This window comes from Amphiprion ocellaris, chromosome 4, assembly GCF_022539595.1.
Source record: "Amphiprion ocellaris isolate individual 3 ecotype Okinawa chromosome 4, ASM2253959v1, whole genome shotgun sequence".
Lineage (NCBI taxonomy): Eukaryota > Metazoa > Chordata > Actinopteri > Pomacentridae > Amphiprion > Amphiprion ocellaris.
This window is the reverse complement of record NC_072769.1, coordinates 19,263,031-19,551,388: the sequence shown is the minus strand read 5'-3', so window position 1 is coordinate 19,551,388 and position 288,358 is coordinate 19,263,031. Positions and strand designations below refer to the sequence as shown.

At 39.5% G+C, this 288,358-nt stretch overlaps 7 protein-coding genes, 3 long non-coding RNA genes and 1 pseudogene across 16 annotated transcripts in view; 5 read left to right on the top strand and 6 right to left on the bottom strand.

The window, feature by feature from the left end:
* Positions 1–29,539, top strand: part of cxxc4 (CXXC finger 4) — a 76,959-nt gene extending 47,420 nt beyond the window's left edge. For both annotated transcript variants that reach the window (XM_055010328.1, XM_023268076.3), the window contains exon 3: positions 28,325–29,539. In XM_055010328.1, coding sequence (XP_054866303.1) covers positions 28,325–28,369 — 45 coding nt within the window. In that variant the 3' untranslated portion in view covers positions 28,370–29,539. The remainder of the gene's footprint in view (positions 1–28,324) is intronic.
* Positions 29,540–50,541: 21,002 nt separating this feature from the next.
* On the bottom strand, positions 50,542–168,230 carry LOC118471743 (uncharacterized). 6 transcript variants are annotated; one of them, XR_008601453.1, is made up of 8 exons: positions 168,098–168,230; positions 128,375–128,443; positions 114,627–114,740; positions 56,310–56,410; positions 55,457–55,598; positions 52,650–54,480; positions 52,432–52,586; positions 50,542–52,330 (listed from the first exon to the last, which is right to left on the bottom strand). It is a non-coding gene; the product is annotated as an uncharacterized LOC118471743 (long non-coding RNA). The 6 variants fall into 6 exon arrangements; XR_008601451.1 differs by having other exon boundaries at positions 50,542–52,586; XR_008601454.1 differs by having other exon boundaries at positions 50,542–52,545.
* Positions 57,782–58,723, top strand: LOC129348765 (uncharacterized). Its single transcript, XR_008601457.1, has 2 exons — positions 57,782–57,969; positions 58,136–58,723. It is a non-coding gene; the product is annotated as an uncharacterized LOC129348765 (long non-coding RNA).
* A 147-nt stretch (positions 168,231–168,377) lies between the features above and the next one.
* cdkn2a/b (cyclin-dependent kinase inhibitor 2A/B (p15, inhibits CDK4)) lies at positions 168,378–170,463 on the top strand. The gene is made up of 2 exons (XM_023291763.3): positions 168,378–168,754; positions 169,699–170,463. Exons 1-2 carry the CDS (start codon positions 168,632–168,634, stop codon positions 169,948–169,950), a joined length of 375 nt encoding a protein of 124 aa, XP_023147531.1. The 5' UTR covers positions 168,378–168,631; the 3' UTR covers positions 169,951–170,463.
* Positions 170,464–172,405: 1,942 nt separating this feature from the next.
* On the bottom strand, positions 172,406–197,024 carry mtap (methylthioadenosine phosphorylase). The gene is made up of 8 exons (XM_023291762.3): positions 196,865–197,024; positions 193,513–193,599; positions 193,340–193,398; positions 193,050–193,217; positions 183,645–183,747; positions 182,309–182,548; positions 176,476–176,598; positions 172,406–173,738 (listed from the first exon to the last, which is right to left on the bottom strand). The coding sequence occupies exons 1-8, from the start codon at positions 196,967–196,969 to the stop codon at positions 173,700–173,702; spliced, it is 924 nt and encodes a 307-aa protein (XP_023147530.1). The 5' UTR covers positions 196,970–197,024; the 3' UTR covers positions 172,406–173,699.
* On the top strand, positions 185,899–186,819 carry LOC118471744 (mitotic checkpoint protein BUB3-like; annotated as a pseudogene).
* Positions 197,025–203,203: 6,179 nt separating the features above from the next.
* On the bottom strand, positions 203,204–209,356 carry LOC129348719 (uncharacterized). Its single transcript, XR_008601375.1, has 4 exons — positions 209,003–209,356; positions 206,994–207,109; positions 204,568–204,693; positions 203,204–203,468 (listed from the first exon to the last, which is right to left on the bottom strand). It is a non-coding gene; the product is annotated as an uncharacterized LOC129348719 (long non-coding RNA).
* Positions 209,357–210,827: 1,471 nt separating this feature from the next.
* Positions 210,828–216,612, bottom strand: toporsa (topoisomerase I binding, arginine/serine-rich a). Its single transcript, XM_023292313.3, has 2 exons — positions 216,439–216,612; positions 210,828–213,798 (listed from the first exon to the last, which is right to left on the bottom strand). Exon 2 carries the CDS (start codon positions 213,793–213,795, stop codon positions 211,381–211,383), a length of 2,415 nt encoding a protein of 804 aa, XP_023148081.1. The 5' UTR covers positions 213,796–213,798; positions 216,439–216,612; the 3' UTR covers positions 210,828–211,380.
* A 1,420-nt stretch (positions 216,613–218,032) lies between these two features.
* On the bottom strand, positions 218,033–220,757 carry ndufb6 (NADH:ubiquinone oxidoreductase subunit B). The gene is made up of 4 exons (XM_055010322.1): positions 220,501–220,757; positions 218,530–218,622; positions 218,378–218,422; positions 218,033–218,167 (listed from the first exon to the last, which is right to left on the bottom strand). Exons 1-4 carry the CDS (start codon positions 220,678–220,680, stop codon positions 218,102–218,104), a joined length of 384 nt encoding a protein of 127 aa, XP_054866297.1. The 5' UTR covers positions 220,681–220,757; the 3' UTR covers positions 218,033–218,101.
* A 1,687-nt stretch (positions 220,758–222,444) lies between these two features.
* LOC111575456 (PRELI domain-containing protein 1, mitochondrial-like) lies at positions 222,445–240,463 on the top strand. Its single transcript, XM_055010254.1, has 6 exons — positions 222,445–222,599; positions 223,809–224,015; positions 225,425–225,650; positions 228,152–228,265; positions 229,463–229,541; positions 239,185–240,463. Exons 2-6 carry the CDS (start codon positions 223,924–223,926, stop codon positions 239,304–239,306), a joined length of 633 nt encoding a protein of 210 aa, XP_054866229.1. The 5' UTR covers positions 222,445–222,599; positions 223,809–223,923; the 3' UTR covers positions 239,307–240,463.
* Positions 240,464–243,869: 3,406 nt separating this feature from the next.
* mxd4 (MAX dimerization protein 4) lies at positions 243,870–276,031 on the bottom strand. Its single transcript, XM_023280595.3, has 6 exons — positions 275,823–276,031; positions 275,147–275,246; positions 271,864–271,893; positions 253,524–253,638; positions 251,493–251,655; positions 243,870–249,054 (listed from the first exon to the last, which is right to left on the bottom strand). Exons 1-6 carry the CDS (start codon positions 275,884–275,886, stop codon positions 248,894–248,896), a joined length of 633 nt encoding a protein of 210 aa, XP_023136363.1. The 5' UTR covers positions 275,887–276,031; the 3' UTR covers positions 243,870–248,893.
* Positions 276,032–288,358: the final 12,327 nt, after the last annotated feature.

The window sequence follows — 288,358 nt, the reverse complement described above, 5'->3', positions numbered from 1 at the left end:
ATTTGCATCCACCTTAATTTTTGTGTTCATTTCTACAGATGAAAGCTCAGTAAGGTGTTCATTTCTTATGTTCTATGATGTAATGTTGCCTTTTCCTAAATATTTAGTGTTTGAGAAGGTTTCGTGACATAACATGTAATGTTGTCATTTCATTCTTACATTTTTTGTCCCTTCTGCTCGACAATCTAATGATACATGGAGGTTTTCTACTAAATCAGTCCTGGGCTTTCATACCTTATATCCCTGATTTAACTTTTCATGATTTAGTCAGGAACACCGAAAGCTTTGCCACAGATTGTTTTTGCTCAGTTTAGCTCCTGAAACCGAGCGGTTGGTCAGCCATTACAGAAAAAAGGAAGTATTATTTAATTACTAAGATAGATGCCCATTTAAAAATGGATAAAATTGTTAGAATGAATTGTTTATATGGGGTTGGCAGTTCCATCCCTGCCCCCTCCTCACGTGAAAGTTTTCTTGGGCAAGACACTGAACCCCAGCTTGCTTCTTTTGGCATGTAGGCACCTTGCATGGCAGCTGTCAGCCTTGCTGTGTGAATGTGTGAATGGGAAACATTGTAAAGTGCTTTGAGTACCTAAGGTAGAAAGGTGCTGTTTAAGTGCAGACCATTTATGTATACCGTGAAAATGTCTACAGATTTGACTTTTTGTCCATAATTGAGTCTAAAATGTCTACCTGTCTCAAAGGAAACAGACAAATCCTTCGACACGAAGAAATAATTAGGAGCAGTTTGGAGTAGACGTCCACTTTAAAAAAAAAAAGATTTTCACAACATGTCCTTGAAAATTCTGAATGTATGAACCAAGATTTGCTGTCCAAATGAGTTGAAATCTTCACAAAAGCTCATTTGTCTTATAACAAAATTATGCTATGAACTGAAATTTCAAACAGCCTAATAGGCATGAGGCTTGAAATATATTAATTTGTAATGTTTTTAAATATTTAGAAACAAAATGTCATGACAGTCAGCTGTAGCTTACACTGAGTGTTGCACCAGGCTGGGACTGTGTGTTTGAAATGTGGAAAAACTCTGAGGTTAAGGGTTTAGGAGTTTAATTAAATGAATCACTGAGTGGGGTTATTACCGTGCCAAGGAACTGCGGAGTTATGTGACAATTGGCGTATGTTTGTCTGTCTGTTTGCCTTTCTGTTGGCAACGTTACTCAAAAGTGGGCTAGCAGATTTTGATGAAATTGTCAGGAATGGTCAGAGAAATGACACAAAGACCAGCCGATTAGATTTTGGCAACGTTGTGCCTTATAGTCTGGATCCACGGATTTGTTAAAGATTTCTGTAACATTGTGAGATAGCGGCACGGCGTCACTGTAACTATGACAACAAGTGAACACTACATCAGCTGCCTGCTGATGATCACATGACTGTGACCCTACTACAAATCCACCATTGCAGACTTATCAGGACTTATCCGTCCGAAATGATACAAGGAACAATTCATTACATTGTGGGAGTGTTTCTGAGTCCCATCAATTTCCTGCCGCCCGCTACATATTTAGGTCACATGATTCAGTATCCGTACATAACGTACACATGCATAACACACGCCTGTACTCAGCGCAAACTCCTTTTGTTTGTGGGTACATCTATATTAAATGGCCACATTCAGTAACTAATAAATAAACAAATGCTGCATTCCTAAAATAAAAACAATGCTGCATTTCTGACAATGGCATATGTGGGAATGAACTGCGAAGTACTGCGCTCTCTGGGTGCTTTTCCAGTTGGTTATGGATTGGATGTAGTTGCAGCAAAGGTGTCAGTCGGAAGCTAATTTAATGTTGACTCACTATTACATGCACTAACAGGTGTCTCAAACAGGTGTCCTGCAGGAAGCTGGACTCACATTGGTAATCTGTGGGTAGACTCATTTTTGGAAAACATCCATTTGCAAAGAAGGTTAGAATTACCAAGGGTGTGAAGCCCCCCAAACAAATCCACACTCGCTTGTAAAAGCTCCTTCACTGACTTCTGTAATTCATAGTGTGGACTTTTCCAGCAGTAATTGTTATTTTTGACTCCGCATCCGTAATTACAGGTGCACCTTCTGCTGCGGAAATGGGTTTGAGTTTAGAGGCATCTTAGAGGTGAGAAGTTGTGCGCCGGCTTTGAGAAGTTTTTATGTGAGAAAAGTTCTCTTTACAGCTCACTGAACGGTCGCTCAAAGTTCATCAGATCAGATCGAGAAGCGTGAGGAATGGGTTGCTGCTGTATATTTAGAAAGAGAATTTACGGCATCCGTGCAAATTCACACGTAACACGTATGCTCACTGTGTCTCTCACCTGTTCTCACACAAACACACAGTGTCACTACATAGTCACAAACAAACGCACACGCCAAACACGAGCCAAGTCTACCTTTTGCCTTGGAAGAGATGATAAGCCACTGGCAGCCAGTTAGATTTGGCTGTCAGTGTTTTCCACATGGGAATCACCCTGAACTAATTATATCTTAAGCAGCGGTGGAAAATGCAAATCAGAATTTTACTCACACCCCTGAAATCGGAGAGCCAATTTAATCTAATACCCCCTTTAATTTAGCGCGCTAATGCAAGGCCCTAGAGAATTGCCCTGTGTCACTGCTGTGCTGTTCTGCAGCAGATTTTTCTCTCTCTCTCTCTCTCTGCTCTGTCTCTGTGCTGCTCTCAGGCTCCAGGATGGATTAGTCTGGCAGAGGAATCTCATCTAACCTAACATTTCCTGAGCAGTTACCTTTGCATAGCTTGAGCTCAGATGGCTCAAAGGTCCTTCATTAACTTTCAAATGCAATACTGCATGTATGTGGGCAAGCTGTGGCTTCTCCTCCGTTTACCTCACCTGTTTACCTCACATTAACTCTTATTCCTGCAAAGACGCTCATGCAGAGGGCTTTAGCTTTGTTTTAGATACAAGACGCTCAGCTCCCCGTGTGGCTCTACAGATAAAAAAACACAAATAAATACTATGAGGGTATTCATATCACATGTATAGTATTTACTGACCCAATTATCATGGATTTTGGACTTGCTGTGAACGTGATTTCCCCAAACTTCCTTCTCAGAGTAGTAAAAAATGCTAACAAAATGAAGATTATCTTAGTGTAAAAGAAATACTATGGATTTTTTTTGTTTTGTTTCCATGTTGTTGTCTCTTCTGGGTTATCTTAGAATCCAAAGGGGCGGTTGACCCTCTGCTTGGTGAGTGTACAAAATCCAACAAGTGACTAATCAGTAGTATATTATTCTAATTTATGCAGATATTATTTCATTTGTGCTATTTGTGTTTAATGCAAATGTAGATGTGTGAACTGTGTACATCTCTGAACTGGCAATGCTTCCCACTTTCTAGATTGTTATTGAAGTGATCACTAGGGCTCAAATATATTTTTGGAGGAGACAAGGAAATCTTAAAAGGGAGTATTATTGTAAACACTTAATGTACTTCAGCTTACAAATAACCAATCATGTAGGGAGATACTATGCAACGGAACAACATTTTACATGCTATGTTACCCTGGGTGTTTCCTGATGTACTCTACCATTTAAAAGTTGGGGTCACTTAGAAATGTCCTTATTTTTGAAAGAAAAACATTTTCTTTTCAATGAAGATAACATAAAAAGAGTCAGAATTGCAGTCTATACATTGTTAATGTGGTAAATGACTATTCTAGCTGGAAACGGCTGATTTTTAATGGAATATCTCCATAGAGGTACAGAGGAACATTTCCAGCAACCATCACTCCTGTGTTGTAATGCTACATTGTGTTAGCTAATGGTGTTGAAAGGCTAAATGATGATTAGAAAACCCTTGTGCAACTATGTTAGCACATGAATAAAAGTGTGAGTTTTCATGGAAAACATGAAATTGTCTGGGTGACCCCCATTTTTTGAACAGTAGTGTAAATACGGCTTGTTAAAGACTGAAGCCATTGTCAGGTACTGCACGTGATAGTTACCAAAACAAAGACATCCCGATGTAATTTTTCTTGCTCTCATATTCAGAATTGGACTGGGGCTCCAACATTTATGTAAAGACTTGAAAAGCTGCCATTTCCAATGTAGATGCTCACAAACAGAGGCTTCCACAAATGCAGCCAATCAGGAGACAGTGGGCTTTTAGGGAGGGCAGCAATAAAGAGCCTCTAACTAATATTGCCTTTTTTCAAGCAGATGCTAAACAGAGGGGCTGCATAACTGGCCGTTTCCAGCAGATAAGACTGATAAATTGGGATTTTACCGCTGGCAAATTTAATTTAATTTAATTTAATTTTCAGTGCTATTTGTTTGTTTGTTTGGCTGTCTGTCTGTCAGCAAGATTATGCATAAAACTGCCTGGCAGAATTTCATGAAACTTTGTAGAAAGGTGGAGCAGGGGAAAAGGAAGAACCCATTAAATTCTGGTATGGATCTGGATCACTTTCTTTAAAACTGTGAGCGAGGGCATTGGCCTTGATGGAGGTCTTGGCTGTGAATCAAGGATAGGTATTTTAGCTGAGTCCCAGAATAAAAAATAGAAGACTGGAATTGAGCATAGTGTTGCCACAGTGAGTAGGATTTCAAAACATGACCAAGACCGAAACAAGTAAAACCGCATTACTTAAAATATTAGAAATACCTAATCAGCTAATAGTATGAATATAGTAAGATTTTTCAGTCAAGTATTTGATGAAAATATAAGTTAGTGTCTTGTTTTCACTGTCCTGTGCTGTCAAGACATTTCATTTAATTCATACAAGAAAAATTTTGAATTCTCTAAGAGAAGCGCTGACCAGTCTGAATGGTTCCTTCAAGACATTCTGGCTAAGCTACATATTCCATTTTTAAATTTTGCATAATTGGTTGAACTGCGCATGTATTATTTATGGTTTTTTTTCAAGGTTTTGCTTGTGAATGACTCAATACTAAAGACACTGAATTAGCAATCTAAAGCCTAGAGACAGACGACATCTGTAATTATACTATTTGACAGAAACATAGCATCCTCATGTATTCAAGTGTTCATTTATTGAGTGTATTGACAAGGACAGTTTTACTTAAACAACACTTCTGACATCCTACGACACTGCAAAGACAAAGCAAAATACTTGAAATACAAAACAATACTGAGAGGCTCCTTTTTGAATAGCAGCTTAGTAACACTGCATATGAAAGCAGGAAAAAGAACAAAACAAAATCCGGTTGAAAAGGTTCCTCTTTCAGTTAACAAATGTCCAAGACCAGCATCAAGTCTTGTGCAGGAAAACAGCTTCCTGATGCTGGAAGATGTTCTCTCTCTCCCTCTTTCTCTCTCTCTCTGTTCTTTGTGCAGTGTTGATATGACTACATGAAATGGGTTAGATGAAAAGGTGGCATGGCTGCCTAGAAACCTTTGCTATTGTGATAAAAGACAAGGCCCAAAATGGTAGGAAGCAGGACCTTGAGGAAAATAGCTCGGATTCAACCCCTTAATGAGAGTGCGGGAGCCAAATAAGCAACGGCAGCCAGGTCTAATTTGTTTTAGGTGTGCTCAGAATAGATAAGGACAAATCTGTGGCCTTCACCCCCTCCCCCCAACCTTTGCCTCCCTGGAGATAACACTGAGTGCTCCCAGTCAATCTCCATGGGCATAGCAGAGGGGGTGAAGCCAAAAAAAAAAAAAAAAAAAAGCCGAGAAGAAAAAGCCTGAGGGACGTACGGCCTTTAGATCTGCAGATCTCTAACTTACCGGATTTATTCAAGCTTTAAAACTGCAGATTAATTTGGTCGCATAGGTTTGAGGGAGTGTGAAAAAAAAAGAGGAAGAAAGAAAAATGAGGCCGCACGCTGCTGCGCATCTCAACCTAAAGGGCAACAGTAAGCTCCTGTCAAGACAATGGGATTTTGCCATCTGAACCACAATGCAGACCGCTTAATTATACACATCTTCCCTGCGAGCTACCCTCGGCTACTTAAGAGCACGGGCCCCCTTAGTCATTGTCATGCCCTTTTTCCCCTAGATTGGTTGTGCCATGTGGATTTTCTGTCAGCTTCCATTTGCACTGAGTAGCCGTCCTCCTTGGGCTTTTGCTGTCGTCGCGACGGCACGACTGCTCGGCGCTGTTAAAGAATTCATCGTTTTTTTTTGCCACCGCCACCAATTAAGGCCAAAGCTTAATTGGAGGCGTCCGGACGATGCCCTTACATTACGTGGTCTGTCGCCTCCTCTGCCCCTGTTTGATTTAACATCCCTGGTTCAGTGGTAAGAGAGAACTCATTGTCATTGTCTTTATTACAGTGTGAGGAGAGAGAGAGAGGGAGGGAGGAAGGGGAGGGATGGGGGTAGAAAGCAGCCTGGTGGAGGGTGGACAGCGTGAAAGAGCAGGTGCGGGAGGACGTTAATGTGTGGCACTTTAAATTTTAAACAGATGAGAATAAATTATTGATGCTGACTCTGGCTGAGAAGTTAAAAGGTATCTCGTCATTACTGGGAGCTTGTATGAAAAAGTGTGAGAGAAAAGTCTCCAGTAATTGCATCAGGGGATCGCATCGAGCGCAGAGTATCGTACAAGGTGTTACTGCGATGCTGGGTTCTTGACTTATTTTGGTTTTTTGGCTGTAATATAAGACTTACATGCTGCTAGCACTATTTACAGACACTCTACATTAAAGAATTATTACTCTAATGTTAAGCACAAATAAGTGAAGTAAGATGAACAAAGCTGTTCTTGAGAAAGTTGGTTCTAGAAATTTGAAAACGAGTTTTTATCAAATGCTTCCAACAAGCATATTGCTACTTTTGTATGGTTTATTATTATTAAATTGTCTGGGAAAATGTAGTGAACTACACAGGGAAAATATTATTTCTGGATGGTAATGAGAAAGCTCATTGGCTACTTGCTACTACAATAAAAATACTTCACAAATTAAACACCAACTGAAATAATATAGCTAGTGTTACACTAATTTAATACACTTGTGTAACAGTTTTTACTGCTATTTTTATTTTAATTTTTTTATAGAATTCTTGCAAAAGATTATGGAAGTTTCCTAACACCAGGCATTAAAACGATGGAAGCAAGTGCTCTCAGTTCAACAGTATTAAGACTTTTAGAGCTTGTAAAAACAAAAAGCGCATCACATTTGAGCCATAAACAAAGACTTTCAATATCAAAAAACTGTGTACTTGCACAATCTGAAGGATTGTGTAGGTACAATAGTTTTGGTAAAGCCATGTCTGCATAGAAAGCACAGTTTGCGCATCATGTTAGCGGAGCAACAGCTCTAATGTTCTGTCTGCATCTACACAGGATGCATTCAGGTGCATTACTGAGCTGTAGGTCACCTGCAGTTTGGAATAACACGTCATCGTAGTTATCCGCAGTGTGTGGATCACACTAGGGTTTTTTCACCTTTTTTCACATTTATGAAGCTCATGATTTACCTTTCACATACTTTGTTGCAATAAATAAAATTCTATTAACAAGCACAAGACAACAGATGAAACAGCAGAGAGTTGGATTGGTTCTAACTCTCTCTTCTGTTTGTTTAATGCAGTTGTCATCATATTTCAGTTAAAGACAGTAAAATTTATATAACCTTTATTAAAGTGAATTGTAGCCGAGCATGAATACCAGATCTGGAACAGCCTAAATTTACACAATGATCCACCATGATGAAGATAGAACAATAGAAATGCTTGGCAAAAGCAGCATGGTCAATATTTTAGAAACACCTCCCAAAATTTCACAATTCATGTTTTTGTTTTTTTTTTGTTTTTTTTAAGAAAGTTATTGTATTATTAAGAGGTGCCAAGAGCCCCTTGGCGAGCCTGTTGTTCGCATGCTGGTTATACATACACTACCAGTCAAAAGTTTGCGGTCACCCAGACAATTTCATGTTTTCCATGAAAAGTCACACTTTTATTCATGTGCTAACATAACTGCACAAGGTTTTCTAATCATCAATTAGCCTTTCAACACCATTAGCTAACACAATGTAGCATTAGAACACAGGAGTGATGGTTGCTGGAAATGTTCCTCTGTACCCCTATGTTGATATTCCATTAAAAATTTCCAGCTAGAATAGTCATTTACCACATTAACAATGTCTAGACTGTATTTCTGATTAAATTAATGTTATCTTCATTGAAAAAATGCTTTTCTTTCAAAAATAAGGACATTTCTAAGTGACCCCAAACTTTTAAATGTTTGTGTAGCATCATCTCACATCAGCCAGACCTTTCTACAGAGCACTGACGCAGTACTATATAGAATGGTCTGACTACACTTCATCGTGTTGGGTGGGGCTAAGAACAAAATGCAGCAACAATATTAACTCAAAATAGTGGAATCATTCAATGGGAACAGCCGTGGGCTGATTTATTGTACAATCCAAATCTTCAGCAAAACTTGAAAATTATCAGTGTGATAGGTCACTAGCCCAGAGGTGGTTGTTGTGTAAAAACATGCTCAAGATTGTGTTTACGCCTTACAGCATAGCCTGTTATTGGGCTAAATGGAATTAAATTGGACAATACTGGTCTAGTAAGACATGTACGAGATGGACAATTGGAAAATGCAGCTGAAATACTTTCTGTGTAGAAGTTTAAAGTCTTTAGTATGAGAGGCGGTGGGCTTTGAGACAGGCAGGCTAAAGTAAATGTGTAGTTGTCACAACAGCACAATGCTGAAGTAAACAAGCAGGATTGAAGAATTTGGTGTGGGAACAGCGTTCAGTTTTCATAATGCTCCAACTTCATTCATAGCATAAATAGCCTCGATGAAAGTTTCCAGTCGCACAAGACTTTAGAGGGTTTAGAACTCTACCTTGAATGCATCCATGTATCTGGTTTCTGTCGCCAGCCACATACAGATCAGAAACAGTAAATCTACAAGTAGCACTTTTATATATCACATCTCTTGCCAACAAAACCATGATAATGAATGTTACTGTAGAGCATGATCATCTGTTTTGAACTAAAAACCTAGCAAAAAAAAGACAATGGTGCCTTTATTGAAACTTTCCATTAGACAAAGGAAAGGGGCAAAGTGACAGCTGCAAAATGTAGCAACTCTCAGAGCCCTAGGGACATTTCTTGTGGTGTGTTTAGTTCATTTGAGCATCATGTTGTCATACTGAAAGGCCAGGTTTTCTTCCATCCATCCATCCATCCATTCATTATCTATACACCGCTTAATCCTCATTAGGGTTGCGTGGGGAGCTGGAGTTTATCTCAGCTGACTTACGGTGAAGGCAGGGACACCCTGGACAGGTCACCAGTCTATCACAGGGCTACATATAGAGACAAACCATTCACACCTATGGACAGTTTAGAGAATTAACCTGTTTTTGGACTGTGGGAGGAAGCCGGAGTACCCGGAGAAAACCCATTCATGCACAGGGAGAACATGCAAACTCCATGCAGAAAGATCCCAAGAAGGCGGGGACACAAACTGGGGATCTTCTAGCTTCAAGGTGACAGTGCTGACCACTGATCCACTGTGCAGCCCCCATGTTTTCTTACAGTTACTAAAGCACTTCCCACATTTTTTTCATTTCTAACTAAGACAATGTTATCATAATTGACGACTACTTTAATTTATTATTAATGATATTGACAATAATTCATTAATTTATGGCGTCATCTTGAAGATCCTAGTTTCATACACCGTGATAGTGAATCAGCTGTTCCATTACACTGGGACTTTCTGCCAACATTTCATTTGGTTCTGTCCAATCACTAATTCATTGAGTTATCTCATCGTGTGCTACACTGTAATCCTGAACAAACTGTAAAGTGATATCTTACATATGCGATGGCAGAAAATTCTACTTTTCAGAAATAATTTGCAGTTATCCAGCCGTTCCTTCTTCTGATGATAATCCAGTGAACAATTTAAATACAAAACTAGATTCAGTTATTTGCTATTTTGCCCCCAATTAGGTACAAAACAGGAAAAAAAAAACAAGAAGACTGTCCAACAGTCAGACCCATTCAAAAGAACCTGTCACATTTAAATTAGTGAATGGCTTTTCCCCTTTTTATCCTTTGACATGGTTAAAGCATGCAGTCTCACCGCTTCCCTCGGATCATCTCAAACCTCTGAAATGGTTCTGATGTCAAAACCAAAAGACTCAGAGATGCAGCCTTTGTTAATTGCTGTTGTGACTGTGGTTGACTTAATGTGTGTTGTTGCCTAAAATGAAGACGTTGCCATCGCTCTGGCATCAAGCGTTTGTTGACTGTAGATCAGTGAATTTAGGATTGCAAGACAGATCTTGCAAGAACTTATAAGCGGACTATAGAGTTGTTTTTGTGTAAACTGCCAGACACTTGGCACAATAAAAAAATGGCTTTACTCACATTGACATGAATAAAATATCAGTAATCCAACTGCAAGCGTAAGGTATAGATATACGATACATATGTGTATATATATATATATATATATATATATATATATACACACACCCACACTACCGTTCAGAAGTTTGGGGTCACTTTGAAATGTCCGTATTTCTGAAAGAAAAGTTAGCAGTAAATTAATCAGAAATACAGTCTAGACATTGTTAATGTGGTAAATGATTATTCTAGCTGGAAATGGCTGATTTTTAATGGAATATCTACATAGAGGTACAGAGGAACATTTCCAGCAACCATCACTCCTGTGTTCTAATGCTACATTGTGTTAGCTAATGGTGTTGAAAGGCTAATTTATGATTAGAAAACTCTTGTGTAATTATGTTAGCACATGAATAAAAGTCTGAGTTTTCATGGAAACATGAAATTGTCTGAGTGAACCCACACTTTTGAATGGTAATGTATGTGCTTTTCTTTTTTTTAAGATTCGACAAAATCTTTTTTTGTTGTCTGTCTCATCTGGCCTTGGTGTGAAGTTCTCTACTTCCAGACATGGAAGTGCTAAAAGTGTTGTCCATTTTCGTTTTTTTTCTTCCTCTTTAAAGTCCATTTTTTAAAATTTGCGGATGTTTTCTATAGCTAACCATACTTCTCTAAAGTCTGTCCAGTGTCATTTTTACCCTCGAAGAAGCTGTTTTTCCATTTTTGTCACTGTCATATCAAAACAAACCTAGATCTGGAAATAAATAAGCAATCACAATATGACTTTTGGACTGCTTGAGTTAAACATTATGAAATGCATGATAATAATAAAGAATTCCTTGTTGGGTTAAGTCCTCATAGAGCTTGGACAACAAGAATCCATTTACATTTTCAAGCAATGTTGTCAGTGAATCCTGCAAGAAAACAAACCAAGTAAATGCCAAAAAGGTAAATTCGAGTCTCATTAATAGCCACAATTGAAATATTTTATATTTTTTTTGTATTTTAAAATGGTTTCTCTTGGGTAGCAAACTCATTTCTAAGGATGTCCGGAATGGATAAAAAGCTTTTACATAGGTAATGATGTAAAGCACAGAAAACATCAGAAAGGTGCTTTATCTATTCAGTATGTAAAAGTAAACAGTACATAAGAAAAATCTGTTTAACCAAATTCTTTTTACCTCATTGCTTTTGGGAAAATTGCAGTCAGACAGATACACTAAGGGCGTTTATATCTCTAAGTTAAAAGACAGCAAATGACAGATGGCTTTGTGCCATTCATCCCAAAAAAAAAACTGACGAGAAAGTGAATTTGTGAGTGACGACTTGTGATGGGAGAAATCGGTCAGCGTGGTTTAAGCATCTCGGCTTCTGCAAGTCAAATCCTCGCATGCTGCCACCTCCTCTATTGTGGCTCTGCTCTCAGATTATGAATATTTCATGGCGAGCATCTGACACCATGCCCAGAAAGATATTTCAAGTTTTTATTTTTTTCTGTCTCTGTCAGAAACCCTGGGGTTAGAGAGTGTCACAGAGGTGTGAAGTCAGTCTGTGGTCCCCAGGCGAAGGATGGGATTTATGATGCACCGGTTGATGACATCAGGTGGATATTTTCATTCCTGAGCTGAGGGATCCTTTGTCCTCCACCGCTGATAAACCATTGACTCGTTCACAGTTTGTTGTTGTTCCTTGACAGAACAGTGACGTTCTGTTGAGTCGAGAAATGATTTCAATCTGCTCAGAGTGCAAGCTGTATTTAGAGAAACTGTGACCAGTTTCCCCGTCTGATCAGTGTGGAGCCGGAATGACTAAGCAGGGGGGAGTCTGCTTGGATTAGTCCTGTTTTAAATGCTGCTTTTAGCACATTACATTGCCTACTAATGCTATCTCCCTTGTTTTTGTCTTTGTCAAGTTCCAGTTTAACTAAAGCCTACTTATGTAATTCCTCGTTTTAGGTTTCTTCAGGTGGAATATTAGTCTTATGACTCTTCATGAGATGACTTTAATCCTTGTTTCTTTTTTCTTTTTTATTCTTTGGGAGGTTTTCTCCACCAGCCTAGAGACCTGACCTCACACTGTTATTTTCCGTGTCTCAGCAAAATTAAATAAAATCATATTAGGACTTCATACACATGCAGCCTTGGATATTCTGACAGCGTATACTGTGTAAATGCATTAGTACAATGGTTTCCAATCTTTTTTGGCTTGTGACTCCTTAAGCTGGAATTATGCGAGCCTACGCGGAGAAGGGTGGGATGGAGATGGCTCAACTCCCAAATCTCAACACGCTTTATGCAGATGTGCACATCAAACGAGTTGATTGGTTGATTCAACTGCAGTGAGGAGGGAGGTTTGAAATGCAGAGGAAAACAGATGTAAATGGCCTATATACAATAATAATATGAAGAAACAGCCACGGGACTGTATCTCATTGTCCTGTACGTACATGTTTGGATAGTTGGACAAATTCAGTTCAATCAAAAAGACCTTTATTTGGATAAACACTAAAATTTTGATCTTGCAACCTTCAGATTTACCTTCTTATTCATAGGACTGCAAAGTTGATGGAGGCATTGGTTCCACAAGTATTTTTCATCACTCAGTCTGGTTTCTGGAGCACACTCCCAATTCATAATATAACCCTGCATTGTCAGGACCCCTTGGTATCACATTTGAGACTTCTGTAGACATATAAATGTATGTGAATGTCAGAAATAGGCACTGCAAATGTTCTCTGCTGAGGTTGTCAGTGTCATTCCTTTTCATACAACAAAAAGTTTGAATTGTTACTTATAGTTACTGTTATGAAACGGTGTATTTTAACCCAAACCATAATATTTGTTGAAACTTAACCAAGAAGTTTTGGATCCCTAAATTCAATTAAGTGAAAAATAAAACCATGAAAAATCACAAAATTAAACTAATAATAATGGTTCTTCAGCCTCACCGCCCTACAACTTCACAAAAAAGGTTTTTTTAAACTGGGAAAACTCCTATACTTCTATCGGCATGGAATATTGACTTGGGTTAAACAAATGACACCTTGTGCGTAATTCTGACACACCAATGGCTGTGACAAAAAGACATTATTTGACGCCTAAAAACCAGTTTTAATATGATTTCCGCAGTTTGTTTTTTGTCAGTGTGGCATCAAAAGGCATGAATCAAACCAGTAAGTTATTCAAAAAGCTTTGTTGTCACAGTTGCTTAAATCATTAGCAGATGCTAGCAGTGCCTGTCACAGAACTTTAAGCCTTTTGATATTTTTTTCTTATTTTTCTTACAAATTGGTAGTCATAGTTTCTTTGTCTTATATTTTTGTGTTCACAGACACGTATTCATAATTAATTTTATAATCAAAGAATCAGATGCTTCTGGCACAGTCATTCATGTCAATCCAGTAAATGGAAGCGCTCCAACTGTGAGTCACCTGAACTTGGGTTTTTGCTTTCAGAATGAGAATTGAATTAGTATCAAATTCTTAAACCTTTAATCACTTCTTGTTGTTGAAGGACACAATCCAAAATAACTTATTTCATGTTGTATAACCACTAATTGGTGAAAACCAGCATATTTTGCTCCTAGATTGTGTATCTGAAAAGCATAAAGGTCTAAGCTGCACAATCTAGAGTGAAAGCACCACATTGTACAGATGATAATTGGTTTGTACATATCCAAAATCTCATTTACCGAAATGAAATTTTTGTTACTCACTGAATTTGATGAACAGATTGGTTTGACTCTCGTTTACCTGAGTGAAATTAAAGATTCAGCTTCATCTGTGTGTATTTTCTAATCCTAACCTAAATATTATGTTGATTTACAGTAAATATGCAGAGCTTTGCGTATGGACCTTCTAAGTTTAAGGGCTCCCACACAGATGCTGAGAAATCTGCTGAAAACAAGAAGGCCTGCTCCTACTTTGCATTTCAATTTAACATTTCAGAGAACTGGCAGCATGTTGTCTCGCTTAGCCCTCGCTTCGTTACACCCACATGGCTTCTCGTCGTGCTAGCTGACGTCTTTCGCTGTTCAAAGGGCTGCAACTTGGCTGAGAAATCGGGGATTTCCATACCAGATCCCTCAGGTATCTACACACTCAAACGCGTGTCCTGTTCATCTTCCCCCTCCTCCCCCGCTGCCATCCCACAACTCCTGCTCTTCTCCCCAAATCACACACACACTGCCCTGATTTCCTGTCGTGGAGCTCAATTGACCTCGTCGCTGCATCCCTTTGCTTTGTTTTTCTGAAATCTCAGCAGCACCTGAAAGCTTCTCCGCTGTCTTCCATATAGGGTTTGCTCCCAGAGGAGCGTTAGCTTTTCAGCAGCCTTGTGTAAAATCGCTTTACTTGGACAGGGGTACTTAGGGGGAAGCTAATTGAAATGGAGGCCGGCATTGTTGTACTTAGTGGCAGGTAGGTGATCCCGGCTACCGATGGCAGCCTCTGACCCGAGGGTGCTGCCTCGGTTTCTTCCTATGAGGGTCGGCTCAGCCTCCGTCTGTGTGGGCAGGGATTTTCATGCATGATAAATGGAAGAGGCATGGCGTCTGCCTCAGCAGCATAAAGTTGCACCGTTTTTAACCTAGATATCTCTCACGCTGCATGGGTGCATTGTGTGAGATTCTAATCTGCTCTGTATGGTGGCAGGGTTCTACCTAAGGAATGGGATTTTTAGTATTTTAGCATACTGGGTGAAGTGACAACACCAAAACTACTATTTTAGGTGTGTTTTGCTATTGCTCCTTATTTGGATGCTGGTGAATCACTAAACAAAATCAATTTTTTTTTTAGCAAAGATGATTGCACATATGTTCAGAACATATGTTCATGTACAGCAAATTTTGATTGAAACATAATTGCAGCCCTGATTATGTTTAATTACCAGTTTATTTTATCCAATCTGGGAAGTTTGACATCCGTTTCCTGTGCAGAAATCATGAGCAGGGGGTCAGAATCTGTGATTGAAATCGCGTTTTCGACACTGGAAATTGGAGTTTGCATGCTGCTTCTCATATGTCTTTAGATTTACACTGTGTCTGCACAGAAGGCGTAGCATGAGAAGCACGTTAGCAGAGCAGCAGAAGCGCTTCCAGCTACTTTGTTCAGGCTAGAGAAAGATTGAGGTTTTGGTTAAATATTGAAAGTCAACACATCCCATCTGTTGTTTTGCCACTGATTGACAGGAGCAGATATGAAAGAGAAAACAACTAGAAGATGTTAAAAGTGAACATTTTTCATGTTTTGTATTGACTTTTGTGCATTGGTACTGAAAGGTTAGCATATACATTTAATTTAATCATTTCACTGCTGTGCTGATTTACAAAAACCCAGCAGTACTGTGTAATCTACAGCACCCTTTCTAATGCAAATTAGTTGCATATCAATGCGATTTTTCAGAGGCAGGGTTAAAATAATAAAAATGTCCTTATTGTTGCATAGCAGTTTGTGACAATGTGTTATAAACTGTTTATTGAATTAAAATCTGGACATTTATGTTACCTGTCTATACTAATGAATTAAATGCATGCCTTCATAATCAGACATCTGATGACATTAACATCAGTGCTGAACACCTGCACAACTCACTTAAAGGAAAACTTAAAGTTGCATATTTAACAAGAAAAGCACTCAGAGAGCGCAGTACTCCGCCAAGGCTGCTCAGTCATTGTATCATTTCCGACAGCTGAAATCTTGAAAAAATTTGTGGCAGAAATCACGGCAACATAGATTGTGTCCATTTAATATAGATGTACCCACAAACAAAATGACCTTGCGCTGACCACAAGCTTGTGCTATGCATGTGTACGTTATATACAGATACCAAACTGCGTGACCTAAATATGTAGCATGCTGCGGGAATTGATGGGACTCAGAAACACCCCTACAATTTAATCAATTGTTCCTTGTATCATTTCCAGAAAATTTAACAATCAAGCCCGCATGCACACAGTTCACACTATACCCTAAGCTATTTAACACTTTTACAGCACTAACTGACAGAATAGCTTGATTGACAAGGACTCCAAAAATGGCAAATGTCTACAAATAAAGAGCAACAAACCTCCAAATAATCGGTCTGTATTTGGAGGTGGTGGGCGTTCTGGTAGCATAAGTCAATCACAAGACTTTCACCCACAGGAGAGTGGTTTCTATCCAATGTGAGACCATTATTTTTAGATGTAGTTGAGGTATAAGCCTGCCAGTGGCTGATCATTTCAGTCAGTATTCTTTCCCCCACTTCCGCTATCAGGACAACAGCCGCCTCCAAGCAGCATCCTACCACACTGACAATGTCAGGTTTTGCAGAGGATGTGGATCATACAGTAAGGCAGCCTTGCTAAATTTTCTTGTTTTGGTGAATTTTTCATTTTAATCAAAGTTTTGCAAATGCTCCACCATGATTCCACATTTCAGCTGCGTCCTTCGCTTAGCTCTACCCATGACGTCTGTGATTGGTTTTACAAACAGACCACATGTAGTAGGATGATACTGTGGTGCAGCTGGACCAATATGTTCAACAGAATCGGCTTGCAAAGCAAAACCACTGTTTGGTTAAGTTTAGACCGTTTATCTACTAGATTAGCTTTTGTAAAAGATTGTTCTTAAAATAGACAATTGCAACAACCTCCTCCTCCTCCATTTCCTTGTTCACCAGGTTGATGAGTTTCGCCCCATCTATTGTAAAACAAGCGACAGCACCGACAACACCAGAATAACTCATACCTGCACTCATTCACATCGATGCAAGCAGTCACCTATATAAACATCAGCGGTTTTAAACCTCTTAAACCAGGGGTGTTAAACTCATTTTAGTTCAGGGGCCACATTCAGCCCAATTTCATCTTAAGTGGGCCGGTCAGGAAAATCAGAGCATAATAACCTATAAATAATGACAACTCCAATTTCTTCCTTTGTTTTAGTGCAAAAAAGTACATTCTGAAAATGTTCACATTTAAGGAATTATCTTTTTACAAAACATCATGAACAACCTGAAATTTCTTTTTTTTAAAAAAAAGAAGAAATCCAATTTCAACAATATTATGCCTCAGTTTATCATTTACACATTAAAACTGACAGATCACAGAGTGTCTGCAAAGGCACAAAACATTTAATCACAGGTATCTGGAACTGAATGATATAGTATTTTACTTTAAAAAAAGACCAAAGTGAGAAGCAAAATGACAAATTAGATAAACAACATGAAACAACAGAAAAGAGACAAAAAAATTGACTAAAAAGTTACATAGTGGCAAAAAAGTGGACAAACGACACAAACGAGACAAAAAATGACAAAAGCGTGAAACAAAACGACAAAAATGATACACAAAACAATGAATAAAGCGAAACACAAAATGACAAAAATGAGACAAAAACACAAGTGAGACAAAAAGGAAACACAAAACGAGAAAAACTGCAAACAAAACGAGCAAAACGTGGGACAAACGACAAGTCAGACATAAAAAAAGACAAAAAGCAACAAAAGACAAAATATTACAAAAATGAGACACAAAATCACAAAAGAACAATGACCAATATCGTATTTTACTTTATGATCAAAACAACTTATCAAGGTCTAGAAATTATTTTTAATTTATAGTTTTACAAATTTTAAAAAAAGTTATTGTCTTCTCTGTAATTTTTACACTTTGCAAAGTCGTCCTGCGGGCCGGATCGGACCTTCTGGCGGGCCGGTTTTGGCCCCTGGGCCGCATGTTTGACACCCCTGTCCTAAACCTTCAGCCAGTATTGTTGTTTTTCTGAAGAACTCAGGCTGCCTGTTAATTACGCTTCTCATTCTGCTCTGTCTTCACTCATAACTGGCTGCCGTACCAAGATTTAAAAGGCAAGTCCACATTATACGATATAAAGCAGCGACCCAGAGCTGCACAACCGTCTCTGGTCTGCACCTTTCAAGCCTCCTGCACCTCCAGTCTCACCCCGATCGGTGACGTCACCGACTCAGCAGGTGTTTTGCTCTTGGCAGCCGATGGAAAACATCTGCTGTGACCTCGCTGACTGAGGAGCGTTCAGAGGAGAGCAGCAGACTGGAATGCAGCAGGTTTCCTCCGTAAATGGAAAGTGGATTTACAAGTGTGTGACTACGGACGGTTTCCATTTCCATCAACATATACAGACTTACTCGAACGTACTGCTGTCCCACCTCAGGAGTTCTGACCCCTTCTATTTCACTGTCCACTCAATGGCTCCCTGATTGTATGGTAAAAAAGTGTTTTTATTTTCTGATGCCAGAGAGGCTTGTCCCGTCTCACTGCAAATCCACTCCTATGGAGGGCGAGTAAAATATACGTCCTACAGGAATACTGCACTGTAATTACATTCCCCCATTAGCATACGGAGGCTTGGAGTCGCACCGCACTCAGCCTCCAGTAGCACTTTGCCATATGGTCCGTCTGTGCTTCTCAGGCGATATTTGGCAAGACTCTCGCAGAAGGTCAAATATCAAGTCAGAGGACTGTGCCAGAATTGCATCTATGCTAATTGCTCTCTCTCTCTCTCTCTCTCTCTCTCTCTCTCTCTCTCTCTCTCTCTCTCTCTCTCTCTCTCTCTCTCTCACACTTCCTCTCCTTCCTCATCCATCTCATGCTCCTCTGCCTCCCTCTCTCCCCCCCTCCCTCTCTTCCTCTCCCACTGAAGTGAGTAATCTGCTTTAGGATGTTTCTGAGATGGAGATGGATTTGGTTTTCCTTCGCTGCCCCTCAGCCTAATCTCCCCCCTGTGACCACCCCGCCTCTCCCAGGCACAGCTCTTAAGTACACCATCATACATTCCCCCCACCCCCACCCCCCCCAGCCCATACGTGCCTAGTCAGCGAAAAACTCCCAAATTCCTCATTACTCACAAACATCCGCAATACACTTAGCTTGATTTGCTCGAATGGATGCCTAGCGCAAGGCTGGACCTTGAATTAAAAGATTGTAGCTGTGTTTCAGTATTGGAATGCTATCACACTCTGATGTACTTGGGCTCTTTGTCTGTGTGCATTCGCGCCGTGAGCATATTCAAGTGGCGTGGTTATTTGAATACACGTCACATTTAGAAGAAAAATAGGTAGAAAGAAATATCTTATGGTATTCCACTTAATTTGTTTATATCTCTGGCTTAGAGTCCTCCACTGATAATCAAATAAACAGGTGGTCTGTATTGGAAATAACTTGAATAACCGTTACAAAGTAAATGTCTGCAAGCATACCAGAAAATACAGTGGTAACCTTGTCTATTGATGGGCAAAATGCCACCAATATGTCACAGTTGGCACGAGAGATCATCTGAAGCTGTATAGTCCCAACAACTGAAACAAAAATGAAAATTGTGATGGCAGCTTAACAAACAATATAGTCAGAAAATCTAATGCACTAAGTATACGTGAAAATGCCAGCTCAGTGATGAGCACATATCTGTATAGATGTTAACCATATTTTATGTCTGATTTTAAAAAGCAGTGCCTGTTTTCCAACTTACTGAATGGGTCATTCCAGAATTGGAGGACATCTTACGTCCCATCCATCAAATTTCAAATAATCCATGAACAAAATACTAAAACATGCAGTTGTTGTGTAAATTTACTTGTCCTGAGACCAAATCTTTAAAAAAAAAAAAAAAAAAAAACTAGGAGAAAAGAATGGAAATATTTTTTAAAATACCAAATAAGTCTGGAGTTCCCCCTAAAATGCCATTTTTCTTTTGTCCCACCCAATTGATGACCAAATTGAATCTAAAATAAAACCGTTACAATAAACTGAAACCTCCTTTTTTGGTATTTTTTTTTTCATTGATGCCTCTTGTAATTGTGGGAACGTGTTTTTAATCAACATAATATTTTAAATACTTTTTTTTTTTTTTGCATGGAATGTGTGTTCCACATCCCAGTTAGCATAACCTTCATAGCTGGTAGAAGAAGAAGAAAACAGTGAATCACATGAAACGCTGGAATTAACATCATCAGACAATTTTCCAAAAGAATTGGTAGAGCAAAGCTATGTCCTCTCTTCTATTTTTCAGATTTTCATAACATTGTCAGTCTTGATTGAATGTCTCACTCTATTTCATGCAACCCTGTTGTGCATATTATCAGGATCAGACTAATTATTTTTACTTTTTTCTTGACTGTTTTCCATCAGTCAGTTTGTTCTCTTGGTCAGCAGTAACCGCTAAATATCTAGCTTCTACTGCTGAGAAAAAGCTAACATTAGCATGGATTAGCAACCCTGTTACTGTGATTAGAGTAGGGTTAGCAAACAACAAATAAAACATGGAATAAAAATGGTACCATTGATGTGTAAGCTGAGCCAATCAAGCCTTTGATAGTTTATTACCTATTATTGATGAATATTTAGCAGGAAATTGTAAAAGAGAAGGTTTATTTTTCAAAAATGTTGAAACCCAAATGTCCTCCAATTCTGGAATGACCCATATGTTGTATTCTGTGGTTTTCCTGCTCTCACTGAAAAGTCAGGTACTTCCTTTTTTGCTGTATCTGAATTGGACAGTGCCCCATAATATAGCCTTGATTTAGTTTCTACAGTGTATTAATGCAGAATTTGCAGCTTTACTTTGTAATGCTACTGCAGTGTACATTTAAAAATGTGACATTACCTCAGCAACTTGCACATATATGATTTTGTCATAGCAAAATGCTTATTTTATTAGTAATTTCTTCATTACCGCCAATATTTGAGGTAGCATGGAGGTTCAAGCTTCTGCTGGAACAGAGTGTGTTTGCATTACGGTGTTGGGATGCAGCGCCGGGGGCAGTGGTGTGTGGATGCCTAGATGAGTGGTCTGTCCGTGATAGCGGCCTTGGAGAGGTACCTTTTATAAACGGCACTGGGTGGCTAGAATATTGGCTACAAGCTTCAAGATGAGATTTCAGCCCCCACCCACCAACACCGGTAACGGTGCAGGTGATGGATTGCTATACCTTCCAGGTTTGAGCTTGGCGACGCCCCAATATTTCTGCAGAATAAAGTGACAGGCAATATATAACACATCAGTTAAGGCTGACTGCACCCCTGAAACCCCACCACCAGCTCCACCGCCGCCGCCCGGCCTGGAGATCGGCCCTGAATGTTTGGCTGGCTCTCAAAGTCCTCCTTCCTTGACTCTGATGAAACGAGCTCTTTTCTCACTCTTCTTTCCTCTCTCTTCCTAGTTCTGCCTGCCTCGCCACCGGATTGAACATAATCAAAGCATTTTATATTAACATGATCACAGACATAACTTTTCTGACCATAGTTCAGAGGTGTTGGGTTCGTTTGGGGTTTTCAAGGTGCAAGGTATTTGTGGCAAATTAATTATCGGTAATTACACTATTTGTAGTCATATATTTAAAGAAAAAAGTGAATGTGCAGACAACTAAAGCAGCTTCAACTGGAGGCTTTGTGTGTATGTATGTGTCAGTGGTAATTATTTATTTTGTCTGCAGCTTGTCAGAGCTGCATCCAAAGGATTGTGGCTATAAAAAGTGTAATATATAATGGCTATTGTCAGAGTAATGTATGGGCCATGTGCTATAAAGAGCATTTGGAAACACATCAGCACACTCCCACAGGCCACTATTCAACCTGCCCAGTGCTGCCGTCTCGCCCTGAAATTCCCTCCCTTCCTCTCCCACATATCCGACTCTCTGCTGCTTCTACCCATCCCATCTCTTCTCTGATTCTTCTGCCTCGACACATTTTTTCCTCGATCATCTCTCATCCCTTACATTTTTTTTTTTGTTTCAGAGTACGAGCTGATTCTTAAGAATTCCTAGACAGAAAAAAACAAATGGGAGAAGTTTGTAGCTGGCTGAAAAAATAAAAAAATTCTGCCCATAATTATGGTGAATTAAAAGTTTTATGATGTAGTGAATGCCTGTGTGTGAGCTTCGAGTGTGAGCTGGTGGGAGGGAAGGGAGGGAGAAGGTTTCGGAGGGGGGAGGCCTCTGTGACAAGGCTGGCTGGGAGCACAGAGCTGAGGGTTAGTGCCAGACATGTCTCAAGAGAAACCGGGGCACATTTGCAATCACCCCGAGTTCAAAAGGGTAATTTATTCACAGTCTGTGGTTAAAGTAGGGCTGCTCAGAATGCCAGTGGGATTGTGCTGGGAAGCAGAGCAGTAGAGACACATTATTTTCATTTTTTTTTCTTCTTTTTTTTCTTCCTCTCCCTCCCTCTCTCGCCTTTTTCCCTCATCGTCCTCTTCATCTCCTGTTGTTGTTTCTGCGAGCCCTGTGTGGCGTCTTTTAACACACGCCGGCGAGCATATTTCACTTTTACACTCATCCGCATTGACGTCCGGGCGCTGATTGAATTTTGAGGCGCTGCGGCGTCTGCCATTATCATCCTCATCGTCTTGAGTGGTTTATCTCTGGCCCCGGCTCAGTGTGACGCCAAGGCTGCAGGGGAGAGGAGGGGCAGGGCAGCGGTGGGCTCAGGGTTGAGGACTGTTCATGCCTTTTTCTTATTTGTGGGGAGAAAAAAGGTGGAGAGGCTCGGCCTTAACCTGTTCTTTAAGATTGAAGGTTTGTGCCGCGTGCTCGTGGTCCTGCAGAGGTTAGAGCAGCCTTTAGCGAGCCTGCTTTATGCAGTCGCTTTGATTATGATTCACCGCCCCGTTTGGAGCCGCCGCTGTCTTTCTAGCACCTCGTCTCAGTCAGCTGATGACGTGGCTTCAGCATTAACTGCACCTGCCAGGTTTTGTTAGGATCACAGGGTGTCATGGCTGCCCAGAGACCTCACACCGCCTCACCAGAATCAGCAGAGAATTATTCCACCACATGTCAGTTTTACTGTGTTGTTTTCACCAAAAGCCACCAGCAGACACTCAGAATACCCGGCCGACCGTGGTGGTGTGGTGAGGTTAATTTGAGGTCTGGAGAAATCTCTTCCTCCTTCTTCAGTCGGTTCAATACTCTGTTGTGTGCATTCATTGCCGGAGCGGGAAATTGTCTCCCCTCGGTGTGTCGTTGTAGCCGGGTTGTTATGTATGCTCTGCTGCAGAGGCAGCGGTGTTGACGTGAGGCTGAGCTGCTGCCACAGCATCTTGATTTGAGGTGAAACTTTGGCATTGCTCCCTTGTCCCCGGTGTAACACTATCAGCCCTCACGTCCTCCCCATCCTGTCCGTATCTCCCCTTTTCTCCCCTCTCGCTTCTGTCTTCTCGTGTCTTTTACTCCCTCACATTTCCTGCCAGTTGATGGAGTGATTTCGAAGGCGCATGCAGGTGGGGGAGCAGACAACGCAGAGCTGCGCTAATTGAGCCTTCTTTGTGCCTGGTCACTGCAGTGTGCCGAGGCAAGGAGGCCTGGGAGTGAATCCAAGCAGCACTCAAGAGCCCCACTGGATCGATAACATGGGAACTTAACAAAACAGAGACATGCCGAGTGCCCAGATCTGGGTCATTATTGTCTCTGGTGAGCCGCACTTCCACCAGGGACTGATCAATGTGAGAATATGGATCAAGATAAACATTCTCACCTCCCCTTTCTCTCCTCTTTGCTTCAGCTCCCAGAGCATCACAGTGTAGACAGAAAGAGCAGAGCTGAAACCTGGAGGTACTTCTGTGGATGTAAACGGTGCAGAAATGCTGATGACGTCCGCAACATTAGACACATACACACTTGTTGTGCTATTTTTACTGCACCTCAGTAGGAAACATTATTGTAGTTTTCAAACAGACACGCTCATGTTTCCTGTAGGTTAATGAACATCAGCGTTCAGTTTTTTAGGGGAGGGTCATTCCAGAATTGGAGGACATTTGGGCCTCACATTTTCTGAAAAATAGACCTACTCTTTTACAATTTTCTGCTCCATATTCATCAATAATAGGTAATAAACTATCAAAGGCTTGATTGACTCATCAATGGTAGCATTTTTATTCCATGTTTTATTTGTTGTTTGCTGACTCTACTCTAATCACAGTAACAGGGTTGCTAATCCATGCTAATGTTAGCTTTTTCTCAGCAGTAGAAGCTAGATATTTAGCTGTTAGTGCTGACCAAGAGGACAAACTTACTGATGGCAAAAAGTCAAGAAAAAAGTAAAAAGAATTTGTCTTATCCTGATAATATGCACAACATGTTAATTCCAGCATTTCATGTGATTCACTGTTTTCTTCTCCTTCTACCAGATAAAAAGGTTATACTAACAGGGTTGTTGTGGGACACACTTTTCATGGACAATAATTATTTAAAATATTGTGTTGATTTAAAAAAAATGTTCCCATAATTACCAGAGACGTCAATGAAAAAAATAGCACCAAAAAATTAGGTTTAGGTTTCATTTTAACAGTGTCATTATTATTATATATTTTTAAGTGAAACTAATACATATACTTAAAGGTGTTGTAATACTTTGTCTGAAAATATTGTGTGGTGGCTGCTGGTTAATATTGTTTCCAATATTTTAGATTTCAGGTGGATGGAAACAGCACACAGGGGTGTTATGTGTCTCTGGCATGAAGTTAAAAAATCACTAGACAGCTAGTAAATATTACTGTAATACTACTTCTGTTAATAATATGCTGGGATAGGATAAGTTTTTTTTTACTTAGTGGCCAGAGAATCCTTAGAAAATCCTCTTTTCTTTTCCCAACGTTTTTTTTCCAACAACTCCAAGTTACTGGTGCTGAAAATGTGAATAATTACTGTTTCGCACATTAAATCACAGTCCAATTGTTTGCTTTTATATGACATAATTTGTCAAATAAAAGGAGGCATTTATGTATGAAAAGGTAATGAATGGTTGATTTGAGCTGAAACATTTAAAGTCCTGAGCACTTAAAGCTTTCAGCACTGAATCATCTACACAAGAAAGCTATTATGAACTGCAAATCTGTCAGTTTGCATGTTTATGTAGTTTTTATTCAGGGGACTTGGAAGGAAATCAGCGGTTAGAAGAAATAATCGCTTATATTCCTAAACCTATGGTAACATGGGAACTACGAAGACACCAGATTTTATCAATGAAACTGATTTACCTTGATGTTCACTCTCAATTTGGACAACTTGTTCTCTGCCGTCAAATAACCGATTGAATACAGCAAAAATGACATAAAAATACATTAACAAAGGCCTTCCAAATGGTTTTTAAAAAAAGATCACACACTGTTAATGGAGCTACAGTGACATAACAATCAGTTTATTCCGGAAAAAACATCAGATGTGTGGGAGCATCCCGACCCTTCATGGTTTTAAATTGGTGATGATGGTATCCTGCTGCTCTGAATCCCTCCATTACTCACTTGGAAGGATGATAATAATTGCTTAATGTGGTGTGAAAAAATGGTAAATGGCTGCTACAGACATAGGAAGTAATGTATGCGTCCAAAATAGGTGTAATGAAGCCAGGAAATGTGTATGTAAAGCTGAATGCTAAAATGCTAAAATCTCCATTCAGCAAAATGGGACTATCCAAAATTTCATAAAGGCCACAGCCATTGCATTATACCTAATGAGCATTTGTGGTTCTTAACCTTTCAAGTGGTGTGACTGGAGGCCTAGTGATGATTTGTTGTGCTTTGTCGGAGGTAAGCAGTTTAACAAACGCAGGGGGCTGATAGCCTTATCAGATGAGGTGTTTGCGGACTCCTCATCCACTCATTTCATGCTTCTTCTATTTAATTGTTATTAGGGTTGTTTGTTTGGTCATCAGAGCTAAAGGGCTGCAGAAAGTCTATTTCACTTGTCTTCAAAAAGCAAAGTCTGTAGCGTCAGGCAGCCAACTACCAGACAAGTAATGTGCTCGTGAGGCCTTTATGGGTGCCGGCCAGTGGCCATTTTTAGAACACAATATTCACCACAAGCTTTCATACATATTTCCCAATTTTAAGATATGATGATTTAGGAAATTTATGTGCTGCTAGTGAGTCGGATCTGTAATGGTATAACGCTCTATCGAAAATCAAGTGTTTTACCTTGTTAACATATCAATATGGTGTTTTTTTTTAATACATGGGCCATTCCAGAATTGAAGGACATTTTACATCCCACCTATCGAATTTCAAATAATCCATGTGCAAAATACTAAAACATGCAGCTGTTGTGTAAATGTACTTGTCCTGAGACCAAATCTATAAAAAAACTAGGAGAAAAGAATGTTTCAAAATATTTTTAAAATACCAAATAAGTCTGGAGTTCTCCCTAAAATGAAAATGTTCTCGTCCCACCCCCCTGATGACCTAATTGAATCGCAAAAACAACAGTTAAAATGAAATTTAAATCTCCTTTTTTCATTGTTGTCTCTTGTAATTGTGGGGAAAATTTTTTTTTAGCAACATAATGTTTTAAATAATAATTATTATTCATGTGTCCCACAACAACCCTGTTAGCATAACCTTTTTAGCTGGCAGAAGAAGAAGGAAACAGTGAATCACATGAAACACTGGAATTAACATCATCAGTTTTCCTAAAGAATGAGTAGAGCAAAGCTATGTCCTCTCTTCTATTTTTCGTAACATTGTCAGTCTTGATTGAATGACTCACTCTACCTCATGCAACCCTGTTATGCATATTATCAGGATAAGACAAATTCTTTTGACCTTTTTTCCAGACTTTTTTCCATCAGTCAGTTTGTCCTCTTGGTCAGCAGTAACAGCTAAATATCTAGCTTCTACTGCTGAGAAAAAGCTAACATTAGCATGGATTATCAACCCTGTTACTGTGATGAGAGAATCAGTTTCCAGTTCAGGTATATATGGATATATGGCAAAGTTACTACAGTATTACAACTTACCATTGCGTAGAGTAGTTTTACAGTGTTTGAGTGAAGTTTTGGATGAGCTGGTGTGCTCCTACTGCAGCGAGTGGTGTTGGGGTGAGTGGAGAGAGAGGCAGGGACTTTATAGATCTGTATTATCTAAAGAAAGCAACAGTGTAGACTTACATCTGTGCCATTTATTATGAGGAAGGGATTATTTTCATGTAAAATCAATGACCAAAGAGGGACTGTAGCAAAAAATTCTAATTAAAATGTAAAGAAAATCTGTCACAGTTACCGTTCTCACTGGACAAACACATACTAAGGTTGAATGACATTTCATTTTCTTTAACAATCATTTAAACTGATCAGAATTGCTGCAGATGAGATTTACTAATTGTGTCAGCTTCCTATACGTTACACTGGATAACTCTCCACACATTTGACTAACACCGTTTGTTTATTTTACAATTACAAATGCTTGGGAAGTGCCTTTAAAATAATATTGTATTATCGTCCAGCTCTACTGTACACTGTACATAGTGTTTAGATGTGGTCAGTAATCTGTATAAGCTTGAAAATAGGAGCCCGTCTGGTGCTAAAGCGCTCATTAGCATGCCTTTAAGGAGCCACCAATGACACTTGGTATTAAAATGTCAAATTGGCCTCCAGTCAGACTAAAGTGATTTCAGTTGTGATTACCCACCATTTCCCCCTGTCAACAGCAAAAAAAAAAAGGCCCAAAAAAAATCTAAAAATGTGCTAATTGGTCATGGGGATTGGTTGGAGACTTCAGTATTTTATGTCTCTGACTTCCAAATGAGTTTCGTAAAGGAGAGGCTGTCACTCTGGCATGGAGGTTTTGGGGAGGAGGAGGAGGGGCGGCTGCTGGCGCAGGCTCAAATTGAAATGATGCACTGTTCCCCCTCACTGCGGCTAGAGCTCACAGTAATTAAATGCCTCATTGTTGCTTCTTGGGAATTTGTATTGAATATTTCATCCGGCGTAATGATTATTTGGGTGTGGGTGGGACGTGGATGTAATCACCTTGGCTAGCTCTTTGATGAAATACTTGGTTTGGTGGTTGTGCTTTATAGCCTTTTTAAGTGCCCTTCTGGGTTTTTACTTTACTTAATGTCCCTGCTATTTCTAACTGCTGTTATCCACCACTCCCTACATTGTTGATCATTGGCGTCTAAATATGTCTGTAATTTCTGAATATGTATGGGTTTTTTTGGAATTGTGATATGACAATGACACGACCTCAAAATCTGCAAATTAAAATGTGTCCTTCACATCTTGTCTCCCGCAGAGGACGCCGGTGAACAACGGCGAAGCTTTCCGGTGGTTCTTTTAGAAAGGCGAGCCGTGGCCGCCCCGTCCAGCAGAAGGACAGGTGGGACTCTTGACTCTCTGCCAGGAGCACTTCATGGGTTCCCAGGACCCGACACACCCAACACATTCGAAGAGGACGAGAGAAGAAAAAGTGGACAGACAAAAAGATAAAACATAATGGTGTTGTTTTAACTCTGTAATTTCCTTTTCTGTGTAATTATTGTACCTTTTGACAGTATCATAATGTATATTTTTGGTGTCTATGAATGTGTTTTCAGTGTTGTGGCTGTAGGTTTTACAGCCAATCCTATGTAAAGGACTCAAACAGACAATCGTACAATCACACTGAATCCGTCAAACAGAAGAGGCCACAAGTATTGATGATATAACGAGCAAAACACACTTCACTCTGGAGCAATAATCTATTCTGTTGAGTATTCTCAACCTCTCTTTTTCTGTTGACTTCAATTATTTTCAGTGGAACTGGTTCATAATCTGGGTTTGTCTTTAATTCCATCTGAAAACCACGTGCTAGCGTTGAGGCTGGATGCGTCTCACCGAGGGGGACGATGCGACGGATGGCAGCGGTGCTTCTGTGACGGGCTTGTTGATGTGTTTCCTTAATTTGAGTGGACTCGCTGCAGAACAGGGCACATTGTCTTGTGTGGTGAGCTTCACTTCTTCAAACTCTAATTGGGCGTCATTTGATTGTGACAGCGCCAGGTGTTTATGGGCGAAGCTGCTGTCTGGAGGTCATTTCTCAAAGATGATCCAAGTACATGTTTTTAACCAAACTACATAGGTCATCATACCTTTTTTTGGTTTTTTCTTTGGATCACTAAAGGTTGTACCTGTCTAAAAGGTAAGGAGCAATGGCAGTAAGAAATCGTAGGTTATGTTGAAAGCATTCAAATTTAGAATTAAACACAGAACACTACACATATTTGACATATCAGATGTTGTTCTGGCGCTAAAGGATAGTCTGGACTTTTCCTCTGCAGTCCTTTTTCTCCTGCAAAGTAACGTTAATACATTCCAAAAACAAAATTATTCAATAAGTTACTCATTGTCTTAAACCCTGTTGTTGCATGTGTAAATGTGTTTTGGTTTTAAAGATTACTAAGAATTTGTATATTGTTGTTGTGATGCTTTTATGTGTTAAAATAAAAAAAAATGGCTTCAGTAAAATGTATCTTGACGGAAAATGTTTGATGTGAAAAAACCAAAGACGGTGTGAGAATTAAACCCACCGATATAAAGAAAAGAAGAAGGAAAAAAAATCAGTGATCGGTTATGATCAGCTGATAACTTTCTGTTTTTCTTCCTGCTGCTGCAAAAAGCATCAACAGAAATAACAACCAGGAGGAGACGGGGAGGAATATAACAGCATTGGTTGCCTCCCCAGTCACGTATTCCCTGGAATACTAAAATGTTGCATGAAGAAGAGCGGTTCCCAGAGGCAGCAGACTTTAAAGGACTAGCGAAATCCCATGTGGTTTGTCATGCTGGAATGCACTTGGGTGGGTGGGAGAGAGAGAGCACAGGGGGGGTGGAGGGATGTGGGGAAGAAAAAATAAAGAGGGGAGGATGGCGGGTGAGGTGTGGTGGTGGTGGGTGAGTGGGGGGGGGGTCGGTTGAAGCGAGACAGGCTCCTGAGATAAGTTGAGCAACTGAGTGATTGCCGGGTCTCTGAGTTTCAGCGGTAAAAGCGGGAGAGGCGATGCTGAGGAGGGGTGGGGGAGGCAAGTAGGAGGGAAAAGGGAGGACAGAGGCACATTTGGACGATAGCTGAAGGTGGGGAGGGGAGGCGAGGGGAGGAGGGGAGGGGAGGGGGTGTCAATGCTGAGGAGAACGAGCAGAGAAGGAGGAAATCATCCGGGACTGACTTCTCCCCTGACTGAGCACGCTTTGCCATCACCCAAATTGAGCTGCTGACTGGTTCGGGGGCTGCAAGTGTTGCTGCAGCAGGTGGAGTTGGAGGCAATGTGGCATCTAAAGGCGCCCAATTCTCCCCCCCCCTCCTCATTGGTCATCACAGGTTGATAATGTGCATCAGGGGTGCGCTGGCTCGCTCATTCCCTGGCCGGTGAGATTAAATAACATCAGAGACAGCTCTCTCTAATCCTTCCCCCCCTCTCCCTCCAACCTCCCACTCTGTGCTCTGGAACCGGGATTTAAAGTCCTCAGGCCTCAGCGGTAATGTTCAGTTTCCTGCTTTGACAGAGCGAGAGGCAGAGACAGAGGCTGAGAAGGTGGCGGGAGCGTGTTAGCAAGTTAGCAGGGTATTAGGAATATGTGAAAGTCCTCAGTCCACAGAATTCGCCCACAAATTTATGTCTCAGACTGCAAGACGTCGTGGAGCGTTTTCTGGCGACGACATTCGCTGAATTATTCTAAAGTATTCACTTGAGAAGAAGGAAATAAGCAGAGTCAGTGAATATTTGTCCATTTGTAGGTTTATTATACCCTCCGAAGAGAATACTAGATCTGGTTTCGAGAAAAGAACATTAACTTAAACAAGAAAAGCACTCAGAGAGCGCAGTACTCCGCCAAGGCTGCTCAGTCGTATGATTTCCGACAGATGAAATCTTAAAAAAAAATTGTGGTCTGCAGCGATTGATGTGTTGTCGGATTGCAATCATGTGACTGTCAGCAGGCAGCTGACGTGGTGTTCACTTGTTGTCATAGTTACAGTGATGCCGTGCTGCTATCTCACAATGATACAGAAATCTTTAATAAATCCATGGATCCAGACTATAAGCTGCATCACTGCCAAAATCTAATCAGTTGGTCCTTGTGTCATTTGTGACATTCCCTGAAAATTTCATCCTGATCAGTTTGTCCGTTTTTGAGTAATGTTGCGGACAGACAGACAAACAGGCGGCGATCATCACATAACTCCGCCGTTCCTTAGCGGAGAAATTATTCTAACGCACTTGAGAGGGAGGAAATAAGCAGAGCCAGTGAATATTTGTCCATTTGTAGGTTTATTATACATTTCACAGAGAATGCTAGAGCTGGTGTTGAGAGAAAAACATTTACTTGAGTAAAATTCTTCACTCTGCCCGACATCGGCTCACCAGTGTACAATAATAACCTGATTTTCCCCTCATGTCAGGAATTGCAGGCTGTGTTTAGATCCAAACCCCTCATAATCTCTCTTCAGTCAGTCTTGGAATCTGGACATTGTGGCCTCACACAATGTCTTTTGAGCAGACGAAGTGACACCTGTGGTGCTTACAAAACAATCTAATTAACCCTTTAGAACCCAGCGTAGAGCCGGCGCTACGTTTTGCATATTGATTTGTGATTGGCTGTAGATTTTAAACCAGATAAGATAGATCGATAATTCTTTTTGCATATAAAATCTGGGGAGTTACAGTAACATTTCACACATTCACCAGGTCTCAGGGTGCTTTTTCGTTGCAGTGATGGGTTTGTAAAAATACACAATAAAGCGCACACAACAAAACTCTTTATAAACCAGACCACCGGTATTTGGAGGACTTCTTACGTTGAAATAAGCTTGATCACGTTGTGGCCATGACCTGTCACGTGATTCTTATGTGTCCATACCCGAGAGGCTCCCGTCCCCATCAACAGGAAGTGACGTTGTTGCCGGGAGTTGTAGTTTTTCAGCCGACAACTACAACTGTAGTTTTCGGCTGTAGCCTGCACAGATAGGAGCTCTCACTCGTTTCAGTCTCTTTTTTTTTTTTTTTTTTTTTTTTTTTTTTTTTTTTTTTACAAAAACATTCAGACACACAGCCCACACACACACCAGACATCCACCACGGTCCGTGTACAGATCTGGTAATTGGATTTTCCGTTCTGAAACGGGTATTGAAAAACAAAAAATGAGTGGTTATTTGATGTTCGTTTTAAAATACAAAAATTAAAATTGAAATACAAGACGTTTTTCCTTTTCATGATCAAAAAGGGATATACGATTTTTTTTAAAAAATGCTTTGATTTTCCTTTTATATTTAGAATAACAAGAAAGTAAAATCAGTAAGAGACAGAAACGAAAAAAGGTCCGTTTTTTCATTTTCTCAGACCGGAAATGGTCATCAGGAAGTGTGGAGCCAAACAGAGTACGGTGCATAGACTGTATATACATTTTTTTTCGTGAGTTTTCATGGTCAAAATGAGAGATCAGGTGGCCGATCTTAAAATAAATCAATATTGATTTTTTTTATAGAGAGTTAAAGTTTTGCGAAGCCAGGAGGCGGGACTACTTGATTGACAGGCTGGTCTGGAATGATTGACAGGTCCTATGGAGGCGGCAGCAGAGACTCTGTTCTCCTCGTTTGGATTAATTCTGATATAATAACTGTTGGTTTATTTATCGGTGGAGCTGCAGAACATTTTCCACAGACAGTTTTCCTGCCCGTTGGCTTGTTTTAACCAGTTTTCTACCTTCAGCTGATTCTACCAGCAGACACTGAAAGGACTCTGATAGTTCGGTAAGTAAATGTTTATTTTCATATGGTGCCGCTTTTAATGCACTTTATATGCAGCTTTAGTGTCAGATGTAATGTGTGCCATGCACTCCAGATGTTGGTGGAGTTTGTTTCAGTGTGTGTTGACCAGAGAAGAAAGTTAGCATAGTAAATATTAGCTTTAATGTTAGCGATGCTAACCGAGCTAGCTGCTTAGTTGTAGCCTGATTAAAGCTAACGTAGCATCAAGCTAATGTGTTGAGTTTCATGTAAACAGCTGAAGTGTGTTGTGTTCCTGTAATGTGGTTCATTAAGTTCATAAAACTGTGGCTGGTTGACATTAATGTAATGTTCAGGAAACTTAAATGTGATTAAAACAGTAACGTTAATGTTCTAGTTGTCAGTAATCAGCTTTAATTTGGCACTAAAACAGACTGATAGTTTTAAATGACATCAGTTTCATTAATTTGTTGAAAATTGTCTCATTTGTTGTGATGTTGCTGCTGATTCATTAAAAGCAGATGATCCATGTTGAAGATACGTTTAGTTCTAGCATCAGAAGTACAAGAAGAAAAATGGAAGTTTAGTTCTGCTACATCAAAGATTTCAGGATTAAAATAACTAAATAAGTCTTTATGCCTCAAACTTTATTTTTACAATAAAGAAATAATGAAATAATCACAGATAATAAAAATATAAATAGCAGAGAAAACCTGAGAGATTAATTTCCTTAAAAGTCTGTGAAGGAAAAGCAGCTTTTTTATCCTGAAAGATCAGAATCAGCTCCAACATCTGCATCTGACAGCATCAAGTCAACCAGAAAGAAAAGAAAAAAGAAAATGACTTCTTTCTGATCACATCTGTTCCGCTGCTCACAGTGTGCTGCTGCTCACATTCTTCACATTTATAGTCCACTTTCAAAAGTTCAGCAGACAGGTGCTCTGCTTTGGAGTGTGACGATGTCGTCCGTGATGTGGAGAGTGAAGTTTCCGTTTCACCCACAGTGTGCTTTAGGGCAGCCGGGTCGGACTTGATGTTTGAAATACTGACCGACAGCTCAGATTTAACTGTCTGTAGTTCCGTTTTGATGGGTGTTAAACTTTCACTCAAAGCCGCCAGGAGCTGGGTCTTTAAAATAACCGCCGTCTCGTTACAGAGTGAAAGTAGCAGTTCCTCCTTGAGGTCAGAGATTCCAGCATCTGAGGGCCTCTTCAAAAGAAGATGTAGTTGATGAAGGCGTTCTGGGGCAGGACCAGGAAGACCACGACCAAGCAGCCTTGAGATCTTAGGCAGCGTTTCCCTCAGGTGGGTGTCAACGGTGTTCACGGTCAGGTCTGTGGTAATAAAAAAAGGTCATAGTATAGCATGTTGCTTTAAAAACGTCATAGATGGCATGTCGCTCAAAAAATGTCATAGTATGGCTTTTGGTCCAACAAATGTCATAGTTTAGCATGTCGTTCAAGAAAATATCATAGTATAGCATGTCAGTCTAAAAACGTCGTAGTATAGCCTTTGGTCTAAAAATGTCATAGTATAGCATGTCGCTCAAAAAACGTCATTGTATAGCATGTCGCTCAAAAAATGTCATTGTATAGCCTTTGGTCCAAAAAACGTCAGAGTATAGCCTTTGGTTTAGAAACGTCATAGTGTAGCATGTCGCGCTAAAAATGTCATAGTATAGCATGTCGCTCTAAAAACGTCATAGTATAACATGTCGCTCAAAAAATGTCATAGTATAGCATGTTGCTCTAGAAACGTCACAGTATAGCATGTTGCTCTAAAAATGTCATAGTATAGAATGTTGCTCTAAAAACTTCATACTATAGCATGTTGCTCTAAAAGCGTCATATTATAGCATGTCCCTCTAAAAATGTCAGAGTATAGCATGTCGCTCTAAAAACTTCATAGTTTAGCATGTTGCTCTAAAAACTTCAGAGTATAGCATGTCGCCCAAAAAATGTCATAGTATAGCATGTCGTCCAAAAAACGTCATCGTATAGCATGTCACTCTAAAAACGTCCTAGCATGGCATGTCGCTCTAAAAACGTCATACTATAGCATGTCGCTCTTAAAAACGTCATAGTATAGCCTTTGGTCCAAAAAAATGTCATAGTATAGCATGTCGTCCAAAGAACATCATAGCATAGCATGTCGCTCTTAAAACGTCACAGTATAGCATGTCGCTCTAAAAATGTCATAGTATAGCATGTCACTCTAAAAACGTCATAGTATAGCCTTTGGTCCAAAAAAATGTCATAGCATAGCATGTCGCTCTAAAAACATCATAGTATAGCATGTCACTCTAAAAACATCATAGTATAGCCTTTGGTCCAAAAAACGTCATAGTATAGCATGTCGCTCTAAAAACGTCATAGTATTGCCTTTGGTCCACTAAACGTTGTTTTGTCCCGGCTGTCTGAAGTAGGTGAGGAGCAACACCAAAACAGTCCAAACGCTGGTTTCCAGAGGGTTAGACGAGTATTTATTTGAAAGAGTAAGTTTACAACAACACAACATGTGAGGGGGTTAAAAGCAAATGGGTGTCAGTAAAATAAAAATAAATAAACAGAACTAAAAGTGAACTTCATGTTGACATTGATGGGCATTCCAACCAGGAACAAAGTAAAAGATAATCAATACAAAAAAAACTTCTTCCTGTTCACCTCTTCAAGCCCAAAAACACACCGCAGTAGCACCCTAAACTAAAACTAAAACTTCCCTGTTTTCCTTTCTGAACAATTCAAAGGTCCCTCTCTATCTCCCCACACATCCACCAACCACTGGAACACATCTCCAAAGTTCTGTCGGGCCAGCTCAGCTTCCCCTCAGAAGAAGTTCCACCAGATGAAGGAGCCTTTTGAGAGGCAGCTGGCATCGTGATTGGACTGTACTTTGGTCTGTTCCAATCCAGCTTCAGCTCCAGAGACGGCAGGCGGGACGAGTCAACGGAGGCCGGGTGGACGAAGGCATGCAGCTGAGTACAATCCAGAAAACAACAGAGGAGGAGTGCAGTGGCCCAGAGCCAGAACAAACAGAGTAGCATCGTATGTCTCTTAGAAAACATCATAGTAGAGCCTTTGGTATGAAAAAACGCCATCATATACATCGTATATTGTACAAATAACAAGTCAAAGGAAAGAGACATACATTGTAGAATTGTAGTAATTGTGGGCTGACTGATTTACTGATTATCAGTATTTTATTTTTTACTGATTTACGGTAATAAATACATTTAAAAATGGCGCTACTTTGGCTCTGAACCTTTATCTACCTGTGGTCGCTCTGTCTTCTGGAGTGATTTGATTGGTTATACGTCACGAATAAAACTCCTTTAACTTAACATCTGTAAACAAAACAAAAACGTATCAACAAAGTTTTCTGTTAGAGTTTGTGTTCTTCTAAGTTTAACTCCAAGATTTTAAATACTTTCATTTACTGCAAATGAATATCTACTCCAAATGTCTCACTAATAATCATTATCAGCCTTAAAAACCCACAAAACACCCCTCTATACTCGACCACACTTAGTACAGTCCGGTTCCCCCTTCTATAAATCTGCTTGGAATCTTCCACTTCCTGTTTGTCAAAGTGGCCTTCTACCTGGACAGGTTTTGTTGGAGCTCATGCAACAAACATTTTGGGTAACTGCACTTTAATATGGATGGATGACACTGAATTAGAGTCTGTTTTCATGAGACTGAGTTAAGATGTGTAGCTCTGTCATTAAATAGGAAATTATTTCTCAGAATTCACAGAGAAAAGTCTGAAATGTTTGCTAGGTTAGCGTCCCACATGTTCTTTGGCTCAGCTAAAGCTAACTCTCTCCAACTTCTGGATCTCTTGAGTTGCTTGTTGTTAAAATATCTTGCTGTAGGTGCTGAAGCTCAGAAAGTCTGAGATGTTTGTTCAAAATAAGCTCATTCTCAAGTCTTATCTGAACTGTCCTCTTTTGTTTGAACTTTCCCTAAACTTAGGAGTTAATGACAGAGCAGCACATCCAGACTCAGTCTCATTTATGTAGAGATTAAACTTCAGTGTCATTCATTGATGTTAAAGTGCAGTTTTTCAAATGTTTGTTGCACATGCTCCCGACCAAACCAGTCCAGGTGGAAGACGATGTGAAGAGAAAGCTCCAGAGGATGAATATCACACATTTACGTTGGAAATAAATGTCCTTTAATTTGACATTGTCATGCAAATGATGTTCAAATCTTTGTTGAGTGTTTTGTTGATGTTGGTTTCTAAATGTTTTTTGACACTCGGCCCCAAAGATTAAAACCTTCTACGGCTCACAAGCTGCAACAATTCACACATTATCAACTATCTTTCTGACTAAACTAAGATAAAAAGTGAAAAACTGCCTGATTCCTGCATCATGAATGTAAATCTTTTTGGTTTTTATGACAGTAAACTGAATATATTTGGGTTTGACATTTTATAAACCAAAACAAGAAATGAATTACTGGAGAAAACAATCAACAGATTAATGGACAAAGAAAATGTGTTTTCCAACATATATGGCTGAATTACTCCAACATTACAAGATACATACAATTTTAATTCAATTTTATTTATATAACGCCAATTACAGGTCAAATTGTCTCAAGACACTTTATTTTTATATTTTTTGTCATATTTAAAATATGACAAAGTAAGAAATTTAAACCTCTTGACTAATCCAATTTATTATTTGGTTTTTAAGAGACTAATCGACAACTAAAATAACTTTCTCCACTAAAACTAATAAACATGAGGTCAAATAGAAGGAACAGTTTTAAATACTGCAGTCCCACGATGACAAGAATAAAGTTTGTCAACAAAAACTAAATCTGCTGGTGGATTCCATTAAAGTCCTAATAAATGATAATAAAGTGTGATACTAAAGGTTTGTGGTGCTAAAAATGTCAAAGTAAAGATATCAAGTTGAACATCTGGATGGAGGTTGATAAAAGTTGACCTCCCTTCATTTCTCTGGAGCGACTCCATGGATTTTATGGATGGTGGTTAAAGACCTGCTCTTCTAGTCGTCTTCCTTCTAGTCGCTGTAAAAAGTCAGTCCATCCTGGCCGACTTCAACACCTCTTCATGACAACTTGTTCTGCCTCCGACCTGGTGGAAACTCCAGAAACTCGGGAAAACCTGTCGAGACTCGAAGAACTCGTGGAGACTCGAAGAACTCGTCGGGCGGGGGAAGGTGTGGTGGGCAGTGGGGGGAGGTGGGGGAGTAGAGGGGGGGAGGCCGCCACCCACCTCCCCGCCTACTCTCCGCCCCGACTCCACCCAGACTCCGCCTTGGCTCCACCCATGTGGTCACTTCAGGAACTACGATGCCAAAGGGACGACGAAATTATTTCTTTTCATCTGATCTGTAGCTCAGTGAGTTAAGGATTTGCCTATGGAGCTGCAGGTCGCTGGTTCAAGACCAGACACTTCTTAAATTTTATCAAAATCCTGACAAAGACAAACAAAGAAAACTGCCAGTGGCAGGTCTTGAACCTGCGACCCTCCGCTTGGGAGTCTCTCTTCTTATCCCCCTGAGCTATCCGCTCAGATACTAATTCTTCTTTTTTTTGCGCATTTATCATCTATTTTTTGTCGTTTTCGAGTTTTTTTTTAACTCGAGTCTCGACTCGACCGTTTTTCTCAGGAGGTTGGACTTCAGCCTTTGAGCGGGAGGGTGGAACCCTCAGTTCCAAGACTTTCCAAAGACTCGAGACCTCCCGAGTCCTCAGGACCTGAGCTTTCACACAGTCTGAGGGCTGAAATTTTCTAAGTCCCACAGTAGTTCTCTGTTAGATTGAACTTTCAGACAGTCCAAGGACTGATATCTTCTAAGTTCCTGAGTAGTTCTCTGTTAGTTTGAACCTTCAGACAGTCTGAGGGCTGAAATTTTCTAAGTCCCACAGTAGATCTCTGTTAGATTTAACTTTCAGACAGTCCAAGGACTGATATCTTCTAAGTTCCTGAGTAGTTCTCTGTTAGTTTGAACCTTCAGACACTCTGAGGACTGAAATTTTAAAAGTTTCTCAGTACTTCTCTGTTAGTTTGAACTTTCTGGTTAACAGAAGCCTTAAAACTTGTGACCATGAGTCTTGATTTCACATTTAGACCATCCATCTGAGTTCTTCTCAGACCTTCACCTGTGGGTTTTTTAGAAACCCTCAAAAAACTTTGATTCTCTTCACTGAACAGTAAATTTTGTGGAGATCAGAAGGTAACATTAGTTTGATCCATGCCTTCAACTACTAGTAGACTTTATCTGGAAAGCAGTTTTCTGAAATGACCACTTAGTAAATCTATCCACAATCAAACCAAAAACATAGAAAGAGGAAATGTTTGAAGAAACAACTCGATGTTTTCATTTCAGACTAGAAAACGCTTTAAAACTTTTATCTGTTTTTGCTCTTTTTGATCATTTTATTGTCTCTTCTGTTTAATTTGATCTTCTAAAGTCTAACTGGTGTCTTTTCAAATGTTTTGTCTTTAGTTTGATTCTTCTTAAACGTTTAGTTTTGCTTTTTTCTCACCTTTTGTTCTTTTCTAATGTCTGATTTGATTTCGAAATGTTTTGTCTTTTTAATGTTTAATTGTTGTTTTTTCACGTTTTATCGGCTTGTTTGAAAAATTTCCTTTTCTTTATAATATATAATTTTTCAATTAAATCTTTAAGGTTTTTATTTTTAAATGTTTTACCACCTTTTAATGTTTAATTTTCTTTTTAAATGCTTCATTGTATTTTCAGTTTAATTCCTATATAAAGTTTTATTTCCTTTAAGATTTAATTTTCTAATTAAACATTGAATTTTTTAATTAAATGTTTTGTCTTTTTAAAGGTTTAATAATCTAATTAAATGTTTTGAATTTATTTTAAATGTTTAATATTCTTCTTGTTTAATTGTATTTTTCAAATGTTTGATTATCTAAAATATTTCATCTTTAATGTTTAATATTTTTCTTTAAGAATTTTATTTAATGTCAGAATTACATGTTTTGTATCTTCTCTTTAATGATCTAATTAAATATTTTCTGTTTAATATAATTTAATTGTATTTAATGTTTAATTTTCTTTTCAAAAGTTTTATTGTATTAAATGCTTTTTTCCTTTGATTTAATTGCTTTTTTTATGTAGTTTATTTCTTTAATCTTTTTTTCTGTCAAGATTTTAACCCTGACCTTAAAAATGAAATAAACCCTTAAATCACAATGAAAATACTTCTGTTGTCACAATCATGAGTTAGTCAATTATTCAGTTTATCAATTCAACTTTATTTGTTCAGCACCTTTCACACAGATGACAAAACTAAACAAGCAAAGAGAAAAAACTATGCTAAAACCATGATTAAAACTCAAAAACATTAAAAAATAAATAAATAAATAAAGATTTAACATGGTAATAAAATGTGTTGTGTCCAGGGGATGGAGGGAGTTTGTTGAAGTTTATTGTGGGCTCACATGGGAAATCATTTACAATATAAACTTGATATTCAGTCTAAGGAAACTGGAAACTGCAGAATGACAGAAGAACCAACAATATCTCCTGTTTTCTCCTTTAATCAGTCGACTCTTCTTGTGCTTTCAGACCAAACAACTACAGACTCTTCACAACCTGCTCAAACTCTTGGTACAGGACCTCACCACACGGGTCAAGAAGGTTTCCATCTCATTTCTACTCTGAAGCTCACGTTCTCCTGCTCAAACTGCTGACAAATGTTTCTGCTGCTCTAAAGTCTGGTCTCCAGAACTTCCTAAAAACTCTCAGTCTCTTCTGCTGCAGGTTGCTTTGTAGAACTGTTCCAGAAAACCTCACTAAACCACATGGAAGGGCCTCAAGATAGTCGTCCAAATGAAACCATACAAAAACCAAACTAGTACAACCCAAACGCTAAAGTCTCCTGCAGCCTACCAGAGAACCTCTGAGAACAGAGAATCAGGACAGGAACTCTTACCTTCTGGACAACCAACGTTGGTTCTCAAACAAGAATACAGAATGTCTGACCAAAAACCTCTGAAGACTCACTACAGCCCAAGATAAAGACACAACTCAGCTGCACCAAATCCACTAATCATTGCAAACATTAGCACCATGTGCTAACTGTGGCTACAGAACCACATTTACCAAGACAACTATCCAGTACAAAGCCCTGAAACACGCCAAGAAACACATTAAAGACGATTTTACTGCTAGAAGCTGCAAGCCAACGCCTAAAGAAGAAACTAAAGCAATGGAGCCAAACCCGGTTCAGTGGTGAAGAGAAACAGAGGAAATGTTTGTCTGCAGCTAAATAAAGCAGGAAGACACTGTGCTGCTCAGGTGTTCCTGATAACACCAAGCAGCCACCTGGACAGCCAATAGGAACACAGCTTACTGGAAGTCCAGAGGGCTGGGTTAGTGAAGGAAATTTAATTTAAAGTTGAAGCAGAAAGTTAACAAAGAAAGTTGAAAACCACCTTCTGATACCTGAAATCTCTGAGTTTTCACACAAAGAACACCTGAACATGTCATGTTATTTTAGAAAACAAACCAACTTAGAGGCATTTGTTCACACATGTGGCTGAATAGGAGGCTGTCCAATCAGATTTGAGGTCTTCACTCTGTAGGTTGTTTGGTGAGACTCTTGGACCTGGATGTTTGATGGTCTTCTTCTCTAGTGCCAGATGATTCATCCATGAATTCAGCAGCTACAGACTGAAATGAAGCTCATGCTGCTGTTATTCAATTCCTGTTCCAGATCATATGTTCAGAGCTCACCTTGAATGCATGACGTCTGCTGTCTGATAGTTTTTCTCATTGTAGTCTTCAGTAAAGTCTTTTTCCTCATGTCAGGATGTGGTGAGACTCTTTCTCAGTCTCTGCAGACGTCCCTCATTGTGCATCTCCAGAGAAGAAACAGAAAAACTGGTCACTGCTTCAGCATCACAAACACTCTCCAGCATTGAGAGTGTTTTAGGAATTCATTCATTGTGTTGTGAATTTTGAAGGAGCAGAAACTTTACAGCTGCCAAAGATATGAGCTCCAATTCTGGATGTTTTAGGAAATGAAGTTCATCAAATGAACACTTGATTTTTGCTCATAACTCTCATTAAATTACTGAAGAAATGTAACATAAAAACCTGTAAACTCTCAGGCAGCTTTTGTTAAAGTTTGTCTATAATTCTATCATCATGTTCTGGAACCAGGACTCTGCAGAAGTTCCTTCAAACAGATACTTGTGTGTTTCTCTATTTCCTCAGGTTTGAACGTATAGCAGAGGATTAGAAACGAGTGATTTGAATATTTAAATCAGTCCAGTAAATGTTTGGAGTAAAAATGGTTAAATTTTTGATTTAGACAGATTTGTGTCAAATAATAATGTCGAGTCTCACTTAAATGTCAGCTAAGGTAAAACTATCCTTTTAATGTACGCTTTCAAAGGATTAAATGCACGAACCAAAAGGAAATACATATGACAATGCATTGTATTTCATTTTCTTGCTTTAATTTGTTTTTATCTAGGCGTTTCAAATCCTCTACAGTTGGGCCAGTTTTGGTTTGCTTCTCAAAAGCATGTTAAGCCTCAGGTGACACGTCTTTGTCCCACTGCAGGTCGCTGGTCGAAGCAGTTCGTAGAGTCGGGATGCTTGGAGGAAAATGAGGTTTGCTGGCTTTCACATGGAGATACTGCTGTAGATGCTGTTGTAGAGCTGATCGATCTTCGCCTTGAAGAATTCCTGTTTTTGTGCCAAAATTCATGATAATTTTTTTTTTTTAAAGAAAACCTTTCCGGAATGTTTTTCACAGCCTGCTTTACATTATTTCATCATATGGCACGTTTTTACAACATGTTGAAAAATCGCATTTATTTTTCGACATAGTATAGTAAGGCGTTTTTTTGGGCCAAAGTTCATGATTTTTTTTCTCACAGAAAACCTTTCTGGAGTGTTTTTCACGGCCTCCTTTACATTATTTCATCATATGGCACGTTTTTACAACATGTTGAAAAATCACATTTTTTTCCAACATAGTATACTATGGCGTGTTTTTGGGCCAAAGTTCATGATGATTTTTTTTTTCAAAGAAAACCTTTCTGGAGTGTTTTTCATGGCCTCCTTTACATTATTTCATCATATGGCACGTTTTTACAACATGTTGAAAAATCGCATTTTTTTTTCGACATAGTATACTATGGCGTTTTTTTGCGCCAAAATTCATGATGATTTTTTTTTCAAAGAAAACCTTTCTGGAGTGTTTTTCATGTCCTACTTTACATTATTTCATCATATGGCACGTTTTTACAACATGTTGAAAAATCGCATTTTTTTTTCGACATAGTATACTATGGCGTTTTTTTGCGCCAAAATTCATGATGATTTTTTTTTCAAAGAAAACCTTTCTGGAGTGTTTTTCACGGCCTACTTTACATTATTTCATCATATGGCACGTTTTTACAACATGTTGAAAAATCGCATTTTTTTTTCGACATAGTATAGTAAGGCGTTTTTTTGGGCCAAAATTCATGATGATTTTTTTTTCAAAGAAAACCTTTCTGGAGTGTTTTTCACGGCCTCCTTTACATTATTTCATCATATGGCACGTTTTTACAACATGTTGAAAAATCGCATTTTTTTTCGACATAGTATACTATGGCGTTTTTTTGCGCCAAAATTCATGATGATTTTTTTTTTCAAAGAAAACCTTTCTGGAGTGTTTTTCACGGCCTCCTTTACATTATTTCATCATATGGCACGTTTTTACAACATGTTGAAAAATCGCATTTTTTTTTCGACATAGTATACTATGGCGTTTTTTTGCGCCAAAATTCATGATGATTTTTTTTTCAAAGAAAACCTTTCTGGAGTGTTTTTCACGTCCTACTTTACATTATTTCATCATATGGCACGTTTTTACAACATGTTGAAAAATCGCATTTTTTTTTCGACATAGTATACTATGGCGTTTTTTTTGCGCCAAAATTCATGATGATTTTTTTTTCAAAGAAAACCTTTCTGGAGTGTTTTTCATGGCCTCCTTTACATTATTTCATCATATGGCACGTTTTTACAACATGTTGAAAAATCGCATTTTTTTTCGACATAGTATACTATGGCGTTTTTTTTGCGCCAAAATTCATGATGATTTTTTTTTCAAAGAAAACCTTTCTGGAGTGTTTTTCACGGCCTACTTTACATTATTTCATCATATGGCACGTTTTTACAACATGTTGAAAAATCGCATTTTTTTTCCGACATAGTATACTATGGCGTTTTTTTGGGCCAAAATTCATGATGATTTTTTTTTCAAAGAAAACCTTTCTGGAGTGTTTTTCACGGCCTACTTTACATTATTTCATCATATGGCACGTTTTTACAACATGTTGAAAAATCGCATTTATTTTTCGACATAGTATAGTAAGGCGTTTTTTTGGGCCAAAGTTCATGATTTTTTTTCTCACAGAAAACCTTTCTGGAGTGTTTTTCACGGCCTACTTTACATTATTTCATCATATGGCACGTTTTTACAACATGTTGAAAAATCACATTTTTTTTTCGACATAGTATAGTAAGGCGTTTTTTTGGGCCAAAGTTCATGATGATTTTTTTTTTTCAAAGAAAACCTTTCTGGAGTGTTTTTCACGGCCTACTTTACATTATTTCATCATATGGCATGTTTTTACAACATGTTTGAAAAATCTCATTTTTTTTCGACATAGTATAGTAAGGCGTTTTTTTTGCGCCAAAATTCATGATGATTTTTTTTTCAAAGAAAACCTTTCTGGAGTGTTTTTCACATCCTACTTTACATTATTTCATCATATGGCATGTTTTTACAACATGTTTGAAAAATCTCATTTTTTTTCGACATAGTATAGTAAGGCGTTTTTTTTGCGCCAAAATTCATGATGATTTTTTTTTCAAAGAAAACCTTTCTGGAGTGTTTTTCACGGCCTACTTTACATTATTTCATCATATGGCACGTTTTTACAACATGTTGAAAAATCGCATTTTTTTTTCTTTTCTTTTTTTTTTTTTTTCCGACATAGTATACTATGGCGTTTTTTTGCGCCAACATTCATGATTTTTTTTTTCAAAGAAAACCTTTCTGGAGTGTTATTCATGGCCTCCGTTACACTATTTCATCATATGGCACGTTTTTACATGTTGAAAAATGGTGGTTTTGTGATCGTGTGTATGTTAGTGGTGCTGTTGTGCTTTTTAATGATGTCCTTGATGTAATTGTGTACCATCTCTGTGGTCGTTTTGTGTTTATTTTGTGTTTTCATGGTCTTTTTATGTTGTATTATGTCGTTTTGTGGTTGTTTTCTGTCATTTGTGGTCATTGTGTATCTGTGATTTTTATACATGATTAAGTTAATGTAGTTAATGTGGTTATAAATAGCTGCTACATCTGGATTCGTGCATCTTTAATGACTCTTCATGAATATAATCGTCGTCTCCTCTGTCTCTGCTCCTCTACACACTCCTGATTTCTCCTCTTTGTCTTTCCATCGTTGTTACTTCATCTTCTGTTTCATTCTTCAAGTCTTTTCTTCTCCACTGAATGTTGGATTCGGTTCTTTCTGTCTGAAAAATGTGATTTTTCAACATGTTGTAAAAACTTGCCATATGATGAAATAATGTAAAGGAGGCCATGAAAAACACTATGGTAAGGTTTTCTTTAACATCTGTAAACAAAACAAAAATGTATCAACAAAGTTTTCTGTTAGTTTGTGTTCTTCTAAGTTTAACTCCAAGATTTTAAATACTTTCATTTACTGCAAATGAATATCTACTCCAAATGTCTCACTAATAATCATTATCAGCCTTTAAAACCCACAAAACACCCCTCTATACTGGACCACACTTAGTACAGTCCGGTTCCCCCTTCTATAAATTTGCTTGGAATCGTCCACTTCCTGTTTGTCAAAGTGGCCTTCTACCCGGACAGGTTTTGTTGGAGCTCATGCAGCAAACATTTTGGGTAACTGCACTTTAATATGGATGGATGACACTGAATTAGAGTCTGTTTTAATGAGACTGAGTTAAGATGTGTAGCTGTCATTAAATAGGAAATTATTTCTCAGAATTCACAGAGAAAAGTCTGAAATGTTTGCTAGGTTAGCGTCCCACATATTCTTTGGCTCAGCTAAAGCTAACTCTCTCCAACTTCTGGATCTCTTGAGTTGCTTGTTGTTAAAATATCTTGCTAGAGGTGCTGAAGCTCAGAAAGTCTGAGATGTTTGTTCAAAATAAGCTCATTCTCAAGTCTTATCTGAACTGTCCTATTTTGTTTGAACTTTCCCTAAACTTAGGAGTTAATGAAAGAGCAGCACATCCAGACTCAGTCTCATTTATGTAGAGATTAAACTTCAGTATCATTCATTGATGTTAAAGTGCAGTTTTTCAAATGTTTGTTGCACATGCTCCCGACCAAAGCAGTCCAGGTGGAAGACGATGTGAAGAGAAAGCTCCAGAGGATGAATATCACACATTTACGTTGGAAATAAATGTCCTTTAATTAGACATTGTCATGCAAAAGTTGGATTTCCCTTTAATGATGTTTAAATGTTTGCTGAGTGTTTTGTTGATGTTGGTTTCTAAATGTTTTTTGACACTCGGCCCCTAAGATTAAAACCTTTTATGGCTCACAAGCTGCAACAATTCACACATTATCAACTATCTTTCTGACTAAACTAAGATTAAAAAGTGAAAAACTGCCTGATTCCTGCATCATGAATCTTTTTGTTTTTCATGACAGTAAACTGAATATATTTGGGTATACATTTTATAAACCAAAACAAGAAATGAATTACTGGAGAAAACAATCAACAGATTAATGGACAAAGAAAATGTGTTTTCCAACATATATGGCTGAATTATTCCAACATTACAAGATACATAGAATTTTAATTCAATTTTATTCATATAATGCCAATTACAGGTCAAATTGTCTCAAGATGCTTTATTTTTACATTTTTTTTGGTCATATTTAAAATATGACAAAGTAAGAAATTTAAAGCTCTTGACTAATCCAATTTATTATTTGGTTTTTAAGAGACTAATCTTGCTTCCAGTCACTGTAAAAAGTCAGTCCATCCTGGCCGACTTCAACACCTCTTCATGACAGCTTGTTCTGCCTCCGACCTGGTGGAAACTCCAGAATCTCGGGAAAACCTGTCGAGACTCGAAGAACTCGTGGCGACTCGAAGAACTCGTCGGGCGGGGGAAGGTGTGGTGGGTGGTGGGGGGAGGTGGGGGAGTAGAGGGGGGAGGCCGCCACCCACCTCCCCGCCTACTCTCCGCCCTGACTCCACCCAGACTCCGCCTTGGCTCCACCCATGTGGTCACTTCAGGAACTACGATGCCAAAGGGACGACGAAATTATTTCTTTTCATCTGATCTGTAGCTCAGTGAGTTAAGGATTTGCCTATGGAGCTGCAGGTCGCTGGTTCAAGACCAGACACTTCTTAAGTTTTATCAAAATCCTGACAAAGACGAACAAAGAAAACTGCCAGTGGCAGGTCTTGAACCTGCGACCCTCCGCTTGGGAGTCTCTCTTCTTATCCCCCTGAGCTATCCGCTCAGATACTAATTCTTCTTTTTTTTGCGCATTTATCATCTATTTTTTGTCGTTTTCGAGTTTTTTTTTAACTCGAGTCTCGACTCGACCGTTTTTCTCAGGAGGTTGGACTTCAGCCTTTGAGCGGGAGGGTGGAACCCTCAGTTCCAAGACTTTCCAAAGACTCGAGACCTCCCGAGTCCTCAGGACCTGAGCTTTCACACAGTCTGAGGGCTGAAATTTTCTAAGTCCCACAGTAGTTCTCTGTTAGATTGAACTTTCAGACAGTCCAAGGACTGATATCTTCTAAGTTCCTGAGTAGTTCTCTGTTAGTTTGAACCTTCAGACAGTCTGAGGGCTGAAATTTTCTAAGTCCCACAGTAGATCTCTGTTAGTTTTGAAACCTTTCCAGCAGTCTGAAGGACTGAAATCTTGAAAGTTCTTGAGTAGTTCTCTGTTAGTTTGAACCTTCAGACAGTCTCAGGGCTGAAGTTTTAAAAGTTTCTCAGTACTTCTCTGTTAGTTTGAACTTTCTGGTTAACAGAAGCCTTAAAACTTGTGACCATGAGTCTTGATTTCACATTTAGACCATCCATCTGAGTTCTTCTCAGACCTTCACCTGTGGGTTTTTTAGAAATCCTGAACAAACTTTGATTCTCTTCACTGAACAGTAAAGTTTGTGGAGATCAGAAGGTAACATTAGTTTGATCGATGCCTTCAACTACTATTAGACTTTATCTGGAAATCAGTTTTCTGAAATGAGTTCTTAGTAAATCTGTCCACAATCAAACCAAGAACATAGAAAGAGGAAATGTTTGAAGAAACAACTTGATGTTTTCATTTCAGACTAGAAAACACTTTAAAGCCTTTATCTGTTTTTGCTCTTTTGATCATTTTATTGTTTCTTCTGTTCTAAAGTTTAACTGGTGCCCTTTCAAATGTTTTGTCTTTAGTTTGATTCTTCTTAAATGTTTAGTTTTGCTCTTTTCTCACCTTTTATTCTGTTCTAATGTCTGATCTGATTTTGAAATGTTTTGTCTTTTTAATGTTTGTTGTTTTTTCAAATGTTTTATCGGCTTGTTTGAAAAATTTCCTTTTCTTTCCCAATGTTTAATTTTTCGATAAAATATTTAAGGTTTTTCTTTTTAAATGTTTTACCACCTTTTAATGTTTAATTTTTTTTAATCCTTCATTGTATTTTCTGTTTAATTCCTATTTAAAGTTTTATTGTCTTTAAGATTTAATTTTCTAATTAAACATTTAATTTTTTAATTAAATGTTTTGACTTTTAAAGGTTTAATAATCTAATTAAATGTTTAGTATTTTTCTAAATGTGTAATATTCTTGTTTAATTGCATTTTTTAAATGTTTAATTATCTAAAATATTTCATCTGTAATTTTTGAATATTTGTATTTTTAAAATTTTGTTTAATTTCATAATGACAATGTATCTTCTGTTTAATTATCTATTTCAATATTTTGTCTGTTTAATATAGATAATACATTAAATGCAAATTAAATTATATTAAACAGACAAAATATTGAATGAGAAAATTAAACAAGATACATGTCATTATGAAAATTAAACAAAATTTTTAAAATACAAATATTCAAAAATTACAGATAAAATATTGTCCATAATTAAACATTTAAAAATATTTAATAATAAAAACTTTTTAAAAGTTTTATTGTATTTTTTTTTCCTTTGATTTAAATTGCTTTTTGTTCTGTAGTTTATTTCTTTAATCTTTTTCTGTCAAGATTTTAATCTCAACCTTAAAAATGAAAATAAACCCTTAAATCACAATGAAAATACTTCTGTTGTCACAATCATGAGTTAATCAATTATTCAGTCTATCAATTCAACTTTATTTGTTTAGCACCTTTTACACAGATGACAAACTTAAACAAGCAAAGAGAAAAAAAACTATGCTAAAACTATGATTAAAACTCAAAAACATTACAAAAAAAAAAAAAGATTTAACAGTGGTAATAAAATATGTTGTGTCCAGGGGATGGAGGGAGTTTATTGAAGTCTTCTTGGGCTCACATGGGCAAATCATTTAAAATATAAACTTGATATTCAGTCTAAGGAAACTGCAGAGCGACAGAAGAACCAACAATATCTCCTGTTTTCTGCTTTAATGAGTCGACCTCTGCTTGTGCTTTCAGACCAAAGAACTACAGACTCTTCACAACCTGCTCAAACTCTTGGTACAGGACCTCACCTACATGGGTCAAGAAGGTTTCCTTCTCATTTCTACTCTGAAGCTCACCTTCTCCTGCTCAAACTGCTGACAAATGTTTCTGCTGCTCTAAAGTCTGGCTCTCCAGAACTTCCTAAAAACTCTCAAAGTCTCTTCTGCTGCAGGTTGCTTTGTAGAACTGTTCCAGAAAACCTCACTAAACCACATGGAGGGGCCTCAAGATAGTCGTCCAAATGAAACTGTACAAAAACCAAACTAGCACAACCCAAACGCTAAAGTCTCCTGCAGCCTACCAGAGAACCTCTGAGAACAGAGAATCAGGACAGGAACTCTTACCTTCTGGACAACCAACGTTGGTTCACAAACAAGAATACAGAATGTGTCTGACCAAAAACCTCTGAAGACTCACTACAGCCAAGATAAAGACACAACTCAGCTGCAGCAAATCCACTAATCACTGCACACATTAGCACCATGTGCTAACTGTGGCTAAAGAACCACATTTACCAAGACAACTATCCAGTACAAAGCCCTAAAACACACCAAGAAACACATTAAAGTCTATTTTACTGCTGGAAGCTGCAAGCCAACGCCTAAAGAACAAACTAAAGCAATGGAAACAAACCCAGTTCAGTGGTGAAAGAAGCAGAGGAAATGTTTGGCTGCAGCCACATAAAGCAGGAAGACACTGAGCTGCTCAGGTGTTCCTGATAACACCAAGCAGCCACCTGGACAGCCAATAGGAACACAGCTTACTGGAAGTCCAGAGGGCTGGGTTAGTGAAGGAAATTTAAAGTTGAGGCAGAAAGTTAACAAAGAAAGTTGAAAACCACCTTCTGATACCTGAAATCTCTGAGTTTTCACACAAAGAATGCCTGAACATGTCAAACTGGTTCCATAGTAGAACCATCATTGTAAAAACGTCATAGTATGGTGTGTTGCTCAAAAAACATTACGACCCTGCTGTCTAGGGTCGCCGAGGAGCAACACAAAAAAATGGACAAACACTGGTTTCCAGGGGGTTAGGAGGATATTTATTTGAAAGAGCAAGTTTACAACAACAAAACAAGTGAGCAGAAAAATCACAAAGCCTGTCTTTAGTTCAGCTGAAAATATTAGTTTTTGTCTTTTTTATTGACCAAACTTTTCAGGAAGTAGATGAAGAATAATTAAAGCTCTCATGTAGAAGTCCAACTTATTTTGGATCCTTGTGGAGAGTTTAATCTTAGAGTTTGTACAGCTGTTGAGTTTTTAGAGTCACATGGATTGTTTTGACATTTAATAACCGAGTCCTGAAATAAAATTACAGTTGTGGATTTCTGTCATTTAGTCTGGACTAAACAAATAACAGCAGCATAAATCTCAAACGTCATTATGAGGAGTCTGGATTGAGATTTCTCACTTGATAATGATCAAAACATGAAATTTAGGTTAGTTTAAAGGAATATTCCACCTTAAATCTTTGAATGTTGACCTAAAAGGTTGGTTTCAGGAAGTATTCCACCTCCAAGGTCCTCAAACATCCACCTTAAAGGAGCAATCCACCAAAAATCCTTGGACATGCACCTAAAATGTTGGTTTAACCGAGTATTCCATCCAAAATCCTCAAAGAGACCTGAGGGGCTGGTTAAAAGGAATATTCCACCTAAAACCTCAAATATAGACCTGAAAGGGTGGTTTAGAAAAAATCCTTCAATGTAGACCAAAAAAGTTAGTATGGAGGAATATTCCACCTGAAATGTAGACCTGAGAAGTTGGTTCGGAAGAATATACCATCCTAAACATCCTTAAATGTAGACTAAAAGACGGTTTGGAAGAAAATTCCACCTAAAATCCTCCAATGTAGACCTAAAAGGTGAGTTTAATGGTATATTCCACCTAAAATTCACTACTGTAGACATTGGAAGTTGGTCTGATGGTATATTCCACCCAACATCCTTTAACATAAACTTAAGAAGTTCGTTCAAAGGAATATTCCACCTAAAATCCTTCAATGTAGACCAAAAAATCTTGGTGTAAAGGAGTATTCCACCTTAAATGTAGACCTAAAGGATGGTTTGGAGTAATATTCTACTCTAAAATCTTCCAGTGTAGACCTAAAAGGTTGATCTGATGGTATATTCTACCCAACATCCTGGAACATTTACCTAAAAGGTTGGTTTAATGGTATATTCCCAGAAGAACCCTTGAACATTAGGCTTAATGGTATATTCCACCCAAAATACTTGTACATATACCAAGAAGTCAGTGTAAAGGAAATGTAGACCTAAAAGGATTGTTTAAAGGAATATTTAAACTGATTATTTTCATTATTTAATAATCTGTTATCAGTCAGAACCCTGGCAAACTTATTTTCATCAGTTTTTTTAGTGGAAGTCACAAATAAAGGAGCTCTTGGTTTTTCCCAGCGTTACTGAGTCCAAAGCTGCTGTTTCAACACAGAACGTTCACATGCATCCACAAACCTCTCAGCACTCAAACACCCACAGACAGGCGGCCGGCTGGGCCGAGGCTCGGCGGCGTCCTCAGACCCACGAGTCGGGGAGTCGGTGAACTTGTTGGTCCGGTTTGAAGGCCTCCGTGTGGTCCAGTAGAAGTCCACGTAGTCGGTGTTGGCTTTGAACCGCAGCGACTGGCCGCCATCAGGTGGACCGGCTCGTCCTCGTAGGACTCCTCCTGTAGCCTTGAGGGGACCACAGGAACATTCAGTAGCTGTTGGAGTTCTTCCTGTCAGGCTCGTGGTAGAACGGCTCTGAAGAATCTTGTACTTGTCTTATCTGGAACAATCTAACAGCCTAAACTGTTAACAGCAGTGTAAAGAAGCAAACACACAGGCATAGATTAGGACTCAAACTAGATTTATTTTAGAAAACAAATCAGCTTAGAGGCATTTGTTCACACATGTGGCTGAATAGGAGGCCGTCCAATCAGATTTGAGGTCTTCACTCTGTAGGTTATTTGTTTGTTGACACTCTTGGACCTCCATCAGCTGACGTGGATGTTTGATGGTCTTCTCTAGTGCCAGATGATTCATCCATGAATTCAGCAGCTACAGACTGAAATGAAGCTCATACTGCCATTATTGAATTCCTGTTCCAGATCAAATGTTCAGAGCTCACCTTGAATGCAGCCGTCTGCTGTCTGATAGTTTTTCTCATTGTAGTCTTCAATGAAGTCTTTTTCCTCATGTCAGGATGTGGTGAGACTCTTTCTCAGTCTCTGCAGACGTCCCTCATTGTGCATCTCCAGAGAAGAAACAGAAAAACTGATCACTGCTTCAGCATCACAAACGCTCTCCAGCATTGAGAGTGTTTTAGGAATTCATTCATTGTGTTGTGAACTTTGAAGGAGCAGAAACTTTACAGCTGCCAAAGATATGAGCTCCAATTCTGTATGTTTTAGGAAATCAAGTTCATCAAATGAACACTTGATTTTTGCTGATAACTCTCATTAAATTACTGAAGAAATCCAACATAAAAACCTGTAAACTCTCAGGCAGCTTTTGTTAAAGTTTGTCTATAATTCTATCATCATGTTCTGGAACCAGGACTCTGCAGAAGTTCCTTCAATCAGATACTTGTGTTTCTATTTAAGGCCTCAGGTTTGAACGTACAGCAGAGGATTAGAAAGGAGTGATTTTAATATTTAAATCAGTCCAGTAAATGTTTGGCGTGAAAATTATTAAAATTTTGATTTAGATAGATTTGTGTCAAATAATATTGTAGAGTCTCACTTAAATATATCCAAATGAGTTCAGTGTATTTACATTTTATAGAATATTTGATTTCTTAATCTCAATACTGTAGGGTCTGACCCTAAATATTATAATAATGATGTCAATTTAAATAATATTTCAGTGCAGAGTCATAAACTTTAATCAGCTAAACTTACATAATAAATATCACTGTACAATCTTAACCTGAACATTCATATTATTGAGGTAAATTTACATAAATCATGACATTCTAGAGTCTTAACTGGAATATTTCTAACACTAATCTTTTTGTATTGTGCTGATAAACAACAATAACCCGACTTTCAGATAATATTTGTTGTCTGTGACTGTGAGACTAAATTCCTACACATTCTGGAACTGGACTGAATTTCCCAAAATGGAAACATGGACAGAATTTAACACTCATGTATCCATGGCAACGCTAACGTTTCTGCTTCTTACCAAAGTTCACAACACAAGTAAAGATTTTAATGTAAAACTTCAGGGATGACTGCTGACCATAAGTATTCTGATCAATACTTCATGATCAATATCAGGACAGATGTTACAACTCCAGCTGTTGCATTAGACTGCAGTTATTCACAGAGAAATTAAAACATCACATTCCTCATAAAAACTAGATGGGACTTTTATTAAATAAAGTGTTGGTGAATAAACAGTGTAAAAAGTGCAAAGCAGCTCCATTAAATCAGGAGATGTGAGACTTCCACAGCATGGATCACCATCTGCTGTGTTGATTCATAGCTGAATGTCAGAATGAACTGAGATAGAAAAGCTGCTTTGAGCTGCAACATTACGGTCTGACAATCCAACACCATCACAGTTTTCATCTGGTTGTGTTGCTCCAACATGCTGTGAAGTTCAGTTTTTACCTGAATCAATACAGAGATTCTATTTCCAACCAAGACTGGAAGAAAAATTAGAATGTTATGAGGTTATTAATGCAACTAAATCCTTTCAGATGGAAGGATTTACTTCTAAGTTCTAATTCAAGTTTGAGTTGGAGCACATTGCATTCACAAAGAAAAACAGTGAAACCTTCATAGCAACATTTAATAAACCTAAAGCTTCCCTGTTGGCTCATTGGTGGAGTTTGTTACTGAGCATCTGAACCTTAAATCCAGTGAGACGACCATCTTCAGTCGAGGCCAGTCAGAGAACTTCAAGACCTTCCATCAGCTGGACCAGATGTGGCATCATCTCCCTCTGAACATCTGGATGACAGGAGAAAAGACAGAAATCAAACACAGATCACAGAAATACAATTTATTCACTTTCATCATTATATAAATGTAGCATGAACTTTATTAAAACTTGACAATATCAGTAATGGAAGTAAATGTTTTTATCTCATGTTGAAGCTAAATTTAAAGTCAATTTTAATGACAGTATATCCTGAGAGGAGTGAGAATGGAGCTTTTCTTTCCTTTTTAGAATATTCCCTCAAATATTCTGTTTATTATTGGCTTTAGAAGCATTTTTCTTTATTTATTTTTAGATACCTCAGACTGATGCACTTTGCTGGTTTGCAGATAATTTCATGTACAATGACAATAAAGATCTTCTATTATAACATAATTTGCTAAAACAAGAACTGCAAACCTTCTCAACCATCTCTCAGGCTGCAAAATTCCAACTGCGACCAAGAATTATCTGATGTAGTTATTATTATAATCTTTACTGAACCAGCCCTGGAATTAATAAAAATCTGTATATGGATATGATTTTCTCTGATGAGACCACTATGGAAGCTGTAGTAATTATTAACTATCCTTTGAAGGGAAAGGTTAGGTCTTCATTCAGTTGGGTAAAAAAATGCTCTCCCTTAAAAAAAAAAAAAAAACTGCATACAATAAAGTAAATCTCTTCTGCGCTGCACACATACTACACTTTTGTATGACTCTGGATGTCAGAGTAAAGGCAGACAGATCCACCAATCAGCCACAACATTCTGACCGCTGACAGCTGAAGAGAACAACATCCATCATCTTGTTCTAATGCAACGTTCTGCTGGGAAACCTTGACGTTCATGTGGATGTTTGACATGTACCACCACCTAAACACTGCAGGACAAACAACCCCCTAGTCTCCATGGCAACAGCACTCCTTGATGCCAGCTGCCACCCTCAGCAGGACAAACTAAACTGCTCAGGAGTGGTCCGAGGAACACGACAGATCTAAGCTGTTCACCTGGGTTCCACACTCCCCACATCCAGATCTGATGGAGCATCTGTGGGATGGTCCAGGATCAGCCTGGTCTAGGTAGGATCCACCCTGCAACCCACAGGATCCACAGAATCCACAGGACATCCCCAGAGGTTCTGATGAACCACTGGGTCAGAGGAGTTTTAGCAGCATAAAGGGACCAACACAGTATTAGTCAGGTGGTCAGAATGTTATACTGTTATATTGTCATGCTGATTATATGATCAGTAAATGTCACCATCAATTATAACATCCACATTGATCAAGAAAAAAAAACAACTATCAGTTCATTCAGAAACTGTGGGGTTAAACCTAAAAACACAGACCTCAACAGCAGTTTGTTTCAAAGCAGAACACCAGCTGCTTTTCACTAAAGAAGCTTTCAAAGCAACAATTAAACGACAGTTTTGTTCTCATTAAGTTCAGAGTCAGCCAAAATAATGTACACACATCAGGAAAAGAAAAACTTGCATAAGTACTTCTATACATATAGATACCTCTTTCGAAGTTTGATCAAATCACGATAACTCTGTGTCCTGTTGTACGATGTTTTCCCAACAGATGGCGCTACCCTCATGAATGGAGCATCAACAAGTGACGTCTACAACACAACAGAAATGTCTGGAAGCCAGTGGCCACCACTTTGAGCACCTCTTGTAATTGTAGAGGCCAAAGATAACTTTTATTAATCTCGTGATGTCTGAATAAATTTGGTATTGAAATATTTATGCAAGTTTTTCTTTTCCTGATGTGTGTAAACATTATTTTGGCTGACTCTGTATAATGGGTTTCTGACAGGTCACCAGGCAACATCTTTTTATAATAATGACAAACATACCTGCATTCTACAGGAGTGATTTTCCTCATGTGCAGGTAAAGATGTGTGAGGAGCTTAGAGATGACAGGAGCAGGAGTCATCCTCACTAATTCAGCTTCCACCTAGAAACAGAAAGACCACAAACAAACACACTGATATACTCTCAAACGTTCAACCTCACAGCCTCAAAATATCTGTTTAGGAAGTGTTGTGTTTCTAAATTCTGCTGAAAGCATTGACAGACATTCTCTTACAAGGTTGTGTAAAAAGCAGCCTGTCCTCTGAGCTACTGAGAAATTTTCCTGAACAAAGTTTCTACGTGTAAATCAGCTCAACAAAAACTAAAGCCTCAGTCAGAGATAACAGGTATCGCAAATTATAAAGAACTTTCTTTGTTAACTCAGACTTTCTGCTTCAACCTCACATAAAAAGGGGAGTTTAACTCATCAGGTGACTGAAAATGAACGGCTTGTGCAGTTCTAGATCCAAAAGTAGGATGTTTCAACTCATGTTTTACTACAAATACATGCAGTAATAAATAAATACAATGGCTGGTTGTTAGTTTATTCACTATTAATGTCATTTTATATACTGGATTGAACTTGAGCAGTGGAAGAGAGAAGGAATTTAATGAAATTATGGAGATTCAGAGAGGTAATGTTGCGCAATGTTAAGTTAAGCGCGGTTTAATTCAAACCAGCTGAATGTTAAACTTCAGTGCAGCTCAACGGGTTTCAGTTAACCTTAAAGTAAAATAACTTTTTTAAAAGCTAAAATACACAGCAGAGAAATACAGGTTGAGAAGGTCATTCTAATAATGAGGACAGCTGCGGCAGCAACTAACACAGGTGTTCAGTGGTAAGTTAGCCACCTGTGTTAATTAGCCCGCTAGCTAACTTAGCCGCTTAGCTAGCTAACGCGTCCGGACCAACTGCTCAAACACGACAAAACACAACTCTTCACAAGTCGCTGACTTAACGTACAACAAAACAACGCTACTGGTTAGAAGTATTTATCTTCTTACCGTGTTTTACTCCAAAAACAAGATCAACAGCAGCCAGAGATGCAACCAGACGTGCCGACCATAGATATACATGGACTAGATACGCTAGCGTGCTGGCTTCTATATTGTCTATGGTCTGACCAATCACTGCTCTCTGGCTCCGCCCTCTGAGAATCTTGTTGTCGTTTGGCTCCACACTTCCTGATGACCACTTCCGGTCTCAGAAAATGAAAAAACGGACATTTTTTCGTTTCTGTCTCTTACTGATTTTACTTTCTTGTTATTCTAAATATAAAACGAAAATCAAAGCATTTTTAAAAAATCGTATATCCCTTTTTGATCATGAATAGTAAAAACGCCTTTTATTTCAATTTTAATTTTTGTATTTTAAAACGAAAATCAAATAACCACTCGTTTTTTGTTTTTCAATACCCGTTTCAGAACGGAAAATCCAATTACCAGATCCGTACACGGACCCACCACACACACCTTTGACAAACTTCCACACATTAGTTGAGGAGCCGCGAAAACCTGGTCGCCCCAAACTATTTTACATCTGGCGAAGCTCTCCAGCAAACTACAGTCGGATGAAGAGTCCAGCCACTCGTCTGGCCCGGATTCTGCCACCAGCGCGGATGAAGCCGATCTTATCGAAGGAATTGATCATTCCAGTGACATGTAAGTCTGTATTCATGAGAAGTTGTTTGTTTTGAGTTGGAGAAAAGTAAAGAAAGTATAATATACATGTAACGCCGCCGAAAGCATTCCGCGCAAAATACGCATCATTTTTACAAGTCATGTGCTGCGCACAGCTAACGTACCACGTAACTTTTTCTGTGTGCAGCATTTACAATGTTGGGAAGGAGGAGGAGGAGGAAGAGGAGAGAATGGAGGTCTCCTGCTGTCCTGGTACCCAGCGAGAGGTAGAGGGACAGACCGTCCTCCAGCCAGGAGACGCTGCAGCAGCCGCTCCACCAGCGAGCGCTCCGGGCCAGAGGCGCTCCCTACAGCTGGCTGGAAAACTGAGAAGGAACCTGACAGCTTACCTTCTCTGCCACATTTCCTGCCGAAAAGGAGGCCAGGTGTCCAGCCACCTCTGTCAGAATATGTGGACAGCCCTTCTCCATCAGACCTGTCCAAGTACTTGGACCAGGAGACCATCAAAATACTGTTTCTGATTCAACTCAGTAAAAACGATTTTCTTTTATTTTCAAATGCACTTTTTATGGTCTGACCATGGTTTTGTACATAAAATATATGTGTGAAATTTGATTGCACTATTGTAAATAATTTGTTTTGATGTTGATGTTGTCTCTGCAAATTTTGCAGTTTTGTTTATTTTGTTTTTTTTTCCCCCCAGAGGTTACAAAATTGACCATATCTCAAAAAGAAAATTATGTCAGACTCTAAATAAATTTCCTGTGGTTCCAAAGGATATTGTGCAACTTTTTTACATTTACAAATTTGAGGGATACAGCTATGCAATTTCTGTATTTTGAAATATATGTGAAAAAAACAAAAGCGATTTTCATTTTTTTTAAGGTTTATTGCACTTTTAAGCAATTTTTTGTAGTAGTTAAGACATAAGTCAATACATATTATTACAATTTGGGATATCAGGGTTATTTTGATGTAAAGCAAATAAAAATACTCAAAAAAATGGCACTACAGCATGTAAAAATGTAAAAATATGTCCTGGCGGACTTGCACAATGGTGGGTCTTAAAGGGTTAAACTGTTTTGTTTTGTTTGACAGCTGAGACACACAGACTGTCCTCATATGTTCTGATTGTCAACCTTCTGATTATTCACCATCATTACACTCAGCTTATGAGATAAAACATATGTGACCACATGGTTCGAATGGCCTAAATGTTTATATACTTGATATATTCCAATTTTTAACCATGCCACTATTCTTAAAGTAAAATTTAGACATTATTTTATGAACTTAAGAGAAATAGTTCAACTTTTTGGTTAGCAAACTAGCTTAGCTTCCTGGTTCATTTACAAAGTTAAAAGGGGAAATACATGCTTTCTGCCTCCATGTGCACAGACCAGTGCAAACTCTGAAAGTGCACGTGGTTCCATTCATACCATAAAAGGTCCACATGAGAAAGTAAAATTGTCTCTAATACTGAAATCAAAAAAACAAGATATATCAGCAATGTACAGACTGGGCTGTAGAACAGTGTCAGTGTGATGATTCCTGTTGTGCACTGAGCACAGCTAGAAGACAAAGCACAGGATATCTGGAGAATTTAGATCTTTCCACTGTTGTTTGTTCTCCATCAGTGGAAAGCATGTACAAATGACAGCTACGCCTATGTCTGGCAGTGACATCAATTATAAGGGTCATTATAGAATTGGAGGACATTTTACATCCCACCCATCAAATATCAAATCTATTTACAAAATGATAAAACATGCAGTTGTTGTGTAAATTAAAATGTCCTGAGACAAAATCTCAAAACAGTTAAAATGAAATTTAGGGCTCCTTTTTTTTTTGGATGTCTCACTATACCTCATGTAACCCTGTTATGCATATTATCAGGATAAGACCAATTCTTTTGGCTCTTTTCCTGACTGTTTTCCGTCAGTAAATTTGTCCTCTTTATCAGCATTAACAGCTAAATATCTAGCTTCTACTCCTGAGAAAAAGCTAACATTAGCATGGATTAGCAACCCTGTTACTGTGATTAGAGTAGGGTTAGCAAACAACAAATAAAACATGGAATAAAAATGGTACCACTGATGTTGAAGCCAAAATGTCCTCCAAGTCTGGAATGACCCGTAACTCTTTAAATGATTAATTATAAACTTGTAGGTAACTAAGAATCCCCTTGTCCAGTGTCTTCTCTATAAAAGCATTTAGTTTTCCTGCACATGTGCAGTTGGCATGCATGCAGTTGTGGACGAAACATGACCTGGCCTTAAGTGTACCAACCGTTCTATGGGTGATAAAGTAGTTCTTTATTTAACCTCTTTAAAAAGACTAAATTTGGGTTTGTCAGGCAATCCCATGACTCCATCACTGCACCTGGTCATGAAAAAATAAGTCCTTTTAAAGTTAAGCTTGCATTTTTACAGTACTGTTTGGATAAGACCAGGAACAAGATGTTAGCATGCTTTAAAGTTGTCTGTGCTACAGTAACAGTAGTTAATGCACTGATGTGACAGCTCTATCAGTCTTTAACTTGTGGAAAGACTGGAAAATGTCCTATATAAGGAGACCATTGGATCACTTGTGAAAGGTGTATTTTTTGGTCTTGAATCATAGAGTGACACATCATTTTCCACTTTCTGTGAAAAGGAGTTTTAACTGTCATATTGTCTGAAAATTACTGATTTTGAGATTCAGCAGATCTCTGCTGAATCTCTCTCTTGTGAGTTTGAGTTCATTGTCTGCATCAAGATGGTATCTGCTGTTTTTAGGAGACTACGACTCAGACCTTGCAGCATCATATGAAACTGCTGAAGGTATCACTTCTGTCTCAACAGAAAACCCTCAGTCTGTCACTCCTGAAAAGCATTTCAAGGTACGTAAGTTCTACAAGTCTCGGCATTGTGAGAAGGACCATGTCTCAAGGGAAAAGAAGCCCAAAAATGTTAGGTTTACAATAGCTGAAAGGATCGTTCTGATTTATTACCTCTTGGACGTCATTGTTGCAGCTCTGGCTGTCATTTCTAAGAGTAAAGCTTTATTTATTCAAGAATTCTCATTGAGATCAAAATCTCTTTCGGTAGACAGACCTGAGAACAAAGTAGAAACACACAAGACCACAACAATGAAAACCATTCACTCCAAACAACAATCACACAGTTACATTAATTAAAACATTCACAAACTCTCCCAGAGGAAGGAGTGTTTCTCGCTACACCACCATTTGATGTGGCAAGAAACACCAACAGCCCCACAATCAAGTGGTGAAAGGCTAATATTTTAGTCAGACTAACACTTTAATTAGATGTAAAATCAAAATGTGAGACAGAATCTCTCATCTTAGAGTAAAATGGCCACACGGTCACCCATCGCAAATACAGATGGTCAGTTTTAAAGCAGAATTTTGATTGCAAACTTGAACTATTTTACATACTAGATAATGGTTAACTTGAGTAAAACTAATAAGATTTAGGCTGAGCACAAAAATGGTCAACCAAAGGAAAACAGGGCTGGTGGATGTTGCTAACTCAAAGAACCAAATAAAACCAAACAAAGCCTAGCAGAGTTCTTAAACTCGCTAAACATGAACAAAACAGCTGAACTCCGTAGCCAAACCTGAACACAGTAGTAACACCCACTGCAAACAACAGAAACTAATACAAATGGGTGCATAATTAACTAAATAAAACTGGTGCCTCAAAACACACATTTTTGAACAAGACACAACATACGAAGACACAAGTCACAAGTCGCTTCTCACCAAATTAGCAGGCTTCTAATAGAAACTATAGCCTTCACCAAGACTGGTAACTCCTCACCAAATTAGCAGCTGCTAACAGAAGCTTGACTTCCAAGTAACAACCCCTCAGTGGCTACGGAATCTACAGACCACACAGAACGCACACGAAACACAAAGAGACACCAGGGCAAACTGTTCACACTAAATCTCAGGGGTCCCAGCTGAGAATTTGATTGTAGGATTTATGCTCTCCAGGTGTGGTGATGGCTGCGACCGGTTAGCTGAAGGTGGAGGGAACTGGGTGGTGGCCCAATCGGACAGGTCGGGAGGCAGGGAGACCAAAGGCTGGAGACGCATTAGCTGAGATGACTGGCAGCTGGGGTTCTGGAGAGGCTACGACCTACACATGACATCTCCCCATACAAAGACCCAAAATAAAATCCACCCCAGAAACAAAACGGCACACAATCACCTGTGGCCTAATACTATCTAAAGTCAACATTTGTTTTGTAATCATTCATCTGATCTGGATCTCGATCATCCTATTTAATATGTATTTCTGGTCATGTGAAAAATGTAGAGAAATCTTCATTCTTCTTTTACCTCAGGTTTGATTTCCACCAGCTCCTATTTTTAAAAAAAATGAAGCTAGTGTTAGCTGCTTGTTTCTAATCTAGTAACTGCTTACTGTATTGTCTTTCTGCAACGGCAAGCTAAAAACCTGTATTCTGCTTTTTTCCTATCTTACTTACTTATTAATTATTGTTTTCTTATGCCATTGAACATGTGAGTGTTTGCCTCTGGGACATTGTCAATGATTTCATTTTCCCCCCAATACTGTAAATACTAAGAAACCTCTAAATAACCCCCAATAGTGAAAGCTGGTATAAGACGGAAGTATCATTTTACAAAATAAATTTGTGCTAGTTTTTCACTTACGCTGAAGTAAGAATATTTAGCTGTGAACTCAGTTTGAACCCAGTTGTACACAAATGCACAAACAGTGCGCACACACACACAAAATTAGACTAAACCAGTGTGGCGAGCCAAACAGTGCGGCATCTCTGAAAGATGAAGTCATTTGATCGACCGGATGCAGCTGCTGCGACTTTTTCCGGCAAACTAATCATTAATTAGTATGTGATCAGGGCGTCAACACTTGCAGGACTGCAGTGAATCCTCACATGTTCTGCTGACAGGATGGGAATGTAAAATATTCTCACAAGACGGTTTGTAGGCTGCGAAAGTAAAAAAAAAAGATCTTCCTTTCGAGCTTCATAATGGCTCTTTGAAGATCCAGCCTACAAAACAGAGCAAATATCAGCTGCCATTCAAATAAATACCAGGATGAATTCAGGTTTTTGCGATGCCTGTGTTGCCACTGGGTGCCTGGGGTTAGTGGGCCAATCAGATGTACTTACCCTCTATGTCCTCCACAGAAATGCAGAGTCTGTGTGATAATCCCTTTAGGGATTTTGACTGAAAATGCTCCCTCACTGCACGACTGGCATACTTCTTGGCTCTAAGCAGAGGAAAGATCAACACACCTTGGTGCTAAGAAAGGACAAATCGGACGGGGAAATTACGGCAACACGGAGGGAAGCTGGAGAAACAAAATGTCCTTAAATGAAGCTTTTACTTTAATTAAAACAAAAGGAAATAGATTTTATTTCAAGGTTAATACCATCTCGAAAACCTGTAAGTGGAAATCATTTTTGTGTAATAAATCCCAATTTTTCATTCACATCTCCAAGAAACTGTACAGATTCCCTACTTAGATGCCTTTACAATGCACACTTTTCCCACACTAGCAAACACAGAGGACAGAGAAAGAGACCGAGAGGGAGAACGCCACACAGAGCCGCCACCGCCACCCCTCCTCCCTCCCTACCTTGTCTTTCATTATTTATTTACTGTCTGCAGTTTTTCCATCGCACGCATATTGATGCAGAGAAAGCAGGGTGTGAGTGCGTGTCAGAATCATTTCCTGACGAGGGAGACAAGGTGGAAGTAATCAGCAGAGCGCTGATGCAATATGACAGCCCCTAGAACCGCTGGTACACAGTTAAGAGCAGGAGGGAGGAGAGAGGAGAGAAAAAAATCTCCCCACTGAAGGAAGCGGCAAGATTTGCACAAGCAACATTCGGGTGGAAAGTAGATTTGCAAAGTTCTAAAAGTTTGAGAGAAGAAAATCGGATTCTAGGGCTGTTTTGTCGGAGCTCATCTCTGTAAATTTCTCCTTGCGGTGAAGGGAAAAAAAAAAGAAGTAGTGCAAAAACAGTGCATTGTATTGTTTTAGGATCGCTTAACAATCTAGATAAGCTTCTTTTTTTTTTTTAAGATGTTTCCACGTCACTTCTTTCGCTGCACCCTCGAGGAATTTAAGTAATTTGGAAAATATGTTCGTGCTGCGTTCTACAATCGTGACTAATGTCCAGATTTTTTGAGATGGGAAAGCTCCCCAAGGGGTTGCTATGATAAAGGCTGACTTTTATTTCCTTTTTTTTTTTTTTTTTTTTAAAGAAATTCAATCAAACAAGGTCCAATTTATTCATGCATAATCACGAGGAAATTCAGCCAGTTTATTTCAGCTAGTGCAATATGGAAAGGAGGACGCAGTCTAGCAGGGTCTGCAGGGAAGCCAGCAGCACGTCTGGCTGACATGATCTCTCTCCTCTAATCTTGTCTGACTGTTCCGCTCTCTCTCTCTCTCTCTCTCTCTCTCTCTCTCTCTCTCTTTCCGAGGCAGGTATAGATTGATTAGTTATCCTGCAGCCATCACCAAGCGCAGAGAAATGGCCGGGCTCTTCTCTCAGTGTAACACACCTGTACATATCTCCCTTGCACATCTGTACATCTCTATCTCGTTCACTTCTATCTCTGTCTCTGTCATCACCTTTGTCTGCTTCCATTCAAACACCTTCAACCTGTCTTTTTCCACACATTCACATATATAGTACACACACACACACACACACACACACACACACACACACACACACACACACACACACACACACACACACACCATCTGCTCCCCCTGACAGACACAACCTTCCTGGGTGTAGTAATTGATGAATGTGGCAAACGATGCTTTTAGGGTCTCCCTGTGTCTCCTCTGTACGCGCCGACCTCGGAGAGCGAATGGGTGAATCCCCTGCTCAAACACACACACACACACACACACACACACACACACACACACACACACACACACACACACACACACACACACACATTCAAGCGCCCACAAAAGTGGTGCGAGAATGCTGATTGATTGATTGGGGCGGTCGGTTTCATGACGGCTAGCGACATTTATCCACATCATGTCAACGCCTCTGCTGGCAGCCGGAGTCTCGGAGTAATCTCGAAGGAATTAGGTAATCAAAGTCAGGAGGGCTGGAAACCGGGGCGGTGTCCACGCAAAAGTCTGAACACATTTAAAAGAGCAGAAAATGCTCAGCTTAGCAGCCGAGTAGATAAATGAGATCAGGACTAGCATCGCTTGATTTGAATATGACGCTCATATCAGTTATTTTGTCCAAAAATGGAGAACTCAGCGTAGCAACGTTAATGTTCAACCTGTTTTAATAACTAAAACCTACACTGAAATGCAGAATTGGTGGACCAAGCTAAATAAATTGCAGCAATTGGTAGCACATAATTAAACAAGAAAAGCACTCAAAGAACACAGTACTTTGCGCTGAGCACAAGCATGTGTCATGCATGTGTACGTTATGTACGGATACTGAATCGCGTGACCTAAATATGTAGCAGGCGGCAGGAATTGATGGGACTCAGAAACACTCCCACAGTTTAATCAATTGTTCCTTGTATCATTTCCCACGGATATATTCTGATAAGTCCACAATGGTCGATTTGTAGTAGGATCGTAATCATGTGATCGTCAGCAGGCAGCTGACGTGGTGTTCATTTGTTGTCATGGTTACAGTGACACCATGCCACTATCTTGCAGTGATACAGAAATCTTTAACAAATCCGTGACTATAAGCCGCATCACTGCCAGAATCTAATCAGTTGGTCCTTGTGTCATTTCTGACCTTCCCTGAAAATTTCATCCTAATCATTTTTGAGTAATGTTGCGAACAGACAGACAGAAAGACAGACAGACAGACAAACGTACAGCGATCGTTCCTTGGCGGAGTAACTAAGTTTATCCAAATTAAGTTAACAAGTCATATTAATGTCACTTGTTCATGTTCGATTCCTCTCAAATGAGCGTTTTAAGGAAAGCCAACTTCGAGTTTCCAGTTATTCCAATTTAAGTATTTGCCACACTCAAATTTTAAATGTAAAACATGATTTTGTGACGGGCTGCACAGTGGCGTAGTGGTTAGCACTTTCGCCTTGCAGCAAGAAGGTCCCTGGTTCGCGTCCCGGCTTTCCCGGGATCTTTCTGCATGGAGTTTGCATGTTCTCCCTGTGCATGCGTGGGTTCTCTCCGGGTACTCCGGCTTCCTCCCACAGTCCAAAAATATGCTGAGGTTAATTGATTACTCTAAATTGCCCGTAGGTGTGAATGTGAGAGTGCTTGTTTGTCTGTATATGTAGCCCTGCGACAGAATGGTGACCTGTCCAGGGTGTCCCCTGCCTTCACCTGAGTCAGCTGGGATAGGCTCCAGCCCCCCCATGACCCTAGTGAGGATTAAGCGGTGTATAGATAATGGATGGATGGATGGTCTCAACAGAAAACCCTCAGTCTGTCACTCCTGAAAAGCATTTCAAGGTACGTAAGTTCTACAAGTCTCGGCATTGTGAGAAGGACCATGTCTCAAGGGAAAAGAAGCCCAAAAATGTTAGGTTTACAATAGCTGAAAGGATCGTTCTGATTTATTACCTCTTGGACGTCATTGTTGCAGCTCTGGCTGTCATTTCTAAGAGTAAAGCTTTATTTATTCAAGAATTCTCATTGAGATCAAAATCTCTTTCGGTAGACAGACCTGAGAACAAAGTAGAAACACACAAGACCACAACAATGAAAACCATTCACTCCAAACAACAATCACACAGTTACATTAATTAAAACATTCACAAACTCTCCCAGAGGAAGGAGTGTTTCTCGCTACACCACCATTTGATGTGGCAAGAAACACCAACAGCCCCACAATCAAGTGGTGAAAGGCTAATATTTTAGTCAGACTAACACTTTAATTAGATGTAAAATCAAAATGTGAGACAGAATCTCTCATCTTAGAGTAAAATGGCCACACGGTCACCCATCGCAAATACAGATGGTCAGTTTTAAAGCAGAATTTTGATTGCAAACTTGAACTATTTTACATACTAGATAATGGTTAACTTGAGTAAAACTAATAAGATTTAGGCTGAGCACAAAAATGGTCAACCAAAGGAAAACAGGGCTGGTGGATGTTGCTAACTCAAAGAACCAAATAAAACCAAACAAAGCCTAGCAGAGTTCTTAAACTCGCTAAACATGAACAAAACAGCTGAACTCCGTAGCCAAACCTGAACACAGTAGTAACACCCACTGCAAACAACAGAAACTAATACAAATGGGTGCATAATTAACTAAATAAAACTGGTGCCTCAAAACACACATTTTTGAACAAGACACAACATACGAAGACACAAGTCACAAGTCGCTTCTCACCAAATTAGCAGGCTTCTAATAGAAACTATAGCCTTCACCAAGACTGGTAACTCCTCACCAAATTAGCAGCTGCTAACAGAAGCTTGACTTCCAAGTAACAACCCCTCAGTGGCTACGGAATCTACAGACCACACAGAACGCACACGAAACACAAAGAGACACCAGGGCAAACTGTTCACACTAAATCTCAGGGGTCCCAGCTGAGAATTTGATTGTAGGATTTATGCTCTCCAGGTGTGGTGATGGCTGCGACCGGTTAGCTGAAGGTGGAGGGAACTGGGTGGTGGCCCAATCGGACAGGTCGGGAGGCAGGGAGACCAAAGGCTGGAGACGCATTAGCTGAGATGACTGGCAGCTGGGGTTCTGGAGAGGCTACGACCTACACATGACATCTCCCCATACAAAGACCCAAAATAAAATCCACCCCAGAAACAAAACGGCACACAATCACCTGTGGCCTAATACTATCTAAAGTCAACATTTGTTTTGTAATCATTCATCTGATCTGGATCTCGATCATCCTATTTAATATGTATTTCTGGTCATGTGAAAAATGTAGAGAAATCTTCATTCTTCTTTTACCTCAGGTTTGATTTCCACCAGCTCCTATTTTTAAAAAAAATGAAGCTAGTGTTAGCTGCTTGTTTCTAATCTAGTAACTGCTTACTGTATTGTCTTTCTGCAACGGCAAGCTAAAAACCTGTATTCTGCTTTTTTCCTATCTTACTTACTTATTAATTATTGTTTTCTTATGCCATTGAACATGTGAGTGTTTGCCTCTGGGACATTGTCAATGATTTCATTTTCCCCCCAATACTGTAAATACTAAGAAACCTCTAAATAACCCCCAATAGTGAAAGCTGGTATAAGACGGAAGTATCATTTTACAAAATAAATTTGTGCTAGTTTTTCACTTACGCTGAAGTAAGAATATTTAGCTGTGAACTCAGTTTGAACCCAGTTGTACACAAATGCACAAACAGTGCGCACACACACACACAAAATTAGACTAAACCAGTGTGGCGAGCCAAACAGTGCGGCATCTCTGAAAGATGAAGTCATTTGATCGACCGGATGCAGCTGCTGCGACTTTTTCCGGCAAACTAATCATTAATTAGTATGTGATCAGGGCGTCAACACTTGCAGGACTGCAGTGAATCCTCACATGTTCTGCTGACAGGATGGGAATGTAAAATATTCTCACAAGACGGTTTGTAGGCTGCGAAAGTAAAAAAAAAAGATCTTCCTTTCGAGCTTCATAATGGCTCTTTGAAGATCCAGCCTACAAAACAGAGCAAATATCAGCTGCCATTCAAATAAATACCAGGATGAATTCAGGTTTTTGCGATGCCTGTGTTGCCACTGGGTGCCTGGGGTTAGTGGGCCAATCAGATGTACTTACCCTCTATGTCCTCCACAGAAATGCAGAGTCTGTGTGATAATCCCTTTAGGGATTTTGACTGAAAATGCTCCCTCACTGCACGACTGGCATACTTCTTGGCTCTAAGCAGAGGAAAGATCAACACACCTTGGTGCTAAGAAAGGACAAATCGGACGGGGAAATTACGGCAACACGGAGGGAAGCTGGAGAAACAAAATGTCCTTAAATGAAGCTTTTACTTTAATTAAAACAAAAGGAAATAGATTTTATTTCAAGGTTAATACCATCTCGAAAACCTGTAAGTGGAAATCATTTTTGTGTAATAAATCCCAATTTTTCATTCACATCTCCAAGAAACTGTACAGATTCCCTACTTAGATGCCTTTACAATGCACACTTTTCCCACACTAGCAAACACAGAGGACAGAGAAAGAGACCGAGAGGGAGAACGCCACACAGAGCCGCCACCGCCACCCCTCCTCCCTCCCTACCTTGTCTTTCATTATTTATTTACTGTCTGCAGTTTTTCCATCGCACGCATATTGATGCAGAGAAAGCAGGGTGTGAGTGCGTGTCAGAATCATTTCCTGACGAGGGAGACAAGGTGGAAGTAATCAGCAGAGCGCTGATGCAATATGACAGCCCCTAGAACCGCTGGTACACAGTTAAGAGCAGGAGGGAGGAGAGAGGAGAGAAAAAAATCTCCCCACTGAAGGAAGCGGCAAGATTTGCACAAGCAACATTCGGGTGGAAAGTAGATTTGCAAAGTTCTAAAAGTTTGAGAGAAGAAAATCGGATTCTAGGGCTGTTTTGTCGGAGCTCATCTCTGTAAATTTCTCCTTGCGGTGAAGGGGGAAAAAAAAGAAGTAGTGCAAAAACAGTGCATTGTATTGTTTTAGGATCGCTTAACAATCTAGATAAGCTTCTTTTTTTTTTAAAGATGTTTCCACGTCACTTCTTTCGCTGCACCCTCGAGGAATTTAAGTAATTTGGAAAATATGTTCGTGCTGCGTTCTACAATCGTGACTAATGTCCAGATTTTTTGAGATGGGAAAGCTCCCCAAGGGGTTGCTATGATAAAGGCTGACTTTTATTTCCTTTTTTTTTTTTTTTTTTTTTTTAAAAGAAATTCAATCAAACAAGGTCCAATTTATTCATGCATAATCACGAGGAAATTCAGCCAGTTTATTTCAGCTAGTGCAATATGGAAAGGAGGACGCAGTCTAGCAGGGTCTGCAGGGAAGCCAGCAGCACGTCTGGCTGACATGATCTCTCTCCACTAATCTTGTCTGACTGTTCCGCTCTCTCTCTCTCTCTCTCTCTCTCTCTTTCCGAGGCAGGTATAGATTGATTAGTTATCCTGCAGCCATCACCAAGCACAGAGAAATGGCTGGGCTCTTCTCTCAGTGTAACACACCTGTACATATCTCCCTTGCACATCTGTACATCTCTATCTCGTTCACTTCTATCTCTGTCTCTGTCATCACCTTTGTCTGCTTCCATTCAAACACCTTCAACCTGTCTTTTTCCACACATTCACATATATAGTACACACACACACACACACACCATCTGCTCCCCCTGACAGACACAACCTTCCTGGGTGCAGTAATTGATGAATGTGGCAAACGATGCTTTTAGGGTCTCCCTGTGTCTCCTCTGTACGCGCCGACCTCAGAGAGCGAATGGGTGAATCCCCTGCTCAAACACACACACACACACACACACACATTCAAGCGCCCACAAAAGAGGTGCGAGAATGCTGATTGATTGATTGGGGCGGTCGGTTTCATGACGGCTAGCGACATTTATCCACATCATGTCAACGCCTCTGCTGGCAGCCGGAGTCTCGGAGTAATCTCGAAGGAATTAGGTAATCAAAGTCAGGAGGGCTGGAAACCGGGGCGGTGTCCATGCAAAAGTCTGAACACATTTAAAAGAGCAGAAAATGCTCAGCTTAGCAGCCGAGTAGATAAATGAGATCAGGACTAGCATCGCTTGATTTGAATATGACGCTCATATCAGTTATTTTGTCCAAAAATGGAGAACTCAGCGTAGCAACGTTAATGTTCAACCTGTTTTAATAACTAAAACCTACACTGAAATGCAGATTTGGTGGACCAAGCTAAATAAATTGCAGCAATTGGTAGCACATAATTAAACAAGAAAAGCACTCAAAGAACACAGTACTTTGCGCTGAGCACAAGCATGTGTCATGCATGTGTACGTTATGTACGGATACTGAATCGCATGAACTAAATATGTAGCAGGCGGCAGGAATTGATGGGACTCAGAAACACCCCCACAGTTTAATCAATTGTTCCTTGTATCATTTCCCACGGATATATTCTGATAAGTCCACAATGGTCAATTTGTAGTAGGATCGTAATCATGTGATCGTCAGCAGGCAGCTGATGTGGTGTTCATTTGTTGTCATGGTTACAGTGACACCATGCCACTATCTTGCAGTGATACAGAAATCTTTAACAAATCCGTGACTATCAGCTGCATCACTGCCAGAATCTAATCAGTTGGTCCTTGTGTCAATTCTGACCTTCCCTGAAAATTTCATCCTAATCATTTTTGAGTAATGTTGCGAACAGACAGACAGAAAGACAGGCAGACAGACAAACAGACAAACGTACGGCAATTGTTCCTTGGTGGAGTAATTAAGTTTATCCAGATTAAGTTAACAAGTCATATTAATGTCACTTGTTCATGTTCGATTCCTCTCAAATGAACGTTTTAAGGAAAGCCAACTTCAAGTTTCCAGTTATTCCAATTTAAGTATTTGCCACACAAATTTTAAATGGAAAACATGATTTTGTGATGTGGTCTTTACTCTGTAATCCTACTTGTTGAGTTGCAGCAGAAAATTCTGAAGAAATGTTGACGTTAGATGCAGCAGAACGCCTCTGAAATTCAAATACCAGTTTAAAGGAACAACATGTAATTTCAAGTTAACAGAATTGGATAGATATACACTACCGTTCAAAAGTTTGGAGTCACTTTGAAATGTTCTTATTTTTGAAAGAAACACATTTTTTTTCAATGAAGATAACATTAAATGAATCAGAAATACAGTCCAGATATTGTTAATGTGGTAAATGACTATTCTAGCTGGAAACGGCTGATTTTTAATGGAATATTTACATAGGGGTACAGAGGAACATTTCCAGCAACCATCACTCCTGTGTTCTAATGCTACATTGTGTTAGTTAATGGTGTTGAAAGGCTAATTGATGATTAGAAAACCCTTGTGCAATTATGTTAGCACATGAATAAAAATGTGAGTTTTCATGGCAAACATGAAATTGTCTGAGTGACCCCAAAATTTTGAACAGTAATGTACCTTTTTCTTTACTTTTTTCCATCAGTCAGTTTGGCCTCTTGGTCAGCAGTAACAGCTAAATATCTAGCTTCTACTCCTGAGAAAAAGCTAACATTAGCATGGATTAGCAACCCTGTTACTGTGATTAGAGTAGGGTTAGCAAACAACAAATAAAACATGGAATAAAAATGGTACCACTGATGTGTAAGCTGAGCCAATCAAGCCTTTGATAGTTTATTACCTATTATTGATGAATATGTAGCAGAAAATTGTAAAAGAGAAGGTTTATTTTTCAAAAATGTTGAATCCCAAATGTCCTCGAATTCTGGAATGACCCTAGTACTTTAATTCAGCTGCAGTTCAAATGTACTTTTTACAGTGTAGCAGCAAGAAGAAATCAGGATACAAACCTCGTCTCAGCCAGGCGTCCAACCTCAACTCCTGTGCAGTATAATGATGTTGTACCTTGAACTGTAAAAAGCACCAATAACTAATGAAATCCACACAGCAATTATATATCTTCGAGACGTAATTGGCAAAGCAAATGAATGGAATATAAACAGAATTTGTAGAGAACATGTGTGACTTCTTACATTCATTTCAGTTCCACTGTAGACAAATGAAAAACACAGAACTTCATAGCTTTAACTCACTCGTCCAAACAATCATCCAGAGCGCTATAGCATTAGATAGCATTTTATTTTACTCTACACCAGTTCTCTCTTCTGAGCTCTGACACTGTTTTGCAAAGAAAAAGATTCAACAAAGTCTTGTAGCTGACAGTTAATGGAGAAACTGGCAGTGTGACAAAACGTCACATCAACATTAATCAGACGTCAAAATATGGATCATAATGTACGATTTGCAGCAACCTCCCACAATATCGCAAGATTTGATTTTTTTCTGCCTGTGTTTCAGAATGTAAGAGGAAAACTCAAGGTTTGACGTTTATTTTTCTTCTTAAGATTCTTGTTATTGAGTCGAGAAGATCGAATAGAGTAGCCTAAAAGAGCAATTTTTCCAATTTCTATGCATCATCCCCTACTCGTCTGATCTTCACCCCGACCCTGACAGTATAAATTAGTGAAATAAATATTCTAGTCATCATTTTAATTGACTGTCAGATTCAGTGGTGTTGCACGTAGGACGATGTATAAAAGGTGATAGAAACCAATGAGGAAGCGTGTCATCAGGATAAAAGGAAATCACTAACGTACTTTATCTCTAAAGAGGCTTTCATTCACTTATCTCTCATGTATTACTCATCTTTCAATCTATCCACCTAGCCTTTCATCCATTCATCGACCCTTCTATTCATCATCCATCCATCCAATCGTCCATCTATCAGCCACGGCACCTTTCCTCCCCTAAATCTACCCGTCAAGTCTAACCAAGTGGTCCCATGTAAGCAAATAAAAACAGCTTCTTGGTCAAAAACTCCTCACGGGCCGCGAGCACGTCGGCAAAACGCAGTGGATGCCGGGAAGAAGAGGTGGAGGAGTGAGGAGAGAGGACAGGGAGGGTCCAAATGTCAGGTCCCATTGGGGTCACGGGATGGCGGCTACATTTACCAAAGCAAACAGCCCAGAGGAGCAGAGTACTTCACCTGTCGCTGTGGATTACTCCATTATCACATCCACCGGTCTCGCGGTGTCCCATTCTAACCGCTCACGATTCAAAATTCATACAACATGCAGAATGGTGGGCGCCATAAAATCTTAAATTGCAGGACGGTTCGAGTTCTCCAAAAGGAGTTGATGTGTTGTTGAGAAGCGTTAACTGTACTGTTGAGTTGTAGACTTTTTGATCATCAGAAACAATGAAAGCGTTCACACTTTATGGGCCATTCCAGAATTGGAGGACATTTTACGTCCCACCCATCAAACTTCAACAACATCAAATTTCAAATAATCCGTGTACAAAATACTAAATCATGCAATTGTTCTGTAAATATACTTGTCCTGAGATCAAATCTAAAAAAAAAAACACTAAGAGATAAGAATTTTTGCAAATATTTTTATTTTATTTTTATTTTTTGGAGTTCCCCCTAAAATGCCATTTTTCTCTTGTCCCACCCCCCTGATGACCAAATTGAATCTAAAATAAAACTGTTAAAATGAAATTTAAACCTCCTTATTTTTGGTATTATTGTTTCACTGATGTCTCTTGTAATTGTGGGAACATTTTTTTTTAATCAACATAATATTTTAAATAATAATTATCATGCATGAAACATGTGTCCCACAACAACCCTGTTAGCATAACCTTTATAGCTGGTAGAAGAAGAAGAAAACAGTGAATAACATGAAACACTGGAATTAACATCATCAGTTTTCCTAAAGAATGAGTAGAGCAAAGCTATGTTCTCTCTTCTATTTTTCATATTTTCATAATATTGTCAGTCTTGATTGAATGTCTCACTCTACCTCATGCAACCCTGTTATGCATATTATCAGGATAAGACCAAATCTTGACTTTTTTCTTCACTATTTTCCATCAGTCAGTTTGTCCTCTTGGTCAGCAGTAACAGCTAAATATCTAGCTTCTACTCCTGAGAAAAAGCTAATATTAGCATGGATTAGCAACCCTGTTACTGTGATTAGAGTAGGTTTAGCGAACAACAAATAAAACATTTAGTAAAAATGGTACCATTGATGTGTAAACTGAGCTGAGCCTTTGATAGTTTATTACCTATTATTGATGAATACGTATCAGAAAACTGTAAAAGAGAAGGTTTATTTTTCAAAAATTTTGAAGCCCAAATGTCCAATTCTGGAATGACCCACATATTAGTGCAACTTTCCACATCCCACATCAGATTGACAATAATTAATAAATATATATTACCATTCATATCTTTCTTTAAATTGACCCCAAATAGATAGAGTTGCTTTATTACAAAATATGCTCCTATGCTGGTGGGACGATGGCATATAAAACATCAAGATGAAAACTAAACGAACCAAAACTTACATAAAACCTTCACAGGAAAATACTGCTCTGTTTCTGCAGTTAAAACATATAAATATGAGGATAAAATTAGCATGGGAGTTAATTAAGCGTAGAAGTTCTTTTTGGTGAGTTCATGTGCAATTTGCGGCCAGATAAAGGTGTTTCTTGAGTAATTTCTCTTTCTTTTAACAGAAAATAAAAAGGTCCAGAGGGTTCAAATCCTGCTTTGTTCAGACCCGCAGGCTGGTGGATACAATGTGATGTGATACAGCTCCTAAACAAACCAGCTAAGTTCAAAGCACTAAACACATTTTTGTCATTTTCCAAAGTAGAAGAAGATATTGTGGCTCAGTTGTACAAAATCAGAAGAATTTATTATTGATAGGAAACCTCTAATAATGTAAACTGCACACATGTCAGTGCATTAGGTAGGCAGGTAGGTAGGTATTTTATTGATCCCGAGGGAAATTCAAGAAACCAGCAGAATATTAAACATACAGAATATAAATACGATATGAGCTTAGCACACAGGGAATATTGAGATATAAAAAATATAAAGGCATTATTATGTACAGCGTTTTGCACATTACTAATAATTGGCGAAAATCCGCGAAGTAGTGACCTTGTATTTATTTTATTATTTATACATATTTTAAGGCTTTGTAAACCCTCCCCACACTCGTATAAACTTTTCCCACACTCTTGTAAACACTTTCTACACTCTTGAACCTACGTAATTTTCTCATTTTCACGATGGTAAGCATCTTCCTCTGGCGCTAGGGCTCGGTGCCAGAAGCCTTAGAAGGCGCAGAAAGTTTGATCGACATCGTCGGGCTTTAAATAACATTTTTAACGAAAATTTCACAAAAATACAACACTGCAGAGCAACACTATGCACAGCGATCAGACGCTGATGTGAAATGGACAAGGCCAGATGCTAACACTGCTACACACGGGAGACGAAGGAGACTGATGCTACAGTCGCTGAGCCAATCAGCGCTCAGTGCTGCATGCTATGCATTTTACTTTGATTTAATAATCTTTTAATATGTTTTAATCATTATTTCTTATATTTTTATATCGATTTTAATTTTTTAAGCTAGAAAATGCTTGTTTTACCATAAAAATAATTAACAGAATAAATACATAAAAATATGTATGCCCTGCAAAATTCTGCAATAAAGCAAAAATGCTGCGATACAGTGAGACCACGAAAAATGAACTGTCATATGGGGAAGGATGACTGTAATCCTCAACAGGGTCGTGGGGGGCTGGAGTCTATCCCAGCTGACTTAGGGTGAAGGCAGGGGACACCTGGACAGGTAACAGTGTATCATAGGGATACATATGCAGACAAATAATCACACACATTCACGCCTACGTACAATTTAGAATCACCTATTAACCTCAGCATGTTTTTGGACTGTGGGAGGAAGCTGGTGAACCTGGAAAAAACCCACACATGCACAAACTCCACGCAGAAAAATCCCAGGCCGGGACACTAACCAGGGATCTTCTAGCTGCAAGGCAACAGTGCTAACCACTGAGTCACTGTGCAGCCCTCCAATAATCCATTCAATAACTTAATGTATTCAACTTAGACTGGCATCAAAACAGAAAACCAGAAAATCTTTTCATTTGAGAAGCATGAACCAGTGAAAGTTTGGTATCTGTCCGTGTCAGATGATTTAAAGTATTCAAACTGCTGCTATATTCTGTCAGCTGCAGAATCTATCACTCGACAAATCACCTTGGTATGTAAGACATTGCATAAATATGAAGTATAGTATTTAATATGAAATTACAGGAGCGACCCACTGGTTAAAATTTCACTTTTCTACGATTCAGAGGGAATTCTGGACTGTAGCCCTGGAGCTAGTGGCTGGAGGTGGACTTAGCTGGAATGTACTTTTACCCTGCAGCAATACAGAAGGCCAAGGCACTCATAATACTGCTGTGGTTTAGCTAGGCGGCAAATAGAACACGGGAAATGGCACAAAAGACATATCCAGGGTAAAGAGCCATCCCTGGAGAGGAGAGTGACACCAAGGAGTCCCTCTTCTCCTTCTCAGCAGCGTGATTAATAACCTCTGTGCCCCATAATCTCTCCATCATCTATCTATGTAAATGCCCCTGGACCTGCAGCGCCAACACGCTTTGACTGATGGCTGTTCCACGGCATTGGGCTCAGTGTGTGTGTGTGTGTGTGTGTGTGTGTGTGTGTGTGTGTGTGTGTGTGTGTGTGTGTGTGTGTGTGTGTGTTTTCACATATTCAGGCAGGCATGTGACTGTATGCGTGAGGGGATGTGAGGGCTTTTTGAGAGAGGAACGGCAGAAATGAGAAAAGTCACACAGCATAGGCTCACAAACTGTTATCTGTTACAAACACGCATTAGGAAAGAAAGGCATAGTACTCAAGAACAAGGCGCAGGGGAGGTTATAATTTACTCACACAAATAACGAATAAGAGACTAAATTAGATTTGGCCAAATAGTTTAATAAATTCTCATTTTATCCCCTTAGCTCCTTCTTTTTCCGCAGCGATGGCAGCTTCCATAAATGGGGTGAATTGGATTAATTAGGGATCTCAAAGCACACCATTTCAAATATTACGTAAATTATTAATGCTTGTATATTTATTATTAAATTACACCGTCTCTTGTTCGTGCTGTGGAGGGTTTTCATGGCTGTGGCTTGTAGTGTGCAACTGGGAAGTTGTTGAGCACAAACCTGAAGAAACAAGACATTTCTTCAGTTGGTGAATTAATTCTGAATACTGGTGAGCAGCAGATTTATTTGTGAATTTGAGCGTAATCCTTTTTGGAGATTTCTGACGAAGCAACGCTGACTACCCTTTTAACCCCTAGTTTTTGGTGGGGTTTTTTATATTTAAAAAAATATGTTTCATGGAGCTTTCATAGGACACATGCAACCATTGGCTGCAGTGGTGCTTAGTTATTTAGCTAATTAAGAGGAGCAGAGTAAACTCTAAACTACACGTCCAAGTCACTTTGAGGAATCATTGACACATAAAATAGTCATAATTCACAAGTTTCAGATGTTATGTGACTTACAGGCAAGAGAAAGTATTTATGTTTGATATGCCTGGTTATTCTTGTGTCAAATAAAGAGAACATTGTGTCAGAGTTAACTATAGAAAATACTATAGTACTAGTATAGAAAATACTCAAAAATGGACTAAAAGATTTGGATGAAATTTTCAGGGAAGGTCAGAAATGACACAAGGACCAACTGATTAGATTTAGTCAGTGATATGGCTTATAGTCTGGATCCATGGATTTATTAAAGATTTCTTGATCAGTGCGAGATAGCAGCATGCCGTCACTGTGAACACTACGTCATCATGACTGCGATCCTACTACAAATCAACCGTTGCGGACTTATTGGGACTTATCTGTCGGAAATGATACAAGGAACAGTTGATTAAATTGTGGGGGTGTTTCCAAGTCCCATCAATTCCTGTCGCCTGCTACATATTTAGTTCACGCGGTTCACTATCCATACATAACGTACACATGCATGACACGCCTATGCTCACCACAAGGTCATTTTGTTTCTGGGTACATCTATATTAAATTCCCACATACTATGCTGCTGTGATTTCTGCTACAAATTTTTTCAAGATTTTAGCAGTCAGAAATGATACAACGCCTGAGCAGCCTTGGCGGAGTACTGTGCTCTCTAAGTGCTCTTCTTGTTTAACCCTTTGACACTGATTGTCACAAATTCACATCATACTGCTTTCATTCAGACTGCAGCCGACATAGCGTATGCATTCCCCCAATGCCGGTTTGTGCATATTCAATACATAACTAGGAACCTTTTGCAGGCATTGTTTTCTTGTAGGCCCATTCCGAGTGGGACCTAAATTATTATATATCTGTTATGACATTACATATGTTCTAAGTGTAACAGACAAATTTACAATCTCTACTTAATTTAGCATCAGCTGGAAAGCAATAACACGAGTAATTTTTTTTGTTGATATATAATTTTAAATAAATTCAGGCATCAAGGGGTTAATACGCAACAATGTAGTGGTAGGTATTTGCATGACTGTATTTAATGTTTGCACACAACGTTTCACACTGTTTTACACCTTTTCGCCCACATTTGTAGCATGTGTAGCACACAGAAAACACCAAGTGCAAATGTTTTGTTATGCTGTCATAATGGACTTAGTGATGCTTCCCAGCATGCTGTAAAACCATTTAAATGTTGATTACCTCACTTGAGCCAAGTCACTAGCAGCAAGCTAAGTCTACAGATGAGGCGTCCTTGGAGCTAAGTGGTGTCACAATGTTGAAAACGTAGTAAGCTGTTCTATTTCTGTTGTTTCAGTTTCAGCACAAAATATGTTGACATATGATATGTTTAAAAGTGTCCTTCCATTGTGACAACACTGTTATACCAAATGAATCATTAGCATTCTGAAATGTTAAAATCCTTACAATACAATACAATTATGAAATACAGCACCTATTTTTTCCTTATATGTTTTATAGTGGGGCTCACTTGGTGGTTAGCACTGTTGCCTTGCAGCTAGAAAATCCTCAGTTTGCATCCCGGCTTTCCCGGGATCTTTCTGCATGGAGTTTGCATGGACTCGGTCTTAGCGGAATACTGCGCTCTCCGAGTGCTTTTCTTGTTTTGTAAATGTTTTTAGAATGATTCCTAATGATCAAAGTTTTAAAGTCCTTAAAACAATAGTTATCTAAGCCATTTCTTTAACCATTTGATTTCATAACATTTAATAATTTTGGTTAATAATTACTCTTTAAATGTAATCCAACTGAAAGGTAAAAATAAAATAAAATAATCATCCTTAAAGTGATTTGCAGCTTCTACTTTGTGAGCTGAATTGAGAAACGGTAAAGCGGCTGATTCTCACTGTCAAATTTGAACTAAGTGGTTGCTTAGAAGGTAATAAACCAATAAATCAATCAACTTAAACGTGCTGAACCACTAGCACGGCCCTCTAACGAGAAATCAGGCCGAAGTCCATGTAACGCTGAATGAAAGACAGCCTTGATGATTTTGCCTCCAGAATGTTTGGGTCTGCCTTTCCTAAATGGTTGTCCCAAGTGTGGGGGAGGATGAATGCTGATGCAGACAAGCAGGATGCCTTGTGGTTTTTAACCATGACGTCCCTCAGGCAGTTTTGGGCACAAAGACGTATAACAACAGAGCTATGAAAAGGTCAAGGAGCAACATTGTCTTAATGTGCAACTGAGTCTGTCTGAAGGCAAGGAGAGAAAAATCAGAAGGAAAATCTGTCTGGGATGCAGTGGATGCAGCTTTCATGCATTTGTGATGGTTTTGTGTTCATATTTTAATGGATTTATCAGTAGACCAGTCAAATGCAGTTTATACAACACAGTATTTAGTTTCTTTATTAATGAAATATATGCAGCAGTGAATATAAGGCTTACGGTCGTGTTTTGTGTCCGTCAATGAAAAGGTACAATATGATAGACTGACATCATTGCTTTCTCATTACATATTATTTATTAGAAAGCAGGTCCTTTGGGTGATTCAAGCATAATGTTTTTGGGACTGTTGTTACAGCAGAAAAAACCCTAACAAATCTTGACCTAATTCTGGTTTTAATGCTGGGGGTAAACCTGATCTGATTCACTAATTCTAAAGCCATCTCAGTCTTGTAATTGATAATTACAGTTGACTGATTGTTGGATAATTACAATGCAGCTGAAATGAAAACAGACACCTATTGATTAAATGCTTTCTAGACACTGTCTGGAGATTCAGTAGAGTTTTCATGATGCTCTGATGTGCACAGTTTGCAAAATCTAAGGTTTCAATTTCAAATTTATCTTGAGGTGTAACATATGTTTGTGCTATTCAAACATATTTTCTTGTTGTAATGTAGAAACTAAACTAACAATAACAATCTCGCTGATGTTTCTTTCATTAATTTTACACAGCAAGTCTTGATGTGTGGTTAGAGATTTAGTTTTTGTTTGGTTCGTGGATAAAACTACAGCAATTAAGTCATTCAGTTTAATCTATCTTTTAAAAATACACAATTTTTACAGTGCAGATGAGAATCTAACTTCTAGAGGGACCTTGAAAGCTTCACTTTGATTTTTTTGTTTTACTTTGCTCAAAACAGCATCAAAATATAATTCATTGTGGTTGGAGGCAGAATCCATGGTTGACAGTTAGAGTTACACGTTTGTTTTGGCCTTAATTAAAGAGATGAGATTAATCCCTACTGACAGCAGCAATTAAATTATTTATGCAACATTTACAATTTATCAGATTGCATATAGTTCACTGCTGAATATCCAGGGTACCTTCAGCAAATCAGGACTTCCTGTCACTTATGAATCCAAGGACTGTCAATGCAGTCCTTCTGATGGCTTCCTACATGAAGAAAAATCATGGATGCACACCCTCAGAAGTGGTCGTTTTCAAATCTTTCATGGGCACAGACAGACTTGATGATGATTGCCTTGATTTAAATGTGAGGGAAACTGAGTCACTCTAGTTTTGCTTATGTGTTTACAAGTGAGCTTCAATTACAGAGTCTCACATGAGAGGAAAGGGGAGGATAAGTATCTACAAGTTTCCCCAAAAAAACCTCAGCTGAATATCTTGGTATCCAGAGGGTAGTCGGCATCCAGTCCACACTCCAAAGCACCTTTTTCAGTGAGCCGCCCTCACACAGCTCTTCAGAGGGGAGACATGTTGTTAATAATTAAGGCTGTGGCTGGAGGCACAGGGAGGCTAAACTTCCTCTAACAAGTGGCTCTCTGACAGCGCAGACATATGGCTCTCGCTTCCCCATATTCTCCTCAGCCCTCCAGACTTGTGAATTTCACACACGTCCAAGGCGGGGGTGAGAAACCTCCATCCTGGCTGCCAAAGAACAATAAATCAAATTTCTAATGGTCGGCAACAATCAGATAATTATGAGTGTGGCCGCGTGGCATGAAAGGGAATTTTCTCCTTCAAATCCAGTTAAGTATTTTGCTTGATTTCCTGCCAGTGCTCACAGCGTTCTGTACAATAGGTCGTGCTGCTTTGTTTTTTGGGGTTTTTTTTTTGGAATTGAGACCTCCCGCGAAAGCAGAAATTTGAACATGATTAGTCGAATTCTCGGAGTAATCACTCAATCTGCATGCAGATAAATGAAGCAAACAAAAAATAATTCAGAGTCAAGTAATTGTTAGTGTTGGCCTGATTGTTAATTGTTAGCCTGATACAACTTGTTTGTCTGTGCCTCAGATCCACTGTTGTACAAAAACTATTGTGAGCCGCAGTGTCGCGGTGACTTACGTTCACTATATACACTGTAGTTTATTACGAGTCATTTACACAAATATAATCTTGCTTCTAACACACTGCCAGGTTGGAATTCATGGGATATATTGACAATAACAAACCTATAGAATAACAGCTGTCTATTATGTTATTTTTATCTTTGTTTATAGTACTGCAATATGCACATTATTGCCACTTTCATCACTATGAAAGATGACTTCATTGCTTATTTTATTACCCCTGCCTAAATTAATAAACAGGAAAAGCACTCAGAGAGCGCAGTACTCTGCCAAGGCTGCTCAGTCGTATTTGCAGTTGGATCGCAATCGTGTGATCGTCAGCAGGCAACCGACGTAGTGTTCACGTGTTGTCATAGTTACAGTGATGCCATGCCGCTATCTCGTAATGACACAGAAATCTTTAAAAAATCCATGGATCCAGACTATAAGCCGCATCACTGCCAAAATCTATTCAGATGGTCCGTGTGTCATTTCTGACCTACCCTGAAAATTTCATCCAAATCTGTTAGTCCATTTTTGAGTGATGTTACACACAGACAGATTAACAGACGGAAGGACAAATGTATGTCGATCATCATATAACTCTGCCACGTTCCTTGGTGGAGTAACTAAGAACGTTGATGACAAAACAGGGGAACAAAGGCACAGAAAGATGATAATTTTACAGGTGTTGTTGCATTACCTCTGGACTTGCATTCAAGGTCCGATCGAGGAATCACAGCATCAAAAGATAAATATATCGAGGTTAGGACACAAACAGACAAGCAGCTTCATCACAAATACACAATTTGTCATATAAAGAACACAAGACTCTAATCAGACAAAAACACTATCAAACGAAGGCTGTCTGTGAGTCTCAGAGGACAAGCAGCGATCTCTAAACTGCTTCTTAGGAAGGGAAACGAGCTTGATGTTTGGAGTTGGCGAAGGGAAACCAGCATTTTGCAGTGAAAGATGGAGGAAAAAAGCCTATTTACTGATGAATCCAAGTTAGAGTTTTGTAGAAGGCATGTAAGGAGAGAGAATGATACTGCAGTTTATCACACCAGCAGAGAAATATGGTGATGAAAATACTCAATCTGCGTTGTGTTTTGCAACTTTGAAGTACAGGAAGGTGACTCCAAGTCGTGCTCCATTGTTCAAAGATATGTAACGACCTCTGGTTTGCATCTTGGTGGTGAAGAATTCACACTGCAGCAGGATAATGAGACCGAACACCATGAAGATTTGCAAGAACAACCTGAAAATCAAAGAACAGCAAGAGGTGATGGCTGTCATGGACTTTTTTCCAGAGTCACCTGACCTCAAACCCGTTTCATTTATGGGGACACTTGAAGTCCGTGGAAACCAAACATCCTGACAAGAACAAGAAGCTTTTTTAGGACGTCCAATCAGGCTGGGGTATCAGGTTTGATAAAACTTTTGGAGTCCAAGCAGCTCAGGTGCTGCTTTTATTGAAGCAAAAAGGATATCCTGAAATTTGGTGGTTATCATTTTTGCCTTGCAGCTAGAAGATCCCTGGTTCATGTCCCCGCCTTCCTGGGCTCTTTCTACATGGAGTTTGCATGTTCTCCCTGTGCATGCATGGTTTTTCTCCAGGTACTCCAGCTTTCTACCACAATCCAAAAACATGCAGAGGTTAATTGGTGATTCTAATTTGTCCATCGGTGTCAAAGCGAGTGTGATTGTTTGTCTGTATATGTAGCCCTGTGATAGACTGGTGACCTGTCCAGGGTGTCCCCTGCCTTCACCCTAAGTCAGCTGGGATAGACTCCAGTCCCCGCACGACCCTCATGAGGATTAAGCGGTGTATAGATAATGGATGGACAGAATTATGGGTTGCACAGTGGATGGTGGTTAGCATTTCTGCCTTGCAGCTAGAAGATTCCGGGTTTGAATCCCGGCCTCCCCGGGATCGTTCTGTGTGGAGTTTGTATGTTCTCCCTGTGTCCAGCTTCCTCCCACAGTCCAAAAACATGCTGAGGTTAATTGGTGTTTCTAAATTGTCTGTTGGTGTGAATACAAGTGTGATTGTCTGTATATGTCTGTGATAGACTGGTGACCTGTCCAGGTGTCCCCTGCCTTCACCCTAAGTCAGCTGGGATAGACTCCAGCCCCCCCACGAATGGATGAAAAATTATGCCTAAAATTCAAATGCAAAATAGAAAAATCTTCATTAGTGATTTCAAACTTCCGGTCCAACTGAATGACGAACAAGCTGAGGATCCAGAACAGTTCAGGTGTCGGTTCATTGTTGGGTGAATATTGATGTTGTTTAATAAAATGTAGACTTGCATCCTGCTATACTGAAGCCAAATGGAGCAGAAATAACAGAGATTTTTCACAGCAGACACTCGTTGTGCCACTTTTTGGGACAAACTAAGCACTTGGCCGGGGAGAAGAATTGTCATTTTAAGCAACCATTCCCTCTCCTGCTTCCTCCTCCTCCTTCTGCTCGGTGGGGGAAGGAGTTGGGGGGGGACAAATCTTGTTTTGATACTCGTGCTGTCAGGGGGCTAGCCAGAGAGGATAGTAAACACTGCCTTTGCAGAACATTTAAAATCAATCCTTCAGCCACAGGCCTCAAAACTCCCCTCGCTTCCTGCTCGCTCCCTCTCTCTCTCTCTCTTTCCCCGAGCCTTTCTTCCTCTTCTTCTCTCTGCGCTCTCTGTAATGTGTCTGCTGCTCACTGAGAATAGAGGCTGCACTTAAAAGCAGGGCGTTGGGGCTCAGTTTTGTGACAACAGCTCTGGCTTTTATTATCATGCTGAGATGTGACCAGCACCACCCACCACCAGCACCACCGCCACCACCACCGCCACCGCTAACAGTACAGGCTTAAACACATATACTTCCTGACATGTTCGCAGGCTCACTCTCGCATCACCCTGATGAGCAAATAATCATGTCATTAGGCCACGCGCTTTCAAGGCAGTGGCTCATTTGCCAGCATCCAAGCCGTTAACTTTGCTCATGATTGGGCACAGGATGAGTTGAAAATCAGTTTTGTTTCCAGTGTTATTGCTTGATTAAGTCACCATTTGTCAACCAACAGGGACAGTCAACAGATACTTCTACCAAATGACCACTGAAGGTGGAACGGAATACTAATGAATTTATGGCTACTTAGCGACACAGTAACTTGCATTTGTTTTCCATATGTTTAATCAAGTACAGTGAAATTCAACCGTTCATAACACTTGGTGCTGCTAGAATGTTTCTACATTCCATGATATTATCACACATTGAATATTGTATAACATGTTGGTCGCTGACAAGTGTAAAAACATGCAACATCATAGAGTCACTCTATGAACAAGAAAAGCACTCAGAGAGCACAGTACTCCACCAAGGCTGCTCAGTCGTATGATTATGGATGGCTGAAATCTTAAAAAAATTTGTTGCAGAAATCACGGCACCACAGAATGTGGCCATTTAATATAGATGTACCCGCAAACAAAATGAGCACAGACGCGTGTTATGCACGTGTACGTTATGTATGGACACTGAATTGCGTGACCTAAATATGTAGCGGGCGGCGGGAATTGATGGCGGAGTAAAAATCATTAAAGGTCTTCAATAGAAAACCAATGTCAAAACATGTTTGTAATATCTTGGATAAGTGCAGCTTACTGAGCTTTGAGAATTTAAAATTTTTTTTTTAATTTAAATTTGTTTGATCTACAAGGTGTTACATGGACTCGCTCCACGCCCCATGTCTGACTTTCTTAAAAGCAGGGCTCACAGTGGTCTCAGGACCAGGGCCTCCTTTAGAGGAGACTGTGAGGTCCCACACAGAAAAACAGCATTTGGACAAAATGCTCCTTCTGTGAAGGCCAGTAAGATCTGGAACAGTGTTCCACTCTCCATTAAGGAGTGTCCCACGTTACCAACCCTCAAAACTCACCTTAAACAGTAGCTGAAAGTGAACCAGTCTTGTGACCAGTGACCTTTCACTTCCTTGTGTACTTTCTGTAATGTGCTTTTATTGTGACCTATTGTCCTGTGTTTCACTGTTATTACTCCGCCAAGGAACGGCAGAGTTATGTGATGATCAGCGTACATTTGTCTGTCTGGCTGGTCACAACATTACTCAAAAACAGACCACTGGATTTGGATTAAATTTTCAGGGAAGGTCAAGAATGACACAAGGACCACCTGATTAGATTTTGGCAGTGATGCGGCTTATAGTCTGGATCCACGGATTTGTTAAATATTGCTATCTCACAATGATATAGAAATCTCACTGTCACTGTAACCATGACAACAAGTGAACACTATGTCAGCTGCCTGCTGACGATCACATGATTGTGATCCTACTACAAATCCACCACTGCGGACTTATCGAGACTTATCCAATGGAAAGGATGCAAGGAACAGTTGATTAAATTGTGGGGGTGTTTCCGAGTCCCATCATTCCTGCCGCCCACAACATATTTATGTCACGTGATTTGGTATCTGTACATAACGTACACATGCATAACACAAGCCTGTGCTAAGTGTAAGGTCATTTTGTTTGTGGGTACATCTATATTAAAAGGACACATTGTAAGGTGCCTTGATTTCTGCCAAAAAATTTTCAAGATTTCAGCCATCAGAAATGATACGACTGAGCAGATTTGGCGGAGTACTGCGCTCTCTGAGTGCTTTTCTTGTGTTTCCTTTGTGTACTTTTTGCAATGTGCTTTTTTTTTGTGACCTATTGTCCTGTGTTTCACTGTTTTTTGTTATTTTTTTTATCTGCCTAGGGGCTGTGGATGTAAATTAGCATTGTTGCTGCAATACGGCATATTTATGTCTATTGCTGTCTACATTGACGTTCATTAATGTGCACTGTCCTTATCAAATAAATACATAAATAGATGAAATAATCCTGCAATGCCAGCAAACCATAAATTCATACATCAGGCTTTTCCGTCGGCCTGTGAACTGTGGCTTTATCTCAGCGTGCGCCATTAGGTGGCCGAGCGGCCCCTTAGTGTCGAGCAGCTGCTGAAGAGCACGTGAAATGTGACCCCAGAGAGGGTAACGTGAAGCCTGATCCACACAGACAGCACTCTCACACCGAGGATTGTGTGCGTCACCCACCACCTCCTCTGTGCAGCGTTTCATTCAATTTCTGTCAGAAGGTTAGGTGACAGGAAGTGTAGTGCTTTATTTCACTGCGCCATCGCCCATACAGACTGCCTCGTTTGTCTTTAGTTTCCTGTCTGCATTGCTCTGCTTACTGTTTGTCTTACTGATGAAAATAAGAAAGAAATTAATTGAGAAGTGTCATATATCAGTGTATTCAAAGCGGTGGCCGTTTCTGAGCAACATAACAACAGTTAAGTGATTATCCTTCAGTGGTCTTCAATGTGGATCAGCGCCTATAAACAGGATTTACCTCCTTTTAAAGTTTTCCTTTTTGCTGCTTTTCAACATTGTCAATTTAATTTGGCTTTTTGACAAAAAATTACAAAATTAAGACTCTTTCCTGTCAAAAGAGATTTCTACAAAGTAATGTCAGTTAATTAAAAATGTGAAATAAGTGACTGCATAAATGTTCACCCCTTTAAAGTAACTCATTTAATTCAACCAAAATGCAACCACAAATGGTGGTAGAAGTCACACAGTTACCGAAACATGCATCACCTGAGTGCAGTGAATGTGTCTCAGGTGACTACAGTAAAAAGTCAACTGTAAAAATCTTGTAAAATTAAAAAAAAAAGTGAAATTATATTGGGCGTAATTCAATGTTAAAAAGTAATAAATGGGGAAAATTTTCAAGGTGGATAAATACATTTTAAAGGCACTGTATGTTCATTTATGACATGTAATTGTAAATGCATTCTGTAGACAAATCACATGTATAGTATCGTCTCTTTAAGTCAAATTAAAGGCGACACTTAGGTGATAATCATATGGTAATTACATGTGTTAGAAGAATAGTGTCATGAAAGGACTAAAGAATAACGAGAAGACTGATCTTCTTGATTTCATTTAGGTGGACTAGTATGAGATACATAAGTTCTATACATAAATTGGGAACACAAACAAGTGTTATGTTCAGCAAAATTAAAATAATCAAAGCTTAGGTAGCAAAGAGAGCTTGTATACAGCTGCATCTCAAATTATTAGAATTATTTCATATATTCATCACATGTAACAAATATTTCAAGCCTGCTTTTGTTTTATTTTTGATGATTATGGCCTATAGCCTGTGATAATCAGAAATCTGGTAACTCCAATTATTAGAATATGCCACACCTCAGCAATACCACAGGCTGATCACCTCTGCCCTGCTGTATTGATGCAGTAATTCTTGTTCAAGGAGCCCCAATCACATATTTTGTTGGCCATTTCTGGATTGTAAATCCCTTTAATTGGTTGATCAAAAAAGAAAAGTAATAATTTAGGATACTGGATTTCTGACTTTAATGAGGTAATAAATATAGACTATATGAACGTTTCCTTTATTGAAATAAATTATGAAAAAAAAAGCTTTTCCATGATATTCTAATTATTTGAGACACACCTGCATGCCGTAAACACCCTTATCCTCTTCATCCCTGGAAAATCATATTGGTCTTTTCGCTATTGACTGACTGAGCGGTGAGATCTCTAAGCTGCTGTACTTTAGTTCAGATAGGGGCTGCTGGTGGTGGTGGGGGGAGGCAGGGAGAGATTTCTGGTACAAACAGCCATCAAAGGTGGGAGTGTTTCATGGGAGCAAAAGAAGCTGCGGCAAGGGCCAGCTTTCATAGTTCACCAGAAAAGGTTTACATTGCAAGGCCCCCAAGGAGTGGCACAGAAAAAAAAGGACACGTTTTACCCTCCAGACTGCAGACAGAAACAGCTAAATCATACAGTCATGAGCACTGATAGACCAGGGCATATGTGCTAGTCCGCTGTAATGCTGTGAAAATTAAATGTTGAGAAATGTTGGAAAACACACGTTTAACAAATCTGCACATTTTTATAGATTTTTATAGAGTTCAACCACATGGCTTTGTTTTGAAATCAATGGTTGTAATTCTGTGCATAAAATGTTCTGTATGTGGATAGCATGACCTGATCCCAAAAGAGCATTCTGCTCATCAAACATCCCAAAAAATAAAAAAAATGTACTCATGACTGTCACTTCTCCCTGTGACAATTTAAGTGCCAATTATTTTGAAGTAGAAATGAAACACCTTCATAGTACAAAATGACACAATGAGTCTTCACAAGTAGAACAGAAGTAGTAGATATCAAAAGCCTTTTGGTAAGGGGTTCGATATACATACATATATATATATATACACTACCAGTCAAAAATTTGGACACACCTTCTCATTTAATGTTTTTTTTTAAATTTTATTTTCAGAGCTCAGATAAAAGCCACACAGAGTTCTAGTAGCAGACACATCTCTACATCAACTGTTCAGAGGAGACTGAACCAATCAGGCCTTTATGGTCAAACAGCTGCTAAGAAACCACTACTAAGGAAAAGCAACAAGCAGAAGAGATTTGTCTGGAACAAGAAACACAAGGAATAGACATTAGACCAGTGGAAATCTGTGCTTTGGTCTGAGGAGTGCAAATTTCAGATCTTTGGTTCCACCCACCGTGTCCTTGTGAGACCAGAAAAGGTGAATGGATGGTCTCTACATGCATGGTTCCCACTATGAAGCATGGAGGAGGAGGTATGATGGTGTGGGGGTGCTTTGCTGGTGACACTGTTGGGGATTTATTTAAAACTGAAGGAACACTGAACCAGCATGGCTACCACAGCATCCTGCAGCTACATGCCATCCCACCCAGTTTGTGTTTAGTTGGACCATCATTTATTTTTCAACAGGACAATGACCCCAAACACACCTCCAGGCTGTGGAAGGACTATCTGACCAAGAAGGAGAGTGATGGAGTGCTGCGTCAGATGATCTGGCCTCTACAGTCACCTGACCTAAACCCAATCCAGATGGTTTGGGATGAGATGGACCACAGAGAGAAGGCAAAAGGTCCAACAAGTGCTCAGCATCTCTGGGAACTCCTTCAAGACTGTTGGAAAACCATTTCAGGTGACTACCTCATGAAGCTCATGGAGAGAATGCCAAAAATGGATAAGAGCAGTAATCAACGCAAAAGTTGTTTTGAAGAATCTAAAATATAAAACATGTTTTGACTTATTTCACACTTTTTTGTCTACTACATAATTCCACGTGTTCATTCATAGTTTTGATGCCTTCAGTGAGAACCTACAATGTAAATAGTCATGAAAATAAAGAAAAACCATTAAATGAGAAGGTGTGTCCAAACTTGTCACTGGTAGTGTATAAATTGCAGTAAGGCAGGTGATAACTTGTGGTGAGAGACTTGCCTTGACTAGGGTAACCAGATGTCCTGTTTAATGCAGGGCTGCACAGCATTTCCATCCCTTCCCACACATTGAGACCATGTCCTGCATTTTGATAGGTTCTAGTTTTTAAAAGTCAGCACTGCAGGACAGGCACTTTTCTAAAATCTGGCTTTCACCCAGCGGCTCTGAAGAAAGCAGAGAGGGCTGTCATCATGGTGCTGTGTTGGATGTCAGTCAACCAGCGCACACGTGGGTCAAGTGCAGGTTAACCTGTCACCATCTCTGCTGCCCACGCCACAACCAACAGGGAAAATTGCTCGTCACCACAAAGTCACATGCTATGCAGATTTCAGCAAAGTATGATGGAACTACCACAAAGAAAAGGAAAAACAGGTGCAACAAAGACTAAGACTAACTGGGTGAAGCTCATATCAAGCCCATATGTGTTGTTAGAGAAAATATAGGCAAAGTCACATATAGGATGAGAGCAGGAAAACCACTGAGTGGAGGTCAGCTGAAGTTAAGGATAAATACAGGCTTCATGAAAACGTGTAATGCATAGGAAAACTGATCTAAATGCACTGCTTTTCTATTATGGATATGCTATCTTGGACTTTAACAGTCATCAATGGAAAAAAGGAATAACACATAATCACCATAAAAACTATGTAACTTTAGTTTTTTTTATCGTTTCTGAAAGTTGCATTCAAATAAGACGTTGTGTCTACATTTTCTGAACCCAGCAGTGCTGTGACATTTTTTTTTGTTTGTTTGTGCAGTATGGGTAAGTTAATATCCACAGACTACAGTAGAGTTCTTAAGAGATAAATTTACTAAGAAGCCATCAGGGGTCCTGGCAAATACATGGCGACATGGTGATCAAGCCCTGTTTGATCCTAAAAGCCATTTCTTGTATGCCAGTAGTTTAATAAAATACAAAAATAGATATTTTATGACCCATTTCTGCGTAAAATAAAGAAATGTGGCCAAAAGTTTGCATTAATAAATTGTTCTGTTAAATGTTAAATTTTTACATTTGTAATATGAATCTATTGCACATACACTACCATTCCAAAGATTGGGGTCACACAGACAATTTCATGTTTTCCATGAAAACTCACACTTTTATTCATGTGCTAATATAGTTGCACAAGGGTTTTCTAGTCATCAGTTAGCCTTTCAACACCATTAACTAACACAATGTAGCATTAGAACACAGGAGTGATGGTTGCTGGAAATGTTCCTCTGTACCTCTATGTAGATATTCCATTAAAAATCAGCCGTTTCCAGCTAGAATAGTCATTTACCACATTAACAATGTTCAGACTGGATTTCTGATTAATTTAATGCTATCTTGATTGAAAAAAAAAACTGTTTTTCTTTCAAAAATAAGGACCAAGTGACCCTAAATTTTTGAATGGTAGTGTTTACACCAGTTGTGTGCTCCTCTCATGCCTGGTGTCGCCAGCTTCAGTTAAAGTGTTAGTGTTACAGCAGCCGCTCTGAGAATGGTCTGCACATGCTTAGTGAACCCACAGAGTCAGACTCTCATTGTCTCATTATTTGTGTAAAAATGAAACTATTAAGAATGTGTTAATTAGTGATGTTTACTGGTGTTAATTGGCATATTTTTGAAGTTTGGACATATAATGGCTTCTGTTTAACTAAAATCAACTTAACAGCTCTACCTCCATGTGCAGACAAATGCTTTTGATCTTCCATCTCACTGTCAGTTAGAAAGCTCATAAGCACATTTACAAAAATGTTGAAATACACTTAGAAGAGTCACTTAGAAATGTCCTTATTTTTTTAAAAAAAGCATTTTTTCAATGAGGATAACACAATTATTCTGAAATACAGTTTAGACATAGTTCATGTGGTAAATGACTATTCTAGATGGAAACGGATGATTTTTAATGGAATATCTCCATAGGGGTACAGAGGAACATTTCCAGCAACCATCACTCCTGTGTTCTAATGCTACATTGTGTTAGCTAATGGTGTTGAAAGACTAATTGATGATTAGAAAAACCTTGTGCAATTATGTTAGCACATGAATAAAAGTATGAGTTTTCATGGAAAACATGAAATTGTCTGGGTGACCCCAAACTTTTGAATGGGAGTGCATATGTTCGCAGAAGGGCTGCATAGTGGTTAGGTGGTTAGCATCGTCGCCTTGCAGCTAGAAGGTTTTGCGTCCCGGGATTCCTGAGACCTTTCTGCATGGAGTTTGCATGCTCTCCTTGTGCATGTGTTGTTTTCTCCAGATACTCTGGCTTCCTCCCACAGTCCAAAAACATGCTTAAGTCAAATGATAATTCTGAATTGTCCGTAGGTGTGAATATGAGTGTGATTGTTTGTCTCTATATGTAGTCCTGTGATAGACTGGTGACCTGTCCAGGGTGTCCCCTGCCTTCACCCTAAGTCAGCTGGGATAGACTCCAGCCCCCCACGAGCCTAATGAGGATTAAGTGGTGTCTAGATAATGGATGAATTGATGTTCATAGAAAATCTTTGTGTAACCCAAAATTTACCCTCAAACTGAGCAGCAGTCGTCAGTTTTAAATGAAGAATATTGGTCAGGAGAGAAATATTAAATGTTTACTTCTATAGGACAACAACTTGCTGCTGAACTTTCAACTCTCCATGGGTTTTTAGTTCACAGCAGCAACTAAACCCCAAAACAAAAGGTGTTTCCTTTTTCTTTTCCTCCTGTGGCATCAACATCCCTGGCAACAGATGAAAATCTTGGAAAAGGTTGAATTCACAAAGAGCAGTACATTTGCACCGTAAGTTTGGTAGCCCTTTAAGACCTACCATTGTGCAAGTCCGCCAGAACATATTCTTACATTTTAAGATACTGTAGTGCAAGTTTTTTGGAGTTTTTTTTTTTTTTGCTTTACATCAATATAACCTTTATATTCCAAGTTTTCATAATATGTATTGACTTATGTCTTAACTACTACAATAAATTGCTTAAAAGTGCAATAAACCTAAAAAATTTAAATAGTTTATTTTTACATATATTTCAAAATACAGAAATTGCATAGCTGTATCCCTCAAATTTGCAAATTTTGCAAAGTTGGACAATATCCCGTGGTCTCATTTCTATTGCTATGTGTACTTTGTTGTGTATTTTTACAAACCCATCACTGCAATGAAAAAGCGCTCTGAGACATGGTGAATGTGTGAAATGTTAGTGTAACTCCCCAGATTTTACATGCAAAAAGAATGATCTGGTTTCAAATCTACCACCAATCAAAAATGAATATGCAATTGTTGCACCCGCACTACACTGGGCTCTATAGGGTTAAAATCTGCTGTAAAGCCACGCTGGCATGGGGCCTCGTGTAACTGTGTTTTCTGCTCCATATATGCATGGAATAAGCAAATTCTGTGTTTTGCGGAAGTTTATTGACAGTCTTTGCAGATGTATTGACAGGCAGCTACAGAGGCCAATAACTACTGACCCCGGAGAAAGACAGCAAAATGTTCTTGACATCCATCTAAACATCCAACTAGATTTTTCTTGATGGATTTGAGTTTGTTCTCAGTGGATGGGTCTCCATGCTGTGCAGTGGCCCAAGCCTCCTGAATTTGCACCTAAAAAGCCCTCCATTCAGAAAAACAGTGCAGAAGTAATGAAATGCTGCTAACGGACAAACAAAATTTAAAAAGATATTTCCAACCAGCTTGCATGTGATTAATATCATCAAATATTTGAGGTATTTTGTGGTGAGATTTTTAATTTGCATGAAATTAAGATCACAAATGACCTCCGCAAATATTTGGGTCATTCCAGAATTGGAGGACATTTGGGCTTCAAAATTTTTGAAAAATACACCTTGTCTTTACAATCTTCTGCTCCATATTCATCAATAATAGGTAATAAACTATCAAAGGCTTGACTGGCTCAGCTTACACATCAATGATACCATTTTTATTCCATGTTTTATTTGTTGTTTGCTAACCCTACTCTAATCACAGTAACAGGGTTGCTAATCCATGCTAATGTTAGCTTTTTCTCAGGAGTAGAAGCTAGATATTTAGCTGTTACTGCTGACCAAGAGGACAAACTTACTGATGGAAAAAAAGTAAAGAAAAAAGTCAAAGGAATTTGTGTTGTCCTGATAATATGCATAACAGGATCTACCCATTCTTTTTGGAAAACTGTTTGATGATGTTAATTCCAGCATTTCATGTGATTCACTGTTTTCTTTTTCTACCAGCTAAAAAGGTTATGCTAACAGGGTTGTTCTTGGACACACATTCCATGCATAATAATTATTATTTCAGATATTATGTTGATAAAAAAAAAAGTTCAATTACAAGAGACATGAATGAAAAAAAATAATACCAAAAAAAGGAGATTTAAATTTTAACTATTTTATTTGAGATTCAATTTGGTCATCAGAGGTGTGGGACAAAAGAAAAATGGCATTTTAGGGGGAACTCCAGACTAAAAAATATTTTCATTCTTCTCTCCTAGTCTGTTTTTTAGATTTGATCTCAGGACAACTAAATTTACATAGCAGCTGCATGTTTTGGTATTATGTACATGGATCATTTGAAATGCGATGGGTAGGACGTAAAATGTGATCCAACTCTGGAATGACCCACTACAAATTATTAGACGTCCCGGGTAATGCTAGTCCCATGAGAATAGGGCTTAAGAACATTTGCACCTTAACATAGTGGAAGGCCTATGTCTAAGCACCATCAAAAACTTTGTGTCTGTATGTGTTCACACAGGTAAAACCAGTCATTTGAAATGCCTCCACAAACTGAGACATTGTGGCCATGGAACGCTGTGACTGACTCCAAGTTAATTTCATTGTCAACACCTGTTTGTGCTGAAATCCACACAGAGCCGATAGATCCCAAACTGAAATGCCATCTTCAAAAACCCCCCATGAAATATGGAATTCTTTTTTACTCTTTTTTTTCTTTCTAAGGCGAAGGCTTTCTTCATGCATGGTTTCCGTTTGCTGCACAGTGAAGAATGTTGTTACCAGGCAACAGGCATAACAATGACACAGGTGCTCTCTCCGTCTCTCTCTCAAAGCGTTCGTGGGTTTTGCATCTTCTCCTCAATAATGTTAAATGGCACTTGTTCTAAGTTCAGCATGAATTTATTACACTTATAAAAAAGGTTGCACCTTGATTATTCGTACATCCTGATTTGGTCTGTTTCTTTTTTCACGTTTCACATTTGAGCAGGAGCGTGCTTTGTTCTTTCTTTTTACTTTTCTTTGGATGTAGTTAAGAAATAAGCAGTAAGATTATTTTATGAGCCCTACAAATATCCTATCAGATTCAATTTCAAGTGTTTTTTGGAAAAAATCAGTGCTGTAAGCTGACAAAAAGGCAGATTAGTGCATTAAGATGCAGGATAACTAAAATTCTGGGCAAAATCTTTGAGACAAATTGATTTATAATGGGAATCAGTTGGAATAAAGTCGCTGCACTGACTGATTTTTTTAAACTTGTTTTCAGGAAATATTATTTGTAGGTTTCAAAAATGGAAAAAGTGAACAGCCTTTTTTAAAAAACTATTTATCTACAGTGTGAGAGATAAAAGTGGATAATCAACAAGTTCTACAGCCATGTTGGTTTTACAGAAAAACAGCAGTCGAAGATATTCTGAAGACAGATTTTCAAAGTTTCTTTCAAAAGCCCGGAGTAATCACATTTTTTTCTAAACACCAAATCTCACAAACAAAGAAGCAGGAGAGGAAGAAAAAGCGAGGGCAGAACTAACAGGCTGTTAACACCAGCCTGAGCCCGGCCCGATCTCCTCCATGTCTGTCTCCTTTCTTGCTTTTCAGAGATGGCAGAGCCTTTGAGCTTCGTTAAATTGTCCCTCCTGCCCCTCCCCCACCTCTCCCTCCCTTTTTCTCGTTCTCTCTATCTCCTCTCCCCGTCTCTCTCTCTCATTCTGTATCCCTCCTCCTCCTTCTCCTCCTCCTTCTCCTCCTCCTCCTCCCCCTCTTCCTCCACCGCCCCCACCACCTCAGCCGGCAGTCTTTCGCCCTTAATCAGAAGGCTGCAGCTCCCCACGCTTCCCTGCCTCCTCCCTCCATCCTCCTCATCACCCCCTCCCCCCTTCTATCCTTTTACCAACCGCCACCACTTCCCTCCTCTCTCTCTTTTTCCTCTCCCTTTACATTTTTTTCCTCCCCTCCACCCCCAGCCCGCCGCCACACCACACACCTCCTTCTACACCCCTGCAGTTAGCATCTGCCAAAGGCCGCTTCTGTTCATCACTCACCCATGCACTTAGCAACAAAAGATGTGTGGTAATTTCCCAGCGCGTGCGGCAGACTGCCGGCCGGTCACACCCCGGGGGGCGGGGGGGAGGAAGACGATGGAAGGAGGGGGTCCGCAGAGGCTCTTCGCCTTCGCCGCTGCTTGCTGCTGACCTCCATGTCACGCATGATCGACGTGGGGGAGTGCGGTGGGCTGCAGCAGCTGCGTGACTGGCAGGCCAGGAGATGACAGTGGTGGGGCGGTGTGGGGGGGTAGGTGGGTGGGCGAAGGCGGCGGTGGTGTGATGATGTGTGTGTGTGTGTGTGTGACGAGGGGGGGGGGTGGCAGGGGAAGGAGCAGAGCTGATGGCTGCCACCGGCCACGGCCGCCACGGTGTGTTTGTTAAAATGACTTCCTCGTGCAGCATTGTCACCGGCGCTCGCTGCTGCACCTGCTCTCCACGTCGTCCCCCAAAAACCTCCACCAGCTCCACACTCCAGACTTTTTCTCCTGGATGTGTCTCGCTATCAACCGCGGCGCCTTGTTTTCCACAAATGGCCGCAAATTCCCTAAATTTGGACGCACAACGCAAGCAGCACATTTGCCGGAACATTTGGGTCATTCCAGAGATGGAGGAAATTTTACGTCCCACCCATCAAATTGTCCATCGAATAATCCATGTACAAAATATTAAAACATGTAGTTGTTATGCGAATGTACTTGCCCTGAGACCAAATCTAAAAAAACTAGGAGAAAAGAATGTTTTAAAATATTTTTTAGTCTGGAGTTCCTCCTAAAATGCCATTTTTCTCTTGTTCCACCCTCCTGATGACCAAATTGGATCTCAAATAAAACAGTTAAAATGAAATTTAAATCTCCTTGTTTTTGGTATTATTTTTTTTCACTGATGTCACTGGTAATTGTTTGAACATTTTTTAAATCAACATATTTTAAATAATAATAATTATGCATATGTCCCTCGGCAACCCAGTTAGCATAACCTTTTTAGCTGGTAGAAGAAGAAGAAAACAGTGCCTCTTAAAAGGCATCATATAATACAAAAACAGGTACAAGCATGAACTTTGGACATTCTGAACACACAAATAAAATCATATATATATGTCATGTAGATACTTTGAAGTGTCATTCCAGAAGTGAAGGACATTTTACATCCCGCCCATCAAAATTTAAAACAATTCATGTACAAAATACTAAAACATGCAGTTGTCCTGAGACCAAATCTAAAATATTTTTAAAATACCAAATAAATCTGGAGTTCTCCCTAAAATACTATTTTTCTCTTGTCTCACCCAACTGATGACCAAATTGAATCTCACATAAAGCAGTTAAAATGAAATTTAAATCTCCCTTTTTGGGATTATTTTTTCATTGATGTCTTGTAATTGTGGGAACATTTTTTAATCAACGTAATATTTTAAATAATATTTATTATGCATGTGTTCCACAACAACCCTGTTAGCATAACCTTTTTATCTGGTAGAAGAAGAAGAAAACAGTGAATCACATGAAACGCTGGAATTAATATCATCAGACAGTTTTCCAGTAGAATGGGTAGAGCAAAGCTATGTCCTCTCTTCTATTTTTCAGATTTTCATAACATTGTCAGCCTTGATTGAATGTCTCACTCTACCTCATGCAACCCTGTTATGTATATTATCAGGATCAGACAAATTCTTTTGACTTTTTGATTTTTTCCATCAGTAAGTTTGTCCTCTTGGAGTAGCAACCCTGTTACTGTGATTAGAGTAGCAAAAAACAAACAAAAAACATGGAATAAAAATGGTACCATTGATGTGTAAGCTGAGCCAATCAAACCTTTGATAGTTTACTACCTATTATTGGTGAATATGGAGCAGAAATTTATAAAAGAGAAAGTAAATTTTTCAAAATGTTCATTCCAATTCCAATTCTGGAAAGGCCCATTCACAGTACATTTCGAAAAGCGGCACCAAAATTTCATAACAGGAGAAAGGATTCATGAATAAAAACCAAAGAGGTGAAACACACAGGCGAGCAAATGCCAAAATACCGCTCAAGTAAACACACATAAATATGAAAAAGTGCACATGTGAATCAAATCACAGCTGCGCAGGGGGGGAAAGGCGTATTACTGGAATTCTCAGAGTGCAAAGCCCTTTTCCCAGCAATGAAAGAATGAAGGAGGTACGTGGGGGGAGGGAGGGGTGAGGAGGGGAGGGGAGGGGAGGGGATGGAGCGGGTGCGAGGACACCTCCATCCAATCTGATCAATGGCGATATTAATCTGAGCACGAGTCAGCCCCGCCGCCACGGCATTTGATTAAAACAGGGAAGAAATATGACGTAACCAATAAATCTGTTTGTCAAAATGGCACATGGCTGGAGAGGAGAGGAAATACTGGCACAGATAAGAGGAGAGCGGAGGAAAGGGGAAGGAGATGAGAGGAGGTTTGAATGACAGGGAGGGAGATGGAAGGAGTGCAGAGAGGGGGTGGGGTGGCTGCTGACTGACCTCAGCATTTCCGCTGCATGAGTGAAGCACTCAGCCTGAACCAGATCTTCACCCGCTCGCCTCCCACTGCACTTCCACCAAACTACCTTTCCATTCCCCTCTGTTTTCTCTCTCTCCCCCTCTGTCTCTTCGTCTCCCCCCCGTCTCTATCTCGCACCCTCTCCAAGCAGCGACCACGGATAACGGAATAATCCTCACATTCTGCACCGGGAGCCTTAATGTGTGCGTCTGTGTTGTGGAGTTTGAGGCCTCTGCAGTTCGCTGCTGCTACAAATAACTCCGGAGGAACGAAGGCTCGCTGAAATGTACTTCCTGTCTGTAAACTCACAGACCTGCCAACACCGGAACATTTCGTGCATCAACGTGTGGATACTATAATATATTCAGACAAGAGGAAGTATTTTTGTTTGATATACCTTGTTATTCTTATGTCAAATAAAGAGAACCTTGTGTCAGAGTTAACAATAGAATTTGTTTTTTTACTCCAACAAGGAGTTATGTGACGATCGGTGTACGTTTGTCCATCCGTCTGTCTGTCTCTGTTAGCAACATTGTTCAAAAACAGACTAACGGACTTAGATAAAATTTTCAGGGAAGGTCAGAAATGACACAAGGACCAAGTGATTAGATTTTGGCAGTGATGCAGCTTATAGTTAAGGCTTTGTTAAGGATTTCCCATTGCCAGATATAGCTGCTGGCATGGCCTCGCTGTAACCATGATGTGAACACTGTGTCAGTTACCTGCTGACGATCACATGATTGGGATCCTACTACAAAATGACTATCATTTATCAGTTGGAAATCATGCAAGGAACAAATGATTAAACTGTGGACTGTTTCTGAGTCCCATCAATTCCTGCCGTCCACGTTAAGTTCAGCCATCAGCCTTATTTTGAACACAAATTCACCTTTCTGTCCTTCACTCATTTCTTCACTGTAAGAGCTTGTCCCCATTCCAGCTAGGTGCTTCTAAGTTTAGACACATCCTTTGCTAGACAGCAACAGCGTGGAACCGTTTTCTTTCATCTTTATGTGAATTTTTGGACTTTTTGGCAGCACCTTCGTCATGTCAAGAAACCTCTTCTTAGATAAACATTTCCTGTGATGCTGGAACAGTGACAAAATAAAAGCCCACAACCTTAAACATACGTCTTCAAAATAAAAGCATGGAAGGAACGGTTATTTTAACACTAGCAAAACAAAGGCTTACCAAAAGTGATGAACTGATCAACAGACCTTTATAAGAGTAATTTACATGCAATTCGGTATCCATACATAACATGCACATGCATAACACATGCCTGTGCTCAGCACAAGGTCATTTTTTATTAAAGATTTCATCCGTCAAAAATGATACGTCAACTGAGCAGCCTTGGCGGAGTACTGCGCTCTCTGAGTGCTTTTCTAGTTCAGACTGCAAGAGTTTCTTACTTAACAAACCTAAGAAATCAATCCTGTCAGCTTGTTAGGTGGGTATCTCTGTATCATTATTCTTGTTCAGAAGTGGTTTTACATTCTAGCATGCATAGCAGAGCTATTCCAATATTAAAACATGTCACTGTGTACCGTAGAGTAGTTTTACAGTGTTTCAGCAGAATCGTAAACGAGCTGGTGTGCGTCAGCTGCAGCAAGTGGGGAAGACTGGCTGGACAAAGAGGCAAATCTTTATAGATTCACACTATCTAGAGCAGGAATGTCAACTCATTCTAGTTCAAGGGCCACATTCAGCCCAGTTTGATATCAAGTGGGCTGGAACAGTAAAGTCAGAGCATAATAACCGATAAATAACCACAATTTCAAATATTTCCCTTTGTTTTAGTGCAAAAAAGTAAATTCTGACAATGTTCACATTTAAGGAGTTATCTTTTTACAAAACATTATGAACAACCTGAACTTTCTTAAGAAAAATAAGTTCAATTTCAGCAATATTATGCCTCTGTTTATCATTTACACATTACAACTTACAGATCACAGAGTTTCTACAAAGACACAAAACATTTGGTCTCAGGTATCTGGAACTGAACGATAAAGTATTTTACTTCATGATCAAAGTGACAAAAATCAGACAAAAAAAGACAAAAAAACAACAAAAATAAGACAAAATATTACAAAAATGAGACACAAAATGCCAAAAATGACAGCAAATGACAAAAAAACAACAAATGACACGAAATGACAAAAACATGAGACAGACGACAGCAATCACACAATAAACGAAGAAAAGAAGACAAAATACTCTTTGTGTCACAAAAATGAGACACAAAATGACAATAAGAACAATGAACAATCAAGTATTTTACTTTATGATCAAAACAACTTGTCATGGTCTAGAAGTTATAAATTCATAGTTTTACAAATTTACAATCTGCAGTTAATGTCTTCTCTGTAATTTTTACACTTTACAAAGTCGTCCTGTAGGGCCAGATTGGACTCTCTGGGGGGTCAGTTTTGTCCCGCGGGCCGCATGTTGGGCACCCCTGAATATCTAACTTTGATACACAGAGATGAGTTTTTCGGAGTTGAATCAATGACCTGAGTGCAACTTTACCAGCCACAGTGCTGATAAATAATGTTGTTCTGCCAATAAGGGCGTTAGACATCTCTGAGTTGCCTTCCAGCAATCAGCCTGGCCAATCACAGCCCACCCCAAAACGAAAACACGGCATTCTGAGGTTAAAGCAAAATTCAGCTGGCAGACACTGACACTTCACAGGTGTAAATTATAATCTGAATTCTGTTCAGCTGCTTCGGTTTCAGGCTTTTGTTGGTGCTCCTGTTGGCTCACTGTCACTCTGCCGGGGCTTATTGGGAATAGAATTAAACCATCATTAATGTTGTTAGTAACACCTGTGCTTTATCAGAAGTGAAAATTTCTGCTGTGAAAACGTGACGACCGAATGCTGGAACCAATTATCTGCACATACGGTTGCACATGAACACTCGCTTTACGGTAACACACACATTACATATAATTCTTGGGAGAACAGTGAGGAGGTGAAAGATTCATACATTGATTTGTTGTTTGACATAAACAAAATGGCTTTATTTGATATGTCAGTGCTTCTGTGCATAATAATATCTAGTTGATGACATGTTTGATGTATTTTTTTTCAAGATAATTGGGTAAATATTGGAACATTGTTTATTTTCCATCAATTTTTTAAAAGATTATCAATCACAGTAAATCCTCTGAGCGCCGTGCAGTGAAGGTTTATATTTCTTTCTGGAGGTGAGAGGAAAAACAGTCATGTGAGTGGAGGAAAGTTAGTCCGTTCATTATATTTTTTCACACCCACTTTTGATGCAGTGGCACCTTAGCCCAGGGGTTAGATTAAACTGCCACACCCTTCCTGCTCCCTATGCCGAAAATATGGATTTAGTGAGATTTATTAAATCCAATCCCCTACAAAGTCCCATGAAAGTTTTCCATTTTTCCTTCTGTTGCTCTCATATATTTGCCCTCTAACCGTTTTCCACTGACAGGCCGCAATATTTGCATTGGCAAAAGTAACCCTTGTGCTGTATCCCACGCCAGATCCATAGACAATAAAAGCAAGGATGATATTGTCTTCTTTACAACTGAGTGTTTTCTCGTTATGGGAGTTCAGAGGAAATGCTTTCACGACATGATTCATTTACACAATGAAACAAAGAAAGAAGGCAGATTCTCCAAAAGACTACCTTGCAGAGGGAGCAAAATGAGTGAGGCTGGGAAAAGCATCTGTGATTGTGAATGTGGTCTTTAAAGTCTAAACCGAAACGTCTGCCGGCACGAAATTTACAATTACATCCTCTTTTATCATTTGAGGACAAACAACTTCAGTTTTGTTTTGGCCTGCCAAGAAATACACAAGGTAGCTTGTTACATGTACTGTAAATGCGCAACTAAAAAAAGAACAAGACAAACTGGATAGAAAGTAAGTTCTGAGCGGCTCTGATGTATCTTTACAAATCAGCCAGTGAAGTGTAAAAATGTCGCTTCCTGCACAATATTAAGGACACAATTGTTTTTCTTCCAATATGAAAACAAGGTAATGATATTCATTATGCTGAAAAGTCCTTGGACACAGGCTTTAATCTTAACTGAATTAGAGAATCTGTTGGTCTATTAAATGCACGTTTAAAAGAATCACTTAGCAAGGGCTTTTACAATAGACAGGAGTAGTATTACCTATTTTCACTGTCATCACTGTTGAGTATACTATTTAACAAGTTACCTTAGAAATGATTAATTTTACATTATTTATTAAAACATACTGCAATTATAATACACTACTAATTATTAAGCACAAAAGAAAAAAGTGATTTGTGTTCGATCACTCCATCCTCATTGATGTCTTGATAGAAATGTATTTTCTCTCTCAAAGGCAGAAGTATGAAGTAGTAGCAAATGCTCCCTGTTTCAAAGATCTACAAAGTCCATGTTAGGAGCTTAGAAGGTATAGTGATGGCATATGTCTGCCACTAGACTTTCATCCAGAAACCTGGACACCTGTATTCTTAGAAATAAGTTCTGGTTTCACTCACTTAGGCCTGGGAGATTCAAAAGTGAGATATACTGGCAATAAACACTTCATCATTATAATAAAAAAAAAAATTAGATTGACAGTAAGACAAGGAGATGATAGTGGACTATCACAGGTCTAAACCGCCATTCCAACCAGTAATATTAGAGAGGAGAACTTTGAAGTTGTGCAAACTTATATTTTTGCACCTGGGCTGGTCTGCAAACACAGATGGCCTGTATCGGAAGGGTAGAGTCAGCTGTTCTTCTACTGTTCTACTTATTTTTACTTATGTGTGTATTTTGTGTGTGTGTGTGTTTTGTTCACTGCTGTGTTAACATTAAAATCATTACCTGTGGTAAACAGGTTAAACTGGTACTTCACATCTCTCAGGTATGTTAACCAGTCCAACACTCACAGTTTACTGTTGTTTTTCCAAGCTGTTTGGTTGGCACCAAAATTCCTTGATTTGATTTGGGAAAATATCTTGCTCTGGGTTGTAATATCACCTTTCATAATGTTTACCATATGTTTGAAGCTTCTTCTCTGTTTTCTGGGTTACCATCACATCTACTTTACATTTCGTTGGCTGAGAAAAGGCAAAAACATGTTGATTTAAATGTATTTGTGATATGTCTGAAGCAAACACATTCCGGGAGAGAATATGCTTTCCTCAAACGTAGAATGCAGTTGGGTTGTATGGGAACGTAATTTCTAAAAGACAGGAGCTCCAGCTGAGGTGAGCCCAAGGTGACATCTCCAAATCCTTCACATATCAGGTCTTTGTATTTAACACGTAGAAATAGAAATACAAGACACTGTAGTTTAACAAGCAAGCAGACCTACAATTTGGAGGGATTTACTGAGTCCCTGGAAATATGGAAGTTAGCACTTAGCTTCAGTGAACACACACGTCTCCATGAAGTTCCGCCTTTAAATCACGCGCCCTTCAGTGACTCTTGAATGTGGGCGTACCCAATGTTAGGAAGCCAGAAAAGACAGCACGATGTGTGAATAAGACAATTTTCTTAAACACTGGGAGTCTCTTTTCTCATTTGCTCATAGAAGCAAACTGCCTCCCTCTAACTGATACCCCGTGTGAAGCTAACATGAACCAGTCTCCCACCTGAACACAGAAAGGCAAAAATGTCATTAACCCACCATGCAACACCTGGTAATCTCCAAATTTGAAAGTAACAGAGTGTTGCTGGAATTACTAATTCAAATATAATGACTGAATTTAAAATTGTAATCCCTTATCTTACTGGAAAAGTAATCACATTACTGTAACATGCTGCTCCGTAAGGCATTATGGCCGCTGCTATGGAGCACATCTGGGACTGAAGGTGAGAGAGAATAGGTTGTTATGTAGGTGAGGCTTTGAATTAAGTTGGATGACTCATACAATCCGCCTCGAAATGTCAGTGCTTCATTTCTGGCTTTGTGCTGGTCACCGTGGACACTGTCTGGACAGATGAATATTGCAAGAAGCAAACTTGTTTGTATGCTTATTTATCATTTGTGTTAGCTCTAATGAAGGTTGTAGAGCGTATAATTAAAATGTTTAAATGAAATGACATTTAAAAGGCTCGACAAGTTTAATAAAACAACTTGTCCTGTAGACCTTGATGTCAAGTGGCTGCACTCATTTAGAGGCAATCACTATCATTTTGGGAGGGCAAATAAAGCTTTGTTTGCCTTGCAGACGAGCCGCGGACCCCCGCCTACGTTTGTGCAACTCTGCCAATGAGCGGTCCCCATTTCTGAACGTCTCTCAGACATCTCTGAAATGAAAGCGAGGAAAGGGAACGATGAAGGGATTAAGAATGATGGAGGAGAATGACGGAAAGGTGGAGGAGATGAAAAGTGAGTCCACATAGGAGAAGGAGGAGGCGGAGGAGAGCAGGTGTCACATGACCCCGACGGCAACGCAGTGCAGAGGAGAGTCAAGCAGACAAAAGAACCTGTCAGCATGCACACTAAAGAGCACACAAACACACGCACACACGCACACGCACACACACACACACACACACACACACACACACACACACACACAACAACATAACACGGTAGCCAGATAAACTTGAGTGGCAGAGGGTACAGATGAAGAAATGGATTTTTTTTTTTGGCCAAGCTAAACCTTCAAACATCAAGGTTCCTTGTATAAATGACCCATTTACCAAGAGAGATATCTGGTCGGCACAGAGGAGGACGGTCAGATCTTGACATCTACCTTCATCAATATCACAGTTGTGCGTGGTCAGGAAGAGGGAAACCACGTTCACAATGTCGACAAAGCAGTGTATGAAACTGAATGCAGACAGATTCTTCAAGTTCTGATCTGGAAACCTGAATCAAACCCACACTGACGATCGCTGTAATTAATAAATGATAAAAATCCAGTCCTACTAAATATTCTTACTCAACAATATGTTGTGGGTTTCTCTCAGTATCAGAGTTTTATTATTATCTGGTATCATTAGCTGGGTTTAAACATCACCAGCCTGACAGACTGCATAAACAGGACAGTTTTTAGACAGTGAAGATTACAACTATAAGAGAAAATGAGTGAATATTACAGATGAGTAATGAACACTTGTGAAATTGTAAGATTTTGACATTAAAAAAATTTAATTGGCAGTTGTAGTTTTCCGAGTGCTAATGAAATCATTATTTTTGAATTGTAATAGCTTGTGTTGAAGGAGGTGCATGAAAACAAATGTAAAATGCCAATGTTGATACGATTCTTTGTTTCTACAATGTGTGTACATTGCAACTATGGTACGCTACATATAAGGGATAGGCTGTGTTTAATGTATGGTTGGGATTAGGCAACTAAAACACTAAGTTTATGTAAAGATTGTAGTCACAGTAAGAACAAGAAAAGCACTCAGAGATCACAGTACTCCTCCAAGGCTATTCATTCCCCCATATGGCATTGTCAGAAATGCAGCATATTTACTTTGCCAAGGAACGGCGGAGTTATGTGACGATCGGCGTACGTTTGTAAGTCTGTCTGTGTGAAACATTGTTCAAAAACAGACAAGCATAAGCTCATTTCCTCCTACCCCTTCTCCATCTCAACCATCAGTCACTCAGTACCCTACTCCCGTAGTTATTTATGTACATATTTACAAACAAAACAGAAAATAAATAATATAAATAAACAAATAATAAATAGTGATATACCTGTGCCAAAGCCCCTCCTACTCCCTGTACCTCATGAAAACCATATCTTTGTACTGCTTTTTAAACTGAGTCATGCTTGGACATTGCTTGAGCCCCACCTCCAAAAATGAAGAATAAATATAAGGTAAATTAAAAAAGACTAAATTAAAAAAACACAAGCGTACATCAGACACAATCATACTCGCTACTGGGGTTACAATGGGTGAAATGAATTATTATTAACTGCAGTAATCTGTTATTATGCACAGTATAATGTACATGAGTCCTGAATGATCAGTTATTACAGTAATTACACATAGTATAGTGTAGGTGACAATTATACATCCTCTGATTCATCTTAATGAAACCAGCACTGATGCTGTGGAGGTGCCAGCGCGTTTAAAAAATAAACTTGGGCTCTGCGGCTCCATAGATCAAACGGAGCCTCCTGAATCTACCTGGAACAGCATGAGCCTTCCAACAGCTTGGCAGTTGTTTTAACCACGGAGCTGTTTATTGGTCTGAGCACCAGCTAAGCGACATGCCCATGCTAGCACTGAAATTTGGCATTGGACATAAATCTCTGAGTGAGGAACTGACTAATATGAACACGATTCCTATTACTGAAGAGTTATTGAAGCGTGACCAGTGGGTAGTCCAGAGGTGACACCCACACTTTGACTCCCTGTGCTTTTACAGTGGTCCAGTTGTGTGTTTATTATCTTTATTGCCTGTCTCTTGGCATGCAGCGTCGGTTCCAGTGCGGCGATGGGTGAGGAGGGGAGAGTCATATCTGGGCCCTTCTTGCTAATTGAGCGCAGCTCCGGACCCCAAGGTCTGCATCGCTGACGTTTTCTTAATCCATGGCTGTTTAACGCCGGCTGTGCTTGAGTAATTAAGCAGATAATCTTCAATTAAACCAAGCCCGACCCCCACAACCCCCAACCCCCATCCTGAGAGAGATGGGCTCGAAGCACGCCGCTCCTCTTTCCCAAGATAAATGGTCCACTTCCCTGCCATGCAGCCGGGGTGCTGCCATGCTTTATGACAAGTGTGTTTTTATCATGATCATTTTTTACCACTGGACTTCAATAGTACCGCACTGACACATTTTTGGCCTTGCTTGTTGTGTACACAGTATGGCCGTAAATTATGGAATGCCATTTACACATTTGCTTTGCGTATGTTCACACGATTGTGTCGATTTTTAAACGTGCTTAAATATACATTTAGCAATTCTTGTTTGAGTTTATACTAAAGCTCAGTGGTGTTTATATAAATGGACTATATTGCAATTAATCAGTATGAACTCTGAATTACTCCAAATACGTCAGTTATATTATGTATTTAAGCATTTGTAAACCTCTAAATCAAAGCCAAACATATGACAAAACCTTCAAAATCTTTTCAAAAATGATCCAAAACCATATAGAACATGTGATCGTCATTGCTGCACTCACAACTTAAGCCTTCTTTAATTTAAATTGGGGCCATATTCAGAACTCATGTCAAGGATTGCGTCTTGGGGCTTAACCCTGATTCAAAACAAATCATGTGATGCTAATTAAAAAGGTCTAATAAATGCACCAGTGATTTAAAAGAGGAGAAAAACACTTAAGGCACCTTTTTCACCGTGTTGGTCTGTGCGCCATTGTGTGGCTATTGTGCGACTCCTTTGCTCACACGCTTGGCATGTGAATCATCGCCTCATTTTGCTAATGTTCCAGTCCTTTGAACCTGTGTAGGTTTTATGCTTTGTAAACAGTGAGTCACATTTTTTGCACAGCTGCCAAGATGTTCAAATGCGGGAATAGGATGAGGCGTGCATGGTTTTCAACATATCACGCGAAAAGACAAACCCAAAAATGTGGTAGTCTTTGTCTTAACATTCGAACCTGTCCATAGCATCAATTCCTCCAAGATTTATAACCCTAAAAATTCAATGGAATGGCTCTCATGTATACAGTTGTAGTGCTTAGTTAAGGTTTCTTGAAATTTTTTGGGATTTCTTTGTTTCAGCATTGAGTAAGAAAATAGTTCAAATTGCAGGAGGTGGCAACTTATAAAGAATCAATAAAATATCTCAGCATGCTGCAGTTTTAATATCATCGCAGACCAACAAAATGCATTCTTATTGAGCAAGGTTAAACAAGCATCAAAATTCTCCTCGCCGAGCGCACATATTTAAGATGCCTTATGGGACCTCGGTGCCATTTTAGCCCCACGCTAACGATCCTCGCAAGCTTATCAGTGCTGCTAACACTTGCACATAACCCTCTCTCCCTCTCCCGCGCTCCCTCCCTCTCTTCCTCTAACCACTCCTGTTTCCACAGCGATAATTAAGCCATCAAAGCGTGCAACCATGCCCATCCTCCGTCTCTAAGGTGAGAATACAGGCCCACATGTCAAGTGGAGCGCAGCCACCCGTGTGTCTCTTTAAAGGGGAAGGCACGAGGGACAGGCTAACAGAAAGAGGCGTGTGTGTGTGTGTGTGTGTGTGTGTGTGTGTGTGTGTGTGTGTGTGTGTGTGTGTGTGCTCAGGTGTGGTGGGCTCTCACAGCAGCAGCTGCGATGGGCTGCTAGACAACACGGTGTGACGTAGGACGAATGTCTGATACCTGCTGCCACACCACGCTGGAGAGCTGCAGAGAACCGTTTGCATTCGTGTCTTCAGCACTTTGTGTAAAATTAAAAGAAAAAAAAAAAGGAGGCAAAATACAGCCTGAATGTTAAGGTGTATCGACACAAAGCCTCTTCCTATTAAACGCACACATCTGACCCAGTGTGCTCCGTCTTGCTCTTCCGTTAAACTCCACCCACAGATAGTCTTGCCCTGTTGTATGTAATGAATCAGGGATGTTCAGTGCATCCCTATAGATATTTCATGTTTATTTCAATGGAGCAGCAACCTACCTCATCTGTGTCTATTTTCATTAATTTACCACAACGCCGGCCTGTTGACATTCCCCAGAAACCACATCTGATGCAGTGCGACTCAGCTGGTTATTTGTGGTACAGTTAACAGAAGTATGTCAGGAGTAAGTCTGATATTGATGATGATTTGCCAGTTCCTCATTAGGAACAAGATTGATTAGTGGCTCATTCCAGAATTGGAGGACATTTGGGCTTCAAAATGTTTTAAAAACAAACCTTCACTTTTACAATTTCCTGCTATATATTCATCAATAATAGGTAATAAACTATCAAAGGCTTGATTGGCTCAGCTTACACATCAATGGTACCATTTTTATTCCATGTTTTATTTGTTGTTTGCTAACCCTACTCTAATCACAGTAACAGGGTTGATAATCCATGCTAATGTTAGCTTTTTCTCAGCAGTAGAAGCTAGATATTTAGCTGTTACTGCTGACCAAGAGAACAAACTGACTGATGGAAGTAAAGAAAAATGTAAAAATAATTTGTCTTATCCTGATAATATGCATAACAGGGTTGCATGAGGTAGCGGGTTGCTCTACCCATATTTTTTTTTTTTTTTGAAAACTGTTTGATGATGTTAATTCCAGCATTTCATGTGATTCACTGTTTTCTTCTTCTTCTACCAGCTAAAAAGTTTATGCTAACAGGGTTGTTGTGGGACACATGCATAATAATTATTATTTAAAATATTATGCTGATTAAAAAATGTTCCCACAACTACAAGAGACATCAATGAAAAAAAACAAAGGAGATTAAAATTTCATTTTAACTATTTTATTTGAGATTCAATTTGGTCATCAGGGGGGTGGGACGAGAGAAAAATGGTATTTTAGGGAGTATTTGGTATTCTAAAAAACATTTTAAAGCATTCTTTTCTCCTAGTTAGTCTCAGGACAAGCACATTCGCACAACAACCTCATGTTTTAGTATTTTGTACATGGATTATTTGAAATTTGATGGGTGGGACATAAAATGTCCTCCAATTCTGGAATGATCCATGAAAGTATCCGCTTGACATATATATGTGATTTTATTCTTGTGTGCTTAATGTCCAAGGTTCAAGTTTGTACCTGTTTTTGTATTATATGATGCCATTCAGAGTAGTCAGTCATGCTATCGGTAGCTCTTGGATTTTTTTGAATGAAATAATGACAACGTGCTTTCAGTGACACTGTTAACATGCTGATGCTTAAGAGCTAATCAGGGACAACACCTTAATTAAAGGTGTTAGCTTACATTTGTTAATAGAGTTGCAAAATGAGCACGGTTTGTTTACACATCCTGTATTTCCTTTTCATTTTTTTTTTGTTTTATTGAGATCCTCAGAAATCCTGTGATTGACTGGCATGCAGTACAGTTTGTACCTTTGCCTCTCGCCCGTTGTCAGCTGAGACAGGCTTCAGAAAAAGCAGGTACAGAAACAGACGGACTAATAATATCCTCCTAAATTATTAATATAGAAAGAAAGAGCTCTCCTGGATAACCTAATGACTGCACTTTATTTTGTAGTAATCTCAACACTGTCATCATCAGCTTTCACCCGCTGTTAACAACACATGTAACACAATTATAAGTTACGTCATCACCATTTATGTAGCACACTGATAACAACACACTGACCCAAAATGCTAAGAAATAAGATTAAGGTTGCAAATTTCCCAAAACAGGTTTGAATATGAATCTGTATAGTTAATTTAAGGTACCTTTTAAGCCGTTTTAAGTCATGCTTTGTATTACTGATGACGTTAAAACTGAATAAAGGCCCGACTGTGAGTCACGTAAAGCTGTCTATGGAAAAATGAATGGGTGCAGCAAAGGCTGATGGGAATGTCAAGTTTTGTGAGTCATGAACTCAAGCACTAGACAAAGTGGAAATATGACCTGATAGTGGATGTAAATGATAGTGAGAGGATCAACCTAGTCAGCAGAATGAACCCTCTGTAGTCTTAAATGTGTTAAAAATTTCACAGGAATACACAGCAGTAGCAGTAGTGGAGATAGTTTAGCCTCAAGTGGTGGCGTATCTGACTGACATTGCAGACCCTGATAAATATATACCACCAAACAAAAAATACATCCAGATAGGCCAGATGGATTACCGAATGCACCTTCAACAATGTATTACTAACAAAACATATCTTAACAAAAAGTGACAGTTTCAAGGAAACCCAGTGGAGGACCCTGAAAAGCATTTCAGCACTCTTTAAAAAATAAAGCTTCAATAAGAGTAAAGCTAACAAGAAAATGTCTCTTACAAGAATCCCTTAAACTGTGAGAGGAAGCAATTCTAGCACTTACTGTTCATTTATTTTAGGCTGCATTACTTGAGTTGAGTGTTATCAGGGGTCTGTGAAAGCCACATATAGTACTTTTATCAGTCAGACAGGTGTTCTTGTAAAGCCTAGCTTACGCTCTGTATGTTTAATATTTGGTAGGTAAATCAACAGACTGCAGGATATTGCTTAAAGCAGTCTGGTTTACTTTTAAAGGCTAACTAGTCTGCAAAACAAAGTTTGGGAGTCCGATTTGGGAACCTGTGAGTGACATCTCTGCTTTTTGCAGATGGCTTTGATTTACACTACCATTCAAAGGTTTGGGATCACTTAGAAATGTATTTTTTTGAAAGAAAATAATTTTTCTTCAATGCAGATAATATTAAATTAATCAGAAATCCAGTCTAGACATTGTTAATGTGGTAAATGACTATTCTATCTGGAAACGGCTGATTTTAAATGGAATATCTACATAGAGGTACAGAGGAACATTTCCAGCAACCATCACTCCTGTGTTCTAAAGCTACATTGTGTTAGCTAGGCTGAATTAGGTGGCTGGATGGATGGATGGATGGATGGATGGATGGATGGATGATAGTTAAAGTTAGCAGAAACTGAATTCTATGATCCATAAATGAAGTGAGTGTATTGCTTCCGCTAACAGCAGCAAGCTTTATTGTGATTTATTCATGAGTTAAAATCATCCATCCATTATCTGTTCAATCCTCATTAAGGTCGTGGGGGGCTGGAGTCTATCCCAGCTGACTTAGAGTGAAGGCAGGAGACACCTGGACAGATCACCAGTCTATCACATGGCTACATATAGAGACAAACAATCACACTCATATTCACACCTACGGACAATTCAGAATTATCATTTGACTTAAGCATGTTTTTGGACTGTGGGAGGAAGCCAGAGTATCTGGAGAAAACAACACATGCACAAGGAGAGCATGCAAACTCCATGCAGAAAGGTCTCAGGAATCCCGGGACGCAAAACCTTCTAGCTGCAAGGCGACGATGCTAACCACCTATCCACTATGCAGCCCATTCATACCTATGGACAATTTAGAGTTACCAATTAACCTCAGCATGTTTTTGGACTGTGGGAGGAAGCTGGAGAACCTGGAGAAAACCCATGCCTGCACAGGGAGAACATGCAAACTCCATGCAGAAAGATCCCGGGAAAGCCAGGACACAAACCGGTGATCTTATAGAATGGAATAGAATTTGTTGCCATTTGCACAGGTACATCACAGTACAGGTACATTGGAATTCTTGTACGTGACTCCAAGTCAAAATAAGAATAATTTAGCAACCATTAAAAAGAAACAAGAACCCTGAAAGAAATCACACTAAAGTTTAAATGAATTAAAATTTACTACAGATATTAGCATAAATAGATAAAAAGATTAAAAAATATATATAAAAAAACACAGCAATCAATAAAATGCTTATTGCACATTGTGAGAGAATTGCACATTTGTGTGATGTCGCAATATTTTGATGTTATGCCGTGTTATAGCAGCTCCCCTCCCTGATGTCCAATGCCACTTGTCTGATGGTGGCCAGAAAAAAGCTGTTATGGAAGCGGGCTGTGCAGCTCTGATGCTCACTGAACTGCTGTGTCTCAGGCCGTAGCCCGACTTCCCCCACCGAGACAGGCCATGAGCTGGATGGTGTTTGTCCTTCAGAATGTTCTGCGCTTTCTGCCAGCACCGATGTGTATATATGCTGTCCATAGACGGGAGGCCAGAGCCAACAACTTTCCCTGCAGCTCTGATGACACGCTGGCGTGATTTCCGCTCAGCCACAGTGGTGTTGCCATACCACAGTGTGATGGCGCAGGAGAGGATGCTCTCCACCAAACCTTTGTAGGCTTGGACGAGAGGCTGGCATCCTAGTCTTTAGCACCCGAATGAAGTGCAGCCTCTGCTGAGCTTTTTTCACTGTTATTGCAGTGTTTGGCCCAGCTGAGGCTCTCTGATATGTTTAGGCCCAGGAACTTGTAGCTGTCAGTTCGTTCCACTGCAAGGCAACCGTGCTAACCACCAACCACTGTGCAGTGCTGGTCAAAATCAGATATTAGTTGACATTCAGTTGTTGGTGGTGTATTCTTACTATTGTGGTAGACTTATGGTCTGGAAAAGTTGTCTCCCATATTTCAACTGTATGACATTTTAGGTCCTTTGACTAATTTGACATACAGCCCCGTGCTTTGTCACTGCCATGTGTGCAAGCTCCCTTTACCTGTTTTTTTTTTTTTTTTTTATGGATCAGGTGAACAGGTGCACAGATGCACATGTACAACTCAGTACAGTAGGAGCAGACCTAGAAACTCACCTGGCATGTTGCCGGGTTGATAAATTTCACCCCATCACAGCTCTGGCAGAATATCAGAAGGGACAAAGCCCAACAGCCCTCATCCAGTCAACTGCAGGCGAGACAACAGGGGACCTTAGACAGAAAGACATGACATGGATCAGTCAGAGCTGCTTTGTTTGTTTCCCATTTACAGAGCCAGCCATGAAGAGATTTTTGAAGAATTAAAAAAAAAAAAAAAAAACTGTTGGATTACAATCACATACTCCACTTTTAAGTGTTTGTTGTTTGTCTGTTTTTGAGCAGTTTTACAGCTTAAAAATGTTTTACCACTAAATTGTCCTCAGCAACGATCATGACTGTATTTTCTAATATACAGATGCAGAACATTCATTTCTTTTTCCAGATGGGGAGTGGGACGTGGAGGATGTCGATTACTATTTATGTCTTTATTTCACCGGTATTACATCAAATTTTTAATTCACAAAGGAAATTTACTTACATGGATGAGTTTCCTGAAACTACACAAAGACAACAGATCATAACAAAAAAGAAGAAAGATGGTATTAAGCTAAGCTTTTGCGGGATTAAACCTGAATCTGCTTTGGTGATAACGAAAAAATAAGCTTCCAAACAGAGAACCTGCAGCACTAACTTCTCAAGCACAAACCAAAATGAACCTTTTTCTAAAACTTGCATCAAAAACTTGTCGTCACGACTGCTCTATGTGTTTCTGAAAGGTTTAATAATTCATAGCGTCATTATTTGCACATAGCCAATTTTTTTTCTTTTTTTTCTGCTTCCCTTACAGTCGGAAACACTGAAACAATCTAATATTATTATTATTATTATTGCCCCTTTTTAATCCCATGAGGGGAAATTCTGATTATCGCATACCCCCCTAATTGGAGGGGAATTGGAGGGGTCAGAGTGCAGGGTCCATGGTACAGCGCCCCTGGAGCAGGAAGGGTTCAGGGCCTTGCTCAAAGGCCTGACAGTGGCCGCATCGGGGCTTGAACCTCTGACCTTCAGATCAGTAGTCCAGGGTCATTCCAGAGTTGGAGGACATTTTATGTCCCACCTATCAAATTTCAAATAATCCATGTACAAAATACTAAAACATGCAGTTGTTGTGGAAATGTACTTGTCCTGAGACCAAATCTTAAAAACAAAAAAAAAAAAAAAAAAGGAGAAAAGAATGTTTAAAAAAAAAAAAAGTCTGGAGTTACCCCTAAAATGCCATTTTCTCTTGTCTGATGACCAAATTTAATCTCAAATAATACAGCTAAAAAAAAAACTTTAAATCTCCTTTTTTGGTATTAGTTTTTTCATTGACGTCTCTTGCAATTGTGGAAGCATTTTTTAATCAACGTAATATTTTAATAATTCTTATGCCTTATGTATGTAACACTGACATTAACACCATCAAACTGTTTTCCAAAAAAAAAAAAAAAAAAAAAAAAAAAAATGGGTAGAACAGCCCACTACCTCATGCAACCCTGTTATGCATATTATCAGGATCAGACTAATTCTTTTTGACTGTTTTCCATCAGTCAGTTTGTCCTCTTGGTCAGCAGTAACAGCTAAATATCTAGCTTCTACTCCTGAGAAAAAGCTAACATTAGCATGGATTAACAACCCTGTTACTGTGATTAGAGTAGGATTAACAAACAACAAATAAAACATAGAATAAAAATGGTACCATTGATGTGTAAGCTGAGCCAATCAAGCCTTTGATAGTTTATTACCTATTATAGATGAATATGTAGTAGAAAATTGTGAAAGAGAAGGTTTATTTTTCAGATATTTTGGAGCCCAAATGTCCTCTGATTCTGAAATGACCCATCAAGTGTTGGTTCAGCCATATGCAGAGGCTTGCACAGCTTGCACACTCACTAACACACACACATACACACAGTGTGTGGTGGATTGCGGTGGACTCCTGCTCTTTAGCGGCTGGTTGCGTTCCCTCATGTTACTGACAGCTCCTAATGGCGGTGGGAGACCTTGCGTAATTAGGAGACCGTACGCCTGCCATGACGCCTGTCTTACAGAAGCCAATTCCCCCTGATGTTTTCCTACACCACCGCAAATCCACCAAGCCCACTGCCCACACACACACACACACACACACACACACAGACGAACACACATCATCACTCCTCCACCTCTTTTTCTCCTCACTGCCCCCTGAATGGCTGCCGTCTGCTCTCCCTGGCGCAGTGCCCCGGGTGGCAGCACGTGCACGGTTGTATCCCTGTGTACCGGTACCTGGGGGAGGTAATTATCGTGATAAGCAGCATGAGGGAGGAGGGCTTAGTGTGTTTGAGTGTGTGTGTGTGTGTGTGGAAGAGAGTTATCATGGCCACATTGTGTATCTGGATCTCCAACTTCGACATGGCCCATCAGAGGCTTCGCATCCTACGCAAGAGGAGATTTATATTTAAATTTCCCCTCATTCTTTTTTCAGCATATGTTCCTCTTTTTGACAGTCTTCACAGGATTTTCCCTTTCCTTTTGTCCTTTCCCTTCAGTTTCTGTTTAAACCTGCGCCGCCACGCTTCCATCCGTTTTGTCTTTCATTCTTTGCGTCCTTTATTGTATTTTCTCCTCCTGATTTGAGCCGTTTGCTGAGCTTTTACGCCTCCATCCACGAGTCACTGAGGTTGTTAACACTAGACTCGCCAACAAAGTTTAATGAAACCCAAACCTCCTCCAACCCTCCACATGACACGGAGTTGTATTACATCTAAATATCTCTTAATAATTCCGTCCTTACGTCGGTATCAAGTGGCTTCACCGGGATTAGGTAACGACTGAGCCAAGGAGAGACGAGAGTGGCAGAGAGGGAATAAGAGACTCGTAATTATTCTCATTTTATGGGTGCTCACAATCAGGGCGGTGGGCTTGTGATGCGTCACGACGACAGAGGGAAGAGATGAAAACCGTCTGAGGAGAATTACATGCATTTCCGGGCCAAGACGCCAACAAAGGAAGCTGAGATACCCGAGGAGCAGGAAAAAGGGCACGAATAATGTTAATGAGCACATCAAGACACTTGTCTTAAACTGATCTATTGCCGAGTTTTCACTTAATCTCCGGATTGAATAAACACACGTGATAAATATTTGAAAAATGGATCTCATCGGTGTGATTAATTCTTCTCCACAGGGGCTGATGATGGGGCGATAATAGCAGGTATGTGGTCTTCGGTCAGCTGCCAGTGGTCCTGGAGGAGAGAGATATAACCTTTGTCTCGGGGACGGCAGATATACGAGCCAGGCGAGCGCCAAGGATTATACACCGAGGTCCTTGCCGAGAGATGGAGTGAGGAGGGAGGGGGGGGAGAAAAAAAAAGCCTGTGACCGTAGAATAATTTCAGCCTCTCTCCCTCCCTCGAGACCACACGCTGTCTGAGCCGACCACCACCACCTCCCTCCCCCTCCACCTCACCCGCCAATCCCCCTAACTGCCTGCCGATGCCGGATGTCTCTTCTTCTCCTCCTCAATGTAGTGGGGGAGAGAGGCGGGGAGGTGGCGGGGAGGTGGGGAGCATTGTAGGTGGTGGAGGGGAGAGAGAGAGAGCGAGACAGACGGAAACTAGAGTCAGGTTCCTGTGCTGCTGCAGCTAAGTGCTGCAGCAAATCATCCCCGCATTAGGAATATGGGCAATTAGCACTGTGGCACATCCCTCCAGACACCCTTGTGCCCACACACCCATGCACACACTGGCGCGAGCACACATGTACTGACAAAAATGATCCTCCACATCAGCATTCAGATTAGAGGAAAAAAAAATCCATATATTTACGTGTGAACGCTCGTAAAGATCCTTATTTTATTTTATTTTATTTTATTTAAGATACCCATAATGTAATAGCAAAAAATAAAAATTAAAAAATGTGGATTTTCAGCTTCCATTGATATTTTATTCCAAACAAAAACAAAAATAAAAGCAACTGTAAAAACCTTTTAAATCAGGCAGTTTAAATCTCAAACATGCCACTTTGGAGAGACATCCCTAAACAATAAATCCATCGTTAACATTCAGGTGTACAGAGGAGCTGCAGAGCAGGAGTTGCCGTTCCACCTTAAGAAAGGTACCTTAAAAGATTATCTCGGTTATTTCACCGCCACTGAGCCGGCACTAATAGTCCAAGGCAGATATTGAAGAGCAGCGCAGGGCCGCAGAGATCTATTAGAAATTCCCATCTACGCGCCTCATACATATTGATTTCTGACACCAAGCAGCAATGAAAGGCCCAGGGGAATAATATATTTAGCAGGGTTTGCAGTGAGGAGGTCACAGAGTGCATAAAGATTAGCTGCACAGACCCCTGACAGGACGACGTGTGAGCCCAAATTGTAGACAGGCACGCACCCAGACACGCACCTAAACACACACACACACACACACACACACACACACACACACACACACACACGCCTAGATATACGCAGACATATACAATATGGAAAGCTTTTGTTCATGATGTTGGAGCTGCTCTGCTTTCAAAGTTGTTATCCCTCAGTGGATGAAAAAATAGCAAAAAAAGGAAAACATGCTTAGAGTCAAACCTCAATAGCAAAAAAAATGTTTTTTATTTTTTCTTAAAATGATCATTTTTGTTTGTTTGTGAGAAAGAATCTAGCGTTAATTGATTCCATCAGTAGTCAACACCTTGTTAACAGTTTTATGCTTATTATACGCGACAACGGCTTTCACCAAAGCCTCTTTACTTCTGTCTGTGCTGAAATGCATGCACTGGAGTTAGTCTAGGGCAGAGCATGCATATACAGGAGGTGGACACAAAAACAGAAGCACCTGTACAGTTTACAACCAAACTTACAATGTGGCTTTATGAGGCCTTTAACGGAGAACTAGGGCTTATTACAACTTGGGTTCTACTTTCACAGCATTTCAGGTTTATGACTTAAAATTTTATTCACCAAAGTCATTACTGAGATCTGAAAGCACTGATAAATCACACAAAATAAAACACCTGTGTGGTAAGATGCTTAAAGAGGTTTAAGCAAGCAAACAATTAAGATTACTACTTACTTGGGATTGAAAGCACATGCAACTGTTACTGTTACTGTAATAATCCACCTAAGTCAAGAGTGTCAAACTCATATTAGTTCAGAGGCCACATTCAGTTCAATCTGATCTCAAGTGGGCCGGACCAGAAAAAGCAGAGCATAATAGCCTATAAATACCAATAAATCTAAATTTTACCTTTGTTTTAGTGCAAAAAAGTACATTCTGAAAATACTGACATTTAACATTGTCTTTTTACAAAACATTATGAACAACCTGAAATTTGTAAAGAAAAATAAATTCAATTTCACCAACATCATGCCTCAGTTTATCGTTTACACATTACAACTTACAGATCACAGTGTTTCTACAAAGGCACAAAACATTTAGTTACAGGTATCTGGAACTGAATGATATAGTATTTTACTTCAAAAAAGACAAAAAACAACAAAAACAAGACATAATATTATAAAAATGAGACAGAAAATGACAAAAATTTGACAACAAAAACGACAAACGCGAGAAACAAAGTGACAGAAAATGAGAAAGGACACCAAACAAGACAAAAAAGAAACAAAAAATTACACAGACAACACAAGACAAAAAATGGCAAAAGCGTGAAACAAAACGGAGAAAATGACACACAAAACGACAAATAAAGCAAAACACAAAATGACAAAAATAAGACAAAAAACACAAGTGAGACAAACAGGAAACACAAAACAACAAAAACGTGAGACAAACAACAAAAGTCAGGCAAAAAAAGACAAAAAACAACCAAAACAAGACAAAATATTACAAAAATGAGACACAAAATGACAAAAGAACAATGAGCAATATCATATTTTATTTATGATCAAAACAACTTGTCATGGTCTAGAAATCATTTTAAATTTATAGTTTTACAAATTTACAATTTGCAGTTAATGTCTTCTCTGTAAGTTTTACACTTTACCAAGTCGTCCTGTGGGCCGGATTGGACCCTCTGGAGGGCCAGTTTTGGCCCACGGGCCGCATGTTTGACATCCCTGACCCAAGGTTTGTTTTTTGTCCGTCTGCGTGTATGACTGTTGTTGCTTGTTTGCATAGTTATGGTGACACGATTGTCTAGGTAAGTATGATTTTACAGTAATCAAAGGACAACAGCTAAAAAATAGAGGTGCTGAATTCATGTGCAAACAATTTTTTTTAAAAAGCATTCTTTAATGTAAACTAACCAACTATAGTGAATATATTGTCACAACAAATCAGCAGCTTTCAGCAGTGGAGCCCACTTAGCTGAAGTGATCAGCTCGGACGTGTAGCATAGTGTGTTACCTTTGTGTTGAAAGCCACTAATACGCAGCAAAAGCCGCAGAAACAATTCTAACCAAATTACTCAGTTATAAATAGGAGGCTGCAAGGTGCTAAACTTTTTGTTTTGCACTTTTAAATGCTAACTTTGAGCTGAAATTAACAGTTTAGATGAGCAACAGGCTGAATGTACTGAAGGTCATGACTGTATGAATGTCGGAGCCTAAATGCATTTAACTTTGTGTTAAACAGCTTAAATGCAATAACTTAAACTAATGATAAATCAAAGGTAATTACTCCACCAAAGAACGTTGGAGTTACGTGACGATCGGCTTAGGTTTGTCTGTCCGTCTGTTAGCAACATTACTCAAAATCGGACTAACAGACTTGGATGTAATTTTGAGGGAAGGTCAGAAATGACACAAGGATCAACTGATGAGATTTTGGTAGTGATGCAACTTATAGTCTGGATCCACGGATTTGTTAAAGAGCTCTGTATCATTGTGAGATAGCAGCACGGCGTCACTGTAACTATGACAACAAGTAAACACTACGTCAGCTGCATGCTGACAATACAATACAATACAATACAATACAATAACTTTATTAATCCCCGAAGGGAAATTCAATTGTCTGGGGTCTCATCTGTTTACTTTAGAATTAAATAGTCTATTTGCTGATGGTAAGAAACATTTTCTGAATGTTTCTGTCCTGCAGCGCAGGGATAGAAGCCGTCCACCACTGATGTTTCGTTGTTCATTGAGGCAGATGTGAAGTGGATGATCCATGTTTGTCAGAATGGCCTCCATCTTTCTAAGTGCCTGTCTCTCTACCTCATCCTCCAATGAGTTCAATCTGATTCCAACCACAGAGCCAGCTTTTTTAATCAGTTTGTTCAGATGCCTTGCATCCTTGTTTTTTATACTGCCTCCCCAGCAGACTGCAGCATAAAACAGAACACTTGCTACCACAGACTGATAAAACATCTGCAGCATCTTACTGCAGATGTCTAATGATCGAAGTCTTCTGAGGCAAAGAAGTCGGCTGTGGCCCTTTTTGTAGATGAAGTCTACATTTTTAGACCAGTCTAACTTATTATCAAGGTGGATACCTAAATATTTATACAATGTCACCACCTTGATGTCCACACCACAAGTGTTCACTGGCTGAAAAGGGGGTTTGGATCTGTGGAAATCTATGATCATTTCCTTTGTCTTTGAGGTGCTGAGTAGCAGGCAGTTTTTGTGACTCCAGTCATTGAGGGCACTTATCAGATCCCTGCATTCAGCTTCATGTCCATTTCTGATACATGCCACGATAGCAGTGTCATCAGAGTATTTCTGAATGTGGCAGGACTCAGTGTTGTATTTGAAGTCTGATGGATGCAGTGTGAACAGGAATGGAGCCAGGACTGTTCCTTGTGGAGCCCCAGTACTGCTCATTAATGTCCCACAAACACAGTTCCCCAGCCTGACAAACTGTGGCCTTCCTATCAGGTAATCTATGATCCAAGAAACACAGGAAGGATCCACTCCCATCTCTGTGAGCTTCTCTTTGAGTATGGTGGAGTGGATGGAGTTGAATGCATTTGAAAAATCGATCACATGATTGTGATCCTACTACAAATTGACCGCTGTGGACTGATCAGGACGTAACCGCCGGAAATGATACAAGGAACAATTGATTAAATTGTGGGGGTGTTTCCGAGTCCCATCAATTCCCGCCGCCCGCTACATATCTATGTCATGGGATTCAGTATTCGTACCTAATGTATACATGCATAACACACGCCTGTGCTCAGCGCAAGGTCATTTTGTTTCTGGGTACATCTGTATTGAATGGCCACATTCTGTAGTGCTGTGATTTGTGGAACAAATTTTTTCAAGATTTCATAATGATACAACATATGAGAAGCCTTGGCGGAGTACTGCGCTCTCTGAGTGCTCTTTTTTTTTTACATTGTTCTCTAGAGGGGTGAAAAGAAGTATTTACAGTTACATAGATAACTTTATTTCTTGCTCTTGAGGTGATGTAAAATGCTTGACAGTCTCATTTATAGAATTTTGTAATATGTGGAAATAGGTGGCCATGATCTTTGCTTCACAGTAACAGTTCACCTTTTTTTTTTTTTTTTTTTTTTTTTTTTTCTTTCTTTGATCGCTGTCTGAGTTGCAGGGATCAGCAGACGTGCACTGACTTTGCACACAGTATTTTTGTTGTGCGTTACTTTAAGTAAACGGTTCCACTCTATTGAGGAGTTCTATGGATTCTTTCTTCAACATCAATTGCAAAGAGAGGAATTATGGGAGTTGACGGCTTCATTAATTGGAACCTACAATGACGCTTTCACTTCCTGTTGTGTGTACCAAAGTGTTTGTAAACAGTGCGACAAACAACAAATTACATATTCAGCACCTATAAATCTTTGAGCAAAAGCAATTTGTAATTTTCTTCATCCGCAACAAAAAGCAAGTCCATTTTTCACCGTTCGTTTCTTTGCTGCGTGTAAAAAATGTTCCATAAATTTATGAGTGATTTGTGATGGTGTTGCACTATTTTCTAAAAAGTTCCTGCCTAACTTTGTCTCCCCTCCAGTATTTTACAGTCCTGGTTGGAGTCCTGCGTTGCTGGAGCGGAGGTGGTGCTGGTGGTGGTGTGCTGGGGTGACTGCAGTGATGCTGTGATGAGCTTGTCCAGGTGAAAGGGTAATTGCTTCAAAGGGGATCAGACCGCCGAGAGCGAGGCTGCGACCAGCGAGAGGGAGGGCTCGACTCCTCCGTGAGAGCACTTAACACCGCCTCCCCATACATCCATCCTCCACACCCGTCCCCGCTCTCACCTAGCTTCCAGCTCCTGCATGCCCAATGCCATTGCCATTACTGCCTTTTCTCTTTTTTTCAGTCCCGCTCTCTCCTCTTTATCCTTCCTCCCCCCCTTCAAAGCACCTCTCGGCAGCCTCTTCAGAAATTACAATCGCTCAGGGTTTAGGCAATTTGACCAACTTCAGGGCCTGCATGTAAGGATTGGGAAGGGGAGGAGGGGTAGTTAGGACTGCAGGGTGAGCCTTGGGGGAGACTGGAATGAAATTACCAATTCAGTGGCTGAAGCACTGCACGACAGTGGCAAACCGTGGACACAAAATGAGGATTATCCGATTTTAGGAGGGAGCGAAAAGTGCGAGAAAGAGTCTCCAGCTCATGAGAGCTGACGCCCCCAAGTTGGCTTTGACAATTGTCTAAACCAAAATGTAAATTTTTTGCCGAAACGACTCATTGCTTTGGTGGAAACAACATAGAGATTTGTGAGAATAATGTTCTTTAAGCACCTTATTCATCTTCCAATCACAGAGAGTGAATGATTGTTGTTGAATTGTTATGGGGAAGTGAGTAGGCAGAGAAAAAAAACATGTTTTTCTGGATGATGACATTTGCTCATTTCAGGAAGAAATCCAAAACAAAGACAGAGATGATTTCATGCCTTCGCACAATGTTACCAAAGAGTTGAGTTTCCTACTTTCGAAAACTGATTAAAATAAGGAAATATGAGGGTGGACGGGAAAAGTATCTTTGAATTCTAAGATGAATGTTGATTTTACGGCGTTAAAAACACAAGATCCAATTCCACACAAAGAAACGTAATATACTGTATCATGGGTCTTAAACGCCTTGAGGAAAACTTCTCCTCTGTATTATTCGAAACACTGGCAAAGGTATTCAGTGACCACTGGCTGCTTTAAGGAAAATACCTGATTTCCCACTCCATCATGGGTTGAATGCTAGGTTTGGGGATGACAGTCTATTTCAGAGTTTTCTCACTTCGGTTGAGGACATGAAAGGCAAAATGCTTGGATCACATATGAGAAATCCCATCCTGATATCCTCATTACTGCTTATCATTTTTGCATGTCTCACTTATCATCTTTACACCCAGTAAACTGGCATAATATATTTCAAACTGAGCTCTCGTCGACCTGGAGTTGTCTAAAACCATGAAGCAAAACCTAAATATTATTCTGTCGCTTGTCATTATCAGTCAGAGCAGAAATACGACAGCCTGATGAGGCCGTCACACCTTGATGACGAGCCTCGCATGTTCAGGTGACGTGCAAAACAAGCATAAACTAATCTTAATGAAAAGCGGTGAATTTGATAAATCACAATCCTCGCGCGTGGCGTGATGAATGGCGATGATGCTAACTACGACCATTCATCAGCCGGCCATCAGTTATCCTAAGGTGGCTTAATGTTTCATCCACTCAGACCTCAGAGGGAGCGGACAGCCATCCCTCATCGCAGCCGGCTGGGAGAGCGCCACACACATTTCAATCTTGTCTTGTCATCTCTCCCTCAGGCACAGACAGCCGCCCTCAAAATCATCATTTTTATCATCCCCAGTAAACCTTGGACCCGGGACAGCATTGGAGATGCAGATTTTTATGGACTCGAGAAAAATAAAAAAAATCATCCCAACTGAGTGAGATCAGCCTGTTTGTTTGTGTGTGTGTGTGTGTGTGTGTGTGTGTGTGTGTGTGTGTGTGTGTGTGTGTGTGTGTGTGTATTTATTCTTTTTGGTGGGAGCAGCGATGAGGACAGCCAAGCCGGGGCTTAGGGGGTAGCTGCAATGACAGGAGGTCTTTGGGCGCGTTGGTTACAGTAAATTAGCATTCGAGCTGCGCTGCATGTTTAGCTCTCTGCGATTGGGTTCAGCAGAGGCCTCGCCCAGACTGTCCCTGGGGGAACCGTCGGCAGCAGTACGGCGGCACAATGGGCGTTACCGGGCTGTCAAAATTAGATAATAAAGCACCGCAGCGCTGGCGGATAAATGTGTGTGAGAGGGCATCCATCTTGCAAGCGTGTTGCTGAAGAGGATGCTGCTAAATGACAATAAGAGATGCGTGTGTGTGTGTGTGTGTGTGTGTGTGTGTGTCTATGCAATGACTGTGGGGAACCAATAGGAAACAAACTTTTCTTTGCAGTGCAGCTTTCTCCCAATAAAATCTAATATAAGGAATTAGGACTCGAGTGTTTATGTAGAAAGGAAGGGAGGAAGAATGAGAGAGGGGGAGGTAGAAGTGTAGAGAGGAAGCGCCAAAGGAGAGAGGTGGGAGAGAAGAAAAAGACAAGAGACGTGTGACAGAGAGAGAGAGAGAGAGAGAGAGAGATGGAGGGAGGAAATTAAATGTCGGCTGGGCACTTAACCTTTCCCTAATAATGTGTGGCCTGCTGAACCAGCAGAGTCCCTGATGTTTTATCAATACTCCTAATTAATGTGCAGCTGCCATATTTTTGACAGTATTTATACAATATGGCTGAGTAATGCAATCAATAATGTCCGTATTCACATCCTATATCCCTCGCCGTTTAAAATGGGCACGCTCTTCAGGACTTCAGGAGTCGGGTAAAGTTAAAGCATAAGTCTCTGCCGATATTCTTTATTGTCAACAAATCCCACGAAAAGGCCAAAACTTACAATGAATTCATCCTCATCAAAAGTACTATTTTTGTAGCTCATCCAGAAACTATTTAAACACATCAGCAATCCAGAGTGACACAAGAGTCGTCTAAGAACAAGTTTGAACACACACAATATGTGTTCAAAGCAATTTAAATGCAATCCATATTGAGTGGCATGTTGCGAGGTTTTAAATTAGAAATTACCTGAACACAGTGTAAGAATCTGACCAAGCATTCAGTGTGACTGATCAAAACTTTAGTTTTATACTCACTAGAGCATCAAATCAGCAGCTGCAAACTGTCACTGATCAAATGCACAATTTACTCAAGACAGTAAATTGAACAAAAAAAAAATTTTCAATCAGCAGCTGTTTAAAGACATTAGTTGCGTTTCAAAAAAATGAATGTGTATATGATCCAATTCCTGAAGATTCATACCTTCCATAGAAACAATATACAGGCTGGTGGAGTTAGGGAGTGTACTTATGGTCCGTGTCCACTGGATCAGTTTTTCCCACATGTAAACGTGCCGCATCTGAAAATTGCCACTAGCGAGCCACTAGCTGGTCACATGATAGCACTTTCAGCTTCAGTCCGGTAGATGAGTCAGACCAACATAGCGGCTCAGTCGCAAACTTTCTCTTTTATTGCGAAAACAGTTAAGCGAAAAGTGTTTCTGAAAGCATTTGAGGCGAAAGATAAGCTGCTGAATCTGTCCTCGTTTTAATTGAACGATGGCTAAACGTCTGAGGAAAGTTTCACAATACGTTGGATCTCTGTTCGCCGCACTGAATTTGCATAAAGTAGAAGTCAAGTCTACTTTATGCAAACGAGTTCTGGGGAGACGCAGTGGATCGCAGCTCAAAACGCACCACAACGGAACCAGCATGCAACAGCATGCGTTTCACATAGACAATAAATGGGATGCGGGAAATTGATGGATCCAGTGGACACGTAGCATTAGTTTTAGTCGTGACATACATTACCGTTCAAAAGTTTGGGGTCACCCAGGCAATTTTCACACTTTTATTCAAGGGTTTTCTAATCATCAATTAGCCTTTCAACATCATTAGCTAACACAATGCAGCATTAAAACAGAGGAGTGATGGTTGCTGGAAATGTTCCTCTGTATCCCTATGGAGATATTCTATTAAAAATCAGCTGTTTCCAGCTAGAATAGTCATTTAGCACATTAACAATGTCTAAGACAATGTCTTACCTGTACCTCTCTACCTCTTCTGTCCCTCTCAACCTACCCGGCCAGCAGGCAGATGGGTCCCCCCACATTAGAGCCGGGTTCTGCTCAAGGTTTTTTTCCCTGTTAAAAGGGTGTTTTCCTTGCCACTGTCACCTTTTGGCTTGTTCTGGGGTTCAGGCATATGGGTTCTGTAAAGCGTCTTGAGACATTCTGACCTGTAACTGGCGCTATATAAATAAAATTGAATTGAATTGAATAGACTGGATTTCTGATTCATTTAATGTTATCTTCATTGAAAAAAAATGCTTTTGTTTCAAAAATAAGGACATTTCTAAGAGACCCCAAACTTTTGAACGGTAGAGTAGAATTTGGCAAAAGTAAGGTCAGTGGTAGAGTTTCTGTTTGTTAAATTTGGTTATCGCCTCAAATTTGTCTCCACGTGGACAGTCAACAAAGGCAGCAGTGATGTGAATGATTAGAATGAGCACATCAGACCTGGAAGACTCAAAGCGACCACAGACTAGTGTATTAATAGTCTCACTTTCCAAACCCATTCTGAAGAACGTAATGCTCTGGCTGCACTTCACTCTCATTCTGCTATAAGAAAGAAAAAAAATGGTTTGGCTTGTTTGTATTTCTTTAAACCAATCACAGAGAACAAAGAATCGATTTCATGTTCCTTCAAAATAGTGACAGGAGGGGTTGTTTTGGTGGAACATTTGCATTCAAGGACACGAGAACCATAATTAAAACTGATAATCCACAAAAAAAAACATGGCTGACTTACTGCACAATCCAAATCCTCTGCAGAACTTTTCAGTGTGGTAGGGTGCTGCTCAGAGGTTGTTGATGTTTCCTGTAGCAAAGAAAACACACAGATAGCTGGAGATCAGGACAAAGCCACCTGAAATTGGCGGCCAATGGCAGGCTTATACCTGCATCCTGCATCTGGTGATTCAGACTAGTATATAATCATGTCCACAGCTTTCTCTGTGCACGCTCACAAGGTAGAATAATCAAGGCTTAACAAGAAATATCATCAGACTTACTAGAAAAATGCAGAATGCTGTGGTCTTTGAGTAGATTGAAATGCTTGACATTTTAAAATTCACACTGCTGTTTTTATGACCACAACTTATAAAATATATGAAATAAACGGCTTGCAGTAAGAAACCCTTTCATCTTATCTTTCTGTATTCATAATCATTATATCCTAATACATACTTAGGGAAAATAGGTGAGTTCATTAGTTTAAATGTGGAATGTAGTTGTAGTGCTCCTCTTTAGATTTCTCTCTGTGTGTAAATATAATCTGTCGTTACAGTGCTGCACGTGTCTCCATCCCAGATAGACGCTTTACAAATAGAGATATCTTTCATTGAATCATCCGTCGTTCATTCTCCTCAGTGTACGCTGCGCTCGCCATTGTGAGCGGCACCGCTGCTTCTTGATTAATGGCTTTTTCAGAGAGGTGCTACTAATGGCTCTTTAATTGCTCTGACTTCCTTTTCTAAGCTTCCAGGATTTTTACTCCTGTTCCTTACGCTGCAGGAAATAGACGGTTTATACGACACGGGGGGGGAATAGGTTTCCACGATGCTCTCCTTTGTCAGGTACGCTCTTATGCCGGAGCATAAATAACTTGTGAAGAGGCTCGACGCACACAAAGTACAACAATCACTGTACAAGGTGCACATGGTGGTGCAAGGCTTGTGGTCATCCCAAAGAGACTGGTGTCTTTTATATGTGCTTTTATGTGAAGGCTACCTTATAAAGCTTTTCAAATACACAGTCTTTATGCTATATTCAGAGACGCACGTATGTCAAAACTAGGGCTCAAATGATTCCTCCAGTTATTCAAGTAATTCCATTACTAAAATTCCTCAAGGCAAAACTCTCTGAATCGAGGCTTCATTTCATCCACTATATATGAGACCCCAGGTTACTAAATGGCCTGGACAATCTGGACAGTCCAGACCCAGACTTCATCCTATACGGACCTGGACCTATGATCAGTAATTTATAAGGGGATTTTAAATTTGGCGGGACACTTCTATTTTAACTGGCGCAGCTTTTCTAGTGTTTACAGCATTTAGCAGATCAGAGGACTGAACTATGAAGGCAGTTCAACATAGTCACTTTCTTTGTGTGACTCGGCTTGACAAAAACTAAAACCTCATCACATTTAACAGGTATGAAGGTGGTTTTCAACTTTCTTTGTTAACTCTGACTTTCTGCTTCAAACTTATCACACGAACAGGAGCATCATTTAACGATCACTTGCCTCGTTTTCCGCACAAAATGAACAGATGGTGTTCAGCTGCTTCAGTCAACAGGTTGTTTTAATGGAGAACAATGAGGAACGTAAACATTTATGACAGTAAAAAGTTGCAACTGGAAATTATGTAAGTAAGGAATGCTGGTAGAAAACTGTACTATCCTATATATGTACAATACAGCACAGATGTCCGCCTGTGTTCCACCAGGACGGTTATTTCTCTTGCACAGTGCGCTCACTTCCACTTTTGATGCTGTAACGCGCATGCCAAGCGTGGAATCCAATTGCTCGATTAATTGCCAGAATAATCGATAGAATACACGATTACTAAAATGATCGATAGCTGCAGCCTTAGTTGTGTTTCCGCTGAACAGGGCTCAAAAACAAGCAAGAAAAAAACTATGTGTTTTCCCACATGCACAGACACACACTTAACTGATTTTGTGAAAACCCAGCATGTAGCCAGTAGGAATCCCGTATCTCTGCCTGTTTTAGAAAGGAATATGCAGCCGGCCCTTTGTTGAGGTTTTCTCTGTAAATTTTATCTTATCTGTAGCTCCATAGCTGTCATAAAGCAGAGAGCGGGGAGAAGCATGGCAGGGCATGGCGGTCATCTATCACCGGTGCACAGGCTGGAAATTACGACCTCCACTGAGGTAAATGTAACAATAGAATAGGCTTTTACGTACATTTAATGATGCTAAAAACATACCAAGACAACACAATCAAGTATGAATTAACCAACAGAAAATAATTGAGGCTGTGGCAGTCATAAAAAAAAATCTAAATGAGATAAAACGTGTAATATCTCATCTCATCTCATCTCATATGCTAATCTAAAGATTTAGGAGCACGTTGTAGCATGAGTCACCCTCCTCTTCTGGTATCGACTGCCACGCAGAGAGATATTGGAAATCATTTTTATGGAGGCTTGTGGAATCAGGTGTAGACAACTGCTGCAAACAAGATCGGTGAGCGATCAGACACGTCAAAGGCTCATTGTGACCAAGACAAAAGTGATTAATGCAACTCCATAGTTCAAATCACAATCAACAGGGTATAGTCTGTCACCATTTCCAGTATATTCATCCTCATTTTGCCTTTCTATACCACTTCTACGTTATATTCTTTTATGAACTGAAAATGTGTATAGTTGTACTACAGGATGAAAGAAGAAAGTGTTCCCATGCATGCCAAAGTATTGAAGATATCCATATATGACAGCAGTAAGTCACATGCAGGCTGTAAAGTTATCCATTAGTGACCCTAAGCAACAAGTCCAACATGGTTCGGGGTTCAAGAGAGTCATGCCAATAGGAAAATAACTGCTGATGTTTCTCTGCTTGCTTCAGGGATTTCAGCTGGTGCGTTTTTACTTTTTCAAATGGAACACTGCCAAAGCTTCTTTATTAATGAACATGGAAATTGGAAAATGTAAGAAGTCGTTCAGATTACAGCAATCTAACTGAATTTCCTATCCGACAACATTAAGTCCAATGCAATTTGAGGTAAAACCAATACTAAATCTAGAACACAACAGAGAGTAGCTCATCGTCCAAACAATGCTTACTGTAAATTGTGTATTTGTGTCGTAGGAATAAGGTTGTTTTGAGATATTAAATATTGAAATATCAGTATCACCTATAAAATCGATAGAATTCAGAGTATGGTGGTCTAATTAAACATGGTTTAATTATGTTTAACAAAAAGCTGTTCCACTCTAGGGTCATCTTACCTGATACTGAATGTCATCCTACTGGAAATTAGTTTGTGACTGAGCAACAGCAGCTGCTGTATCTTGATATGAGTGTGTATCTGTTGTCCAGCACATAAAACAATGATGGAATAAAGACAATTAATTTCATTTAATATAATTTAATATACACTGCATGCCCAAAAAAAGTCGACATTTGGGTTTAACTAAGCAAATAGGTAAGAGCCTTCCATTGGATAATTACTGCAGTGATGAATATGTTTCAGCTGCAACAACTTATTTAACTCTAGCTGATGCAGTGAGGAGCTTCTCATTTCTTAAACAACCATGTTGGAAGACATATCCTGTGGTCATGGAAAGGATGTTAATCTGTCTCAGAAGGGTCAAATTATTGACCTGCTTCAAGCAAAGAAAACAACTAAGGAGATTTCTGAAACTACTAAAATCAGGTTAAGAACCGTCCAACACATTATTGAAACCTGAAGGATAGTGGTGAACCATCATCTTAGAGGAACAAATGTGGTTGGAACAAACTCTTAGATGATCGTATAAAATCAACAGTAGAACTCACGACTATGTTTAATAATGAAAGTAAGAACATTTCCACATGCACAATGTGAAGGGAACTCACAGGATTGGGACTAAACAGCTGTAGCTCTAAGAAAACCAGTGATCAGTGAAGCTAATCAGAAAAAAAGGCTTCAATTTACTAGGTAGCATAAAGATTGGACTCTGGAGCAATGAAAGGAGGTCATGTGGTCTGATGAGTCCAGATTTACCCTGTTCCAAAGTGATGGGGGCATCAGGGTAAGAAGAGAGGAGGATGAAGTGATGCACTCATCATGTCTAGTGTCTACCAGCCTGTGGGGGTTTAGGGTTATGATCTGGGGTTGGTCAGGTTCAGCAACGTTATGTTCCCAAAGAATGAGGTCAGCTGACTACCTGAATATACTGAATGACCAGGTCTTTCCATCAATGGAGTTTTTCTTCTCTGATGACATGGACATGTTCCAAGATGACGATGCCAGGATTCATGAGGCTCATATTGTGAATGAGTGGATCAGGGAACATGAGATGTCATTTTCACACATGGATTGTCCTCCACAGAGTCCAGACCTCAGTCCCACTGAGAAGCTTTGGGATGTTGTGGAGAAGATTTTGTGCAGCGGTTCAACTCTCCCATCATCAATATAAGATCTTGGTATAAAATGAATGCAACTCTGGTCAGAAATAAATGCTGACATTGCAGAAGCTTATCGAAACGATGCCACGGCAAACATTTGTCGTTCTCAGAGCTAAAGGCAGTCCAGTGAAATGTTAGAGTGTACAACTTTTTTTTTTTTTTTTTTGGATGGGCAGTGTATCTGTTAATCTATGAAACTTAACCTTGTAAGTTTAAAGGTTGTAGCTGAAGCAAATTGTCCAGCTAAAAAATCTGTTCAAACAACTGAGCAGTAGTTTTCTGTTGTCTGCTGCCTCAATTTAACTAACTTCTTCTAGCAGGACACTTTTTGTTATTACAGAAGTTATTAAAAAAAAAAAAAAAAAAAAAAAAAAAAGCTATGCTCAAGTCAGTCACCTCCAGTTGACTGTTTTCAGAATTTATTCATAGTACTGAAAATCAACCAAAATTTAGTTTTGAGCAACTTCTTGCTGTTACAATCCAGCTGCAGTAAACAAGTGTATAAGATGTGCATTTTTAGTGCAGTCTTCCATTTATTTCCATTAAAAACTGCAAAAAAGGAGAATAATGACAAAAAAGGACCTCCATTTATGAAGACATTGACTCTATATAAAACTTCATTTTAGAATAGAAGTTTTATGTATCAAACATTGACCTCATTCAAGAACAGAATATACTGGCATCAGTTCATACACAATTAGACTCATCCTCTACAGACAATGCATCAGTCCTCCAAACATAATATGGCGGATCTTTGGTTGTATGCCCTTGAACAGCTTGTGAGTATTGGGAGACAAAATGAATACAGTGAAACATAATAGAAGAAAGGAAAAAAGACTGGCAACACAAATGTCTAAACAGGCAAGGACAAAAAAACCTTTGTTCTGTATGTATAAGAGTGGGTGAATTTTACAGCCACTTTGATAAACCGTATTTGCTGTCAACCACTGACAAGTAATGTAATCATTAAGCCCCTTTCATACAGGCACTGCTTTCCGTTAATCTGACGGAAACTGAACGTGTTGCCTGCATGTCTAAATGTGCACTCTGGCTTCTTTTATGTCAAAGTCACGACAACAAGCTTACTAAATTGGACCTACTAATATTTCCGTATCACTTTCAATGCAGCACAAGTTTGAACTCCACCTTCACATTAACAGACAGACACGTACAAGCAGCAGTGTGTCCAGTTTAGTGGAGTCTGCTGTGGATGCTCCCACAGTAATGGTATTCCTCAACACCAGTGATCTTCATATGTAGGGCAAGGCACCTCAAAAAGTGCTCAGGAACACGTCACAGAGTCCAAGGCTTTGACCCAGCCTCCTGACACCGAAGCTCTTTTACTGACCAAGCATCAGCAGGATGATGCCACAACGATCCATGGATGCAACACAGCACCCCAAGGATCCTCTGCTAACATCCTGGTGCCAGACACTCCACAAGGTGATTATGTTTGGTTATGTAAGCAGTACTCTTTTCATCTTTACTGTCTCAAAAATATGTAGTTGAGGTCACATATGTAATACTTGAACTGTCTGTGTGCATTGGTCTCCATTTCCAGATGGCTGTATTACATTTCTAGCAACCTTTACAAAACATCAAGTTTGAACAAATGAAAGTGAACACGGTCTGAATTCAAACTCAACTCAGATATCCTAAATCGTGTTTATGCATAATTGTTGTTGTTCTCTTCATTTTCGTTACCACTGCTGCTGCTGCCACAGTGCAGTGATGAACCTTACAGGTGACTCAGATTTGTTGTTGCGCTAATGCTACTGTGAGGCCATGACAGCTTGAAAAGTTAGCAAGAAGCCATAAAACTGACTCACTCTAATGTGCACCTTGAAGGCTTTTATATTCATGTTGATTTTTCCTATTATATCATTGTTCCACGAGCCCTGTCAGCTTAGGTATATGACTGAGCTGCTGTAAAGTGAATATTGAAGCAGACTATGGAGCAGGGATAGGTTTCTTATATTGCATACATTTTTAAAATAGCTTTGTTGTCATTATTAATAATAACTTTATTTATATATCACCATTAACCCTAATCGTACAACCCTAGGAACCCTAACCCTACTTACAATGTGGATTGACAAGAAAAAGCAGGAAAGCCAAATGCCCATTAGTTTGATATGCACTGAGGTCACATTAGTAGCTACCCCTGTAAAATATAATCCAAGATAAATGCAACAAATCAGCCATAAATTCTACTTCTACAAAGAAAATCACGTCTTTTGACTAGCTTACTATGTATATTATTGAGGCTGTAGTTGGTAGCGGCGTCAGACTGGACTCCGTTGCACTGAGAGTTGTTTCTTATGTTTTGCCCTCCACATTTACATGCGGGTGGAAGACGTCCATTTTAATGTAATTCACAAGTCAGACCTCCACATCTAGCTCAAGTTCACGTATGAAATTCTTCACACGTCTCAAGGATAATTAAAGCAAATATCTGAGCCCAATTTGGAGAGCCAAAGCAAAGGGTCTGAATGCATCCATAAATGACAGGTTTCAGTGTTTGATAATGAATAAATTTGCAAAATTTTTAAGAAACTTGCTCTCCTTTGTCATTACGAGTTATTGAGAGTAGATTTGTGGGAAGAAACAGCAAGTTTATCTATTTATAATCAAAACTCTACCAAACGTGTGCAAAAAAAAGAAATAAGTGAATGGATTTCAATGCTTTCCAGAGTTCTGAGGAATTTTTATATAATATTCTGAACCTCCGCGCAATTCGTTAATGTATAAATCTTACACCTTACAATGTTTCACACACAGACTTGACGATGAAAGGTAAGATTCGATAACCGCTAGAAATCGGGATAAGGCCACACTTTCAAACAGTCTCTTCTCAGAGGCGTTAATGGTGTTGCTTTTGTAGGTACACACAAAAGAGGAACGAAACAGTTGCGCGAAGAATAAAAAGTCTGGTTGATAATGCATTAATATGAAAGAGATGCTGGACGCTGTTCATTAAGAGTAAAGACCTATTTTTTAAGAAGCCAATAATTCCACATTGTGTATCCCGCAACTATTCAAGCGAGTGATTTCAGACGTCATCATTGTCACATAGCAAAATGCTTTGGTTTGAATAAATAATGCCTCACAGTAATAAGCTAACCCTAACATCAGTATTTGTTATTCATGCATGATTTTCAAGGCATTCTCGATAATTTGGTTGAAGGATATGTTTTCAAGTTGTATTGATTTTAGTAGCCTATAGAGAAGCCTGCATTAACCATCAACAACAAACTAGTGTGCAACCACAACCCCTGCAAAAATAAGCAGAGCGGGCAATAAATCCTCTATTTTTCAGTGGCCACAATGCCGGTGGTCGTTCATTTCTCCATTTCCATCTTTTTTTTTTTTTTTTTGTAACAAGGGAGGTTCGGGTGGGCATATCGTTAATAACAGAATAGTGATTCATCATTTAATTATGATTTGACAAATGCTCGCGCCTTCCCCATTCTCGGCATCCTCCTCCCTTTCAATTCTCCGCTCTGCCAAACTGTCACGCACTCCCCCCGTGGGATTAATTCGAGCTGTCTGTCTTTGTGAGGCTGCCGGCGCTCTCGGGGCGGCGGGTGCACGACACTGTCAATGAACAGAGAGCCTGACACTTCCAGGGAGCCGCACATAGACGCACGCTCCCCGCTCCCCTTGTTATTGTTTTCACCTTAACCCCTTCCTGCCTGCTTCCCCCGCCTGACTTCATGTGTGTGCACCTTCCTTCCCCTCCCACCTCCTCTCGCTCTTCTCCCGTCTCCTTGCTTCTGCCCCCGTCTCCCTCGCTGTCTATCTCCTCTTTCCTGTCTATCGCTCCTCTTCTTCTTCTTCTCGCCTCCCTCCCTCCCTCCCATCCAGCCTCTCTCTCTCTCAGCCCTTACAGAGAGAGGGACAGCAGCATCAGGAGGAAATATCACACAAAGGAAACGTGAATGTAGCTCCTGGAGATAGGCTATGCGTGCGGAACGAGGGAAAAAACTCCTGGAAATCAATAGAAAAACAATTAAAATATTTATCTGCTCCCATGTAAAACTTCACAAAAGATTCTATACATATATATTCTCAGACTTGGTAAGCAGCCGTTGCATGTGGCATGACGGAAACTATAAAAAAAAAAATTTTTTTAAAAAACTCCACTGATCCACTGGAGCCACGTCAAGCCTCCAGGTGACAAGTGATGCTAATGGGTGGCCGGTAAAACAAGGCATGTTTGAGTTGAACAGGAGCACTTGTGCGGCCAAATCCAGCAGGCCTTAGCCCCAGCTGGAGAGATAAGGTTTAATACCAGGCACAGGGCCCAGCCTTATCTCCCCTACTGATAGAGAGAGGCACGAAAGAGGAGGGAGGGGAAGGGAGGGCAGGGAAGGAGAGAAAACAAGAGGGACAAAAACAAGTGTCTTGCAGGGACCCTGGCTGGCTGGCTGCGTGAGTGCGTCCTCCCGCCGTTGGCATAGAAACTAATCCACGTTCACATTTAGCACCTGACTCTTTTTTTTTCTTTCCTCCACCTCTCTCCCCACAGCAGTGGTGCAGTGGGAGTTGGGGGAGGAGAGGGTATCCGTGAGCTTTCTCCCTCTCATAATGAGGCCCGTAGGAGGGGAGGTAGGGGAGGGTGGGGGGAAGCAAACGCAAAGGAGGGAGGGTGAGCCGCCTGGCTGGTTGGCTGGTTGGCTGGCTGACACCTTTGGCCTGGAGGATCCTGCTGCGTCTCTCTGTAGGACCAAAACACGTTTGCACACACCTAGACGCTCACCGCCGCTGCTGTTCTGCATCCTGGTTACACACCCGGAGGGCAGCTGACAGTATCGGAGACGCCATCGATTGACCAGGCTAAACACGCATAAACTAGCTGGGAGTCATGAATTGGTTTGGACCGGCGTTTAAATCTCTCACATTCGTTCATTACAACCCACAGTGGGTGTTGTCTAAGGACTCCACACTTGTACTCAACTTCACTTTTCCACTCCTGATTGCAAAGTAAGTGTTAGTGTGAATACTTAGATCAAGAACATGTTTTTTCTAGTTGGCAAAGTTCATATGATTTGTTTAGAATCATATAAATGTCTGTAGATAAGTCATTTTAGTGCCTTAAAGAAACCAAGGAGAATGGGATGAGTTGTTATTTTACTAAACTGCAGTAATCTTTTCAAATCTAACAACAGCATTTGTGGCTCATATGCAAAAAAAAACCCGGCTGAGATTTCTTTCTGCTTCTGAAAAATTGATTAATAAAAGTTGTATCTTAGTCAGCTCACTCATCTTCCTTGTCCAAATCTGGTGATGACATTATCCACCAAGCAACTGGTTTGGTTGGTTGGATAGTTGGATGTCTTCAACTCACTACAGATGAGGAGTGACATCATTGAAAAACTGATTAATAAAAGTTGTGTCTTCTTTAGTCAGCTCACTCATGGTCCTTGTCCAAATACGCACCTACATTACCCACAATGCAACACAACCTGTTTGGTTGGTTGTTTGGGTTGGGTTTTTATGCAAGTTGTGGCTCATGTAGCTTCAATTCACTAGAGATGAGGAGCAACACAAGACTGACTTATTAATAACTGCACAACCAGATTTTTGTTATTTTCACATTTGTCGTCTTCAGTGAAAACCAAAGCGGACTCAAGTGACAATACTGAAGGTAACATATCTGATTTTGCACAGCGTCTTCTTTAGTTGGGATGTCACAATAGAAAACAGTCTTTACAAGGTCTAAATTCTGAAAATATGACGGTACAGATGCTGTAGGTAACTTCAAAAAAACACTTTGCATAACTTTTTTTTCACATTTTCCATAGCTGTCAAATGACAACTGAACACTTTGAGTTCCCCTTTTAGTAATTCAATATAATTGATCAGAAACTCAGTGATTCAAGCGGAAAGAAAGCAGTTGTCTTATGAATGCATCTGTATGAGATTCTTTCATGTCTTTCTCTGCATTTAAGCCCTGTGTCTAAACGAATTGGATTTTTTTGCCACAAGACCAGTAAAGTTAAGAAGACAACCTTTAGTCGCATAAATTTTTCAAATCAAATGCACAGCATGGATGTTGTCATTAACCTGTATTCACATTGTTTTGGTCAGATGACCTCACAATTCAAGATCCAAGATTTTGTCACAACACTAGAGCAGATTGTGAAAGACTTTTGTTTAACGTGTAGCGCTTACCGGCTGTGATTTATTAAATACCTCACACTGGAACATGAAAACTCTGTATATGAGAATAACTATGGCTGTATAGGTGGACACATAGAGTAGGAGGGGACTGATTAAAGCTGTAACACTTGACACAGTGTTTGGCTAAAGATAGTGGTATAGTTTCTATATCTGAAAGTACGTAAAGGTCTGCTAGGGTTTGAGGGACGTAAATCTTGTCATCAGCTCGGTGCAAATCCTTCAATCTGTTGTGACCACACAGACCTGTTTTCTATGCTGCAAAAACACCGATTGCACATGTACTGCAAAAATGGGCCATTTTGATTCATCGCAGAATGGACACTAATGTACCGTGCATGTAGGGAACACGTCCTACAAGAAAAAGTAGTATAAGAACAACTATTTGTTTGTGACATCCAAAGCTGTCTGTGTGCTTGTCTATAAGGTAGTATAATAGTGGCCTAAGTGTAAACCTAATACATAAGAGTGTTGTATTAGGGAAGTTAGGAGGACTATTAAAACTTTATGTCCTCTTTATCTTTTTTCTGTTCTTATCTGTCTGTCACACAACTTACCAGACATTGGCAGTGATAAGTGAGTATTCAAACTACAAAGAGGGTGAATAAGTATAGAGTTTCACGTTGTTCAGGTGCTTCACCAAAGTCTACTAAAACTTAGATGTGTGTTGTTTTCGAGCAATAACTGTATTTCAAAATGTATACACTACCAGTCAGAAGTTTGGACACACCTTCGCACTTAATGTTTTTTCTTTATTTTCATGACTATTTACATTGTAGATTCTCACTGAAGGCATCAAATCTATGAAGCTTCATGAGGTAGTCACCTGAAATGGTTTTCATTTCACAGGTGTGTCTTGTCAAGGTTATTTTTTGTGGAATTTCTTGCCTTCTTTGTGGGGTTGGGACCACCAGTTGTGTTGTGCAGAAGTCAGGTTGGTACATAGTTGACAGCCCTATTTGACAACTGTTAGAATCCATATTATGGCAAGAACCAATCAGCTAAGTAAAGAGAAACAACAGTCTGTCGTTGCTTTAAGAACTGAAGGTCAGTTAGTCGGGAAAATTGCTAAAACTTTGAATGTACCCTCACGCATATCGAGAGAATGCCAAGAGTGTGAAAAGCAGTAATCAAAGCAAAGGGTGGCTATTTTGAAGAATCTAAAATATAAAAAATATTCTGACATATTTCACTTTTTTATTTACTGCATAATTCCATATGTGTTCATTCATAGTTTTTATGCCTTCAGTGAGAATCTACAATGTAAATAGTCATGAAAATAAAGAAAAACCACTAATTGAGAAGGTGTGTCCAAACTTTTGACTGGTAGTGTATGTCTTAACATAGACATAGTCTCAGTGTACGTTAATATTAAGTCCTGTCAAGAGTGTAGCCTTCCTTTCATCCTGGATGTCAGCTGAGCTAGGCTCCAGCCCTTCCATGACCCTCTACAGGATTACCGTAAGTGGTTATAGATAATGAATGCTGCAATATGGTGCAGGGACGCCTTGTCGACGTGATGCTCACGTGAACGCAGATCATGTTGTGCGTAGACACATAGAAAGACACCACCACAGCCTGATGGTTCTTAGCAAGGTGTTTGTTTTCCTCCTTTGACGTAAGTCCTCTCACGTCATTTTGATTTTTTTTTTCACCCCCAAATGGTGCACTCCCCCCCCTCAGTCTCTCACTGTGACATCAGTCAATGAGCTGGAAGGAGGAAGAGACGTGATGAAGCTGCTGGAGCGCCATCTCGCTTCCACCCCCTTCTCCACCCCACCTCTCTTTCATTTGTATGTGTGTGTGCGCTTGGACGCTCACACAATGGTCTCTTAAGGCTTTTGGAGTGTGAGGTGCTTTTCCGTGGCCGTCCTTCAACTCCCCACTTACGTCTGAGAAGAGCTCTCTGCTTCTGCACTGCCCATGTCACAGCCATTGTCCCTAATTAGGGATTCAGGATCTGAGCCCATTCAATTAATGTGCAGCCACAATGCACCAGATTCACCCCACTCTTCACCCTTTCACCCCCTTCCTCTAGCCCTAAAAAACCCTTTCCAACCCCTCGTGGAGCAGTTGCAGATTAGAGACAATGGGGTAAAAAGGGGTTAGGAAAGGAATTAGTGCTGAGAGTAGAGGAATGAGTTTTATTAAATTCAAATGAGCAAGCCAGAACTAGTTCATCCAAAAAAGTTAAAAATAAACATTTAGATGAAAAAAACAGGCTAAAAACTATACAGAGAGATATACATACATACATACACTCACACAATCACTGCCAGTCAAAAGTTTGGCCACACCTTCTCATTTAATGCTTTTTATTTATTTCTATTATTTTCTACATTGTAGATTAATACTGAAGATTAACACTTCTTTGTTTACAACATAATTCCATATGTATTCATTTATAGTTTTGATGTCGTCAGTATTAATCTACAATGAATAAAATAATTAAACAAAAACCACTGAATGAGAAGATGCGTCCAAACTTTTGACTCGTAGTGTATATAGTATTAAAAAATAGAATATGTGTCATCCCTTGTGGGAAACATGTGACATAATTACAATTAAATCAATACCAAATGTGCTTTTTCACCTGATCTGTCACATTCTTCATAGTGATTATGACTTAATGAAGAGAGGTCTGATGCATGCAGCCATGGTGTATTTGAATGAGAGCAACTTAGGCCCTGTTATGCTGGCATTGCGAAAGCTTCAAGACAAATGTGCTCATGCTCATTCAAGTTAAGTACCTGGCCTGCTTGGGAAAATCTGGCCAAGGTGATTAGAATGAGAAACTGTCTGCAACTACATCATGCAACTACAGTTTCATCATCATTCGCCTTCCAGGAAGGCACTTAACCCCCAGCTGCTCTGACAGAGCAGCTCATTGACCGACATACTGTGGTTCTGTTCAGCAGCTTACTGTGCTGTCTCACTGTGGCTAGCTTTAACATTAGCGGGACAAATAAACGTTTGAAAAGGAACAACCTGAGTCTCCCTCAAGTGTATTTGAGAGTAAACAACAACACTGATTCAATCCATTTCCTCCAGATAAATGAGAAAGAAGTTCAAAGATTTACTATTAGTTTGACATCACTCTGTGCCTTTATATAATGTGTAACTTAGTTAAACTAGAAAAGCACTCAGAGAGCACAGTACTCCGCCAAGGCTGTTCATTCCCAAATATGGCATTGTCAGAAATGCAGCATTTTTTTTTTTTTAAATGCAGGATTTGTTTATTAGTTACTGAAGATCAGAAATCATGGCAACATAGAATGTGGCCATTTAATACAGATGTACCCACAAACAAAATGACCTTGTGCTAAACACAAGCATATATTATGCATGTGTACGTTATGTACGGATACCAAATCATGTGACCTAAATATATAGTGGGTGGCAGGAACTGACGGGACTCGCAAACACCCCCACAATTTAATCAGTTGTTCTTTGCATCATTTCCGACAGATAAGTCCTGATAAGTCCATAGTGGTGGATTTTTAGTAGCATCACAATCATGTGATTGTCAGCATTCAGCTGACGTAGTGTTCACTGGTTGTCATGGTTACAGTGACGCTGTGCTGCTATCTCGCAATGATACAGAAATCTTTAACAAATCCATGGATCCAGACTATAAGCCGCATCACTGCCAAAATCCTTGTGTCGTTTCTGACCTTCCCTGAAAATGTCCTCCAAATCTGTCAGTCTGTTTTTGAGTAATGTTGCTAACAGACAGACAAAACAATGCCGATCGTCACATAATAAATTAAGGTTTCGGGTCAAGTGAATTAGTGATAAAAACTGATCATTTTCTCAGAGCAATTTACAATCTGAACTACACATGTCCCCGTCAAAGATAAATGACCTCTCTATGACATCATCCATAGATTTACCAAACAGGTAAACCTATGGATGAACATCGGGGCTCAAAGTGGTGGCTCTGGCTGTTATCATATTGGCAGCACCTGGTTCCACCTAACTCAGGGCTGATGTAGAAATGAGCAAAGAAGTAGAGGGTAAGTTAAGGTGAGGTGGGTCACAGAAACATCTCTGTGCCATGGACTGTCCTGTGACAACATCCACCTGTCACTCAAAGTGGTCATGCCCTTAATTATGAACAACTTTAAGCCTTAATGCGGTTTAAACAGGGGAGTTGTATTAAATTTCACTCCCAGTGCAACTGCAATGAACAGGGAAATTACCTATAGAGACCAAAACCATTCTGTATATCAAGCTGTAAACATGTTTATTTCTGCTGTAATGTTGGGCATTTTAACATTACGGTCTATGGGGACTGACTCACTTTGGGAGCCAGCCTCAAGTGGCCATTTGAGAGACTGCAGTTTTTGCATTAGCATTTTGGGGTTCTTGTTTAGCCTCAGAGGTTCTTAACCCAAACCAATACTTTTTTCTGAAATCTAACCAAGTAGTCTGGTGCTTAAATCTAACGAAGCAGCAAGTAAAAAACAAACAAACTAGGTTTTAGAAAACTTGCGACAGTATATGGCTGTACTTTGGCATAATGGTGCTAAATGCTAACATTTCCTAATAAGCACTAAATCATAACCATAATAAAGTTGTCTTTTCTTTGATAGTAACCTGGTCACATAAATACTGTACAAGCTGAAATTCTGACTAGAAATCTGTGCTAGATTTAAAGTCAGAGGATTACCAGGAAAAGTTGGAGAAATAGTCCATAATTCTCTCTAATTTCTATATGAAATTTCATGGCACCTCATGCAACAGTCGCTGAGATGTTTCAGTCTAGACCAGGTTGGTGGACAGACAGATCTGACACTGCATCCCTAGATCTCTGCTGCTACTGTGGGGAGAATCCTCAGGGAAAGTAACAAAAGGAAAGGGATTCCCATGCCATGATGAACAGATACACAGCTAAAAAACTGAATAAGCAGTAGTAAAATTACGATATGACGTAAATAATGTATGCAACATCTAGCCTATAAGGCAAGATGTAAATGTGTCTGGAGTAGAGTCAAGGGTTGTACTTCTTTGAATAATTAACACAATCCACTATACCTGACATGTACCGTAATATAAATAGAAATGATAATCCATAGGTGCAATAGAGGTTCATCAATCCACACATCACACGGCAGGTTTACACTAAACTCTGTGGCCACGGTGTCCCAGAGTCTGCGAGAACACCTCCAACCAACAAAGTGATGCTTATCTCTCTTCTGTGTGAAATGATTCAATTACTTACACTCACCCAGACAGGAAATTAGGGATTTTATGTATGAAGTATTTTGCAGGGGTAGGAGGCGTGAACAGGCTTCTTAATGAAGCAGGGCTGCCTGAGCCCATAATGAAGATATCTGAGGAATGGGAGAATTACTGCGCTCTAACCTGTAGACCTTAAGGCGAAAACGCACACAAACACACACACATTATCTCACAACTGGCACACATAGGCAATGTCTCAGAGGTTAGGATTGGGAGCAGCTGAGCTAATACAGCTTTATTTTTTTGCTCATGTGCAATAAATGTGGTTATTTTACAACTAAGATTAATGAGTTCATGAATCCCATTTGGACATTTTGATGTCTCTCTTGGCTTTGAGGTCATGTTTCTGGCAGCTGCAGTGACAGTGCTGTTAAGTGCCCAAAAAAAAGTGAAGTGAAAAGAAGTGAAAGATTCCCTGACAACTGCAATCAAAGACCCAGCCATACACTATACATAAAGATGGACACAGCAGGGGATGATGGAGTCAAACTGGAGCCCAGAGAAAGGCTTTATGGTGGACGTCATCTTTTCTGGTAGGAGCCAGGACTTTATAGTTAAGGGTCATTCCAGAATTGGAGGGCATTTGGGCTTCAACATTTTTGAAAAATAAACCTTCTCTTTCATAATTTTCTTCTAAATATTAAGCAATAACAGGTAACAAACTACCAAAGGCTTGACTGGCTCAGCTTACACATCAATGGTACCATTTTTATTCCATGTTTTATTTGTTGTTTGCTAATCATCAATGAAAAAAAATAAAATAATACCCAAAAAAAGGAGATTTAAATTTGTTTTATTTGAGATTCAATTTGGTCATCAGGGGGTGGGACGAGAGAAAAATGGCATTTTATGGGGAACTCCAGACTAAAATATATTTTCAAACATTCTTTCCCCCTAGTTTTTTTTTTTTTTTTTTTGGATTTGGTTTCACGACAAATACATTTACACAGAAACTCCATATTTTAGTATTTTGTACATGGATTATTTTAAATAATGGGTGGAACGGAAAATGTCCTCCAATTCTGGAGTGACCCGGGATGTGTTTGAGAAGACTTGCCTATCTTGGCTCTTTTGTGTTTTCATTTTTGCCACATCTTGCCACATATCTCACCATTTGATATCATACTATTATATTTGAGCAGTGAAACTAATACACTTAACTTAATCTGTTGTAATACTTTGAAAATATTGTGTGGTGGCTGCTGGTTAATATTGTTTCCAATATTTCAGATTTCAGATGAACAGAAACAGCACACAGGGGTGTTATGTGTCTCTGGCATGAAGTTAAAAATTAACTAGACAGCTAGTAAATATTACTGGAATACCACTTTTGTTAATAATATCCAGGGATTGGAGATGCTTTTTGTTACTTAGCGGCCAGAGAATCTTTTTTTCCCACATTTTTTTCCAACAACTCAAAGTTACTGGTACTGGAAACATGAAAAATTACTGTTTTCTATGTTAAATCACAGTCCAATTTTATATGACATAATTTGTCAAATAAAAGGAGGCATTTATGTATGAAAAGGTAATGAATGGTTGATTTGAGCTGAAACATTTAAAGTCCTGAGCACTTAAAGCTTTCAGCACTGAATCATCTACACAAGAAAGCTATTATGAACTGCAAATCTGTCAGTTTGCATTTTAAAAAATTTCATGTGATTCACTGTATCTTCTTCTTCTACCAGCTAAAAAGGTTATGCTAACAGGGTTGTCGTTGGAAACGCGTTCCATGCATAATAGTAATTATTTAAAATATTATGTTGATTAAATAAAATGTTTCCACATCAATGACATCAATGAAAAAATAATAAAAGGAGATTTAACTTTCATCGTAACTGTTTTGAGATTCAATTTGGTCATCAGAGGGGTGGGTCAAGAGAAAAATGGCATTTTAGGGGGAACTCCAGACTTATTTGTTATTTTTAAAATATTTTCAAACATTATTTTCTCCTAGTTTTTTTAGGTTTGGTCTCAGGACAAGTATATTTATCAACAACTGCATGTTTTGGTATTTTGTACATGGATGATTTGAAATGTGATGGATGGGACATAAAATGTCCTCCAATTCTGGAATGACCCTTATAGGAATCATGGCAAAATGGTTGGAGTGACACTTTAAACCTGACTGGAACACACAGCTAACACACATCAGCATAGATGGCATGTTAGCCTATGGGCAAGGTGCACTGTACACATTCAACTTTAAGCAAAAATTGCATATAAATTACATTACAGTTGGAAACAATTAAGAAAGAGAACATTTGCTCACCTGAAAAAAAACATATACCAGAATGAATTGAACTAATGGCATCATCATGATTTGTGGAAATAATGTAGTGGCTCAGTATTTCATTGGAGAACATGATGCTGCTTGAATGTTTTTTTTTATCGGAAGCAGAGATTTTTTGGGTCTAATGAGCACTTAAAACCATTTCTGCAGCAGCTTCAACTTCAAGCTGAGGATGTTGCTGCTTGGCCCAAACTGTTAGTGTTGCTAAAACTGAGACACAGCCCAAATCTGTTCAGACTAATAAGAATGAATGGAGCACAATAAGTCAATGCTGGGAATCAGGGGAACTCATCAAAAGCAACAGCTCTGTCCTGTTGCCGAATACTCGTCATGAAAATCACTATTTAAAGGAGGTAAATATACACTCATCACAGGTAGGTGGATGGCTAACATTTTCAACCACGTGAAATCTTCATTATGTCAAAATATGGTCACAGCCCCCATATGTATGTATGCTAAAAGGCTTTGAGAAAACAAGTGTGGTCAACCATTTAAAACTCCCCCAAACATCTCAAGGCAAACCGAACAATAAACTCTCAAAAGCAGGCTATATCTGTCTGATTACTATAATCAAGAAAACATTAAAACTTAAATTTATACACTACTGTTCAAAAGCTTTGGGGTCACTTAGAAATGTACTTATTTTTGAAAGAAAATCATTTTTTTTCAATGAAGATAACATTAATCAGAAATACAGTCTAGACATTGTTAATGTGGTAAATGACTATTCTAGCTGGAAACAGCTGATTTTTAATGGAATATCTACATAGAGATACAGAGGAACATTTCCAGCAACCATCACTCCTGTGTTCTAATGCTACATTGTGTTAGCTAATGGTGTTGAAAGGCTCATTGATGATTAGAAAACCCTTGTACAGTTATGTTAGCACATGAATAAAAGTGTGAACTTTTGAATGGTAGTATATGTACAGTCCTGTGGAGTCCTGGAATTGTTTTTGTAACATTAAAACGTTCCAGAAGAAACTAAATACAGGGGGTTTCGTTGGAATTCTGTTCCTACGGCGTGACGTAACGCAATTTTTGCCGTAAGTTGGAACTCACATATGTACACTAAGTTCCATCTCAATAATCACACCACTATGGTGCATTGTAATCACGGATGATTTCATCAGAGCAGATCTTTTCACATGTTCAAGTATATGCTTTTTATCGCCGATGATCATTGAGACAGTCGTGGGACTTAGGCCAAGTAACTGGCTGATGTTCATCGGTGTTTAACCCGTTTCCAAGCGTTTTATTATATCTAACTTCCCTTCCATGGAGATGGTTTTCCTTTTCTTTGAAGCACTGCCATCAGAAGAGTCTAACTTATGTTTTGGGGCCATAATGACAGGCAAAAAGTTTCCAAAAAAACAACACAAATGAAAGAAAGCAAATGTAGCACAATCCAATGTGGCGTACAACCAGCGAATGTAAACGAAGCTGTCTTCTTCATATAGCGCTGCGTGACGATGTATTCGTCCACTCCACTTGCCAACTAGTTCCCACGCAATTTTTTTTTAACGTTGCAAACACCGGAATGATGGAACAAGACTTTCTTAATAAATATAAGGGTGATGGCAACGTAATCACAAAACGCCGTAGGTTGAGGACGTCATAAACAGAAGACCTACTGCAGTATACTGTATATTAGTGGTGTAAAAACAAAAAATATCTACTGTGCAAGTATAGTTTTACAGCTCGCGATGTGACTCTTTATTCAGAGTAAATGAGGGGCAAACTTTCATGAGATTTAGCTTTGAAAGTCATGTAACTGTACTTAATGGAAACAAATACAAACATCAAAGTGCAAAAACCTAGCAACAAACTTGCTCATATGTCAAGCAAGGTTCAAAGGATCAAAAAACTCTGTACTCTGCATTTCAGAACTGAACATGGAAGTATCCACTGGCGGACTGCAAGGCATAACATATGAGCAAAACCATCCTAAACAAATAACGGTCTGCCTAATTTTGCAGCCGCTGTCATAATTTTCACCCTTTTCTTTTTCACCACAACTACTAGAGGGTAATAGCTTCATTCTAAGTGGAATATATTTATCCTTCACAAAATGTCAAACTGTTGTTGTCACATCATTGTAGCAACAACAGCTATGGCATGTGGAAAGCAACTGCCCCATGGGCATATCACACAAGTGCACAGATGCACAGGCATGGAGGAAGCAGGCATGCATGCCCACACACATATAAGCACACCTGTAAACATATACCGCGTGCTGGTATTTCAGCAACTGTCTCCTCCTCTCATCATATCCATATACACATCTCCTCCTCCTCCCTCCTCTCCCAACCCATCCTCCAATCCACCCACAGAGTCTCCCCGATGTTGTGGCCTGCCCGTGACAGTAATTGAGGGAAGCTGGCCGGAACAGTGTGAAGATGGGGGAGGAAGAGGGAAGGATGGGAGGAGAGAGAGATGAAAAGAGGAAGGGAGGGGGAAACCATTCATCTGAGACCCATGGATGTGGAATGGCATATTACAGGTCTAATGTGTAATTAGATAGATAGGGAATAAGGTCAGCGTGCTCTGAGAAGGGGTAATTGCTGTTGGCACAGTGCCATCTAGTGGTGCAGATGTAAACAGGAAGCCTCGTCCTCAGGTGGACGGTTGTGGAACCAGCAGGAATCGTATTAGAAGTTAACGATGATTTATGACATATTCTTCACCATCTGCAAGTGGAATTTGTGATTGTTTGCTTCTCGCGCTGCGTGCAGCATTGCTGTCACATGCACTGCCAGACAACGGGGCATTTGTTTCATTTCGTCATGTGGCTCTTGTGCTTCCGGCCAGTCTTTTTAGTCTTTTAGTCTAAAAAACTGGCGAGCAGTAAATTGCTGGGTTCTGAAAACTTTCACTTTTACCTTTCAATACAGTTTGGAACACATAAGGACAGCCAGGTATACAGACAGCAGCGTCTTTACGTGTCCTTCTGCCTGCGTTCATGCTTGTGTTTACATGTTTGCTATGGCAATGTCCCTGATGAGAGAACCAGGCCTCCCCTCCCTGCTTCCTGATGACAGGTGTTTGGTCCAGACCTCCTGGAGACAGTCAGATCACATGACAGGAAGCTGCTAAAGCTGTTGGACCAGTAGTAAACACAGAGAAATTACCACCCTGGGGGCAGGAAAATATTCTTTCCCTGCGTTTACAAGCTATGTTTAATACATGTTTTTGTGCAACTTTAAGCATGCAGCCTGAAAAAACTACAGAGATGTGTTATTATGTCAATAAAAATCATGGTTTGCTAATGTCATGGTGTGTACCTATGGAAGCGGTTTTATATTATATGCATAAAAACCACTGAAAAGACATCAAAAACCATTGATGTCTTTTTTGACATCACATCTATAAGGATTTAATGCAATGTGATTTAAATATTATATAGCATATCTTACATATCTGTGAGTTGCTATAAAACACAAAGTACACATTTCAGTTAGTAATTTGAATAAGTTTTGTTAACCGACTGCTGTGTAATACTGCTGTACTGTAAGTCTGTCTAACAAACTTTGTTCTTTGTAGCTTTTCTGACCATGTACAATTACACTTTTCATTCTGAGCTCTACTACAAATAAATCCCATCTAACTAGCAGCAGCACAGCTTTATTCATGTCTTTTAATGAGTTTAAGAAAGCTCACAGACAGTAGGCACATGTTATAAAAGAGACACAGAATAGAAACATTGTCATTCCTCATTTCTCATTTTCTCCTGTTACACTTCTAAATAAAAAATCAGCTTAGATAATGTGCAGTGCTTATTTGTGTGAAGTGCTACCAACATGTTACATGATATTTCGGGAATTGAGAGATGTGTTTTTTTTTTACGAATATTTAGAATTTTCTCCAGACTATAGGAATAATTGGAAGACAACTAATCATTAATTTAAACCAGGGGTGTCAAACTCATTTTAGTTCAGGGACAACATTCAGTGCAATTTGATCTCAAGTGACCAGTAAAATCAGAGCATAATAACCTATAAATAACCACAACTCCAAAATTTCCCTTTTGTTTTAGTGTAAAAAAGTTCATTCTGAAAATGTTCACATTTAATGAACTATGTTTTTACAAAACATTATGAATAACCTGAAATTTCTTAAGAAGGATAAATTCAATTTCAACAACATTATGCCTCAGTTTATCATTTACACATTACAACTTACAGATCACAGTTTATCTACAAAGGCACACAACATTTAGTCATAGAAATCTGGAACTGAATGATACAGGATTTTACTTTATGATCAAAAAGTCAGAGAAAAAAAGACAAAAAACAATACAAAATATTACAAAAATGAGACTCAAAATGACAAAAATGACGCACGATCAACAAAAGCGAGAAAGAAATGAGAAAAATGAAACAACATAGAACAAGAGACAAAAAATTTGATAAAAAAGTTACAAAGTAACAAAAGAATGGACAAAAACAAGACAAAAATACACAAATGAAACAAACAAGACAAAAAATGACAAAAAAGAAACAAAGCAACAAAAAACAAACACAAAACGACAAAAATGATGCACAAAACAATGAATAAAATGAAACACAAAATGACAAAAATAAGAGAAAAAACACAAGCCAGACAAAACAGAAAGAAAACGACAAAAATGAGGAACAAAATGACGAAAACATGAGACAAGTGTCAAAAGTCAGTCAATAAACAACACTAAATATTACAAAAAATGAGACACAAAACAACAAAAGAACAATGACCAATATGATATTTTACTTTATGATCAAAACAGCTTGTCTACAAATTGTTTGAAATTTATAGTTTTACAAATTTACAGTTTGCAGTTAATGTCTTCTCTGTAATTTTTACACTTTACAAAGTCGACCTGTGGGCCGGATTAGATCCTCTGGCGGGCCTCTATTGACCCACGATCCGCATGTTTGACACCCCTGGTTTAGATCCTGCGTTGTCTGCATTGTTTTAATATTTTTCTTCTTTGCTTTTTGAGCTGGAACTGTTGTGACGAGCTTTACATTTTAAAAAAAGTTACGGAATTATTGCCAAAAATGAATCGTTTGCAGCCAAACTCTCCGAGCATTGCAAGAACTAAAAGAGGAAATACAATTACGGCCAAAATGAAGACCGGAGCTCTGCTGTCTAAACACCACCAGACATACAACTTATAAATGCATGTGTGTGTGTGTGTGTGTGTGTGTGTGTGTGTGTGTGTGTGCGTGCATGTCACACACTCCTCCATCGTTCTATTACATGGGCCAGTGACTGCGCCATCTCTCCAGTTTCACCCCTCTGCTCTCCCAGACGTCTCATATTGCCCGGAGGGATGGTGTTGATGCGGGAGGCAGAGGTGGTGGTGGTGGTGGTGGTGGTGGTGGTGGTGGGGGAGTGAGAGGGCGGGTGACTACACACATTATCTGTCTGAGAGGAGCTCAAACCACACGGCCGCATCCTCCATCTCCTCTCTGCTGACTTCAACATCTAACACTTGGTCCCAGTAATCTCTGGCTGCTCGTGCTCGCCGTGTCCTGGCAATTGTTCATTCCGTTAGCTGATAACTGAATTATTTGCTGAGACAAAATGACTGAAGAGGCCACCTGTATCATGTTCAATTATAGTAAATAAGCCCTTTATAGTTACTCGTCATTTGGGAGTATACTACAACTCAACTGCTGATTATACTGTGATAAAAAAAATCCCTCTTCTTGTATTTAACTAATTATAATTACTCCATAGTGCACCTGCATTCTCAGCAGAAGTGCGACTATATTTGTGCATTTCAGTTCAAATCAATGACCAGTTTAATTTAGAATCAATCCTGCCCCCTGGTGGACACATAATTGAAAAAAAATCCACAAAGTTGAACGTCCAGCACATTTTATTTTTGTTTTAAAAAGGTAACCTAAGGTTTGCTGATTGTAAAATAATGATCCTTTAGGTAATTTCCGCTACATAATGACTGCTGTTCTGGCAATTCATATCAAATGAAATGCCAAGCTCTTATCAAAAAAAGCAAAGGTCTGTCATGAAGTATACGAGCTGGAACTGCAGTGGCATGAAAAGTATGAGTCATATCACCTTCATTGGCGATCATAAGACTGCGTTATCATGTGATGTTGTTCTGTTAGGAGCGTCAGGTTTCTCTTTCTGTTCATCTGAAACGTCAGACAATTACAAGGAAGAAGTCTGTATAAATACTATGCACCGACCCTCCATTTTGTTCACTTGTAATTCGAAACAAACACACATTCCGCCATTTTGCAGCATATTTATCTAATTTTGCTTCAATATTCCTTCGAAATTTTACAAAGTTATTCCGTTTGTGTCAGGTTCATGGTGTCTATCAGCCTTCATTAATGTTCATGTCCTCTGATGTTGTTTTTAGGTTGATGATTCGGTCATGATCAGACCACAATGCATCTCCGGTGACTAAACGCCCCCTCGGTCAATGGTAGACACACAGGAAGTCCGCGTACAGCAGTGCATGCCTGATTTCTCGGAGGCAGATTGTTTTACGAGAACAATATTCACGGAGGGAAAGTTCCAAGTTTACTTCACAATCCACTCGTATGAAAGCAGAGTCTGCAGAAACCACAGGGGAGAAACAACTGACCACACCCTCACCACAGAGCAAACAGATCCATCGAAGCTCACCTTGTATCAAAGCTGACTATTATCTTGTCTGTTCTGTAAGTACATAAATAAACTCAGTGTTCTTTAATATCTCTGATAAAACGCTGGGAGTGTGAATAATAGTGTCTGAAATTATGATGAATTCTGAAATATTTTCCTCCCCAAACTTGTTGTCCTGCACTTATTTAAGTGTTTATAAAAGTTTGTATGAATATGTTTTGCATTAATGTGACTCACTTTGATAAGGCTGCTTCTGAGCGGAGCATGACGGCATTTCGGCCACCCACACAACTCTAAGAGCGGACAAAACCAGCTCTGGCAGGAACTCATCCAGGGGAAGAGCTGATCTGCTGCAACAGCGTACATACTGCCATCGAAAACCAGCAGAAGCATCTTTTTAACTTTAACATGCTGGCTACAAGCTAATAAGAATTTTATAATTTCATTTCTTCATTTATTTGGATGGGACAGTGCATATTAATGAATGTACAATCACAGAAGTTTACACAATGCAGCAGTAAATAAGCCGGATTTAGCACAAGTGCTAATTTCCATCAGTTGTCCCAAACATACAAGAAAAACATACAGGGTTACAGACATATAAAACAATATAGTAAAACAAAGACAATGATGATAAATTAATTCTGGCTAGGTTAAGCCTACACTAAAGTGTTATTATTTTAATAAAGTGCTTTCTATAGTTGCAGTGCCTGTTTTTAAAGTGCCTATGCTTGTAAGTTTGATTGTTAATCAGTCATGCCTTATACTGTCTCTTAAAACTGACAAAGGTGGAGCTTTCTCTGATAGCTGTAGGTAAAGTATTCCAGTTTGTGCAACCTTTAATAGATAAGGCATTCTGTGCAAAGGAGGACTTTCTAAATTTTACTTCACAATCACCCCTGTTGGCTGACCTTGTCTTATGAAAACCATTTCTCTTTTTGATAAAATGCCCCAGGGGCGGTGGACCATCCCATTCATAGACTTATACAGTGCCATGAAAAAGTCTTTCCCCACTTTATTGTTTAAGATGATCAAACAAATGTAAATATCAGACAAAGATAACCCAAGTAAACACAAAATGCAGTTTTTAAATGATTTTTATTTATTAAGGAAAATAAACTATTCAAAGCTACCTGGCCCTGTGTGAAAAAGTAATTGCCCCCTAAAGCTAATAACTGGTTGGGCTACCCTCAGCGGCAACAACTGAAATCAAGTGTTTTCTATAACTGGCAATGAGTCTTTCACATCTCTGTGGAGATATTTTGGTCCACTCTTATTTGCGGAATTGTTTTAATTTAGCAACACTGGAGGGTTTCCGAGCATGAACAGCCTTTTTAAGGTCATGCCACAGCATTTCAATAGGATTCAAGTTCAGACTTGGTCTAGGCCACTCCAAAACCGTCATTTAGTTTTTTAAAGCCATTCAGAAGTCGACTTGCTGGTGTGTTTTGGATTGTTGTCCTGCTACAGAACCCAAGTGTGCTTCAATTTGAAGTCACAAACTGATGGCCAAACATTGTCCTTCAGGGTTTTCTGGTAGAGAACAGAATTCATGGTTCCATCAATCACAGCAAGTCGTCCAGGTCCTGAAGCAGCAAAGCAGCCTCAGACCATCAAATTACCACCACCATGTTTGACTGTTGGTATGAAGATCTCTTGTAACGAGACACACACCTTCCATAAAGTTCAACTTTCATCTCGTCCGTCCATAGAATATTCTCCTAAAAGTCTTGGGGATCATTCAGATGTTTGTTTGCAAAAGTAAGACGAGCCTTTATGTTCTTTTTGGTCAGCAGTGGTTTTACCTTGAAACTCTGCCATGGATCCATTTTTGCCCAGTCTCTTCCTTATTGTTGAGTCATAAACACTGACCTTAACTAAGCCAAGGGAGAAGATCTTTATATGTTGTCCTGGGTTCCTTTGTGACCTCCTGAATGAGTCGTCGCTCTGCTCTTGGGGTATTTTTGGTCAGCCGGACACTCCTGGGAAGGTTCACCACTGTTCCATGTTTTCTCTATTTGTGGATAATGTCTCTCACCGTAGTGAAATTGAACTCGCTTTCCAAAAATGTGATTAGCCACAGTTAACTCATGATTTAACAAGGGGGGCAATTACTTTTCCACGTAGGCAGAGGTGGGTAGTAACGAGAGTAACGAGAACATCATTTCTAAAAAATAAATCGGACACTACAATCAAACAGTTACTCAGTACTTGAGTAGTCTTTTCACCAAATACTTTTTTACTCTTACTTGAGTAATTTTTTGGATGACTATTTTTTACTTCTACTTGAGTGATATTATTTTGAAGTAGTGTTACTCTTACTTGAGTACAATTTCTGGATACTCTACCCACCTCTGCAGGTATGTTTGGATAGCTTTTTGCCCTTAAAACATTAAATCATCAGTTAAAAACTGCATTTTGTGTTTACATTGGTTATCTTTGTCTAATATTTAATTTTGTTTGATGGTCTTAATTCGAGAAGGGGCAAATACTTTTTCAGGGCACTGTATATTAAGCGAGCACTTTTAAATAATTTGACATTGTCAAGGCTTATGAATTGATATTTCTTTAAGATTGCACAATGACTGGATTTTTGTCAAAAACTTTGATGGCTTTTTTTTTTTTTTTTTTTTAATAAAGCTGTTCAATAGGTTTTAGAACAGAGAGGCTAGCAAAGAACCAGGCTGGAAAGCAGTACTTCATGGCAAATATGTAAAAAGCTCACAAATAAGTCTTGCTGAAGCATAGGAATGCTAAAATAGGCGATTTCAGCATCTCATGGTGACAACAACTACTTGTTGAGTCACCGTGGCTGTTTGTTTTACAGCCCTATCCCTCGTGCTTCCATGATTACAGTGAAGATCTGCATGCCCTGAAATTTACTTTAAACCCGGCCACAAGCTGCCCTAACTGGGCAAGAATGAGTCAGCGTCTTAATGTGAAACTGTAAAGAAATTCAAAAGAAATTCATTTGAAAAATTAAAAAATGCGTGCCTTTGTGGCTTCTGTTGACAAAAAAAAGTGCTTTCTCTCATAAAGTTTTCATAAAGCTGCCAGTTTTGTTTGTGTAAGCATATCTCAAAGGTGCTGCCAGTAATCAGTGTCATAATAAGGAGGAGTGATGTCACCGTCTTGTTAATCATTAGTCAAACATGGCAGGACTCAAATACTGCTTTTATTGCCCAGTGTGTCGGAGTGTGTTGTCATCCTGTCCAAAATCCTGGAAAAACACACAGCTGTAAGCTGACTATGCAGTACATTTCAACTGCTCCAGGAAGAATAACAGCATTAAAACGTGCATATTATTAGAAACTGTTCTATCTCTGACCGCAGGCAGACACTACATGTCAATGCACAATGGACTCCTTGTTAGAGTCAACTATCTAAACAACGTAAAAACTCTGTTAGCCTTCTGACAGCTAGCTCTTTCACCCTTTACTGACACACTCTTTCTATTTGTCTGTCTGTTTCGGCATTAATAAGGCAGCTCCAGACACTCATCTGTACAGTATGTGGGCGGCGGCTGCATTCGACTGGCACAACAAAAAAAATGTCAGCGGAAGCAAATCCCAAGTACTCTCAGCTCCCTCCCTCCTTCTGCAATCCATCTGCAGCCGAGCCCCTGAAAATCTGCTCACAAACAGCTCATTGATATGGCATGTGTGATGAAATTAGACCAGGGGTGGCGCTCACTCAGCACTCACCAGATACTATCCACAGACTTCCACACATGGGTGTAAAGGCCACGAAACCATCAATACATTCTAGCAGGACACGTTTCAGGTTGAGTTTCTTGGGAAACACATTTTGACCCAGCTATCAGAAAAACAAAAATTCGATCATTCAAATCAATGAGTTAAACTGCGGATGTTTACCGAGAGGTGAAACTCCTCCAGCTACTATGAGAGTATGATTCAGCAATCACAGATAACCTTTTTATCGCGCTTGACATTTAAGGCAACAACATGAACACAACTGATGTACATCAAAATGCAGAACAATTGCTGTAACCTCTAGTGGATATTAAACTTGTCTGTCATGTACAACCAGAACACATGGGATTTGAGAGCTGATTTTACACAATCTATGGATGCATCACTCTCAATCACTATGAGACAAATAATAAAGCAGAGCATGAATCTGCTATTCAGTTTTCAACATTCTAACTCAGGGGCCACATTCAGCCCAATTTTATCTCAAGTGACCAGTAAAATCTCAGCATAATAACCGATAAATAACCACAATTCCAAAGTTTTTCTTTGTTTTAGTGCAAAAAAAAACTACATTCTGAAAATGTTCACATTTATTGAACTATCGCTTTGCAAAACATTATGAACAAAATAAAATTTCTTAAGAGAAATAAATTCAGTTTCAACAATGTTATGCCTCAGTTTATCATTTACACATTACAACTTACAGATCACAGTTTATCTACAAAGACACAAAATATTTAGTCACAGGAATCTGGAACTGAATGATATTGTATTTTACTTTTTAAAAAAAACAACATAAACAAGACAAAATATTACAAAAATGAGACACAAAATGTGACAAAAAGAGCAATAAAGTATTTAACTTTAAGATCAACATTTACAGTGTTTCAAATGTATAATTTGCAGTTCATGTCTTCTCTGTAATTTTTACATTTTGCAAAGTCATTCTGGGGCTGGACTGGACCCTCTGGTGGGCCGGTTTTGGCCCCAATCATGAGACAAACTCAATTGCAAAGTAAAAGTTATGCAAAAAATAGTTACATCAGAAACAATTACAAGTGACTGCATAACTACGACTGCTAAATGATATTATATATTATTTTACATTTTGATGTTGAAGATGGTCAAGATAAAGTTTATTTAATTCCTCTAAGCATGCTTGTGTACTGTATGCTGGGTAAATCATAATAAATCCAGGTCTCATTTTTAGACGGTCATCATGTATGCAAAAGTTACATTTTCTGTAAAGTGAACAAAAGTCAATACAACCTCAAGCAGCAAATATTCACCCCCCCCAAAAAAAAGATTCTTCAAAAGTTAATGCATGAATGTACACTAAAAGTCAAAAGTTTGGACACACCTTCTCCTTCAATGCTTTTTATTTATTTATTCTATTTTCTACATTGTAGGTTATTACTGAAGATCAACACTTTTTTGTTTACAACATAATTCCATATGTATTCTTTTATAGCTTTGATGTCACCAGTATTAATCTACAACATAGAAAATAATGAAATAAAAACCACTGAATGAAAAGGTGTGTCCAAACTTAATTTCCATAGTTCTCCTTAACTGCTGTTTTAATGCCAAAAACACCCTGATTTCTTAGGTCACAGGTCCCTGGAACTGAACAATATAGTATTTTACAACTTGTCACGATCTAGAAATAATTTAAAATTTACATTCATTTCCACATCTGTGTAGTAATCCTGACCACCTGAACTGACACACCACACACACACTGAAGTTCTAACTATTAAGGAAAAAGGTTTAGTTGTCCCCCTGCCTTGTAAATGTATAAAATTTATCCCAAAAAATAAACATAAAAGTTGTGACAGTACAGTGGGCAGTGAGCAGTGACTTGTATTGAAAGATTGCAGTTAATGTCATCTCAGTCATCCTACGTTTCACAGCCCTGATCTAACTTATGCATCACTGCGAGTAGATAACCTCGAGTATTTCCACACAATGAGCCCAGTCTGAGCCAGAAGGCCTTTCAACCTAATGCACACTGTGGTTTGACTGGTAAATACAAGGAAATTGCTTCTGCTTGTAAATACTTGTCTTTTACATAAAAACTGACATTTATTTAGTTTTATCCCGCTAGAAGCAGTGATTCAGAAATGCAGCATGTCAAATATTCAATAAACAATTCAACTTCTGTTCAGGGTGGTGTCTCTTAGCCCGACTCTATTTTGGATGAGCGAGATTAGTAAGGCAGAAAGAATTCAAGACTTGCTGAATATTATGACAGAATGAATGAATCGATTATGTCGCCGTTAAAAAGTAACCTCAGGTTTAAAACAAAACCCTGCCTCTGTCTGGCCGTTATCCCTCAGCTCATGGAAAGTGTTCTGACAAAAGGGGACTTCAAAGCGAAAATACCAACATCACAAAGGCTTTATCTGCAATACAGTATGCTGAATTGTGTGTGCTTAACCTAAGTCACAGATTGTGATGCGCCTTTGATGTAATGAGCAGCCTGCAAATAGTGGAGGAAGGGCTTCACGGGACTCGTGAAGTAAACTGAGCCGTAACCTCATTGAAACGTTGTGCAATTTAACTTCACTGACACACTGCAGCTCTGAAAAACAGTCTGTTGTAATAATGAAATCTCTGCAAAATGTCACAAAGACACCAATGACATCAAGAAGACACAATTAAAAATCAAACAATGTGAAAGACCAGGGTGTGAGAAGGGCAGCGCTTCATCACAGCACGGTGAAATACCACATGTTGTGCAGAACTGCTTGCCAGAAACCGTCATTACTCTGCTACGTTCCTTGGTGGAATTATGTGGTGATCGGCGTACGTTTGTCCGTCTGTCTGTTAGCAACATTACTCAAAAAGGGACGAACGGACCCCACAGAAGCCACAACGAAACTTAGCAAAGCATCTCACCGACTAACATCGCGAATGCACTCAAATAAAGACAAATTAACTTATTACTCTGCCAAGGAACACGGCAGAGTTATGTGGCAATCGGTGTCTGTCTGTCTGTCTGTCTGTCTGTCTGTCTGTCTGTCTGTCTGTCTGTCTGTAAGCAACATTCCTTTAAAATGGACCAATGGATTTTGGTGAAATTTTCAGGGAAGGTCAGAAATGACACAAGGACCAAGTGATTAGATTTTGGCAGTGATGCAGCTTACAGTCTGGATCCACGGATTTGTTAAAGATTTCTGTATCATTGCGAGATAGCTGTAACTATGACAACAAGTGAACACTACATCAGCTGCCTGCTAACGATCACATGATTGTGATCCTACTACAAATCCACTGTGAACTCATCAGGACTTATCCGTCGGAAATGATACAAGGAACAATTGATTAAATTGTGGGGGTGTTTCCAAGTCTCATCAATTCCCGCTAGGGCTGCAGCATCTACAATATATGCACGATACAGCGTGGATGTCCGTCCATCAGCACGAACATCCGCAGCTGACATCCCATGGACATCCATTCTGTATCGTGCATATATTATATATGCGTGTTCCGCCCGGACGGTTATTTCAGTTGCACACCGCACTCCGTTTCTGATGCCATAACGTGCATGAGACAGAGACATACGATTAGTCGATTAATCGATAGCTGCAGCCCTAACTCCCGCCGCCCACTACATATTTAGGTCAAGTGATTCGGTATCCGTACTTAACGTACACATGTGTAACACATGACTGTGCTCAGCGCAAGGTCATTTTGTTTGTGGGTACATCTATATTAAATGGCCACATTCTATGTTGCTGTGATTGCTGCCACAATTCTTTCCAAGATTTCTGATGTCTGGGTGCTTTCCTTGTTAGAAGTGTGGTCCAACATAGAAAACTAGTTCCACTGGGTGGAGGCAGAATCAAGGTGGAGCATGAGTGTTCGGCGTACTTCAGAGAAATGTTAAATTTGTTGACATACGGCTGCTCTGAAGAGGCTGAAATGTCATATTTGAACCAAGGCTGAACTGTTAAAGTCCAACTATTTGCAAAAAAGTCCTTTATCTGTACCTACAGGCTTGTCTTTGATGTGGAAATGGCACAGGAAGAGAATGAACTGAGCTTGAAAAAGAGCTGAGAGTGAGTTGAATGTGTCCTATCGCTGCAAATCTGGCCTTTTACAGTTATATAAAGTGATAAATTCATTAGCAAGAAGCATTATAGTGATGAAAAGGGCAGACAAAAACACCATTTAAACAGACAATAAAAGGGGGATTTCAAATGAACAGTCAGCAGGAGGTGATTTCATTCGTCGGGAATCAGAGCGTAGGTATTCCCCTTCTCGACTGTCGAGGACAGTGGTTTGGATTGCGCAGCTATTTTAGTATGCAAAGCACAGTTCGATACAGAGCGAAGAGGAAGAAAGAAATCAAAAGCCGAACAACCAAATCCGGTGAGTTTTGGTTCAGTTTTAGAAGCCAGACGTCAAACTGAGCACCCAGCTGTATGTAAGTCGGAGGAGGTTCTGTGGGAAACACCATATAACTGACAGATTACAATGATGCCCACATCACTATTGACCGCTTTTCTCCAAACTAAGCGGCTAAATTTAGCTGCGAAGAGGAGGACTTTCTTCTTAAAGCATTTTTCTGACCAAAAGAACGTTCCAAATGCACTGATGTCATGAAGTCAAGCCCTACAAAGACAAACCGCCGAATAAGACATGTTTTGATGATGGCCTTGGATGGTTGTTATTAAAAGCAAGCTTTAATTGTCTCCTTTTATTTTTTTTGTCCTTTCGTTGGGTAAAACTGTGACCTGTTTACTTTCCCATACTTTAAACAGAGCATAAAAGGCATAACGTCTGCAATCATTCACAGTGTCCTCTTTTTTCTAACACCAATCTCTCACACACACACACACACACACACACACACACACACACACACACACACACACACACACACACACACACACGCTCGCACACAGGGGACTTCCAGGCCAACACACCTCCACCCACACTCAGCCTCCATCGCTACAGGCTCAACCTCAAGACGAACACACATTCCGTGCAGGTCTGCTCACATTTACACAAATAAATGGAGAATTAAGAGTATTGACGCACATCACCACACACTGTTTTAGTGTCTGACTTCGCCACCGGTGACCTAACAGTCCTACATCAAGTATTCTGTGGTACACAAATCAAAAAACTGCAAAGTCTAGTCTCACACATTTTTCCACATTGTATGCTACCTTATCCTACTACTTTGCTACAATTCAGAAGAAATGACATATTTTTGACTATATATATATTTATTTCTTCTTATAAAAATCTAAATTAAAATTAAAAATTACATATTTTACTAGCTGCAAAGTCAAGTTATCATCAATTATCTGCATCATCTAACTGCTTTCACACACATTTTTCCACTGTATGCTGCCTTATTCTATTACTTTGCTACAGCTCAGAGGATAATAACATAATTTTTATTATACATACTTATTTCTTCTTGTAAAAATCTACATTAAAATTAATAATTACATATTGTACTAGCTGTAAAGTTAAGATATGAATACTTTTCCTTTGTATGCTAGTTACAATCAATTATCATCCAACTGCTCAGACACACACTTATATTTTTCCACATTGTATGCTACCTTATTCTACTGCTTTGCTACAATTCAGAGGAAAATAACATCATTTTTACTACATATATTATTTCTTCTTACAAAAATCTAAACTAAAATAAAAAATGACACATTTTATTGCAAAGTCAAGTTATAATCAGTTTTCATCTAACTGCTCAGACACACTTATATTTTTCCATTATATGCTACCTTATACAACTACTTTGCAACAATTCAGGAGAAAATAGCATATTTTTAAATATATATATATATATATATATATATATATATATATATATATATATATATATATATACATATATATATATATATATATAATCTAAATAAAATTTAAATTACATATTGTATGAGTTGTAAAGTTAAGATATGAATATTTATCCAATGCTACCTTATTCTACTGCTTTGTTACAATTCTGAGGAAAATTTTATTTTTTATATATATATATATATATATATATATATATATATATATATATATATTATTACTATTATTATTACAAAAATCTAAATTAACATAAAAATGACATATTTTATTAGCTGCAAAGTCAAGTTATAATCAATTATCATCTAACTGCTCACATACACTTACATTTTTCCATTGTATGCCACCTTATTCCACTACTTTGCCACAATTCAGAGGAAAATAACATTTTTCATTACATATATTTATTTCTTCTCATAAAAATCTAAAATAAAATTAAAAATTACAAATTAATTAGCTGCCAAGTTAAGTTGTAAATATTTTTCCATTGTATGCTACCTTATTCTATTACTTTGCTACAATTCAGAGGATAATAACATATTTTTTAATTATACATATTTATTTCTTCTTGTAAAAATCTAAATTAAAATTAGTAATTACATATTTTATTAGCTGCACAGTCAAGTTACAATCAATTATCATCCAACTGCTCAGACACACACTTCTATTTTTCCACATTGTATGCTACCTTATTCTACTGCTTTGCTACAGTTCAGAGGAAAATAACATCATTTTTACTACATATATATTTATTTTTGCTTATAAAAATCTAAATTAAAATTTAAAATCACATATTGCATTGATTTCTTTCAAATTAAAGGGATTAATCACAACCCCTGCGGCAAACAAACAATAAAACTTAGCTTTTATTCAAACGCTAGTACACTGCTACTTATTATATTAACCCTTTTTTTTTTAACCAAACAGTGATTGTGGTGTGTGCAAACGTTGGACCACCAACTACTTTTCTTTGGGATCTGTCAGTTTATGACAGTTGAGAGCCGAAAATTTCTATAACGACTCGAATCTTGTGGTAACACTCAACAAACACAGGCTCCTCTGAGCAACCAACCGAGGAGATAACTGATGCTACCTAGCAGGGCTATAAAAAGACATCAGGGTGTTTTCAGCATTAAAACGGCAGTTAAGGAAAATTATGGAAATTAAGACGTGCATTCATGCATTAACTAATGAAGAATCATTTTGTTTTGGTGAATATTTGCTGCTTGAGGTTGAACTGACTCTTGTTCACCTTACAGAAAATGTAACTTTTGCATAGAAAAGTGCATGATGACCATAGAAAAAGAGAAAATAAACTTCATCTTGACCAGCTACATCATGAAGACGTAAAATAATATAAAATGTAACTTAGTTGTCATAGTTATGCAGTCTGCTGCAAAATTTTAAAAAATTACACTTTTAAGTAATTGTTTCTGATGTAGCTTATGTAATTTATGCATAATTGTAACTGCGTAACTTTTACTTGCAATTAAGTCTCTCATGGTTGTATTAGTACAGGGGTGTCAAACATGCGGCCCGTGGGCCAAAACCGGACCTCCAGAGGGTCCAGTCTGACCCTCAGGACGACTTTGCAAAATGTGAAAATTATAGACAAGATATCAAGTGCAAATTATAACTGTAAATTTGAAATAATTTCTAGAGCTTGACAAGTTGTTTTGATTTTTGAAGTAAAATACTTTATTGCTCTTTTTGTCACATTTTGTCATTTTGTGTCTCAGTTTTGTAATGTTTTGTCTTGTTTTTGTTCTTTTTGTCTGACTTCTGTCGTTTGTCCATTTTTTTGTCACCTTGGAACTTTTTTGTCTAATTTTTTGTCTCTTTTTTGCTTTGTTTCGTGTCGTCTCGTTTTTTTTTTATTTTGTTTCTCACTTTTGTTGTTTAGTGTCTCACTTTTTATAATGGTCTTGTTTTCTTTGTTTTTTAAAGTAAAACATTATATCATTCAGTTCCAGATACCTGTGACTAACTGTTTTGTGTCTTTGTAGAAATGTCGTGATCTGGAAGTTGCAATGTGTAAATGATAAACTGAGGTATAATGTTGTCGAAATTGAATTTATTTTTCTTAAGAAATTTCAGTTTGCTCATGATGTTTATTAAAAAAATAATTCCTTAAATGGAAATATTTTCAGAAGGTACTTTTTTGCACTAAGACAAAGGGAAATATTTGGAGTTGTCGTTATTTATAGGTTATTATGCTCTGATTTAACTGGTCCAGCCCACAAACAAGGCTGAATGTGGACCCTGAACTAAAATGAGTTAGACAGCAGGTAAATAATTACAATTATTATTAATAGTACCGTAGGGTTTTAGCCATACCATTTAATTTAGTTTAAGAAATTGCATTTTATGTAATGTAGGATTTAAAATTTACGATGTAAATTGACATCATAAATGTTTAATATGAATATTAATATATACTAATATTTAACTTCTTGTCTACTGGAGCGCTCGTCCAACCCCTGCTGTTTTAAATGTGCTGTATAAATGACCATAACTTGACCTCACTGACAGCGGCTTCAAAATGGTGTCTGACTACCTTCTAAGTCACTAATTCAGCCTCAAAATATAAGTTTCAGTTTTAATTTGCATCATTACATATCACCCTGAATGCAGCATTGCTATTCATTCAGAAAATAAAAGCAGGAACTATCGGTCGCCCACAGCCACGGTGAATAATCAAAATCCTCAAACTGTTCATCAGAAATACAGTTAATCACAAGACGTGCTGTGTCTTTGAAAGATAGTTTCAAAATTTGCCCTCTTCCTCAGAAACCGTACAGCAAGATAAGATAATGAACATCTTGACAGAAGTACACACCACACACAGCCCAGCCGAGCGCACAGAGGCTACGTATACACAAGCCAGTGCAGGTTTTTCTTTTAAAAAAATTAATCCTGAGTCGTGTGTTGCCCTGTTTAATTAAAAAGTAAGAATCATAATTCAAGACTAAACTTCCTCAATCTCAGCCCAGTGTCAGAACTTGTTCAGTCTGATGGTTTTACTGTGATACTGAGGTGTATCTAGCACCCGTTATTCCATCAGTCCAGCTATTCTCATGTTGCATTCCTGACAGAGGCTGGGAACACAGTGATCGTGTGGTTGTCTCTCCTCCATCAAGGTTGTCACGTTTTTTTTTTTTTTTAAAAATCTTAATTTAGTCGTGGTGAAGCTGGTTAAACAACGTAAAAGCAGAATGTTATAGTTTCACTGTGACAACCACATCCTCTATGAAGACACGTATATTACTTATATTGACACATATAGCAGCTATTGTTCACACACAGTGGCTGCAGTCTGCGACTTTGTGGAGACAGATGGACATTCCCATCATTCTGTGAAAGGCCTCTACTGAGGTGATGCATTTGGTTCCTCTGCTATGTTGACAAAACTGGGATCAGCCTCCTCAGCAAAAACTGACCTTTTTTTTAAAAGCTTTGTTTCAGTTTGTCGCAGACGACTTAGAACAGTTGCTGCATCATATTTTCCAGAGCCGTGTGTGCTGTATATTTCAGGTATTTTAGGGCAGACAACCAGCCTGTCTTATTACCAACAGTATCAGAAAGTTTTATTGCTGAGTAGCTTTTCACAAACAAAGAATCTGACTTAGTGTTTTAGTGCAGTGAAGCAGTAACATATAGATTACAAGTGTTGCTGGTAGAAGTTGAATAATTAAGAGTTAACCAAAGTCCCAGAGCCGACAAATGCTCTATGCTGCTTAGTGTATGTATCACTATATCATTACTCTGCCAAGGAACACGGTAGAGTTATGTGATGATCAGCGTATGTTTATCCGTCTGTCTGTCTGTCTGTTAGCAACATTACTCAAAAACGGACCAACGGATTTGAATGAAATTTTCGCGGAAGGTCAGAAATGACACAAGGACCAAGTGATTAGATTTTGGCACTGATGCAGTTTATAGTCTGGATCCACGGATTTGTTAAAGATTTTTGTGTCATTGTGAGATAGCGACACAGCATCTCTGTAACTATGACAACAAGTGAACACTATTTCAGCTGCCTGCTGACGATCACGATTGTGATCCTACTACAGATCCACCGCGGCGAACTTACCCGTCAGAAATCACACAACAACTGAGCAGCCTTGGCGGAATACTGCGCTCTCTGAGTGCTCCTCTAGTTGTAAAGTTGGTGGAGTGTGACAGGGAATTAGTTGGCCTTTTATTGACTTTCATTGTCTGGCAACACAAAAGTAACAACAAAAGCAGTCAGAGAGTGCAGTAAGTGCCAAGGCTGTTCATTCCCACATATGGCATTGTCAGAAATGCTGCATTTTTTATTTTTAGAAATGCAGCATTTGTTTATTAGTTATTGATAATCACAAATCACAGCACTATAGAATGTGGCCATTTAATATAGATGCACCCACAAACAAAATGACCTTGCGCTGAGCACAGGTGTGTGTTATCCATGTGTACATTAAGTACGGATACTGAATCACGTGACCTAAATATGTAGCAGGCGGCGGGAATTGATGGAACTCAGAAACACCCCCACAATTTAATCAATTGTTCCTTGTATCATTTTTGATGGATAAGTCCACAGCGGTGGATTTGTAGTAGGATCACAGTCATGTGATCGTCAGCAGGCAGCTGAAATAGTGTTCACTTGTTGTCATAGTTACATTGATGCCGTGTTGCTATCTCACAATGACACAAAAATCTTTAACAAATCCGTGGATCCAGACTATAAGCTGCCAAAATCTAATCACTTGGTCTTTGTGCCATTTCTGACCTTCCCTGAAAATTTCATCCAAATCCGTTGGTACATTTTTGAGTAATGTTGCTAACAGACAGACAGACAGACAGACAAACCAACACCAATCATTACATAACTCCGTGTTCCTTGGCGGAGTAATAAAAAAAAACACTTCAAGATCCACTTAGTAGTTTTTCTGGACCTTTGACTCACATCACATGATCTTCACCAGCGTATGGAACCACAGAACTATTGATCCTTAAATCTCCTTTTTCTTTCTGAGCATTTTAAGGACTTTTGTAAGATTAAAGTATAGCGAGGTAAAAGAAATCAGTACATTTGTGGACTCTTTCATTAATGACAAAAATGTGATATAATTGAAAGCTCCAACACTGCAGTTAAAAAGCCCTACAGTGAGATTGCTCACTCGACTAGGATGAACTTTAGAACAATCTTTTAAAGTTACAGCTGGGAAATGTGAACCTATTAATTACTGCAAACGCAGCTGTGAAGCTTGTGGATCTCATTCCTGGATGAATAAAGCCTTTCTGTCACCTTTAAAGCATCGTACTTTGTTTAGTGATTGTATTTTTTTAATCTGTGTTTGCAAAGTAAATAAAGTTAGAAAAAAAATAGTGGAGAAAAACTTTTCAGTGAAGTGTGCAGCCTGGGCCTACACAAGAATAAGAAGGAAATGTAGCCTACCTATTTGCTTTCATCCAGTGGCTGCAGCGTTTTTAATTTAAATCATTAACCGCCCAGAAACAGACTGGTTTTTTGGGCTTTTTTTGGAGGTGTGTCCGTAAAACTTGACCTCCTTTATCCCCGCAGCAGGAATCGAGGAAACAAAATGTGGCGCTTCTGCTTCTGTCAAGTCCAGCTGGGGCTGCGCATGCGCACGATCGCGCCACTGCAGCAGCAGCGGTGACGTCATCCATTCAAAATAAAGACAAGTCCGGACAGACACCGACCGAGCGACAGACGGCTGGACGGACGGACGGACAGACAGACAGGCGATGCTCCGGTCACCCCAGCAGCCGGCGGCCCGGACGCACTGAGGAGCTCCCGGGGGACGCTGGAGCCCCGAGCGGCGGAACAAAACCGAGCACAAGCCGCGGTTTCATTCGACGGGCGCCCCGGCGTGCGTCCGCTCCAGCTTGTTGTGGTTCCTCCTCGAACAAGAAGCATCACCCGATCTACCTGTCAAGTCACCACTCGGAGGATCCCGGCGGCGGGGAAATGTCTCTCCAGGACAAGCTGACGACCGCAGCGGCGAAGGGGAACACGGCGGACGTGGAGGATCTTCTGCGGGCAGGAGCTCCGGTTAACGGGGTGAACAAATTTGGACGAACCGCGGTGCAGGTCGGTGGAGACGCAAACAAAACACTAGTTAAGTTCAGATGGCAACCAGCTGCATGTCTGTCATAGAGAAACCCACAACCAGGGAACATGAACATGACCTATTTTTTAAAATTTTTTTAATTCGGCTTAAGTTTGGAAAAAGTAACGCTTCTCCAAATTACGCAGCGATCTGCTTATTTTTTACCGACAAAAAAACAAAAACAAAAACGCACAACCCAGCTCTCCTTTTAGGATTTATATAATGGATTTAGCTGCAAATTGCCTAAAGCTAAATAAACTGTCAGTTTGAAAGTAGGTTCTGCTGCAGCGGCTTGAGCGCTTCGATTCTTCAGTTTTGCTCTAGATTGTTTTATAACTCGCACATCAAATCGAAAGCAATAATAAAATAATTATCCCGTGCAACCCCGTAAAACATCCAGGTGAGATACTGTTCTTTATCTCTAAAACCGATAATTACAACAGGATCAGCAGCATAACAACTCCAGCTGTCCATGGCACATAAACAACCATATTTTTACATTTATGTTGCCTTTAAAATTGAGTTATCAAGCAACTTTAATGTGGAGAAACACTCAGTTGTCTTTCCCAATTTATTTAATTGCTATTTCAGCTAAATGCATAGGAGCTTTTTGCAGATTTTTAAAAAATGTTTAGATGTAAAATAGAAGCTTGCATTTGCTCATTTCCACTCAAGCAAATGATACTCAATGAGAGATAACATCTGACCATATTTCCACTTATTCATAGGCCCAAAAACAACTCTAATTGTCCTTTTTTTCCACAAATCTGCAAATATACCCTGATAAAGAAGGGGGAAAAAGTGCGTTAAAAGCACAAAGAACATTTATCCACGTGCGTAATGCCCTCCTTTTTGCAGCAGTCAGGGTGTGTTTTTGTCACCTGGTGTGGTGATGTAATTAAATAACAGCCATGTTCCTGTGAAGGTGATGATGATGGGCAGCTCCTCGGTGGCTCAGGCGTTGCTGGAACACGGAGCGGATCCCAACGTCGCTGACCGCAGCACCGGATCCACGCCGCTGCACGACGCGGCCAGGACGGGCTTTCTGGACACTGCGCGGCTGCTGGTGAAATTCCTGGCTGACCCGCGGGCCAGGGACCACGCGAACCGTCTGCCCATCGATTTGGCTGCACAGAACGGACATAGGGATGTCGTTGCTTTCTTGGAGACTCTGTAGAAACGACAACAGACACAAACCGGGCTGTGATGTGTTTTATTTCCTGCTGCTGCTGGTTCTGAGCGGAGACGCGCGGCCTGGAGAGGAGAGGCCTGCAGCCGAAATTACGCATTACGGCAATTTGATGTGAAATATCTTTTTATTTATTTGACTGTCGTTTGCTGAATACTTAACATTATTTTATTCTTAACGAAATCAGGGTTGTGGGTGGGCACAGGGCCGCTGGGATGAGAGATAACACACATATCCTGCAACGCTCAATCTGCTACACAGTGTTTTTGCTGCAGTTTTAACTCCTAATAATCACGGTGCAGTGCACGGTAAGGATTGTTTTGTTTTTTTTTTAAATTCCCATTCATGTCTAATATTTAACCAAAAAAAACTAAAAGCAATCAAATGTTTTGCACATTTGAACATTAGATGTTTAACTGATGCACTGTTCTTTTTCCTGTTTGTACAAATATTATGCAGATCTCGGATGTTATGCACTTTAATAAACTTTCATTTCAGAGAGTTTGTGTTTTGAGCAGGTTTAATCAAATTGGAACTGTGCTTTATATTCTGTCTAAAAGTTGGGTTACTGGAGAGAATTTTTAGCCTCAAGCAGTTATTTTTCGCTTCAGTTCAGTTTGTTGATTTCCGTATTTGAATACAGTTGGTTCGAAGAAGAGTGTTGAAAAATAAGCCTGTGGCAACACCAAGTGAACAAAGTGTACAATAACCTCAGGGCAACAACTTAAACTGCCGGATGGCTTCTCCCTAGATTTCCTTTTTCTCAGCTTTTTTTTTTCTTTCTTTTTTTTAAATTAACGGATTCAGATCACATACATTAACGTTCAGAAGTTTGGGTCACCCAGACAATTTCATGTTTTCCATGAAAACTCACACTTTTATTCATGTACCAACATAACTGTACAAGAGTTTTCTAATCATCATTTAGCCTTTCAACACCATTAGCTAACACAATGTAGCATTAGAACACAGGAGTGATGGTTGCTGGAAATGTTCCTCTGTACCTCTATGGAGATATTCCTTTAAAAATTTCCAGCTAGAATAATCATTTACCACATTAACAATGTCTAGACTGTATTTCTGATTAATTTAGTGCTATCTTCAGTAGTGTTCATCCACAGTTTTTCCTAACAGCTCATGATCCGAGTCCTCGCCACGGTCGATTTTTCATTGTTAAATGTGACAGTTAGGTCCAGGCCGATGCAGTCATTTATTATTTAACCCTTAGATGCACGAGTGATTGGACCCAGCACTCTTCCGTAAGTGGATCAAAAATGACTTGTATAAAAATCTGTGTTTTTTTTCCATTTTTGTCATTTTGGTTAAGAATAGTAATTTGTAATTGTATTATAGTTTTGGTCCACATAAGAATGATTTCATGTTTGAAATATGATTATTTTCCCCTTTATAACAGATTTTGAACATTTTGATAATTGGGGGGAAAAAGAATATTACACAGAACAGCAATAGACGAATGTCAACATCCATTTTGTTGACACTTTTCAATGCATTTCCTCCAAGTTTTTGCACTTCATCACCTCTTGTATGATATCAGTGATAAAGAGCTTGGGATAGTAATACAAATATTACAATTTCTTTAAAAGTATAAAAGGGAACTTAAAAATTTTAATGGAATTATGTCAAAAATGTTTTTTGAGGAATAGCTGGAAAATAAAATGATAAAAACTCTTCATTACAAATTCATGCTATATCTTCTCAAAGATATTGCATGAAAACAACATCACCGGGTCATTTTTGACCCACTTATGAATCTAAGGGTTAAATATGTACACTACAGTTCAAAAGTTTGGGGTCACTTAGAAATGTTCTGCTTTTTGAAAGAAAAACTTTTTTTTTTTCAATTATGATAACATTAAGTTAATCAGAAATACAATCTAGACATTGTTGATGTGGTAAATGACTATTCTAGCTGGAAATTTTTAATGGAATATCTACATAGAGGTACAGAGGAACATTTCCAGCAACCATCACTCCTGTGTTCTAATGCTACATTGTGTTAGCTAATTGGCAAACTGATGATTAGAAAACCTTTGTGCAGTTATGTTAGCACATGAATAAAAGTGAGTTTTCGTGGAAAACATGAAATTGTCTGGGTGACCCCAAACTTTTAAACGGTAGAGTATGTACGGTGAAAACTTGAGCTGAAATGTGTTCAGTTAGCACCACTAGACCTTTGTGTAATATACTTATGTCTAAAAATGATCTTTCTCATTACACAACTAAAAAGCCCACCACAGACATTGGCTATATTACTGACTTCATCATAAAAACAAAAAACAAGATACAGAGAAAACATAGTCTGAAACAACATGCTTAATAAAGTAGGCCATTCATTTGTGTTGCACCACAATTTCAGACAAATAGGTTTTGTGGCTTCATGCGACGAAAGGGAGATTTGATCACACAGAAAATCCCCCGTGGGTCCGGAATTCAGCTTTATTGGTCTATTTTAACACGAGCACGGCCAACATCCTCCAGCATCATCACATATCAAGTAAAGGGTGTGTTTAGATTCAAATCATACCCTGAAATCAATGCAAACACTCTATCAAGACCAGAAATGTACTTTAGTGCTTACTAGGTGTGACAAATAAAACATTTTGAACTGTAATTATAATTAAGATGCATTAAATCAGTCCAAGTTACTGAAGTATTAATTTTTATCAACTGGTCTAAGCATGACAACTCATTGAATACTTTCTGGAGAGTATTTAGGATAAATAATACATTGTTATTATTGGAAAAATGCAATTTAGAGGGAACATAAGGAGGCTACATGTTTTCTGCAGTGTGATGAAGTTTAAAAAAATGCTGAAATGAATACTGATCTAACATGAGAAGTAACAAAAAGGTCAAACAATCTTACAAAAATGCTCATTTCAGTACACGATGACAAAATCGTACAATATATCAAACATTTTCAGGTGTAAATGCAGTCAGTACCTGTTTCTCAAATGCTGTTATTTTCTAATTAAAGCTGGAAAAGGGTTTGCATGTACAGTGCAGATTCCATCCTAAATAAAGCGGTATTTTTATTTATCAAACATCTCCAAGGAGGAAATAAAACAAAAGCATTCCACAAAATATAAAAAAGGGTCCCCGACAAGCAAAGACAGAAACATTCCCGGTATTAATAAGACTCAGAAGTGTATACAGGCATTTAAAAGGTTTTACGGCAATAACTCCTTCAAATATGTTCAAGACATCAGCTTTAAAAAGTAAAGTTTGTGTTGCAACTAAGGCAGTTGGAAAGTATTCATGTGCTAAAGCATTTTTTTTCTCAGATCCCATATTAACAGAAGTGAAGACACAACGGCTTCCGGTCAACAAATATAGAAATTTGATTTACGGACGACAAAAAATATAAAGCCACAAAATATCTAGTTATAATCTTACGACTTAAAATTGTTTGTTGATCTTTTTTATTTAATGATTTTATCCAAATATGTGACAAGATGACAGTAAACATTTCTAGAGAAAATGAAAAAGTGACCTGTTGAGTCAGTATGCAGAGCGGAGTTAAATGTGTATTTTCGAGTTGAGACAAAACACTGAAAGTCCAGCTGGAAACACATCATGTGCATTATTTATGTGAGGCACTTTCTTGTGATTCACTGATGACGAATCCACCGGCAAAGTTGAGTCTGTTGCTGTGTGTCGGAGTTTGTGCGGGCGGTGTCTGGTATCCTTTTTCTGCTTCATTGTTTTCAACATGCTCAGTGTTTTGGTAGCATTACTGAAGACTGTGCCATTGACTGTAACAAAAACAGAAAGAAAGAAAAGAGCTTTATCTCCATACTCATTCAAACAGTGTAAAGCAATAGCAATCACATTTATGTGAAACTTATAATTATCCATCTCCAACTGAGAGATGAGATTTCCTGGCACACATCCAAACACTTGAGTCTGTGCTGCCATCCTGAGTCACAGCAGGATATATCTGAGCCATGAGGGGTTACTTGGGGGGTGATGGGGGTATTTCTGGACAAGTTTCTAGTCATTTTTGGCACATTTCGAGTCATTCTTCAACCCACGGCCAAATTTTGTGACTTTCTTGTCAGTTTTGAGTCACTTTGAACACTTTCTAACCCAATTTTAGCACTTGATGAGACAGTTTCAGTCATTTTTGGCAAGTTTAGAACCATTTATGAACTCATTCTAGGCAAATTTCAAGTCACTTCAGACAAAATTTTGGATTTTCTGTAGAGTTTTGAGTAATTAAGGACGAGTTGCTCCACCATGCAGCAGCAGTGGGAGAAGTTAAATGAAGCTTCTGTCATAGAAGGAGTGCAGATTCAAACAGATGACAAAACTAATTAGCCAACATGTTCAAGTAGTTCAACAGATAACACTGAAAGGACTTCAGCAAAATCATCAACAAAACAGTGAATCACATGTGAGAGTCATTAAATATCCCAGACAACTACAAATTCATTATCTATACACTGCTTAATCCTCATTAGGGTCGTGGGGGGCTGGAGTCTATCCCAGCTGACTTATGGTGAAGGACACCCTGGACAGGTCACCAGTCTATCACAGGGCTACATATAGAGACAAACAACCACAATCGTATTCACACCTACAGACAATTTAGAATCATCAGGTAACCTCAGCATGTTTTTGGACTGTGGGAGGAAGCCGGAGAACCTGGAGAAAACCCACGCATGCACAGGGAGAACATGTAAACTCCATGCAGAAAGATCCCGGGGAGGCTGGGACGTGAACCGGGGATTTTCTAGCTGCAAGACGAAAATGCTAACTCACTGAACCACTGTGCAGCTCAGTTAATAACTAACGAAACGTAATTCATTTTGGCCCGTTGGAGAGAAAAACATGAGACATAACGGAAGTCCTCAAGATTAACAAAATTCAATTTAAATAAAACAAGGTAAAGATTACCGACACTGAAGACACTGGATTGCAGATGTTGATGATGTGCCTGACACATTTGTAAACGCAAGATTATAAGGGTCAATATATAATTGAGGGACTTTTGAAGCCCATAGAATATCTCTTGCATAGATTTTTTTAAGTAAAAAAACTAATGTCTTTTATGTTCATTATGATCTTGTCTTTATAAATTACATCATTATTATTGAAACAATCACTTATTATTAAAAAAATGACTGGATATCACTAAAATGTCAACTAAATAACCATCCAAATTTAATAACAACCACCTTCTAATTAGCTAAACAATAATAAAATGAGCTTATTCAAAAATTGTTTTGATTGTGTTCTTTTTATTAACCTGAGATAATCATGACAGAGATTTTTTTGGGAAATATATCAAATTTTATATAGAAAATAACAAATTGTATCTGTGTCTCAGAAATCACTTTCAACTAAGTTACCCATTAGAAAAACACCTCTCAAGGAAGTGTGTTAATTCCAGATCACATGACCTGCTCCATATGATGTCACTTCCTCCTGAAGAAAAGTCTGGTAAGACTCCAAGGCTTTCCTAGTTATTTAATGTAGTGTGTGAGTCAAGTGTGGATTTATCACATGTCAGCAGGTTTACTACAATATCTATATAAATAACTTTCAATTTTACTCAACTGTATATATAATATTTAGAAGAATCTTTCTGTAAAAATGCCATGTGATGTTTGGTTTTAGGCGACCATGTTGATTTTAGGTCTGAAAACAGCAAAAATGTCAACTATGATAGCTGTCAACTATGTTACAAAAAGTCCTGCAATTATATATTTACCTATAAAAACAAAACATGTTTGCTGAAACTGATGTTTTTGAAGAACATTCCTAAACTTGTATTGTATTTTGTCCTTTAGCTTGAAGTAGTGAATAACTTTAGGTGGCTAAATTAGTTAGGCATCTCTTTTATATATAATTTTTAAAAATGCGTTGACTAGGTATTTTCAAATTCGAAAGTATGTTACGCATTTTGCAGTAACCACCCAAGTCACGGGAAAATGCCAATTTGTCACATGTATTTTTCTTTAAGTTCAAACTTTTTCATCCTTCTTTTCCAAAGACTGGGCATTTCCAATCCAGAACAATACATTTTGAATTGAAACTTACCTCACTGCAAATTCAAAGTACTGCAGCCATAATTAAAACTTGTTTCAAATAGATACAGAGAATGTGTTTATTCCTGCACCTATTATGATAAAATACGTTTATTATTGTCCATGTAATAGACATTCTAAATATGCAGGACTTTATCGGTCATACTGCAAGTCTCAGCACCGCACAGCACAATGTGTCACACTGTCTGAGTCAACCTCAGAAATGCTTCATAGCAGAAATCGCTTATGTAAACAGGTGGTGTTTTCACAGTGATCGAGCACCATATGGTTCGATTGTTCTTTCGAAGCAACATTTAAGAGGTGCTGCGGTGAAACTGAAAACATTATAAATGAAACATCAGTTCCAGATAACTAGCTAGAAGGTAAACAGACCCTCTTTCATAACTTCTCCAAAGTCTTGCTGAGTGGAAATGAATCATCACAAAAGTTGACAGCTTACTTTCAAGGTCTTCATTGTCTGAGCCCAGTCCATCTGACTAATCTGGGGTATTGCAGTAAGCAGGATACTGCTAGCTTTGTTGGCGTTCTCCTTCATCGTCTTCAGTACGTTGTCAACACAGACCTGGGACAAGGAAAAAAGAAGAAAAAAATAGTCATGTAAGAGGAATCACTTACAGTGTCGCAAATTTCACTTCCTTTTAATGTCACAGTCACATTGTGCTTCCCAAATAAAGATCTTGACACGCGTCCCTATTTGCACTATAGGAAATGTCTGCATTGTGAAGAAGAGTGCATGAAACAAAACGCTTTCACAGGAATGCATCATACAGAGAAAGACAACAATCCATTAAATCACAGCTGCTTTTGTTATCTTCTATATATTTTCAGATTCTCCATGCAGTCTCAGTTAAGCTCTGGAATAAATTGAGTGATATTGTATACCTTTGTTGTTTTCAAATGTTAAAACAAACATCAGTGTATTCATAGTGTCAGTACTCTGTGAACTGCTGAACCCGTTTCTAGCTCAGTATATATTAAAGACATGGTTTGGTGTCTTTTTATTATTCTCTGACAAGGAAATAAACCATGAAACTACCTGTCCTTTAAATAAAGGGGAAAGTCGCCAGGCAAGCAGGATTCTTTTTGTGAATATCTAAAGAGCTTTAGTTTATTATTAGCAGAAATTATTAAAATTAGGTCGAATCAATATGGTTGAATGTTAATATTCAAATAAATATCAGTCATATGTCACAAAATGGCTAATAGAGGTAAAGTCATGCAAAAAAAAGCTTACAGCGTACATTGCAATTTATATTAAATAATGGCAATGAATTTTGCTGTTCTTTAACGAAAATTGGTGGCACTGATACAGACAACAGAACTATGTAAAATTAGACCAAGATATTATGATACAGCTCCACTGAAAACTGACTAATGCTACTGACTAATAGGAGTGTATTCACGTCGGAAGTCTATTTATGTCGACACACTTGTACTTCTGCAAAAACTGAAAGAGTTTCACCTGTAATGTTCCAACAGTGCACTAGTCCATCAGTTAAAACATGTCAGCAGCGTTAACCTTGTAAGCTGAGCAGTCACTGTGCCAACTTATCTAAACATGTATGATGTGTGAACTTCCACTACACTAGTTCTGGCTTCCGGCTTCCTGCACAGCCACAATCTATAAACCTCTCTGCTCAGAGTGTGTGGGTCAGTTGACTTCACAGTCAATACAAAAATGAAAAAATTTTTGCCAAGATGGCCGTTTCCTCTGTTCTGACAAAAAAAAAAGAGAGGAAGGCAGTGATGTTTATCTTACACTTACCTTAAAGGGCATTTTTTCTTTTCTTTTGTTCTTAAAAGTAACAAAATTAATCTGTTCTTACTGATGCTATGCAGCATTGGTGTGTCTCATACACTGCCATTCAAAAGTTTGGGGTCACTTAGAAATGTCCTTATTTTTGAAAGAAAAGCAGTTTTTTCAATAAAGATAACATTAAATGAATCAGAAATACAGTCCAGACATTGTTAATTTGGTAAATGACTATTCTAGCTGGAAACAGCTGATTTTTAATGGAATATCTACATAGAGGTACAGAGGAACATTTCCAGCAACCATCACTCCTGTGTTCTAATGCTACATTGTGTTAGCTAATGGTGTTGAAAGGCTAATTGATGATTAGAAAACCCTTGTGCAATTATGTTAGCACATGAATAAAAGTGTGAGTTTTCATGGAAAACATGAAACTGTCTGCGTGACCCCTAACGTTTCAATGGTAGTGTAAGTTACAGTTAGACTTATGGTCAATTAGACGCTAAGTTTTTTCAAAATAAATGAAAATAAGAAATTTAGCACAACTGTGTATTTTATGTACCATTACAGCCATACTGAATAAATCGACCCTTTAAAATTCTATTTTTGAAACTACATAGGACAAGTTCGAGCTCAGTTAAGGTGAGCAGCTGAAAGTTTTATCTCCAGTCTGATCAGATCACAACAGAGCCTGTGGAAGCCACAGAAAAAGCAAAGACAAATGCGTCTTAAGTGCAGATGTGAGAAGCAGTATATTGTTTTTCGAGCAGCCAGCTGTGCTCTTTACACCAGTGACTCACTGTGTGGCATTAATGAAACCCTGAAGAGCTGCCGTATCTATGACACAACAATCGTGTTATTCACTTGACCAATGGCACTACGAGGAGAGAGGAAATACGAATCAAAACAGTGCAACAAGCACGGTTATTTATCTTCTCTAATCACATTTGAAATGGAGTCTTCAGTCACATGGTCAAGATAATACATTCTTCAGAATATATATTTAATCGTTTGAAAAATGACTCAGCCTGGCATACGGCGCACGGTACAGTAAGTTACGACATTAGTTCCGTCCTGTGTCCATGTCTACCTCCTGTGACCCTCATTAACCCTTCCCTTGAGTGCTTTGTTTTCATGTCACACTCAAAGACTAGGTCCGTGTTTTTGTGGTGTTTGCCAGGATGAAGACAGTGAAGCTGATGACTCAAGTGTGACTCAACCTCCTCTGGCAGGGCTTCCACCGGAGGCTGGCAGGCAAGCCGACTGAGGGAGGGGGAGGCCAGGAGGCAGTATCAGGCTGGGAGGGAGCGTGGTGGGGAGGAGGAGGAGGAGGGGGGGGCGGAAGGATGTGGCGAGCAGTTCTGCAACAGGAGGGGGAAGAGGTCAGCTGCAGGAACTCGGAAGTGGAGTTTGAGCTGTGCTGGATTGGTGACAAATAAGCCAAAACTCCCCCGCACGCAGTATATCAACTGAATTATCCCCAGCGCCTGAAAGAGGGTAGGTCACTCGGAAGCTGTACAAAGCCACAGATACCCTTGTCTGCTTGCAGAGCACAGATGGTAAAGAGCTCTGTGGAGGAGACATCACGCTAATAAAAGCAAAACAAGCTGGTCTAGATTTTTGTTTTTCTCTTAATGATGCAATATCTTGGTGGTGTGCTGAGCTTCTAACAAAACAGAAACTTCAAAAATCACATTTCATGTACTTTAAACTCTTTTTTTATGTATGTAAATCAAGGCAAACAATCTGCCTTTTGTTCTTAATTGCTAAATATTGCAGTAGAACAACAGTAGAATCTGTAACATGGTAGTTTTTATGTTGATTTAAATGTGTCCTTGTACTTAAAAAAATCCACACAGCACATTATACATAGAGTGCCATTATTTATCTGCAGTTTTACAGTGTTTTAGTAAATATTTCCTTGATCCAAGCAGGTTGATAAAAGGCGGAATTAGTTTGTTGGTAACAAACAGGAAGGTGAGGAAGATTGAAATATTTCCATTTTGCTGAAGCAGTGACTGAACAGCAGTAAACAGAACTAAAACCATTTCCCTCTTTAGTGCAATAATGTCAATGTTTAACCCTTTTCAGCTCAAAATGTGATCGTATATTCCCTGTAAGTTGTGTGAATAACATGTCTTAAAAGAGCTCATTTTACCTAATGTATTTCTTTTTGTTTCTGGGGGTCGCTTGAGTATTTGGGATGACGACAACAAAAAGTGTCCAACCTTCAAAATCTCACATTGTCCTGTGTATTCTTGACAGAAAACCCCATGATTTCTGATCACACACTGATGATGAGAGCAGATTTGTGCTACACAGAATGTCAAGATTTTCATTTCAACGCTACCAGACCAGAGAGTGATGTGTGTGCCAGTGTCAGCGGGGATCATACAGTATTTACAAAAGCCCAGACTTGCTTATACTTCTGAAAAACTGTAGATGGGACTGTCTGGCTGTCATCATTTTTGTGTACAAGATGAGAGAAGACATGAGCCGTGCCACAATCCTATCAGGCCTTCGACTGTCTCAGAGCTATCGTGGGAGGTCTGGGTATAATTATGCAGTAACTGTCTGACTGAACAGCTTGGCGCATGTGGTCCACACTTGTGCCTCTTGTTCACACCTGGTGCTGACATGCGTCTTGGGTGATCCGCTCACAAGTCAGTCGACACCTGGCATCTGAATGTGTCTCTCACGTCCACGCTCTACATGCAAATAAACTCGTACTACATCTCCATCGGCAGAGACCAAATGCGTTGTTGTTTTTTTCCGACGCGAGGTAGCAACGCCTTTATTAAAAGAAGAAGGACAAATGACCGGTGTCTGTAATTTGATGCCAATGGTGCATGAATGAGTACACACTATGGCATAAAATAGAGTAGACAGTCCTTCATTGGAATCCGTGGCACATTTGCGTACACATTTGCAAAAACATGGCCATGACCTCTGAATGGAAGGAATTATTTTGTATTTTCAAAGAATGTCAGACACTCAGACATTCCTGGAGCCATTATTAGGCAATCACTTACATAAAGTGACCTGGCCAAGACTGCCTGCTTCTAGCTATCTTATCGTCGTCTAGCTTTTTATGAGCTTCTGGCAAGTGTCCTGAGGATGGAGGATGAAGGAAAGGTTGAACACCTCATGGTCTCTAGCACCTCTAGCCACTTAGTTCTGACCTGCTAACTAGCTATTGTGTAATCAGATCATCAAATATGGGTTTCCTAAATGCAACTCAAGCTAAATCAGGTTAAGCTGCATTTTGCCACAATGTAGCTTTTCTTGGGGAAAAAAATGCCTGATGACCTGAAATCTGCTGCGGTTGTATCTTCAAAGGTGATCGTAAAACTTTCCTTTTCTCTCAGGTTTTTAGTAGCTTGTGTGTGTGCCTCTACTAGGAATTATACTCTATGTATGTGTGTGTGCACTGTATGGTGGCTGAATGGTTATTTTATATTTGTGGAATATTTGTATGTATTCTCCATTTCATGTGTCAAATATAGACTACCGTTCAAACGTTTGGGATCATCCAAACAATTTCATGTTTTCCATGAAAACTCACACTTTTATTCATGTTCTAACATAACTGCACAAGGGTTTTCTGATCATCAATTAGCCTTTCAACACCATTAGCTAACACAATGTAGCATTAGAACACAGGAGTGATGGTTGCTGGAAATGTTCCTCTGTACTCCTATGTAGATATTCCATTAAAACTTTCCAGCTAGAATAATCATTTACCACATTAACAATGTCTAGACTGTATTTATGATTAATTTAATGTTATCTTCCTTGAAAAAAAATGCCTTCCTTTCAAATATAAGGACATTTCTAAGTGACTCCAAACTTTTCAACCATTTTTAAATAGTTGAAAAGCGCATTAAGGTTAACTGTGTATGAAATGTGCTATACAAACAAAATTAACTTGACTGGCCAGCTAACAGGTGAGTCGTCAGATTTAACACATAGAGGCTGGGCTAACGCTACAGGAGTTTCAGGACAATCCACCCTTACTCGACAGTGGGAGGAGAAATCTTGTCTGGAATGTTGATCTGCGCTGATGCTCAGATTATCCGGTAATGTAAGTGGTGTTCAGATCCACTCTTAACCCTCCCAACTTGCTCAGACTCATTGGGGCTGACCGCAGAATACCAAGCGTGCTTTATATTTACAAGTTTTATTCAGGATGGTTTCGCCCAGGGCAGCTGACACTGTTGCCAGGTAACAGTAAACATTTTAGCCGTTGAGGCAAACAGCTGCTGACAGCTTTTATGCCAGAAGTTCTTCAGTGATGGTAGCTACATTGAGGTGGTAAACAAAAACTGTTTTGAGGCTGATACAAATGAAATTTAGTTTGCTGCTGTACAATAGAACAATGATCAGGCAGGATATGATGTCGACCGCAGCGCATTAAGAGAGCGTCATCCATTGTCACTGGCTCTCGAGACACCGAAAGGACACCAGAAACATCAAAGTAATGAAAAACGGCAGTTGGGACCTCCAGCCTGCCACTCACCGCCTCTTCGTGTTCCTTCCAGCAGTCGTAGTCCGTTGCCATGGCGATGCTGGCATAGCACAAGCCGGCCTCCTTGGCGAGCACCACCTCTGGCACTGTGGTCATATTGATGACGTCGGCGCCCCACTGGCGGAACATCAGGCTTTCTGCCCGCGAGGAAAAGCGAGGCCCCTCGATGGTCAGCATAGTCCCTCGCACATGGCACTTTATCCCCAGAGTCCGCGCCACCTCCACCAAAACCTGTATCGAGATAGGAAGCTCCAAATGGTCTTTATTGAACAAACAAGAAAAGGAGGGGGAACTGTGTACATGTTCCAAATAGCAATCCACCTCAGGATGAATCACTACCTGTGTAGTAACTGCTTATCTTTCTGCTGTTTTCAGTCTACCACAAATAAGCGGATGTTTGTTTTGAAGGCAGGTTCTACTCTCACCACATGATGGCTTTTGTGGCCCTATTACGTCATGTGACCAGTCAAGCATTGAACAAAGCAGGAATTTAGAGGACAATGTTTTTTTTCCAACTTCTGGTGTATTCCCCATTAATGTGGCTATTGTGACTCTGTACTTAGGTTAGATTATTGTAATGGTGTCTTTACAGGTCGTAACAAGAAAATAATCCAGCAGCTGCAGCTGATCCAGAACGCTGCATGCCAGAGTCCTAACTAACACCAGGAAACTGGACCACATTACACCGATCCTCAAATCACTACACTGGCTTCCTGTTAGTCAAAGGATAGAATTCAAAATCTGACTCCTGGTCCACAAAGCACTGAATGGTCTTGGACCAGAATACATTCTGGACTTATAGCTCCATATGAAGCATCCAGAGCCCTCAGGTCATCAGGGACAGGTTTACTGTGTGTTCCCAGAACCAGAACCAAGACCAGTGAAGCAGCATTCAGCTATTATGCTCCTCACCTGTGGAATAAACTTCCTGAACACCTGAGGTCTGCTCAAACTGTTGGCTCTTTTAAATCAGTCCTGAAAACCAGATTGTTTACTGCAGCTTTCTCTTAGATGCTCGATCTATTTTCTTGACTTTGACTGCACTTTTATGTTTTGTTTCTATGAGTTTAATGTATAATTTTAATGTCTACTTTTAAATCCTCTTTATGATTAATATTCTGAATGTATTTCTTGGCCATTGTAAAGCATCTTGTGTATGAATTGTGCTATACATATAAATTTGCCCTGCCTTGTTTTATAAAATTTGAAATTTAAAAAAAAAGTTTCATTTTAGACTGATTCTGTAAAACAAAGAATTGTGACAAATCCTAAGAAGCATAGCATGTGACATGTATGAAATGGGGTACAGGTAAATTTGCAGACTCACCTCTCTGGTTCTGTTGCAGAAAGGCTCAGCCATAGGGATGTGTGACACACCTGGGGGACTGGTTGGCTGCCCATCGTACAGCGTTTGAGATCTCTTGGTGGTCCTGACAGGAGAACAAAAGCGTATTGAAAGTCATTGTCAAAGCAAACCAGGCAAACTATGGATGCCACCCTGTTGGGTTCTGTTGTTGCAAATTAGTCAAATCCAAAAAAAAATACTGAATTCTCAAACTTATGATAATGGACAAAAACGTAGACAAATGAACTGTTTTTTTTTTTTTTTTTACTTTATAAGATTGGAAAATGGAAAAAGAAAATATGAAGAAAAAAACAATGATTCAATGGTAGGCTGTCATGAATAAAAATTTGTGGATGATTAAATTTTTATACAAACAATTGCAATTTCCGATTTGTCTTTACTAGTTTTAGATTAGTGATATTAGCACCTTTGACAACCACCACTCTGCTGCTAATTCCACAGACTGCCTCCTCCAAGTTGTTGTGCTCTTATCAGGCGATTATACAATAACAGCAGCAGGTCTTCTACGGAGATTAAATAATTATAGGAATTATTGATGACATAAACACAGATGATATCAAGCAGCAAGTAAGCAAAAATGACTACAATAAAAAGTTATTGTGTCATAATCATTATCATAATCTCCTAAACCAGACCCGGTTTGATCATTAAACTAATAAACATGCTATGAACTGTCCTGTCTCATCTATCAGGAGCACCAAAGTATTAACAGATCGGCAGCAGACTGGTCTCAAGCTTCAACCCAACAATTTTTATATAATTCTTGCTCTGCTGAGTCAGGAGAGTTGCAACAAGCACAGAGCCAGCCTGTCTCCTCTTAGTAAACTATGGAAACAGATCAGGAGTATACAAGAGACTGATTCACTCACTCTAGTGACCTGAGAACATCAGGGTTTCTAGTGCTACCCTGTAGTCCAGTGGTGTCAAACTCATTTTAGTTCAGGGGCCACATTCAGCCCAGTTTGATCTCAAGTGGACCTGACCAGTTAAATTACAGCATAATAACCTATAAATAACCACAACTCCACATCTTTCCCTTGTTTTAGTGCAAAAAAGTTCACATTTAAGGAATTGTCTTTTTTTTTTCCAAAACATTATGAACAATGTGAAATTTTGTAAGAAAAATAAATTCAATTTCAGCAACATTATGTCTCAGTTTATCATTTACACATTACAACTTACAGATCAGAGTATCTATAAAGACATAAAACATTTAGTCACGGGTATCGATACAGTATTTTACTTTATGGTCAAAATGACAAAAAAAAGACAAAAAACAACAAAAACAAGACAAAATATTACAAAAATGAGACACAAAATGAGAAAAAATGCGACAAATGACAAACAAAACAAAGAGACAATTAGACAAAAAATTACAAATCGACAAAAAAAATTGACAAATGACAAAAACAAAGACAAAAAATGACAAAAGCCAGAAACAAAATGACAAAAAATAGACTAACACAAGTGAGACAAAAACAAAATGACAAAAACAATACACAAAACAACAAATAAAGCAAAACACAAAATAACAAAAATAACATTAAAAAAACACAAGTGAGACAAAAAGGAAGCATAAAAAGACAAAAACGAGAAACAAAATGACAAAAACATGACAAACGACAAAAGTCAGACAAAAACAGACAAAAAACAACAAAAACAAGACGCAATACTACAAAAATGAGGCACAAAATGACAAAAGAACAATGAACAATATAGTATTTGACTTTATGATCAAAATAACTTGTGGAGGTTTACAATTTATTTTAAATTTATAGTTTTACAAATTTACAATTCGCAGTTAATGTCTTCTCTGTAATTTCTACACTTAAAGTCGTCCGCCTGTCTGACACCCCTGCTGTAGTCTATACAGCTAACAGCCCTATTCAATGACTGCAGTAACACATGGCAAGGACCACTCAACTAAAGCAAAATGACAGCATACCATTCTTTTAAGATTCTTTTAAGACAGGACAGTCAGTTGATCAAACAACAACACTGAAGATTTCTTTGAGTGCAGTCACAAAAACCATCAAACACTCTAATGAAAGCTGGTTCCGATAAAGACTGCACAGGAACTGAAGACGAGCAGCCTCAGAAATCACCAAATAACAGCAGCTCAGAATAAAGCCCACATCAAAGCGTCCCGGAGTTCAAGCAGTGGACACATTTCAACATCAATTCTGGGAGGAGCATGTGTGAATCAGGCTTTCAAGACAGAGCTGCTGCAACCACTACTAAGGGAGAGCAATAATGAGAAGAGAACTGCCTGGGCCAACAAATACAAGGAATGGGTATTAGACAAGAAGAAATCTGTACTTTGGTGTAATGGATCCAAATTTTTGATTTTTGGTTCTAACCACTGTCTCTTTGCGAGATGCAGAGGAGGTGAATGGAGGTTATCTATATGGGTAGTTCCCACTCCAAGGCATTAGGAAGCTGTGATGGTGGCTAGAACACTTTGCTGGTAACACTGTTGGTGAGCTAGTATTGCTGTGACACACCATCCCATCAAGTATGCCCATAATAGGTCTATCTAGGTGGGATTTGAGGAACATGGGCTATGCACAGCAAAGGAGAGAGTGCGGCCTCGAGTATCAAACTTGCTGCAATAGAGCCTTTCCCAACAAGCAGGCCTACGTTTTGAGTTCAATCGAGGGACGTGGAGCTGTGGAGTACCTGGACCCAAGCCAGGAGGTTCAGAAGAAGAAGTATGCCTTCAAGTGCCACGGGCTGAAGGAGGATGGAATGGAGCAGGTTTTTCCTGTCAATGCCACCTCATTTCAGTGTTCATAACACCTTTGCCACAGGTGGCTCAGACGGATTGATGATCATCTGGGACCCATCCAACAAAAAGCGTGCGTCAGTTCCACCCGACCAGCATTGCATCACCGTCCTTCCATAATGACAGCACCATGCTTGCAATCGCCTCCTCCTACATGCATGTCAAAGGAGACATCAGCCATCCAGAGGACGCCATCTTCATCTGCCAAGTCACAGACGCTGAGACAAAGCACAAGTCAACTTAAGTGCAACGTGGAATTGTTCCTTCTGCGTATGAAGCCTTTACCACATTGGGTTTATCTACTGGCATCCAGTGTATCATAACTATACTGCTTCCTGTCATTTCTTTCCATTTAAATACACCAGTTTTTCTTTGTAAGTCATGTCTTGTCTTTTCTGGCTCATCTTAAATATTTCATTGTTTCAAGTAATGTCTTCTTGTTTTTTCTTGACTAAAACTAATTTATATACATACCTTTTTGACTCTTGTTTTTTTTTAGCAGAAAAATGACTTAGAACAGACCTGTAGGTTCTGTAAGGGCTATTTCACCAAGGAGGAGAACGATAGAGTGGTGCGTCAGTCGATCTGGCTTCCACAATCATCACCCTAAAGCCACTGAGATGGTTTGAGATGAGCTGGACCGCAAAGTGAAAGGAAAAGTAGCCGACAAGCGATCATCATCTGTGACAAGTATTTTAAGAAACGCTCCAGGTGACTGAGAGAATAAAGTTGTTAGCAAAACAAAAGGTAGCTCTTGAGAATATGCTACTATACTTTTGAATTATATAATTTTTTTTGCCTATGAAATAAATTCCAGTGTGCTTTTTTAATGTAGAAAATGGTTTAAAAAAGAGAATTTAAAAAAAACTTAAATGAGTAGGTGTGCCCAAACCTTTGATGGTACTATAGATCATTATATCATAGGGAAATTAAAAGGATTTTTCAGTAATGCTTATTCATAGCACAACTTGGCTTTTCTTGTTTTCCCACAGATTACACAGTCATCACATAATTATCTTAGACATCTAAAATATGAACGTCTCAACAGTGTTCTTTCAAGATGATGCCCAACCCTTTCTCTTATTCATAACCCTGGCAGAGGAAGACTAAGTCAGTGTTTAAATATTTTCCGCAAGCCGCAGCTCTGCCCTGCTAAAAGCCAACACTGGTGTGTGAGATAAACCACGAGCCGAGTACAATGCTCACTTATGCAAGAGAAATCAGGTTACCTTGGCCTGGGATTTCATTTAAGTCATTATCGAAGAGAATGGCTCCCACACCCTCTAATTATCAAATATGTTCATAATTCCTGGATGGCAAACAGATGTCCTGCTGGCAACAATGCGTTACGTTCACAGTGCGAAATAATTCCAAAAGCTTTGGAAAATTACACCACTATTCTGATTTTATTATGAATGATATAAATAATATAGTTTGTACAAAAGGTACACTACAAGTCAGAAGTTTGGACACACCTTCTCATCCAATGGTTTTTAATTTAATTATTTTATACATTGTAGAATAATACTGAACACATCTAAACTATAAAATAATACATATGGAATAATGCTGTATACAAAAAAGTGTTCATCTTCAGTAGTAATCTACAATGTAGAAAATAATACAAATAAATAAAAAGCATTGAATGAGAAGGTGTGTCCAAACTTTTGACTGGTAGTGTACATTATGGACCCGTTTTGGAATTAAATTGTGTTTTTGTTTTAGATTCTGTTAATGCTATTTAGGGTATGTATGCTGTCTATCAAACCATTGTAATATTTAAGTCATTTTATCAAGCCATAAATAAGCTCCTGTGCTAGCTTAAGTCATCTGGAGTCACAATTTTTAACTACTTGTTTTATAAATACATGATGGCATATATAACCCATCAACTATAGCTGAGATTGCTGAGATTCCATTCAGCCAGTATAAGGATATTTAGCATTTTTTATCACATGAAAAGATCTGCTACAGTCAAAAGCAAAGTGAAAACTTAATGAAAAGAATCAAAATACAGGATTTGGAAGCATGCTTTAGGACAGTGTGAGAAATTGTGGTTGAAACCGCACCGAGTACACATTCATTTATTAGCAACCGAGTGGTTGGTTTATCAACAACAAGCAAGGGGAGGTGAATGCATAAAGTGAGGCCTTCAGAAGCATGCTGTCACATGCTGCAGGACAAGTCTGAGCAAGTCCCAACAAGAGACTTCCTCATTTCAGATAAATAGATCTTGTTTGTGCTTGATACTGGTAGTTCATTCACTTCACCACAGGCTACGTGATGCAGTCGTACAGGGGAACACACTGACACAACTGTGGGATGGCAGCTTACTACTCATTTCAGTCCAAGCAGTTATATTCCAACTCACGTGTACTAAATAAGCCGTCCAATTTAAATAACACCTCTCAACACACATGTTGTGTAATTTAGCTAAGAGTCAAGTACAACACTCCCACGAGCGATGCTCTGTGTGCTACAAAGGAAGTATACATGTGTAGAAGCCCTGAGATCAGAAACTGCTGAGAAAGTACTATTTCCCATGACACTGAAAGATATGATCAGCTTTACCAGCAAGTGTGTTTAAGGCAGAATTCATAATCACCTACTGCAATTTGAACTGCTGAGACAAAAATCCCTAATGTGTAGACGTGCTCGCGATCACTAGAAAGCTGTGAATGATTGTGGATTTCGAGTGGTTTAGTTGTGACTGAGGACATGGATACAAAGATACTGGCATTTATTCTAGACCGAAACAGGCACAGCAGTAAAGCAACCTGGCTAATTTGTGGTCGTAGCAGTAAAAATATGAATCCTAACTTCATAGGATGTGAATTTTCATTTTCTGTCGGAACTGTTTTCCACAGGTTTTGGCTCAACTGTATCTGGGTCATTCTGAAGCATGTTGTTATGTGCAGCATTACACAAGGAGGTATTTCTGTTTTTTAACTGATGCCGATTGATTGAAAGTTTTAGAATGCCCCAATTTTTCCATTTTTTCATTGAAATTCAAGTAATTCAAATCCAATGAGTAGCTTGAAATGGTGCAAAGGTAAGTGGTGAACTGCCAGAGGTTTAAAAAAAGCAAGGTTATCCAAAACTGTAAAAAACCAAAAAAAAAAACATTTTTAAAAAAAGTACATTTCCGAATTACACAAAAAGGCCTTTTTTCAGGGAACAAGAAATGGGTTAACAACTTGAAGCTGCACTGCAGCAATGCAGCAATGGAGGTTGATCAAGCCTTGAAAGTTGGTGCTACCAAATCCTACAGGTGTCCCAACTTTTCTTGATTACTTACAACCCTCTCTGTCTGCATAAAGTACTGGTGGAACACACCGTGACACCAAACCCTCCAGAGCATTATTTGAACAGTATTGTACTGTAGAAAGTAGTGTGTTGCTATAAAAATGGAGAGGAAAAGGGAATTGGCAATAGAAGAGAGACAGACCATAACATTTAAAATAGAGGTCTTTTCTATAGAGAAATTGCGGAAAAAGTCAAAGAGTCAGTGAGTAAGTTGCAGTGAGAAAGACATTGCTAAGACGTCAGAATAAGAAAAAGAGGCTTGTCTGGGCTATGAAACACCACCAATGGACTATTGAAGACTGGAAGAAGGTATTATGGACTGAAGAATCAAAATCTGAAATCTTTGGTTCATCACACAGGATTTTTGTACTCATTGAGTAGGAGAAAGGATGGTTCCTCAGTGTGACATCAACTGTCAAACATGGAGGAGGAAGTGTGATGGTCTGAGGCTGTTTTGCTGGATCCAGGGTCTGTGATTGTACAAAGTGAGAGGAACCCTGAACCAAAACATCTACCACAGCATTCTGCAGCACCATGCAGTATCCTCTGGTATGTTCCTAGTTGGTCAGGGGTTCATCCTACAGCAAGATAATGACCCAAACATAAGTCCAAGCTATGCCAGAACTACCTCAGGAAAACAGAACAAGATGGTACATTTGAAAACATGGAGTGGCAGCACAGTCTCCAGACTTGAACCCCATGGAGCTGGTTTGGAATGAACTGGACAGAAGAGTGAAAGCAAAGCAGCCTACAAGTGTCACACACTGATGGGAACTTCTGCAACAGAGTTGGGAGGAACTTCCTGAAGAATATTGGATTTCCATTGTGGAAAGAATGCCATGAATGTGTTCAGCTGTTATATCTGCCAAAGGTGGCTACTTTGATGAGTCAAAAGTTTAGAATACATTTTTATTTCTAAATTGATTTTTTTAACATAATTTCTTTATTTGTTATATCCTTTCATTTCAGAGTACAATGAAACATTAACATGCATAATTTCCATTAAAAAACTGGAAAAAAATGGGGTGTTCTAAAACTTTTGACTGGTAGTAAATAGATTGAACAAAATAACAGAAACATCTCCACTACAAATTCAGCTTCATAAATGACTGTTAAATGGAAATAACACCTCTCTAAACAGGTGGGTATATTAAACACATGAGAACCCAAAGTTCAAATTCTTGCAATTCCAAGGAAATGATCCACCAAGTCACACAAGAGACATACAGAAAGAAGCCACGACTGTTTTCAGAAATACTTTCACAGCGAAGTTTGTGTTCTGGATAAACTGTCATGCCACTGGTGGAATGTCACAGTTACAACATTTCTAATTCTCACTGAAGCCTAAAGGAAACTGTGACACTTGATAATCTGTCAGAATATCCAGTTGATGGTGATGACTTGTTTTCCCACAGAATAGAAAAGTAACAAATATCACTTTTGACAGGTGAATGCCAAACATGGTGAATCAATTACCGGGACACTGTTTGTCACTCAGTAACACAAATCCTGTCAGTGAGATGTGTGGGAAGACAGGATAACAGCCAACAACAACTTTTGACAGATGCTCAGTTCTATTTAAAGAAACACATTAGTACAGTTAACAGAAACAGTCTTTCTTTTATAAAATATCAGGAAACAATGTAGCCATTTTATTTACACAAACTGGAGACTCTCTGCAAGATCGTATCTAAAAAAAAAAAAAAGTCCCATCGTTGAACCCCAAAAGGCATGTTATCTAAAAAATAAAAATCACCAAAATTATACTATTTATCAGAGCCAGATGTCAGAATCATTTGATTTCCAACAACCATGGTCCTGAAACTACTCATCTGTGACCAAATCTAAGTTTAAAATCCTGATATTCCATCAAAATCACCTTATTCTATTATCTGTATGATATCTGCATTATCTATAGTATATTATCTATTTTTGGCTGAACTTGGCTTAACCACAGGCTGTGTTTACACAAATCAAATGGGATATGAGAATGGAAACAGTTGAAAATGTATGCAGTAACCATTTTTCTTCAAGTATTGGTAACATCTTTGAGCACTTGAAAAAAATGTATTGTTTCTAGATTTTTTTTTTAATTAATTTTTTTTTTTTACAATTCCTTAGAGAAATGTAACTTTTTTCTCTCTTTTTTAATCATTTATGGCAGTATAACTGTGCCACACTGTTTTTTTTTTTTTTGTTTGTTTGTTTTTCTACTGCTATGACTGCTGTTTACATAGAAAAAAGGAGTTTCTTTCAGTCAAATAACAGCAAGACACACGATGCTATTCAAAAGTTTGGGGTCACTTAGTAATGTCCTTATTGCCCACCGACTTCCTGTCTGCTTAAGAATTGTTTTTAAGATTTTATTGCTTGTTTTCAAAAAGGTGTTAAATGGGTTGGCACCTTCTTTTTTATCTGAGCTTTTAAATTTCCATGCTCCTGTTTAATCGCTGAGGTTGGCTAATCAGATGGTCCTTAAAGTTCCCAGATCCAGACTCAGAAACAGAAGCAACCGAGCCTTTTCTGTGGAACTGCTGACCTGTTCAAAATAGAACTGCTCGGTCTCTTGATACCTTCACTGAAGACAAATATGTACTCTCTGGCTTTTGATTGTAGTTGAGCGGTGACACCTTGATATATGGTATTGTTTATCTTGCTCTGCATATTTCCTCACAGATTATGTCTTGTTTTCTTTTTTGAACTGTGAAGCACTTTGGTCAACCTTGGTTGTTTTCTAAATGTGCTGTATAGATAAAGTTGACTTGACTTATTTTTGAAGAAAAGCATTTTTTTCAATGAAGATAATAAATTAATCGTGAATACAGTCTAGACATTGTTAATGTGATAAATGACTATTCTAGCTGGAAATTTTTAATGGAATATCTACATAGAGGTACAGAGGAACGTTTCCAGCAACCATCACTCCTGTGTTCTAATGCTACATTGTGTTAGCTAATGGTGTTGAAAGGCTAATTGATGATTAGAAAACCTTTGTGCAATTATGTTAACACATGAATAAAAGTGTGAGTTTTCATGGAAAACATGAAACGGTCTGCGTGACCCCAGATTTTTGAAAGGTACTGTATGTGCAAGAAAATAATTTATGACATTCTCCAAGACCCCTATTTTCCTGCTTAGTTCTTCCCCATTTCTGTCCTTAGTCTTTTTGGATAACAATCTATCCTGTTATGAGTGACTGAGTTCTGGGAGCAAATTTTAAATAAATAAATACATATCTGAATGTTAATGTGCTGATGAGGTCTCATCCTACTAACCTGTCAATGAACTGATCTATGATGACGATATCTCCGGGCTGAATCTCCTCCCTCAGTGAGCCGCAGGCCGTGGTGACCAGCAGATGTGTGCAGCCTTCTTCTCTGAGGGCCCAGATGTTGGCCTGGTAGTTCACATTGGATGGCATTATGGTGTGTTGTCTCCCATGCCTAAGAATGTCAAAAGTCGTCGTTCCATTTATACAAGACAGGTGCAAGCTTTTTCCACTAGATGGTGCTAATACAGAGGACATTTTGACAACTCAAAGGCAAAATAAAATACCGTCTCTTACCGAGCCAGGAGCACACATTCGACATTTTTTATCTTCCCCAGAATCAGGGCATCTGATGGCTGTTCAAGAAGAGCACAATAACTACAGTTAGGAGTTATTTTACATGCAAATAAGCCCAAATAGAGCTTCTTATTTACACTGTTCTATTTGACAAGATTGGTGACTCATCGAACCTTTCCATACGGTGTGTCAACGTAGCGCTCGGTTCTTCCCTCTAAGATATCTGGATCGTCAAGACCTGAACCACCGATTATTCCGATCTAGAGGGAAAAATTAGAGAAAAGTTTAGACATCGACATTTCAGCAGAGCTCATATCTGAACCAGAGCTTCTGCAAGTTTCACTGAAATAAACTGATAACTTTATTACCACACAGAACGCAATTTAAAATCCATTTTAGGATCCTGCTTCCAAACAGTACAGAACAATCATTACCTAGAATATTATTAAGCATCTTAAAATGATTAGCTGGATTAACAAGTTAAAAATTATGAATATATTCAGCTTAAGTATTTGCTAAAAATTGACACTCTTGCCCATTTTCAGACTTCTTTACTGAGTTACCATATTAAAAAATAATAATAATAATAAAATACTTCAGCTTACAACTAAGACAAAACATATTTACTATGTATGTCTAATTATTTTATAAATTTTTTAAAAATATTTTTAAACAGTTGATATTTAATTTAAATTTTTTATTGAGTGATACCGATGATGATATCTACATCACAGTGCATCTTCACAAAAGATAATAATTCTAATAATAATAATTTAAAAAATAAGGGATTTAATAGTTTCTTGCTTGCAGGATTCACTGTCACATCAAAAACTCTTTCAGTTAACAGGTGAAAAATTATTTTACAAGAAACTAACATTACTGACGGACTAAGGCAGACAAAATACATATTTAAGACTTCAGGAAATGAAATTTTGGACTTTTTTATTATCCTCTAAAGCCTTGTTTTTCTTTTCTAAACCTGGAGAAATCCTGTATCTGTACACCAATTTCAGAACATTAATAATCAACCTCGGCAGAACGTATTTTGCCCACAATTTAGAGAAATTAAGACAGAAATATAAGCAGTGTTACAACTCTATGATATACTCTGATGACAACACCTGATGCTGTTGTTTCTCACTATGGGAGATTGTTAACTTTGCTTTTACCTGTTTACTGTGCCGTTAATAGTCAGTTAACGGAATTGCCTGAAGGTAAACATATTTGCTCAAGTACTTTAATCACATATTAGCTTCTGAACGTGTTTACAGTCCGTTAAGAGTGACGCTCAAAGGCAAGTTTATTTACTAAACCATCTTAATTATACTTTACTGTATTTCAAAGACAAATATTTGGAGCTCCAAATAATTAGTTTCATTATCAAGTAATCATTACTACAATAAACATTCTGTATTAAATTTGCCAAAGATTCCAGTGGATTCCAGTGTGGGTTTTTTTTTTTTTTTTTTGTTTGTTCGTTTTTAGTTTTTTAGGAATATGAGAAGACAGATATAAAAATGGTTTGGCATTTTTTTTTTTTCTCCACCTCATTTACACTCCACTTTATTAGGCACACGTCGCTTGGACTGATGTAGTTTAATACAGCAGTACTGCCAAAAATGCGATTTTCATGAAGGTTGCAATGTCCAGCTGTTGTTTTATAGAGGGATGCTGTCACAACTTTACGATCATTCTAGAGGATAGTTTGTGGTGCTGCTGAACTGTTTTGTGTTATGCTTACAAAACATATAATGTAATACAGTTCAACAGCACCACAATCTGTATTCTCCTTAAAGATCATAAAAGACGAAACAACACCCGTCTGAAATTGTTTTGTTTAAAAAACAACACATTGTAACTGACATAAACCATTATGACTATATTAGTTTAGCAGTATGAATAAATAGCTGCCTTGATACTAATCGTTGATTAACATTTAACACAACTATTATAATTATTTTTATGAAAAATATTAAGATATGAGTTTTAGTCGGAATGGTAATTTTTTTTTTAATGACCTCCATTAAATTGTGGCTACAATTTGGATATTTCGCCTGGTTATCTTGCAACTTTGATAATACATCAGTTAATTATTTAGCCTTAATTCACAGTCCCGGATACTCAGTGTGTTAAATTGTTAAAACTAGTTCCATGACACTGTTTTCCCTCACTTCAGTCAGGTTCGAGGTCACACACACAGCCCCAGTTAAAAAGTTACAGATAAAGCATTTGTGACAGAGCTGAAAACTGAATAGTATTATACTGTAAAGTGAAACTGTAAAAGTTACTAAAGTCAAAATGTTTTTCTGTCCTGTCAAGTTACTTATTATTAGGAAGATTTTTCTTGTCACAAAATGGTCTTAGCCTTATAGTTAAATTAGTTAGGTTGCTCTCTATTTTATTAATATTGTAGGGTCGTAGCCTTAGTTATACAATCGTCACATAAAGTGGTCTTAGCCCTACATTCAAATTAGTTAGGTTAGTTTCCATATTTAATAATACTGCAGGGTTTTAGCCTTAGTAATGTAATAGTTACATAAAGTGGTCTTACCCTTGTATTTAAATTAGTTAGGCTCCTCTATATTCAATTATACTATAGGGTCTTAGACTGAATAATAATAACAATAATCATAGTCACATAAAGTGGTCTTAACCTTATATTTAAATTACTTAGGTTACTTTCTATATTTCATAATATTGTAGGGTCTTAGCCTTAGTAATATAATAGTCACATAAAGTGGTCCTGACCTTATATTTAGATAATTTAGATTACTCTCTATATTTAATAATACTGTAGAGTCTAGCCTTAGTAATATAATAGTCACATAAAGGGGTCTTAGCCCTACATTCAAATTATTTATGTTAATTTCCATATTTAATAATACTATAGAGTCCTAGACCAATTAATAATAATCATAGTCACATAAAGTGGTCTTAACCTAATTAGGTCAAATTCGATAATTATTTTTACTGTAGGGTCTTGGCCTTATCAATAATAATTATTGACACATAGTGGTATTATTCCTACATTAAAATTATTTCGGCTACTTTCTATATTAAATAATACTGCAGGGTCTTAGCCTAAACAATCATCACAGTCAAGTGAAGTAGCATTTTATCTCATTTTTTGTAGGACTGTAACCCATATTATTCAGATGACTCTGGTAAATTTAATGGAGAAGCACTTTGCATTGTTTTAAATAGTTTTATTCTGTATAAATGCCTGACATCCTGTAGCCAGTCAGAGCTCCGTCTGGGCCATGTGCCTTGTCAGCTCCACCTGGGCTGCTTCACCTCCAGCTGCTTTAACGGCACCGAGCTCACACACAGACCTGCAGTTTTAGCGCTTATATGTCGGATTTACTTCAAACTATGAAAGCAACATTTGCTAACACGATGCTAACACACGTGAGAGCCTTTTTTCCCCGGTAACGGCTACACATCTGGCAGGAAATGACCGTCGCTGGTAATTTCTCTGCGCCTTCACTAAAACTAGAAACTTGACATTTGAATAGAGGTTTTTACCTTAATGGGCAGCGCGGACGCCATGGCGACAGTTTTCTTGTCTGTACAAGTGCAGATTTGAACAAGTTGAGAGGCTTTATAGACTCCTCCGACCCGTAACAACATCCGCGAGCACAACGGACACGTTTCATGTGTACCTTTCAAAATAAAACACAGCCGCGCACTGCCTCGGGCTGTTTGGTTTAGTCTAGCTGTCTGTTTTTACAGCTTTTTCCACAGCAAACAATTATTAGGGTCCGAGCACCGAATGGTGCGAAGACCCTATTGGAATGCAAGGAATTATTTATTATTAGGGTCCGAGCACCGACGGTGCGGAGGACCCTATTGGAATGCAAGGAATTATTTATTATTATCATTATTATTATTATTAGGGTCCGAGCACCGAATGGTGCGAAGACCCTATTGGAATGCAAGGAATTATTATTAGGGTCCGAGCACTGACGGTGCGAAGACCCTATTGGAATGCAAGGAATTATTTATTATTATTATTATTATTATTATTATTATTATTATTATTAGGGTCCGAGCACCGACGGTGCGAAGACCCTATTGGAATGCAAGGAATTATTTATTATTATTATTATTATTATTATTATTATTATTATTAGGGTCCGAGCACCGACTGGTGCGAAGACCCTATTGAAATGCAAGGAATTATTTATTATTATTATTATTATTATTATTATTATTATTATTATTATTATTATTATTCTTTTCCGGACTTTTGAATTGCCTTTTTGGCGGCCTTATCATGCCCCAAAACGCGTCAAACTTGGCATGCTCATCAGGCCTCGCGAAAAATTTGATATTTTATGGGAGTTGCGCATGTGTATGGCAAAATGGCTCCATAGCGCCCCCTGGAAAATTTGGTCATTAGGCCAACTTGCACGATGTTTCATGTACAGCTACAAAATTTTGTATGCATATTCAGCACATCAGGAAACCCAAAAAAGTCAATCATGACCACGCCCTAACCCCAACAGGAAGTCGGCCATCTTGAATTATCTGTAAATTTTTCAAAATTAATAACTCATCGGGGATAAGTCCGAGAGACGTCAAATTTGGCCAATATATGCAAACACGCGACCTGATGAAAAGTTATCAAAATTTTCATCTCATTTCAAAGGGCGTGGCCATGGCGACTCCCAAAAAAATGGATCCTTCGCCATGAAACAGGAAGTGGTGTCTAACTCAGCTGTACATGCTCCAATCTGCCTGAAATTTTACGTGTGATCAATGTCCAGCCCTGACAACATCCATGGGGTTATATACATTGACAGTCATAGCGCCACCTTGTGGTAGCAGGAAACTGACATTTTTCACACTTTGATGTACTATTCTTAGCACGTTGATCAGATTCACCTCAAATTTGGTGACATAAGCCAGAACACATTGATGATGATTCCCAGAGAAAATGGTGGCTCGTCATCAAAGGGCGTGTCTGTGGCGGCGCGGCGAATTTCGATTTCTCACCATGAAAATTGAATTATTAATATCTCAGCTGGAAATGGTCCACTCTGGACCAAACTTGATATGGTGGACACCAGTCCAAGTCTGAACACATCCACACTCATAAATTTAGAAATACTCATAGCGCCACCTATTGGCCACAGGAAGAAATTGTCATTACATTTGCACCTACCATTGCCGGAAACGTTGTCATATCATCTTGAAAATTGGTCAGCTCAGTGTTTCCCCCTTGACGATGCCACAGTGTGAAGATTTTGACGATTCATAAAACACTGTTGCCGTGGCAACGCATCGTTGCCGTAATAAACAAAGTACTTTTTGACAGGTTAAAAATGCTCAAATGCTCGCCAAAATTACCACGCATATCTGGACCGGCAACCCATGTGATATTTTAGGGAAACTGCACATGTGTGTGGCAAAATGGCTCCATAGCGCCACCTGGAAAAATTCAAACAGTTACTACGGCCAGTACGTGTTACCTAGATTTATGAAACTTGGTAGGCATATGTAACTCGTCAAGACACACAAAAATGTAATTGACACCCATGCCCAAAACCCAACAAGAAGTCGGCCATTTTGAATTATATGTCATACGTTTTGACGATTTTGGGTCATTTTTAGACATTTTCAAAAGCTATAAACTCAAACAGGGTAACACCGAGAGAGCTGAAATTTGGCCAGGTTGTACTCCAGGCATGGGTGATCAAAAATTATCAAAATGCTCACCTTAAGTCTGAGGGCGTGGCCATGGCGGCCTCGTGAATTTTGATGCTTCGCCATGAAACATCAACTGCTGTGTAACTGCCCTAAACATGCTCCAATCTGCCTCAAACTTTACAGGTGTGATCAGAGTCCAGTCCTGATCACATCCATAGGCCGACATAAACTCTCGGTCGCAGCGCCACCTGGTGGTTGGAAGGAAATGCTCTATAACTAGCCTGGACATGGTCCGATCTGCCTGAAATTTTACGTGTGATCAGAGTCTGACCCTGATCACATCCATAGGCCAATATACACTCTCGGTCGCAGCGCCACCTGGTGGATGGACAGGAAAAGCTCTAGAAGTAGCCTGAATATGCTCCAATCTGCCTGAAATTTTGCACGTGTGATCAGAGTCCAGCCCTCATCGCATCCATAGGCTGACATGCACTCTCGGTCGCAGCGCCACCTGGTGGATGTGCGTGGATTCGCCGACCAGCAAGGATGCGAGGACCCGTCCAACGCTGCTTGCAGCTTTAGTTTACTTTTTGATCGCAACAACTTGTCAAGATATGGAAATGATTTTAATTTGATATTCATTTCCACGTGTAGTAATCCTGACACCACAGCATACAAACTAAACAGGAACTATTAAGGAAGAAGTTTCGGTTATCTCCCTGCCTTGTAAATGGAGAAAATTTATTTTTAAAAAATGAATAAAAGTTTTCTTGGTGCATGAACTGAGGCTGCTGACTGACCTTATATTGCACAATGTTCAATGTCTTTAAATATTTTCACAGTAAGGATTCATCTGTCGATCTATCTATACCTGAAACCTGATCCTCTGTATATAGTCTTCTACATGTTTGTTGTTTTTTTTTTTTTTAAGAATAAAGTCATCTGTATATAATGCTATGGGCAATTTTTGCACCGTTTTTTTCTTATTTATTCTTGCACTGCCTTTATACTCTTATACTTTCTCCTTTCCTAAGGAAGAAGTTTCGGTTATTTCCCCAGTTATGTTTGAAATGTAACATTACTTCTTCAGCTCAGTGCATCAGTGATCATATTGGTTTAGTGGTTGGAAGTCAATAAAACATTAGTGTCAGTCAAATTGAATGCGTCAGTGGATGGAAGTGGTGGTTGCCTTGTGCTGCTCTTCACTTCACTGCAGCTCCATGGCTCCATCTGCTGGACGGACAGAAGTGCAGCAGCTGATGGCAGCTTCTTTGACCTCACGCTGCTGTCAGACCCACAGATTAAGGTTTATTTCAGATATATATAATAGAAAATAGTAATTAAAAAATAAGCTGATGTTGTATTTTTGCAGCAGTGAGTTTTACAGGGTTAAGAGCAACCAGTCAAAGGTTATTACTGAGGATTTTAAACAAAAACATTCAGGCAAACAGTTAACATCATAGGGTGCCTGACGTTTGTTTTTTTTCCGGGTCGATACAGATTTTTTTTGTAATCAAGGAGATCAATAACCAAGATTTGGAATCACTACACATTTGCAGAAAAAATAAAGTTTTTGCACAGCACATAAAGTTAAGTTAAAATTAAAATAATCACGAGTTGCAGCCTTTGCTTATTTATGTTTTACATGCTGAAGTTGTCCTTCAGTGTTTCACTGATCAGATTGTGCTGTGGGCAGGAACAAGATCAGAGGGAGGCAGCTGCAGCAGACCCAAAGTAGTTTCACATTCATTTATCTGATCAGATTTCAGGGGGCTTTTTTTTTTTTTTTTTTTTTTAAGAAATGGGACCAATAATTGAAAACATGCTAAATAGCAGATGGGATCATTGGTGTCACAGGACATCTGCAGACACAGGTCAAAGATTACAAGGAGTTTATTTAACGAATGAAACTAAAACCAACACAGAAAGGATAACTAAACCAAGGTGAAAACAAAAAGGGGAAACCAGACTAATTGTAGGAGAAAGGTTCTGGTTTCAAAGTCTGTGGTCTGGCAGAGAGCGGAAGAATGAAGAACCGGGCCTTCGTGGATTAAGGTGATTGAGAACAGGTGAATCAACCCCCACATCTGTGAGAGAGATGGATGGATGGATGGATGGATGGATGGATGGGGAGATGGATGGATGGATGGATGGATGGATGGATGGATGGATGGATAGATAGGTAGGGAGGTAGATGGACCATAGATAGATGGATGGATAGGTACATCCTGCAGTGGGGAAATTTTCAGTGTGGCAGTAGCAGATAGGAAAAAAAGTTAAAAAAAAAAAAAAAGCAGCACTCAGATATAAATAGATGCTTTCTCCTTAGAGAAGAAATAGAAATGCTTGTAAAAAAAAAAAAACCTGTGAAATTGCACATATTGACTTATTTACATTTTATTGCAGTTACTTCATGGGTGATCTGAACTACTGGGAGCAGGCTTGATTGAACACAGTCTGACTGCTGCAGGAAGGAAGGACCTCCTTCAAACATCGTGGGTGAAGCAGTCTGTCCCTGAAGGAGCTGCCGGTGATGGTCCTGTTTCCTGCAGGGGGTGGGAGATGTCCTCCATGATAGACAACAGCTTTGTCATCATCCTCCTGTCTACCACCAGCCCAGGACAGAGCTTGCTTTCTTAACCAGTTTCTTTAGTCTCTTCCTGTCTGCAGCCGTGATGCTGCTGCTCCAGCAGACCAGTCCATACAGGATGGCTGATACCACCACACAACCATAAAAGGTCCTCAGAATTGCTCCCTGCACCCCGAAGGACCTCAGTTTCCTGAGCAAGTGAAGTCTGTTCTGACCTTTCTTACACCGTGCGTTGGTGTTCTATCTCTAGACATGTTTGAATGTCTTTATCAATAAATGCTCAAACATATGTTGAGTGTCAGCTCAGCTCTTTGTTCCACACATGTATATGTTCCTATGTGATTGGTGTCTTGCAGTCAGAGTGTAAAGAATTGAAGCTGTCAGAGGCTTTCTGTGTTGAAGAGGCTGCAGGACATCAGCTGCTCCAACAGGTGACGCCTTTGTTCTTTGGCTCCAACCAGAAGCAGCAATAAATCAGCATGACCTGCAGCTTATCCACCTCATAGAGTGTATAATAAAGAAACCAAGAGGTTTTAGTTGATAGCTATCTCTAGTGAATGACCAGCAGTGTCTTGTTCAGGTTGTGAGGAGAAGTAAAAAGCTTACAGCACCTGGTATTCCCAGGTAGTCTCCCATCCAAATACTAACCAGGCCCAACCCTGCTTAGCTTTGCAGATCAGACGAGATTGGGTGTATTCAGTCTCAGAAACAAACCTACAATGTAAGTTCTGTACCTCACATGATTCAAATCTCCACTCACACCTTTTATTTGTCCTTTGATTGCTCCAGTACTGATTGATGCCATCATTTAAGCCAATTTACAACAACACCTTGTAGGAAATGTGGTGCAGAGGTAAGTTCTGTGCCTCACATGTTGAAGGTCCATGATTCAGATCTCCACTCACACCTTTTATTTGTCGTTTGGTTGCGCCAGTACTAATTGATAGCATCATTTAAGCAAAGTTAGAGCAACATCTTGTAGGACAGGTGGTGTAGAGGTAAGTTTTTTGCCTCCCCGGTACCTTCGTACCTTTATTATCTTCACTTCCTTAATACTTTTGTGTACCATCATTTACGAAAACTAATAGCTACACCCAGTAGGAAGGATAGTGCAGTGGTAAGTTATCTGCCTCTCATCCAGGAGGTCCTTGGTTTGAATCCAGCTCAAGGCTCTTTTTACACTTTGGCTGCATGACAACCTCTTGCAACCATCATTACAACAAACTCCACCAGGGACCTTGTGTGACAGATAGCTCACACAGAGGGTGTGTGTCTGTCATGTGGATGGTCACGGTTCGAATCCCCGCTGTGGTGTGGAGTGTGACTGGAGTGGACTGGACTGGACTTCAAGGATGGATCTGGCAAAAAGGAAAACAAGGAGATTTACTCATAAGGAAGGCACGAAGGCACGAAGGCACGAAGGCACGAAGGCACGAAGGCACGAAGGCACGAAGGCACGAAGGCACGAAGGCACGAAGGCACGAAGGCACGAAGGCACGAAGGCACGAAGGCACGAAGGCACGAAGGCACGAAGGCACGAAGGCACGAAGGCACGAAGGCACGAAGGCACGAAGGCACGAAGGCACGAAGGCACGAAGGCACGAAGGCACGAAGGCACGAAGGCACGAAGGCACGAAGGCACGAAGGCACGAAGGCACGAAGGCACGAAGGCACGAAGGCACGAAGGCACGAAGGCACGAAGGCACGAAGGCACGAAGGCAGATTTTTGGCAAATTTTGCCCAAATGTAAAAAAAAAAGCTTGAGCAGGGTGGGGGATCGAACCTGCACTCTCCAGGTTCCAAACCACCACCACTACCTCTGGACTACCAGTCCTACATACCCAAATATAGGCTTTTCTTCTATTCGTCAAGGCGGTGACATCAACACTGAAAGAAAAAAAAACAATCCACAAAATCAAAAAAAGAAGATAATCTACCTACAACTTTTAAAGAACACGCTAAAAAACACAATACTAAAAAGTCACACTCTTCTCCTCATCACTCATTTTTACATTTTAACACAATTTCAAAGCCACACAAATCACATTCTTCATGTCAAATCACTTCTCTTCACTACAAATGGGAGAGAACAGCAAACAAATAAAATACAACTTATGGCTTAAATATCTTCAAAATCTCTTTGCTATTCCTCTACATTCAAATTCCTCAACACCACTCAACAATCACCTGAAGGATCTCTTACTTCTTTCTTAGCTCTGACAAAACATCTTCAAGACTCTGAGAAGACAACTCATTTTCAACACATTTGCTGCTTCGTCTAAGTGTCCACACACATCTCCAGTCATCCACAGGCCTCACCACTGATCAGCTGCACAAACTTACATGTTAAACTTCTCCAAAGATAAAATACAGGCCCTTCTGTCTGATCACAACTTTTACTGGTGGCTCATATTTCAAGTTCATTTCCTTGCAAAGTCTTTATTTTGGATTAAAGTGGGATCTGTGACCAGGCAGATCACTTGTTTATTCTTAGCATTTGGATTTCACTGACATTCCTGTCATGTAGAAAAATAGAAATATCTTTGCATTGATTCAGCTAAACTAACTGCAGACACTGAGAGGCGTAAAGTTCAACAAATGCTGTTTTTATTTACTTCACTGGTGACATCAGTAGATGCTTGCAGTGAAACCACCACTGCAAATATTTATGCATTAAAGTATCACAACTGAAAACTCCCTACAAACGTCCACTTCTAACACCACAAACATTGTCCAGAGGAAATGATATTAGCTGAACATAAAAACATGTAAAACAGCTCTGATGCTTTCATCCTGAGCTCCACTCAAACATTTCACTGTGCAGCAGCTCAGCAGTTTGTTTAAGAAAAGCATTTAGGTTCAATCTGTGAAGCCCAAAACCCACCAGCTTTGAAAAATGACACCATTTACCAGAGTCACAAACTGTAAAAACAGAAGGAATTGTTGGATTTTCTATGTGAATGTGTCGCCTCTCTAGTTAACTCACCCGGTTACGTCTCCATCCTGACGCTGCTCTGCTGGACCGGAGCTTCTGGACCAGCCGGGTGGACCTTCCTTCACAGATCTTCCCGGTGGGAGTGATTCTGAGTCGGCCTTGGTTGACTGCAAACTCCTTAAAATGGACACATGAGAGGAAATCGTGGACAAATCGATACAACAGCTTGTTCGGTTTGTCCTGTTCTTAAATGGGTAGAAAACTGCTGAGAGCTCTCAGTTCAATTCAATTTTCAATTCAATTTTATTTATATAGCGCCCATTACAGTCAAATTGTCTCGAGACGCTTTACAGAACCCATATGCCTGACCCCCAGAGCAAGCCAAAAGGCGACAGTGGCAAGGAAAACACCCTTTTAACAGGGAAAAAAACCTCGAGCAGAACCCGGCTCTAATGTGGGGGGAACCATCTGCCTGCTGGCCGGGCGGGTTGAGAGGGACAGAAGAGGTAGAAAGGTAGAGATAGAGGGGTAGAGGTAGAGATAGAGGGGTAGAGATAGAGAGGTGGGGGGGTGGGACACAAGGACCATAAAACACAGCCACACATCTGAAGCATCCAGCATCCAGCTCTGGGACCAGGGACACTCGGAGAAAGGACACAGAAAGAAACAGAGTGAATGTAATGCAATAATGGTATATGTAGTAAATACATAGGTAGTTAGAGAAGGGCTCAGTGCATCAAGAGAGGTTCCCCAGCAGTCTAGGCCTATAGCAGCATAACTAGGGGCAGAACTAAGGGACGTCAAGAGGGGAAGTCAGTTGTGCAAATGAAAACACAAGCATACCCCGTCAGGGTCCCCCAGTCAGCCCTAACTATAAGCTTTGTCGAAAAGGAAAGTTTTAAGCCTGGTCTTAAAAATAGAGAGGGTGTCCGCCTCCCGAACCCAAACTGGGAGCTGGTTCCACAGGAGAGGCGCCTGATAACTGAAGGCTCTGCCTCCCATTCTACTTTTAGAGATTCTAGGAACAACAAGTAAGCCTGCAGTCTGAGAGCGAAGAGTTCTGCTAGGATAATATGGTACTATCAGGTCTTTAAGATATGATGGAGATTGGTTGTTAAGAGCTTTATATGTCAGAAGAAGGATTTTGAATTCTATTCTAGATTTAACAGGAAGCCAATGAAGAGAATCCAATATAGGAGAAATATGATCTCTCTTGCTAACTCCCGTCAGTACTCTGGCTGCAGCATTTTGGATCAGCTGTAGATGTTTCAGAGAGCTATTGGGACAACCTGATAATAAGGAATTACAGTAGTCAAGCCTAGAAGTAACAAATGCATGGACTAGTTTTTCTGCATCACTCTGAGACAGGATGTTCCTGATTTTCACAATATTTCTCAGGTGGAAAAAGGAAGTCCTACAGATTTGTTTTATGTGCGAGTTAAAGGACATGTCCTGGTCAAAGATAACACCGAGGTTCCTCACAGTAGTACTGGAGGCCAATGTAATGCCATCCAGAGTAGCTATATGCTTTGAAAGCAATTCTCTAAGATGTTTGGGGCCAAATACAATGACTTCAGTCTTGTCTGAATTTAGTAGTAAGAAATTATAGGTCATCCAGGTCTTTATGTCCTTAAGACAATCTTGCAGTCTAGCTAGCTGATTAGTTTCATTTGGCTTCATAGATAAATACAATTGAGTGTCATCAGCGTAACAATGGAAATTAATACTGTGCTTCCTAATAATGTTGCCTAAGGGAAGCATGTATAATGTGAACAGTATTGGTCCTAAGACAGAACCCTGAGGAACTCCATGATTAACCCTAGTATGCTCAGAAGAGTCATTGTTGACATGCACAAACTGGAACCTGTCTGATAAGTAGGATTTAAACCAGTCCAGTGCTGTCCCTTTAATGCCAATAGAATGTTCTAGTCGCTGTAATAAAAGTTTGTGGTCGATTGTATCGAATGCTGCACTAAGGTCCAATAAAATAAGTATAGAGACCAGTCCATTATCTGACGCTATGAGAAGGTCATTAGTAACTTTCACCAGAGCTGTTTCTGTGCTATGATGCACTCTGAAGCCTGACTGAAACTCTTCAAACAAGCTATTCCTTTGTAAATGTTCACATAATTGATTTGCAACTGTTCTTTCCAGAATTTTGGAGAGAAATGGGAGGTTGGAAACTGGTCTATAGTTGGCTAAAACATCTAGATCTAGAGTGGGGTTTTTAAGTAAAGGTTTGATTACAGCAACCTTAAAAGCCTGTGGTACATAACCTGTTACTAGAGAGAGATTAATCAGATCTAACATTGAGGAATCAGCTCTGACAGAGTGTTGCTCTGACTCCATGTGTGACTGAGGCTGGAGTGAACAGAGCTGCTGCTGCTCAGATGCAGCTTCTTATTAGCACAACAACAGACGCTGCGTTCACTACGTCTGTGGGTGTGGAGCTGATAAAGAGGATCTTCACCACTGACCTGAGCTGCTGCCACACGGTGAGACGTCCAACAGAGTCACTGAGCAGCTGATGATGAAGAAGATGAAGGCTTCAGGAGGAGGTGGAGGAGGAGAAGCTGCAGGGCCACATGAGACACTGAAGAGACAAACCAGAAATGATTCACACACTAGACATGAAGAAAAGAAAACATCAGAGAGTGTAAAATACAAGAATGAGTCCTGAACATCACTGGTGATGAAGCTCGAGGCAGAAAAACTCAAACACAAACTGCCTCAACAACAAGTTCATTTCTATGGTCAAACTGAGAGCAAGAATTCCTGGAATATTTAGTAAATCTAAACTGTATTTCTGAAATTTAATCCAGACAGGAGAAATATTGTGCATTTTAATATTCGTGTGTGCTGTCCCGATAAGCGGCTGGTGAAGGACTTTCTAAGTCTTATTGCCTCTTTTAATGTGGTTCAGTGTGTGTCGGGTCCCACACATGAACACGGACACACGTTAGACCTGGTTCTGTCTTATGGATTGTCTGTGTCGAATATTGAGATCGGTGATAACGTATTCTCTGATCATAAGCCTGTTATTTTTAATGTCAGCTTTCCGTGTGCTGGTCTTAAATCCAGCGCTCCTGCTCGGTACTGTCGGGTTTTTGAACTCTCTCTCTGCCGGTCGCTTCTCCGCTGCTTTTAATCAGCTCTGCGTCCCCTCTAGTTTATCCTCTATGGATACAGAGGAACTCAGCTCATGGTTCCATTCTATTCTGTCAAGGTGTTCTGAACTCCGTGGCTCATTTTGTACATTTTGACCTTCCTCTGTAACCCTAACCCTACCCCTACACATTCTATTGGATGAATACACATTTAAAAGCACATAACATGTGTGTCCATATAGCTCTACGGGTTAAGCCACTCACGCATGTACTAGGTCCCCAACGCTGAGGCCTGGGTTCAATTCCCGCTAGCAACCCCGTGCTGTATGAGTTGCCCTGATTCTTATTTCTACCCCATTATCTGCCTGTCTCTCACTACACCTATCAATCAAATAAGTGAAATAGACTACAACACTTATTTACAAAGTTACATCTTTAGTTATTAAATAAACTTCTTGAATTTCTTACATCTTTTTTTCCCATAATTTATAAAACTTTGATTGTTTTAACTTTTTCCCTTTTATTTCATTGCTTATTTTTTAGGTACTTTCTTTCTTTAATCTTCTTCTTCTTCTTTCTAGATTTTAACACCAACCTTAACAATGTTATAAAGCCTTACATTACAATGAAAAAACTTCTATTGTAACAATCACAACTTAGTCAATTATTCACTTTAGCCATTCAACTTATTTGTTTAGCACCTTTGACACAGGTGACAAAACTAAACAAGCACATAGAAAAAACTATGCTAAAACTATGATGAAAACTCACACACATATAAAAACCAAATATTTGACATGTTCATAAAATCTGTTGTGCCCAGGGGATGGAGGAAATTTATTGAAACCTTCTTGGCCTCACACGGTCAATCATTTTCAATATTTACTTAATTTTCAGTCAAAGACAACTGGGAACTGCAGAGCAACACACCTCTGCACACAGCACCCTCTGCTGTTTCTAATTATAGAAAGGCATCATATACACACTTCATACTGACATCTGAAAAACCGTAAAGGCAGGGCGATGTTCTTCTTGAATAACAGCCACTGATTTGGTTTCCCATGGCTGGCACGCTAAGGGGAAGATTTTATGGCAGTGCACAAGAACACACACACTCACACACACACACTCCTCCTAATGCAATCAGTCATTACTATCTGCCCCCATGTTGTGCACCATAAGTCTACTGGCTGACAGCTGGAGTCACCCTGACTGATGGGCTCCAAATCAGTGTGAAGAGCCCCAACATTGATGAAAGCGTTTCTCTCACCAGCATGGAACCAGCTGATGGCTCCAATCCAGGCCCAGTTTTATTACTACTCTGCGGTATACCTGAAATACCAGAAGAAGAAAAAAAAAAAAACCACACTAATACTCACAGAGTTGATCCAAAACGAGCTGCACCGAAGCCAAAGACACACCCGTTTGTTTTTCTTTTGTGCCAACAGTCTTGTTGTTTCTAAACAATAAAACAGATTTTTACTGTGGTTTATAAATGTATTCAGCACTAACAAACTGTGATTATCTGATCTGCTTTCTAAACATGATAAAGCTCAAACAGAAGATTGAACAACTTTTTTCATGATATGCGAATTATATGACCAGCACCTGTACTTGTATATAGTTTTACTTTTAGCCCTCCACTGTAGCAGAAGCCCACCACAGTTTGTACTTTGCACATTGTAAATAGTTTTGATTTTGCTGCTGACTAATAAACTATTTTGTGACTTATGTGATTGCATCATAACTTCTCATTTTGTCTGTTAAGACACTGGTAGGAAAAGAGTCAAATGTCTGAACCAAACAATTCTATATTCCATAATAATGTATTTGTGTTTAATGGGATTTAACATGTTTTAACACAAACTCCTTTATGGTTCATAATTCGGGTGACTGAATTACACCAAAGCAATACTGATTTATCAAACTGGAATTTTCTTAAAACAGCTGTTTTAATGTTTTGGCATTCAATTTTTTATTTAATCTTGCTAACCTTCACAAACAAACAATAGCATAGACACATCTACAAAAGTTTAGCACGAATGCGAGGACCCGTCCAACGCTGCTTGCAGCTTTAATTTAACTTAAACTTTCCATGAATCCGTTGGTGCTAAAGTCCACTCCGCAGTTAACACTGAAATTTCACACTGAACTTTAAGGATAATAATTGAGCAAAAAAAGTGATCATTTTTTAAAATTGTTCCTATGTTTCCGCATGACTTTACCTGCCCTGTGCTATAGATTGGAACCAATCAAATTGTTTTCTCAAGTTCAAATAGCTTTAAATGAGCAATTCAAGTTGGTTAAAAATGATTGCAGCCCCGACATTGTGACTGCATGCATCCAAATGATTGATTTCAATCATGAAAGTAATATTTTTAACAATATAATTCATATAATTGCAAAATAGATGTTTTTATTTTATATACCTAAAAAATGCACCTGTAAATTATGTTAGTGTCAAGGATAATTATGCCAAATACACATCCTAAATGTCACAATCACTATTACAGTTTTGCTTATAATCATAAATTATTTTGTTACTAGGAATATTAAAGCTTCATAAAGGCATGTCTTTGCTGTCATAATATAAAATGATGTGCAATTACACATCATGACAGTTTGATCCAGATAAACATTAAAAAAAAATAGACAAAGACAGGACAATCTTTCATTAAAGTGATCACTGTCTTATTTCATCATTTTTTTATATGCGTTTATACAGTTATATTGAATTATGTTTCATTTTATGTCTTAACCTCTTGTGTTTTAATACTTTATGATACCTACACCTGTTTTTGCATGTAAGTTTAGTTTCACTCTATACTTGCCTTGTCTTAAACTCTCTTCCTCCTTTCATATCTTGGCTTTATCCTGTTTGTGTATGAAGCTGTAATATAAGACGATAAAATTAAAGTCGTAATTCCTTTTCTTTTTTCATTTCTTAGGCAGCATTTTAAAACTTTCTGCCATGGCACATCAGTCACTTGATATTTTGGTCTCCCGTTATCAGAATATAATTGTATCTACCTAGGTTTTTAGCGTAAAAATGGGACTTTTCCTCATGATCTGTTCAATTATTTAAGTTATAATTGGCAAATTTTCCATTACTATGTAACAACAATGAATATAAAATATGTTTACACTGTTATGTAACAAAATTCCAGCCCTCATACCTTAAATAATGACAAAAAAATGCATAAATAGAGTGCACACAGTTATGCATTGCAATTTATTCTTAAATAAAATTCAATAGAAAAGAGCCCATTCTGAAATCCAAACACCAGCTGCAGATAATAAGCACACCTCCATGAGCAGCAGGTAGAAATAGTTTTGTCTCAAGAATATAGCTGACTTATGACAACAAAAAAAATTTAATCAGTATGATCCCTGAGAGCACCTTAGACGTAAAATACAACATAGAATAAAATGAATTTCCAGAATGAGAGCTAATTCTTGAAAAACGTGCGACTCCAATAAAAAAAAAAAACAATATTATTACTTCTTTCTGATTTGTTCAGAGTGGCACGTTTGCACATAAAATAGCATTGTTTTACGTCATTTATCTGGTGATGACCTCGCTCCAGTTCAGTACAGATATCCGTACTTGTAATGTGAGCCAAAGTCCAATGAAATGTCTCTGTAGAAAACATTTTTGGTGGCATTTAAGTGCACGTGTGTCCACCATCACCGAGGGCTGGTGAATTTAATATACTAAAATACTGGTGGCAGGTTTTAGCAGCTGAGGGTAAATCCATCAGCACGAATACGACAGTGAGTCTGCAGGTGTGGGGTCGACTGGATCATCTGTGGTATTCTCAGTGGGGTTCTCCTTATTAGCGCTACTGGCCTGGGTGATGCTATCATTAGCACAGGAGTCACTGTCACTATCGATGGTGATGACCGCGGGTAAGCGCTTCTCTGTGGGTTCACTGCTCTTGTGCCTTCTGCTTTTCTTCTTGTGTTTCTTCTTTTTCTTATGGTGACGCCTGCTTCGCTCATACGCTTTGTCGTCACTGATGAGCTCCACGCTGAGACTCCGGCTGGTCTTTCTCGATCTCTCTTTGGATTTCTTGCGACTCTTCTCTTTGCTTTTTTTCTTGTGTTTCGTCGAGTCGCCTTCGGTGTGCAAGTTAGAAAGTGTGCTACTGGACGGTTCGTCCAAATGCCTCGTTTTGTATTTCCTCTTCCCGCCAGGCTTGTCATGGTGAGATTTTCTTTTTACCGAAGGAGAGCAACTGCTGGAATAAGTCCTAGATCGAGAATGCCTCCTATCCTGTCTCTGCGAGTCTCTGCTGTGGCTCCTGGAGCGAGAGCGCAATTCTGAGGACTTGTGGCTAGTGTAAAAGTAGGACTGTCTCTGTGTTAAATGCATCCCACTATCATTTCTCTCTTGGCCATAATGACTATACTGATAAGTGTGATCACTGTCCCTCCTTTTGTAACGACTGTCACATTTTGAGTAGTCTCTGCCCCAGCCTCGGTCATTGGAATGAGCGCTCACACTGCTGTGGGAGACCACTGGGCTTCTGCAGTGCCGGCGCTCTCCACTTCTTGACCTCCTCCTTCTCCTGTGGTCTCTGTCCTTTGACCGGTGCCTCTCCCGAGATCTCTCTTTACTGTCAAATCTTCTTTCTGTGTCTTTTCTGTTTGACTTGCTGGATGTCTTGCATCTGCTGGATGTCTTGCATCTGCTAGATGTCGATGAGCTGCATCTTTCTTTAGAATCCATTTGATTTTCCGATCGCCCAACACCACTGGCATCGCTGTTCTGTGAAGCTGCAGGACTCAGACTGGTGAAGCGGATATGCTGAGGCAGAAGAGGCACTTCTTTAGTATCTTCGCTGGCAGATTCATCAGAGTCAGAGGACAGATGAACCAGCTCAGGAGTCCTCTCTGCTGTTGGTTTAACGAACCCTACAATGACACAGTCGTCGCTGTCAGAGGAAAGACATTCTTCGTTGTTACATTCACCCTGAGACAAGTCTGTTTGGTTATGAGGACTCATTTGCTGTGGAGAAGCGCCAAACTCATGTGGCTCTTCCTCTAAACTGGTGTCAGAATCAGAGTCCGGGACTGACAGTCGTTCTGCTCTGGCCTGTTCTGCTGTCGTAGAATATGATGGCCCAGGCGTCTCATCATCCCACATCGAGTTGCTCAGAGTAGATGTTGAGGCTCCTGGATGGTCCAACTCTGTAGCATTTTCCTCATCCTCTGAGATAGCAATGACAGATGAGTTGGTGCTGCTGTCTTCATTTGAAGAAGGAGCTGGGAAGTCATAAACAGCATGCTGGTCGTAGGCCTCCATATTAAAGGGGGACTTTGCAAAACTGGTGAACTCATGCAGAAAGTGCTCTGTGCGACCCTGCAGAAATGGCCTGAGCTCCTCTTGAATAGCTCCATCCTCCATGTCATAACGTGTAATACGTGACATGATGATGTGCTGAACTATGTTGACCAAAGAGCCATGGGCCCCGTACAGCACAGTGAGTTCTCTTTTTAACCAAGGGATCAGTCTATGTAGACAGGCAGGATTTCTTCTGTAGAACTCAGCTGAGATGTCTCGAGAGCGACCACCATCTCGAACATTTCGGACCCTAAATCCCCGTCGGTACAGTTCCCTCCTGAAGTTTACCATCTCTTGCTCCCGTACACTGTTCACTGTCCTGCCTTCACTTGCAGCTCTTCTCCTGGCGGCCAACCTCGTCATCACGTGTTGGATGTAACGGTTGCACTGCTGTTGGGGTTGATTTGTTGAGGCTTCGAAAAGTACTCCGTTGTCTGGAGGTGGAGAGGTCCTTCGCCTCGGCTGTCGTTGGACACCAGTAAGAGTTGTGCGGTATCTAAACCGCACTCCCTGAAAAGTACCAAAAGAAGCAGTTTCCAGTGGCCGCAGGTCATATTTCTTAAAGTCTTGCTCCGATTTTATACTGTGATAGATTGAATTAAATGGCTGCTTGCACAGTGGACATTCAGCTTTGTTCTTGGACCACTCATGAATACAGCGGAAACAGAACTTGTGCAGGCAGAGATCCAGGTAAGACATGTTGTTAAATATGTCCAAACAGATGGGACATTTGGAGTCTGGTGACACCTCTGCAGACATTGTTTTGGAGGTTTTGCTTCTGCCACTCTTCTGGCTCTGTTGCAGGGCAACCTTGATTGCTGACATGGTCTGGCAAAAAGAAAAAGCAGATTAAGGTGATTTTGAATTTTGGAAATTCTCACATTTACCAAAAAATAACGGCAGGGCAGTTACAGAGTGAGCAGTAACCTGTCAATTTCTAAAAAAAAAAAATCCAATATTTAGAGATAAATGTGCCTTGATACCAGAGTGAACTCCACTTAAAAGTCTGTATGCTGCTATGCATGCTACATAAAGCATCACTGAAGACGTCACATTAAATAACATTATCTGTTTGACAATGCGCTGACCTTTTAGTTACCTTCTCCGCCATTTTTTATCATTGAAAAGAATAATAAAGTACTCTATATACCTTGTCTTGTGTCATACAGTAAAATTTGTATAATGTTTACAATATTAAATTTGATTGACGTCATTACATTACATGTTTTAGCAATAAAGTCACAGAGGTTGCTGCGGTGCACCATCGCCGAAGAAGTCAAAAAGTAGAAGTTTATGTGGACTTTTAAGAGCGCTATGAAAGCACTAGCATGAGAATTTGAGGGATGACAGCTAAATAATGAAGATCACATGCAATGAAAGACTGAAACATGTGGAAAGTTGGTCTTTTTTTAATGAAAACGTGTTACAGATGTGCTCATAATGCAACTTGGTGCACAGTACATTTAACAATACGATGCAGGCCTTGCATAAAGACAGAGAACACAATCATGAAACATCTCTCTGGCAAGGGGAAGTAAATATGCCAACATCAAACTATGCATCATTTACAGTTTGGCTCAGATGCCTCATTAAAGGAACAAACTATAGAGCTACAGTCGCTGGTTAGCTTAGCTTAGCAAATAGACATAGTGGGAAATAGCTAGCCTGGATCTGTCCAAAACGTAGCAAAAAAAAAAACACCTACAGTAGGTACAGACATTGGTCACCAAGCATTAAAAAACTTGCAGAGCTGCAGATAAAGTAGTTTTATACTACACAGCTGCAATGGTAAAAATTAACTAAATGCATCTACAGGAACAGTATTTAACACCAGTATGAGATACTCTACTTGAGTGTTTTAGAGGCAAACACTGTACACAGGGTTTCTGCAGAAATCAGCCAGTCAAATTTAATGCTTTTTAATGCCATTTTAAATACATTTATACTGTAAAAAATTTTAATGCCATGACTATGAACTCCACAAATTAAGCAGGTTTTTTTTTGTAAAAGATGATTTTTATATAAAAACTGTTCCTACATTTTACATTTTGCTGGAATTTGCATTTCCCCATTTCCCAGTTCTCCTCCTGGTCCAGCCTGCTGGCCACTTTAAAAGCATGCAATTTTTGGCAATTGTACCCGACTGGCCAGAACAATTATCGCAATGCTTCGGCATGTTTACGCAGATGCACATATCTGACGAATCACAGTCTACAATTATATATCATTATTGTCAAATATTTTCCTGAAAACTGCAGAAAGAATTTTTAATGCCACTGAGAATCAAATTTAGTAATTTTTAATGCCATTTAAGGCCTTAATTTTTGCAGAATCAACTTAATGGCTATTGATACTTTTCAATGCCCTGCTGAAACCCTGTGTACATTTTACTCCACTACATCTTTTTGACAGTTGTAGCTACTAGTTGCTTTATAGATTCAAATATTTAAATCAAAACATGCTAAAACTACAAATTGGACTGGATCAAGGGAACCAATGGTCTCTGACATTTCTGGTCCTTATAAAACAGCTGCTGGGCACTTTCTCATATTTCAGATGTCTATGAGCAATCAAATATTTTCTAATATTCTGTCCCACAGTGTGTAAATAGGAATTACAAAAAGTAAGACACATCTTCATATAATGCAGTCCAACACCATCTTTAACTATAATCACAATGACAAACACAGAAATGGATTTTTACAGTAACACAATGTCACCAAAACAGTGCACTATGATGTACTGAATCATGCTAATAGATGGGTGCTGCAATACCACTGGGACGTAACAGCTTATTTTGTTTTAAGTCCCTCCAAATGTGGAGGACAAAGACAATGCCAACACAAACGGTACCACATTTACTTATGTGCATGTTACACATGAGCACGTGTAATCAAAACATTAGATTTTTTGGAATAACGAGAAAAATATGTTACACTAAGACCTCAGTACAAAGACACAGAACAGTCGGACATACATAACTATGAAGGACTTACACCAGCGCTATACCGTCAGACATTAGACTTCATCAATGTCTTTCTCATTCATTGCTAATTTGGAAAAAAAAATATCGCAGTTAACCCAGTGTTGTCAAAACCGACATTCCTCTCTGTCCTTCCCCGCATTTAAATCTGTTGTTTTTCGTTTTGTTAGCGTAGCAGGCTCTAGCTTAGCAGGCTAGCCTACAGCAGTCATGGTTCCCTCAACGAAGTGAGTAGTGTTGGCAAACAATAGTGAATACATCCAGTGTAAGCGCTGTTACACATATATATGACAACCACAGCGTGTATACGAATAGCTCTGTCAGACATATGTAGGTGTGGTTAATGACTAAAACATCCAGAAACCAGATTAACTTGTTTCGCTAAAGTTAGCAGGCTAGCTAAGTAGGCTAACGCAGTGTAGCTAGGGGAGGCTAGCAGATCTGCGGCTAGTTAGAACGTTAAAGAAAAGTTGTGTAATATTTACCTCTTACTTCCTCACACAGGTATGCGGCTGGCAATTGACTACTCCTCTCAGTGTTGTAGAAACTCATTCATTTCTACACGGGTGAGTGACTGTTAACATCATATTGATAGTTAACAAGACCCTTCCTTCGATATCACATCGTACAGTCTTCAGTATTCCATAATTCAACGAACAACTTCTGCCTTCACAATAAAAGCCTCACTTTAAAAAAAAAAAAAAACACCCATATTTGTTTTGTTTTAAACCTTTGTTCAGACTAATTGTGCACTGAGGTTTGGATAGCAATATATTATTAATAAAGCTTTTATATATTAATTTGAGCTTTAATTGGAATGTTTAAGATTTTTTAAAAAACATGGACTAAAACTGTATTTTCCAAGCACCTGTGAAGTGTATGTTGTAAGGGTTCATTTTAAAAAGACAGTAATTAAGTAATGTAATGGGAGAGAAATAAAAATAATTAAAACTGGTTGACAGAGGGTTATACAGTTCACAGCGATGAGTGCTATAGCTATCACCAGTAATAAATCCTATTGCAGAATGATAAATAGTGTCCAAGGGATTAGGAGTCCTGCTGAATCATGCATGGATAAAATGTCACCATAATCTAGTAATGACTAGAGAAAAGAAAGTTTTTTCCATCAACAATACTAACTTTTTGTCACAAATTGCAGATTTTAAAAAAATCCCATATCCTATGGTTACCTATATAAATTTAGTGCTAATAGCACTTTTAGTTCCATGAATGTTTACTGTCTTATGAATTAACACTTGAAATGTGTCAGTTAAGACAGTAAACATATGTGGTGCTAGAAAGTATTTTTTGTTTGACAGTTTGCTGGTGTATCTCTGCTCCCTGAAAATTCAGCCAATCATCAGTAATTACAGTATACCAGTTGGTATAAAATTCAAAGTCTACATGAAATTATGACCACAGACATGCAGCTCACCAGTTACTGCAAATGGATTTCTCCACTTAAAGGATTTTTGTTTTAAGATTCGGGACACTTTGCCTTAATATTGCAATTCAAAATTTCATGCATCCAACTACTAAAATATAATTTTACAAATTACAGGCTACCAAGTAAACATGTCACTGCTTTTATTTTAAACATATATTTGTCTTTTTTTTTATTATCTAAATGCATTTGTTTGCTCTGGTAGCCATTGTTAATCATTGTATTCACTTTGATGCTGTTTGATTTAAAACTATTGTGTTCCAAGACATTGCCATCTACTGGAGTTTTTAATGTTTGCATTCTTTAACGGCCACAACATCACGTAGAAGATTCCTACTAGAAAAGAGCCTTTGCGATCTGCTTGGCTAACAAGTGAAGACTTGATGCCAAAATGCATCACAGCCTTTACACGTGACCATGTTATGATAATAAACCCATTTTAATTATTGATTGAAAACGACAGTGCCCTGGACTTTGCAGGATTTTTGAATCTACATCCAAAGAACACCACAACACAGAACATTTAAATGTAATTTTGCCCTTAGTACAATCGCTCAGGAAAAAAAAATCCCAAAAATCAACTGGAATACATCAGTATAAACAATCATTGGTAAAGTCAGAGTCACGCACAAAAATGACTGTAATATTTTAATGACATATACACAGTTTTTACAACAGAAACTTGAGGAAATAATTGAAATATTTCAATGATGGCTGTGGGTCTCAGGGAGATCTGGAACAACTTCGCCTGTCTCCAGAATGGTGTCACCCTGGGCACAAAAAAATGACAAAATGAAAGATTCAGAAAATACTCTTTTCTCCAGTAAGACCTCCAAGAGGTTAATGTGAGAGTGTCTCTGGCAAATGTCCGTATGCATGGGATCAGACTTTGTTATGGCAGGTAAAGCAAACTAATCAGAACTGTATGTATAGAAAATAAAAACAGTGATTTTATGGATTAATAAACAAGGTATACTTACTGGGAACAGCTTGGGTTTCACTTCCACAATACCATATGGTCTTTGCTGTGGGGAACCAATGACAATTTTGTTTTTATACAGTCAAGTTGACACCTGCATGAACTAAGTAATGTAAAGTAGCCTTCTTTGCTTGCACATTTCTGATAACTTACAGCAACATGGTATTTCACGTAGTAGTGAACAATCCAAGCAGGTATCAACAGCCGCGTTAATGCGAAAACTCCTCCTTTGTACGCTTTGTAGGTCTGCAAGGAGAAAAACAAATACCGTATTAAGAAAGATACACACATAATGGATACACACACATATATATATATATATATATATATATATATATATATATATATATATATGTGTGTGTATCCATACTTTCAACTACAGTACTTGACATTTCACCAACTAGCATTTACTGTGTGGAAGTATGGCAAGCCAAGTTCCAGGTTTTTACAGTGTTGATATGTCAAAATGAGACGACATGGTGAGCGGTGGTTAGCACTGTTGCTCACAGCTAGCAGGTCCTGGGTTCAACTCTCAGCCTGGGGTCTTTGTGTGTGCAGATTAGATGTTCTCCCTGTGCGAGTTCTCACCAGGTGCTCTGGCTTCCTCCCACAGTCCAAAAACATGCTGAGGTTAACTGGTGTGAATGCAACTGTGCTTGGTTGTCTGTCTTTCTATGTGGCTCTGTAAAAGCCCATTGACGTCTCCAGGGGGTCCCCTGCCATCACTTTGAGTCAGCTGGGATAGTCCAGCCCCTCACAACCTTACCAGTTTTAACAGACAACATCACATCACACCTATCCTGGCTTCCCTCTACTGGCTCCCTGCTCGTTTTAGAATTGATTTTAAGACTTTACTGATCACTTCTAAAGGGTCTCAATCTATATTAGCAATCTGTTGACCCGGTATGAACCTGCTCTCATTCTTAGATCCTCAGGTGGATCCTATGGTTTTTCCAAAGTCAAGGCTTACATCTAAAGGTGACTGAGCTTTCTCCATCAGAACCCCTCCACTTTGAAAGGACCTGCCTGAGGAGATAAGGCTTGCAGTCAGTGATTTCTTTAAAATCATTTCTTTTATAGACTTGCTTTTATGTGAAGTTTATTTTTAGCTTTAATTAGTTTCAGTGTTTTATTCTGTATTATGCCCTGTTTATTTTATATATTGCCTTTTATAGATTTATATATTGTCTTTTGTGTGATGTCGACTCTAATTCTTAAATTCACTATTTTTTATTTTTATTTTTCATTTATCTTTTTTAGCCTTCCATTTGATTCTTTAATTTTTAAACTGCCTAGTGCCCTTGTTTGATATGTGTGCTAATCTAGCTAGTTATTATCATTATTACTGTTTATTTTAATTGACTGCTCTGCTTTGTCTCCTGATGTCTTGCTTGATTGTCTATGGTGCATGTTTTAACTGTCAAAGCAGCTTGTGTTCTTAAAGATGCTACATAAATAAAGTTATTATTACTATTATTATTACAGAGCAGTGCACAGATAATGGTTATGTCAAAATGCAGATGTGGACTCATTCAAAGGATAAAAAGTGATGTGCAGAGGGGTGTGCATTGCCATTGCGTGTGTAAAGTTACAAGCCGCTTCCAAATCAATTTTATTTAGCATCTTTCCATTTTCAAAGGCCACTAAATTAAAATCTGTCCTCTGCTGGTGTCATTTTGCCAATTCTGTCTGTGACATCCACAAAATTTAATGGCTGTAGGAGTTACATTTCTGGAGAAACATTAAAATAACTTTACAAGAAAGACATCTTTGGAACTGAAAATACAACTCCCAGGTCTGAAAACAACAAATTCTCAAAATTTAGGCAGAATTTTACAAAACTTACTGTTTAGTCCCAAATAAACCCTACATTGACACACAAGCCTGTCATGTAAATAATGTTTACTTATTAATAATAATAATAATAATAATGTTCACGTTGGAGTTAACAGCTACTCCGTACTGTAACTGTAAACAAGATAACGTTACATTTACTAAAAACAAAAGGACAGTGACTACAGTTGCACTTCGTAAATTGCTCCAATAGTTTTGCATGCATACTTTTATAATAAGCGGTTGTTTTGTTAGCTAGCTAGCCCGCGTTAGCTGCGTAGCCGGACTCACGTAAAGCCTCCACAGGCTCTTCGGCTCCAGAAAACCAGTCCAGAACTTTTCGACGGCGCCAGGAGGTTTGGGTTGTATCACGGGCTCCCTCGCACTGAGCTCCTGGTCCTTCAGCCACTGCCTCCGGAGCTTCGCTAGCTGCTCGACACGGAGCTTCTGGTCTGGCGTGTACCCAGACATCGTTTTACTTGTGGATATTCAACCTCAAAAGCCCTACAATGACACCATGGAGGACACTTCCCTCTGCAGGCAAGTGCACCAACGAAGAAGAGGCAGCGACAGTTCGACTAATTCTAGTGCGCCACCTACAGGACGACAGTGGACACTACAGGACACCATAGTTGCATACTGATATATGATGTTGGTATACAGTACCTTTGAAAAGTTTGGGATCCCCCAGACAGTTTCATGTTTTCCATGAAAACTCACACTTTTATTCATGTGCTGACATAATTGTACAAGGGTTTTCTAATCATCAGTTAGCCTTTCAACACCATTAGCTAACACAATGTAGCATTAGAACACAGGAGTGATGGTTGCTGGAAATGTTCCTCTGTACCTCTATGGAGATATTCCATTAAAAATCAGCCGTTTCCAGCTAGAATAGTCATTTACCACATTAACAATGGCTAGACTGTATTTCTGATTAATTTAATGTGTTCTTCATTGAAAAAAGGTTGATTTTTGGTGATGCAGGATCATTCAAACAACACTTGTTTTCACGTAAAGTAAGTTCAAAGAGAAAGGCAAGTAAATCTGTTTTGTTTCATTGCTTCATTTTGTTTTGTAGAATTACATAAATGCGTGCACTGCTATTCTAATGCATGCAGTTCATTTTTATTTGGCTGACTAGTGTCTGTGCCGGACAGTTCGCCTTCGTCTATGGACAGCAGTGGACTTTGCAGGCCTCCTGTGCCTGCGAGCCCGATAAGGGCGAGAAGTGAATCTTGTTCACAAAAAATAAATTAAAACATATCAGTTTTAAAATAAAAACATTTGCTTACAAGTAAAGAAATATCAGTTTACAAGTAAATAAATATTTGTTTACAAATAAATGAGTATTTGTTTACAAATATTTAAATAGCTTTGATCATTTACATGCTAAATAAATAAATAAAGTTTTTGCCAACAAATATTTGTAAATATGTTTGATTATTTATATAATAAATGAACAAATAAATGAACACATAAAACAGAACATTTATTAATGGATATTTGTATACATCATTTGTAAATGATCAAAAGTATTTACAAATATTTGCAAACATTTATTTATTTATTTATTTATTTATTTATTCAGTCTTCTTCTGTATCAGTGAATAACCATCACCCTTAGGTTTGGAAAGATTTATTACAGTTTCTTAGATATGGGTATACATTAAGCAACAAAGAAACCCTTGTTTAGAAGCCGTATTCTTATCTTATCCTTTGGGGATTGTAATAATATGATCTTTTTGTCAAACCTTTCAGTGATGTTAAACTCTTTAATTGAACACAGTTATTCATTTATTTATTTGTTTGTTTATTATCTATTTAAACAATTAATTAATTGTTGTCATCAGTTGAAAAATGGCGGTATTCACCCTCGAGCCAAAGTCCCATTCTGCAATTCTGTCTTATCAAAAACAGTCAAAATATAAATTGTGTCATTATCTTTCATAATTATATAAATCTCTGTTGTTTGTTTCTTTGCTTGTGGGGTTTATTGAGTTGTTGTTTTCAGTTTAGTTTCCATACTATTTTAATAACAAATAATTTTTACATATTTTTACATGCAGATATATATTTTTTCTTTTCATTTTGTCTGCCAATCTACTGTTTCACATTCTAGTTCGATAGGTGGCGGTGGTGCGTCTTTAAGCTGGTTTGTCAACCGCCAGTTAACGAAAAGAAGACTAAGAGCTTTACTTTGAAACGATAGCCGGAAGCAGTGTTCCTGTAAAACAGTCCGACCCCGACCATCACTGCTCCTCCCGTCTGTCACATGTAGCATAATGCATGTAATTAGCTAATGTTTGGAAGTGTTAGGGCTTGAGGCACAGCAAGCAAACAGTCTACGGATGTTTATTAGCTTAGCATTTCATTAGCAGTAACTCCAGGTAAGCTCGTCTTGTTTCCTATTGCAGCTGAGTGCGTTTGAATCTTTGGTTAAATGTCCGCTTGGCGTTGAGACTAGCTCAACTTTATTAACATAGGTACCTGTCAAATGTTCATTACAGTCACGATTGAACTGTAAAATAATGAATACACCGGCTGTTACTTAGTCTCACTATAACCGTTACATGTAAATATGTTGAGTTATTTGAGTATTTAAAGTTTTCTTGAAGCTAATTAGCTAGCACTTAGCTGCCCAGGGAGCTAACATTGTAGCAGTAACGGTGTTCAGGAAGCTAACAACAAGCTTTAACCTCAGCTGTAGCACAGTGTAGGCTGTATTTCAAGGTGACGTGTACGTAATGCCTAAACAACAACTTAATTTTTACACAATGGGGGAAATATGACTTGTATGGATGCATTTAGGGTGTTTTGCGAATAATAGAGCAATTGAGTTTATCATCAAATCAAATCAAACTTTATTTATATAGCACTTTTCATACAGTTAAAAATGCAACGCAAAGTGCTTTACAACATTAAAAACATTAAAAAGAAGAAAACCCGTCCCTCCCTCCCTCCCTCCATATATACATATATGCACACAACTGCAGGAGCACGCACACGTCCACACGTCCACACACACATACATACACACACACACACCCATACATACACAGACACACACACGCCCACAGACACACACTCCCACCACTGACAGTAGGGAGACAGTAGGGAGACATGGCATGGTTTACATATGGCGCTATAGATGTTTACCGATTACTGTAATTTGGCAAGAAGGATATTGCTTCAATCCCTTTTTTATATTTAGAAAATTCATCATACACTTCCCTGGCTCATTGTGGCCTTTGGTATTCGCGGATATGCTACTGTACAACTAATATCTACTGTAAAGGGAAAATGCAGTTGTGACACAACCAAGATTAACAAACAAAACATCACTCAACTGGTTTCTATAAAGCCAGCTAAGAGATTATTCATGGATAACATACCAGATGTTTCTGAATTAACCAGCAAATTAAATATCTAATAAAAGATTGTTGATCCATAAATCCTATTGAAACAATCCTGTCAAATAATAAGCAGAATTTCCTACAGTGGACTAACAGAAGTGACACTGTGAAATCAGATGTGATCATCAAATGTGACCCTGTGCTTTCATGGTTTTTAACAATCAACTCTTTCCACTCCATCAGGACCACGCCAGACTTTGGATGGAGTCAGCACCCAGCTTTTCATTGTTTTATGTAGTCACAAGAAGGGACCTAAGGGTTCGGGATTCAGGGCATCCAGCACATCAGCAAGAGAAAAATGGTCAAATATTTCTGTAATAACACAGACATTAAAAGTGCATGGGACCATGTTGTCACTGCTTTCTGGCAGAGGTATCCAAACCCATTCAGGTAATAAAATGCTTTTATTGTCAGGTTTTTATGAGAGGTGCTTCTTGGAACACATTTGGTGGTTTTTGTACCGCTATTCGTGGTCCTACATTTTTGTGATTCCCTGATTTCCACCTTGAGGTTGACAGTTGTGGTTTAGGCTGCAGTATTTTAACAGCTATCAGATGAATTGCGATGCTGGCTCACATTTTTGGCTGTTATGGAAATGTCTTAACTATTACCTGGATTGTCGTAAAGTTTGATACAGACACTCAAAACTTTAAAAATTAAGATTTCTTGATCCCTTGACTTGCTAAACTATTAATGTCCCCGTCCCTCTCATCTGTGCTTTGTGTTTTGTGCTAAATAACAAATGTTAGCATGCTAACACACTAAACTAAAATGGTAAAATGTACTGGTCAGCATCAGCCTGTTAACATGTGATACTTCATAATAATTCACAGAAAGTGATTAAAAAGTGCTTATGTTATTAGATCAGTATTTTTGGTTTGGTGTCCATGTCAAATATCCACTGTGCACTGGGGACAATAAGTCACAATAATGATAAGACTTTAATATATACAGCATCAGTGTGTATTATATGTTTTAAAAAAGATTTAATCTGTAAATTCTCAACTTTAAAGAAGAAAGTTTGGCTTTTAATAATAGTACATGTAATGTGTTTGTACCATTGTGTTGAGAGGCCTGCAGAAGTGTGCCGAGTTAGAAGGCAGTTTGGATGTTACTATAAAAGGTATTGTGCGTACACTGCTTTGCTTTTGAAGACTGACAGCAAAAAAGAGCCTCAGTCATGGTTAATCTAGGGAACTGAGAAAATGCACCAGAGAAGTAAAACTAAGTTTAGCCTTCCTGAGTGGTCAGGTAGTTGATTTGTTTTTTGCTTTAGCTAGCAGCATCAGGGGCTGCACAGTGGCTTGGTGGTTAGCACTTTCGCTTTGCACCTAGAAGATCCCCGGTTCACATCCCGACCTTTCTGGGATCTTTCTGCATGGAGTTTGCATGTTTTCTTAGTGCATGTGTGGGTTTTCTCCGGGTTCTCCAGCTTCCTCCCGCAGTCCAAAAACATGCTGAGGTTAATTGGTAACTAAATTGTCCACAGGTGTGAGTGTGATTGTTTGTCTCTATGTGTAGCCCTGTGATAGGATGGTGACCTGTCCAGGGTGTCCAGCCCCCTGCGACCCTGATGAGGATTAAGCGGTGTATAGATAATGGATGATTTCACAAACATAGGGCTGTTTGGTTGTGTAAAAAAGTTGTGCCAGATATCAGGAAATATTTGCATCCATTTTCTTTTAACTACTAATGGACAACAGTTTGAGCACAAGTGAAAGTATGCTGAAACATTGTAAAGCTTCATGCCTAATGGTTAGCTTCTATCTGACACAGCTGTGTGTTTGTGTGTCAACCAGCACCCACGTTCTCACGGAGGACGTTGTGTATCGGGAGGTAACTGCAGACAATCGGCTCTTCTCCAGGCGCCTCCTTATGAAGACCAACCGGTTGCCTCGCTGGGCGGAGCGATTCTTCCCTGGAGGCATGTCTCGCTCTGTGTACATCATCGAGGACTCCATCGTAGACCCTGTCAACAGGAGCCTAACCACCTACACCTGGAACCTCAACCACACAACACTCATGGTGAGGCCTCTCAGTCTCTGTGGTCAGCTGCTTTCATTCTGTAATTTCAGCGACTCTGTAATGAACATGCAGCTTTTGGTATCAAGTGTTGTATTTTTTCAGATAGTAAGAATATAGCTTTCATCTGTGTCTTTGTGGTTTTGTGTTTTACTTCTAAATTAGGAAAATTTCAGATAGATTTTCGCGACTAAAACGTCTGTTTGAATTTCTAGTTTTTGCAAGTAAAAATGTAATTTACGCAGGGTTTGAGATTCAGAAAAATGAGGAAGATTCAGAAAATCTTTCTTACCATCAGCAATTAGACTATTTAATTCTGAAGTAAACAGATGAGACACCAGACAATTGAATTTCCCTTCGGGGATTAATAAAGTTATTGCATTGTATTGTATTGTATTATTGTGTTAAAGTTAGCATGATATGGGAAAGTATTGTGGTTTGACATCACGATCAGTTATAGTCTTCCATGATACCGAAACACTGACTTCAGTACGATACCTACCTAAATGTCAGTACTGGAACGACACCACATCAAAACAGCAACATCTCTAAGTTAACCCTTAGATGCACAAATGGGTCAAAAATGACCTGGTGAGGTCGTTTTCTTGCAATATCTTTGCAATAAAAGGTTTTATCATTTTATATTCCAGCTATTCCTCAAAAACATGTTTTTGATACCATTCCATTTAGATGTTCAAGTTAGCTTTTATACTTTTAAAGAGACTGTAATATTTGTATGACTACCCCAAGCTCTTTATCACTGATAATATCATACAAGAGGGAATGCAGTGCACAAACTTGGAGGAATGGAGAATAGCGACAGATAAAGGAAAAGTGTAGAAAAATGTTCATAAAACAGATGTTGACATTCTTCTATTGCTGTTCTGAGTAATATTCGTCTTTTTCAATTATCAAAATGTTCAAAATCTGTTATAAAGTGAAAAATAAACAGATTTAAACGAAATTTCAAATGAAATCATTCTTATGTGGGCAAAACTATAATACAAACAATAATACAAATGATATTCTTAACCAAAATGACAAAGATGGCATAAAAACACATTGATTCTCATTTTTGACCTGCTTTTGGGTGTAGGGCCCAGTCACTCATGCATCTAAAGGTTAAGCTCATCCTACTTGAGTAAGTCAGCTAAAAAGATAAAGTCAAATTAAACAATGATCATTACCATAATTTGCCTTGCCATACTCCAACGGCAAAAACAGTTACATTAGAAATTAAAGTCATTTGTCTTTATTTGAGGGCATTCGCAAACCTGTTGCTCTTTGAGTTCTCTGGACAAGGCGCAATATTACTCAGCAAGATGCTTTGCTAAGTTTCGTTGTGGTTTCTATGCGGTCATATTTCGGGTCATATTTGACTTTGCGCGCATGTTTTCAGCACAGTCCGTTGGCTGTCGGCAAGAGTGCTCAAATTTGCAGGCATGCCTTCCATTTTGTCACCCTGAAAGCCGCTGCAGTTTGCATATGAAAGAAAAAAAACGTCTGACACGCCTACTGTCCTTGCTGGGAGAGGAAGCAGAGCACTACACACACACACACACACACACACACACACACACACACACACACTGTGTTGTTGTTGCACATCGAAGCAACTCGTAGGAAATGTAGCCTCTCTTAAAACCCTGCCATTCATCTGAAAGTGTGTGCGTTGCCATAACAGGTATACTAGTATTTTTAACAGCAGGGTATTGCGGTACCTTTCCAGTAGTAGCATGTGCTGTAGGGTGCATTTCTGGCCACACTCAGCAGTTCTGTCGGTTGCCAAAACACCAGGGTTGAAGGAACCAATTAACACTGAGGTCCTTATTTTGTACTTCAAAAATCACCACACGTTTAACAAATCTGTGTACAAATCCTTGCTGAATACTGTCTGCTATGCGGATACTTTGACTGCGCAGTACAGTCAGGTGTAGTAAATTAATTCAGTCTCATCTTAAACCTTGACATGACTTGTACGTTACGCAACTTTAAGATGCAGTATTTTTACATTGTGACTGCTGTACAACTACATACCACAGCTGGTTTGATTTACGATGTTTTTAATCTACCGCCATATAAAACATAATGCCGTTAAAGTAACTGGTGGAAGTCTGATGTAAGCATTGATGAAAATAGCCCAGATGAGTGTGGGAGAGGCTGGAAACATTTGAAATATTTTTACTACAGTGCAGGGAGGGACCCATAAAGTCCTCATTTCTTCATTCAAAGATACGAACATTTGTGCTGTTGTACCATCTTTTTCAAAAAGTTAACATATTTGGAACAGAGTTCTCCAAGAGTCTCTTAAATAATAGACTCTTGGAGAACTATAATTGGAAAAGGCCTGGCTAGCCTGTATTAAGTGCTTTATTCTACATGAGGGTGCAAATTCAATCTAATGTGACAATTTTCTTCTTAATTTTTCAATATTAAGACACAAGCATTGCTGGAGTTGCTTGAAATCCTGAACTTTCTGTCACTTTTCTCTGTCTACCAATTAGTCGGTTGAAGAGCGTTGTGTTTTCAAGGACTCAGTGGAGCAGCCAGCAACCACACAACTGAAACGGGAGGCGTGGATATCCTCAAGCATTTATGGCTTCTCCAAACCTATTCAGGTACATTTAACCTCTAGCTGCAGTACTTTAATTCCCTACCCTGAATAGAATATGCATGAGTGTTTTTCTCATTTTTTTTCAGCAGGAGTGTTTGTGTTCTTTACAGAAATCAAATCTGAATTAATTAGTATCTGGTTGTGATGGCATTCAGATAGTATTCACACAGAATCATTTCTCCATACCCTACTTTTATCTAGCCTATGTTTTTGAGCTACACCACCGTTCAAAAGTTTGAGGTCACCCAGACAATTTCATGTTTTCCATGAGAACTCACACTTTAATCATGTGCTAACATAATTACACAAGGGTTTTCTAATCATCAATTAGCCTTTCAACACCATTAGCTAACACAATGTAACATTAGAACACAGGAGTGATGGTTGCTGGAAATGTTCCTCTGTACCTCTATGGAGATATTCCATTAAAAATCAGCTGTTTCCAGCTAGAATAGTCATTTACCACATTAACAATGTCTAGACTGTATTTCTGATTAATTTAATGTTATCTTCATTGAAAGAAATTGCTTTTCTTTCAAAAATAAGGACATTTCTAAGTGACATCAAACTTTTGAACGGTCGTGTACGTTTCTAGAATGCATTTCGGTGTGAGTCAAAGTATCGAGGGCTCAAAAGTTGTGTATAAATTGATTCAAGAGACTGCTGCAGGAATTAGGACTTGTCATAAATTTGTATTGCGTCGTTCTTCTGGACCATGTGCACAGTCTTGGCCACTGCTGACCTTAATGTAAATCAATATAGATTGCCTCCATGTTTGATGCAAATTCCGAATTAATTTAACGTTATCATCATTGGAAAAACTGCTTTTCTTTCAAAATAACGGCATTTCTAAGTGAACCCAAATTTTTGAACGGTCGTGTATATGCCCCAATTCAAGCAGATAGATTTATTTTTACCATGGAGGATGACCTAGAGGATTTCAGAACCTTTGATTGTAGGTCATAGTGGACAACAGAGAAGTGAGAGCCTCTGTGCAAATGCCAGAATAAAGAAGTGGGAGATTCGTGGGGTGAAGTGAAAGCGATGCCAAAAATATGTCAGCCGAAAATTGTTATTATTGGATGTGGAATATGCCAGGCTCGCTGTGAAATCCCCCAGAGAGTGGGAGAAACGACTGTTAGCTGGTGTTTTTCAGATGTCTCCCCCATGCAAAGCCATTTCCTGTTGTGTGTTTTCCCAGGAGTTTGGTTTGGCTCGCTTCAAGAGCAACCAGGTGAAGGCCATGAAGGGGCTGGAATATGCGCTGTCCAACCTACAGGGTATGTACACTTCACGTTTCACCATGCACGCGTGTGCCAGCAGAAAGAGCCGACGGGAAACAAAACAGTTTATTTTTAACTGTTGCCATTTCTGGAAAGGAGAAAACACATGCAGGAAGCAGTGCTGACTTTCCTCAAAACACAGGACTGTGACATGTTATACACTGTTTACTTTAACCCATTTATGGTTTAATTTATATACACACCCCTTCCTACAGTTTGAATGCGTGACGAAACATTTCTATTCCCATAACGACTCTTGACAAGTCCGTAGAAAAAAAACCCTGAAATAGCTCACCCTTGCCCACAGAGCTTAATTTACTCCTGCATGTTTGATTAAGGAACAGGATAATTTAAGCACCCAAAGTAGCCTAGAGGTCCTTATTGCTGCTCGAAAATGCCATGTGACTGCAGAGGGATATGAAACCATGACAACTACAGAGACAGTCAGCTTGAATTTCTGGATTTAGGTTAATGTCAAAACAGTTTAAAGCCGGTGTTGCATAAACAAAATTTGGTAGAGCAGGTTGTATTAAAAGACGCTTCTGTAAAAGATGGAGGTGGAGTAAAAACAAAAACCCGATCACGTAAATAAGAAAGAACTTCTGAATTGTGAAATGGACTGTCTGTAAAAATGCAACAAAAACTGGCAGTTGTATGTTTCTTGCAGTACATTTTTGAAAATAGGTAAACAGAAATAAAAATACAAAGTTGACAGCAAACTTCTTGGTATGTCTCATCAGTTGTCCAAAACACAAAGATATTTATTGTGCCACAGTAAAACTTGAAAATATTCACATTTGAAAAGCTGAAAGATGTGATTGTAATAATCAATAAGGTGACTTTCAATCACATGACGCCATCGTGAAAAAGGTGGTGCCCACTGTGGTTGTGGGCCCCGACGAGGGAGGATTGTGTGGCGCAACAAACTATGTGTTGTGCTGATGCAGCGTACTGTTGTCTGAAAGGGCATTCTCTCACTGTTGTGATTCTGTCCTGTTGCCCCTTTGTTGATGCCACTGCAGGAATTGGCATCAGGCTGAGCGTTGTGGTAAGTATGTTAGGAGTGGTGCATCCATCTGCCGTCCCAGGCCATGTACACTACCAGTCAAAAGTTTGGACCTTCTCATTTAATGGTTTTTCTTTATTTTCATGACTATTTACATTGTAAATTCTCACTGAAGGCATCAAAACTATGAATGAACACGTGGAATTATGTAGTAGACAAAAAAGTGTGAAATAAGTCAAAACATGTTTTATATTTTAGATTCTTCAAAACAACTTTTGCGTTGATTACTGCTCTTATCCACTTTTGGCATTCTCTCCATGAGCTTCATGAGGTAGTCACCTGAAATGGTTTTCCAACAGTCTTGAAGGAGTTCCCAGAGATGCTGAGCACTTGTTGGACCTTTTTCCTTCACTCTGTGGTCCATCTCATCCCAAACCATCTGGATTGGGTTTAGGTCAGGTGACTGTAGAGGCCAGATCATCTGACGCAGCACTCCATCACTCTCCTTCTTGGTCAGATAGTCCTTCCACAGCCTGGAGGTGTGTTTGGGGTCATTGTCCTGTTGAAAAATAAATGATGGTCCAACTAAACACAAACCGGATGGGATGGCATGTCACTGCAGGATGCTGTGGTAGCCATGCTGGTTCAGTGTTCCTTCAGTTTGGAATAAATCCCCAACAGTGTCACCAGCAAAGCACCCCCACACCATCATACCTCCTCCTCCATGCTTCATGGTGGGAACCATGCATGTAGAGTCCATCTGTTCACCTTTTCTGTCGCACAAAGACACAGTGGATGGAACCAAAGATCTCACATTTGGACTCATCAGACCAAAGCACAGATTTCCACTGGTCTAATGTCTATTCCTTGTGTTTCTTGGCCCAAACTAATCTCTTCTGCTTGTTGCTTTTCCTTAGTAGTGGTTTCTTAGCAGCTATTTGACCATAAAGGCCTGATTGGTTCAGTCTTCTCTGAACAGTTGATGTAGAGATGTGTCTGCTACTAGAACTCTGTGTGACATTTATCTGGGCTCTAATCTGAGGTGCTGTGTTAACTTTCCATTTCTGAGGCTGGAGGCTGGGATGAACTTCTCCTCAGCAGCAGAGGAGACTCTTGGTCTTCCTTTCCTGCAGTGGTCCTCATGTGAGCCAGTTTTGTTGTAGCACTTGGTGGTTTTTGTGACTGCACTTGGGGATACATTCAAAGTTTTTGCAATTTTCCAGACTGACTGAGGTTCAGTTCTTAGAAGTAATGATGGACTGTCGTTTCTCTTTACTTAGCTGATTGGTTCTTGCCATAATATGGATTCTAACAGTTGTCAAATAGGACTGTCAACTGTGGACCAACCTGACTTCTGCACAACACAACTGATGGTCCCAACCCCATTAAGAAGACAAGAAATTCCACAAATGAACCTTGACAAGGCACACCTGTGAAATGAAAACCGTTTCAGGTGACTACCTCATGAAGCTCAGGGAGAGAATGGCAAGAGTTTGCAAAGCAGTAATCAAAGCAGAGGATGGTTCCTTTGAGGAATCTAAAATATAAAACATGTTTTGACTCTTCTTACACTTTTTGTTTCCTACATAATTCCATATGTGTTCATTCATAGTTTTGATGCCTTCAGTGAGAATCTACAATGTAAATAGTCATGAAAATATAGAAAAAACATTAAAGAAGAAGACGTGTCCACACTTTTGACTGGTATTAGTTAAGCCTTGCACTGTAGATTGTGTAGCGGTAGTGACTCTCTCCCCTGTTTGTTGCATCTGAGTAACAGTGACACAAAGTGTAGTGTAGATTATGTATTGTTTAGTTGCCCCTAAGAGGATAAATGAAAGGATCAGCGTGTAGGATTTACGAGGATCTATTCTCAGGAAATAAATATAGTATTCTGTGCTTGTTAGATTAGAATGACCTGTACATATGGGGAGGATGATCCTCCATGGAGCCCACTATGTGGTTGTGTTTCTGCAAACACTGGCTCAAGAGAGAGTGTCATGTTTTTTACGTTGAAGTAATGCCAATGTAGGTTCTCCTACACACTTGAAAGGACAGATTGAGATGGTTGGTTGCAATGTACAACCTCACCACTAGATGCCACTAAATCGTACACACTGCTTTGAGCCCTTGTGAAGACCCTTTTACTGGAGGAAAATTAGATCCAGTCGTATTTTTTTGTTTTTCCTCCAAATGCAGCGACACTTTGTTAGAATTTATGTCCAGTGTCAGACTGATGAACAGGTCTACACTGCAGAGAGAAATTTGCTTGTGATTATTGTTGTAGTGTTTAATGCTGTTTTAAATCAAGGTTCTTTAATACATCAAGATGAACTGTATTTGAAAATTGCACTACAGAAATACGTTTCTTTCACACTCCATTGATTATTACTAAAATACTACCAAAAATAATTTTTGGATTTCCTATCTTGTTTGTGCAGTTACTGAAAACTGAGGTATCTGCATTTTTGACCCCGAATTTAGGGGCTTTAGAGATTAACAGGTCCTGCATTACATTTACATAAAAAAATGGTTATAAAGCAAAGGCAAACCCTCATAACTTGAGAAAGTAACATCACTTACTAAAGGTTGCCATTGTGTGGCTGTACAGTTACTGATGAAGGATGTTCAACAGAGTTTCAAACACTCTGAGCTGTTGTTTATTTGCTTGTTTGGTTTTGTATACAGTTTATTCTTATGGGATTTGACAGGTTGGGAGGTCACGTGTGGGATGAAATGCTGTGATTGCGTGCAGTACCCCTGGGTCTGTGTACCTCTGCTGTCAGCTGATCTACAATCACAAGTTGATGCTAATTGATCGATAACTGAGACGCAGTGTTCATGGTTTAGACCTGCATACACTGTCTGTAAAAAGTGTTTCCTTTTTGTCGCCTTTTAACATTGAATCATGGGAAATTGAATTTACCTTTTTGGACATTAAATTACAGAGAAGATTCTTTTATGTGAATATATATTTATACAAAATAATGTCTATTAATTAACCCTTTGATGCACGAGTGATTGGACCCTACACTCTTCCATAAGTGGGTCAAAAATGACTGTATTAGAATCAGTGTGTTTTTATGCTACTTATGTCATTTGGTTCAGACTAATAACTTGTATTATTGTTTATATTATATTTTGATCCACACAAGAAAGATTTCATGTTTGAAATATGTTTATTTTTTCACTTTATAACACATTTTGAACATTTTGATAATTGAAAAAGAAGAATATTACACAGAACAGCAATAGAAGAATGTCAGCCTCCATTTTGTTGACATTTTTCACTATTTCCCTCCAAGTTTGTGTACTTCATCACCTCTTGTATGATATTATCAGTGATAAAGAGCTTGGGGTAGTCATACAAATATTACAATTTCTTTAAAAGTGTAGAAGGTAACTTAAAAAATTAAATACAAGGACATCAAAAACATGTTTTTTGAGGAATAACTGGACAATTAAATGATAAAAACTTTTCATTACAAAGATATTGCAAGAAAACAACCTTACAGGTAATTTTTGACCCACTTGTATAAGTGCATAAGTATTCACCCACTTTAAACAGGGCTCCAAGACTAACCTTTTCACTGGTAGCACTGGTGCGACCAACTTTCTTATATGGTAGCACCTTCCACCTTATCACAGGCAAAACACTTGACTTGCTTGTTACTGATGTTCCCTAAACGACTCACATTGCAGACTGTGGTAGCTGCTACTGAGTAGCTACAGAGCCCTTAGACAGGTGTTTGACCAAAAATGACTTTGAAAATAGTAAAATAGGACGTTCTACTGTCAGATCTGTCCAAGATGAAACCAAGTGATTTTTTTTCTCTTTTCTATGAGTGGAAAAAACAAAAGTAAGAGCGTTCTGCATTTCATAGGAAGAGGGCATTTTTAAGTGTAAATACTGCAATAGATAGTGTTTATGTAATGGTAGGAAGCTAACATCATTATTGTGATTAAGGTTGATTTCATTTTTTGGCCCTACCTCTGCGTTAGCCACCGGTTCAGTCTCCATGTTCCTGCTCTTGCAGTTGGATCATCAGGTGTGTCTGAGTCGGACCTCCCCATATCAACCGGCTGCCTCCTCTTTACTAAGTTTGTTTTTAGATAATCAGCTTCAGACCGCTTTATCTTTTTAACACCCATCAGCTAAGCAATTTGATTTAAGCATCAGACAGGGACAGGCTGTTGGAGCCAATGAAGTTATAAAAGTCCTACTTCATGCCACTGTGGTTCACACATTAGCTGCATGTGCCAACCAGAGACACCAAAACAGCTTCATGATATCATGACCAGCTGAATTTACGCATATTACTAAGCAGAGGAAAGGAAACTAACAAGTGTTTGAATTGGTTACGTGCAAAAGAGAATACACAGGAAAATGTGACATGAGGCTATATTACCCACTTTTGACGTGTTTTATTAAATTTGGCAAATACATAATCTTTCAAACAGTACAAATTTCAGAGCAGTTCCTTGTTTAGTAAAGGAATATAGTATGTGGTTTTTAAACAGTAAATTCTTCAGACAAACAAAAAGTTGATTCCTTACCTTCCAAATCTTTTATAAATCCAACCAGAAATAGTGCCGACATCAAATTTCTAATGAGGAAAGGGGTCAATAAAACAGGAAATACATCAACAGAAATTTTTTGGGATGCCTGTCTAAACTTTTAGCTCCATTTATCTGATTAAAAGTTCATGTATGTTAAGTCTTAGAACAGGTGCTACTAGCTTTACTAGCATGAAGTCCTCTTCTACTGTTAAAGGCGTTTGTCGAGTCCACTAAATGCTTGGCCTTTTTGGTAATGTCCTTGGAAATCTGCACTGTGTTATAGTAATGTCAATGTGAATGTGAATTTTAACTCACTCCAAAAAGAAGGTGCCATGCGGCCATAGTCTGGAGCCCGGTTTAAGTGACTCACCCAATCAAAACAGGTGCAGCCAGTTGGTGCTGGAAGTCACACAAACAGTGAAATGTAGATCAACTGAAGGAAGCAAATGTGTCTCAAGTGATTATAGTATAAACACACCTGTATGTGGAAGGTCCGGTCACTAGTGAATCCTGGCTGTAACTGCACAGCAAAGACAAAAGGAACACTCCATACAACTCCGTGAACAGGTTATTGAAAATCACAAATCAGGGGATGGGTACGAGAAAGTCACTGAGTATTTCTCAGTTAAATTCACCAATAAGAAATTAAAACAATATAACACGGTATGTTATTTTTAAGACGTAGCTGCACATCTTTTGTCTGACGTCTTGCTGTGGATAAACTGTCAGATAATTAGTGTTGCTGCTATCATCAACTGCTAGAAAAACCCTGAGTAAAGGCTAATGCAGAGCTGGTAAATAAATTCCCTTGAGTTTTCCAGAGCTGTAATTATACTGCAGTGTAATCTTTCAAAGAGGATTCAAACATCTTAGCAGCTAACTAAACTGTCTTGATCTATAGCAGATGGTAGGTGTTTAAAATTCAATATCACATAGAGAAACGTTCAGTGCATGTTCCTCACTTCAAAACTCCAGGTTACTGGGATTACACATTGGAGAGACAGAAAATGTCTAATTTCATATCGCTATTTATCGACTGATGCAGCAAAATGCAAAGCCTTAAACACAGAAAGTCAAATTCAGTCTTGATATCAAAATAATCCTCATACCTGATCTAGATGATGGAGTGACTTTTTCCTGTAAACAACTGGCCAGCTGCAACAAATGCCCACAAATGTCACAGTGATTTTATTAGTCCAGGAAATGTCACCTCCAAAATGTATCTATACTTTGAGCAGCGCACTAATCAATATAATTTGTATGTTGTTGGAAGTACGCAGCAGAGCTCTGCTGGTCCTAAACATTAGCAGTGTTAGCAGCTGTCTGCTGACAGTGTTAGTCTACCAATTTAGCTTTAGCATAAGCCTCAGGTAGCTAGCTAAACCAGACAGTTGGAGTTCATTAACACGAGTACCACAGGCAGCAGTTAGACAGCAGCTCAATTTAGGCAACTTTTATGGGCAATCAGCAAACACACCTGGAACTCCATCTCATAACAGTTGATGTGCTGATGTGCTTTGGATCATTATTCTACTGAATGATTCACATCTACCGCTTGAATAAATTTTCAGTTTGTCTCTTTAAATTTGCATCCTGATTGCGTCAAAACGTTTAAGTTTACGCACAACAGCCTCAAACTTTTAACTCTCCGACCTTAAAACTTCATCATAACTTCAGTGCAGTCTGGTGTCGGCAAAAAGCTTCTACCATCAGATCCACGTGGGCTGAATCTGGACTTCCCTTCTCCAAAAGCTGTTTTATAAATTACTCTTGTGAACTTCGACAAAATTTACTGATAGCTTTCTTATCCAGATATCAAAACCTTTTTATGCTGTTCGTACAATGACAGGCAATTTTCCACTACTTGTCAAAAAAAGCTTTAGGATTTAGAAAGTGTAAAAGCAGGTAACACTCAGCCCGTTCTGGTTTCGACCACTATCAATCCCCAAGATCCACTTCCTTCAGTTATAGTCAGCCTCCGGACATGGAAAGAGGTTTCTCCTTCCAACCCAGGAAAAACATTCAGTGAATATTTGCAACTAGAATAGAATATGTAAATATCACAAAAACGGCTCATCTCTTCACTGCTTTCCGTCCCTCTCAGATTTTAGGGAAATCACTCGGCTGTATTGTGACACTAATCGTTGTTCTCACATGAGGTTGAGGGTTCACAGTCAGGGCAGACACAAATAGACTCTGCAGCCTGTAGCTCTGAATCCAGTGTGAGGCAGTTCATAACAGCAGGCCAACGATGGCGGAGGTTCCCTTTTACTGACTTCTCAAAAGCAATTCCTCCTTTTCTGCAACGTCCATCATCGTTTGGGTTTCGTTGCCTTTCCCTCTAGCATGCCCGAATCCATGTCATAGAAAAGTCACGATTGCAGCTTCAGTGGATCAGTCACTTTCAGCATAGCACAACCCTGAACTGAACACTGGCAGATGAAAGAAAAGCCTGCTGCAGCACAGAGGACAGCTCACTTTATGTTCACACACATTAAAATGTAATACAGCTGTCATCTTCTATACCAACTGAAACGAATAAGGAGCTGGACAATTTACCATTGTCAGACAGATGCTTGTCAGGTCAGATCAGGCCCTGCAATTATTCTTTCATCACAGTGCAACTGGGGACAAAAAAAGAAACTTGCTGGACCACAGTTAGACCGGCTGAATGCCTTCTTACGTTTTCAACTTTCACTCAATGCCAGCAACATTAATGAATAAATGAATATCCGGAAAGAAGAAAGATAGAAAAACAACTGCTTGCTCTTTGTCACAGACTAAAAACTACACAGCAGAATTCTTGTTCTTATAAATGTTTAAACTAAGAAGAAAAGTGTTTAGTGAGCATCCCTTACTGTCATATATAACAACAAGAAAAGCACTCAGAGAGCGCAATACTCCACCAAGGCTGTTCATTCCCCCATATGGCATTGTCAGAAATGCAGTATATTTTTTATTAATTATTGATGATTAGAAATCATGGCAATATAGAATGTTTCATTTAATATAGATGTACCCACAGGCATGTGTTATGCATGTGTACGTTATATACAGATACCGAATCACTTGACCTAAATATGTAGCGGGCGGCGGGAATTGATCGGACTCGGAAACACCCCCACAGTTTAATCAATTGTTTCTTGTATCATTTCTGACGGATAAGTCCTGATAAGTCCACAGAGCTGGATTTGTAGTAGGATCACAATCATGTGATCGTCAGCAGGCAGCTGACGTAGTGTTTGTTGTCATACACTACCAGTCAAAAGTTTGGACACACCTTCTCATTCAATGTTTTTTATTTAATTATTTTATACATTGAAGATTAATACTTAAGACATCAGAACTATTAAAAAAAACATATGGAATTATGCTGTAAACAAAGAAGTGTTAATCTTCAGTATTAATCTACAATGTAGAGAAGAATACACATTTTAAAAAAGCATTGAATGAGAATGTGTCCAAGCTTTTGACTGGTAGTCATACTTTCAGTAATGCTGTGCTGCTATCTCACAATGATACAGAAGTCTTTAACAAATCCGTGGATCCAAACTATAAGCCGCATCACTGCCAAAATCTAATCACTTGGTCCTTGTATCATTTCTGACCTTCCCTGAAAATTTCATCCAAATCCGTTTAGTCCGTTTTTGAGTCATCAAAACGTCGATCATCACATAACTCTGCCGCGTTCTAGTAGTGTTTACTTGTTGTCATAGTTACAGTGACGTTGTACCGCTGTCTCACAATGATACAGAAATCTTTAACAAATCCGTGGATCCAGACTATAAGCTGCATCACTGCCAAAATCTAATCAATTGGTCCTTGTGTCATTTCTGACCTTCCCTGAAAATTTCATCCAAATCCATTGAGTAATGTTGCTAACAGACAGACAGACAAACCAACGCCAATCATCACAGAACTCCGCCGCGCTCCTTGGCCGAGTAACAAAAAGGTGTCACTTCAACAGCTTGGTGAAGCCAGTGATGTTACGTATTCTGTGTCTGAAAAGTGATATTTAAGAAGCATTGTCCTCACTCTGTTCTGTTTCTTTCTCTGGACGTTCTGGTGTTTCAGGAGAGACGCCCCAGCGGCTGCTCAGGGACACAGTGAAGGATGCATCAGAGAAGGCCAAGGAGGCAGCAAAGACTCTGGCTTCAGCTGCTGCTGTCCCACAGAAACCTCAGCAGTACGTCTGACAGGACTGACTGAAGTACTGCACAGGTGACAGGAAGTCAGCACAATGCCTTTTGATCGTCTCGATCATCTTGCTGGGATCTCCCTGTTTACTGCAATCTGTATTTTTCTGAAGTGCAAACCAGCCTCTGTGGAATTACCTCTACTGTTGGACTTCTTCTTTGCTGTCTGTTTTCTTCATTTCATTAAATCTCAGGTCTCGAGCCTTCGTATGAAACCTCCTGCCTTTCAGACCTGCAGTGTCTGGGCCACTTATTTATATATTATAAATCTACTGTGGAATAATGATATTTTTCTGATCACTATATAAGCTTTTGTTTTTTGTGCATTTCCTGCATAATGATAAAATGAGTGGGGTTGTTACAGGTTTATTACAATAATCAAATGTGTTTTGTGCTGAAGTTAAAGCTCACATTGTGACTGTTCAGTTTTAATTTCAATTAAAGGAAGAATTTAGGAGGATATAATGAAATGTTTTATTGTGCTTGTGGGGAATAATTAAAGCAAAAACTTCCCTCTTTTTATGATTTTCTTCTCTGAGACTGTAATAAACTTCCAGCTCTGAAGCACATCTGTATGTGTTACGAGTGTCAGCGCACAATGTTTCCTGTAATATTGCATATACAAACATAATTAGAAAGCTACTGCCAGAAAGCCTGTACTGACTCATTTCTAATCACAACATACCAAAGTGACTTATATCAAAAAAGTCAGAATGAGCAAAGTTCTCACTATTCTGTGCTCAGATTTAATGTGAATAGCCTTTATGAGTGTTACTTAGCTGCTTAGGTGAGAATAGATCGTTTAAATCTACCTGTTTATATCAAGATTATTTAGTGTTAAAGATGATAATGTAAACATTTCAATAATTGCATTCCCTTTAAGATGGATTTAGTGGGGTTTTTTGTTTGTTTTGCAATTCTTGAATGATAATAGATAATTAATAAGATGTATTTTTATGAATTGTTTAGAATTAGAATTTTGTGATGCTGGACTCGTGCAGATTTACTTTAACCACGTAGTGAGATGTCCAAAAATAAGTAAATTGTTTAGACTTTGAGTTGAAAATGTTTTACAACCCAAACATTTTGTTTATTTTGTTTGTCATTGTGTTTAATGTTTTGTCAGACGGAGCTTTAATAAAAACTTAAGTTATTGATTTAGCCTCTGTGTTGCCGTCTCTCTGCGGAGCTGTTGTTTGCTATACTTGGACATGCACCCTGTGACTGCCAAGGGGTCCCACTGCACAAACTCTTTTTTTTTCCCTCCTCCTCCAATATAAATGGACATTTCTGGTAATTTCGGGTTTTAAGGCTGTCGTGGTGTATAACAGGGGTAGCCAACATGGTGCCCGCGAGCGCCTGGTTGCCCACAGAGACCATGTGAGTTGCCCGTGACACATGTTCTAAAAGTAGCACTAGTCACCATGAAATTCCTTATAAAAAATTATAGTTGCTGTTCTTTTTAAATCAGAAATACTTACATTAATGCAGATTTTAAAGTACAATATTTATTATAATTTTATTTAAAAAAAAAAAAAAAAAAAAATGTCTTCGATGTAAATGAACTTTGACCTTGTCCGAGTCAAAGTTCACTGCGCATGTCAAACCACCACGTCATTCCGCTGAAGCGTCCGGGCGCAGACGCTTTGGGAAGCTAGATGTGGTTTTTACCTCCAAAACATGGCAGAAAAGTGAAAGAGAAAACACTATTTTCACGATGACTGGGAGGAAGAGTTCTTTTTCACGACAGTGAAAGATAAATGTGTGTGTCCTATTTGCGGGGCGACTATTGCGACGGCAAAGCGGTACAATGTGGAGAGATGCTACTTTAGCCGCTACAAAGCTTCCATGCTAACTAGCCATGCTAACTAGCCATGCTAACTAGCCATGCTAACTAGCCACCTGGTAGCACATAGACTGCGCACTACGGACAGGAAAAGCCCGGGACTCAGCTTTGACATCTACCACGCGGCGAAAAGTTTCTTTGTGGAGAAAAATGTACCATTAGAAAGGCTTGTTTTGGTGACTACGGACAAGGCTCCCTCCATGACGGGTCGGTATGCAGGCTTCATTGTACGATGCAGAGGTGATCCAGACTTCCCAACATTCCTACATTACCACTGCGTCATTCACCAGCAGGACATATGTATGTACAAAAGTGGCTGGATTTGATCATGTGATGACTCGTGTCGTGAAGATCATAAATGGCTCCAAAGCCAGACAACCAGGACATTGAAGGTGCTTCTGGAGGAGCTGTTAGCTGAACATGGTGACCTGTTACTACACACAGAAACCCCATGGATCAGCAGGGGACCAGTTTTGCAGCGTTTTTTGTCACTGTTGGCCGAAATCAAAGAGGTGATGCAATCCAAAGGGGAAGACACCTTGCTGCTTGAGGACACTGAGTGGATTCTTGCCGTTGCATTTTTAACGGACATCACTGGGAAACTGAACCATCCGAACTGTGAGCTGCAAGGCCAAGGTAAGACATGATAAGCTCTGCAATGCCAGGCTTCCCATTAACACACATTTACAGACAAAGAAAGAGGTAACATATGTTGTCATTCAAAACACCGTGCCATTACACAAAAATCTGAAAAATAATTTGTTGAAAATGTAATGATTTGTTGTTATGATTTGTTAAAAATGTTGCAATGCTGGTGAAAAATGCTGGTGATTAGTACTAATGTGATAGGATTCATTTCAAAATGTGAAAGAGTTGATTTTTTTTCTGACATAACTGATAATTTGTACAAACATGGGACAGAGTTCATGAATTGTTCAAAAATGTTACAAAGGTAGTGGTTTGCACAAATGAAGCATGATTTGATGACAGTTAATGATTTCCTAAAAATATTAGAAGTGCCAATTTGCATAGAAATTTAACTGGTGTGATTTTGAACAAAATGCTGCAAATATGCTGATTCATACAAAACTGCCGAGAAAGATATTTACCAAAGTTTGAGAGATGGGATACCTCTGACTTTTAAATATTGGAACAGATTTCCATATATGTGTGTGTGTGTGTGTGTGTTTCCTACCGTCATTGTTATGGAAATCGTTGTTAATAATTATTGTAAGGAATAATTAACATAAATGTGATCAGACAGTTGTTTTACATATTATTTTCATTATTATTATTATTGTTTAAAGATGATGGTGCAAGTTTGCTATTGAGGAAGTTTGTATCAAACAAGGTGCCCTTTGTACTACTCAGTACCCTTTTTTTTTTTTTTTTTTTAACTCAGTACCCTTGAAGTAGCTCTCAGGTTCATAAAGGTTGGTGTAATAATCGTCCCTCTGCTCTCCGAACATAGCTACGTTCTGTGTGGAGGTTCAGAGCAGCAGCCAGTTGGCTCCGTTGTGATGCTAATTCAGCTCCAAGGCTGTGGGTTTCATCCCTACTTGGGTCAATGACTGTTTTCGCACTGTACGTCTACTTACTTGATGGAACTTCTGTGTTTGTCAAGTCTGAAGTTGTTTTAATGAGCAGTAGGTCTTTTTGGGGTCTTCATGGAGCATTTGGCTGCTTATGAGCAAATACTGGCAGAACTGGTATTTTTTCATTATTTTGAAAGGCTGCACAGTGGCTTGGTGGTGAGCAGTTAGATAATGGATTTAAGGCCTGTTTTTGGATGGCTTCAAGCTGTCCAAAAACATGCTGAGGTTAACTGGTAACTCTAAATTGTCCGTAGGTGTCAATGTGACTGTGATTGTTTGTCTCTATATGTAGTCCTGTGATAGACTGGTGACATGTCCAGGGTGTCCCCTGCCTTCACCCTAAGTCAGCTGGGATAGACTCCAGCCCCCCACGACCCTAATGAGGATTAAGTGGTGTATAGATAATGGATGGATGGATGCCCTTTCCGATTTGCATGCCCAATTTTGTCATGCTTGCAGCTCAGTAGGTTTAACATGCGCTATAGTCTACAACGCAGCAGTCGTGGGTTTGAGTCCCACCAGTTGACCATTTACTGCGTATCTTTTCCTCATGTTTCCTGTCGCTCTCTCCACTGTCACTATTATAAAGGCAAAAAGGCCAAGAAATAACTTCAAAATAAACAAAAAATGTGAAGTTGTTGTGATGAGAAGTCACCAATTTTAGGGTCTTTTCAGAGGCCTTCAGCTGCTTACATACAAACATTGGCAGAACTAGTATTACATCATTGGGTTTTCTATTATTTCCATGTCAACAGTGCAGCTATGTTCATTAAAAAAAAATCAATTTAAAGTATAATCAGTTCTCACTCGTATGCATGTGGAATATGAGATTGACATTTGGTGCATTCATAACTGCTGGAAATCCGGAGGGGAGGCCCCCAAAAAGCTGGAAAGAACCCCATTTCTCTGGTGTAACAGCAACGGAAGCTGAACCTTTAAAACATTATTTGATATTCCAGACTACAGATTAGAGTTTCACAGCTGCACAAACCAAACAGGAAGCCCCAGAACATTTGAGCGTCTTTATCTGTATTTTCCTGCTTGCTTGGTTGACTTTCAGTCGTCACAGTTTTCTCTGTTGCTTCACCATCGTATCATAAACGACATCACAGCAGACAGTAATGAGGCTTTGACGTCTTTATGTATAAAACATTTTAATTATATTACAATGAGAGAATACGCGATACCTTCAAGTGTTTGCTAATATGTAGCCAGCACCAGGTACTCGTGTACACACACTCGCACACACAAAAAAATAAACAAAAAAAAAAAAAAGGAAATTATATAACATCTTCTGAATGCATATTACACATCCGCTATAAAGGAACATATTCACAGGTCTCTGGCACAGAACTCTCCCGACTCTGCACAGTGTGTCAGCCCTAAACAAACTCCTTGTCATCCTCAACTAAAGCCAGTTCGCCCTCGACAGCGTGTCACAAAAAGATACACGAAGATGCAAGAATAAAGACATGAAGGCTTGAAGTGTGGAAAGTGGGAAGCTGACCTAAAGCCTACAGATAGTTAAAGCTATTCGAATTACATACAGGAATTCTTATTAGTCATGGAAGGATTAAAAGTGACTGTTTATTTGGCAGGAATAATATCTCACGGAAGTCATTGTGTCGATTTTAGGAGCACCATTAATCGGCAGACTTAGGGGTAGAAAGATGTCTTCGGTATTTGCAATTTAGTGCCTTGATCAGACCCTTATTTCATCACAGATTTCTTTCTTCTCTGCCTGATGACTTCCCCACACCTCTGAGCTCGAATCGAATCTCTGTGCAATGGCAACATGAAAGCAAACATAAAATCTCATCTGCGCTCGCTCTGGAGTTTGGGTTTTTAGCCCTCTTCTCTCCAATGACCCCTAAATTACACTCTGTTTGTTCTGAGAAGGGAAGCGCGAACATCTTCTTTTGCCTCTCCAAACCTGATTTAACAGTCTACATAAATTGGTACAATCTCTGCTTCTTTTTTTGTTTTTTTTTTTAACTTATTAAAGAAAATAACTTTTTCCAAGGCACATCATTAAAAGAATTTCCATAAACACTATCCATCCGACATTCAAGCTAAATGTTACCACGTCCAGTCAGCCGCTCGTAAACCACTCGTTGCGAGCTTTGCATGTGCTATGTACATTTTTCAATGACGCCACTGAAAAATTATAATCTCATATCTGGCCCCCGAGCTCATCCCATTCACTCTGTCGCTTTTCTTACTGGGGAGGTTCTGTGCAAGAGAATAATCTTATTCCATTAATATGGTTTACTCAGTTGTTCAAAAGGACATTTTTGCTACAAACAGTCATGTACAAATCTTTTGACATGAATGTAAACTCTTGATGACAAAAAAAAAACATTTTTCTCATGTCTAGTTCAATTTTTTTTGCCCTCCTGCAGTGTATGGAGAGAGTGCAGATTAGGAGGTAAAATCATCGAAACAAAAATAAAGAGTTGGTCACCAAAATGCACCACAGAGTCAAAAGCAAAACCACCTGCTTGTCATTTTTTTAAAAACAAACAAACAAACAAAAAAAAACCTGCCCGCCCACCCTCCCTCAGAAAGCACAAGATGGTAATATTGCTGTGTCTCAAGAGGTCCCCTGATCAACGGGTAACACTATTTTTTGGGACGGACCACCAGGAGCTCGGAGGATAACACCTTAAGCTGCCATTGATTGGATTATTCTTTTATCGCTCCTCTCCCAGTGATTCCCACCGAACACATACATAGTCAACATACAATAATAAAATGACGAGAGAAAAAAAGATAAACACGCTTCAAGCCCAGAAGTTTCGAAACCCCCCCCCGTCGGTGACCATTCGGAGGGGGGCGACTGGAAGCTGCCATGGGAGTTTTACCAGTGTGTGTTTTCTTTTATTTTTCCATGACAGAGGCGGCACTGGCAGATGGGTGGGCATCGAGTGGGTGGGGAGTGCCTGGACAGAGTGTAGTACAACAGCGGCTTCAGTAGAGACCAAGGGGACTTGTTTTTTTGTGTTTTTTGTCATTTCTGTATTTTGAGGTCTTCTCTTCACACGCCCCCCCCTCTTTGCTTGTGGAAGTGTTTCGGGTTGAAATCGAAGCTTTCAGCCCCGCCGGAGGAGACGAGGAAGAAGAAGAAGAGGGAGAGAGGGGAGGGAGGAGGGGGAGTGTGACCTGAGTAGGGGCCGGGGGTGAGGAGGTGGGAGGAGGAGGAGGAGGACGAGAAAGGTCGAAGGCTCACCAAGGCACAGAATGACAGCAGGAGAGTCACCCAAGGGAGAGGGGCCAGTGTATCAGCTCCCCTGCCCCCACTCTCCCTTCAACGAGCCTGGCCTCCTTGTCGGTCGGTCGGTCTGTCTCTCTTTTATATATATATATATATCTAGATATACTCACTCTTTTTTGTCTTTTCATTACAAGAGAACATTTAGGAAAATATAATACAAAATTTAATACAAGAAATATAGACTACACTGGCTAGCATCACTTTTAGTGATGAGTAGCTTCTTTTGTATGCAATTTTTTGTCGTTTTCTTCAGACTCTTTTGTAGGTTTTTGATTTTTTTGGTCAGACCCGCCCGCGGTGGACCGGCCCTTTTTGTTTTTAAAGTGCCAAGCTCTAAAGACTGCCAGAGACTGGGTGCTAATGATTATTAAATGGTCAGAGAGCGACAGAAGCGCCTCCTCCGTCAATAGTGACTATTGTGCATAAGTTACTTACAAGTTAGAGAAAGAAACGTTGCCTACGTCAGCCTTCAGCAGTACTCAAAGCTCCGGAAATAAGGAACAGATAGCAGAGAAAACAAGAGTAATAGTGCTGTTATAGAAATGAAAGGTGATTAGTTTGCTAAAATAGGTGCTTCTAGGACAGAAGAAAATCATTACAGCTGGCCCTTGTGTCCACGATCACAGCTTTGACTTGTTAATTGGAATTATACACATTTTTAAACCCACAAGAATACTGCTCGCAACAGAAAAAGCAACGGAGCTGTAGAGAAGTGCACATTCTGGGTAGATGGCGTTGTGCACACAGAGAAGGATCCATTAGTGAAAAAGAAAATTTTAAAAAAGTGGGGAAGACAGCCCAGTTTCCTGCAGGTTTGCTGTCTGTAAGCAACAACTTGCCATCTACAGGGTTAATTTGGGACAAGAAAAGTCTCCCACAACACCTCACGGTCCACCAGAATCAATTTGACACTCTGCCTCTTGTATTTATTGCTACATCAATTAGCTACTGAGAAGGAAACACAAGATGTGACTTTATATTTAAAAGAATAGAGTTTTAGTTGTGAGGCAACTCCTTTTTTTTGTTATTTGACATAGTAGTCCATCCACACCATAGGGTGGTATAGTGTAGTGGTCAGTAGTGTGGAGTAGTGGTTAGGCAGCCCAACCAGAGGGAGACGTGAGGGTCTGGACAGTAACTGTACATCTATTTACAGGTTTTTTTCTCTGCTAGAGCTCTGAAACTTTTTCGTGTTGCACTCAGTGATAAAGAAGTGACAGAGCTGCTACTGAAAAAGTCCCATTTTAAGTCATGAGCTTATAGAGGTATTGCTGTGCATTTACAACTTTGCTAAAATGTTGGAAATTAAACAGTTTTGGATCACTTTTCCACTGAGAAGATCAACAGCACTCTCATATGTGCCGGAATGTTAAGCCAAAGCCTGCAGCTAGTTAGCTTAGCATAAAGAATAGAAACCGCCCGTCTAAAGAAATATGCAGAACCACTAAAGCTCACCAATCAATATGTTATATCTTGTTTGTTTAGTGTGTACAAAAACCATCTAATAGCATCAAAATGCAGTCACCTGCTACACTACAGGGTGTCCCTAAAGTCTGGACACTTAAGAAATCTCATTAACTATAATTTTTTGCCTCCACAGATTAAATATGGCTTTGTCAATAGAAGAAAGAGTTGAACTAGTACTTAGTGGACATGAAGGACAGACATATCAAAAGTTAAGGTTAGGGTTAGGGAAGTGATTTTTTGGGGCTAGCGTGAATTTTAGCCATGACCAGTTCTTTAGTTTTGGCTGATACATTTGGTCGTCCAGAACGGGGTTTGTCCATGACACTGTCCGATTCTTTAAACTTTTTAACCACTTTCGCCACCGTGGAAAAGCCAAGCAGAATCCTCCTTCGATCACGTGTATTAAATTCATCTGCTATCTTTCAATATGTCCATCCTTTATGACCACTGAGAAGTACCAGTTCAACTCTTTCTTCATTCGACAAAGCCATATTTAATCTGTGGAGGCAAAAAAAGGATAGTTAATAAGATTTCCTATGTGTCCAGACTTTAGGGACACCCTGTATTTCTCCACCAACCAAGCTACTTACATGTGAATCCCATAAAATTACAACTTAACACTGACTTTTGTACAGATTAACGTGTGAATTTGTGAGCTTTAGAGGTGCCGGCGGCAGATCTCTTCTCATCTAACTCTCAGCAAGAAAGAGAATGAGTGTATTCCCCCAACATTTTTCAGCAGTCAGATGTTTCAAGGAACCTGCAGGACATTTGCAATAGCTTCTCCTTTAAATCTTGTGTAAAAGGAAGATACCGTACGACGAAAGCAACTTTCGAGGTCCTGATGTTGCATATATTGCTGAACAAAGACAAGTGCTTTACCTTCCACATCACACGCATAATGCAGTGTGTTGTCTGTGTATTATTCCCACATTAAAATGACTGTAGCTTATATTTTTGACCTCTCTTAAACTCCCCACCTTCACTTTACACACATGCACGCACCTGCCAATTAACAAGTCAAAGCTGTCCACCATGCCACAGAATTCCCAGACAAAAACCACAAACTCGGCTCTGCACTCTCGGAGCCTGCAGCAACGCTAGGTCGGGGTTGTGAGGGCAGTGAGAGGGCAGGAGGGGCAGGTTCAGGCAGGATACAGCAGGGTGAGGTAGGGTCAGTGGTTGGGGGGTGGGTAGGAGGGGGTGGTAAAGGAAGGTTTTAAGTGGCATTGCAGCCTCGTGTGCTTCCTGGAGAGAAGGAACGGGTTCAGGGTGTACCGCCGTCGTGGACCGGTCTGACGTAGGTAGTTGGGCGGCGTTGGCAAATCACGGGGGGAAGGTACGGCGAGGGGAGGAAAGCACGGGGTGAGGAAGCTGGTTGACAGATGGATGGCCGCTGCGGTGTCTAACAGTGGTGCGGCTGCAGTCTGTGGGAATGTGTGGCCGTGTAGCTGGTGTCGCTGGAGCTGCTCTGGAGGCTGTAGTGGTCCTCCTCCTCTCCGTCGCTGACGCTGTCCACGCTGTCTGCCTCGCCGGGGGTGAACTCCACGCCCTCGATGTCCACCTCTGCACGCGAAGAGAAAAGAAAACACGCTAAAGGTTATTTTCAGTATGTTTAAAACAGAGCAAGAGGGACGAAACTGTTCATTTCCACCCAACTGTGGCTATATTTATTAGGGATCCTGCTGCGGCTGTGGATTAACCCGGGATTTAGGCTGCTATTGGCTCTGGGCAAACAGGCAGATCTTTGTGCTGCCACAGGTAATCCCCGTCCATTGATAAATAACTGCATGTGTGTTTACCTCGTCCGGGATTAGTAAACAACTTCAACAGTTTAAATCGAGCATTTCGGGGAAGTCTGTGACAGTGGTGATGGGCAGATTCTCTCCTTAAGCCTGGCAACAACTAGTTCGTCCGGCATGCTGTCCAAATACATCAAAGCGCAAAAGTGTTGATATCAGCCACACTGACAGTCAGTCCTGGAAGCTATTTGTGGTGTGGCAAACATTAGAATTAGCAAGATGCAGTAAAGACAGTGAGAGGTTTGAACCCTGCCAACCTGTTTGACCATCCTAGAAGCACTAACACCTTTAGTCTTGTGAGATTTTCTGCAGTTTCATGATAATAGCCTTCAGATAAAACTTGATTCTGACCTCAAAAGACCACAGATTACTGTGTTTTAGGGCTGGGAATTAATGCGCTAATTTCGATTAATTAATTAATTACAGACAAAATAACGCATTTAATCACACCTTGCTCCTAATTTCTGGTACACCGGTAACACTGATGAACACTCCAGTCCAGTAGGTGGCAGTAATGAACCTAAAGTCTGTTTGCCAGCCGTGAAGAAGATACATAGGACGCACTGTCAGCTCACAAGAAAGTTTGGTGAACAGTAATGGAAGACGAGACCGCATTGAGTTTGTTGGGCAGAAAGTATTCTTTTAAAAAACTTCCTAACGGCAACTTGGATAAAAGCCTGGTTGTGTGCAAATTGTGCAACAAAGTTTTATGATCACCGCAGCACCTCAAGTTGACGGCATCACCTCAAGGCAAAACATGTTGCTGTTAGCACCAGAGCTAACGTTAGCTACAACGGTCCTGGTACCAGCAAACGGTGTAGCCATCCCATAATAAACCACTTTTCAAGACACTGAAAGCACTTGAGTTTACAAAAAGTCTTTTTGTTGAATATAATCGCGATAATTGGACTTGGAAACAAACATTTTTGTTGTTTAACGTCACGTATATGTCAATTCATCGATTCAGTTGTCAACCAAAATTTATTTGAATTCAAAAACGGCTCGTTTATTGTGTCAAATATTACTTTTAATTAATTAACTAACAATTAATTTATTAATTACTAATTACTTTAATTAATCACAAAGCCTGTAATTAATTAGATATTTTTTTTCAATTGCATCCCACCACTACTGTATTGATATTATTTCTGCAGTTGGCACATGCACACACATACAAAGTTGTTGACCCGCTAGAACCTGCACTAGTAAACACGATCACATGACAAAATCCCCCACCAATAGTAGCTAAAGAGCAGAGCCAGACTTCTTTATCTGTAATCTGAGGCGTTAGAATTTGACCCCGGGGGCTTCACCTGTAAACAACGCCGGGGCTAATCATCGGATCAGACAGCCGCTCGGAGTGCATCGGTGGACAGTGAGAGGAGGAAAAACAGCCAAACAGCTCTATCCTGATTTACATTTGGGTTAAAACACCTATAGAGTTGTTTGGAGAATTTTTTGCAAGTTGTAGCTTCAGGGTATCGAGTGAGTCTGTCAGTGCCGGCCAGAGCCATACCTTGGCTTTAGTAATTTGCATCAAACATGGAGGCAATCCATACTGATTTACATTAAGGTCAGCAGTGCCCAAGACTGTGCACAGAGTACAAATTTACGACCTAATTTAAGTCGTAACTCCTGCAGCAGTCTCTTGAATTAATTTTTTCACAACTTTTGAGGCCTCGATAATATGACTCACCAAAATACACTCTAGAAATGTTGGGGTCACTTAGAAATGTCCTTATTTTTGAAAGAAAACCATTTTTTTTCCAATGAAGATAACACTAAATGAATCAGAAATCCAGTCTAGACATTGTTAATGTGCTAAATGACTATTCTAGCTGGAAACAGCTGATTTTTAATGGAATATCTACATAGAGGTACAGAGGAACATTTCCAGCAACCATCACTCCTGTGTTCTAATGCTACATTGTGTTAGCTAATGGTGTTGAAAGGCTAATTGATGATTAGAAAATCCTTGTGCAATTATGTTAGCACATGAACAAAAGTGTGAAATTGTCCGGGTGACCCCAAACTTTTGAACGGTAGTGTACATATGGCAGAACTTTACATTGAAGATGAGAGAAATGAAATTCCCAGCAGCAAAACTGAACACAATGTGCATTGACTGTGCTTTATAAACACTGGTAGCTTGACTTGAGCCCTGCTTTAACACCACCAGTTGACTTTTTAAAGCCAGCGTACCTTGCTCTGAGTCGGTGGAGATTGTGGATCCCATGCTGTCAGTGCGGATGCGCTCCACAGATCCCGACACAGAGAGCTGCTCCAGGCGGCGTTTGAGGTAGCGGTGCTCTCTCTGAAGCTGCTCCTTCATGTTTAAAGCCTTCCTGTCCTGCTCTTCCAGCTTCTACAAACACACACGCAGAAATGCCAAGAATTACTGATAATGGTAATGAACCCAAACACCTGTTTGCATTCTCTTAACAGTAAAAAAAAAAATAATGTGCACTTCGTCTTAAAGGTCATTTTCTTGCAGTCCCTTGCAAGATATTACAACAGGGAACTTAATTGTGAGAGAACACAAAATTTCACCTTAGCAGGTTACATAGGAAAAGCTCACAATAATATGACATATAAATCTATAGTTCCAGGATTGAACCTTCATATTGACAAGAAAGACAGCTCATTGCTGCGTACTACACCATGCATGTGTGTAAATAAACGAAAGAACACGTTTTACGCACTTAAACCTACCTATGAACAACACATTTTCCTTGTGAATTTACACTACCAGTTAAAGTTTCCACACTCCTTCTCATTCAATGGTTTATATTTCATTATTTTCTACATTGTAGAATAATACTGAAGACATCAAAACTATCAAAGAATATATATGGAATTATGTTGTAAACAAAAAAAATGTTGATCTTCAGTATTAATCTACAATGTAGAAAATAACACAAATAAATGAAATAAAGTTTTGAATGAGAAGGTGTGTCCAAATTTTTGACTGGTAGTGTAGGACTAGACACAAGTACACAGCAGAGGATGTGAACACATTCTTCATATTGTGATCGCCATATTATTCCCAACATTGCTCTAGAATTAAGGGTTAAGGGTCTTTGCCAAAATTTAGATTCAAGTGGCATCGTACTGCTCCTGATTTTATCGAGCGTAAAAGCTTATGAAACCGTGTTTGTTCTCTATCTTCTTGCAATCCTCCGTCACAAAAGAGTGTATTTACCAACGACAAATTTCAGCATTTCATGGGGAAGTAGCCAAATCACTGTGTGAGGTTCACAGTTCAGAAACTAAAAACGTGTGGGATTATATTTTGCACTCCTTTGCATACATGAAAGTTTTCGGTGGTGACTCAAAGCAGAGACTAACACGTGTCCTCTTGTGATCCGAGAAGACGCGGCACAGTGACGAGAATTAGCGCAGATCGTCTGAGCAGAGAGGATATGCATGGTAAACAGGAAATGAAGGGTTAAAACTCGCTACGTCTGGATTTTCCACCAACCACACTGTTGCCGCTTGTAAACAGCAAGATCAGTACAGCGTGTCCTAAACTCCACTTACAGTTCATCTTCGAGAGCGACTTTATGAATTAAATTATCTGCATGCACTAACATTTTTAAGGCTCTTTTGTGTCCTTTGTTGAGCATCTTGAGAGTTTTGAACTGAAACTGTTCATGAATCATGGAGGATAAGCCAGCATTAAACGAACCAAACATCATCCTGTCTTCTGCTACATATCAGCCGCCACATCTCCTGTATATTCCACAAAGGTTTTCAGTCTTTCTCTTCTTTTTTTTCCCCCTTTCTGGCAGGCCCTGAGCTACTCAGACGGAGATTAGGCAACAATATTACATAAAGGGAAAAAAAAACACAGACAGCTAAAAGATATGGGGAAAAGAAGAACTTGTGTTTTGTGCTCAGAGAAGAAAATTACTTTCTGAGAAGAGTTTTTGATCAATAGGTCTTTCTGTTGAAAGAAAATGGAACAAAATTGCTTTTCATGATGTACCAGAAGGCCACAATGATGCTGTGAAATTGTTGGTTTTGCCTGACCAGCAGATCAAAACCCCATGATATACAATTTATTATAATAGAAAGCATCAAATCACATCAGACAGACTGGAACCACCCAAAGTCTCTTCTGTGGCAAACAAATTGTAGTTCTGGAAGTGTAACTTTTCAAACAGATCCAGACAGAACAGCAGACGTGTGGTGAACGAGGACATTTTTGTCGTTGTCGTTGTTTTAAAGTACCTTGATGTGCATCTTGGCCCTTTTCAGCAAGCTCAGAGTGGTGTGTCTCGTGCTGTCTGGACCCAAAGGCACCAGCTTCTTCAGCTGCTCCAAATACAGCCGTAGTTTGGCACGTCTGCAAGCACACAAGCACAGAATGAGTCAGCACACGTCCACCAAGCAGATAGTGAGAAAGCTACCTACGCAAACAGGCTGAGAAGAAGAGCTCATCCACATGTTCCTAAAGGGCAGAAACAAATACCGCTTCTCGTGGGGTGTGAATTTCATGTCCTGTTCTTGTACTCGAAAACAGTGAGACTGAGTGCTGCATGATGCTCTGCAGGTTTGCTTTCACTTGTCACTTTGAGACTTGACCGTGAGACTTTGTTCAAAAGGTTGAGGGTGTTCAGAGTGTCTGCGGTTGCAAATGATCAAAGCTCACGAAGGCTCGTTGTCCGCAACAAAAAGACAAACTGTGCAAAGCAACACAACTGATTGAAATACCACCATGATGAATCTTATACCAGCCTAAATTTGGTCTCATTGCATTTTTCAGTAATTAAACAGCTTGAATCCTGTGTAATAAACTGTAAATAGCAACAATATCTAACCGGATACTCAATAAAGTAATCAGCTTAGTCCAGAGGTCGAAAAGACAAATATATAATGAGCTATACTATATTTATTATGTGTCCAGCCACGGTTTCTTCATCTGTTCTCATTACACACCCACACACATTCTGCACTACAAACAGGCCTTTACTATGGAGACCTTTTTCTGTTTGTTCACGAAATTGAATATTCCCTTTGTGATTACCCAGCTTTGGTTTCATTTGTGTGGTTTGCATTTGCAAAAACACAAGCACACAGTAACTAATGTCACCTAGTCAAGAGTTTGAACACAGCTTCTCATTCAATGGTTTTTATTTCATTATTTTCTACATTGTAGAATAATACTGAAGACATCAAAACTATAAAAGAATACATATGGAACAAGAACAGCACTAGCACCAAAGCTGTTCATTTCCCCATATGGCATTGTCAGAAATGCAGCATTTTTTATAGAAATGCAGCATTTGTTTATTAGTTACTGATGATCAGAAATCATGGCAACATAGAATGTAGCCATTTAATACAGATGTACCTACAAACAAAGTGACCTTGCGCTGAGCACAGGCGTGTGTTATGCATGTGTACGTTATGTACGGATACTGAATCGCGTGACCTAAATATGTAGCAGGCGGCGGGAATTGATGGGACTTGGAAACACCCCCACAATTTAATCAATTGTTCCTTGTATCATTTCCGACATATAAGTCCAGATAAGTGAGCAGTGGTGGATTTGTAGTAGGATCACAATCATGTGATCGTCAGCAGGCAGCTGATGTCGCATTTACTTGTTGTCATAGTTACAGTGATGCTGTGCCTCTATCTCACAATGATACAGAAATCTTTAACAAATCCGTGGATCCAGACTATAAGCCACATCACTGCCAAAATCTAATCACTTGGTCCTTGTGTCATTTCTGACCTTCCCTGAAAATTTCATCCAAATCTATTTTTGAGTAATGTTGCGCACAGATGAAATAACAGACGAACAGAGAAACGTACACCGATAGTCACATAACTCCGCCGCGTTCCTTTGCAGAGTAGTTATGTTGTAAACCAAAAAGTGTCAATCTTCAGTGTTAATCTACAATGTAGAAAATAATACTAATATATAAAAAGCACTGAATGAGAAGGTATGTCCAAACTGTTGACTGGTAATGTATATCTGGGGTGACAGTGCAACAAACTGGCCTTAATATGAAGAGTGTGTATTGTATATTGCTGTCCACCACAGCTGTTCCAAACCTCATGTGCCTCACAAACTGTCAAAACTGCAATGCACTAGAGAGCCCTTGAACTTGAAAAAAAAATCCTTACTGAGCAAAATGGCAGCATTAGAAGCCTTTCATCTGCTCTGGTGACTCTGCTGACTGAAATCAAGAAACAAACTGTGACCCCAGAAAACCCTGTATCACTGCCAACACCCTCCAGGCCGACAACCCTCGATGCACAAGTAAACAGCGTGCTGGATGCATCCTTTGGATGTTTATCTGAGTGATAACAAAGACGAGGCAAAGTTAGCCTTTGTGTGGACATGCAGCAGCGACTTTCTATGGTTACTGTATGTTATTTAAAAAGGGCTGCTCTCATTCTTGACATTTTTATCAGCAGATCCCCTTCTCTGTCCTTGGCCCATTCAGATTTGCTCATAAAGGCCTTTCAATCCTCCATTAGTCAAGCTAGTCCATGAACCGTTTCTTTGTTCTGAGCTAGTCTTCCCCTTTTTCTCCTGTTCCTTTGGCTAACTCTGGCTGAACGATAAACAAACTCCAACAATGGAAGGTCTCCGCTGGCCATCGCTGCAACCACAATAAACCTAATCAGAGAAATGAAGCTCTCCGAGGCTGGCTGCAGAGCTGAGCACACAGGAGGCCTCGGCTAGTCTTCACACATGCACACACAGTCTGTTCCCTGTGTTTTTTTTTTTTTCTTTTTCAGGAAGGGCGTCACCTGTATTTTTCACATAAAGTAAGACCCTCTGAGTACTTTCATTTAGAGGTCGACCACAGACAGCCTGTGGGCAAAAACAGAGTCTCGGTGACTTAACATAATACCCTACATTCCTAAACAATAACTTCATCTTTAATTTTGATGGATTTGTGGAATTGTAGTCAGAAAAATGCATACAGGATTTCTGGATATATATGACGAGGATTAGCACAAATGCCCTTTAGACATTCTCTCTCCCCTCTACAGGTGCATATAGGTGTTCCCCGAAAAAGGGCGTGTGAAAGTGCTCTCATTCTTTTATCTCCCCCCTCTCCCAGGGGGAAATTCTGCCCCCCTCCCCATCCGCTGAACCCCTCCAACCCCCTGCTCCACCCTGCCAACACCAACACACCCTCGTCCCGCTGGAAAACAAGTGTCTTCTGAGGACCGGGGCGGGGGGCCACCTCCGACCTGCCCCAGTCCAGCCACATGAAGCACTTGGGCCACGGCCAGGGGGAAGCGGGCAGGAAGGAGCAGGCGGTCTGGAGCAGAGAGACGGGAGGAGGGGTGTTTTTTTGGAAGGGAGCGGGGGTCCGAGCAAGTGGATGACTTTCTCTCCGGGGTTGAAAAAAGGGCTCTTTGAGTGCAGTGTGCTCAGCTGCACTAGGCAGCGCTCCACACACACCGTCCAAAGGGTAACTTGAGCCAATAGGCGACCATCTTGCACCTCACCCCAGCCTCCATCCTTCTCTTGTAATGAAAAACAAAAACAAGGCGTTCCTCCCCCCTTCCTCACCTCTCCAGAAAACCCTTTTTTTTTCCCTATCTCAGGCCCCACGTGTGCTCACCACATATTTTACCTGGCACGTCCACGACATAAATGTGCTCCGGTGCACTTTCAACCATTGCTTTTACTGCTAAAAAAGTCATGCGAATGTTTGCACTTCTTTGTATTCAAGCCTTCAGAAATGCCACTTCTTTTCATTATACCCAAAATCAAAAGCAGACAACTTGCCACTCCACACCCATGGTGACATGGAGGCTGGCCATACCTGTTTTCTGGAGGTGAAAAAAATGGGATAAGCTTTCAGTGAAATGAAAGTTTATTGGAATATGCCAGGGGTGTCAAACTCATTTTGGGGCCACATACATGCCAATTTGATATCCAGTGGGCCGAACCAGTAAAGTCACAGCATAATATTCTATGAATAACCACAATTCCACATTTTCCCCTTTCTTTTAGTGCAAAACAGTACATTCTGAAAATGTTCACATTTAAGGAATTATCTTTTTACAAAACATTATAAACATCCTGAAATTTCTTAAGAAAAATAAGTTCAATTTCAACGATATTATGCCTCAGTTTATCATTTACACATTACAACTTACAGATCTACAAAGGCACAAAACATTTAGTCACAGGTATCTGGAACCAATGATAGTAATTTACTTTATGATCAAAACAACGAAAGTCAGACAAAAAAGACAAAAAACAAAAACAAGACAAAATATTACAAAAATGAGACACAAAACCACAAGAAATGAGACAATGGCACAAAAAACAAAAAATTTGATAAAGTTAAAAACGACAAAAACGAGACAAAAAAAATCACACAAATGACACAAACGAGACCAAAAATGACAAAAGCGAAAGACAAAATGACAAAGAAGTACACTAACAACACAAGCGAGACTAAAAAACAACACAAACATTACACAAAACAACGAATAAAGCAAAACACAAAATGACAAAAATCAGACTGTAATTTTTACATTTCACAAAGTCGTCCCATGGGCCGGATTGGACCCTCTGGCAGGCTGCTTTTTTGGCCAGCGGGCCGCATGTTTGACACCCTGGAATATGCCATATCAAACAACTGCTCTGTCATGTATTTTGTGAACATTCAGGGGATTATACAAAGAAGAGATAAACACCAGACTAAAATTCTGATTACAGTGTTAAAGTGGTGCAAAATTTAACTTCCAACATATGAGAAACGGCTTGATAATGTTCAGGAAGCTGCTAAGTATCTTGACCTGTTAAAAGCGCTGACCGCGAAGCATTTACATGAACTGATTTACAAAACAAAGTCAAACTAAATGAGTAGTTTCACCTTCGGGAAAACAGAAAATCCATTGCTTTAATGCCAGTAGCAGAGAAAACTGAAACCGCTCTGATGTCTGTACAGTGAAAAAGAAGCCAAAAGCAGCAGACAGCTAGCTTTGGCTTAGCACGAAGACAGAAAACTGGGGGTAAACAGCTTGTTTGCAATATCACAGTGACAACAGGACTCGAGGATGTCACTGCGCTCAGCCAAGAAAAAGTCTGGCACGAAACCGCCTGTAAAATGGCAATGTTTCTGTCTAAGGAAAGCTACATGTTATCAATAAAAGTGGCCCTACAGTAAACCTGGCAGTGTGTCCCTGACAGCAGCATGTGTTTCCCTGCCACGAGACACACTCGCTACTTTCCTTCAAGAGCACACAGCCGATTTGGAGCAGAGCGCAGGACCCTCCCTCACTCACGTTTGTTATTCCTTAAGCCGAGCCTCGGTCACGCAATGTTTATCAGATTGCCTGAAACAGTTATGCGAAGAAGCGTGGCACCGAGCGAACATGAATGTTGTGTCCGTGACTGAAAGCACAGAGTTCGCAGCGACTGGCACACATGGTCCTGAATCACATCAAATTTTCCAATTTGTCTGGTTTGAAAATAGGATGGTCTTTGCTATTCCAGTCATGAACAGCGTCACAGTGTGAGACCATTGGTGCCGTGTCACATGATTTGTAGTTGGGGCAGAGTACAGGCTTGTTGAAACGCAGCGAAAAAGTCGGGTTTAATTTGCACGACGGACACAATACGCCTGGAATAATATCGGTATTGTGTTCTAGCAGCAGCATTTAAGACTGAAAAGATACCAGTGAAAATCGCCAAAGTTGCAAAAACAGCATGCCCTCTACGTTGAGGGAATAAAAGTGAATCTGGAGGAGTCACGTCTGAGGAGAAATCACCACCTGACTGTTCTCACGTGCCGAGGACCACGGGATGATTTGTGTCTGATCTCTGCCCTTCCCTCGTCCCTCCCTCTTTTCTCTCCATCAGGGGCTCAGTGCCAAAACAAAGCAAAGACTGGGGAGAAGAAAAAAAAAAAGGAACTTTTGCTCAGAAAGCTGCACACTGCTGAAACTGGAACAAACTATTTAAACTGCTGACTTATGCTCCAAGGTTGGCTGGGTACACATCGGGCCTTTTCTCACAGACCTGCTCGCGCTTTGGGCCTTGGAAGGAGAACAACTGTGGAAATGTCGCTCGAGCATTCCTGCAGCAGCCTGTCTGATTGACGCACACTGATGGACGTTATTGTATTCCGCACCAGACAAAAGACAGTTGTGCAATGTACACACACACATGCACACACACTGTCCTGGTGGCCACAGCGCGTCCCAGGATGGCTCGATCGGCACACAAAGAGCCGCAGGGCCTGAGAAGGCAAGCTAGTGCAAACAACAGGCCTTCACCCCTCACTCGCTGCACTGTTTAATGAGCTCACCGCAGCCTAACGCATTCCTCAACCCGTACGCCCAGGACCAAGTAGCTTGTCTGGCACCGAGCCAAACCTGCTAAACAAAGGTCAGAGGTCATCAGAAACACCACCACAGCATTTCCCCTCGCTGCCAGAGCTGCTCCCCGTTGGGTTTTAAGGAGAGAAAATGCAATGCCGGTCCTAGCGTGCAGGCTGCACAATAATGCGATAATGTAATCTCGAAATGCAACTTATCAAACTAGAGGGTTTTGTCATCTGACATCTCTCAAATAAAGAGGATGAAAACTGTGTTCTTAAGGGCTTAAGGGATAATTCCAGGTCATTACTACATAGATTTCATTTTTAGAGTTTTGGCTGCCATTCTTACCAGTAAAAACACTGCACTCATCAGGTAAATTACTGAGATCTGGAAAGCTGGCTGCTAAAAAAAGGTCTGACTCAGTGTGTTTGCCATTGATAGTTTTCTGCTGCAATCTGAACTCATTACTGATATATTGGGTACTCGTTTTAACATGGTTCAGTTGAACCAGGAAGCCAATCTGAGTAGTAACTTCATTATCTTTATTCCAAATAAGTTTGCCTACATGCAGTATTTAACTTGGAGAGTAAAATCTTACCTTTACTGATGGCCAAAACTACAAACATATGAAGCTGTAATAAGTCAGAATTAAACTTTAACCCTATAGAGCCCAGCGTAGCACTGGCGCTACGACTGCATATTCATGTTTGATTGGCGGTAGATCTGAAACCAGATAAGATAGATCCATCATTCTTTTTGCATGTAAAATCTGTGGAGTTAGACTAACATTTCACACATTCACCATGTCTCAGAGCGCTTTTTCATTGCAGTGATGGCTTTGTGAAAATACATAATAAAGCACACATAACAAAAATCTTTATAAACGAGACCACGAGATATTGTGCAACCTTTTTACATTTACAAATTTGAGGGATACAGCTATGCACTTTCTGTATTTTGAAATATATGTGAAAAAAACAACACTTTTAAGCAATTTATTGTAAAAGTTAAGACGTAAGTCAAATTGGGGCAGTGGTGGCGCAACGGTTAAGTCTCTGGACTACTGATCAGAAGGTCAGAGGTTCAAGCCCCGATGTGGCCACTGTTGGGCCCTTGAGCAAGACCCTTGACCCTTCCTGCTCCAGGGGCGCTGTACCATGACTGACCTGTCGCTCTGACTCCCCCCAGTTGGAAGATATGCGAAAATCAGAATTTACCCTCATGGGATTAATAAGGGATAATAAAAATAAATAAATAAATAAATACATATTATTAGAGTTATATTGATGTAAAGCAAATGAAAATACTCCAAAAAAAATTGCACTACAGTATGTAAAAATGTAAGAATATGTCCTTGCACAACGGTAGGTCTTAGAGGGCTACATATGTTCGTATACATACTATATGTTTTTCTTAGCTTTTACACATTATCCAAAAAAAACTAAACTTTTCCAATTAAACGTTTTGCATCTGCCCCCCTCCCTGCTATGGGAAGTGAAAGTGGGGGCTGCATTGCGTGAGTGTGGATCACCATGGTGACGTGGTGGAATTTGAGGTTGCCACTGGGGTGGCTCTACATCTGGCTGGCAGGTTCCTGGGGAGAACAAGGCAGCTGGAGGGAGGTTTGAGGTGGTACGGGACCCTACCTGCAACACACAGCCTTTCAGCAGCCCTTCATTACTCGCCCTGTCGCCCTGCAGGCCTGCCCCGAACATGTTTACATTTATCAGAGATCTGATGAGCCGTCTCAGAAAAACAAGATGGTAGAAAAATAAGAAGCAGCTCGTGTGAAACTCGCAGCGTGGTTCACCATGCTGCCCACGCCGCTGAGACGAAAGGCACACACTGAAGCACAAGGAGACACGAGAGGCTTTTATCGCTGATATGAAATGTCAGTCGTCTGGGACGAGCTGTGTTTGTTTTCTGTCATCGAGGACGCCACACCCACCCGCTGTATGCAGTGACAACTGAAAGGCGAGACAGACGGATACAAGTCCCCCGTAAACACATTCTCCTGACGGCAGGAACATGGAGCTCGACCTCACATGACTGGGCTCTCACACGCAAGAGCTGCAAACAGAAACCTGAACACACCACAACAGGATAGCACAGGGAGGGGAGGGAGGAAACTTTGCTTCTCACAGAACTATGCTAAAGAAAAGGCTCTGCATGCTTTACTGATGATTAAATAACCGGAAACAGCAGAATTAGTCTGCTACTCACTCGGTGTAGTAGTATTTCCACAAAACAAACTGGAATTTCCACTGGGTGTGCTTGGGAATGCCTACTAATTAGATTCATTTGATGGTTTTCGTGTACTGAAACAATTCCCTGTGCAAGCATGGATCATTACAAAATCCCTTCCTCAGCACAGCCAGCTTACAGCGGTGTTAACAGAAAAACAGATGTCAAACAGAATTTAAAGAAGAGAGCATGTGAGCACACACCGAGAGGGGAGGGTGAAAATAGAGAAAGGCTTCCCTGTGCATCTCTGAATCATCTCAACAACATGCCAACTGAACATTAATTGCCTTCCGCTGCGTGCATCGGAAAGTACATCTGCAAATGTTGGATGGACGAGCAGAGACAAGTTCAGCGAGCTCAATAAAAACATTCCCCTGATGCGGGGAGGTCGGGTTTTATAATGATCCCCGTCAATGATTAACACAGGAGTCTAGTGGCATGAGAGAGGATTCCAGGCTCCGTGTCGACTGTAAAAGTTGAGCTTCTTAACCCTTTGATGCATAACCTGGGTCAAAAGTGACCCAAATCCAATGGAAAATGGGTATCTCCTCATGTGGTCTACCCATCAAAGGGTTACAGGAAGGTTTTAGAACAGGAGGGTGAGGTCCAATTTGAGGATCGAGGCCCGATAAGGGCCGCGGGACAAAAACTGAGGGTGTTAGGGGAAGATGGAGAGGAAAGAAGAAAATTCTGCTGTGGAAATCACGCTCATTTTCAGACAGTGTACTGGTAGATTTTGGAAGTTATTAAAATTGGAAAAAAAGAAAGTCACTTGTTGACAGATGGATGGGCTATTGCAAGGAGCCACTTTAGGGTTCTCAAACTGCTGTGGTGGATTATACAAGAACGAAAGTGGACAGAACAAGGAGGAGGTGAGAACAGATGGTGAATGACAGAACGCCTGCAGCTCTAATCCAGTCTTTCAATGCATAATCAAACAAATAATCACTCGCAACTCCCTGCTTGCCAAAAAAGCATTCCGTGATGAATGCGGATGTGGCTGCATAGCGTTCTAGTAATACTCGGCCTGCTAGTTTTGTGACCCCCATCCATCCATCTGCAGACTCTTCCCCTACGCTGCCTCTCTTACTTAACTCTGCATTCCAGTGTATGTGTGTATGCTCCGCTGACCTGAATTTCAGGCTGCCTGTTCGACATACACGCAGCAGCCATGTCCTACCCTGCCCTGTGTCCCTCCCTTCAGCAAGAATGCCTCCGTCTCCCCCCTTCTGAGACACACAAGGCCCAAAACCAAACTGTGAACGGCTCAGTCAACGTACTTTTCTTCTTGCTCTCCTCAACTTCACGTCTTTCTTTAATTGCTTATGCTTTTTGCCCCTTGAAACCAATCCCAGAGACATGCACACACCTTGTTAAAAGCGCTGTTTTTATGAGCATCAGCTGTTTTGCGCCAGTGTACCAAGTTTACTGCAGAGTACCCTGCAGCAGCAACACCTGAGAGGGAGCGGGAACATTTTCACCTAAATCTAGGACCACAGCGGCCGCGTTCACATAGAAGATCTTTTATTAGTCCCACAAGGGGAAATCTGCATACTCAACTAGAAAAGCACTCAGAGAGCTCAGTATTCCGCTGCTCAGTCGTATTATTTCCAACGGATGAAATCTTGAATAAGAAATGACCTTGGGAAGTGGCAATTGATGGGACTCTGAAACACCCCCACAATTTAATCAGTTGTTCCTTGTATTATTTCTGATTGATAAGTCCCGATAAGTCCACAGTGGTGGATTTGTAGTTGGATCACAATCATGTGATCATCAGCAGGCGGCTGATGTAGTGTTCACTTGTTGTCATAGTTACAGTGATGCTGTGCTGCTATCTCACAATAATACAGAAATCTTTAACAAGTCCGTGGATCCAGACTATAAGCCACATCACTGCCAAAATCTAATCACTTGGTCCTTGTGTCATTTCTGACCTTCCCTGGAAATTTCATCCAAATCCGTCTGTTTTTGAGTAATGTAGCTAACAGACAGACAAATGTACGCCGATTGTCACATAACTCCGCCGCGTTCTTCAGTAAATGTCTCTGTTTGAGTGTCCAAATGCATAAAACGCCAACAGATCATCCACAGGTCTTGCACAAATGCACAGTCACTCTCAGATAGCTTACACGCTGCACCCGCAGCCGGGTTTGACTGGAGCGAGTTGAATAACTTCTCAACGCCGAGTGACCTCAGGGTGGAGAAATTCCACAAGGGACCTGAGCTGCTGACCTCCAGCTGTAGCCTGTTTCTTATTCTTACTTCACATACAGCCCAGTTAAAACCCAGTTTGTCCTCAGGAGAAATCCACTAACTTCAGTAAATGTACAACAGTGGATAAAGCTATTCTGTCTTAAGGCTGGGCAATATGACAAAATATAATGAAAGAGGAACGTGTCAGCTGAGATTTGCCAAACGAACATCTCTGGTCACATTAAGTCATTGTGGGTAATGCTGCAGACTAACAGGCAGTAACAGACTTTTGAATTCTAATGGAAGAAACTTGATGTGTTATTCACAACAAGACCAGACAAAACACTTTTTCCTCTGCAGTTTCTCAGGAAAAGTACGCATCCACTTACTTAGAGCCAATATGATGACTCGATTACCAGAGTAAAGTGCCCAAAATTAGTCAGAAATACTAAGAATTAGTCGAGTCATTTTTTTAAATCAAAAGTTCAAAACATTCCTGAATGCCAGCTTCTTGACTGTCAGAGTTGTCTTTGTTTTTCTGTCTTGTATGATTTGGAAAATGTCACCATTTTCAGACTACACACATGATTTAAATTAGAACATACACTACCGTTCAAAAGTTTGGGATCACGCAGACAATTTCATGTTTTCCATGAAAATTCACACTTTTATTCATGTGCTAACATAACTGCACAACGGTTTTCTAATCATCAATTAGCCTTTCAGTACCATTAGCTAACACAATGTAGCATTAGAACACAGGAGTGATGGTTGCTGGAAATGTTCCTCTGTACCTCTATGTAGATATTCCATTAAAAATCAGCTGTTTCCAGCTAGAATAGTCATTTACCACATTAACAATGTCTAGACTGTATTTATGATTCATTTAATGTTATCTTCATTGAAAAAAACTGCTTTTCTTTCAAAAATAACAACATTTCTAAGTGACCCTAAACTTTCGAATGATAGTGTACATGAATTAAAGTTGCTCTACATTAGTTATAAAAGTTGCCCTATATTAATTAAAGTTGCTAAATATTAGTTGAAGTTGCTTTAAATGAGTTAAAGTTGCTCTATATTAAAGTTGCTCCATATTAGTGAAAGTGGCTCTACATAAAAGTTGCTCTATAGTAGCTAAAGTTGATATTATTAGTGAACGTTGCTCTAAATGAGTTAAAGTTGCTTTTAATGAGTTAAAGTTGCTCTGTGTTAGTTAAAGTTGCTCTAAAGGAGTTAAAGTTGCTTTTAATGAGTTAAAGTTGCTCTATATTAGTCAAAGTTGCTTTATACTAGTTAAAGTTGCTCTCTTTTGGTTAAGGTTGCTCTAAAATGAGTTGAAGTTGCTCTATATTAATTAAAGTTGACCCCAAACTTTGGAACAGAAGTGTAAAATCACATAAACCTTGAATTAAAAAAAAGAAGTATGGATATGGCACAGCTGTAGCAGACTCTAACAATATGTCAACATTACCTGCCTTCATGTTGCAACAAATTACAACATGTCCTAGAGGTGTTTTAATCATAGACTGCATACAGTACGTGTTGTTGTTAACTGCATGTAATGACTTCAAGTCGCCAGACAAAGGAGGAATGTAACTGACATTGTGACAGCAGAGGAAGTTAAGTACATGTGCATGTGAGCATGTGGATGTCACACTACAACCAAAGCTGGAAGAAATAAAGGAACTTTCCACAATTTGTTCACATAGCAGCCTCTAAGAGACAAACATAACATTTCATTTAAAATACGGGACGTGGTCAGCTGTAATCACAATGGCTGCGCGACTTACAATCTGCCAAAAAATGCGGGCTAACAGGATGAACTTCGATATAATTTTTATTTTTTTCTAAAGTTACACCTCAGAGCGGGTACAGATGAGTTTTATCACTCGGTGAATATAAAGGCCCTCTGTGAGGAGAAGGCAGCTCACGCCCCTCCTCCTTACTGAATCAGGTTTCTGCTGACTCAGGCACTTTTAGTGGGCGAAAAGGAGGGCCAGAAAAAAAAACAGATAACAGAAAAAACAGATGTGGTCTCTGGAGAAAGAGGGAGACAAAGAGTAGAAGGCCAAGGAGGTAAAGTAACAGGGCTATGGACTGGACTCCCTCCCGCTGATACACCGCCATAACTCACACACACACACACACACACACACGCATAGGCGAGTTTCACTTGAGGGGAAAGAGCCCGTCAAAGCCAAATAAGTCATTCATCACAGCTGGGAGTAGAAGACACTGGGAGAGTAAATTTAATTAGAGGGAAGATTAGACCGTGACAAACGCAGCGCTCACTCCTGTGTCCATGAAGAGCGTGTAAATTTAAAGCCAAGTTCAGTAGGTGCTGCACAGTTGCTGCACGTTGTCTGCAGCGGGATATACACTGTAAGGGAATACTGCTTGTCGAAATCAATCTGCAAACTTTGAGCGTCGCTTTTAATCTCAGCGAGCTCAGAAATGAAACTGAGAGTACCTGATGGCTGTGGGTGGTGGCGATAAAAATAGAAGCCTGAATCCTTTTTCAATTGAGGGAAGCAGCACAAGCATACCAGATGCTCGTCCTTACGAGGCCGGACTCAGATTTCCTGTAAACAGGTGATACATGGGAAAGTGAAAACGTCCGTCCGTGCTTTCGCAATTTTTTGGTGTTGCTTTAAAAGGAAACTTGTGGCACGATGAGTCGTCATAGGCGTGATCAAGAGCGGTTCTAGTCAGAAATGGGAAGGAAGCAATGCCAGTGGAGAGCAACCACACAGCAGCATTTTGGTTACACAAAAAAGTCAAGTTGATGCTCTGCAGCTCTGGTCGGAGCTGGTGCAGCGATGACAGAAAAAAAGCAGTGCTATCATCCTTGGTGATGGTCTAAACCAGAGGCGTCAAACATGCGGCACACAGGCCAAAATCGGCCCTCCAGAGGGTCCAATTAGGCCAGTGGGACGACTTTGTAAAGTATAAAAATGACAGACAAGACATTAACTGCAAATTGTAAATTTGTAAAACCATAAATTTAAAATAATTTCTAGACCCTGACAAGTTGTTTTGATCATAAAGTATAATACTATATTGCTCATTGTTTTTTTTGTCATTTTGCGTCTCATTTTTGTAAGATTTTGTATTGTTTTTGTTGTCTTTGGCTGACTTTTGTCGTTTGTCTCATGTTTTTGTCATTTTGTTCCTTGTTTTTGTCGTTTTGTGTTTCTTTTTGGTCTCGCTTGCATTGTTTGTCTACTTTTTTGTTGCTTTGTTTCTCGCTTTTGTCATTTTTGGTCTTGTTTGTGTCATTTGTGTAATTTTTTTGTCTTGTTCTTGTTTTTCCAATTTTTTGTCACTTTGCAACTTCTGTCAAATTTTTTGTCCCTTTTTTGTTTTGTTTCTTGTCGTTTTGTCTCATTTTTGTAATATTTTGTCTTGTTTTTGTTGTTTTCTGTCTTTTTTTTTAAAGTAAAATACTATATCATTCAGTTCCAGATACCTGTGACTAAATGTTTTGTGCTTTTTTGTAGACACTCAGTGATCTGTAAGTTGTAAAGTGTAAATGATAAACTGAGGCATAATGTTGTTGAAATTGAACTTATTTTTCTTAAGAAATTTCAGGTTGTTCATAATGTTTTGTAAAAAGATAATTCCTTAAATGTGATCATTTTCAGAATGTACTTTTGGCACTAAAACAAACGAAAAATTTGAGTTGTGGTTATTTATAGGTTATTATGCTGTGATTTTACTGTTCCGGCCCACTTGAGATCAAATTGGGCTGAATGTGGCCCCTGAACTAAGTTCGACACTCCTGCTCTAAACAGAGCTGTCACAGTGACGCTCAGGTTGTGGCAGATAAGCAGCCTGTGCCAGGACAGACGACCCTGTGGGACTCGGCTCCCACCCACCAGACAACTCACTCTGATAACGGGACACAAATATATGCAGGACGCCTCCTGAGCGGCTGCCAAGACAACAGCCAGCTTCGTGAGAGACACACAGCATGCATAACATCGTTCACTGAGCTGTGAGCCCAATGCCCACATCAGGAAATGGAAGGAAAAAAAACATAATTTGACAACTGTCACATTACACTGCAGCAACAGGGCTCAGTTGATTGAGCAAATAGCTGAATGAATCTACAGACAATTTTTTACTTACAAATTTTTAAATGTTTTTTGTCAAGATTGTAAAATATACAATTTTATGCATTTCTTCATCATATATGGTGGTAAATTAAATATTTTTAAACTCTTTTCATACTTTAATGAACAAAATAATGATCAAATAAGAATTAATAATCAAACAAAAATGATCAGCAGATTAATAGATGATGAAAATAGTCATTACTGGTAATAATACCATGTTTTGGGCACTGCAAAACTGATTTAAAATAGACAAATGGCTTGCAAGTAAGGCTAGGTACTCAACCTCACTATGTTTTCAGAAAATGTGCCAGTTGAATAAATTATTATTTTTTTAAAGAGTAGTGAAAGTTGGCATCGAATGGTTCCCATTTGTGATCAAACAGTTCCTGACTTAAATCAAAAATTTGCAAAACCAAAGGTAAATATCGAAAAATGTTGGTATTGATACTGAAAATCAGGTACCAAGAAACTCCAGCTGCATGTACTGTATTCACAGCCCTGCTGGAAGGATAACAGCCCTTGGACTATTCCCTTTGAAGTCAGTTCCTTTCAGCACCTAAGCCTGACATTCATCTGCAAACATGTCTACCACGTGTACATATAGAATAAGGATTGCCCTGTGCTACAAAAGGGTGAAGCAAAAACACAACACGACGACTAAACAAAGACAGTGAGTCAGAGCTCAAACGGCAGTACCTCCCCGCAGTGGCGTCTGAGGGCGTGAGGACGGCCGAGATTTCAGAGACGATACTGGGACTGATGTAGATTAAAGAGGGATGAGGCTTCAAACAGAACTAGTAAGGCATTCATTTAAACAGGTTGAACAGGACGACTGAAGACTTTTGGTTTTCTTATGAATCACCAGCAGGTAAAGTCCAAATGGGCATGCTGGAAAAATTCCTTTGTGTGGTGTACAGCTTTGCTTTCAGTTCCTCTATTGAGTATTTGTTCTGTCATAAAGTGTTTATAGTGTTCGGGTTGGTTGGTCAGTTGTTTTGTCAATGTGCTTTTACGTGTCAGACAATGGCCGGTGTTACTTTCATAATCGGTACATCAATAACCTTCCTAGATTATTCCCAAAAAGTTCTGCACAACAAACAACCTCAAAGAAATGTTTGGTGTCCCTGCATTTAATTAAAAATGGACAGGCAAAAAGTCCAGTGAAAACTTTGCAAATAGCAGTTTGTCACAGCACAACAGCCAGCATGACATATCATTTAACAACAGGATAACCAGTCTGATGTAGATCCCTTCTATAGATCCTGTGCTGGGAGGAGTAGATACGGTTCTATTTTCAGAAATCATATGACTATGGGCATTTGCAATTATCAATATTGTGATCATTTCAGTATAAAATAAATACGTTTAAATGATAATGCGCTGCAAATACGACGTTTAATGTGTTTAGACCAGGGGTGTTAAACTCATTTCAGTTCAAGGGCCACATTCAGCCCAATTTGATCTCAAGTGGGCCGGAACAGTAAAATCACAGCATAATAACCTATAAATAACCACAACTCAAATTTTTCATTTGTTTTAGTGCAAAAAAAGTACATTCTGAAAAACTTCACATTTAAGGAACATTTTTTTTGCAAAACATCATGAACAACCTGAAATTTCTTAAGGAAAATAAGTTAAATTTTAACAACATTATGCCTCAGTTTATCATTTACACATTATGACTTACAAGTCACAGAGTGTCTACAAAGGAACTAAACATTTAGTCACGAGTATCTGGAACTGAATGATATGATATTTTACTGAATGATCAAAACAAGACAAAATATTGCAAAAATGAGATGCAGAAACATCCAAATTTCCTTTTCATTTCTGCTTGTAAATGACATAAACAAGCATTTAAGTGTAATTTTCCTTTAATCTACCATCCAGTGTTACATATTGTGCAACCACAGCAGGTGTAAGGCACTAGATGTACCGTAGATGGTTGCGCTGGAGTCCTGGTTTCAACCTTTAACACCTGTATCTTGGCGTAACGACCATGTAATTTGAGGACACAAGTTCAGACAGGGACTGAGTCAGGACAGACTGTGCTGCACAGTATCGCAATGATACCTCGTCACCTCGGCCTGTCATTACAAATAAGCGGGTTGAAACTTTTCCGTGCAAACACTGAAGGGTGAAAAAAAACAAACGGAAAAATAAGGAGTATGTGGAATAACCCATCACATGCTACTGAGGATGTGAAATGTGACAGTGTGTGTGAAGAAATTTGTATTTATTAAAGGGCTTACTTCATCGCATCGGTGAATAAGAGAAGTCGTGTGTTTTACCGTTGCAGTCATGACATTAAAAAAAAAAACAAAAAACGTCTTTTTCAGAAATTTGTGGCCACAGCAGTGATGACAAGGGAAGTGAGTAAACTGATTATGGAACACTTTACCGGCACTTCGCTGGACGTCACTTGGTTGGTAAGCAACCACGCCCGTCATCGGACATGAGGTAACCGAAGTGTCTCAACACCTGCAGTCAGTGTAATCAGCCCGGGCCTTCCTCAGCTCTCAGGTCAGGGAGGAATATGTCCTTACTTGTTGCTCTCTGCACTACACACATCCATTACTCACTCCCAGACATGTGACTGGCAAACCCCAATCCCTCAACGTTGGTGAAGATGTGTCACGCAACACACGCCCAGTCCGGCCTCTGCTCACATGCTGACACATCAGCTGATTCCTAAACCGACTCTGTAGGGCAGTTTTTTATAGATTCGAGACAGCAAAAAAAAGCACCGTAACAAATAGTTTTACACTTTTTTTCCCATCAGAGCGAAAGCAGACGTGTGTGTCTTTAATGAGCACGCTACGAGCTGGGAGTATGAGTGTTGTAGCCTGAAGAGACAAAAAGGGTTGTGAGGTGTGCTGAGGTGCATGCTGGGAGAAGTAGAGCAGGATCGCTGGGTGTGTGTACAATCTGTGGGCTTCTGAGTCCAGAAAAATGACAGTCGAGGCCCTGATTCACCCCGCCTCCGTTCACTGTGTCAGTCTGTGCAGGATTATCACATTACTGACAGGATTCCCCTTCCACACAAAGAAACTAGCTTCATACACAAAATGGAGATAGACCTAATCAACACGACACGGTGCTCTTTGAAATCCGCTTATTATCCATTCACAGATGTGAAGAATTAATTGATTAAATCTCCAGTTCTTTGAAGGTGACCCCTGATCCGATCTGCAATTCTGGCGTTTTTGATTAAGAGCAACATACGCTACCGTTCAAAAGTTTGGTCTCACCCAGGCAATTTCATGTTTTCCATGAAAACTCACACTTTTATTCATGTGCTAACATAATTGAACAAGGGTTTTCTAATCATCAATTAGCCTTTCAACACCATTAGCTAACACAATGTAGCATTAGAACACAGGAGTGATGGTTGCTGGAAATGTTCCTCTGCACCCCTATGTAGATATTCCATTAAAAATCAGCCGTTTCCTGCTAGAATAGTCATTTACCACATTAACAATGTCTAGATTGGATTTCTGATTCCTTTAATGTTATCTTCATTGAAAAAAAAATGCTTTTCTTTCAAAAATAAGCACATTTCTAAGTGACCCTGAACTTTTGAACGGTAGTGTATCTGATGTTCATCTGCAGCCACGATTCTTTCACCTAGTACGTCAGGAACAGAAATCAGACAAACGTGACACACAGGGGAGGGTGTAGAGCGTCAGAGATCGGCTTACCTGTGTTTCTCCAGCTCGTTGTGTGATGATCTGAAATGACAAAAGATGAGCGTCAGGGGAGAAAGTGCCAAAATTCTATCAAAAGACTACAGAAACTTTAAAACACACGAGATGAGCGGTTCGGTGTGATGGTGAGAGCCTTGCCTAGTTAATGTTTTCATCTGAATATGAGACAGATGAAAGCACATTTGGAAGAACATGCCAGATCTGAGAAACAATCAGAAAAAAATCTGTCAAGAGATGAAAGAAAGGCCTCGATTCTTCTGTCTTTTCTTTCCTTTCTGCCTTCAGGTGCCTCGGGGGGGCTTTGAAAGTTTCACACAAGAAAATGTAGTGTTATGATAACTCTAAAATAGGCCTGTGTTGGGTGAAATAAGGCCACAAACATGCAGAGGCTTAGCTCACATATTTTGGGAATGTGTGACAAAATCTTTTTTTTTTTTCATTTCTGTGCTACATCTGTCAGAGGGCAAAAACGGCCCTCAGAGAGAGAGAGCAAAATCTGTGACACTGCACAACACCCCCCTCCCCGCCCGCCCGCCTGACTGCATGCCTGCTTGCCCCACACGCATAAAAACAGCATGCACACCCTGGTGTTGTCTCTGCACGCTGGCTGAACGGCAGCGTGGACACGGGATAAAAACACACTCAGACGTCTGGAGGCCTAGACGCTGTAGAATTCCTCAGCGTGTGGGCTATTCCGAGGAGAGCCCCTATTATGACGTGCAGCCGGGAGCGGGGAGGGCACTGCAGTCCGTCTGAAACGGGCCCTCTGTTCATGAGACCGTCATGGATACCACAGCAATAAAAACAAAAACAGCACCAACAAAGGGTCAGACTGACAACAAGCCTTTTCACTTTTCACATTTTCCACTCTTTAAGAGGGCCTTTTTTTTTTTTTTTGCTCGTGGAGCAGCGGTTCCCACAGCTGTCCCGAGGAGGCCTCAGACATCTGCACCAAAAGGTCGACCGTGCAACTGGGGTAAGCACAAAATCATCCCGGGAGGAGCGCAGGATGTTGCACTGCAGTTAATAACCTGATCTAAAATGCCGACAAAGGGCTTTGCTCAGCCGTGGAGGAAGCGGCGCTATTCAAACCTGCGCAAATTGGGGAAATGTCCCAGTCAAAGCATAGGGCACAACCAGGAAATCATTGAAAGGAAGGGAATGTTCAAAGACCTGTAATAACAGCAGATTAGCACACACCTTTACGTGTTACGTAAATCCATGGTGTGACATGCAAAGGTGCTCTGATGTTATACACTCGCCCGCTAATAATCAAAGGCCTGTATAATATGGGATGTAAAACTATCAGACTACTCATCCTCACAGCACCCTGTTTGTTTCCTTACAGTCACAGGAAGGAATTCAGGGATGCAAAAGAAGCAAAGCTGGGTTTTTCTTGTCATCTGCACTATTTATACTTTACTTTCACATTTAGCGTGACAAAGAAGTCACACTGGATTCTAATTTTTGTTGATTTCACAGCCAACAAGTAAACAAAGAAACTCCACCGGGGTTTCTGTGCACACAAATAGATTGCCAACTGTTTTTTTGTTTGTTTTTTTTTTCCTTTCCACATGCCCTGAGTATTCCACTGTCACAAAGCATGTTCTAATCTGCAGATTTGATCACGATATCAAACGCTATAGGACCCAGTTGTTGAGTCTACAAAGCGATCACTGTGCCTCATGACCAACGGCCGGCCTTGGTTGGAGTTCAAGCACGAATGATGTTTTTACTTCACTACCCCTCCCTCCACCCCAGCATCCTGTTGATGCTTAAAAAAGCTGGAGGAGAGTATAAAGGGAATTGGGGAATTTGCCCCACAGTGTAGTCGCAAGAAAAAAAGGAGGGAAAAGCGGGCCTGGTGCACGAAGCCTGGTGGGCTGGTGTTTGTCAAAGGGTGTACGTAGGTGTCTGTTTCAGCCTCCGCACCCACCTGCCACATCCACACAAACACCCCACACCCACCCACATATGAAATAAGCATGTTACACTGTCAGCGACCGGATAGAAGGAATGTGAAGGGACTGCATTCTTATTCTGACTGCTAATATCAGTTTCAGATTTACTAAACTACTTGAAAAGGAGTGGAATTTAATAGCTTGTTTTCTGCCAATGACATAACTGTCAGACGTACTACTGAGGAAATATTTCTCCACTGTGGTTACTTAAACTATTATTAGCCAACAGGAAATCTTCTTCATTCAAATCAGATTGTCAGACGCACTGACGTTTATTGGGATAGGAACTGGGCCGACTAGACAGCTTCACCAAAAACCAGTTTACTGTAAACCCCGGTATTAGATGAAAGACTTCACTGTTGCACCTTTGGACAAAAAATCGCCACAAATATGTGCGTTACAGCCTTCAATGCAATGAAAATAAAAGAAATTTAATCTCCAACTATTTTGATAGCAGCTGAAATATTTTAGGCCTTTTCTGAGCAAACATAACTGGCTTGAGCCTTTCAAATGTGGAAATTTACTGCTGCTCTTCGTCAAACATGCTACTAAGTTGAATAGTTGAATCAGCAGATGCCACCTTACAATTAAATTTTTAAGTGCTTTCTGTAAAAAAAAAAAGGCTGGTCTATATCTGGTGCCATGCCTCCTACTAAACAGGGCTTTAAATTTTAAAGAGGACAACTAAACGTTAACCTGCTGATGTTTAAATGGCCTTTAACCAGCAGTCCAACAGAGCGAAACTGAAACTCACATTTATGCACAGTGCAGTTTAGTGTATCTTCGCAGTGTCTGCACTAGTTGCAGAGGAATGGGGTCAAGCTCGGTGGGAAAGCCAGTCCAATGAAAGTTTCACACAGAATCGACTGACAGCCACAGACATATTGATCAGAAACTTCAACCTATTTTGCTGTTGAATCTTCAGGGAGAAGACACTGCAGCCTGGGGGAGATTTACATGAAAAACACAGCATTTTTTTAAAGCCTCGCACAGGTGAATGCACGACTTGATCCGTGAGCGACAGGGTGCGGAGGGAAGAGGCTAAATGCATGCCGGGTATTTGTGGTCTCTGGCTGGTAGGTGAGAGTGAAACAGAGGGAGAGAGGAGGCAGCAGAGTTGACAGTGTACGCGTGGCACTGTTTATTGGAGAGACCAAAACAGAAGAGAGCCCAGCCCAGGCAGCAGAAAGATGGCAGTGTGTGTGTGTGTGTGCAGGAAAACTGCTGTCCTCTCGCTGTGTGTGTGTCTTTTTCCAAGAGCTGACAAAATATATGCAAAAAAAGATGAAGAAGAAAAAGCAAGGACTTTTATTTACCTATTGTTCTGAGTTTTTCTGGAAATTGGCGATGCTTTCGTTTTCTTTCTGGAGAAGTCGCTGCTGTACGGTAAAACAGACGCATAACCGTGTTCTGCCTCTGTTGACACAGAAAGCAGGGATAAATGTTATTTTACTGCCAGAATAAAACACACATTTATAAAGGGAAACCTTGCAGTGAGTCATTTAGAGACATGGTGAAACAGAGCCAAACGTGATCGACCAGTAATGTAATCGCATCGTATATCCTCGTCAAGATGTGCAGTTTACGTAATTAATGCTGCATAATTTCTGTAATCATGATATGATGCTGCCCCATATTTCCAATGTCACTCTTGTTTACTCATTTTCCCCACATCATAATGCAAAAACTGCTGCGTCCTGGCCACACTCAACACATGTTAGGAATAACGCAGTTCACAAATACATGACACACTTCTAAATGATGAATTGCAGCTATTATTTCCTAGCTTTAGGGCTACTGGGTCCAGTTTGCACCCATCGCCTGGTCCGTGTCCCATTGTCTGTAAAGTGACATCATACCTGCACTATGGCAGGGCACGTAGAAAACGTAACACACGATCAGAAATGAAGTTAACTAGTATCCCGACACTCCGTTTACAAAATATCCACTAAGGCAGAAACGCTGTCAAGTTGTCAGTTTAGCTGGAAATACCTCTGTCTCTTCTCTCCAAGTACTCTGCAGCCTCCAGCAGAATTAAAAGAGAATTAAGTTCCATCTCGTTGTTGTCGCGTTTACAAAAATAGAAACAATCTATCTACACAAATGTACAAATCATAAAATAATGGAATGAAAATGTAAAAACAGTTTCAGAGCGATGTATGTGCTGCTACGTTCACTTCTGAGTCTTGGTTGACTCCAAACTACACTATCAACAGCACCTAACTAAAACTCAGGGAAGCGACTGACGTCGCCGCGGGCCAATGAGAAGCGCGTGTGGGCGGGATCTCAGGTGTGTTTTAACCAATGACTCCGCTGGAAACTCCAAAGGTGCGATGTCATTGGCTAAACGGCGTAAAAGTCATCAGGGACATACCCTAGCAACAGCCCGAGCAGCCCGCCTGCTCCGAAGCTGATTGGTTTGACACGGGGGTAAGACTCGTCTGATTGGCTAAGAGGATTTCTGGGCGTGTGTCATAAGTTGAACTTGGGTGTTGTTTGGGTTCCCAAAATTGTTTAGTTCTCCAAAAGTGTGCTTCTGGATTTGAACCGTGAAATAAACTGCGTTTAGTTTACAGGGCTCTTTTATAGATATCAGCACTTTTTCAGACATTTGTTTAGACATGTAAGTGTGTGACATGACCTAATTACTCACAGGATTTGTGTTTTTGCCCCCCTTTTCCTGTTTAAGTCATTATGAAAGTCTTGTATGAGGTTCTTGAAACTAAGTTGGCATATAAATGAAGATTTACTTAGGGTGAAAATAAAGCTGCAAATAAAACTGATGATTTAAAAAGCTGATTTTTTTCCCACCTTAGTCTGAAAGGCCTTTTAAATTCAGGATGCATTAGAACATCTCTCAGTAAAAACACAACTACACCTAATTTTGAAAATAAACTCCCAGATCTTGGCTATAAAATCAAGTCGCACTGCACTATTCATCAAATGTAATGCCATTTTAAGATATTAACCCCAGATATGGTAAATTTGGACCACTGGCAAAATGCAGTGTAACATAAAAAGAAAAAAATAGCATCACTTCAGTGTATTATTCCTATGACACACTTAGAGCTGAAATAACTAGTAGATTAATGTGTGCATTGAAGGATTAAATTCAAATCTTTCCATGTATGGTAGTAATCTGAATAACTCTGACTGTAGTTGGCACACCCCTCTATTTTCTGATGCAACCGATAGTGAAAGCCGTCTCTGCACACAATTGTGGTACAAGTCCATTTTTTCACCCAATTGTGTTGCACATTGTGGCAGAATGTACCCTTCAGAACTTTGGGGTCACTTAAAAATGTCCTTATTTTTGAAAGAAAATGCATTTTTTTTTCAATAAAGATAACATTAAATTAATCAGAAACATTGTCTAGACATTATTAATGTGGTAAATGACTATTGTAGCTGGAAATTTCTAATGGAATATCTACATAGGGGTACAGAGGCCCATTTCCAGCACCCATCACTCCTGTGTTCTAATGCTGCATGTGATTTTACAGAAGTTCGGGGTTTTGTGTCAGTTAATCGTGTTGAAAGGCCCACTGATGATTAGAAAACCCTTGGGCAATTACGTTAGCACATGAATAAAAGTGTGAGTTTTCATGGAAAACATGAAATTGTCTGGGTGAGCCCAAACTTTTGAACTGTAGTGTAGATCCAGATGTGTGAATGTGTGTGAGGAGGTGCCTCTCTGCTGTGTGATGCCAAAAAGACTTCCCCTCTCTGCTGCTAAACTGAGCTGCAAGTCTTTTTGATTTTTGTTGAGTCAAATCAAAGGACGCGATTCATGTGACCTAAGCCTGGACTTCTTGTTGAAGCTGTTCATTGCTACAGATTCAGCACCTGAACTTCATTTCATATGTTAAAAGAATCCCATCACAACCTAAAAGCTAATGTTTTTTTAATTTTCAACCTCTCAACTGTGTGATGCAGCTGAACTGTGTAAGGTGCCACAACTGCTGGAGCAATGCAAGAGTTATGAATATCTCAACAGGCGTGCCTGCAGAGCATAAATGTGGGTTACTCTGCATGGCAGGCAGTTTATATTGCTAGCGCCAGATGTTTGCGACTCACGTTGTTGGAGTGCATTCTGAAGAAATCACTAAGGCGTTACAATGGGGGAAGTGACTTTTAGTATGAATGATGAGGAAAAGGCCCTTGAGAACCAGTGCCACAAACATGGTTTTTGTTGTACTTTCTTGGTAATATCTTTCATACAGGATCCTCATGGGGCCTGTACAGCAGACAGTTTAACATGGGTTGCAAGATTTCAGGCAGTAGGCCACACATAGTCGGTTAAATCTGTGGCTCTCAGTTTTGTAAAAGTTTGCAAGTGCTGTGCAACTAAAAAAATATGTAAGGCTGCATATGATTGCCATTAGGAGCCACAACAACACAGAGGGAACTTATCATTGATGTTAACAGTGACCATATCCACTTATTTTGAAGAGCCTAAATGTTGTACAATGTTTTTATTTTCCATGAACAGCCAGTTTATTTATTTCCAGCTACAAGTAATGCATTACATAGACAGGTTTTCTAATTTGAACTTGCCTTCACTGTTGTCAGCAGGAAAGAAAAAACACCAGAACATGCATTATAATATCCTACAACGTCCTATTTCCTGCAATTCTGTGTAAGAGAGGTACACTGAATAAACAAAAAAGTGTAAATGTTAATTGTGCGTGATCTTTTTCATTCCACTCAGAATACTGCACAAGCTGCTCAGGATGCAGGTGACTGCAGATCATTTGGCATTTACAAAAGCTGTGCTTATATTTGGCTCACCCAGCTCAAGCCAAGCAGAAACCACATTCAGCTGCAAATCAAGCTCGATATGAATTTATGTTCATCGGTAGCTTTTATTTCCTGTGTTTTAGCCTCTTTTTGTTTTGCACGATTTAATTTCAGTGCCACCTGAATACAGCAACTCCTGAACACACCAGGATCTTGTGAATGATTTGTATGTTGTGTTTGTTGGCTTTTATGTGTCCTTTTGATACCCGTTTATGAGTGCCAGTGAGTGGATTTCTCCTCCCATGCAATTTTAATGTACTATATTCAGATCAGAATACAGGAGATAATTGCTTCTTTGTATCTCTCTTTGAGCTAAATAAAATGTGATGATTTATTTATGAGGACGTTTGATAGCTTCTCGTAGGAGATTTGCCGTCCTGCCTGCATGGAACGTCTTTGTGGTGATGTGAAGATGCAGTAAACAAGAGACCAAATTAGCCTCAATACATCCTTGTTTGAAACTGTGACGCCGGTGTAGAGTCATAGCGAGAATATAACTCAGTCACACATTCATTGCAAGTGTTTCACAACAGCTTAGCTGCGGCATCGAGCCTGATTCTGTTTGGGCTGAACTTCATGACTATTACTGAGGTAATTATAGAGAAGTTATGCAACTTGAATACTTCTTATCAAGGCCCACATGTGTAGTGACAGTGATGCACTGTGCCACTGAACTCTGTACAACTGTAGCATATGTCTGATTGCAGGAGGCCACAGGTTTATGGAGTCATATAGAATTTTTGTCTCTTCAGGTTTTTTTTTTGTGCGTGTATGCATTTGCTTGATCTCATAGGGTGGGTCGATGCAATAGAGTCAAATGACCTTGACCCTGCAAGGATGTTTTATGTAAACAAGCATTCATCATCTTCTTTTTTAGAAGCCCTGTTTCCACTCTTACTGCAGTGAACTTAAGTGAAATGCTGCTGCATTTACTGTAATTTCTCAGTGACATCGTCATCTAAGTTATAGTGAAGCCGAGTTTCACAACGATAGTTTGGTTTATGACGCAAACATGTAGGAAATGAAAGTACCTCTGTTCATCCAGAATGTAAAATGTGGATATTTCCTTGTTTGAACTTTTTGCGCGTCATCCTGTGTAACATTTAAATGTTTTTTTAAATGGAAATTGAATTACTGTCATGTGGATGTAAGCATGTTTTGGCTGCAAGCCCAGAAAGAAAAAAAGTCAAATCATTTCGCAAATTAAACATCTATCGCCTGGTATCTATTTTCATGGTCATGTTTTGCATGTAATTTTCACGTTGTGTTACACAACTTATAAAAACATTGGAGAAAGCTATTTATTGTGAAACAGTCAACATGCTTATCGAGTTTGTGTAATTGAACGGTGATAACCTGTCAGCTTTTAAAATGCTCATTACAGCACAAAGGCCCAACCATTCTTTCACATCATTTGAAAGGAAATAGCCTTTGTCCCTCCCGCTGCATGTTTCTATTTATAGCCTTATCATCTGCATGCTCTCTGATCATAGTGGCTCAGGCCTTGCATCGCTCACTGCCTCAGGCCCGTCGGCCAAATGACTACTCTCCCCACTCCTTCTTTCTTCTCCTCCATCTATCATTCTATCTTAGACAAACATCTCAGCACCATTTCCACAGCCGGCCTCTGACCGATGGCTGTTTTGCCACAGATCAACAGTTACACAATCTGCGTTGTAAAGTAAAAGCATTATGAGTGTCTCAGTAATTTAGGTCATAAAATCTACCAACCAAGAGCTTTGCTGATTGCACCAGTCTGATAATAGGATTTATTAGGATTTTACTTTTATATCCGCCACTGTTTTGATATTTGTTTCTGAGTATGAAACAGTTGTTGTTCATTTAATTTCTGTCTAATCATTTCTGAGTAAAATGAAACTAAAAGCTTCTTCATTGTGGTCGTCTAAGTCGCAGCAATGTTTACCTCAAAATCTTCTCATTTCCTATTTTGCTTGTTTACTTGAATATTGAACAGTTTGCAGGAGAACTTCCACATATGATAACAACTGAAAACAGAAACGAATAATAAATGAAGGCCTTTATTTTATCGGGTGAAAAGTAATGACATGGTCATTTTTCGACGTACAGTCAAGGAAGGAACGCATGTCGTGAAATGTAAGATCTCAATCTCCTGCTACAGTCGATCCTTTTTTGGACATGACTGACAAACGAAATATCAGCAACATATGTTTTCTCCTTCCTCACCCACAGCAGGCTGTCTCAGAGTGATAGTCCCCCAATCAAAGTGATGTTCTCAGGAAATAACCCAAATGCTTTCAATATGTGACTGAATTGTGGCTGTTTTTTTGGTTTTTTTTACATGAAACTTCTCTGTCAGTCTCATCGCAGCTACAGTCGTGTTCGTTGGTCATAAAACCTGTAACAGTCTGGAGCAGTGGAGCCAGAAAAGTGAGAACAGACACGCAAATTACAGTCATTTAGTGTCTTTTATTTTTTCATCATTTGATCTTAACAATAAACTGGGATGATCTCTGAAGTTCACAGCTTATCACCGCTCAGTAAAGAAAACGTGTAGTTTGTAAAATTTGAGCTTTTTTGTTGAAAAAAGTATGAGACCACTCTCCCTGCATTTTTAAAAAATCTAATTCAACCCTGATATGGTTTTGGCCCATGCTTGTGGACAATCCCAGGCCAGCTCCAACTTTCTAATGTGGCCCCAGCATGACTGCTAATGAAGAAAGCTAATGAGAAACAAGGGAAGTGGGATTGCAGATTCGGAGAGTTCTTTATCTTGTTGACACTGATTGTTTACTGTTTACCTTCCATCTGCCAGAACCTCCCCACCGCCCATCTTCCTCCTACATCCTTTGGGCCAGAGGTCATTACTGTGGTCTGTTTTCCACCATTTTTGCTGCACATGTAATCAGGATTAGGCCTCTTAATTCTGCTCCATTCTAGTGTACCTGCACAAAGGCCAAATGTCAACACACACTTCTTCTGTAAGCAGATCTTTCAAAAAAAGGTAAAATATCTTCTTGAATACACATCAAGACATAAAAGTGATGTGGTCGTTGAAACAGATGCTTAAACCCTGAGCTGACACACTTAAAGCCTCTTATGAGGTTAGAATCAGAAATCCAGTGTTTATGCTTATACTCAACAAAGGTCACATCGATTTAGTGTTAGCATGCTCTGATTGGTCTCAAGCAACACCTCATGTCCACCTGACTAATCCTGTCCCGTGACAACAATGAAAACACACTCCTGACTCCTCCTACGTGGCTTCAAACGCACAATTCAAAGTTTTCCCCTCCAGCCTGATGTATGGCAGACACTGACACAAACAGCGTTAGTCACTGAAACAACATGTTCCTCCGTCCATCCCTCCTGCAGTGCATTTTCCAAAGATTCCTGTGTGTCAGAGGTGGTGACGTCGGCTACCAGAGAAATACCAGTGAGTTAACTGTCTGGAAAAGTTCCTAAAGGGTGAGGTGGGGTGTGTCCACAACAGGGGCTGTGCATCTATTGTGGTGTAAACCAATCACAACAATTGCATGATGCAATATTTGGTTTTCATTACTACAATGTCTGTGTCTTACAGCATTATATTAAGTCAGTTGTTTTTGTACCAAGCAAACTACAAAGAACTATCCTGTTGATTTCTGACATTTTTCCAAAGCAGAGAACAGATATTTCTGCGCCTACAAACACACAGAGATGCTGCACATCTGCTTTAAGGCAGGACGCTGGCAGTTTATGTCACATAGTGAAACCTCTGTAACCCTGACTTGAAACTTTTGATGTAGCTCCACTATAAACCATCCGTCGCCAGCGTACATTTCTTTCTTTCATTCAGAGAGTCTCAGATGTGTTCGGCAGTCCTCCCACACACACACTAACACTCACACCACTCCTTGTCCCGCCTCTTGGTGTGTGTTGCCCTCTCATAGCGGTGTGTTTGTGTAGTCAGTCTTCTTTGCAGGACTCCATTGTGATTAAAAGGTCATGTAGCTCAGGTCCTACCTGTTTTAAGACACCGGGGAGTTTCCTGACGTCCTCCGGAATCATATATTTTGTGTATGTTTGCAGTCTATAATTTTGTCACATTGCTTTTGCATACTTTAATCTGCTATGTTGGTTTTCTGTAGACATGTATTGACATGTACAATACCGTTCAAAAGTTTGTTTTCCATAAAAACTCACACTTTTATTCATGTGCTAACATAATTGCACAAGGGTTTTCTAATCATCAATTAGCCTTTCAACACCATTAGCTAACATAATGTAGCATTAGAACACAGGAGTGATGGTTGCTGGAAATGTTCCTCTGTACCTCTATGTAGATATTCCATTAAAAATTTCCAGCTAGAATAGTCATTTACCACATTAACAATGTATAGACTGGATTTCTGATTAATTTAATGTTATCTTCATTGAAAAAATTGCTTTTCTTTCAAAAATAACAGTGACATTGACATTTCTAAGTGACCCCAAAACTTTTGAACGGTAGTGTATGAAGAGGTATTCCTCCTCAGTTGGTCCTTTCGAGTGTATTTTCCTGCTGTTTGTGGAGTTTTTCTTTTAAATCTGAATTGAACAGAACATAAAGTGTTACTGTATATACTATATAGATTGTAAAGCACCAAAGGACAAACATGTGATCTGCTATATAAATTTGATTTGACTCGGGAAGTCTAGATGTTCGTGATCTTCTTGTTCTCGATCTTTATTTTCATGTTTTGCAGCACCGTTTAAAGCGTTCGGTGTAGACTAGGTCTAATAACTGCTGAAAGCCATCAGATTTCTTCCTTCTTTTTTATTTAATATCCGTTTGTAAAGATAATGTCCAGCCTGTCAGCTTTCACTGTCCAGATGCGTCACATCTCGTTGAATGTCATCTGTTACAGACATGCTTATCTCAGCATGTGTGACGAGATGTACACATGTTCACAGCTTGGATGTTTTCAAGGGCGTACATGACTTGATCAAACAGATTCTGAACTTAGTTGATCTTCTAACCTTTTGAAATCACTTCAGGCAGCTAAATCACCGATGCAAATTATGCTGGAATTGGAATTGTCCGAGATCTCTGTTGGTAATTTACTTGTCACCCCAGCAGCAGTTAGCTCTGGGTCTACAAGAAGACCACCAATACGACTCTTTCCACTCATGCATTCACCCATCTGCGTCCCCTCACATGTCCGGCTTCCTCCGCCTGTGTGCTTCTGCCTACAGAGCTGACGGCTGTTCATGTAAGAGGCTTAAAGGTGGGAAACTACTCAACCATCCTCCGCCGATTCTTTCTTGTGGTTTTGTGTGGCACAAACGTCAGAATGTGCATCATTTTCTGCGCCTGGCCCTGCTTATCTGGAATTCCGCCAGGCTCCCCGGGTTCCTCAGTTCCTCTGCCTTCCTGGCATGGCGTTTCCTCGGCAGAGCGACTGTCACATGCTCCTCCGGCTCTTGAGCCACATGACAGCACCATGTTGCTGTGGCATATGTCCTCCATGAGACCTCCAGGATCTCATGCGGGGTTTGAAGCACGAGTGCATGGTGCAGCTACGTTTAGATACGCTGTGCAGGATGTAGAAAATTCAACGAGAAATGTCAAAAAGAGAAATATTTTCCTTCTGCATTCAGTTTTATCAAATATTTGTGTGCACGCTGGTTAACTGGTGAGGAAAAATCCCACCAGGGTGAAACACAGACACCACTACCATGTATAAAAAATAAAAAAGCCATGCAGCCACAGAAAGTCAAGGAAGACCGAAGGGGGGCAAAGATGTGTGTTTGTGTGTATGGGAGTTTGAATGGGCTCAAATAAAACAACCATATCCGTGGCCATGGCAACTGGCGAACTTAAGCTAATTCATACACTCAAACAGCGGGTCTCTAACAACAAACATCCTCCCTATAAATATGCAAACCAGGCCGATCTTCTCTTGTGGGTGGGCAGCGGGGAAGTGCAGCGACAGACCACCCACCAATGGATGTGATTCTTTTCTGATAATGGATGAATATTAGAAAATGGAAGCAAAGGGAGTCATATAACTGAAGCCCTTGTCTCGTGGTTCTGATGCGGCTTTGATACCCCGCCGAGTATCCCTGTCAGGATGCCTGGATTTACAAATCCCTGGTGTGCCATTGCTGCTAACCTTTTGACTTGTTGTGACTTGTGAGTGTGGATTTCCGTGTATTCAGCTGAAGTGATACTCCACCCAAAATCTGTTTTTTTTTTTTGTTTGTTTGTTTTTTTTGTTTGTTTTGGAATGTCACCCCCTGTAGGCTTAAAGGTGGCTTCAAAAGTTTGGATTTTTTTTTTCAGATTAAAAACAGCAGCAGTGGTCAGTTTCAGTGTGGAGTATTTCAATGCTTTTGAAGGAGGAAAATATGAAATAAATTGTTAAATATTCTTGGAAATTATATTATTCTCTTTATTGCTGAAGATCTGAAAAGTGTCTGAGTGATAAATAGCCTATATAAATTAACCGATACAGCTTTTAAAATTGTTTTAACGATGAAAAGATGAATAATATGTAACATAATTTGCATTATGTGACAATCGGCTTATGTTTGTCTCTCTGTCTGTCTGTCTGTCTCTCTGTCTGTCTGTCTGTCTGTCTGTTAGCAACATTACTCAAAAAAAGATCAACAGATTTGGATGAAATTTTCAGGGAAGGTCAGAAATGACACAAGGACCAAGTGATTAGATTTTGGCAGTGATCTGGCTCATAGTCTAGATCCATGGATTTGTTAAAGATTTCTGTATCATGCCAAGATAGCGGCACAGCGTCACTGTAACTATGACAAGTGAACGATACGTCAGCTGCCTGCTGATGATCACATGCTTGCAATCTTACTACAAATCGACTGTTGTGGACTTATCGGGACTGTCAGAAATAATACAAGGAACAATTGATTAAATTGTGGGGGTGTTTCCGAGTCCCATCATTTCCCGCCACCCGCTACATATTTAGGTCACGCAATTTAGTATCCATACATAATGAACACATGCATAACACACGCCTGTGCTCAGTGCAAGGTCATTTTGTTTGTGGGTACACCTATATTAAATGGCCACATTCTATGTTGCTGGGATTTCTGCATGACTTTTTTCAAGAACATCGGAAATGATACAATGACTGAGCAGCCTTGGTGGAGTAGGCTACTGTGCTTTTCTTGTTGAAAATACAGTTCTGTACTGAAGATTTCAGTCTTTACACTAACATAACATAATTACTCCCGGGCTCAAGCTCCATACTTGATGCAGAAACATGAGAATTGTATTGATTTTTCATCTAATATTCAGCAAAAATGTAGAAAAAAAAAACAAGTTTATCACAGAAACATCTTGAACCACTTTTGCAATGTAATTTGTTTTTAGACTCTCACTGTGTACTGTGTTTGTGCTAAAATGTGACTAGACCCAGAATGAATCTCACACAAAAACATCACAAGACAATCCAGTTGCACAAAGCTGTCATTATACACGTGAAACAACACTAATTAAAAGAGTCACAGAAAATGTGGCTGTATTTTGAGCAAAATTTGGTTGGAGCATCGTTCAGTTTGTCAGCAAGGCTCCATCCATGAGCTTAAAAAAATGTACGCGTGCCCCACCAGTAATTAGTTGTGCGTGTGTGTGTGTGTGTGTGTGTGCGTGCGTGTGTGTGCGTGCGTGTGTGTGTGTGTGTGTGTGTGTGTGTGTGTGTGTGTGTGTGTGTGTGAATACCTGCATTGCTGAAATGCCAAGCTTAAGCTTTTCATCAACCAACTCACAAGTGGTCAAAGGGCGTGGCGGGGACAAATGTCAGAGACAGCACGCTACTGTAATTACTACCATCTCTCGAGGTCATACGTAGAGTACAGCTTGTATTTGTGTGCATGTGAGCCTTTGTTTATTCTCTTTGTGTGCTTGCACGAACATGTGAGTGTGCTATATATGTGGATGTGTGTGTCTGGGTGCCCATCTGGCATTTTGGCCCACAGCTGCAAGGTACAGGCTCTGGCTCACATCCCGTGCTGAGCTGGCAGCCGAGGGAGGAGTGTCAAAGGGTCTGCAGTGCAAAAAGTCATCATGACTCCCTTCCTGCTGTGTTCTTCCACTGCTTCCCTCACACACAGCATCAGTGTTTGGATCATTACAGAATGGGAGGACATTTGGGATTCAAAATTTAAAAAAAAAAAAAAAAAAAAAAAAAAAAAAACTCTTTTACAGTTTTCTGCTCCATATTCATCAATAATAGGTAATAAACTATCAAAGGCTTGATTGGATCAGCTTACACATCAATGGTATCATTTTTATTCCATGTTTTACTTGTTGTTTGCTAACCCTACTCTAATCACAGTAACAGGGTTGCTAATCCATGCTAATGCTAGTTTTTTTTCTCAGGAGTAGAAGCTAGATATTTAGCTGTTACTGCTGACCAAGAGGACAAACTGACTGATGGAAAAAAGTGAAGAAAAAAGTAAAAAGAATTTGTCTGATCCTGATAATATGAATAACACGGTTGCATGAGGTAGAGTGAGACATTCGGTCAAGGCTGACAATGTTATGAAAATATGAAAATTAGAAGAGAGGACATAGCTTTGCTCTATACATTCTTTAGGAAAATTGTTTGATGATGTTAATTCCAGCGTTTCATGTGATTCACTGTTTTGTTTTTCTTCTACCAGTTAAAAAGGTTATACTAACAGGCTTCCATGCATAATAATTATTATTTAAAATATTGTGTTGATTAAAAAATTTTCCCACTATTACAAGAGACATCAATGAAAAAAATAATACCAAAAAAGGAGGTTACGGTTTCATTTTAAATGTTTTATTTGAGATTCAATTTGGTCTTCAGAGGGGTGGGACAAGAGAAAAAGGGCATTTTAGGGGGAACTCCAGACTTATTTGGTATTTTAAAAACATTCTTTTCTCCTAGTTTTTTAAATACTTGGTCTCAGATAAGTAAAGTTGCACAACAACTGCATGCTTTAGTATTTTGTACATGGATTATTTGAAATTTGATGGGCGGGACGTAAAATGTCCTCCAATTCTGGAATGACCCTTTTGTTGCTTTTGTGGGTTTTATCTCCAGCTTTTGGGGGAGTGGGTCATCCCTTTCGGCCGTGACAGGTAATTATGACCAGGTGCTGTGTGTGCAAGAAGCAGCGCTGGCAGCGAGGGCAGATCTGGAGGGGCTAATGTAGACATGCTAGTATTGGTGTCATCTTCAGGACCACCGCAGGTTTCATACAGCCGTGGCATTAGCCGGTTAATTCAGGCTACACATCGGCCATTGTCCAGAGCAACAGGAGGGAAACACATTCTGCAGCTGAGCGATGGTTTCATCTGAGAACAATGGGCAGAACCACAGATATGCCACACTGTTTTATGGCCCTCAAAGAAAAGAAGGGCAGTGAACCTCCACGGGGGATTTTATGAAGGAAGCGAAAGAACAACAAGAGAGGAAACATGTAAAAAAAAAAAAAAAAAAAAGCAAAAAAAATCATGCAGACAGTCTTTTCTTTAGCGTACAGTGGGGGAGGATTCACAACATTAGTTAACTTTTCAGTCCAGGAGCAAGGTTCATAAGGGCTGAGCGTGCATTCTCCTTATTCATTTTTTTTCAGCGGAGGAAAGTGGAACGACGTGCAGGAGTTTCAGAGCAGGGGGCATTTGAACAGTGAAGTTATTGCTCTGCACAGCTCTGCGATGGCTGCTGGCCTCAGCAGACAGAGAGAATGGCCCACAAACACACAGCTGTTTCTAATCGGTA

Excerpts from the sequence above, each read along its gene's own strand:
- cdkn2a/b (XM_023291763.3), top strand. The coding sequence starts at position 168,632 with ATGTCTCTCCAGGACAAGCTGACGACCGCAGCGGCGAAGGGGAACACG. Across the intron at positions 168,755-169,698 it reads TTGGACGAACCGCGGTGCAG|GTGATGATGATGGGCAGCTC; the intron begins GTCGGTGGAGAC and ends GTTCCTGTGAAG.
- mtap (XM_023291762.3), bottom strand. The coding sequence starts at position 196,969 with ATGTTGTTACGGGTCGGAGGAGTCTATAAAGCCTCTCAACTTGTTCAA. Across the intron at positions 193,399-193,512 it reads TTGACACACCGTATGGAAAG|CCATCAGATGCCCTGATTCT; the intron begins GTTCGATGAGTC and ends CTTCTTGAACAG. Across the intron at positions 193,218-193,339 it reads GAATGTGTGCTCCTGGCTCG|GCATGGGAGACAACACACCA; the intron begins GTAAGAGACGGT and ends TGACATTCTTAG.
- toporsa (XM_023292313.3), bottom strand. The coding sequence starts at position 213,795 with ATGTCAGCAATCAAGGTTGCCCTGCAACAGAGCCAGAAGAGTGGCAGA.
- ndufb6 (XM_055010322.1), bottom strand. The coding sequence starts at position 220,680 with ATGTCTGGGTACACGCCAGACCAGAAGCTCCGTGTCGAGCAGCTAGCG. Across the intron at positions 218,623-220,500 it reads AGAGCCTGTGGAGGCTTTAC|ACCTACAAAGCGTACAAAGG; the intron begins GTGAGTCCGGCT and ends TTCTCCTTGCAG. Across the intron at positions 218,423-218,529 it reads ACGTGAAATACCATGTTGCT|CAAAGACCATATGGTATTGT; the intron begins GTAAGTTATCAG and ends GGTTCCCCACAG.
- LOC111575456 (XM_055010254.1), top strand. The coding sequence starts at position 223,924 with ATGGTCAAATATTTCTGTAATAACACAGACATTAAAAGTGCATGGGAC. Across the intron at positions 228,266-229,462 it reads GCTTCTCCAAACCTATTCAG|GAGTTTGGTTTGGCTCGCTT; the intron begins GTACATTTAACC and ends GTGTTTTCCCAG. Across the intron at positions 229,542-239,184 it reads TGCGCTGTCCAACCTACAGG|GAGAGACGCCCCAGCGGCTG; the intron begins GTATGTACACTT and ends CTGGTGTTTCAG.
- mxd4 (XM_023280595.3), bottom strand. The coding sequence starts at position 275,886 with ATGGAACTTAATTCTCTTTTAATTCTGCTGGAGGCTGCAGAGTACTTG. Across the intron at positions 271,894-275,146 it reads AGAAAAACTCAGAACAATAG|ATCATCACACAACGAGCTGG; the intron begins GTAAATAAAAGT and ends TTGTCATTTCAG. Across the intron at positions 251,656-253,523 it reads GGGCCAAGATGCACATCAAG|AAGCTGGAAGAGCAGGACAG; the intron begins GTACTTTAAAAC and ends GTGTGTTTGTAG.